At 37.9% G+C, this 288,358-nt stretch overlaps 1 protein-coding gene and 3 pseudogenes across 6 annotated transcripts; 1 reads left to right on the forward strand and 3 right to left on the reverse strand.

Moving 5' to 3' along the window:
• Nucleotides 1–19,729: 19,729 nt before the first annotated feature.
• LOC307068942 (ferritin light chain-like) lies at nt 19,730–20,254 on the forward strand (annotated as a pseudogene). The gene has a single exon. The product of its transcript is annotated as a ferritin light chain-like (transcript).
• A 60,257-nt stretch (nt 20,255–80,511) lies between these two features.
• Nucleotides 80,512–82,563, reverse strand: LOC307069723 (tropomyosin-2-like; annotated as a pseudogene). The gene is made up of 2 exons: nt 82,100–82,563; nt 80,512–80,905 (listed from the first exon to the last, which is right to left on the reverse strand). The product of its transcript is annotated as a tropomyosin-2-like (transcript).
• Nucleotides 81,002–81,955, reverse strand: LOC307068940 (regulator of microtubule dynamics protein 1-like; annotated as a pseudogene). The gene has a single exon. The product of its transcript is annotated as a regulator of microtubule dynamics protein 1-like (transcript).
• An 8,838-nt stretch (nt 82,564–91,401) lies between the features above and the next one.
• Nucleotides 91,402–238,563, reverse strand: ABCB7 (ATP binding cassette subfamily B member 7; the record flags this gene model as incomplete). Of its 3 annotated transcripts, XM_079727704.1 has the most annotated exons (16): nt 91,402–91,617; nt 98,538–98,645; nt 107,144–107,247; nt 109,966–110,137; nt 127,848–127,977; nt 128,136–128,299; nt 128,860–129,017; nt 129,930–130,104; nt 130,946–131,033; nt 131,126–131,214; nt 131,830–132,098; nt 132,977–133,109; nt 164,115–164,234; nt 173,210–173,296; nt 175,310–175,387; nt 238,396–238,563. In XM_079727704.1, the coding sequence occupies 16 exons, from the start codon at nt 238,561–238,563 to the stop codon at nt 91,402–91,404; spliced, it is 2,259 nt and encodes a 752-aa protein (XP_079583830.1). The 3 variants fall into 3 exon arrangements, with proteins under 3 accessions (XP_079583830.1, XP_079583831.1, XP_079583832.1); XM_079727705.1 differs by lacking the exon at nt 175,310–175,387; XM_079727706.1 differs by lacking the exon at nt 164,115–164,234.
• Nucleotides 238,564–288,358: the final 49,795 nt, after the last annotated feature.

Consider the following 288,358-nt stretch of genomic DNA (forward strand, 5'->3'; position numbering starts at 1 on the left):
TGGTCAACATGTCATGGCTAATGCTATCTGCAATTCCACATCACCAATGATATCGATGATAGAAATCTTGCCTCAGAATTGCAGGGAAAGAAACATGTTACTCCCTATTAAATGGGGCCTGCTAAGCCAATGCAGCAATAAGAACAGAAACATCTGTGCCATGGAGGCTGGAAATCTTGTCTCAACTTAGCTAGAGGTAACTGTTTGGTAGGGAATTTCCTGCTGTGTTAGAAAAGAGGACATTTATACCTATTTTCTAACAGGGAGAATGTAGAAATAATAGAAAAATGCATTAAATTAGAAAAAGGGTAAGGTAAATTAATAAAGATGGTAAAAAGACCCAGCCAGAAACAAAACTAATTTTCTATAAGACAGGAGAATCTGTTTTATTCTTTTCTCTTCCCCAGTATCCCAGTGCTTAGCACATAGTAGATGCTCAATGAATGTTTGCTGAATTGAATTAGAAATGATCATTAATAGATCCATCCAGATTTAGAATTCCATTAGCCCTCATACTCTGCCATACCCCAAACTGCTAAGAAAGGAAGCAAAGAGACAGGCAAGAAACATTTATTCATGGATAGGAATACCACATATTCCTACCGTCACAACTGCATGGCACAGATGTGACATATATTCATGTTTGCAGAGGTTAAGGAGCTTTGCCTTTAATATATGATGTTAGATCTCCAGGATGGCTAATACTGCAAAAGGCCCATGAGTCCCAAGGGTCATCCTTATGAAGATATATGGACACCACCTCCCTCTCTGGCTCCATCACTGTACTTAAAAATCAGTGCTAACATGAGTTTCCTATTTTTGTCAAGGCCACTGGCTAAGAGGAATATATAGAGATAGAGCGAGAGATGAAGAAGAGAGAGAGATGGGGGCAGGTGAGCATGAGTGAGCTTTTATGTAATGTATTTTATATATTAATAATGAACCTGTGGAGGGTGAGTGCTGAACAGACATTTTTAAGAATCTGAAAGTTGACAAGTCAAGGATTTGGAGAAACTAGACTTGATTTGTTTTTGGTGAGAATAGTAATGTCAAAATGAATGTAAGTGACTCTTTTTCATAATAAAAAATGCCTGTGAAGGCTACTCAGAAAAATGCTTATAACAGTAGCTGTGAACCACAAGTATACTAATAACAGCCTTTTTTGAAAGAGTCATTTTCATGTCTTCCATTTCAAGTTACCTTGACCATGACAGCCATGCAACAGGAATTATTGTAACAACTGGGCAAAGGCTAGTGCAGAGGTTTTTCACTCACAATGCATGGTTGGACTTTCTGAAAGTGTATGAAAGTGTCATATATTTAAATGACGTTTCTGAAGAGGAAATCCTTGGCATTCATCATATTTTCAAAGGGGTTCATGCCAAAAAAAAAAAAAAGGTTAGGAACCACCGAGCTAGACAGTGATGGCCTACTTTTTCTACTCCCCTACTCAGTAAAGCTCTTCTTCAGAATGTGTTCCAGTTATTTAGTAACTAAAGAGACAGCAGGTCTCTGTTCAAGCAAGTTGCTGAGACCTGGTCTCTGGGTTAATAAATCACATGGATGCCTGGAATGACATGGCAAATATTGGAAAGGAAGACAGGAAGAATTTATTAGCACCACAAAATTTTACTGCAATAGGCAGGAAAGAAAAGATCACTATTGACATTTTGACTCAAACAAAATCCACATGTGGATTTCACTTTTGGGGTCATCCCCCTGTCACCCCACCAGGTTCTGGACAATCTCCCAAACACTAGATATCAGCTGATAGACATGTGTTCAGGAAATGTGGACTCACTTTAACACTGGCCTAAGTAAAGCTCAGTTATGAAGAGGAAGCTTGAAAACATTTGTAAAAGCAACTCTAAATGGCTTCACATTTTCTTCTTGTCTACATTATTTCTTTTTCCATAGCAGGCCAGATTTGGCCTGTGGGCCATAGTTCCTTTTGACTCTAACCCTAGATCAATGAAAGCCAATCACAGACACTTAAGACTGGAAGGCAGTTTAAAAAGTCATGTTGTCCATTCCACAAAAGGCAAATGGAAATATACATAATACAGTAAGTCCCATACATACAAACGAGTTCCATTCCGAGAGCACGTTCGTAAGTCCAATATGTTCATAAGTCCAACAAAGTTAGCCTAGGTACACAATTGGCTATATAGTACTGTACTGTAACAGGTTTATAATACTTTTCACACAAATAATACATTAAAAAAACAAAAAAATAAAGAAAACATTTTTAATCTTAGAGTACAGTACCTTGCAAAGTACAGTAGTCCAGTACAACAGCTGGCATACAGGGGCTGGCACGGAGTGAACAGGCAAGAAGAGTTATGACTGGAGGAGGGAGAGGAGGTGGGAGATGGTAGAGCTGAAGGATCGTCAGCAATAGCAGATGGAGGGCAAGCTGCAATTTCACTCAGGCCTGACGTTGATGGCACAGGTTCTGGTTCCTTGTTGGATTCAATTCTATCTACCCTCTTGAAAAAACGATCCAGTGATGTCTGGGTAGTAGCTCTTCTTTTCTCGTCGTAGATGACACGGTAGCAATGGATTGCATTCTGAACGGCTGCTGCAACCTTCGTGTACCATTCTACATTCGGGTCTTGTGCCTCAAAGCTAACAGTGCCTCCTCAAATAAAGAAAATCCCCTTGCCATTTCCTGCTTCGTGAATCTCTTCGGTTCTTCAGTTACTTCTTCCTTTTGTCTCTCTACTCTCTCAATTATTTTCACTTTTGTTTCCATCGTTATCGCCTGCCACTTCTTAGCAGTACCAGCTACATCACCGCTGCTTTTACGCTTGCTTCTGGACATCCTGGGCTTGAAATAAAGATACTGTACTACTGTACTCTATACAGTACTGTACAGTAAAGTACACAAAAGCACAACCACTTGTAGAGGATGCATGCACGTGACAATGTACACCAGACACGTAAACTAACTTACGTGATTGGACATGCGAACGCACGTTCACATCTTTGAAATTTCGCAACTTGAAGTTTCGTATGTAGGGGACTTACTGTATATGTAATATAAATATGTATATTAAAATTTTATTTGTATATTTGACAAGACCACATGCAAACTATTCTGGACAGAGATTTACCTGTGTACTTCTCAAAACGTGTTCTAAAAAGAAACTAACACAACGTTGTAAATCAACTATACTCCAATAAAAAAAATTTAAGAAAGGAAGAATTCAGGGAATTCCCTGGAAGTCCAGTGGTTAGGACTCTATGCTTCTGCTGTAGGGGGCCTGGGTTCGATCCCTAGTCGGGGAACTAGGATGCTGCATGCCGCGTGGAATGGCAAATAAATAAATAAATAAATAAAAATAAAAAGAGAAGAATTCACACCTCAATTGGTACCACCCTCTTTTGTCTTAGAACTACTATGTTCAGGATGATCTTTCTAAACCTAAATGCCTCCTGATATGCTTTAAGCTTATAACCTATTACCAGTCTTTCATGAAAGTAAGATCAGCCACTCTCCAGCATGCAGACAACACCTCTGTGTGTGTGTGTGTGTGTGTGTGTATGCACAAATGCATTTTGGAGGCATGTCTTTAGGCCCAATAATCCAATTCCATCAAGCCCAAAGCCTGAATCATTTCTGGGATTCTACCTCCAGAAAGACTTCTTAGCTAGGAAAAAGATAGACTGAGCTGATTAGGGACTATGACATCTTCAAAGCTCATGCAAGTTTTACATATATAACCATCTCCCCAAATCAAGAAGTACAGTTTGATTTAAAGGTGACATAGTTAGGGTGACCATAGAATTTTTTTTGTCCAAAATGGGACAGTTGAGAGTGAAATAAGTATGCTGGGACAACAGGTATAAACCACAACATATGGCCATCCTACTTACTAGGATGCTTTAACTTAGAGGAAATGCTTTAACTTCCCCTAAACAAAATGAATCTCTATGCCTGTTGTCAATGGAAGATAGCTTGGCACTACTCTAGTAGTCAGGCCCACAGTATAATCTTGGTTTCTAACCTTTAAACCTCCTCAGGTTAAACATTAGGAGCAACTTCTTGCTTAGGCTAGTTGTGTAATACTTAAAATGGGCTACTGAGGGAGAGAGGAATAACTTTTAAATGGGACTTTGGGGTGTTTGAGAAAATAGTAGATAATTGCTTATATCAAAATCATCTTACTGAAGATGGAGAAGATGACGTATTGAAGTTCCTTTTAGAAAAATTAATATTATGTGCATAGTAGTTGGTCCTGAAGACATCAGTCCTTTTTCCACCAGAGAACAAGAGGGGGAGAGACATCAAGCCATAGTGCTTATCTACATAAAATGAGACCAAAAGGAACACATTCCCTAGCAAAGGGTTTGGAGAAAAAGAAAGTATTCACTAGAACTGGACTTAGGAGCACAGAAACTGCAATCAGTGATTCTTTGGATAGGCTAGTCCGTCTCCTAAGCAAATACTTCTGTGAGATTGGGATCTCCACCGTTGATTGTGTCAGAAAGCCATGAGCATATGTGTTTAAAATCCAGCCCTTATCACTTTTCTCATCTCTCTTTCCCCACCTCCTAAACACAGGCAACACCACCACATCTTTAGCTCTCTCTGCTCACTGGGTAGTTTACAGGTAATCAGACAATTGTGGAAAAAAAGGAAAAGGGAAGAGAGACAGATTGGGTAAAACAGAGAGAAAGCGGCAGTGTTCTGCACTTGTTTGACTTTGGCAACAGGGTGTAATAGGTTTGCTTGTGTGTGTGTGTGCGTGTTTTAAAATGCATTGATGCATCGAATATTTATTCACTGAACAGGTTGATTTATTTAACAGACTTGACATATGTCAAATTCTACCATGTGCTTACATAATTGTTACCCATTTATCAGAGCTTTTATTTAGCCAAATATTTGTTTTAAAAGCATTTTCCTTTAAATGGCTTTCTCTAGCTCACTGCACAATCAATCCGTGGTTCATTTTAATTATGTTATGTTACGTTACATTGTGTTGTGTTAACAACAGCTATTTGGTGGAGGTCTCTGAAATCTAATCTTCCCAGGGCCATTTCATCTCCACCCAAAATCTATTTTTTTTTTACCCAAAACCTGTTTCTTTTTTCCCTCATAATAAATTTTTGGTTAAAATCACATCATAGGGAACATTTTAAAAATATGTACGATGTCCTTTCATGTTATGCTATCTTACACTGTTGACTCCCCCCCCCAAAAAAAAAGCAGTTTCTCAACATACTGTTAAAATCACAGATCTGAATATTGTTAACCTAAAAAACTGGCTATAAGGACAAAAGGATATGTTTTTTTTTTGTATGTGAGTGTGTGTCTGTGGGGTGTGGAAGGGCAGTTGGGACAGCTAGGGGAGAGCTAGGTGGATAATTAGAATAAGAGAAAGTAAACAGAATCAAATTTCAAGACAAATTTTGTTGAATCACTCCACTCCATCTGAACACATGTGCACAAAGAATTATATTTTTTCAACTCAAATGCATGCAATTTATCTAGGTTCTGTGGGAGGTAAAATATTGGAAGGTATTTCCAAGAAACAAAAATGTCTAATTACTAGCTGCCATGCCTAGTTTGAGTTCCTCTATTGTAAATATGCCATTTGCAAAAGCAAGAGGTTTGTTTTGACCTCCCAGGTCAGAGAGTATGGGGACTAGTATAGATGAGGTGTGGGAAAGAGGAAGGGAAATCCCACCATCACACAAGTGAATCTTTGACCTAGTAAGTGACTACGTTTTTGTTGTTACTGTTGGGTAAAATGTCCAAGTCTTCCAGAAATTAGACACTGTAATAAAAATGTACCAGCCCAAATTTAAATTGCTCACTAGACAGATGGTTAATTATATTCACAGCCACATATTTCACTGGGATAGAGTTTCAGACACTCAGCCAGTTTTATTTGATTAGCCGGTTTCCCAGTTAATATGTAAAATGACAGTTACTTAGGCCTTTTTTGTTCCCTTCTAAAAATATGTTTTAAATAAGTGTAAATTCTCCTCAGCCATGAGAACGTCATGGCTGTAAATAAAACGTTTGGTCATGTTACCCTATGTGTAAAAGATGTAAGGGAGATTCATTCCCCAAAACCCAAATGATCTCTATAGTTCACAGAAAACCATGGAGCACCTTTTCTCACCAAGCAAAATATCTCAGCAACTATCAGCACACCCTGCTCCTCCACCAAAAACAACCGAGGAGATATTCAAATCCCAGGTTAAAGTGCTTTAGATGCTTTTTAAAAACAGCCCTGGAAGCCCTACACACAAATCATGTCTTTTCAGATAACAGTGTAGAAAATGGAATGTTAGGAAAAGGCCACAGAGCTAAGTATATTGTTGTGCACAGAATTCAACAATATGCTGGGAGCCAAAACCCAGAAGCAAAATATGAAACCCACTTATTCCAAAATGCAGAAGCTCAAAGAAAATCAAATGTGCTGGTGTCTTAATGGGTATGCCAATTTTTTTTTTTAACTTCTAAAAAAGACAGAAAACCTTGGGCGGGTTATTCGGTCCCTCACGGATCAGACAGACAGAAGCAGTCATGCTGAAACCACTGGATTCCTCAGCAGAACGGCGCCAACTCAGCGGCGCGTTTTCCACACTTTCCCGGAGCCTGGCCCCGCTCTCCAAGCGGGCTCGCGGCCTCCCCGCCCCACCGGGTGTGCGAGAGCGGAGCGGACGTGTGCTGCGGGGCGCGGCAGAGCGAAGCGCCAGAAGCCACGCAGGAAAGCGTCGATTCGACTGCCACCGAGAGCGGGAAGGGGCCGCGGGCCAATTACGCAAAGGTGACAAGCCGGGTGAGGCTCGGTAGGCCCCCAACTTAGACCCGCCCGCGGCCTTGGTCGGGTGGAGCGTGCTCAGGGGCGCTCTGTGGTCGCCAGGGCAGCCCAGCGCGCACAGGAGCCGCCGGCGACCGCGCTTCGCACCTTTGCCGCTTTGGCCCTGACGCCCCGGTCGCCGCCGCCGCCGCGTGCGTTTGCCCGCTCCCGCCGGAGCGTGCAGTGTTAGTGCCCGTTCCCCAGACGGGATCTCCCGAAAGCCGGCCCGAAGGGAAGCGGCACTCAGCTGGCCCCAGCCGCCCGGCTCTGAGCCCGGCGGCTCCGGCCCGCTCGTTTCCCCTCCCCCCACACACACACACACGCCGGCGCAAGCACAGAGGCCTTTCCTAGATTGCAGTGCCTGTCAGGGCTAGCCGGGATCTCTCGCCCTTGCGGCCTCACTCCCTCGTATACAGACACACGCACGCCATTCTCCCACAGACGTCCTCCCTTCTGTTTTCCCTTCCTCTTCTCACTCGGCTTCCCCCAATCCGTTCCACCCCCTGCCGCCGCCACCCTGCACCAACCGGGAAGCCGGCGAGAAGGCCAGGGGGCTGGATGGCAGCGCTCATACTCACCTCCCGGGCCGACTCCCGAGGTGCACGTCGCCGGCGGGCTCAGGCAGCGGGCGCTGGGGCTAGAGCAGCCGCAGTCAAGGCTGGGCTGCCGCCGTCGCCGCAGCTGCTCGAGCTGCCCCCGCCGCCGCTGCTGCTACTGCTGCCGCCGCCGCCGCCGCCTCTGCCTCAGCTCCATGCGCCGGGCCCGCCAGGTGGACGCGACTGTCTCCCTCAGGCGCCGCCGCTGCGGCGGTGCTAGATGGCTTCAGAGCTATCAGGTTCTGGCCCTGAAACTCAGCGCCTCAGCGGCCGCCGGCTGCTCCTGGAGTCGGCTCTTAGCGTGCACCTCCGCTTGCTCAGGCCGGAGCTATCTCACCAGCCGGCTGCGCGCGCGGCGCTGGAGCCCTGCTCAGTGCGGTCGCTGTGGCCGTCCGCGGGAAGGAGAGAGAAGGAGGGCGGCTGCTACTGTCGCTATCGCTGTTAAAGCTATTGCTAAATGTTGCTACTGCTGCTACTGCTACTGCTGTGGCGGTGGCTGCTGCTGCTGCTGCTGCTGCTGCTGCTGATGCTGATGCTACTGGTTTTCCTTCCCGGGTTCTCCCCCTGCCTCTTGCCCACTCCTCCTCCCCCCCCCGGCCTTTCTCCACCTCCTCCTCCTCCCCCTTCTCCTCCCGCGCCGCTTTTCTCAGAGCCTCTGCGGGCGCTGCCTGGTCTCCTCTTCTCCCCGATCTGCCTCTGCCCATTCAGAAAGGTGCCCAGAGTGGGACTGCCTCGGCTGCCACCATCGCTATTGCCCCTGCCATTGTTTCCTCCAACAGGGCTGTTCTTGCTGGACGCGATCCCCCCTCTACCTCCCTTCCCCACCACAGCCCTCTTTTTTCCTCCCGCGCTCTCTTTACCCTCTCTACGGTCCCTTCCCATGTGCCCCCTCCCACTTTGTCCGTCTGTCCCTCCCTCCCCTCAGGCACCCGGGAGCGCGCACTGCGCGGCCACCTGTCATAAAGGGCGCGCACCCCCTTCCCCACCCCCACCCCCACCCCCCACCCCGCATTCTTGCAGCCAGCCCAGTCCACCACGCCAGTGACGCGTTCTACCCCCAGCAGACACGCAGCTGGACATCACTCTCCCACGCCTTTTAGGGTAGTTATGTGTACCGAGAGGGCGCTCTGAAGTTTGGGGAAGAATATTGCAATGGCTTCTTCCACCAAGTGTCTAACCATTCAACCTCTACCTACCCTTAACTTCAGAGTCTAGGCCCCAAGTAGGGTGGGTTGTGTTGGAAGGGTTGGATGAAGGGACATTCCCCAGAGTACTGGAGAAGGGTGAGGGGTTTTTTTGGAATAAAGAAGGAGAGAAGAAGGAAAGGAGAATGTGCCTGGAAGGATATGGGATGTGCCTGACTGCTGTCATAGAGCAATCCCTTAGGTGGTCATTTTCCTTCAGAATTCCTGGGAACCCAACAGGAAACAGCAAGAGATTTGAGAGCAACTTAGAAGGGACCATTCAGCACTCCTGGAGATCTGGGTGTAATGTTGGGGCCTAATCCCCTGAGTCACCAACACTAGGAGCCAGGGCAAAAGATGGAAAGGCTAGTGCTAGAACAGAAGGGGTGAAACTAAGCTACTTTGTGTGCACTTGTTCCAGCAAGCCATTACCACAGCACAGCATCTCCAGTCTGGCAGGGCCCAATTTCAAATTTATCTGCTGCCACAGCTGCAGCCTCATTTTGCTGCCAAAGCTCAGGCTTTGTGACCTGTTATGTGCAACTCTCACAGTCACCCTAAACAGAACCTCTATGGCCTGTCACACAACCCTTCCCCAGGAATAGCACAGGTTGGGAGGGGTCTGTTTCCCTTTCCCTGGCAAAGTATGAAATATCATACTTCTAAATGTCTCATTGCCAACAAGGTCTGGGTTGCCTTTTCACGTTTGAGACACTCTCCTTGGGTCTTTCATCACTGAGCAGTAAACGGGGCCCTTTTACAATTCCTCATCTCCATGCCTTGCGTTTTGCCATTCCACCTGCTTGGAACACTCTTGTCCTTTCTCCTTCTCATTTTTTTTACATCTTTATTGGAGTATACTTGCTTTACAATGGTGTGTTAGTTTCTGTTTATAAAAAAGTGAATAAGTTATACATATACATATATCCCCATATCTCCTCCCTCTTGTGTCCCCCTCCCACCCTCCCTATCCCACCCCTCTAGGTGGTCACAAAGCACCGAGCTGCTCTCCCTGTGCTATGTGGCTGCTACCCACTAGCTATCCATTTTACATTTGCTAGTGTATATAAGTCCATGCCAGTCTTTCACTTGGTCCCAGCTTACCCTTCCCCCTCTCCAGGTCCTCAAGTCCATTCTCTAGTAGGTCTGCGTCTTTATTCCTGTCCTGCCCCCAGGCTCTTCAAAACCTTTTTTTTTTTTTTAGATTCGATATGTATGTGTTAGCATACGGTATTTGTTTTTCTCTTTCTGACTTACTTTACTCTGTATGACAGACTCTAGGTCCATCCACCTCACTACAAATAACTCAATTTTGTTTCTTTTTATGGCTGAGTAATATTCCATTGTATATATGTGCCACATCTTCTTTATCCATTCATCTCTCGATAGACAGTTAGGTTGCTTCCATGTCCTGGCTATTGTAAATAGAGCTGCAATGAGCATTGTGGTACATGTCTCTTTTTGAATTATAGTTTTCTCAGGGTATATGCCCAGTAGTGGGATTTCTGGGTCATATGGTAGTCCTATTTTTAGTGTTTTGAAGAACCCCCATACTGTTCTCCATAGTGACTGTATCAATTTACATTCTCACCAACAGTGCCAGAGGGTTCCCTTTTCTCCACACCCTCTCCAGCATTTATTGCTTGTAGATATTTTGATGATGGACATTCTGACTGGTGTGAGGTGATACCTCATTGTAGTTTTGATTTGCATTTCTCTAATGATTAATGATGTTGAGCATTCTTTCATGTGTTTGATGGCAATCTGTATATCTTCTTTGGAGAAATATCTATTTAGGTCTTCTGCCCATTTTGGGATTGGGTTGTTTGTTTTTTTGATATTGAGCTGCATGAGCTGCTTGTAAATTTTGGAGATTAATTCTTTGTCAGTTGCTTCATTTGCAAATATTTTCTCCTATTCTGAGGGTTGTCTTTTTGTCCTGTTTATGGTTTCCTTTGCTGTGCAAAAGCTTTTAATTTTAATTAGGTCCCATTTGTATATTTTTGTTTTTATTTCCATTTCTCTAGGAGGTGGGTCAAAAAGGATCTTGGTGTGATATATGTCATAAGGTGTTCTGTGTATGTTTTCCTCTAAGAGTTTTATAGTGTCTGGCCTTACATTTAGGTCTTTAATCCATTTTGAGTTTATTTTTGTGTATGGTGTTAGGGAGTGTTCTAATCTCATACTTTTACATGTACTTGTCCAGTTTTCCCAGCACCACTTATTGAAGAGGCTGTCTTTTCTCCATTGTGTATTCTTGCCTCCTTTATCAAAAATAAGGTGACCATGTGTGCATGGCTTTATCTCTGGAGTTTCTATCCTGTTCCACTGATTTATAGTTCCATTTTTGTGCCAGTACCATACTGTCTTGATTACTGTAGCTTTGTAGTATAGTCTGAAGACCAGAAGCCTGATTCCTCCAGGTCCATTTTTCTTCCTCAAGATTGCTTTAGCTATTCAGGATCTTTTGTGTTTCCATACAAATTGTGAATTTTTTTGTTCTAGTTCTGTGAAAAATGCCATTGGGAGTTTGATAGGGATTACATTGAACCTGTAGATTGCTTTGGGTAGTAGAGTCATTTTCACAATGTTGATTCTTCCAGTCCAAGAACATGGTATATCTGTCCATCTGTTTGTATCATCTTTAATTTCTTTCATCAGTGTCTTATAGTTTTCTGCATATAGGTCTTTTGTCTCCTTAGGTAGGTTTATTCCTAGATATTTTATTTTTTTTTGTTGCAATGGTAAATGGAAGTGTTTTCATAATTTCTCTTTCAGATTTTTCATCATTGGTGTATAGGAATGCAAGAGATTTCTGTGCATTAATTTTGTATCCTGCTACTTTACCAGATTCATTGATTAGCTCTAGTATTTTTCTGGTAGTGTATTTAGGATTCTCTGTATATAATATTATGTCATCTGCAAACAGTGACAGCTTTACTTCCTCTTTTCCGATTTGGATTCCTTTTATTTCTTTTTCTTTTCTGATTGCTGTGGCTAAAACTTCCAAAACTATGTTGAATAATAGTGGTGAGAGTGGGCAACCTTGTCTTGTTCCTGATCTTAGTGGAAATGGTTTCAGTTTTTCACCAATGAGAATGATGTTGGCTGTGGGTTTGTCATATATGGCCTCTATTATGTTGATGTAAGTTCCTGCTATGCCTAATTTCTGGAGGGTTTTTATCGTAAATGCGTGTTGAATTTTGTCAAAAGCTTTTTCTGCATCTATTGAGATAATCATATGGTTTTTATTCTTCAATTTGTTAATATGGTGTAATACATTGATTGATTTGCATATATTGAAGAATCCTTGCATTCCTGGGATAAACCCCAGTTGATCATGGTGTATGACCCTTTTAATGTATTGTTGGATTCTGTTTGCTAGTATTCTGTTGAGGATTTTTGCATCTATGTTCATCAGAGTTATTGGCTTGTAGTTTCCTTTTTTTGTGATATCTTTGGTTTTCGTATCAGGGTGATGGTGGCCTCATGGAATGAGTTTGGAAGCGTTCCTCCCTCTGCTATATTTTGGAAGAGTTTGAGAAGGATAGGTGTTAGCTCTTTTCTAAATATTTGATAGAATTCGCCTGTGAAGCGATCTGGTCCTGGGCTTTTGTTTGTTGGAAGATTTTTAATCACAGCCTCAAATTCAGTGCTTGTGATTGGTCTGTTTATATTTTCTATTTCTTCCTGGTTCAGTCTCGGAGGTTGTGCTTTTCTAAGAATTTGTTCATTTCTTTCAGATTGTCCATTTTATTGGCATATAGTTGCTTGTAGTAATCTCTCATGATCCTTTGTATTTCTGCAGTGTCAGTTGTTACTTCTCGTCTTTCATTTCTTATTTTATTAATTTGAGTCTTCTCCCTTATTTTTCTTGATGAGTCTGGCTAATGGTTTATCAATTTTATCTTCTAAAAGGCCCAGCTTTTAGTTTTATTGATCTTTGGTACTGTTTCCATCATTTCTTTTTTCGTTTATTTCTGATCTGATCTTTATGATTTCTTTCCTTCTGCTAACTTTGGGGTTTTCTTGTTCTTCTTTCTCTAATTGCTTTAGGAGTAAGGTTAGGTTGTTTATTTGAGACTTTTCTTGTTTCTTAAGGCAGAATTTTATTGCTATAAGTGTCCCTCTTAGAACTGCTTTTGCTGCATCCCATAGATTTTGGGTCATCATGTTTTTACTGTCATTTGTTTCTAGGTATTTTTAATTTTCTCTTTGTTTTCTTCAGTGATCTCTTGGTTGTTAAGCAGTGTATTGTTTAGCCTGCATATGTTTGTATTTCTCCTTCTCATTTATATCTGTGAAACTCATTTATAAATAATAGCTCATCTTCAGGTAATTGGTATGTTTTGCATCCCTACTATGTGCCAGATACTATGCTAAGCACTTTACATGAATTATTTTATTTAAGCCTCACAACAAACACAATTTTATTATTCCTGTTTTACAGGTGAGAAAAATGAGCCACAAACAAGTTAGCTATACATATCTTGAGAATAAAAGCAATATCTTCTTTATCTTGCATGTGTCAGGCCCTGTGCAAATACATTTGCATCTTTCAGTCACTGGGATAAATGTGAAGAAAAATAAGGGTAACTGCTGAACCCCTCCCAAATTCATATATTGAAGCCCTAACCACCCAATATCTCAAAATGTGTTTGGGTCTTTAACGAGGTGACTAAGTTAAAATGAGGTGGCTATGGTGAGCTGAAATCCAAATGAGTGGTGCCCTTATAAAGGGAGTAAATTTTGACACACAAAGAGACACTAGGGGCACATGAGTACAGAGAAGAGAACATGTGAGGACACAGCAAGAAGGCATCCATCTGCAAGACAAAGAGAGAAGTCTCAGGAAAAACCAAATGTGCCAACACCTTGATCTTGGACTTCTAGCCTCCATAGAACTGTGAGAAATATTTTGAAGCCACTCAGTCTGTGGTATTTTGTTATGACAGAACTAGGAGACTAATACAATAGGAAACTATGAGGTGTCTTAGTAAAAGGGTGGTAGAAAGGACTTATTACAGGATTTGAGCTTTGGTTAGGTAATTTGGGGGAGAGTCTAAGAAAGTAGGAGTTCATTCTATATTGAATGCTATCAGAAAGGAAGGGCAATTCTATGACTGAGCACCTTAATAAATCCTATCTATAAGGTAGGAAGACTAAAGTGAGAATTAAGCTTTTTTGGGTGGCACAGTGACCTTGTTTTTGTCTGTGCTTAGACTAAATTATGAAGCAGCTTTGCTTTGTCTCACTTTATGATGTTTTCAGAGTAACATTGTCTGCTGTGGGTATTTTGTGAGATTGTTTATGTCCAGCAGGAGAACAACAAGTTTATGTCCTACCTGTGAGTGCCAGGCCAGCTTTCAGATGTAAGGGGCTGCTTTTTTTTTTCCTTTCTCGTATGTGACTACTTAATGCCATTCATTAGTTGTAACTAACTTGGCTTTAGGCAAGTTACTTTACTTCTCTGTGCCTCAGTTGCCTCACCTATACTTGAGGGAAATGGAATTAACCATAGGGTAGTTGTGGGAACTAAATGGAGGAATATACATAAAGTCCTTAGAACAGGGCTTGGCACATAGGTGGCATTCATTGAATATGAGCTATTATCCATTTCTCTCTTCTCAAGCAGACCATTTAGCATGAAGTTATAGTTATGTATTGATATATTCTCTCTTACTAGACTACAAGCTCCCTGAGGGCAGGAATAATGTCTATTGCCATAGTAATAATAAATAACTTTTATTGAGTGCTTTCAATGGGCCAGGCACTATTGTTAGTTGTAGTTACTCCAAGAAAACTTCTGATGCTCCTTTCCTACCTGTAGGCTAGCCTGAGTGTCCTCCTCTATGCTCCCACAACACCCATGTTTACCTTAATTACTGTACTCAGCATATGATACTGATGCTGTCTTCTTATGTGTCTTCTTCCCTTTCTAGACTGTTCACCTATAAAGGGGAGAGCAGGTACTTTTAAACTTTACAAATAAAAATTGTATATATTTAGGTGGACAATGTGATATTTTGATATATGTATACATTTTGAAATGATTACTACAATCAAGATAATTAGGGGCTTCCCTGGTGGCGCAGTGGTTGAGAGTCCGCCTGCCGATGCAGGGGAGGCGGGTTCGTGCCCCGGTCTGGGAGGATCCCACGTGCCGCGGAGCGGCTGGGCCCGTGGGCCATGGCCGCTGGGTCTGTGCGTCCGGAGCCTGTGCTCCGCAACGGGAGAGGCCACAACAGTGAGAGGCCCACATACCACAAAAAAAAAAAAAAAAAAAAAAGATAATTAACACATCCATCACCTCACATAGTTATGATTTTATTTTCTTTTTGGTGTGGTGAGAACACTTAAAAATCACTTGGCAAAGTTCAACTATAAAATACAGTATTATTAACTATAGTTACCATGCTGTACCTTAGATTTTAAGGACTTACTTATCCTGTATAACTGAATCTATATACCCTTTGACTAATAGCTCCCCATTTCCCCCACACCCAGCCCCTACCAAACACCACTCTATTCCATTTTTTAGTTCAACTTTTTTAGATTCCACATGTAAGTGAGATCATGCAGTATTTGTCTTTCAGTTTCTGGCTAATTTCACTTAGGATAATGTCCTCCAGGTTTATCCATGTTGTCACAAGTGGCAGGATTTCCTTCTTTTGTAAGGTTGAATAATAGTCCATCGTGAATGTGTAGGTGTGAGTGTGTGAGTGTGTGTGTGTGTAATATTTTCTTTATCCAATCATCCATCGACAGACATTTAGGTTGTTTCCGTATCTTGGCTGTTGTTAATAATGCTGAAATGAACATGGATATCTTCAATATACTGATTTCACTTGAAAGCAGGTACTTATAACTTTGTTGCCCATGTCTGAGCACAGGGCCTAGCACAACAGAGGCAGTGAATATAAGGCATTGATCACATTTCCACTACATTCTTTGCCTTGTCTGAAGTGGAACTCAGGTCAAGGCAGCTGTCTTAGCTGCCTTGTCTTAGCTCACATTGCCCCTTTCCCTGGGGATTTATCGACTAAAAATGTAACAAAGGATCTCTTACATAGTGTTCTCCCTACAAGGTAGATCTAGAGGAGAGAGTCACCATAAGACTTCAATACAAGAAGGTGCCATTTGGGAACAACTGGCCCCTGCTATTTAGCAGTCAAATGTAACATGTCCATTGGGGCAAAGTGGAATAATAAAGGAGTATGAGACTAGGACCCAGAATCTTCGGTTTTGACTTTAATTTTGCTGTTGACAAACTGTGTGATGTTCAACAAAGCACTGAACCTCTCTGACTTTCAGTTTCTCTATGGCAGAAATGGAGAGCATAATCTCTTTATTCACTGGCTAATAGAGCTTGATAGCAAGATTAAAAAGAGTTTACTGGAGTTTCCTTTTGGGGAAAATATTTAACTCCTCCATTAGTTCCATGTTGCATGCCTGGATGATTCTTAGCCTCTGGAACTGGTGTTCCAAAATGGTCACAGCCTTTCAGATGCCAAGCAAGTGCCATGGGTATTGTTATCTTTTAGCCTGCCATACTCCCTAACAGTCCCACAATTCAGCCTGTTTCCAGTGAAGGGAACTATGGTGTCTGGAAATTTGGGGGACATAAGAGGTGCTTCTGTCCTGGAGTTGGACCCAGAAAGTTTCTCTCCATTATGCTGAGGACAGACATAGGATGTTTTTCAGCTCAAATTTGTTTTCTACCTTAGCCCACAGGGATAAAATAAGGTGAATGACAGAATAACATTATCGCAGTATCACATGCATATACAAGGGAGGAAACTACCATATTATTTTTCATATAATGTACCACCATTGTGCCCAGAGACTATATAACCATCATAATAATGGCCTCTGGCTGGGACTTTATGGCACCTTTCCCTTGCGAATTCCAAAGAATGGGCCAAAGGAACTCGGGGGGGCCAGATTTGAGAGGGCAGTGAATTGAAACCAGCATTAGCTGTTCCTCGTGTTTGAGGGGCAGTACCCAGAACACTGAGGGCTCCCATTAAATATTTGAGGGGCAGCACTCAGCACATTGAGGGCTCCCATTAAATATAATGGAACTGACAAATTGCCTCAGTACTTCCCTCCTTTGTCGTAAATAGCATTACAAAACTATAGCTCTCTCCCTCCTGACAATAGACAGACATGTCACTTTTTTTCTTTCAGCAGCCCTAGAAGGAGCAAGGGGATATTCATTTATGAGTTATTCAGTTAGTGTTTTGTTGGGACCCTGTATTAGGTCTCAGGAGGAGAAAACAGAGACAACTAAAGACATAGTCTTTACCTCAAAGAAGCCTAAAGTCTATTAGCCTAGGGATGGAAACACAGGAGAGCAGTACTCTCAGGCAGTGCAGAATGAGGGCTGAGTGAGAGGTGAGAATAAGTCAGGGCCTTTTTGGTCAGGAGGCCAAAGGAGTTTGGGGTTCCCCAGGGCATGTGCCAGGTAGAGGTGGCCCTGGGGGAGAAGTAGGACTTGCTAGGCAGTGAGAAGAGCATGAGCTTAGGAAGTGCTGAAGAGGAATGGTGAGCGATGTATTTGGGAATCAGTGACATGAACATCATGGCTGGAGCCAGGGCTTGCTCCAAGGAGGAAGCCAAATTTGGATGGGTTGAATGGGGCCATACTGGGAAAGCTTTGGAACTCTAGGACATTTTACCCTTGAATTCTCACTCTCTACTTTATAAACGTGGAAAAGAAAGGTCGTGGTCACATATTAGGTAGCTAGATGAGGCACTGAACCTTAGTGTTTAGATGATAGCAATGATGAACATTTGTGATTTATGATGGATGTTCACATACATCATGTCATTTGTTCATGACAATCTATTAAAAAACAATGCCCCACTGTGGACATTCCCTTCCTTGAAGCCTTAAAACAAATAAACAAACCAAACCCTTTGCTTGAGTTCATTGTTCTTTGAAGGTAGAGCTGAGTTGTAACATCTGGGCCCACAAATCAAAGCCAAATGAGTGAAGTGCTGGTTCCAATTAAGCGTGTCTGGGGTGTCCTGCCCCCATTTTCTCAGCATGCTCAGATGCCTTGGCTGCTGTGTTCAAAGCCAGCCTAGGCAAGGACAGCTTCTCCCACTGAGCACTTTCTCAGGATGAGCCTTTGAAACATGCTGGGACAGGCTGCATGACTCAAAGTTAGGGAACTGAGGTCTGGAGAAAACCATTTTCATCTTCAGTTGCCAAGGGCCATTGAAGAAGCCCCAGATGAAGGCACAGGCCAAATGTTTGTGGCCTAGCAGCACTGAGGAGGGCCTAAACAAGGTGTTAGTAGGGGTGTTGGTGGGTGGTGAGTGTGTCCAGACTTAGAGCAGGACCATGGACAGAGATCAGCAGGCATCTTTAACCAGATCCCACAGTGAAATGCAGCTCTCCATCATGCGGCTCTGCATTCTGTGTTCTGCGGATAACGTATGGAACGTGTGATGTGGGTTTTGAGCTTCCTTGTGTTGGGCACCATCTGACTACCCTGCACAGTGTGATCTCCCTCTCAGGCATGGACTCACAGGCCTTATTTAGTGTGGGAGGTATTAGTAGTGCCAAATGTACACTGTTGGAAACTGCAATGTAGTCTTGTGGTTTGAACAGTAGCCTTAGAGTAAAGAGACCCAGTCAGACTGAGCTCAACTAGCCTTAGAAACATCTGGTTCAAGGCTTCTTGGACATGGTTCCCTCTTCTCCTTTAAGGAAAGGACCTTAAAGGATTCCTCTTAATATAAGATCCAGTACCCCAGAGTGTAACTCATTCCCTGACTGCCACCAACCCAGGCAGAGGAAAGCAAGCTGAGCTGTGTTGTAGTAGAAAAGCACTGGACTTGAATCAAATGACCTCGGGTTCTGCCCCTTACTAGTGTAATCCTAGATGGTTTACAGAGTCTTCTCAAAGCCACAATCTCTTCATTTGTAAAAAGGGGCTAACAATTATAATCTCTACCTCACAGAGAGAAGTTCATGAGTTAAGGTGTATGAAAACACCTGGCAAAAGGCTTGGCATATACAAGCATAAAATAAATATGTCTGCTTGTGCATGTATTCCAGAAGTTCCTGAAAGCTCCCTTTCTGCAGGAAAGCTTTCCTAAGTCATTAATGAAGGCATGAGTTTCCTTCTATCCACACTAGTAGTTCCTGTTGTATCTTCCTTTTACTCTGTTCATTAACTATTGCTCCTACTGCTGATGTTGATAATGGTGGTGATGATGGTGATGGTGATAGTGTAATGTGGTGAATAATGACTGTCTCAGATCATGGAACAAATAATACAGGTAAAAGGAGAGTGAGAAAAGATGACTATAGGAAGGAAACAGAAGCTCTGGTTGAGTTTGAGGCCTGGCCTTCCCTGAACTAACCTCTCCAGCTCCATCCACATAGGCAATCATGTCAAATCCCCAAGGACATTTCACTGGGGATTACGCAGCAAAATATGTGGTCCTAATTAGATCCTGCCCAGAATGGAGGATGTGTTTCAAAAGAGCAAGTGCAGAACAAGGCAAGAAAAGATATGTTCCCATCCATGTAACACAAATGCTCCTTAAGCACCCTCTTTGGCTACATACAAACCAATCCATTGGCATCTAGGAAATGTGGAGTCAACACACACACACAGAGCAGTCAACGAGTGCCCTCAGCTTTGTTAAATAACAGGGTATTCTCTCTCATTACTTCAAACCTTCAGAATCTTCAATGGCTTCCTAAAGTCTGAATAACAAAATGTCAAAATCCCTAGGCTAATAATCATGAAATAGTTCCAGTATCTTTCCAGCTCTACATAGCTGGCACTCCAACCACAGGACATTCTCCGTTTAATATGTCCATGTCTTTCCTTATGCTGTTCCCTCAGCTTGGAATTCCCTTTGTGCTCTTCTGCATATCAAAATTCTTCTCTTCGTCAGTGCGCTCGGTGGTCCCCCGGATCTGTCTCTTGCTTCAACAGTGTTTGGACAGAACAGACCCAGGGATGCCCTTTGCTTCAGCCTCTGACCACCCTCCAACCCTTTTTCCAGTCGCAACCTTCGGAGCCAGCCATTCAGCTATCCTTGGTCACCGGGACCAGCCAACACCATTTTTTTGAGCTTAACTCCTTATTACCGATCAACCATGAGCTCCCAGATTCATCAGAATTATTCCACCGAGGTGTAGGCCACCTACAACCACCTGGTCAACATGTGTCTGCGGGCCTCCTACACCTACCTCTCTCTGGGCTTCTATTTCAACCGCGATGATGTGGCTCTGGAGGGCGTGAGCCACTTTTTCTGCGAATTGGCCAAAGAGAAGTGTGAGGGCGCCGAGCGTCTCTTCAAAAGGCAAAACCAGCACAGCAGCCGTGCCCTCTTCCAGAATGTGCAGAAGCCATCTCAGGATGAGTGGGGTAAAACCCAGGATGCTATGGAAGCCGCCATTAACATGAAGAACCTGAACCAGGCCCTTTTGGATCTGCATGCCCTGGGTTCTGCCCGTGCAAACCCCCATTTCTGCAACTTCCTGGAGAGCCACGTCCTAGATGAGGAGGTGAAACTCATCAAGAAGATGGGTGACCACCTGACCAACCTCTGCAGGCTGGCTGGTCCCCAGGTTGGGCTGGGCGAGTATCTCTTTGAAAGGCTCACCGTCAAGTACGACTAGGAGCCTCCAGAGCCCAGTGGCCTTTGAGGAGCCCCTTTGGTGTCAGGGCTTCTGCCTGAAGCCCGTCTCTGCAGCCACGAGGCAGTTTTTAACCACCCTGGAGCCCTCTCCCAAGCCTTGGACCAAATGGAAACAATAAAGCTTTTTGCAGCAGCTAAAGAAAAAAAAAATCCTTCTCTTCCTTTAAGGTCCTCGAAGTGTCATGTCCTTTCTAATGCCTTTCTTTAATCCCCCTGTATTACTTTTCTAGAACTCCTGCAACACTTTACCACAAACTTGGTGGTTTAATAGAAACTCATTATTTCACAGTGGAGGCCAGAAATCCAAAATCAAGGTGTCGGCAGGGCCATGCTCCCTCCAAAGCTCTAGGGGGGGAATCTTCCCTTGCTTCTTCCAATTTCTGGTGCTCCTGGTGTTCCTTCACTTGTGACAGCATAACAACAATCTCTGCCTCCATCTTCATATGACCTTCTTGCCTGTATCTCTGTATTGCTCATCTTCTTATATGGACACCTGTCACTGGATTTAGGTCCTATCCGGTCAATCCAGGATGGTCCCATCTTGAGATATGTCACTTAATTAAATCTACAAACACCCTTTATCCACATAAACATAAACATAAATTCACATCCGCAGGTATCAGGGGGTTAGGACTTGGGTATATCATTTTTGTGGGGGGTCACCATTCAACCCATTACATGCTCTACGACCAAATTAATATCCCCTTCTTTTGACTTTACACAGCATATTCTCCCATCTATATTAGAGGTTTATGAATACAGTTCTGTCTCTATTACCAGAGGGAAAATTCTTGAATGCCAGGGACTATGTCTTATTCATCTTTGTGTAATTCATTACTTATCCCAGTGACTGATATATAGTAGGTATTCAGTTGGTTATTGTTGACATTTTAAAATGGTTGATTTACTTTCTACTTCTGGCATAGAGGGAAGCAGCTGTGGAAGGCAGGCTTGGGGCAACAACGTGCTACCTAACTATCAGAGTTATGATTTAGAATAAGTGCCTGCCTCTGGGAAAGTATTTGCTCCCCTTTCACCAGGAGGCAGTTGTTACTCCTTGTAGTATTATAATCCAAACAGCAAGGATTTCTTGAGAATTACCAATTCAAGCTATACTTTCTCCCTTAGCATTTCTTTTGGCATTTACTGATTTATTCAAGTATCTATCTATCTACCTATCTATCTATCATTCATTCATTCAGTTAACTGACCCCGTATGTGCCAGATGTTAGGCTAGGCCTGGTATGGAGATACATAAACCCACAAGATATAGATATTGCCCTTTATGAGCTTTGCGTCTATCCAGAAAGGAAACATATACATATGACATTTATGGGGTCAGATATAACCATCTGCAGGTAGGTGTGACTAAAAGACTACTGCCAAAGATAAGTTAAAGAGTCCATTACCTCAGTAGAACTTAGAAGCATGGACTCATCGAAGAAATCCTACCATTTTTTCCAGAAACATTCATTCTCTTTGGGCTTCCCGTGAAACAATATTAATTACCCAGGGCACATATATCCTGCCCATTTCATGGATCAGAATAAAACATGCCTAATTAGCAAATTCTATCTAACTACCAACCCTTTAAAGAACAAGAGTAACCCAACTCTATTCTACAACAAATCCCAGGAGGTTAAGGCAGACCACCAGGAAGTTTGTTTGCCTGGTGTCTCCTGGACACACACCACCACCCCCACCCTGGGAGACACTGTGACTAGGACTCTGGAACTTACAATCCTGGGTCCCAGATGCTGCAATTAAGGTGCTTGAATAAAGCAGTAGAGTTAAAGGCTGCCTGAAACTCCTAGAATGAAGTAGCAGAGAGTGGAGTAAGGAGGGGAAAGTGGAAGGATATATATTCCCCTTTGGGGCCCAGGGGCAAAGAGCTAAGAAGGTAAGAATAAGATGGAGTTTGGGTACAGGGAAATAGTACTGCTCACATATTCCCCCACATAAACTAATAAAAAGTAGCCATGGGGGGCTGAGGGGATGGAGTGGGGAGTCCCAGCAACAAACTAACTGGAGGAGGGCTTGGAGTCAGGTGGCTGAACACTGTGATTGAAAACTAAACTCTTTTTTTTTTAACATCTTTATTGGAGTATAGTTGCTTTACAATGGTGGGTTAGTTTCTACTGTATAACAAAGTGAATCAGCTATACATATACATATATCCCCATATCTCCTCCCTCTTGCGTCTCCCTCCCACCCATCCTCCCTATCCCACCCCTCTAGGTGGTCACAAAGCACCGAACTGATCTCCCTGTGCTATGCAGCTGCTTCCCACTAGCTATCTATTTTACATTTGGTAGTGGATATGTGTCAATGCCACTCTCTCACTTCATCTCAGCTTACCCTTCCCCCTCCCCGTGTCCTCAAGTCCATTCTCTACATCTGCATCTTTATTCTTATCCTGACCCTAGGTTCATCAGAACCATTTTTTTAACATCTTTATTGGAGTATAATTACTTTTCAATATTGTGTTAGTTTCTGCTGTATAACAAAGTGAATCAGCTATACGTATACATATATCCCCATATCTCCTCCCTCTTGCATCTCCCTCCCACCCTCCTTATCCCATTGCAGCACTATTTACAATAGCCAGGACATGGGACCAACCTAAGTGTCCATTGACAGATGAATGAATAAAGAAGATGTGGCACATATATACAATGGAATATTACTCAGCCATAAAAAGAAACAAAATTATTTGTAGTGAGGTGGATAGACCTAGAGTCTGTCATACAGAGTGAAGTAAGTCAGAAAGAGAAAACTAAACTCTTGAGCTTTCCTGTGGTGCTGCAGTTTTGGCCCATGAGATTTATAATAATACCAATGCACACTTGTATGGTGCTTTACAATTTATAAATTTATTTCACATCTACTATCACATAGCCTTTAAAGGTTGAAAAGAATGGCTAAATTCACACCTCCTCATGCTGCCAGAATTCCATATGAACCATTTCATTTGCTTCTCATACAATCTTAGTGGAGAAAATGACCATTAGCATTATGCTTACCATTTAACAGAAGAGGAACCAAGCCAAGAGGGGCAAGTGACTTGGCCCAGTCACATAGTTGGTAAGTGATGCAGTTGAACATTTACCAGAAATACTGAACTACTTGCTATTCCCAGAAGCTGTGTGTTCTTTCATGCCTCTATGTCTTTGCAAGAGTACTTTGTTCTGCCTGGTACGGCCTTCCCTCCTTCTTTGGTGATCTGCTGCTCACCTGTCAAGGCCAAGTTGAATGCCACCTCCTTACCAAAGGCCTCCCTGACTCTTCGTACCTTCCCTAAAAGAATGAGTGGCTATCTCCTTTGAGCTCTTACAGTACCTAATATAGTATAAATCTCTATTAAAGTACTTATCTTGGTGTATTACAAATATTTGGGCATGTGTCCACTCTCACACTGAACTGAGAATTCCTATCTCCTTGAAGGCAGGAACCTTAGTTCCTTCTCTTTGTCTCTCCATTCTTCACACAGTGCTAGGCATTTACATTTGAAGAATAAAATGTCTAAATAAGTGAATGAGCTGAAGATTTTATGTATACTTTTATACCAGCCATGGCCCCACAGGTGAGTGTTCCTAATGGATATCTCCAAAGAAGTTGGTTCCCTCTTGAGCCTAGCTCAGTCAGTCAACATGTTTATCAAAAACCGGATGAGGTTGGGCTAATCGCCAGGCTCCTCATTTAATATGAGGTCACCCTGACCGGGACCACTGTCTCTACAAGAGGTTCAGTTCCAGGATTGGTGCGACCCTGAAGATAACCCGTCCCACAGAAGATGCCCTCATGTCTCCCTGCCTGAACTTAGGTGGCCATAGAGAGGGAGAGGAGGTTAGAATGGAAACAGGAAGAGAAAAAAGGACAGTAGGGAAGGAAGGAGAAGGAAGACAAGGAGGGAAAGATGCTGGAGAGGAGAGAAAACTAGGAGGGAGAGGGATACCAGAAATAAGCAGATGTGCCAACTTAAATCAGATGGTGGATGTTGTAGGCATTAGCTAATTGGTACCATCCTCATGTAAAATAATATCAATTGAGTTCTAGTCATGCACTCTGACTTTAACAATGAACACCTGTGCCCTTTACACTTTGCAAGGATAGTAGCAAGGTACAGTTGACATAGGCTCTGGTGTGAAGCAGATATGTATTCAAACCCTGAACTGTGTGACTTTGGGCAAAGAATAACTCTCTGAGGCTCATTTTCCTCATCTTTCAGATAAGGATAATATCTACCTTGTAGGGTTATCTACCTTAGGAAGATTAGTGGGACTATACAAAAAATGCTTGGTAAATAGACAGTCAGCAAATGACAGCTACTATTATTATGTGCTTTCAGGAAGCTGCATAGTGAAAAAACGCAGACTTTGGAGACAGACCAAGGTTTGAATCTTATTTCTGCCATTTACTAGCTAGATTTCATCTCCTCCTTCTGAGAAATTAACTCCGTCACCCTTTGAATTGCTACCTAGGCAGTGTAGTATAAGAGGTAGGAGCATGGTCTCTGGAGTTTTAATCCTGGTTTATTGTGTGACCTTGAGTAAATTACCTAACAATTCAGAGCCCTAGTTTCCCCATTTGTAAAGTGGGAGGAATAATAATAGTATCAATTTCCTAGGGTTGTTGTGAGGATTAAATGAGTTAATTTATGTCAAATGCTTAAAATTGTTTCTGATAGATACTAAAATCTCAAAAAAGTACCTATTGTTATCCTAAAATACTTTCCACACTCACCTGTTATCCTAAAATACTTTCCACACTCACCATCTCATTTATTTCTCACAATATCCTGTGAAAGGTGTATTCCATTCTCATTTTACAGGTAAGGAAACTGAGGCTTAGGCTTGTTCAGACTCATATAGGTAGTAAATGACAAAGCCCAGACTAAAAGGTGTTTTCTCAGAAGCTTTAATGTCTCCCTCTTCTCCTCCACTTTAAACCCTAATACCTACACTATTTCTCAGTGCTTTTCTTTGAATGCCATGCAGTGTGTCAGGTGTGCCAGGAATTCATTCTGGAAATGCGATATAGACTCATTCTCTACAGACATGCTGATGGGCTTTGACTCGACTACTTGTTAGAGAAGACATGACTTCTGAACATTCAGCTACATATCACCTACTATGAAAGCTAGATCCACCGCTTCCCTGCTTTGCAGAAGTCATTGAATATTGCCTTCCCCTGGAAATCAGAATTCTCTTCCTTTGCACATTTGGTCATCCTGCCAACATGCTTTCACTTTTGTCTGACCTAATCAGCTAGAATTTAAAGCTCTAAAATATTAATTTCCACAAACACGCTTGTAACCCAGCAAAGTTGGTTAAAAACACATTTCTGTAAAGAAAATTCTAATTCTCTCTTGACTTCCATTATAAAGTTGAAGGCGTGTTCCCATGGAAACGGTCCCCACAAAACACTGAATCAAAGCTTTTGGTGAAGAAGGGTCAACTATGCTGTGTTGGCAAGGACTGGGCAAGACTGGGCAGTGTGTGAAATGATGTACATGAAAACAAAGTGCTATATAAATAGAAGATAGTACTAGTAGTGAGAGCAGTACAAGCATCCACTCTTGGCCTCACAGCCATTCTTACCTACTTTCAGCTTCTGGAAAGTAGTAGGGGCATCCCTACCTTAGATCTTTGCAAGCTGCACTCTACCCCCCTTCCCAATACCTATCATGAGCACTCCCTATCATGCTTTGGTGTTTTCTGAACTCCATAGCACTTACCATCTAACATATCAATTGTTTTACATTTTTATGTGGTTTATTTTTGGCCCCTCTCTCTTTAGAATGTAAGCATCATAACATGGATTTTCTTTGTTTTTTCACTATTGTATCCTAGCACCTGAAACATCTTGCCTGATACATGGTAGGTGTTCAATAACTATTTTGTGTGCGTGATGTGTGCCACCCGGTTCCTAACAGGCCGAGGACTGGTCCATGGCCTGGGGGTTGGAGACCCCTGCTATATCCTATACTTATTTATTTTTTATTGACATATAGTTGATTTACAATGTTGTGTTAGTTTCTGCTGTACAAAAAAGTGATTCAGTTATACATATGTATACATTCTGTTTTATATTATCTTCCATTATGGTGTATCACATAATATTGAATATAGTTCCCTGTACTATAAAGTAGGACCTTGTTGTTTGTCCACTCTCTATATAATAGTTTGCATCTTCTAACCCCAAACTCCCAATCTATCCCTCTCCCACCCCCTCCCCCTTGGCAACCACAAGTCTGTTCTCTATGTCTGTGAGTCTGCGATAACTATTTGTTGAACAAAGGAAGGGATGAATGAATGAACGAATGATGACTATTGCTCCCTCTGTCTGAAAATCTCATCTCTCTGCCTCAATCCCCTTCACCTGATTAACTCTTCCACAGTCTCTAGAATGCAGCAGAAGTATCACATCCTCAAGAAAGATTTCCTGCTGCCTTAATGTTGGTTGGATCCTCCTATCAAATCTTGTTACCACAGCTTATACTTTTCCTATAGAGCACAATTGCAATTAAATAACAAATTATATAATATCTTATTTGTTTTCTGTCCCCCTCAAGACAGAAGCTCCATGAGGGCAAGTATTGTACTGTGTTCACCTCTGTATCCTCAGTGTCTAGAATAGGGCCTGACACATAAGAGGTGCTTAGTAAATAAGGTATGAATGATTGAATGAAAATTGTGTCAGTTATGGGATAGAGCAGGGGGTCTCAGCTTAAGCACATACTGTTTAGCATAGGATTCAGACATGTCTAGAGGAGTGGTGGGGTAGTCTCTTTAGTGATCTATTTAGATGAGGGATTGAGACTTCTGGGAAAGAATTCATCCTATGGAAAAAAAGAATGGAGGCTGACAGGGTTGGATGGATAGCATGAGAAAGAAAGGTAAAAACTGAATAGAGCACCAGTTGCAGTGTCTACCACTTAGTTTGTTCTTTGGCCCAGGTCTTGGGACACTCCAGCCTGAGTTTTAAAAAGTGTGTGACAGGAGGAAGAACAGTGACAGCTCTTTTGCCAAAAATAGGGCAGATTTAAAAAACACGAGGCAGCCCTGCTTTGGGAGCTTTCTTATTAAATGAAGCTTAAAAATGGAGGCATATCCTGGCTAAAAGAAGACCCATGTCACAGAAAATAAGGTCCTTAACATCAGCTCCCAGTGGTAGCACCATCTTTGGCAGACATTGACAGTGGTGGCAGTGATGGCAGCAGTGGCTGCAGAAGCTCTGGAATACAAGAGACCTGCAGTTAAGTGCCACAGGGAAGAAGAAAATGGTGGAAGACAAGTTTCAGCTGAGAGGACTGTGATTGTGAGCACATTTCCTGGCAACACTTAAACATAATTAGGTTACAATATTCTAACCCCTGTCCAGTAATTTACTTTGTAGAATTTATTTTGCCAGCTCTGGGATATTCTCTCTCCTTTGGTAATCAGCAGGGACCACCTAGGCTCAGCTGCCCCAGTCATGTCAGCAATTTTCAGCAACATTCACATCTCTCTCTCCCCATGCTTTCAACTTATGTTTTTTTTATTAAAAATAACAGGTTTATTGAGATATAATTCACATACCAAACAATTCACCATTTTAAAGTGTACAATTCAGTGGTTTTAGTATATTCATAGAGTTGTACAATTAGTTTTAGAACACGATTGTTTCCCCCAAAAGAAACAAGAAATTCTGTACCCATTAGCAGTAATTTTCCATTTCCCCCAATCTCCCCCTGAGCCTAGGCAATCACTCATCTATTTTCTGTCTCTATAGATTTACCTATTCTGTAGGGACCTATAGAGCAATTTGGGGAGTATTGCCATCTTAGCAATATTAAATTTCTCAGTCCATGAACACGGGATGTCTTTTCAATTATGTATGTTTAATTTATTAAAACAATATTTTGTAGTTTTAGAATAGAAGTTTCGTACTTTTCTGTTAAGTTTATTCCTAAGTATTTTATTATTTTTGATGCTTTTATAAATGGAATTGTTTTCCTAATTTCATTTATGGATTATTCATTGCTACTGTATGGAAATACTAATGATTTCTGTGCATTGATTCTATATCCCAGTGGTCCCCAACCTTTTTGGCACCAGGGACCAGTTTCGTGGAAGACAATTTTTCCACAGATGGGGGTGGGGGAAGGGGATGATTCAGGTGATAATGCAAGTGATGGGGAGTGATGGGGAGTGGCAGATGAAGCTTCATTTGCTCACCCACTGCTCACCTCCTGCTGTGCCACCCTGTTCCTAACAGGCCGAGGACTGGTCCATGGCCTGGGGGTTGGAGACCCCTGCTATATCCTATAACTTTGCTTAATTTATTAGCTCTAATAGTTCTTTGTGGACTTTTGAAGTTTTCTGAGGTATAAGATCATGTCACTTATGAATAAGAATAGTGTTACTTCTTCTTTTGCAATTTGGATGATTTTTATTTCTTTTTCTTGTCTAATTGCTCTGGCTAGAACTTCCATTACAATATTGAATAAAAGTGGTGAGAGGGGGCAACCTTTTCTTGTTCCTGATCTTAGGGGAAAAGCTTTCAGTCTTTCACCATTGAGTATGATGTTACCTGTGGGTTATTCATATATGGCTTTTATCATGTTGAAGAAGTTCCCTCCTATTTTTAGTTTATTGAGGTTTTCTTTAATGAAAGGATATTAGATTTTGTCAAATGCTTTTTCTGCATCTAATGAGATGAAATTAAAAAATGCAAGAAAAGAAAAAAGAAATATGAGATAATAAACATTATTTTTTTTAAAAAAGAAAGGAAAAGAATAGACACTACCTGGTATAAGAGAAAGCACAACAACCTAAGTCCCTGTTTCAGAAGGCACATTCTTTTTTTTTTTTTTTTTTTGTGGTATGCGGGCCTCTCACTGTTGTGGCCTCTCCCGTTGCGGAGCACAGGCTCCGGATGCGCAGGCTCAGCAGCCATGGCTCACGGGCCCAGCCGCTCCGCGGCATATGGGATCCTCCCAGACCGGGGCACGAACCCGTATCCCCTGCATCGGCAGGCGGACTCTCAACCACTGCGCCACCAGGGAGGCCCAGAAGGCACATTCTTAAAGGACTTTGGTTTGAGGGCTTCCATTACTCACACAGAAAGAAAAAATAAAGTACACATGTGAGGAAAAATATAATCAGTGTGGTAAAAATTAACTGCCTTAATGACCTTTGTGTTTTAGCCATTGTAAGCAGAACTCTGTTCTCCCAAACTGGAGGCAAAATCTATATGACACAAACATTTCTAAGTCCAAACCAACAGCCCACTTCCTGTGGTAAAATTGTAAAGCAATAGCTGATGAAGCTGAAGTCTCTCTCTGTGAGAATTTTATCTTGGCATGACTTTACGTTAGAAGAACAATCGTCCCTTCTTTTCAAAGCTTACCCACTTTCTCCCTAAATCTCAGTTAAACTTAAGAGAACAGGGAGATGACTTCAAAGTTTGAGGGAATCCCAGAAAAGCCTCTACATATTTCTTACTAGGCCCTGAGCATTTGGAGGGCTGGGCTTACATCTTACTCATCCTGTTATCCCCAGCATCTAGCTCAGGGACTGACCTGGAAAGTAGGCACTTAACCAATAGGCACTGGGAAACCAATGTATTTGTATTCTGAGACTCATGTGGAATAGAAATTATATTTTCTAATTACATAGAGTAAAACATTTTAGAAAAGTTTTCTCAGCTGATCAATAGGTCTCAAAAGTTTACAAATACCTTCATACTAGAGCATGTGGCTCTGTCTCTCTCTGAGAGAATTTTCAATAGTTGGTCCTGGCCAGAACTGAAAGACAGAATCTGACACAAATGTCTAGCAAGCATCCTGTGATAACACTATCTGGGATATATTTCTGAACTACATAAATATGCCAACATGCCCTCTCTACCTAGCTATCTTACAAGTACTTCAAAATGAACTTATTACCTTCCCTACTATTCCACCCTGTCCCCTAGAAATCTCAGAGTCATCCTTGTCTTCCTCTTCTCCCTCATCCAAATCTATTCTACCTCAGAAATCTCTGTTGAATATGCCCCCCGTCCTTTTGCTCCTACTGCCACTGCTCTAGGTCAACCCTTCATTCTGAGCTATTATAGAAACCTCATCAGTTTTGCTACTTTGCTCTTTTTGACCTTACTTAATTTTCCATATCACAACTGGCATGATCTTTTTAAAAAATATAAAACTAATCCTATCATTCCCTTGTTTAAAAACCATTAATGGCATTGCAATCCTGACAGGAAAAGCATCCTTACATCTTTAGCATACAAGGCTTTTCACAACCTATATCTTATCTATCCTTTCAGCCTCATCTCCTACTACTTAATTCCCACATGTGTACCCTCCAGTCATACCAACCTTCTTAAAATTTTCCTAACATGTCATGCTTATTCATATCCCATGCTTTTGCACATCTTATTCCATCTCCTTCCCATACTCTCTGCAGGGTGAACTCCTAGTTATCTATCAGTCCAATTCACAAGTCAGTCCTTTTGTGAAGACTTCCCTGACTTCCCAAGGCAGAGGTAGCTAGTTTGTTCTCTATGTTGTGTACAATCCTCTGTTATAAGCACATTGCATTATAATTGCTTTTTTGTGTGTGTGTGTGTGGTATGCGGGCCTCTCACTGTTGTGGGCTCTCCCATTGTGGAGCACAGTCTCCGGACGCACAGGCTCAGCGGCCATGGCTCACAGGCCTAGCCACTCCGCGGCATGTGGGATCTTCCCAGACCGGGGCACGAACCCGTGTCCCCTGCATCGGCAGGCAGACTCTCAATCACTGCGCCATTGCTTTTCTAACATCTCTGACTCCCCCACTAAATTCAGTGGTAGGAACTGGGTCTAGGTTGGAATCAAGTTTACATCCCCAGCCTCTAGCACAGCACTTGGTACAAAGCAGGCACTCAGAAAATATTTGTCAACGATCAATCCTTCAACAATATAGTCTTATTATTGAGACTTTCAGCAAAGTTACACTGGCAAATGGATAGAAACCTTATAAATACCTGGATTCAGATGGTCACAGTGATAGATCTAGGTTTTTAATACCAGAAAGCTTATTATACAGATAAAAAGGGATTATTTTCTCCCATTAGACAAATTCATTTTTATGAAGAATTTTGAAAAATATTTTAAAAGAATACTATTTCATGTGTACAAAAAAATAGAATGGTTGAAGATGAAAACTGCGTTCTTTACACAAAATACTTTCAGTGTTTTGGATGGAAAAGGCCTTGATTTTTGTTTAAAATTATGGTTAATTACATGCACAAACGCAAATCACTAAGTAAACAAATTGAGAGTTTATATTCACGCCTTGTTAAAATAATTATATGTGTTTTAGCAAAGGAAAAAAACCAAAATAAGTTGGTTGTTGTTGTTAAAATAAAACACCTTAATTCTCTTTTTTAATACAGCCTGGCAAAAAATAACTCACCAATATTCGTGATTAACCTGTTGAATAGTAAATGACTTGTCTCCTAGTGACCTCACAAGTATCTACTTCAATTAGCCTTCTCAAATAAAAAAATTCATTATTTAGTTTCCTTATGTAGATGCGAAATCAATCTGAAAAGAGTAAAAAAAAATGAGTCATTGCTTTAAAGTGTATTACTGTGTACCTTTTAAAGTGAAGCCTACATCTACTGCTGAGTTGAAGAACCTGCATTAAGGCTATAGCAAACAACAAGAAAGCACTTTTCCAAGAAAAATGTCAGGGATGTTGTAGTTAATAATCTGATTCATGAGTCAGACAGAGGGTTGGTTTGAGTGACCTCTAATTTCCTTTCCAAAGCCAGTATTTTATGGTTCTATGAAATCAAGTCTTCCTAACCTGTGATTTAAATATATTTACTTTAAATAAAATCTGCCTTACTACAAAGCACATTTGTTAATCAAATCACATTTTCAATGTCTTTCATTACAAAACCAGAGATGGGCTTCTATAATAGGAAAAATTGGGACCAAATGATAATTTTAAAAGCACACACTCAAGAATGCAAGAAGTCTTTTAAAATGACAGTTAAGTGGGGGGGGGAAGGTCATTTTCTGATAAAGTGTTAGTAACAATTCTGAGTACAAATCAAAAAGTATAAATAGTGCTTTACATTAGAAAAATGAACATAAGATCAGAAACTAGCTACCTCTAGTAAATATCCTTTTAAAATAACAAACTACTGGTCTATTTTTATTTAATTAATATTTTGATCTGCTTATAATTTAAAGTTACAATCTTTTTTGATACAATCAGGATACATTTAACTTTAAAGATCATTGTTTATCTCATTATTTCTTTTAGGGTCAATTTTCCCACATGATGGTTTTCCTCCAGATGTAGAAAACCTAGAGCAAGGCTTTGAGAGGAATATAACATAGTCAAGATCACTGGCTCTAGTATCAGTCTTGGGGATTCAGATCCCTTGTGATCTTAGGTTATCTAACTTAAACTAACTGAAGTGAAGTTTCACCAGATAAAAAATGGGTTGTAATAAGTACTAGGTGAGATAACTTTCTTCCAAAAATAACTGATCAATAATGGTTGTTATTATTAGGGCACAGCCCGCAAATGATCATTGGCATCTAGAGCTGCTAGAGCTGCCCCACTATGTAGGGCTTTCTTAATTAAAAACATCTTCATTGTTTTGTTTTATTTTTTGCCATTCCATAAAACTTCGTTTTATTGTTCTTACATAAAGAGAGAAACAAAAAGGGCAGGAACTTTTAAAGATCACAAATGTGAGCCAGTGAGGGTGGCTAGAGATTTTAGCTCTTCACATTGATTAACAAACTTAATTTCACTTAATGATTTCTCACTATGGGAGGGAACAAGATAGCCTTTCATTCCACTTCACAAAATAGGAAACAGGATGAGAATCATTGGCTTAAGTTGTAGCCAATAAAAGAGCTCATAGATTCGCTGAACAAGTAGTTATTATCTAGTGTCTCCAATGTGCAAAGTTCAAGGCAAATTCCTACTATAGGGGACGCAGATGAGGAAGATGCCCTCTTTGCTCTTGAGGAGCTTACAGTTCACTGGGTACAGTAAAAAAACATAACTGTTTTAACTTGAATTATAGTTGATTTACAATGTTGTGTTAAATTCTCCTGTACAGCAAAGTGACTCAGTTATATATATATATATATATATATATATATATATATATATATATATATATATATATATATACACACACACATATATAAGAATATATATGTGTATATATAATATATATATATATATTCCTTTTAATATTCTTTTCCATTATGGTTTATCCCAGGATGTTGAATATAGTTCCTGTGCTATACAGTAGGACCTTGTTGTCCATCCATACTATATGTAATAGTTTGCATCTACTAACTCCAAACTCCCAATCCATCCCTGCCCCCAAACACCTTGGCAACCACAAGTCTGCTCTCTATGTCTGTGAGTCTGTTTCTGCTGCATAGATAGGTTCCTTTGTGTCATATTTTAGATTCCACATATAAGTGATATCATATGCTCTTGTTTTTCTTTTTCTGACTTACTTCACTTAATATGATAATCTCTGGTTGCATCCATGTTGCTGCAAATGACATTATATGGTTCTTTCTTATGGCTCAGTAGTATTCCATTGTTTATATATGTACAACATGTTCTTTTTTTTTACATCTTTATTAGAGTATAATGGCTTTACAATGGTGTGTTAGTTTCTGCTTTAAAACAAAGTGAATCAGTTATACATATACATATGTTCCCATATATCTTCCCTCTTGTGTCTCCCTCCCTCCCACCCTCCCTATCCCACCCCTCTAGGTGGTCACAAAGCACTGAGCTGATCTCCCTGTGCTATGTGGCTGCTTCCCACTAGCTATCTATTTTACACTTGGTAGTGTATATATGTCCATGCCTCTCTCTCGCTTTGTCACAGCTTACACTTCCCCCTCCCAATATCCTCAAGTCCATCCTCTAGTAGGTCGCTGTCTTTATTCCTGTCTTACCCCTTGATTTTTCATGATATTTTTTTTCTTAAATTCCATATATATGTGTTAGCATATGGTATTTGTCTTTCTCTTTCTGACTTACTTCACCCTGTATGACAGACTCTAGGTCCGTTCACCTCATTACAAATAGCTCAATTTCATTTCTTTTTAAGGCTAAGTAATATTCCATTGTGTATATGTGCCACATCTGTATCCATTTATCCGATGATGGACACTTAGCTTGTTTCCATCTCTGGGCTATTGTGAATAGAGCTGCAATGAACATTTTGGTACATGACTCTTTTTGAATTATGGTTTTCTCAGGGTATATGCCCAGTAGTGGGATTGCTGGGTCATATGGTAGCTCAATTTGCAGTATTTTAAGGAACCTCCATACTGTTCTCCATAGTGGCTGGACCAATTCACATTCCCACCAGCAGTGCAAGAGTGTTCCCTTTTCTCCACACCCTCTCCAGCATTTACTGTTTCTATATTTTTTGATGATGGCCAGTCTGACTGGTGTGAGATGATATCTCATTGTAGTTTTGATTTGCATTTCTCTAATGATTAATGATGTTGAGCACTTTCATGTGTTGGTTGGCAGTCTGTATATCTTCTGTGCAGAAATTTCTATTTAGGTCTTCTGCCCATTTGAGGATTGGGTTGTTTGTTTTTTTGTTATTGAGCTGCATGAGCTACTTTTAAATTTTGGAGATTAATCCTTTGTCAGTTCCTTCATTTGCAAATATTTTCTCCTATTCTGAGGGTTGTGTTTTGGTTTTGTTTATGGTTTCCTTTGCTGTGCAAAAGCTTTGAAGTTTCATTAGGTCCCATTTGTTTATTTTTGTTTTTATTTCCATTTCTGTAGGAGGTGGGTCAAAAAAGATCTTGCTGTGATTTCTGTCATAGAGTGTTCTGCCTATGATTTCCCCTAAGAATTTGATAGTTTCTGGCCTTATATTTAGGTCTTTAATCCATTTTGAGCTTATTTTTGTGTATGGTGTTAGGGAGCGATCTAATCTCATACTTTTACATGTACTTGTCCAGTTTTCCCAGCACCACTTATTGAAGAGGCTGTCCTTTCTCCACTGTACATTCCTGCCTCCTTTATCAAAGATAAGGTGACCATATGTGCGTGAGTTTATCTCTGCACTTTCTACTCTGATCCACTTATCTATTGTTCTGTTTTTGTGTCAGTACCATACTGTCTTGATTACTGTAGCTTTGTAGTATAGTCTGAAGTCAGGGAGCCTGATTGTTCCAACTCCGTTTTTCGTTCTCAAGATTGCTTTGGCTATTCAGGGTCTTTTGTGTTTCCCTTCAAATTGTGAAATTTTTTGTTCTAGTTCTGTGAAAAATGCCAGTGGTAGTTTGGTAGGGATTGCATTAAATCTGTAGATTGCTTTGGGTAGTAGAGACATTTTCACAATGTTGATTCTTCCAATCCAAGAATATGGTATATAACTCCATCTATTTGTATCATCTTTAATTTCTTTCATCAGTGTCTTATAATTTTCTGCATACAGTTCTTTTGTCCCCTTAGGTAGGTTTATTCCTAGATATTTTATTCTTTTTGTTGCAATGGTAAATGGGAGTGTTTTCTTGATTTCACTTTCAGATTTTTCATCATTAGTGTATAGGAATGCCAGAGATTTCTGTGCATTAATTTTGTATCCTGCTACTTTACCAGATTCATTGCCTAGCTCTAGAAGTTTTCTGGTAGCATCTTTAGGATTCTGTATGTATAGTATCATGTCGTCTGCAAACACTGACAGCTTTACTTCTTCTTTTCCAATTTGGATTCCTTTTATTTTCTTTTCTTCTCTGATTGCTGTGGCTAAAACTTCCAAATCTATGTTAAATAAGAGTGGTGAAAGTGGCCAACCTTTTCTTCTTCCTGATCTTAGTGGAAATGCTTTCAGTTTTTCACCATTGAGTACGATGTTGGCTGTGGGTTTGTCATATATGGCCTTCATTATGTTGAGGAAAGTTCCCTCTATGCCTACTTTCTGCAGGGTTTTTATCATAAATGGGTGTTGAATTTTCTCAAAAGCTTTGTCTGCATCTATTTACATGATCATATTGTTTTTCTCCTTCAATTTGTTAATATGATGTATCACGTTGATTGATTTGTGTATATTGAAGAATCCTTGCATTCCTGAAATAAATCTCACTTGATCATGTGTATGACCCTTTTAATATGCTGTTGGATTCTGTTTGCCAGTATTTTGTTGAGGATTTTTGCATCTATGTTCATCAGTGATATTGGCCTGTAGTTTTCTATCTTTGTGACATCCTTGTCTGGTTTTGGTATCAGGGTAATGGTGGGTTCGTAGAATGAGTTTGGGAGTGTCCTTCCCTCTGCTATATTTTGGAAGAGTTTGAGAAGGATAGGTGTTAGCTCCTCCCTAAATGTTTGATAGAATTCGCCTGTGAAGCCCTCTGGTCCTGGGCTTTTGTTTGTTGGAAGATTTTTTATCACAGTTTCAATTTCAGTGCTTTTGATTTCTCTGTTCATATATTCTATTTCTTCCTATTCAGTCTTGGCAAGTTGTGCATTTCTAAGAATTTGTCCATTTCTTCCAGGTTGTCCATTTTATTGGCATATAGTTGCTTGTAGTAATCTCTCATGATCTTTTGTATTTCTGCAGTGTCAGTTGTTACTTTTCCTTTTTCATTTCTAATTCTATTGATTTGAGTCTTCTCCCTTTTTTCTTGATGAGTCTGGCTAATGGTTTATCAATTTTGTTTATCTTCTCAAAGAACCAGCTTTCAGTTTTATATATATTTGCTATCGTTTCCTTCATTTCTTTTTCATCTCTTTCTGACCTGATTTTTATGATTTCTTTCCTTCAGCTAATTTTTTGGATTTTTGTCCTTCTTTCTCTAATTGATTTTGGTGCAAGGTTAGGTTGTTTATTCAAGATGTTTCCTGTTTCTTAAGGTAGGATTGTACTGTTATAAACTTCCCTCTTAGAACTGCTTTTCTGCATCCCATAGGTTTTGGGTCGTGGTGTCTCCATTGTCACTTGTTTCTAGGTATTTTTTAATTTCCTCTTTGATTTCTTCAGTGATCCCTTCGTTATTAAGTAGTGTATTGTTTAGCCTCCATGTGTTTGCATTTTTTACAGATCTTTTCCTGTAATTGATATCTAGTCTCACAGTGTTGTGGTCGGAAAAGATACTTGATACAATTTCAATTTTCTTAGATTTACCAAGGCCTGATTTGTGACCCAAGATATGATCTATCCTGGAGAATGTTCCATGAGCACTTGAGAAAAATGTGTATTCTGTTGTTTTTGCATGGAATGTCCTATAAATATCAATTAAGTCCATTGTGTTTAATGTATCATTTAAAGCTTGTGTTTCCTTATTTATTTTCATTTTGGATGATCTGTTCATTGGTGAAAGTGGGGTGTTAAAGTCCCCTAGTATGAATGTGTTACTGTCGATTTCCCCTTTTATGGCTGTTAGTATTTGCCTTATGTATTGATGTTCTCCTATGTTGGGTGCATAAATATTTACAATTGTTATATCTTCTTCTTGGATCGATCCCTTGATCATTATGTAGTGTCCTTCTTTGTCTCTTCTAATAGTCTTTATTTTAAAGTCTATTTTGTCTGATATAAGAATTGCTACTCCAGCTTTCTTTTGGTTTCCATTTGCATGGAATATCTTTTTCCATCCCCTTACTTTCAGTCTGTATGTGTCTCTAGGTCTGAAGTGGGTCTCTTGTAGACAGCATATATATGGTCTTATTTTTGTATCCATTCAGCCAATCTGTGTCTTTTGGTGGGAGCATTTAGTCCATTTACATTTAAGGTAATTATTGATATGTATGTTCCCTTTCCCATTTTTTAAATTGTTTTTGTTTCTTATTGTAGGTCTTTTCCGTCTCTTGTGTTTCCTGCCTATAGAAGTTCCTTTAGCATTTGTTGCATAGCTGGTTTGGTGGTGCTGAACTCTCTCAGCTTTTGCTTGTCTGTGAGGGTTTTAATTTCTCCATCAAATCTGAAAGAGATCCTTGCTGGGTAGAGTAATCTTGGTTGTGGGTTCTTCTCCTTCATCACTTCAAATATGTCCTGCCAGTCCCTTCTGGCTTTCAGAGTTTCTGCTGAAGGATCAGCTGTTAACCTTACGGGGATTCCCTTGTGTGTTATTTGTTGTTTTTCCTTTGCTGCTTTTAATATATTTTCTTTGTATTTAATTTTTGACAGTTTGATTAATATGTGTCTTGGCATATTTCTCCTTGGATTTATTCTGTATGGGACTCTTTGTGCCTCCTGGATTTGATTAACTATTTCCTTTCCCATATTAGGGAAGTTTTCAACTATAATCTCTTCAAATATTTTCTCAGTCCCTTTCTTTTTCTCTTCTTCTTCTGGAACCCCTATAATTCGAATGTTGGTGTGTTTAATGTTGTCCCAGAGGTCTCTGAGACTGTCCCCAGTTCTTTTCATTTTTTTTCTTTATTCTGCCCTGCAGTAGTTATTTCCACTATTTTATCTTCCCCGTCACATATCCTTTCTTCTGCCTTAGTTATTCTGCTATTGATCCCACCTAGAGTATTTTTAATTTCATTTATTGTGTTGTTCATCATTGTTTGTTTCCTCTTTTGTTCCTCTAGGTCCTTGTTAAATGTTTCTTGCATTTTGTCTATTGTATTTCCAAGATTTTGGATCATCTTTACTATCATTATTCTGATTTCTTTTTCAGGTAGACTGCCTGTTTCCTCTTCATTTGTTAGGTCTGGTGGGTTTGTATCTTGCTCCCTCACCTGCTGTGTGTTTTTCTGTCTTCTCATTTTGCTTATCTTACTGTGTCTGAGGTCTCCTTTTTGCAGGCTGCAGGTTCGTAGTTCCCATTGTTTTTGGTGTCTGTCCCCAGTGGCTGGCTAAAGTTGGTTCAGTGGGTTGTGTAGGCTTCCTGGTGTAGGGCACTAGTGCCTGTGTTTTGGTGGATGAGGCTGGATCCTGTCTTTCTGGTGGGCAGGTCCACGTCTGGTGGTGTGTTTTGGGGTGTCTGTGGACTTATTATGATTTTAGGCAGCCTCTCTGCCAATGGGTGGGGTTGTGTTCCTGTCTTGCTACTTGTTTGGCATAGGGTGTCCAGCACTGTAGCTTGCTGTTCATTGAGTGGAGCTGGTTGTTGGTTTTGAGATGGAGATCTCTGGGAGATTTTCGCCATTTGATATTACGTGGAGCTGGGAGGTCTCTTGTGGACCAGTGTCCTGAAGTTGGCTCTCCCACCTCAGAGGCACAGCACTGACTCCTGGTTGGAGCACCAAGGTCATCTCATCCACACGGCTCTGAATAAAAGGGAGAAAAAGTAGAAAGAAGGAAAGAAAGAAAGAAAGAAAGGAAAGAAAGGAGGAGAGAGGAACAAGGAAGGAGGGAAAGAATGAAAGAAAGAAAGAAAGGAAGGAAGGAAGAAAGAAAGAAAGAAGATAACAAAATAAAGTAAAGTAAGATAAAATAAAGTAAGGTTATTAAAATAAAAAATAATTATTAAGAAAAAAATATTTTAAAGAAAACAAAAACAAACAAAAAAACAAAAACAGACGGATAGAGCCCTAGGACAAGTGGTGGAAGCAAAGCAATACAGACAAAATATCACACAGAATCATACACATACACACTCTCAAAAAGAGGAAAAGGGGAAAAAATAATAAATCTTGTTCTCAAAGTCCACCTCCTCAATTTGGGATGATTCGTTGTCTATTTATGTATTCCACAGATGCAGGGTACATCAAGTTGATTGTGGAGCTTTAATCCACTGCTTCTGAGACTGCTGGGAGAGATTTCCTTTTCTCTTCTTTATTCTCACAGCTCCCGGGGCTCAGCTTTGGATTTGGCCCCGCCTCTGTGTGTAGGTCGCCAGAGGGCGTCTGTTCTTCTCTCAGACAGGACGGGTTTAAAGGAGCAGCTGCTTCGGGGACTCTGGCTCACTCAGGCCGGGGGAAGGGAGGGGTACGGAGTGCGGGGTGAGCCTGCGGCAGCAGAGGCCGATGTGACGTTGCACCAGCTGGAGGCGCTCCGTGTGTTCTCCTAGGGAAGTTGTCCCTGGATCCCAGGACCCTGGCAGTGGCAGGCTGCACAGGCTCCCCGGAAGGGGGGTGTGGATAGTGACCTGTGCTCGCACACAGGCTTCTTGGTGGCAGCAGCAGCCTTAGCGTCTCATGCCCGTCTCTGGAGTCCGCGCTTTTAGCTGCAGCTCACGCCCATCTCTGGAGCTCCTTTAAGCAGCGCTGTTAATCCCCTCTCCTCTCCTCGCGTGCACCAGGAAACAAAGAGGGAAGAAGAAGTCTCTTGCCTCTTCGGCATGTCCAGACTTTTCCCCGGACTCCCGCCCGGCTAGCTGTGGTGCACTAACCCCTTCAGGCTGTATTCAGGCCGCCAGCCCCAGTCCTCTCCCTGCGCTGCAACCGAAGCCCGAGCCTCAGCTCCCAGCCCCGCCCTCCCCGGCGGGTGAGCAGACAATCCTCTCGGGCTGGTGAGTGCCTGAGGGCATCGATCCTCTGTGCGGGAATCTCTCTCCACTTTGCCCTCTGCACCCCTGTTGCTGTGCTCTCCTCCGTGGCTCCGAAGCTTCCCCCCTCCACCACCCACAGTCTCCGCCCACGAGGGGGCTTCCTAGTGTGTGGAAACCTTTCCTCCTTCACGGCTCCCTCCCACTGGTGCAGGTCCTGTCCCTATCCTTTTGTCTCTGTTTATTCTTTTTTCTTTTACCCTACCCAGGTACGTGGGGGAGTTTCTTGCCTTTTGGGAGGTCTGAGGTCTTCTGCCAGCATTCAGTAGGTGTTCTGTAGGAGTTTTTCCACCTGTAGATGTATTTCTGGTGTATCTGTGCGGAGGAACGTGATCTCCGCCTCTTACTCTTCTGCCATCTTCCCTCAATCCTCTGTTACTGGGCTGTTGTTATATTTGAGGGAGGCATTCAAAGGTCTATGAGTGACCATATATCTCTGATAGAATACAGTGAAACTGTCTTTTCAGAAAGAAATTCGGGAAGAGTTTTTGATCTGGAAGTCCCACAGCTAGGAATCTATTCTGCTAGTGTTGGAGAGCCTCCTGCAGAGGCGGGGGGTTGCTGTGGCTCACCATGTGGACAGGAACACTGGCAGCAGAAGTTCTGGGAAGTACTCCTTGGAGTGAGCCCTCCCAGAGTCTGTCATTAGCCCCACCAAAGAGCCCAGGTAGGCTCTGTACTATATGTTCTTTATCCATTCATCTAACGGTGGACATTTAGGTTTCCATGTCTTGGCTACTGTGAATAGTACTGCTATGAACATAGGGGTGTATGTATCTTTTGAATTATAGGTTTGTTCAGGTATATGCCCAGGAGTGGGATTGCTGGATCATATAGTAATTCTATTTTTACTTTTCTGAGGAACCTCCATATTGTTCTCCATAGTGGCTGCACCAACTTAATGCCCACCAACAGTGTAGGAGGGTTCCCTTTTCTCCACACCTTCTCCAGAATTGATTATTTGTAGACTTTTTAATGATGGCCATTCTGACTGGTGTGAGGTGATAACTCATTGTACTTTTGATTTACATTTCTCTAATAATTAGTGATGTTGAACATCTTTCATGTGCCTATTGGCCATCTGTATGTCTTCTTTGTAAAAATGTTTATTTAGGTCTTCTGCCCATTTTTCGTTTAGTTTTTTTTTTCATTGTTGAGTCGTATGAGCTGTTTGTATATTTTGGAAATTAAGCCCTTTTTGGTCACATTATTTGCAAATATTTTTTCCCGTTCCATAGGTTGCCCTTTCATTATGTTTATGGTTTCCTTTGCTTTGCAAAAGCTTGTAAGTTTGATTAGGCCCCATTTGTTTAGTTTTGTTTTTATTTCTATTCCCTTGGGAGACTGACCTAAGAAAACATTGGTACGATTTATATCAGAGAATGTTTTGCTATGTTCTCTTCTAGCAGTTTTATGGTGACTTGTCTTATATTTAAGTCTTTAAGCCATTTTGAGTTTATTTTTGTGCATCGTTTGAGGGTGTGTTCTAACTTCATTGATTTACATGTAACTGTCCAACTTTCCCAGCATCACTTGCTGAAGAGACTTTTTCCCATTTTATATTCTTGCTTCCTTTGTCGAAGATTAATTGACCGTAGGTGCATGGGTTTATTTCTGGGCTCTCTATTCTGTTCCATTGATCCGTATGTCTGTTTTGTGCCAATACCACACTGTTTTGAGTACTGTAACTTTGTAGTATTGTCTGAAGTCTGGGAGGGTTATGCCTCCTGCTTTGTTTTTTGCCCCCTCAGGATTGCTGTTGCAATTTTCAGTCTTTTATAGTTCCATATGAATTTTAGGATTATTTTTTCTAGTTCTCTGAAAACTGTTATGGGTAATTTGATAGGGATCAATTTAAATCTGTATATTGCTTTGGGTAATATGGCCATTTTAATAATATTAATTCTTCCAATCCAAGAGCATGGAATATCTTTCTATTTCTTTGAATCATCTTTAATTTCCTTTATTAATGTTTTATAGTTCTCAGCATATAAGTCTTTCACCTCCTTGGTCAGGTTTATTCCTAACTATTTTAGGTATTGGTGCAATTTTAAAAGGTATTGCTTTTTTTACATTCCCTTTCTGATATTTCATTATTAGTGTAAAGAAATGCAACTGATTTCTGTATGTTAATCTTGTATTCTGCTACCTTGCTGAATTCATTTATCAGTTCTAATAGTTTTTGTGTGGAATCCTTAGGGTTTTCTATATATAGTATCATGTCATATACATATAATGACAATTTTACCTGTTCCCTTCCAATTTGTATACATTTTATTTCTTTTTCCTGACTGATTGCTGTGGCTAGGACTTCCAAGACTAAGTTGAAGAGAAATGGTGAGAATGGGCATCCTTGTCTTGTTCCAGATTTTAGTGGGAAGTCTTTCAGCTTTTCACCATTGAGTATTATTTTGGCTGTGGGTTTGTCATAAATAGCTTTTATTATGTTGAGATATGTTCCCTTTATACCCACTTTAGTAAGAGTTTTTATCATGAATGGTGTTGAATTTTGTCAAATGCTTTTTCTGCATCTATTGAGATAATCATGTGGTTTTTGTGTTTTCTTTTGTTGATGTGGTGTATCACATTGATTGATTTGTGTATGTTGAACCATCCTTGTGAACTTGGGATGAATCCCACTTGATCATGGAGTATGATCTTTTTTATGTGTTGTTTGATTTGGTTTGCTAATATTTTGTTGAGAATTTTTGCATCTATATTCATCAAAGATATTGGCCTGTAATTAGAAAACATAATTTTAAAGCAAGGACCAATGTGCTGAGTGCAAATAGATTAGCACAAAGTGTGGTCAATTTCTACTACTCCTTGAAACATTATCTCTTGACATAGCAGTATTTTTTTAACATCTTTATTGCAGTATAACTGCTTTACAATGGTGTGTTTGTTAGTTTCTGCTTTATAACAAAGTGAATCAGTTATACATATACATATATCCCCATAACTCTTCCCTCTTGCATCTCCCTCCCTCCCACCCTCCCTATCCCACCCCTCTAGGTGGTCACAAAGCACCGAGCTGATCTCCCTGTGCTATGTGGCTGCTTCCCACTAGGTATCTATTTTACATTTGGTAGTGTATATATGTCCATGCCACTCTCTCACTTTGTCCCATCTTACCCTTCCCCCTCCCCGTATCCTCAAGTCTATTCACTAGTAGGTCTGCGTCTTTATTCCTGTCTTGTCCTTAGGTTCTTCATGACCATTTTGTTGTTGTTTTTTAGATTCCATGTATATATGTTAGCATATGGTATTTGTTTTTCTCTTTCTGACTTACTTCACTCTGTATGACAGACTCTAGGTCCATCCACCTCACTACAAATAACTCAATTTCATTTCTCTTTATGGGTGAGAAATATTCCATTGTATATATGTGCCACATCTTCTTTATCCACTCATCTGTTGCTGGACACTTAGGTTGCTTCCATGTCCTGGCTATTGTAAATAGAGCTGCAATGAACATTGTGGTCCATGACTCTTTTTTTTTTTTTTTTTTTTTTAGTTTCTGCTTTATAACAAAGTGAATCAGTTATACATATACATCTGTTCCCATATCCCTTCCCTCTTGTGTCTCCCTCCCTCCCACTCTCCCTATCCCACCCCTCTAAGTGGTCACATCTCCGGGCTATTGTAAATAGAGCTGCAATGAACATTTTGGTACATGACTCTTTTTGAATTATGGTTTTCTCAGGGTATATGCCCAGTAGTGGGATTGCTGGGTCATATGGTAGTTCTATTTTTTAGTTTTTTAAGGAACCTCCATACTGTTCTCCATAGCAGTATTCTTTATTCATTTAAAACATTAATCCATGTTTCTTAACCGAAGATCCAGAATCTGCTTCCATCTACTTGTTCTCAACAAAAACAGAGCTTAGTTCCAACTTCAGTTTTCCAAGCAAGTGGGGAAGGGGAGAAAGTTCTCACATAATCAGGAGATCTCACTTTTTTGTAATGGTTCCAACTGCTTTGTCACAAAGTTATGGTGTTAATACTGTTATTGGTATTTCTACAGAGAGCCAAATGGGGTGCCATTTCTCTGGTAGGCTCAGTCAGCCTCTTTGAATTAAATTGAGCAAGTTAACAGGTTTCTAGATCTCTCACTGATGTAGCAGACGTGGTGATCTGTGGTGGTAACAATATTAGAAACCTGGATTTGAGTACTGGTTCTACCACTAACCAGCTGTATGACTTGGAAGAGTCATTTCCCTCTCTGTGCCTTAATTTCCTCATCTGTAAAAATGATAGTAATAATAATCTCACAGAGTTGGTGTGAGGCTGAAATGAGAAAGTGCTTCATAATCCACACAATTGTGTGCATGTGGGTTGGGGAGTCATTTTGTTTTTGAGGGCAAGCTGGTCTTCTCCAGCCCAGAGCATCTAACAATTATTGGGACTGCTCATCCAAACTGATTTTTTTTTATCACAGTTGGGTGTGATTATCCTAAAGAAACCTTGCAGGTTCTCAGTTAAACACTTGCAGTTTACTCATCTGGATGAAATATTTTAGGGCCTGGTGATCACTTTTTCTAATCTTTCTCTTTATAAAAAGCCAAAATTCCCACCATCTCAGAAGTGTGGCTTTTGGATAGCATAGTACAAGAGGGAGCAAGAAGATGAAGATCATAAGTAGTGTTGAAGATGTGAAGGGGCTTTAGAAATTAAATAGTCCAACTTCCTCATTTTACAGTTGAGGAAACAGAGCCTGATGGTGGAACTGTTACATGATAATAATAATAACTAGCATTTACAGACTGCTTACTATGTTCCAGGCACTGTCCTAAGTGCTTTACATGCATTATCTCACTTAATCTTTACAATAATCCTCTGAAGTAGGAATTGTTATTATACCCATTTTACAGATGGGGAAATTGAAGCACAAAGAGGTTAATATGCCCAAGATCACCTGATTAGAAAATAACAGAACCCCAATAATGCAAGAAATCTTTGGCATATTTTTCCTTCAAAAAACCATACTACCTACTGAAAACAATATAAACTTTTAAATATGGCATTCAAGACCTTCTATGATTTGGCTGCAGCCTATCTATCCAGCCTTGTTTCCTATGATTCATCTTCATGTATCTTGCACTCCTGCAAACAGTTTGCTGAATATGTCACATGCTTTCCTAACTTGTTGCTATGGCTGTTAACTTCTATTCCCTCCTTTGGCATCTCTACACGTCTAAATGTTACCCATCCTTCAATACCCCATTCAAATGTCATTCAGGTCACTTAGAAATGACCTCAGCCTCCTCTATGCTTCTGAAGCTCTTCACACTGGCCTTCTGCCTAGGAAGGGCTTGTATTCTGGTTTAACCAGGGAGAAGGGATGACAAGAGAACCTCTACTTTTTTTCAGTTTCCTAGGGTCCTGTCTGCCTTTCAAGCTTGTCATAAGGATGTAATGAAGCAATGGATATGAATGGGGCTTTTGAACCATTAAGTACCGTAAAGGTTATAATTGTAATTTGGATATCCATTTATTGTCCAGGTTTGGGAAAGCAGAGCCCTTCTAGTGTGTACCTGTTTTTAGGAGGGCAAATTTTCATTCCTGATCCATATTAAAGAAAATTGAAAATGTCAAAATTGAATAAGCAGAAGGACAAGGAATAGAAAGTAACATGGACAAATAAAAATATTGACTTTTATTAGGTGATGAGAATGTGGACAATTGTGGTCTCAGATTTCTGTTGCTATACAATAGAAGAACATAAAAATGAGAAAAGTAAAGATAGTTGCTTGGAATTAATTGTGTATGTTCATAGCTTTTGTTTGACTTGCAAAATCTGTATTCATTTAAAAGCCCTAAGAGAGGGAGAGGGCTTATGCTATTTGCTGATAGAGTGATGGGGCCACAGTGCAATAAAATAAAGCGTGGCTACAGACCAAGGTTTTATTTATGTCTATGTGTGCACGTATAAAACCCACCTCTATGTTAAAGGATGACACTCAAAAGCCTTCAGAGAGACAGTGACATCTGCTATGGGGGAGTCACACTTCGACAACTTGATTGACCATTTTTGGCACATGCTGGTCTAAATTGGATTGTCTATTGGCTAACAATCTTTTTTGAATTAGGTCCAACTCTCAGCAGGCACACATTTCCATCTGGTTAAGTTTAGAACTCAAGCTGTTTTTTTTTTTTTTTAAACTACCTTAAACCAATACTAGCCTAGGCAAAGGGTTCTTATATATTATATCACCGTTGTCTTCCTTTAAACTGCATTTTCTTTTCCCTTTGCTTTAAACCAGGGGTGCATGGCATAGTTTGGGGGGCTCTTCAAGCCTGGGTTTTAAAGAAGAGAAAGTATATATTTTTTAAGGACACAAAGGGAGACAGGGAGGAAGAAAATATAGACGTCTGCAAAAACTGGTGTGCTTGGATGGTAAAACAGGAAGCTAACGTGTCAGGTGCCTGCATTCTCTCAGTGGAGGGAGGTAGCCCTAATGAACAGCTGCTTAGTGCATACAAAGTCCTCTGCTACTTGGTTCTCTCAATGATTCTATGCCAAACACTAGCTTTTGAGATAGTGCATCATATTATCAAGTCACATAGAGATACAAGAGAGATGACAATAAGCAAAGCCATGTGGTGTATAACATGTACCAGCAGGACAGTAAGTCAGAGGCCTGAGGGCTTTGCTTGCAATCAGCTCGGTAACGGTGTTGTTGGCCTTTGCTTAACACACTCTGCTCCTCACTTCTGGGTATTAATTCCCATAGGAGAGTTGGCTGGTTTAGGGATGGAAGGTGAAGAGAGAGTTAGAGGATTGAAAGACATGGTTAGTATTTCTTTAGAATGTGTTCGCAGCCCTGATATTGACAGAGCAGCCTGAGGCAGAGCCTCTTATGTCCAGGTGCTTTGTGATTCTGTCACAGGGCTGGGGTTAATGGGTGTCTCATGGTTGTTACAACTTTGTAAAAACACTGTTCACTTGTTTCACTGTCTGGATCAGGCTAGCAATTTCAGGAAGCAGTTTCTGGCTGGTGCCAGAAATCTAAGGGTGTTTCTTTTTTTCAATTAATCATTTTAAATTTTGAAATAAGTTGACTCATAAGAAATTGCAAAAACAGTAGAGAGTTCCCTTGTACTCTTCACCCAGCTTTCCCCAGTGATAACATCTTATATAACCATAGTACATTATCAAAACCAGGAAAACTGACATTGGCACAATACTATAAATTACATACATACCTTATTCAGATTTCATCAAGTTTACACGCATTCATTTCTTTGGGTATTTTTAAATGAAATCTTATCACATGTAAACTACCATTACCATCAGGATACAAAACTGTTCCGTCACCAGAAAAAAGTTCCCTTGTGTTACCCTTTTATAGTCAGTCACAGCAGGAGTGTTCAGTTTTAACTAAATTTTAACCTCTCTGAAGCAGCCTCTGTCAGGAAATACTCTCCTGAAACCACTCTTCCAGATCAAACTGCCATGCCTGGCCTCCAGAGGAGCACTATTTTCTCATTAAATCTCTGACACAAGTGTGAACAATTTCCTCCTTGCTTGGCTTCTCTTAGCACAGCTGTAAAAGGCTGAAATTTTTAAAAGACAAAAAAAAATGAAGAACACAAGGAAAATAAAGAAGTACAAGACACACACAAACACACACAAAATCAAGCTTCAAAAAAACTTGTTTCTAATTCCATACTAGTTAACTTGCTTACAAGGCTCTTAAGCCATATCCCATGCTTTATTCTGTCTCCTTAGCTACTTGTACTTCAGCCCCTAGGCAGTGGCTACTACAACTTCCCAGATACCTTGACTGTTTACTCACTCTCCAAATCTCCATATGGCAGGAGTCAATGTATTTCCTGTTACTTATTCCTTATTTTCCTTTCTTCCACCAAGTACCCATATCCCTAAGCCTTTATCACCATCCACTCATAGTTTCCCATCTAACATTTTATCCACAACTGATTGGTCACTAATACAACTAATATTCTCATCCTTCAAGTGAGACCCTGAAACAGTAATATACAAGCATACCTCATGTTATTGCACTTTGCTTTACTGCTTAGCAGATATTGCGTTTTTTTTCAAATTGAAGGTTTTGCTAACCCTGCATTGTCAGACGATGGTTAGCATTCTTTTAGCAATTAAGTATTTTTTAAAATTAAGGTAAATACATTGTTTTTTAGACATAATGCTTTGCACGCTTAATAGGCTACAGTATAGTGTAAACATAACTTTTATATGCCCTGGGAAACAAAAAGATTCGTGTGACTCGCTTTATCGTGATAATCACTTTGCTATGGTCTGGAATGGAACCTACAATATCTCCGAGGTATGCTTGTAGTAGTAGCATAAAGCCTTAAGATCTCTTGCTACAGAATCCCAGAAAGTAACCATAGCATCACTCAGAGTTATAGAGTATGTTCTCACACATTTGTCTCTAAGAGGGTGTTCCCTATAAACCTGAACTCATCAGGGAAAAGGGCTATATAAGTTTTCTATGGCTGTGTAACAAATTACCACAAACTTAGCTGCTTAAAAAAATTCATTTGTTACCTCACAGTTCTATAGAAGTCCACACATGGTGTAGCAGTGTTCTCTGCTCAGAGTCTCACAAGGCTGAAATTATTCTCTTGGCTGGAGACTAGCAAAGAATTTGCTTCTGAGCTCATTCAGGTTGTTGGAGAATTAATTTCCTTGAAGCTGCAGGACAGAAGTCCCTATTTCCCTGCTAGCTGTTGACTGGGGAATGCTCTTAGCTACTAGAAGGTGCCCCTCTCCATTGGCAGTTCACAACATGGATGTTTGCTTTATTCCAGACCAGCTGGAGTTCACTCTCTGACTTCTTCCTTAGAGAAAACTCTCTACTTTTAAAAGTGCTCATGTGATTAGGACAGGTCCACTACATAATCTCCCTATTTAAGATCAAGTGTCCCATAGGACATACATAACCTAATCATAGGCAAAAAAATGCATCATTTTCACAGTCCTGGGGATTGTGCAGGACATGCACACCAGGGAGAGGGAAATCTTGAGGGATGTTTTATAATCCCACCTACAACAGGACACACTGCTTTTTCTTTTTAATTTCCCTTGAATGGCTAATTCTCCATCCAGAATGAAGGCTAAATGATGTATAGCATAACTTCTCAATTGACATGCCATGAACAGGTAATATGTAAAACCAAATATTGATTCCTTCAGTCTTTGGGAAGATGAGTCTGAACCTGAGGTGAATGAGCCCCTAAGCCTAGTGGACTCAAGCTATGAGCTGCCTTGGTCACATATCTCAGGAAGCCGTGCAAATATTAGAATTTTTCTATGTGTGCTTAACATGAAAGAGGTCAGAAACAACTGCAGTGCTTTTGGAAGATCTAAACAAGCTATTCAGACCAATATGAAATGTGCTAAGAACTTAGATCTGACAGCTCTCTATTCTAGACAAGGACACTGATACTTAGCAGCGACTTGAATGTGCAAGGTGCTATTTAGAATACAGACATGCTACCCAAGATTTGTGTGTTATGAACATTAAAATTAAACTGAATTTTTCCCTTTATATGATTAAAATGGAAAATGTATAAAGCAATAATTATAAATCTATGTTAATGGGCACACACAATGCATAAAAACGTAATTTGTGACAATAACAACATAAATGGGGAGGGAAGAAGCTGTACAGGAGGAGAATTTTGTATAGGACTGAAGCAAAGTTGCTATTAATTAAAACTAGATTGCTATAAATTTAAGATATAAATTGTAATCTTCAGGGTAATAATTAAGAAAATAACTTTAAAAATACATAAAAGGAAAAGAGAAGGGAATCTAAACGTCACAATACAAAAATCAATTAAATACAAAAGAAGACAATGTTGAAACTGAGGAATAATAGAAGGCGTAAGACACAGAAAACAAAGAGCAAAATGGTTGAAGTAAGTCCTTCCTTTTCAGTAGCTACTTTCAATGTAAATAAATTAAACTGTGCAGTTAAAAGGAAGAAACCTGTGCCAACTAACTATATGCTACCTACAAGAAACTCACTTAAATCCAAAGACACAAATAGGTTGAAAGTGAAAAATGGAAAAAGATATCTTATGTAAACAGTAACCAAAAAAGGGTTGGGGTGGCCATACCAATGTCAGAAAAAATAGACTTTAAATGAAATATTGCTGTAAGAGACAAGGAAGGACATTATATGTTGATGAAAGGATAAGTCAATAAAGAAGGTACAGCAATTATGAACATACATGTATCTAACAAGAAAGACCTCAAATATATGAAGCAAAAATTGACAAAATTGAAGGGAGAAATAGACATTTATACAATAGTATTTGAAGACTTCAATAATCTACTTTCAATAATGAATAGAACAACTAGAACAACAATATAATAAGTAAATAGAGGACTTAAGCAACACTATAAACCAACTAGACCTAACAGACACAGAAACATACAGAATATTCCATGCAACAGCAGAATACACATTATTCTCAAGTGCATATGAAGATTCCCCTGGATAAACCAGACTTACAAAATAAGTCTGAATAAATTTCAAAAGACTGAAATCATACAAAGTATGTGCTCCAACAACAATGGAATTAAACTAGAAATCAATAACAGAAATAAAACTGGAAAATTCACAGATATGTGGATATTAAACAACACATTCTTAGTTAATGGGTTAAAGAGTAAATAACAAGGGAAACTGGAAAATATATTTCAATGAATGAAAACAAAAACACATAAAGAGTATTATATCGTTTGCAATCTGTAAGAAAAAAAAGAAAACAAAAGCAAAACATAGCCAAACTTATAGGATGCTGAAAAAGCAGTGCTCAGAGGGAAATCTATTGCTGCAAATCCCTACTTTAAAAAAGAAGATCCTAGGGAGTACTGGTGGCCTAGTCGCTGGAATTCTGGGCTTTCACTGCCGAGAGCCAGGGTTGAATCTCTGGTCAGGGAACTGAGATCGCGCAAGCTGCGAGGCACAACCAAAACAAAACAAAACAGCCCATGTATTAAAAAAAAAAAAGAGAGAGAAGATCCCAAAGTAATAAGTTAAATTTACACCTTAAAGAACTAGAAAAAGAAGAGGAAATTAAACCCAAAGCTAGCAAAAGGAAGGCAATAATAATGATTAGAGATAAATGAAACAGAGAATAGAAAAACAATAGAGAAAATAAAAAAAAACCCCCAAAATTGGTCATTTAAAAAAGATCCAAAATACTGACAAAACTTTAGATAGACTAAGGTAAGAAAGAGAGAAGACTCAAATTACTATAATCAGGAATGAAAGAAGAACATTGCTGTCTAACTTACTGAAATTAACAGAAAAGATTATGAGAATACTATGCATAATTGTATGACAACAAATTACAATAACCTAGATGAAATGGACAGATTCCTAGTAATACATGAACTAGACCAAAATAGACTCAAGAAGAAATAGAATATCAGAACAGACTTATATACAAGTGAACAGACTGGATTGATAATCAAAAATTTCCTAACAAAGGAAAACCCAGGGAGAGATAGTTTCACTGGTGAATTCTACCAAACATTTAAAGAAGGATTAACATCACGTATTCTCAATCTCTTCCAAAAAATAGAACAGGACAGAATACTTCCTAACTCATTCTATGAGGCCAGAATTACTCTGGTACCAAAGCCAGATAAAGACACCACAAGAAGAGAAAACTATGTGCACCAATTCCCTTGTGAATGCAAAAATCCCCAACAGAATACTGAAAACTGAATCCAGCAGCATATTCAGAGGGTTATATATCAACTGTACACATAAAACTCATATAATGTTATAAACCAATGTTACCTCAACAAAAAAATCTAAAATAAATAAAAGTAAAACGTTTTAACTTCCAAGAAAAAAAAAAAGATCAAGTAGGATTTATCCCAGGAAATCTTCAGAGAAATAGCAGTCATAACAGCCAAAAACCTGCAAATAATCAAAATATTTTATCAACTTGTACATGGATGAAGAAAATATGGGTATACCCATATAATAGAATACTATTCAGTAATATAAAGGAGCAAACAACTGGTACATACTAGCCCAGATATGACCTTCAAAAACATTACACTAAGTGTAAGAATCCACAAGCTGAATGATACTATCTATATTAGATGCAAAGTATTGTGCTGGGTGGTGCTGTGGAGCAATCGTAAATGAGGAAATTTCAAAAGAAGCTTACAGTAAAGAAGGACACAAATACTTATGTCCACAAGTCCAAAGTGTGAAGGAAGTATGGAATCAGGAAAGATTAATTTCAATTATGGATAGAAGTGTAAGTTTTTTGAAGGATGCATAATTTTAGCTGGGCCTTCTTTGAGGAATGAATAAACCTTTGAGAGGCAAGTTACAAGAGTACTTAGTGAAGAAGTAATAAACAAGGGTCAAAAGGTAAAAGTAAAACATGTGGAGGGTCTTGAATGCCAGTCTGAGGAATTAGGATTTTATTAAGAAGTGAGCCCAAGTATAGACATGTGTTTTAGAAAGATAATTCTGATAGCTTGGGGATGGGAAGGAATGAACTGGAGGGGAGATGAAAGTAGAGGTACAGACCACTTAGGGTGCTACAACCTCCATTTGAAAGTAAGAAATGGGTTGGATCTTTGAGGTAATAAGCCTAATCTAGGGAAGTGCAATGAGAACAAAGAAAGAAAAACTGGAGCTACTCTAGGAGCAAATTCTGTTGTTTGAATAAATAAGCAATGATAAATCAATGTTATTTGGCAAAATACTGTTTTTTGAGGGATTCTGAAGACATCACTAGGAGACTAGGATGCGGTGTCTGACTTTAGACAAAATAAAGAATAAAGGAAGAAGTTGCTTTGTGAATCATTCATGCATCTGATATGAAACGTTGCTTGGGGAGTTCCGGATATGTTCCAAGCAGGTCTTCGGGCAATCGATGGAGGAACAGTAGATGCTAGAGCTTAAAATAACTCAAGCTTCACACTAGTGTAAGTTAGGCATTTCTTAGGTTTCCCTTGAACTTTTTTTTTTTTTTGCGGTACGTGGGCCTCTCACTGTTGTGGCCTCTCCCGTTGCGGAGCACAGGCTCCGGACGGGCAGGCTCAGCAGCCATGGCTCACAGGCCGAGCCGCTCCGCGGCATGTGGGATCTTCCCAGACCGGGGCACGAACCCGTATCCCCTGCATCGGCAGGCGGACTCTCAACCACTGTGCCACCAGGGAAGCCCCTCCCTTGAACTTTTTATCTTTCATTTGCACAGAGACTTTTTCCTAAAAGTCTAAATATAATTTTAGAATAATTTCTTAGTTAAATTTTTGATAATAAAGGTCTGATGACCTCTTAACTTCACACAGTAATGGGGAGAATTGGCTGGAAAGAATTAAAGGAGTGGAAAAATAATTCAGGGCATTAATTTGTTCAGTGGAGGTAAGGAGGTCACTTAAAAGGCACTTAACAAGAATTAAAAGGTGAGAAGCTCTATAACCAGTTAAACAGAATCTATTACGTTTAACACACACTTACTGAGCAATAAGCAAGGGCCTTACTAGACGCTGTGGGAGTTACAAAGGTAGACAAAATGGTCTCTGCTCTCCAGGAGGTACAGCCTAGTGTGGCATAGATAAGAAAAAAAATCACAGTGTGCACATGCCTGAGTAACTAACTGGAAGGGTGGCTAGTGCTTAGTAGAGGTGAGAAAAAAAACAGATTTGTTTTTATATTGGCCCACCTGATTTTTTTTTTGTCAGGGTCCATGGCTTGTAACATGCCTTAAACATTACACTTTAACAGCTCTCAAAATATGTGGAGTGGAAATGGGCATTTTGGATTGGAAAATAAAAGACAACTTTATTCTTAAGTCTAGCTGTGGCATTCAACTTTTTATATTGAGGAGTTCCATGTGTTTTCACATACATTCTCACTCTCCTATACCATTCCTGTGAGGTACAGGGAGACAGACATTATCCAGAGTATGCAGTGGAGTCATCTCTCCAAGATTCTTCAACAATAAATAGCAGAGCAAGGACTGGAATGTAGGTTTCCTAATTCTCACTCTAATCTCCCCTCATTTAAACTCCACTCCTTCCCAAGATGATACTTTAAAAAATAGTGAAGTAAAATCCTCTCCATTAGGTACTGTCAACTATAATTTGTTTATGACATTTTCGGTCATTCTAAATCTTAGGCCCTGGAAATATTTTAAAGACATTTCACTGGAATTTATTGGAGATGTATTCTTAAATCTAGGCAGACTTGGCAGGATCTGTAGACTGAATTCCTAATAAATCCCACCATTAACAGGGACTTTTAAAACTCTGAGATGCGTGATATTCCCTGCGAATTCACCAAAAGGCAGAGCAAAAACTGAGCTTAGCAGCTACTTTCCCTTAAAAACTGGAGCCTATTTTGATATGGGGAATTACCACTACCCAGATGCCTTTTTAAGTCATGTTCCTATAAGATTAGTCAGTCGAACGACACATTGAGCTCCTATTATGTGCTAGGCATGACATAAATTAGAATTTCACCTTCTTGTAATAGCTGAGCCAGGATGCCTGAAAGCAAAGAGAAATTGGAAACCTAGATCTGGATTACCAAACATTCCTTCTTTCTTTAGGTTGTAAGTTCTTGAATGTGGTGTGTGGATGGTTACAATTTGTGTTTGTGTTTGCATGTATACATAAATGTATACACACGCTATACATGTATATGTATATACACAAATACATACATATATATATATATATATAGGTACATACATAAGTATACTTGAAATGCTATTTCTGATGAAAAGGGATCTGTAATGCAGGTGGGAATAAAACTGAACTCAACAATGTTAGCTCTACTTGAAAATCTATAGTTCCAAGTAAGAAAGGCCAATAAGGTTTTGAAGAGGATAAAGTACAAATTCTCCTTTTCTTAAAAGTCGTGGGGGTTATACTCCATATCTTGATTGAGATAAAAGACTAGGAAGAGTTTTTTTTTAACATCTTTATTGGAGTATAATTGCTTTACAATGGTGTGTTAGTTTCTGCTTTATAACAAAGTGAATCAGCTATACATATACATATGTCCCCATATCTCCTCCCTCTTGTGTCTCCTTCCCACCCTCCCTATCCCACCCCTCTAGGCAGACACAAAGCAGCAAGCTGATCTCCCCATGCTATGCAGCTGCTTCCCACTAGCTATCTATTGTACATTTGGTAGTGTATATATGTCAATACTACCCTCTCACTTTGTCACAGCTTACCCTTCCCCCTCCCCGTGTCCTGAAGTCCATTCTCTATGTCTGTGTCTTTATCCTTGTCCTGTCCCTAGGTTCATCAGAACTTTTTTTTTTTTTAGATTCCATATATATGTGTTAGCATATGGTAATTGTTTTTCTCTTTCTGACTTACTTCACTCTGTATGACAGACTCTAGGTCCATCCACCTCACTACAGATAACTCAATTTCGTTGCTTTTTATGCCTGACTAGTAATCCATTGTATTTATGTGCCAGGACGAGTCATAAATTGCCAAAAAGATCTTTACTGTGAATAATCTAAGTCTTTCCTTCTTTAACAGAAACACATTTGCTCTTGTTTTGCAAAATAATATGAGAAGCCCATGCAAAAGTAAGAAAAGACAGGACTCATAATGAGGAGTCCTAGCCTCTACAAGCTCTGTCATTCATTCATTTATTCACTCATTTAGATATGCATACAGCAAATACCTATTGAGTGTCTACATTGTGCTAGTTATTGGGGATACAATGGTGAACAATACTGTGTGACTTGAGGTAAATCACATCTCTTCTTGGGCCTGAATTTTTCCATCTATAAAAATGAAAGTCTGGGACTTGATCTTTAAAAACACTTTTTTTTTTTTTTTTTTTTTTGCAGTACACGGGCCTCTCACTGTTGTGGCCTCTCCCGTTGTGGAGCACAGGCTCCGGACGCGCAGGTTCAGCGGTCATGGCTCACGGGCCCAGCCGCTCCACGGCATGTGGGATCTTCCCAGACTGGGGCACGAACCCGCGCCCCCTGCATCGGCAGGCTGACTCTCAACCACTGTACCACCAGGGAAGCCCAAAACACTTTTAATCTTGAAGAAAAGAGATAATGAGTGTGAAAATGCTTTGCTAATGGCAAAACACTGTAAAAAAATGTTAAGAGTATATGCTTTGTCCAAAGATAGCACATACCACAATTTGTTTTTTTCCCACACTTATTTTCAAGGGTTAACTTACTTAATTTGCATGGAATTCATATAGCTCACTCCAAGTCACAGTTGAGACCATGACTCCCTCTCTGTCTAGAAACCAATTTCCTTATTTGACAAGAGGCCACATCTCTCTTTTTTTAAAAAATTTTATTTTATCTTTGGCCGTGTCGGGTCTTAGTTGTGGGATCTTCGTTGCAGCATGCAGGATCTTTCATTGCGGCGCATAGGCTCTTTGTTGTGGCACGTGGGCTTCTCTCTAGTTGTGGCGTGTGGGATCCAGAGTGCAGGGCTCTGTAGTTGCAGAACATGGGCTCCAGAGCACGTGGGCTCTGTAGTTGAGGCTCACGGGCTCAGTAGTTGTGGCCCATGGGCTTAGTTGTCTCGCAGCATGTGGGATCTTAGTTCCCCGATCAGGGATTGAACCCGCGTCCCCTACATTGGAAGGCGGATTCTTAACCACTGGACCACCAGGGAGGTCCCAAGAGGCCACATTTCTAATAATGCTTGGAGCTTCAAGTCATGAATCCAAATCTTATATGTAGACTACTTCTCAAATGCTTTGGTCTCAGTACTGCTTTAGAACTCTTAAAAAGTATTGAGGACCCCAAATAGCTTTTGTCCATATGGGCTATATCTATCAATATTTACTGCATTGGAAATTAAATCTGATAAAACATGTAATATATCTGTTTATTATTTTAAAATTATAAACCTATTATATGACAGAAATAATATAACATTTTAGTGAATAATATATTTTACAACAAATTAGTGAGAAAGGTGGCACTGTTTTACAGTTTTGCAAATTTCTTTAATGTCTGGCTTAACAGAAGATAACTGTATTCTCATATCTGCTCTGTATTCAATCCACTGTGATATGTTGTTTTAAAGAAAATTCGGCCTTACTCAGATATATAGTTGGAAAGCGGGGAGTATTTTAACAGCTTTTTCAGATAACTGTGGATATTATTTTTTGATTCTACAACAAAACTTGACAAGTGGTGGTCTTAAAGTTGGCACAGTGTAGAATCTGAAACCATATCGAATTCTTTAGACTCAGTTACACTGATATCCATTGGTCTATCTTGCCCTTTGAATGTATCTTTTACCTATGCATGATTTTGTAACATCACTCATATGGAAAATACCAGTGCACTGAATTATGCAGGTATTCCAAATGTTGATGCATTCCATTCAAAAACATCCAGAATATCACATATGTTAATATCACCACATATCTCTTCAGAAAAGTCACTAAGTATTGGGAAGCTGTCAGGCTTACAGTGGTGGATACAAGTTTTTTAAATTCTAATTTTTCACTATAAACTCAAATTTTATCATTGGTAATAAATATGGTTCATTTCTTTCCTTGCTCACTTCATTAATTTTTGAGAAAACATCTGTCAAATATTCAAATCTGAAGAGCCATAGTTCTATCAGTCCCTCTTTAAAGTGAAAGTGGTGTTCCATGAAAAAAAGTAGCTAATTCGGCTCTCAACTCAAAAAAATGTACAAGTGCTTTTCTTTGAGACAACCGTCATGCTTCAATATACAGTGAAAGTGCTTTGTGTATACTTTCCATTTCATCCTATAGAATAGTTTTAAAAATTGTGCTCAAGGGTCGAGTTAATAAACTAACTTTTATGACTTTATTAAGGATATTCTTAAATGAAACTAGCACATTTATTTAAGTACATGATGGTGAAGAATACAGTGACTAGATATAGTTTGGTGCCACTGTCTTGATTCATGCTAAGGGACTGGCGGTTTTACCCACTCATGCTGTTGCACCATCAGTGCAAATGTCAACATGGTTGTTTCAGGATAAACCATGAGATTCAAAAAAGTTATTCAGCACTTTGCATATTATCAATACTTGTATGTGGCTCCATGCATTCTCATCAATTTCAGCCGCATTTAGATTCAGCCATTTGTAAGGCAAAAGTGTAGTTCTGAGGATGAAATAATAAGTCACTCTTCATATTTGCAGCTAAATATTTAATTAGATGAGTTACTGTATCATTATAAAGTGTCTGTACCACTATTTCTTCTACTGACTTTTCATTTGGTAGGCATTCATTAAGCAATGTCAACTGTACAAGGCTTAGTCTCTTAGTTACTGTGTGTGCTTTTCTAGCCAATTTATGATAATTTACCCATAAGTTGCTTTGGTGGCTTTATTTTGTTTTAAAGCTGTAACAAACAATTTTTGGATTTAAAGAGCTTATCCATCTATGTTTAAAATACTGAATTCTGTTTTCCATAATTAGTGAGTAATTGAACTCAAAATGTTGTTGCAATTTAACTGGTACCATAATACTACCTGAAAATGTTCTGTCACAGGAGACACAATAGGGTAAATTACTAACATCTATAAAGCCAAGAGAAATAGTTTTCATCATATTTAATTTACAGTTTTGCCTAGTTTCTTTGGAGTATATTCTTCCCTTCCTTGAGTCAAAAAATTCTGTTAACTCTATTGTGATGTCAGCTTCAAGCTAAAAATGATTTTCAGCATCTCTAGAGATGGTTGGAGCAGTTATGTGTTGAGAAAGTGATTTTCCTAGTCTTCCTTTTATAAGCCAATGATCTAACTCTAAGAATAAGAAAAATATAAATATGACTTTATAGTAGTATATATATTATTAAATTGTATAATAAGGTTTAGGTAAAATGTAAAAATTTAGAAGTTTTTGAAAATTAAAAAAAGTTTAACTACAAAACAAGAAAAATAAAGTGTACTTACTTCTTGTGTTTCCACATAGGCATTAGGGAAATTCTAGAATTTTAAAATCACTATTTGGTGGATAATAAGGAGATTACAGAGATTACTGAAGGTATAGCCATAGATAGCCAGTAAGAAAACAGTATAAGTATTGAGAACAAACTGAGTTATTTGTATGTAAGTGAACATAGCCATGTTTGTACCCTAAAACTACTACCTTAGAAAATTCTAGAAAACACAAGAACATACACATTAACTGTCAGAACAACGATGTCATTGTATATCATGTAGCCTCTGGAAAACACTATACTTACAAGAGAATGAAAATGACAAAGGCAAATAATGAGACTCTGAACAATCTTAGGAACCCCCAGACCACATTCTGAGGACCTCTGATCTAGATTTTCCACTTCCCAATATGACATGGAGCCACTCAATTAATCAATTTCTACATGTTTTTTTACTGGCAAGACAAAGGAAAATTAGACTGGGCGACCTTCTGAAATTGCTTACAATTCTCAGATAGGAAGATGAATGATTAACAGAATTATTATTCTTCCTCCCCAGGTTTACACTTATTTCCCATTAGATCATGCTTATGATTCACTTGAAACTTGGTGATATGACTTCCCCAGTTAAAAGTAAAGTATTCAGAACAGAGCAGTCAGAGAAAAGCTAGCCTGTACATCTTCTCCCCAAGCAACAGAGTTTCCAATCCTTCCCTCCTTTTCCCCTGACAAATCAGTTTCTGGAACAGGAAAATAATTACAGAAAAATGTCCTTAAGTGTCATGAACAATTAAAATTTCTACTACTGCCCCTTGGTAATCACAAATAAAATAACTATAGAAGTTACACAAAGAAAAAGAGAAAAGAATCAAAACCTATCAATACAAAAACAACAACAACAAAACCAACAAAACCCAAAGGAAGGCAGCAAAGAGAAAAAGAGGGATAAAAGACCTACATGAAAAACAGAAAATTTTAAACAAAATGACAATAGTAAATCCTTTCTTATCAATAATGACTTTAAATGTAAATTGACTAAAATCCCCAATAAAAAGATACAAAGTGGCTGAATGGATAGAAAATCAAGATCCCACTGTATGTTATCTACAAGGAACTCACTTTAGATTTAAGAACACACATAGGCTGAAAGTAAAGAGAAGGAAAACAATATTCTTAGCAAATGGTAACCAAAAAAGAGCAGGAGCATCTATAATTGCATCAAAGTAGATTTTAAGTCAAAAACTGTCTCTAGAAACAAGGATCAATACATAATGATAAAAGGGTCAATTCAAAAGGAAAAAATACAAATGTATATATATATGCACCCAACATCAGAGCACCTAAGTATATAAGGCAAACATTGACAGACCTGAAAGGAGAAATTGACAGCAATGCAATTATAATTGGAGATTTCAATAACCCACTTTCAATAATGAATAAAATACCCAGACAGAAAATAAATAGTTGACCTAAACAACACTAGAGACCACATGGACCTAACAGACATATACAGAACTTTCCACCCAACAGCAGAAGGATACACATTCTTTTCAAGTGCACATGGAACATCTCCAGGATAGATCACATGTTATGTCACAAAACACGTCTTAATAAATTTAAGAATATTGTAGTCATACCTAGTATCTTTTCCAACCACAATGGAATGAAGCTAGAAATTAATAACAGCAAGAAATGGAAAAATTCATGAATATTTGGAAGCTAAATAACATACTCTTGAACAACCACTGGGTCAAGTAGGAAATAAAAGGTTAAAAAAGATCTTGAGACAAACAAAAATGAAAATACAGCATACCAAAATGTATGGGATGCAGCAAAAGCAGTACAAAGAGGGAACTTTGTGGTGATAAATGCCTATATTAAAAAGAAGAAAGATATCAAATAAGCAACCTAACTTTACACCTCAAGGAACCAGAAAAAGCAGAAACAAATCAAAGTTGAGATGGAAGGAAATAAAGATCAGGGCAGAATAAGTCAAATAGAGAATGGAAAACAATAGAAAAAAAATCAATAAGTTGAGTTGATTTTTTTAAAGATTTATTTATTTTATTTATTATTTTTGGCTGCATTGGGTCTTAGTTGTGGCATGCAGGGTCTTCATTGAGGCATGTGAGATCTTTTTGTCATGGCTCACAGGCTCTTTATTGTAGTGCGCAGTCTTCTCTCTAGTTGTGGTGTGCGGGTTTTCTCTTCCCTAGTTGTGGCACGCAGGCTTCAGAGCACATGGGCTCTGTAGTTTGTGGCATGCAGGCTCTGTAGTTGAGGCACACGAGCTCAGTAGTTGTGGCACGTGGGCTTAGTTGCCCCTCAGCACGTGGCATCTGAGTTCCCTGACCAGGGATCGAACCCACATCCCCTGCATTGTAAGGCAGATTCTTTACCACTGGACCACCAGGAAAGTCCCAAGAGCTGATTTTTTTGAAAGAATAAACAAAATCAACAAACCCTTAGCTAGACTAAGAAAAAACAGAGAAGGCTCAAATAAACAAAATCAGACATCAAAGAGATGAAAGAGGAGGCATTACCATAGATATCTCAGGAATAAAAAGGATCATAAGGTACTATTATGAACAACAAATTGGATAACCTAGAAGAAATGGACAAACTTCTAGAAATATACAAATTACCAAGACTGAATCAAGAAGAAATAGAAAGCATAAACTGAGCAATAATAAATAAGGCGACTGAAGCAGTAATCAAAAACCTCTGAACAAAGAGAAGTCCAGGACCAGAAGGCTTCACAGCTGAATTCTAACAAACATTCAGAGAAGAATTAATACCAATTCTTCTTAAACTATTCCAAAAAATAGTAAAGGGAATACTTCCAAACTCATTATATGGGGCCAGCATCACCCTGGTACCAAAGCCAGAAAAAGACACCATGAGAAAACTACAAGCCAATATTTCTGATGAACATAGATGCAAAATTCTCAATAAAATACCAATAAACTAAATTCAACAATGCACCAAAAAGATTGTACATCATGGGGACTTCCCTCATGGTCCAGTGGCTAAGATTCGTGCTCCCAATGCAGAGGGCCCAGGTTCGATCCCTGGTCAACTAAGAACTGGCTCAGCCAATACATACATACATACATACATACATACATACATACATACATAAATATTTTTTAAGAAAAAGATTATACATCATGACCAAGTGGGATTTAACCCTGAGATGTAAGGTTAGTTTAACATATGCAAATCAATCGATGTGATACACCACATTAACAGAATCAAAGCTAAAAGCTACATGATCATCTCAATAGATACAGGAAAAGCATTTGACAAAGTTCAACATTCATTCATGATAAAAGCTCACAACAAAATATTTACGGAAGTAACTAACCTCAATACAATAAAGGCCATTTATGAAAATCCCACAGCTAAGATCATAATCAATGGGGAAAAACAGAAAGCGAAGATGCCCACTCTCTCCATTTCTATTCCACATATTACTGGAAGTACTAGCAAGAGCAAGCAGACAAGAAAAAGAAATAAAAGGCATCAAAATTGGAAAAGAAGAAGGAAAATTACCTGTTTGAAGATGACATAATCCTATATGTAGAAAAACCCTAAAGACTCCATTAAAGACTCTTAAAACTAAGAAACCAATTCAGTAAAATTGCAGGATTCAAAGTCAACATATAAAAATCAGTTGGGTTTCTTCACCCCAACAGTGATCTTTCTGAAAAGGAAATGAAGAAAATCCCATCTACAATAACATCAAAAAGAATAAAATACTTATGAATAAATTTAACCAAGGAGATGAAAGATCTGTACACTGGAAACCAAAACACTTGTGACAAAACTGAAGAAGGCACAAATAAATGTAAAGGTATCCCGTTTTCAGGCACTGGAAGAATTAATATTGTTAAAATGTCCACACCACCCAAAGAAATCTACAGATTCAATGTAATCCCTAACAATATTCTAATAGCATTTTTCACAGAAATAGAACAATCCTAAAATTTGTATGGGTCCACAGAAGACCTCAAATAGCCAAAGCAATTGAGAAAGAAGAATAAAGCTGGAAGCTTTTCCTGATTTCAAATTATATTACAAATCTATAATAATCAAAATAGTATGTTACTGGCATAGAAACAGACACATAGACCAGTGGAACAGAATAGAGAGCCCAGAAATAAACACAAGCATATATGATCAACTAATTTTCAACAAGGATGCTAAGAGTACACCATGGTGGGGGGGGAAACAGTCCCCTTAATAAATGGTGCTGGGAAAACTGGATAGCCACATGCAAAAGAATGAAATTGAACCCATATCTTACACTATACACAATAATAAATCCAAAATGGATTAAATACTTAAATGTAAGACCTGAAATCATAAAACTCTTAAAAGATAACATAAGGAAAAATCTCTTTCACATTGGTTTGGCAATCATTTTTTGGATGTGACACCAAAAGCTGAGGCAACAAAAGCAAAAATAAGCAAGTGGGGTTACATCAAACTAATAAGCTTCTGCACAGCAAAGGAAACAATCAACAAAATGAAAAAGCAACCTACAGATTGGGAGAAAGTGTTTGCAAGCCCATATATTTGATAAGAGGTTCATATCTAAAATACACAAGGAACTCATATAACTCAATAGTTAAAACACACATACACACACAAAACAAACAAACCCAAAGAACCTGATTTTAAAAAGGGAAAAGGACCTAAAAAGTCACCTTTCCAAAGACATACAAATGGCCAACAGGTATATGAAAAGGTGCTCAACATCACTAATGATCAGGAAAATGTGAATCAAAACCACAATGAGATATCACCTCATATTTTTTAAGATGGCTATTATGAAAAAGACAAATGATAATAATTGTTATAGAGGATGTGGAGAAAAGAGAACCCTTGTACACTGTTGGTGGGAATGTAAATTGGTGCAGACACTATGGAAAAGTGTGGAGGTTCCTCATAAAATCAAAAATAGAACTACCATAGGATCCAGCAATTTCTCTTCTGAACATACATCCAAAGGAAATGAAATCAGTACCTCAAAGAGATATCTGTACTCCTGGTGTTCACTGTAGCATTATTCCTAATAGCCAAGTTATGGAAACGTAAGTGTATGTCAATTGATGAATGGATAAAGAAATTGTGAAATATATATATATATATGTGTGTGTGTGTGTGTGTGTGTGTGTGTGTATACACACACACACAAACACAGAGTATTATGCAGTCTTAAAGAAAAAGATCCTGCCATTTGCAACAAGATGGATAGATCTGGAAGACATTATAAGTGAAATAAGCCAAACACAGAAAGAAAAATACTGTATGGTCTCACTTATATGTAGAACGTAAAAAAGTCAAATTCATAAAAGAAGAAAGTAGAACAGTAGTTACCAGGGGTGGGGAGGTAGGGGAAATGTGTAGATGTTGGTTACAGGGTACAAAGTTGCAGTTATGTAGGATAAATATACTGTAGATATCTAATTACAGGATGATGACTATAGTTAATAGTACCATATTGTATACTGGAAATTTGCCTTGGGAGTAGATTTCAGGTGCTCTCACCACACATACACACACAAAACTGACTATGTGAGGAGATGGATATGTTAATTAGCTTGACTATAGTCATCGTTTCACGATGTATATATATATCAAAACCACATGTTGTACACCTTAAATGCATAACATTTTTATTAACATCATTATAAAATTTTCTATTACTAATAGCACTGCATTATAACTAACAAAGACAATATCTAGTGTGTAAACACTAGCAAAAGCAGTCTTTCTTTAAAGTCAAAGAACATTTCTTCTGGCAGGAAGAAAAAAGAAAACCTGAAGTTCAAGCATTCCTACACACAGACACTCATATAAGTGAGTTAGCAGGATGTCTTTTGTTACAAACTCGTTTTTTGTGCCATTTATAAAAAATGAACAAAGTTCTTTCTGATGAATGATAGTATACTTCTAATATCCTAAGGAGAGGTTTGCCTTCAGAAGAAGCAATGATATGTCCTCTCCCAGGAATGAATCTTCCTCCACTCAAAAACAACAACAACAACAACAAAACGTATTTGTTAAGCTTTAATGGACTTTATCATATATTTTCAAAATTAAATTTTTAATATTGAAAGTAAATTCAAGAAGTCAACTCATAAAATTCTCTGCTGTAGAGTTAAATTTCCTAAAGTACTTAATTAGATAAGACAGATGTCAGTCCAATTCTTTAAAATCTCTAGGGACAGAGATTCTACTACCTCCTTCAAAACATCATTCTAGAGTTTAATCTTATTACTAGTTTATATGAGTGAAAAGTCCCATTACATACAAAAAATAACAAAGTCTCAAAGTGTGATTAATTGAATGACACTGTTGCAAGAAACTGTAATTTTGAGTACTGATTTTATTTCCTGCTCTTTTCTTACTTTTAATGGAACTCATCCTTATGCTTTCACATTTACCATTCACTGATATTTGGACACAATCACACTGCCACACGTTGACCTTTATGAGTCTGGTTCCTTTTCTTTGAATAAGGAAGTATATGGTCAGTAAGGTTTTTCTTTTTTTCTTTTCTTTCCTTTTTTTTTTACAAGTACATTACTGCTTTATGGATAAGCATTATTGTCACTTCCTTTGATTAATAGGTCTTACTATACTTTGTTGATATATTGGGATCTGCATTGCTCTTCTTCAGGTTTCTTGTGTTAGTCTAATGGCTTTTCTCTCTTTTTTTTAATTGGGGTATAGTTGTTTTACAATGTTGTGTTATTTTCTACTGTACAGTGACATGGAGTTCCCTGTGGTATACAGCAGGTTCTTATTAGTAATCTATTTTATATATATTAGTGTATATATGTCAATCCCAATCTCCCAATTCATCCCACCCACCCTTTCCCCACTTTGTGTCCATACATTTGTTCTCTACATCTGTGTCTCTATTTCTGCCTTGCAAACCAGTTCATCTGTACCATTTTTCTAGATTCCACAAATATGTGTTAATATATGATATTTGTTTTTCTCTTTCTGACTTACTTCACTCTGTATGGTCCAGGTCCATCCACGTCTCTACAAATGACCCAATTTTGTTCCTTCTTATGGCTGAGTAATATTCCATTGTATATATGTACCACATCTTCTCTATCCATTCGTCTGTTGATGGACATTTAGGTTGCTTCTATCTAGTGGCTTTTTATTTGTTTGTTTGTTTTTTTTTTTTTTTGGCTGCATTGGGTCTTCATTGCTGTATGCGGGCTTTCTCTGGTTGTGGCAAGTGGGGGCTACTCTTCATTGCAGTGTGTGGGCTTCTCATTGTGGTGACTTTTCTTGTTGCAGAGCACAGGCTCTACGTGCACAAGCTTCAGTAGTTGTGGTGCATGGGCTCACTAGTTGTGGCTCGTGTGCTCTAGAGTGCAGGCTCAGTATTTGTGGTGCACGGGCTTAGTTGCTCCATGGCATGTGGGATCTTCCTGGACCAGGGATTGAACCCATGTCCCCTACACTGGCAGGCAGATTCTTAACAATTGTGCCACCAGGGAAGTCCCTAATGTCTTTTAAATAGAAATAAGTTAATTGTTTCTAATCAGTGGTGAGCTGTGCATCCAGTTTTTCCAAAGGATAAAATTCTCTTGAAAGTAAATACATTGCTGCCAATCTACAAGTAAGGCATAGATAGAAAGGAAAAGAATGAGAATGTAATCTTTGAGGATCTATTCCATATCAGTTTTTGTACTTCAGGATGTAATTTGTGTAGTGTTCAAAAATATTTATTGAATGAAATAATTGATTATATATGTATATCAGTTATCCCTGACTCAGGAAGTTAATGAAAGCAAATATAGTGTACTTTTCTATTAAATTTTTTCATAATTTAATTTTGCTTCTTTAGCTCCTGATTAGCAAACGACTGCTCAGAAGTGTCACCCTGACTCTTAGAAACAAAACCCATGGGCTTGGTTAGCAAACCCATATTCAAACCTGAACATAGAAGTGGCCAATTAGTATTAATTAGGCTAATTGACAAATATAAATCTTATTATAAATTTCGAATCTTCCACAAATATGTAGTATGATGAATCCTTGTAATTCTTAGATTTAACTAAGAGTAAATCTTAGATTTAACCTAACATCTGGAAAGCCTGGGTATTTGTTTTGTTTTGTTTTTAGCTTTACTGTCTTAGGACAGCAAAACTGTATAGACTAGTGACTGGATTAAAGAATTAAATGTAATAAAACACAAGACATTAAATTGCCCATTTTAATTGATGGTCTCTTATTGTAGTCATTATGCACCCTAATTAGCTTTGTAGTATGATGCTCTCTGAATGGACTGAAAATAGAATCCCCCAGTGGTTTCTGCTCATACCTTGACCCCATCTTTGGAAATTATCACCCATTAGGCCTAGGTTCTTCAACCTTTATACAGGATTGAAGGAGTAGAGAACCACTCCTGACTCCAACATAACTGAAGATCCATTGGTTAGCTGAGATGTGGAGCAGACCCTAGCTCTGCTTGTCAGTTGGCTGACACTAGGCTTTTTGCTCAATGACTTGAGACCTCCAATTCATCATAGTTCTGGACCCTTGACATTCAAAACCAAGGTGTTATCAGGGTCAATGTCCTTCCAAAACCTTCTTGCCTCTTCCAGTTTCTGGTAGGCCCAGGCATTCCTTGGCCTGAGGATGCCATCAACCCAATCTTTGACTCTGTCATCACATGGCTGTGCTCTCCTTGTGTCTGTCCTTGAATTTTCACATTTTTCTGCCATGGTATTTATTCAGTGAGTGATATTACTATGAAATCTTTCACACGAACCCTATTTACCAGGGCCTGAAAACTTTTTATTGTTAACCAGGAAGAGTTCATTGAAATTCTCTACCATACTTGTGTTAGAGCTGGTCGTGTTAATCATCCATCTTAGAACATTAACTATAATTTCAAATATTAAATTAGAATGGCTACACAATTGGATGCAGACACCACACAAACAAGCTGTATTGAGCTAGAGTTTAAATGATACATTAATAGATTTCACGTGATCTTAAAATATGAAGAGGAGTGTTAATACCTCTGAGACCTTACAGAGGGCACAACCATTTGAAATTACTATGAAGGCTTCACTTGATTATATTACTCTTCATTTTTCCTTTTTCCTAAACACAGATAGAAATGGCAGGACCTCAGGAAAAGCAAAATCCTGAACTGAAATATTATTTTTGAAAAGGACACTCAGCAACAAGTCTAGAAAGCTGTTTTTTCTTCTTTGTTCTATTTTGTGTGCTCTGCTTAAGAAAGCCTTAACACCAGAGTTTTAATCAGGAGGGGAAGTCAGCTGGGAGAACAACTGGCTTAACCAAGGGTTCACTTAATTAATTCCTAATTATTCCATAGCTGAAAATTTGATTCTCAGATTATCAACACCTAAACTTTCCTCTTTATTTGTATTTTAGAACTTTGGTCGTCTTGCCATTCCCCCATTATGAGTGGGCTAAAGTGAGATAAAAGTAAGGGTAAGTAACCGCTTTTCATATGTTAATGAATCTGGTTGGGGGATAGGAAATTGAAATGGGACTTAACAATTTTTTATGAATTTCATGTATTTCTGAGAATTCCTGACCACCATGAAGTTAGCTAATAGTTCATTGTTTTAGTGCCAGTTATTTATTGTGGTATAAATGAGTGATAGGTGTTGCATTAAAAGAAAAATAAGCAGAAGGAGGGAACATGAATGGCCAGAAAACCTACAAACTAAATTAAGGGAGCCAAACATGGGAAAAATCAGAAACTTTCAGGACTGTGAAGTATTTAGATACTCCCTTTACAGGAAGTTTGCTGAATCCTGGACTAAACCATCTGAGATTTCTTCCAATTCTGATAATCTATACAACTATGAAATTATTAAGTTAATAATGAAATTATTAACTTACAATTGCATCCTATTTATAAACTTGCAGTATCTAATTTATGCAGTGGCTTTTCTTTATAGACAACCTGGCATCTAATATTACTAGTGGAAGAAGGGTTTGTTCTTCATGTTTCATGACTACAGTTAAAGGCATCATCTATAGAGGTTTTTTGTTGTTGTTCTTTCTTTTTATATCATCATCAAAAATGTTTCAAGTGAGGTGAATGAACCTTTGGAAATAGCAGTTGAAGACTCCTATAATTGAAACCAGAAGAAAAACTGTTTGAGGATACCGATTTCTTACTTCAATGGCATCATTTGGAATACAGAAGTAAAATACTAGCAACAACATACTACAGTGTCAGCATATGTACAAAACACATCTTGTATCATGAATCACAAAATACAGGCTATAGTCAATACACTTATCCTGTATCCATTAGCAGTAACTTCCCATCCCCCCACAACACACTCCTATCTCTAGGCAACTACTAATCTACCTTCTATCTCTATAGATTTGCATGTTCTAGAATGGAAGCATCCATATGTAACATGGATTTTTTCTTTTTTCTTTTTTATTGTCAAATATTCCATGGATATGGAATAGAAAAGATTTTATTTACCATTCATCAGTTCATGTACATTTGAGGTGTTTACATTTTTTGGTTATTAGGAGTGACATTACTATGAATGCTCATGTATGAGTTTTTGTGTGGACATATGTTTTCAATTCTCGGGCATTATATCTAGGAGTGGAACTTCTGGGTCATATAGTATCTCTATGTTTAAGTTTTTGAGGAACTGCCAGACTGTTTTCCATAGTAGCTGCACCATTTTACATTCCTACCAGCAATGTATGAGGGTTCCAACTTCTCCACATCCTTGCCAACATTATTATTTTCTGTCTTTTTGATTATAGTCAGTGTGAAGTTGTATCTCTGTGGTTTTGATATGAATTTCCCTAATGGCTACCTTTTCATGTGCTTATTGGACATTTGTATATTTTCTTTGGAAAATTTCTATTCAGATCTTCAGCCCATTTTTTAATTGGGTTATTAGATTTTTTAATTATCGAGTTGTAATTATATTTATATATTCTTTCTATATTCTGGATATAGTCTCTTATCAGATATATGATTTGTAAATAGTTCGTCTCATTCTAAGTGTCTTTTATCTTTCTTGATGGCATCATTTGAAGCACAAAAGTTGTTGCACTGTTGATTTGATGATGTTCAATTTATTTTCTCTTATGCTGCTTGTGCTGTTGATGTCTCATCTAAGAAACCATTGCCTAACCAAAGGTCATGAAGATTTACTATGTTTTCTTCTAAGAGTTTTATAGTTTTAGCTCTTACATTTAGGTTTATGATCTACTTTGACTTAATTTTTATATATGGTGTAAAGGAGTTTACCTTCATTGTTCTGCATGTGGATATCCAGTTGTCAAAACACCATTTGTTGAAGAGAATGTTCATTCCCCATTGAATCATCTTGGCACCCTTTGTCAGAAATCAGTTGGCCATAAATGTAATGGTTTATTTCTGGACTCTCAATTTCTACTCCACTGATTTATATTTCTATCCTTATATCAGTACTGTACACATCTTGATTACTGTAGCTTTGGGGTAAGTTTTACAGTTTGGAAGTTGAGAGTCCTCCAACTTTGTTTTTATTGCCTATTTGCCCTGGCTAGAACCTCCAGTACAATAACGAATAGAAGTGGTAAGACCAAACATTCTTGTCTCATTCCTGATGTTAGGAGGACAGCATTCAGTCTTTCACTATTAAGTATGATGTTAACTGTGAGTTCTTCATAGATGGCCTTTATCAGTTTGGGGGAGTTTCCTTGTATGCCTAGTTTATTAAACATTTTTATCATGAAAGGGTGTTGGATTTTGTCAAATGCTTTTTCTACATCTAATGAAATGATCATATGGGTTTTGTCCTTTATTCTATTACAATAGTGTATTACATTGATTTTTGGATGTTTTATTAATCTTGTATTCCTGGGATAACTCCCACTTGGCTATGCTCTACAATCCTTTTAAAAAGTTGCTGGATTGTTTACTAGTATTTTGTTGAAGACTTCTGTTATCTATACACATAAGGGATATTGTTCTGTGGTTTTCACGTGATGTCTTTTATTTTGGTATCATGATGTTACAGGTCTCACAGAATGACTTTGGAAGAATTCCCTCCTCTTCTTTTTTTTTTTTTTTTTGGAAGAGTTTGTGAGGTATTGGTATTAATCCTTCTTTAAATCTCCGGTAGAATTCAGTGATGAAGCAATCTAGGCCTGGGTTTTTCTTTTTGGGTAGTTTTGGATTAGTAATTTAATTTCTTTACTCCTTATAGACCTATTCGGCTTGGCTATTTCTTCTTAAGTCAGTTTTGGTAGGTTGTATCATTCTAAGAACTTGCCCATTTCCTCTAAGTTATCTGCTTTGTTGGCACACAATTGTTCATAGTCTTTTACAGTCTTTTTTATTTCTGTAAGATCAGTAGTGGTATTCTCTTTCATTCTTTTACTAATTTGAGTCTTCACTATTTTGTTACTGGTGAGGCTAGTTAATAGCTAAAAATGTTGATCTTTCCAAAGAACCAACTTGTGATTTTGTTAATTTTCCCTATTAACTTTATATTCTCTATTTCACTAATTTATGTCCTAATCTTTGTTATTTCTTTTCTTCTGCCTGCTTTGGGTTCAGTTTGGTCTTCTTTTTCTAGATTAGGGCAGAAGTTTAGGTTATGGTTTTGAGATGTTCCTTCTTTTTAAATATAGATATTTACAGCTATAAACTGCTCTCCAATGACAATTTTACCTTCATCCCATATGTTTTTGTTGTGTTTTCATTTTCATTCATCTCAAAGTATTTTCTAATTTCCCTTGTAATATTTGACCCATATTTAAAGTGTCTAATTTCCTTCTGAAGTCCCTAAGTTTTTCTCCTTTATTACTGATTTCTAATACATTGTGGTCAGAGAACATTCTTTGTATGATTTCAATCCTTTTAAACTTATTGAAGCTTGTTTTATGGCCCAGCATATGGTCTATGAAGAATGTTCCATGCACACTTGAGCAAATTGTGTATTTCCGTTCTATTCCCTTGTTGATCTTCTGCCTAATTGTTCTATCCATTGTTAAGTGGGGCCTTGAAATCTCACACTATCATTGTTGAATTGTCTATTTATCCCTTTAATTCTGTCAAGTTTTTGTTTCATCTATTTTGATAGGTTCTTAGGTGCATATATATATATAATATATTTATAATATATATATATATATATATATATATATATATATATATATATATATATATATATATATATATATATATATATATATTTGCTGTATGTGGGCCTCTCACTGTTGTGGCCTCTCCCGTTGCAGGGCACAGGCTCTGGACGCACAGGCTCAGCAGCCATGGCTCACAGGCCCAGCTGCTCCGCGGCATGTGGGATCTTCCCGGACCAGGGCACGAACCCGTGTCCCCCGTATCGACAGGCGGACTCTCAACCACTGCGCCACCAGGGAAGCCCTGCATATATGTTTTAAATTGTTATATCTTCCTGACAGATTGAATCTTTAATCATTGTGAAATGTCCCTTTTTTTCTTTAGTAACATTTATTTGTTTTAAGGTGAATTTCATCTGATATTAGTATAGTTACTCCAACAATTTTATGGTTGGTGCTTTCATGGTATATACATATATTTTCTCTCCTTTTACTTTCAACTTATTTGTATCTTTGACTATGGAGTGCTTTTCCCATAGACAGCATATCTGTTGAATCAAGTTGGATCTTGATTTTTTAAATCCAATCTGCAATCTCTGCCTTTTGATTTAATTAATTCATATTTAATGTTGTTATTGATATGGCTGGGTATATGTCTTCCATTTTAAATTTCTTCTATATGCCTCATGTCTTTTTTTCTGTTCCTCAATTATCTTCTTTTGTATTAAGTGGATATGTTTCAGTGTAATATTTTGATCCCTTTAATATTTTAAGTGTATTTTTAAGAGTTATTTTCCTGGTGGTAGTTCTAGGGCTTACAATATACATTCTAACTTACCAGAATTTACTTCATTTACACTGATTAATTCCAGTTAAATATAGAAATTTCACTCCTATATAGCTCCTTTCCATACCAACCTTTTTGTACTATTATTATTATATATATTGCATCTATATATGTTACAAACTAAATATATAGCTATAATTATTACTTTATATGATCTTATATCTTTTAAGACAGCTAAGAGGAGTGCAGATATATATTCAGTTTGTCATATTGACCATATTATATATCATTTCTAGCTCTCTTCATTTGTTCTTGTAGATTCTAGGTATCATCTGCTATCATTTCCTTACTCCAAGACAGCTTTGTTTCCACCCCCAACAGAAGAATGATACACATATTATTTCATGTGGTTGTTTTCTAAGTCAAAAGAAGTTTTTAAGTCTCTTAAGAAAGGAAAAACATGCAACTATACTATCTTTTGTAAGTACCTATATGAGTGCCTTTATTGGTGCTCTTTGTTTTTTCATGTGGATTTGAATTACTGCCTGGTGTCACTTGCTTTTTGCCTGAATACTTCCCTTTATGTTTCTTGTAATATAGGTCTACTAGCAATGGACTTTCTTTTTATTTATCTGGTAACATCTTTATTCCACATTTATTTTTGAATGATAGTTTTGAATATAATATTCTTGGTTGATAGTTTTTTACTTTCAGCAATTTGAACATGTCATCCTTCTGTCTTCTGGCTTTCACTGTTTCTAATGAAACTTAACCTGTTAATCATGTTGGAGTTTCCTCGTATGTGATGTCATTTCTCTTACTGCTTTCATGAGTTTTCTCATTTTTATCTTTCAACATTTGACTATCGTGTGTCTGAGTGTGGGATCTCTGCATTCATCCTACTTGGTGTTTGTTGGGCTTCTTTGATGTGTAGATTAATGTATTTCATCAAATTTAGGCATTTCCATCCATCTCTTTAATATTGCTTTTCTGCTCCTTTCCTCTCCTCTGGTACTCCCATTATGCATATTCCCATTGGTATGCTTAATGGTGTTCCACATTTCTCTGAAGTTATTTTTCTTCATTACTTTTTCTCTTTGGTCTTCAGATTGCATAATCTCTATTGATTTATCTTCAAGTTCACTGATTCTTCAGGCAGCTCAACTATACTATTGAGCTCCTCTAGTAAATTTCTCATTTCATTTATTGTATTTCTCAACTTCAGAATTTCCATTTGTTTTTTTATTTTTTAAATTCTATTTCTTTATTGACAAATCTTTGTCTGCTACATCCATCATCTGGGCCCTTTCTAAGGCAATGTTTATTGCCTGCTCCCCCCAACCCCCGTGCATCTGGGTAACTTTGTTTCTTTGCATGTTTTATAAATGTTATAAACTGGACATTTTATGTAGTATCTTATATCATCTCTGGATAATGATCTTCTTCCTCTGGGGGATTCTTACTTGCTTGGTTATTTCCCCTGCAGTACGCAGTCTGATATCACCTTTCTCTATCTTTTAGTTTAGCTACCTAAGGGTTGCCCCTGGCTTGGCATAAAGCAATTACTGGTCAGTAAGATTTTTACCCTTTACCATCGGATATGTGTGTGCTTGGAGGATGCTATCATAGTTCAGAAAGTTTACTTTTGACCCATGTTCAGCCAGGGACTAGTAGCTTGGAGGTACCTTCTCTGTTCTGAGAGGGCACAGCCTTTGACATACAGTCTTCCAGATTGCCAGGAATGAATGTGATTTTATTTTAAAGCCTGTGCTCCTAGGGTCAGAGCAACTTTTTGTTCAGTCAGTATTTGGTCAAGTTCCTTGTGCCAATCAAGCTTTTGCCATGTGTTGATGGTTCTGCATGTATTGGGAAATGCTTTTAAGTCTGTCCCACGTTCTTCTCTGATTGTCCTGAGTGGGTGCAGCCCAGCACATGCACAGTCTTCTCAATCCCGAGTTGACTGTACTCGCAGGAGGACTCCTCTGGGCTCCCTCCGGTTTCTATTAAACTTCTGGCTCCTCTGCTGCTTTGCTTGCACCACTCCTCCTAATTGCTCTCCACCAAGATCTCCATTGTTTTTAACAATGCCCTTAGGGATGGAGTTCTCCATGCTCTGTTTCAATGAAGTCAGTGTTCTGAGGCAGACCTGTGGAACTCTTTTGTCCTCATTGAGTGTCCTTCCCTTTGGAAAAAAACTCTGCATCACTGAACCAGAGCTACGGGCAGGGGCCCCAGAGTGAAACCGACATGCTGAGTGGGCACCAGGGCATGGTAGCAGTCCCTGGTACTCTCGGTTTTTCTCTGAGTGAAACCTCTAACCTTTGAGTTAGCTGAGGTGGAAAAAATCAGGGCCCCAGTATACTCAGCTTGTGCATGGAGTAGTGCTTCCACCCTAAGAGTGGGGGCTGGCTGGTGGAAGGGATCTCCAGTACTCTTGGTTGTGCCTACTTGGAATGGTTTTTACAACACAGTGATGGGGAGATGGTAAATGTAGGCAGCTACTTTGCCAGGGTGAAACTGTAGCCCCAGAGGAGTTGGGGAGAGAGGGAGCCCTACCTTTCCCTAACATCTTCACCACACCTGAAGAGAATAGAGCACTAAGGGTAGAGCTTCTGTAACAAAGACCTGGTGAGGTAGAGAGTATGCGGGTAATTCCTCAAATGCCACAGACTCCTGCTGTCTTGAGACTTAAGTCTCTCAAATGAATGTTTCTCCATTTGCTTTATGCCACTTGGATAATTTCTAGATACTTGAAATGATTTTTTTAAAAAAATAATTTTTACCAGTTAAGTTTTTGTTTTGTTAGAGAGGGTCTACTGAACCCCTTACTCTACCATTCTGGATGTCTCACCCGTCTCTCTCTCTATATATATATTTAACATCTTTATTGGAATATAATTGCTTTATAATGGTGTGTTAGCTTCTGATGTATAACAAAGTGAATCAGCTATACATACATGTATATCCCCATATCTCCTTACTCTTGCATCTCCCTCCTACCCTCCCTATCCCACCCCTCTAGGTGGTCACAAAGCACTGAGCTGATCTCCGTGCTATGCAGCTGCTTCCCACTAGCTATCTATTTTACATTTGGTAGTGTAAGTCCATTCCACCCTCTCACTTTGTCCCAGCTTGCCCTTCCCCCTCCCTGTGTCCTCAAGTCCATTCTCTACATCCACGTCCTGCCCCTAGGTTCTTCACAACCATTTTTTCTTTAAGATTCCTTATATATGTGTTAGCATATGGTATTTGTTTTTCTCTGACTACTTCACTCTGTGTGACACTCTAGGTCCATCCACCTCACTACAAATAACTCAATTTCATTTCCCTTTATGGCTGAGTAATATTCCATTGTGTGTATGTGCCACACCTTCTTTATCCATTCATCTGTCGATGGACACTTACGTTGCTTCCATGTCCTGGCTATTGTAAATAGAGCTGCAATGAACATTGTGGTACATGACTCTTTTTGAATTGTGGTTTTCTCCAGGTATATGCCCAGTAGTGGGATTGCTGGGTCATATGGTAGTTCTATTTTCAGTTTTTTAAGGAACCTCCATACTGTTCTCCATAGTGGATGTATCAGTTTACATTCCCACCAAGAGTGCAAGAGGGTTCCTTTTTTCTCCACACCCTCTCCAGAATTTATTGTTTGTAGATTTTTTTGATGTGTCAATATATTTTTGAACATAACTTCTGAGTGGAAATGTCATTCAGCAAAAAGAGAAATGGATTGGGTGTCAGGACCCAAAATTTTCATCCCAACTTGGCTAACAGTAAGCTCAGTGACTTCTCCTGAAGTACAGTTTCCTCATTTGTAGAATTGAGGAAATTGTATTAGAGGACCTCTACATTCCTTCCAACTCTAAAATCCAATGACTTTATGAAACAGAAATGGAACAGGAAGTCACAGGTGAAAAATATTCTACTGTAGCTGTGAGAACAGGAAGTATGTAAACAATCCACTGCCTTTTTTTAACCAAAAATGTTCCAACCTATTTCTAATTAGAGCATGTACTTCATTTCCAACTCTACCTAGCTAATCAAGATACTAGTTTAATGTGTGGTTTGCAGTCAAGACATTTTTCCACCCCAAAGGTTTCCTTCCTAATCATCAGAACTGAGAAACTGGGGGCAACAAAACGTTGCCTTTCACTGATTGGTCATTAAAAGTATGACATCTTAATGCTAAGTGAAAGCACTACAATTTGCTACCATTTTACCCATATTATGAGCACTGCAAACAATTACTTCCTCTCTGAGACAATTTCAAGCTTTCACCTTTTGCATAAGGCTGTAAGGCCATACTCCCAGAGTGTCTATCGAATTATCTGTACTTATTTGGAGTGTGTGAATGGCAAAATACTAATTCTCCCTATGCATTGCAGAAGAGTTGCTTCAATGGGACACCCATTTCTAGTCACAAAGACATATTGTTTATTTAGTACTGATTATCTGCACAGATTGTTATAACAATAAATCTGGTAAAGAACCTCCCTCACAGAGTCATTTTGTCTTAACTAATCAGTTTTAACCAGCTTATTTGACTTCATATTATCATTTACTATACAGTTTACATTCAAAATCTATATACTCAATGCAGGGAGAGAAGGGGCCTCTCTATAATTTAAGAAAGCTGCCATTGCAAACATATTTAAATGCTTTCAACTACTAATCCACAACAGAATATCCTATGATAAACCTACAAGGTAAGAGGATTATGAATATACATTGGTAAAAGTTGCTACTCCCTGAGACATCCAGCAATAAGGAAGGATAGGAGCAAGATGGCAGTGTGCACAAAGTGATCCAGAAATAAGGAAACATATAATCTTTAAATATCTTGCCTTTAAAAGCAAAACATATTTTTAAACTGGCCATCTTCACAAACTGAGCTTTGTCAGCGTCTAAGGGAAAAGGCAAAATATTTAACTAAAGGTATAGAAAAGGTGCAAATCCTTGCACAGGAGAAGTAAATGTGTATTTTGAGTTTATCCAAATGTTAAGGCCTCTTTCTGATTCTCACAAGTGACCCTCAGACTTGAGCTATTCAAAAATTTCCAAATGAGCCCATCTGCTCACCAAGATATTTCTATGTTAAAAACCTGCAGGAAGGCATGTGGCCCAGTTTTCACGATCCCAAATTACCTTGGTTTCAGTTTAATTTTTGTAAACTGGGATTCCCTTAGGAAGAAAGTAAAATTTTCAATCTTAAAAATAAAGGGATATTAAGAAACAAAACCCTATCCCTTGCGCCATTTTCAGAGCCCATATTCCAAAATTGTAGCTTATCTATCCCAAGACATTAAGAAAACATTGTTGCAACACTGATTTAGAAATTTGTACTTTTGTGTATGTAATACTGTAATGTAAAATTAGTACATTATAATAAATGTCCCTTTTCTTGGCATTTCCTCTGAATGAATCATTTTAGGAAGCTTTTGTCTATTATGTCACTGTATAGAACCACCTTTCTAAGATGGAGTTAAGAGAAAAAATATTTGACTTAGTTGTGGCCCCTACAATAACTGAGTTTTTCAGGTAATTTTTTATTAGCTGAAAATACTGGTTAATGACTACAATGACCCAGTGGTCTAGAGACCACCAGAGACCACCGCCAATCATATGAAAACAGCTTCAAATTTCTTAGTGGGGAAATTTCCCCACCCTAAAAACATTCCTATCTATTTTTTTTAGTTTATGTAAAAATTTATTTGACCAAAATGTAGAAAAGTGATACTATTACATATGACACTGTTGCAAGAATCTAAATGAAAAGTGTGGGTTTCATTCAATTGCACAATTTGCTAGTGTATTTCCTGGGTAGTGTGATGCTTAATAAATAGGAGTGAGGGGCAGAGGATTTGGATAAACTAGAAGCAGGGTAATTTTTAGTCAGAATTGTAAACTTGAGTTGACTCCCACACTGCTAGGGAATGTGGAATATTCCAGCTCTGAGATGTTAACTGAGAGAGCAGAAAGCTAACAAAGCCAAACTGTGCAGCCCTGTCTACAAAATACTCCATATCCAGTTTAATCAGGAGTTTCCTGGTCTTTTATTAACTTGGTCCTGAAGAAGGAATTAAAATTCCAGATAAGTAAATCTCCAATTTGCCAGTCCCTGGAGTATAGAGGAGAAGAAGTTAGGCCAATTACTTTTTCATCCTTACTTTGCTGTCAGAGAGGGCTATTTTGTCCAATATTTGTTTATGGGAAGTCTTACTCAACTATTGATGGCTAGCAGTCTTTTTGGTATAGCTTCTCTGAATAGGACTGAATTCTACAACATTCATTCCTGCTGAGTGGATGGCCTCATATCAGAGCAGATAAGCATGGGTCATTATTGGAATAAGACATCAGCTACTCAGAGAACAACTTTAGAGTGAAAGAAGCATAGAGAAGAGCATATCAAGGATCTATCTAGAAAACATTTGGGTAATTATTATGACTCTTTTCCAAGCATTCCCATGCTGGCTGCTCAGAGGATGTTTGTTCTGCATGGTGGAGTGTGGAAAAGAGCCAGGATGATTAGGTTAACTTCTGTGTGGTTTATGACTTCCCATAGTAACCCCACCCCCACTCCCCTTTTTTGCTCTGGATGGAAAATCCCCACCCATTTTAATGTGATGGTCCCTGGCCTCCTATAGTGTGACCAACGGTGGATATTCTACAACCTTTTAAACTGACCCATGACTAGACATCGGAATCTGTGTTTTAAAACTGTGGGGTTGTCTATTCTCCCAGGAACCAAATGCCCTCAGTCTTGAGAGTATGCTCAATATGAAATACCCTGCCTACCTCAGGAATAAATGAAATTTAAGGATAAAAACAGAGCTGAAAAACCTGATGTTATTTGAAAAAAGGAAGGAATAGATTTAACTGGTGCTCAAAGCTTCTCTGATACAAAATATTTGGTCATGTATTCATAATTTGCTTGACATTTCCTGCAAAGCAAAGAGACAATAACAAAGGAAACTTCTTACAAGAGAAGCGAAAGACACGGAACTCTGGAGTTTTTGTTGGAACAAAACTCTTCTGTTTTGGTTCTATACAGTTTAGTTCGTTTAGTGTCTGATCCAGTGTCTGATGTAAGTCCACGTTCTCTTCTTTGGCCTGGGCAAGTTTTTCTTCTAGCTCATCAATTTTTCCAGTTTTGCAACTGTTCTCTCTGCAAATTCGGCACGGGTCTCAGCCTCTTTCAGTTTGTCAGATAGAAGTTTAATTTCTTCTTCATGTTCATCCTCCCTTTCAGATGCATCCTCTGGCAACTTCAAGTTGTTAGTGACATTGAGTTCTTCTTCCAGGTCACCACATTTTATTTTATTTATTTTAATGGTTAATGTATTTATTATCTTTATAATTTGATGAAAAGGCACTGCTTCTTAGATATTTCATTGAAAAATTCTCAGTTCTTGTCACTGAAACGTGTAAGCAACTGAGCAGCTTCTGTCTGTATCTGTTTATCCTCCTCTGCATGCACTGGATAGTCCTTGGCTTTTGTTAGCCAGAAAGCAGCAAGCTTTTTGTAGTGTAGTTTCAAATATGTCTTTCCTAGAAGAAGCAAGTTTTTGCTGTAGAAGTTTGGATCCACTTGCTCTGCCCTGTGAAAGTAGCCTAATGCCTCCTCATAGATGGAACTAGGAGGAGTTGCAAACAGCATTTTAGCAATTCTTCTTTGATACCAAGGCATTTCAGCAAATGTGTAACACCAAATACCCATAAGGTGAATTGAGGTAGCATCTTTAGGGTTGAGTTCAACTGCTTTCTCAAAATGCTCCTTGATCATGTAGGCATTTGCAATTTTAGCCTTGATTCCTTCATAATCTCCAACATCACTAATACAGATTGCATACCACTTATGAGCTGCAAAACTTGATTCATTTTTTTCTAGTGCCCTTTTTGCATACTCTAGGGCTTCATACACCAAAATCTTTTTCTCCTCTTCTGAGGTTCCACTGAGTTGAGCTATAACACATGATGCCCATGCCAAACACCACAGTAACTCTGCATCTTCACTTTCCTTGTACTGGGATAGCAACTGGTAAAGTTTTTCTGTTTCTCCACTTTCATATAGATAGTCTGCTTGTTCAAGGATTTCTTCAACTCTGAAGACTCTGGCTGTGGCATGAACCACAGCAGCCTGGGAAATGACTTGATAAGTTTCAAAACCCAAATAAGACAAGGCAGAGAATAAAAGACTTCTTTTGAAAGCTCCTGGGTTTTCCATCACCTCAGTGCCATGGAGTCACCAAAGAATGAACTGCTCGCAGCTGCCAGCAGCACCCATCAGGAGCCAAGGTCCTGGGGCAGTGATACGTCCCAAAGGAAGGGAGTGCCAGAGTCGCAAGGCTAGTGCCATGATCTGCAGCTCGCAGGCCTGACCCCTCACCCCTTTGGCTGCTAAGAAGCGGGGCAGAGTGAAAGGCACCCCAGTCTTTCCACAGAGAGCAGTGTCTGCCGGCTTCCGGCCCTGCTCCTCTTCTTCCCCACAGCTTCAGGTCACCACATTTTAGTTCAGATGGCTTGGCATGCTCCTCCACCCTCTCCAGCTCACCCTCCAGGATGACCAACTTACGAGCTACCTCCTTGTATTTGTGGTCAGCTTACTCAGCAATGTCCTTGGTTTCTTTGAGCTGAATCTACTGAATCTCCATCTTCTCCTCATCTTCGTTGCCCAGTTTTCTATCACCTTCATTCCTCTTTTGCTCTCATTTGCACCCTTTTCTGCCTCCTCCAGCTTGCACAGGGCTGTGGCCAGTCATTCCTGAGCTCTGTCCAACTCCCCCTCAATGAGCTGGATGTGTCAACTGAGAGCTGCCACATCACCTTCAGCTTTCTCTCACCACTCACGCTCGCCATCCAGCTCCCACACTGTAGGCCATGTGCACGGTCCTCTGCCTCGTCCGCCTGCTGCTGCAGGGCCTGGTTCTAGCGTTTCACTGCCTCCAGGGAGTTGAGGCCAGCCATGGCGTGGAGGTGCATGCAGCAGGTGGTGGGCAGTGGGCAGTGGTGGGCGTTTGTCTTGGCTCCAGCGAGAGCTGCAGCAGCTGCACCCCAGCCCCCAACCCTTTGCCTACACCAGGTCCTATCCTTTGACTATATGTTTCCCATATCACAAAATCACTTACTTTGAATACCACTATTCACATTCAAAATGAATATTACTAATGATTACTTCAATCTTACCTGTTTGATTATGCAACTAAGCTAAATATTTTCCATCAACAACATTGGAAATGTATAGAAGGAATTAACAGAAGCAAAATTTCTATCTAACCACATTTCTAGTAATGCAGCTGGGTTATTCAAAGGACTTGTTGTTGTTGTTGTTCCTCAGAAAAGCAATCACGTCTATGGCTTCAGAGTAAGAAATGTCCCAAACCCCCCATTTTGCAGCTGATTACGCATCTCAGTGTTAACTCCAACTCCAAAAGCAAGATCCTGCACCACTTACTGTACTTTCAAAGACTAACCATAAAATACTGGCTTCAAGCTACTTATCAAATCACCTTTATATAACAAAACTGCAGACCCAATCAGTTTAGATATCTACCTACTAATGACAATACAAATCAGAAAAAAAATTAATCTCACCCATACCAAATTATGACTTAAAAGACAATAAAACCATAGACAAATAAATACTTTAAGACCTTTTCTGAGAAATAAAGCCTCATTATAGAGTTATGTGGCTGTTCATGACACACAAGTTTTTCAAGCTGAATGATTACTACAAAACAAATTAAAGCAAATTCCAGTTGGAAAGGGAGAGGAGCTTTCTAAGTGAATATATACCAACATTTTATTAATTATTTCTTGATTATCTTGTTTGGTCTCCTCCTTGTTATTTCAAGCTTAAAGGAACTCATTAAACTACTGAAAAAGGAAGGGAAGACTTGGTAATAAAGTAACTCTGAAGTGTCAACACAGATTAGAGTCCTGATCATGTAAATATATGTGAAATCCTCTCCTATTTGCCTAAAGGTCATTAATTTTTAAGTAGATGTTGCTTTATACACATGTATACACATGCAGGCGTGCACACATCCCATTTGGTTGTTTCTTTGTATAACTTCAGATAGCAAAAGCAGTGCATTTAAGATGGAAATAGAAAAGGCAATTAACTTCCTAAGCTTTTTAGATCACTCCCAGTATGGTAACTCTCAAATTACATCAGGGTTTATGAGTCTTTAAAAAGAAATGTATAAATTTTGGTCCAAAACAAAAGCAACACCTCATTTGGTGGAAAAATAAAATTTCCACCGCTAGATGACAGTTACAATGCTGGTTAATGATGAAGAACATTCTACATACCAACATGAGAGTCAAGGTTTTTCCTCTTAAAGGTATATAGGGGCATATAATTTTTAAAATGTAAGTATAGTTAACTATCATTGAAGTATTTCAATGGGGGAAGGGGAGGAGAAACAATGAACCTACACTCTCTTATTTTCTTAAAAATTTTTAAGAAACAGACACTTTCCATCTAAATTGTCAGCATAAAGGAGGTTTGAAAAACTACAAAAAATTTGGAAACAAATCTGATTCATCTGGTTATGGATAGCAAATGGCTATCAGGCCTCAAAAATGGAAATGGGGTATAGTCAAATAGTAACAAAAATTATGCTTTGACCACAACGAAGGCAGTAACAAGAAAATAATTTGGGGATAAATATAAATATCACATTAAATAGATTGTGAAAGATGTAAAACTCAATTCCCTTTCCAAAAAAATCTTATCTAAAAGAAGGATTATAGAAAATGGGAATGTATGATTATTTTTGTTTTTTATTAGTTTCTGCTTTATAACAAAGTGAATCACTCATACATATACATATTTCCACTTCCCTTCCCTCTTGCCTCTCCCTCCCTCCCACCCTCCCCATCCCACCCCTCCAGGTGGTCACAAAGCACTGAGCTGATCTCCCTGTGCTATGCGGCTGCTTCCCACGATCTATCTACCTTAAGTTTGGTACTGTATATATGTCCAGGCCTCTGTTTCACTTTGTCACAGCTTACCCTTCCCCCTACCAATATCCTCAAGTCCATTCTCAAGTAGATATGTGTCTTTATTCCTGTTTTACCCCTGGGTTCTTCATGATATTTTTTTCTTAAATTCCATATATACGTGTTAGTGTACGGTATTTGTCTTTCTCTTTCTGACTTACTTCACTCTGTATGACAGACTCTAGGTCTATCCACCTCATTACAAATAGCTCAGTTTCGTTCCTTTTTATGGCTGAGTAATATTCCATTGTATATATGTGCCACATCTTCTTTATCCATTCATCCGATGATGGACACTTAGGTTGTTTCCATCTCAGGGCTATTGTGAATAGGGCTGCAAAGAACATCTTGGTACATGTCTCTTTTTGAATTATGGTTTTCTCAGGGTATATGGCTAGTAGTGGGATTGCTGGGTCATATGGTAGTTCTATTTGTAGTTTTCTACGGAAACTCCATACTGTTCTCCATAGTGGCTGTACCAATTCACATTCCCACCAGCAGTGCAAGAGTGTTCCCTTTTCTCCACACCCTCTCCAGCATTTATTGTTTCTAGATTTCTTGATGATGGCCATTCTGACTGTTGTGAGATATCTCATTGTAGTTTTGATTTGCATTTCTCTAATGATTAATGATGTTGAGCATTCTTTCACATGTTTGTTGGCAGTCTGTATATCTTCTTTGGAGAAATGCCTATTTAAGTCTTCGGCCCATTTTAGGATTGGGTTGTTTGTTTTTTTGCTATTGAGCTGCATGAGCTGCTTATAAATTTTGGAGATTAATCCTTTGTCAGTTGCTTCATTTGTAAATATTTTCTCCCATTCTGAGGGTTGTCTTTTGGTCTTGTTTATGGTTTCCTTTGCTGTGCAAAAGCTTTGAAGTTTCATTAGGTCCCATTTGTTTATCTTTGTTTTTATTTCCATTTCTCTAGGAGGTGGGTCCAAAAGGATCTTGCTGTGATTTATGTCATAGAGTGTTCTACCTATGTTTTCCTCTAAGAGTTTGATGGTGTCTGGCCTTACATTTAGGTCTTTAATCCATTTTGAGCTTATTTTTGTGTATGGTGTTAGGGAATGATCTAATCTCATACTTTTACATGTCCCTGTCCAGTTTTCCCAGCACCACTTACTGAAGAGGCTGTCCTTTCTCCACTGTACATTCCTGCCTCCTTTATCAAAGATGAGGTGACCATATGTGCGTGGGTTTATCTCTGGGCTTTCTATCCTGTTCCACTGATCATTCTGTTTTTGTGCCAGTACCACACTGTCTTGATTACTGTAGCTTTGTAGTATAGTCTGAAGTCAGGGAGCCTGATTCCTCCAGCTCCATTTTTCGTTCTCAAGATTGCTTTGGCTATTCAGGGTCTTTTGTTTTTCCAAACAAATTTTGAAATTTTTTATTGTAGTTCTGTGAAAAACGCCAGTGGTAGTTTGATAGGGATTGCATTGAATCTGTAGATTGCTTTGGGTAGTAGAGACATTTTCACAATATTGATTCTTCCAATCCAGGAGCATGGTATATCTCTCCATCTATTTGTATCATCTTTAATTTCCTTCATCAGTGTCTTATAATTTTCTGCATACAGGTCTTTTGTCTCCTTAGGTAGGTTTATTCCTAGATATTTTATTCTTTTTGTTGCAATGGTAAATGGGAGGGTTTTCTTGATTTCACTTTCAGATTTTTCATCATTAGTGTACAGGAATGCCAGAGATTTCTGTGCATTAGTTTTGTATCCTGCTACTTTAGCAAATTCATTGATTAGCTCTAGTAGTTTTCTGGTAGCATCTTTAGGATTCTCTATGTATAGTATCATGTCATCTGCAAACAGTGACAGCTTTACTTCTTCTTTTCCGATTTGGATTCCTTTTATTTCTTTTTCTTCTCTGATTGCTGTGGCTAAAACTTCCAAAACTAGGTTGAATAAGAGTGGTGAGAGTGGGCAGCCTTGTCTTGTTCTTGATCTTAGTGGAAATGGTTTCAGTTTTTCACCATTGAGGACGATGTTGCCTGTGGGTTTGTCATATATGGCCTTCATTATGTTGAGGAAAGTTCCCTCTGTGCCTACTTTCTGCAGGGTTTTTATCATAAATGGGTGTTGAATTTTGTCGAAAGCTTTCTCTGCATCTATTGAGATGATCATATGGTTTTTCTTCAATTTGGTAATATCGTGTATCACATTGATTGACTTGCGTACATTGAAGAATCCTTGCATTCCTGGAATAAACCCCACTTGATCATGGTGTATGATCCTTTTAGTGTGCTGTTGGATTCTGTTTGCTAGTATTTTGTTGAGGATTTTTGCATCTATGTTCATCAGTGATATTGGCTGTACTTTTCTTTCTTTGTGACATCCTTGTCTGGTTTTGGTATCAGGGTGATGGTGGCCTCATAGAATGAGTTTGGGAGTGCTCCTCCCTCTGCTATATTTTGGAAGAGTTTGAGAAGGATAGGTGTTAGCTCTTCTCTAAATGTCTGATAGAATTTGCCTGTGAAGCCATCTGGTCCTGGACTTTTGTTGGAAGATTTTTAATCACAGTTTCAGTTTCAGTGCTTGTGATTGGTCTATTCATATTTTCTATTTCTTTCTGATTCAGTCTTGGCAGGTTGTGCATTTCTAAGAATTTGTCCATTTCTTCCAGGTTGTCCATTTTATTGGCATAGAGTTTCTTGTAGTAATCTCTCATGATCTTTTGTATTTCTGCAGTGTCAGTTGTTACTTCTCCTTTTTCATTTCTAATTGAGTCTTCTCCCTTTTTTTCTTGATGAGTCTGGCTAATGGTGTATTAATATTGTTTATCTTCTCAAAGAACCAGCTTTTAGTTTTATTGATCTTTGCTATCGTTTCCTTCATTTCTTTTTCATTTATTTCTGATCTGATCTTTATGATTTCCTTACTTCTGCTAACTTCAGGGTGTTTTTGTTCTTCTTTCTCTAATTGCTTTAGGTTCAGGGTAAGGTTGTTTACTCGAGATGTTTCCTGTTTCTTTAGGCAGGATTTTATTGCTATAAACTTCCCCCTTAGAACTGCTTTTGCTGCATCCCATAGGTTTTGGGTCATCATGTCTCCATTGTCATTTGTTTCTAGGTATTTTTTTTATTTCCTCTTTGATTTCTTCAGTGATCACTTCGTTATTGGGTAGTGTATTGTTTAGCCTCCATGTGTTTGTATTTTTTACAGATCTTCTCCTGTAATTGATGTCTAATCTCATAGCATTGTGGTCGGAAAAGATACTTGATACAATTTCAATTTTCTTAAATTTACCAAGGCCTGATTTGTGACCCAAGATGTGATCTATCCTGGAGAATGTTCCATGAGCACTTGAGAAAAATGTGTATTCTGTTGTTTTTGGATGGAATGTCCTATAAATATCAATTAAGTCCATCTTGTTTAATGTATCATTTAAAGCTTGTGTTTCCTTATTTATTTTCATTTTGGATGATCTGTCCATTGGTGAAAGTGGGGTGTTAAAGACCCCTACTATGAGTGTGTTACTGTCGATTTTCCCTTTTATGGCTGTTAGTATTTGCCTTATGTATTTAAGTGCTCCTATGTTGGGTGCATATTTACAATTGCTATATCTTCTTCCTGGATCGATCACTTTATCATTATGTAGTGTCCTTCTTTGTCTCTTCTAATAGTCTTTATTTTAAAGTCTATTTTGTCTGATATAAGAATTGCTACTCCAGCTTTCTTTTGATTTCCATTTGCATGGAATATCTATTTCCATCCTCTTACTTCAAATCTGTATGTGTCTCTAGGTCTGAAGTTGTTCTCTTGTAGACAGCATATATATGGGTGTTGCTTTTGTATCCATTCAGCCAATCTGTGTCTTTTGGTGGGAGCATTTAGTCCATTTACATTTAAGATAATTATTGATATGTATGTTCCTATTCCCATTTCCTTGTTTTGGGTTCCTTATTGTAGGTCTTTTCCTTCTGATGTGTTTCTTGCCTAGAGAAGTTCCTTTAGCATTTGTTGTAAAGTTGGTTTGGTGGTGCTGAACTCTCTCAGCTTTTGCTTGTCTGTAAAGGTTTTAATTTCTCCATCAAATCTGAATGAGATACTTGCTGTGTAGAGTAATCTTGGTTGCACATTTTTCTCCTTCATCACTTTAACTATGTCCTGCCACTCCCTTCTGGCTTGGAGTTTCTGCTGAGAGATCAGCTGTTAACCTGATGGGGATTCCCTTGTGTGTTGTTGTTTTTCCCTTGCTGCTTTTAATATGATTTGTGTTTAATTTTTGACAGTTTAATATGTGTCTTGGTGTATTTCTCCTTGGATTTATTCTGTATGGGACTCTCTGTGCCTCCTGGACTTGATTAACTCTTTCCTTTCCTATATTAGGGAAGTTTTCAACTATAATCTCTTCAAATATTTTCTCAGTCCCTTTCTCTCTTCTTCTTCTGGAACCCCTATAATTCGAATGTTGGTGCATTTAATGTTGTCCCAGAGGTCTCTGAGACTGTCCTCTCTTCTTTTCATTCTTTTTTCTTTATTTTGCTCTGCAGCAGTTATTTCCACTATTTTATCTTCCACCTCACTTATCCGTTCTTCTGCCTCAGTTATTCTATTGATCCCATCTAGATTGTTTTTAATTTCATTTATTGTGTTTTTAATCGATGCTTGATTCATCTTTAGTTCTTCTAGGTCCTTGTTAACTGTTTCTTGCATTTTGTCTATTCTATTTCCAAGATTTTGGATCTTGGAAATAGAATCTTCGATCATCTTTACTATCATTATTCTGAATTCTTTTTCAGGTAGACTGCCTATTACCTCTTCATTTGTTAGGTCTGGTAGGTTATCTTGCTCCTTCACCTACTGTGTGTTTTTCTGTCTTCTCATTTTGCTTATCTTACTGTGTTTGGGGTCTCCTTTTTGCAGGCTGCAGATTCGTAGTTCCCGTTGTTTTTGGTGTCTGTCCCCAGTGGCTAAGGTTGTTTCAGTAGGTTGTGTAGGCTTCCTGGTCGGGGGGACTGGTGCCTGTGTTCTGGTGGTTGAGGCTCGATCTTTTATTTCTGGTGGACAGGTCCACGTCTGGTGGTGTGTTTTGGGGTGCCTGTGGCCTTATTACGTTTTTAGGCAGCCTCTCTGTTAATGGGTGGGGTTGTGTTCCTTTCTTGCTAGTTGCTTGGCATAGGGTGACCAGCACTGTAGCTTGCTGGTCGTTGACTGAAGCTGGGTGCTGGTGTTGAGATGGAGATCTCTGGGAGATTTTCGCTGCTTGATATTATGTGGAGCTGGTAGGTCTCTTGTGGACCCGTGTTCTGAAGTTGGCTCTCCCACTTCAGAGGCATAGCACTGACTCCTGGCTGCAGCACCAAGAGCCTTTCATCTACCCGGCTCATAATAAAAGGGAGAAAATGTAGAAAGAAAGAATTAGTAGAAGAAAGAAAGAGAGAGAGAAAGTAAGGAAGAAGGAAAGAAAGGAAGGAAGGAAGAAAGAAAGAAAGGAGGGAGGGAGCGAGGGAGGAAGGACGGAACGAAAGAAAGAAAGGCTAACAGGAGGGAGGGAGGGAGGAAGGAAAGAAGGAAAGAAAGAAAGAAAGGGGCGGAGGGAGGGAGGAAGGGAAGGTAGGAAAAAAAGAGAGAAGATAAAGTAAAATAGAATAAAGTATAAAATATAGTAGTGTTATTAAAAATAAAAAAGTAATTATTGAAAAAAAAACAGATGGATAGAACCCTGGGACCTATGGTGGAAGCAAAGCTATACAGAGAAAATCTCACACAGAAGCATATCCATACACATTCACAAAAAGAGAACAGGGAGAAAAAAATCGAAAATCTTTCTCTCAAAGTCCACCTATTTAATTTGGGATAATTCATTGTAAAAAGAGGAAAAGGGGAAAAAATCTTAAATCTTGTCCTCAAAGTCCACCTCCTCAATTTGGGATGATTCGCTGTCCATTCATGCACTCCACAGATGCAGCGCACATCAAGTGGACCGTGAAGCTTTAATCCGCTGCCTCCGAGGCTGCAGAGAGAGATCTCCCTGTCTCTTCTCTGCTCTCAACAGCTCCCGGGTCTCAGCCTTGGACCTGGCCCCGCCTTTGCGTGTAGGCCGCCGGAGGGTGACTGTTTTTCGCTCAGACAGGACGGGTTTAAAGGAGCCGCTGATTCGGGGGCTCTGGCTCACTCAGGCCGAGGGGAGGGAGGGGCACGCAGTGCGGGGCGGGCCTGCGGTGGCAGAGGCCGGTGTGACGTTGCACCATCTCGAGGCGCTCTGTGCGCTTTCCCGGGGAAGCCGTCCCTGGTTCCCGGGACCCTGGCAGTGGCGGGCTGCACAGGCTCCCCGGAAGGGGGGGTAGCCAGTGACCTGTGCTCGCACACAGGCCTTGTGGCGGCGGCAGCAGCAGCCCCAGTGTCCCACGCCCGTCTCCGGGGTCCGCGCCTTTAGCCGCGGCTCGCGCCCATCTCTGCAGCTTCTTTAATCAGCGCTCTTAATGCCCTCCCCTCGCGCACCAGCTAACAAAAGGGAAGAAAAAGTCTCTTGCCTCTTCGGCAGCTCCAGACTTTTTCCCCGGACTCCCTCCGGGCTAGCCATGGTGCACTAACCCCTTCAGGCTCTCTTCCTGCAGCCAGCCCCAGTCCTCTCTGTGCGTTCCTACTAGAACCCGATACCCGAGCCCTGATTTTTTTTTAATAAAACAATTCTGCTTTAGTGCAAATGTGTAGTCAAGGAAAAAAAGAAAGAAAGGAAGAAGGGAGGAAGGAAGAGGAGAGAAAGGAAGGAAGGAAGGAAGGGAGGGAGGGAGAAAAAAGAAAAGAGAAGAAAAGAGAAGAAAGAAAAGGTTTCATGTGACTTAGCAGGAACAGTTTCCACAGCCTTTCACACTGTTGACAATTTCTTCTTGTAGTTTCCTCCTTTCCTCCTCTTTGGACACATTTTCTTTCTTTGCATCCCATTTGGGGTTATCATGGTTCTGCACATGGCTGCTCTGTGTATGCCACATTTCTGAATAGATACTGCCAGGGTTAGCAAGCAAACCATGGTGGGTACCACGTTCAGCTACCTTACCCTAATAAGCAAAAACAAGAGAAACGTAGAGAAAGTCATATAAGTAGCATAACAATTGAAAATACATAATACTTTCTAAGCAAGAATTTTGAAAGATTTGCATTCATTAAAATACCTTTCCCAATTCTTCATTACAGTACAAATGGGAAAAACTGGGGTAGAAATGCCTTATTTACTGTTGAGTTATCAGTCCAGTGAGCAAACCAAAAGCTATGAAATTCCATATACCATATACCATTTCACTTAAAGGAAATAAAATTTGAATGTTTCATTTTTCATTTTGAAGAGCAGAAAAGGAAGGTGAAGATTTTCTAAAGGTGGTATTTTCTGTAATCAGTAAATCAAATTTAAATCAAATTTACATCAAAAGCACTGTTATTTATAGAGATTTAAAGGATTTTAAATAAATATCCCAAAATCCTATGTGTACTTTGAAATAAAAAATATTTCCCCATGAAAAGTTTATTTCTTCCAGTAACTATTTTTCTTAACACTGGCTATTAACCTTAAGATTGCATAGAATTGGTATTGATTCCTAACTCTTATCTAAAATTAATCTGTCTCTGGAGAGCTACTGCTAAACATGTTGGGAGACAAAAGTAATTTTGTCACTTTTACTGGTACTCCTGGTGAGAGGACGTTTACAAGTATACCCTTAAGCAAAATAACTGAAATTTGTGTGTGCCCACTTCTGAGTGGTTAAATTTAAGGCTTCTCCTTGATTGCTGGCTGGACAGTCTAGGAACTATTTCACTCAGCTATTTGAACTCTGGATCCTGAATGCAGTCCTCAACTTTGGTATCTGTGGACCACTTCACTAGCACAGAAGTCCCCATGGTTATGTATTTTATATTTTTTTACCACTGTAAAAAAAAACAAAATAAAAATCTCACTGCACAGACATAAAAAACACTTTTATGGTTACCAAAGGGGATAGGGAGGAGGGAAGAACAAATTAGGAGTATGGGATTAACAGATACAAACTACTATATATAAAATAGATAAACAAAAAGGATTTACTGTATAGCACAGGGAACTGTATTCAATCTTCTGTAATAACCTATAATGGAATATAATCTAAAAAAAAAACTGAGTCACTGACACAATATTGTACATTAACTACACTTCAATTAAAGAAATCCTCAATGAAAACTGCATCAAAAAGTATTAGAAAAAATGGAATTATTTTTGCAGAAAACCAATGAAATAAATCACAAAAAATTATCCTGCTTTAAAAATGTATATTATATTTTAAATTATTTTTGTTTGTATTAAAGTATAAATGTACACACCTTAAAAAGTCAACTAATAATTGCAAAGTTTATAACAGAAAGTACAGTCTTTTGTCTCCTCCTCCTCCACCCTTGAATATCTCCTTATCTCCAAATCTGTAGCTATTTCTTCTGGCATTTACACACACATATACATATTAATGAGATTCAGCACTTTTAACTATTCCACATTCCCAATGCCTCACTCTTCACTCTCCTAATAACATTGGTTATATCATAAATGTTATTTAAGTTAATACACAATGTGTACTTTATTATGACTATGTAAGTATTATCTGTTGAGCCAAGTGAAGTACTAGGATTTTATATTTTCTCATAAATTTTTATTCTTCCTGGACATAGTAACTGCCTTGTTTTTTCATTTGCTTAGTTTTCTATGTCACTATTGGTAATTCTCTCTAAACTTTAAGTCTGTCTGAACAGTATTTTTCTCATAATCAACTATATTAGGTAATCTATTATTCAGTCCCCACCCTGCCCGGAGATATTTCTCTCACAGCTTTTAAGTTCTTTTCCTTATGCTCAATTCTGAAATTTTATGATAATTTGACTTTTATTTTTCTTTCCTCCATTTATTGTGGTGGGTTCTTGGTAGGCCCTTTCAATCTGGAAACTCATGCTCTGAAGTTCTGGACATTTTTGGGGTATTATTCTTTAGTTATTTCCTTCCCTTTTTCCTATCCCCTCTTTCTAGAACAAGCATTAGTCAAATGTTGGACCTCTCAGACTAATTCTCTTGTTTTCTTATCTTTCCTCTATTTTCTCTTTTTTTGCTCTACTCTTTAGAGATTTTCTTGACTTTATTTCAGCAATGACTATTTTCATTTTCAAAATCTCTCGTTCTCTAGCTGTTCATTTATTTATTTACTATCCCCATTTTAAATTTGAAATGTTGCAAGAATGGTAAAAATGAATGCCTATATATGCTTCTCCTAGGTTAGCAACTGTTCATTTTTCCACATTTGCTTTCTCTCACTTCATCCTGTCTCTAAATTTACACTACTTTTTGCCAAATCATTTAAGAATGAGTTGTGGACATCATTACATTTCTCCCCTAAATATTTCATTAGCATGTATCTCCTGAAAACAAGGACATTCTCCTATGTGACTAGAATACAACAATATCACACCCAAGAAATTTATCTTATAGCTCATATTTAGATTTTACCAATTATCCCAATAATATCCTTTATATATATTTTTTCCATCCAGGATCCAATCAGGATCAACACATTAAATTTATAAGTTTCCTACTCTGTGTGAATGTGACAATGACATTTCTAAAATGTCCAGGCTTGTTTTTTTTTTTTTTTTGTTTGGTGGTATGCAGGCCTCTCACTGTTGTGGCCTCTCCCGTTGTGGAGCACAGGCTCCAGATGCTTAGGCTCAGCAGCCATGGCTCACGGGCCTAGCCGCTCCGCGGCATGTGGGATCTTCCCGGACCAGGGCACAAACCCGTGTCCCCTGCATCGGCAGGCAGACTCTCAACCACTGTGCCACCAGGGAAGCCCCAGGTTTGTTTTTTAAAGAATGCCCTTCACGTTGTATTTGTCTAGTTGTTCCTGATTCTTAGATCCAGGCTAAACATTTTTGTTGCAATACAATATAGGTGATATGTCCTCCGTGTATCATATTAGGAGGTACATGATGTCATTTTGCTCCACAGTTAATGATTTCAGTTTGATCACTGGTTAAGGTAGTGTCTACCAGATTTCTCTATTTTAAAGGCACTTTTTCTCTTTGTAATCAATAATTAATCTATGGGTTATGCTTTCAAACTCTGTGAATATTCGATTCCCCAATAGTTTTTCACCATATGGTTTTAGCAAACAATGATGATCCTTATGTGAATCATTTATTACAATGGTGGTTGCAAAATATGATTCTGTAAACTTATCATTCCTTGTATGTGTTAGCATTTTTTTCTCAGCGTTATAATTAACATACAACATTACATTAGTTTCAGGTGTACAACAGTGATTCAGTATTTTTATACATTATGAAATGATTACCTCAGTTAAGTCCAGTTACCATCTGTCACCATACAAAGTTATGAAAATATTATTCACTATATTCCCTATGTGTACATTACATCCTCATGACTTAGTTTATACTTCTTAGTACCCTTTACCTATTTCATCCGTCCCCCCTGCCAACTACCAGTATGTTCTCTGTATTTATGAGTCTGTTTCTGGTTTGTTTGTTCATTTGCTCTGCTTTGTAGATTTCACATATAAGTAAAATCATACGGTATTTGTTTTTCTCTGACTTATTTCACTTAACATAATACCCTCCAGGTCCATTAACATTGCTGTAAATGGCAAGATTTCATTTTTAAAAAAGAGCTTTCTCTAAGTACAATTATGGAATTATAGATTAGTTTTTTATTCAATGTGTTGTGATTCATTAGTATCATTTTTTTTTTGACATTCAAATCATCCCACACTTGGCCAGTGGGAACCCATTCAAAATGGTTCTGGTGTCCTTGTGATATGCCTTCATTAATTTCCCTGCTCCAAATAAATATGGAATCAGTCATTTCTCCAAGGAGTCTTGGTTCCTTTTAGTGAAACAGTATTTAGTGTCCAAGATCTACATGCTAGTTACACTCATTACTACTGGAATTTCATTGTTTCTAGGGCTTTTCACTGAACAAAGTTAGGAATATTTTTTTTTCATCATGAACTGATATTGACAATTCTGTTCCAATATAACATCACAAGGCTCCTCTTCTTTTCCCATTCCATATCTGTATCTTTCTTCTCCCAAGTAAGACCTCTATTTCTCAACATCAGTATATTTACTCACATGCTCAGTCTTACAGTATACACAAAATAGTTTCAAAACAGCTACTCTCATGCTACTAACAAAAACAAACTTACTAAGTTCAAGTCTGAGTTATTTTTATCCTTATAATATATTCCACTAAGGCTAAAAAATCAGAGTAATGTGTTCAAAAGTTATTTGGGTTAATTCTGCATGCTATTTTTCTTCTACATAGTTATGTTATTAATTCGTTATATACCTAGTTTTACTTCTTTCTGTTTGTATTCAATTCCTGCTTCTGCCCCATCCTTGTTGATTTTTAAATATATAAAAACATTAGCATGGTTCAAAAGTAAAAATAATATAAAAAAGTATAATCAGCAAAGTCTTACTCCCTCCCCTTTGTCTTCTACCCCTTTTTGTCTCCATCCTGCAGGTAAACAATGTCTCTAGTTTCTAGTTTATCCTCCCAGGGTTTCTTTTTGCAGAAACAAGTAAATATACGTATGTTTCCCCCACATCCTCCTTGCAAAAGGTAGCATACTATATACTCTTTTGCAGCTTTCTGTCGCTTAACACTGTATCCTGGAACTCATGCAATATTAAGTCTTCTTTATTTTTTTTCTTAACAGCATTTGCCCTTATTTTATTTATTTTTATTTATTTGTTTTTGCGGTACGCGGGCCTCTCACTGTTGTGGCCTCTCCCATTGCGGAGCACAGGCTCCGGACGCGCAGGCTCAGTGGCCATGGCTCATGGGCCCAGCCACTCCGCAGCACGTGGGATCCTCCCGGACCGGGGCACGAACCCGTGTCCCCTGCATCGGCAGGCGGACTCACAACCACTGCGCCACCAGGGAGGCCCCCCTTATTTTAAAATGCTATATTTTCCATGACCTCTGATGATATTAATTATATTTTTAAGTTTTCTTATGCTCTCTGCATTGTCTACATTTTCTACTGAATTTTTTTCTGCTTGCTTTGGAGGCCTTCCTTTATTATCCACTGACACTTAAAAATACACTATTAAAAAAAGCTGACTGGAAGCTCTATGTGCATGGGAGTGGGCTTCTCAGCTGTTGGGTTTCATTGTAGGATGATCACATGGGTATCTGGTCATTTTGTGGGGGTCCCCAAATATGAACATGTTTTTTTATGGGGTTACTTTTGTTTCTCTAGAGAAGAATCCTCTAATTATCTGCTGGTGAGGGAAGGAGTGGTGACAGTAGAAATAAATAATTGGTTGGCAAGGTTCTTGGAGCCAGTGGCACAGGAGGGTCTGTGGTCTTATTCTTCAGTATGTTTTGATTTCCAGTTCATCTCGCCCATCTCTGTTAATGTGCTTGGTAATTTTCTTGTGTCCAGAGCCTCTCTGACTCAATTTCCTGACAAGTAAACCCCCAGTCTCTTGCCAAGGCTGGGAACAGGTAATCACCAGGCTGCAAGAGGGTGAGGAAGGGCCTTGGGAACTATGTTATGAAGACTTAATATTAATACTACCAGAGACTGTTGATGGAACACATGAGGTCACATTAGTTTCACTAGAAAATGAAAATCTCTGATCTTCATAATCAAGCAATTATAGAACCATCAAATTCAACATAAAGAGATTTTAGATACAAATGGTATGATCAATAGTTAGTTCCAATTATAATCCAAACCCCAAGTGGCAATGTTATGATATAACTGTATAGATACTGTGAACCTCCTGGCATGAGGTAGGTAAGCACATGCTTGTTAAAGTACTTTTAACATTTTATATTTACAAGAAAAGGCTCTATGTACATGACTGCATACAATTGGAAAGTTTAGTAAAAAGCACAAAAGAGCAGATTTTATTTCAGATACCTGAACATCAATGAGATAATAAAGTATATTTACAAAACTTCCCATTTAAGACACTCTGGAACAAGCATACCGAAGAAAATCAGTTTACATTTTAGTCAATGTTAGCATTTTTGAACAAATGAACAAAAAGGCCTAGGGTAGCAAGTGCACAGGTAACACATAAAAGAAATAATATATATATCACAGAACTGAATATCACATAAGAAATTTTAGTGGCATGAAAAATTATCTCTCAGTATAGACAGTACAAGAGAATGCTTCTTCTCTCTTAACTCCCAGTACTCAGGCTTTCAAAATGATAAAAAATTGAAGGCTTATGTATTAGAAGGGAGAAATAAGCATAGAAAACACTGTTAGAAATAATCAAGTACAAAGGGGGGTGGGAGTAAGATATCCCTACAGAGAGGAGAAAAGAAAAACTATTACAATTTTCAAATCTACCAATCGCAATAGTGGCACTCTGATTTGTTCAGAACATTTAGACAGTATACTCTTATAGTAATTCCCTCAGAGAAATAAAGCAGCCTGTCCTTTTTCTTACTTTCCTCATGAGGAAAAAGATAAAATAAAAATGGCCATGCATGAAAATGACTTTATTTTACGGTAATTTTCTTTTAGACATCAAGGGTATGTGCAGGTATTAGAAAAATGAAAATATAAAATACAGTGAAGACAATGAGCAAAGATTCTGTACAGAGCAAAAATGAATAAAGAAAAATTATTTTAAATACATACCCTTTAAAACTGCTTCTACCATATTAGGATTTAATGCTTTTCTCATCTAACTTTGCTTTTAAAACTTTAATAGAGTGAGTTAATACAGTTTATTCATTTTTGGAAGTGGCATGCATTATTTCCTATCAAAAGGAGGTAAAAATGGAATCCTATCAGGATTCAATCTTACTCAAATAACACAAAATTCTATAACTTTCTTTAGAAATAATATTTAAGTTGCTTGCGTTTGTAACAATTTCTAATGTTCTTCAAACACTAAACATTAAAGTTCAAACTCTTACCTGGTCCAAGACAATGATCTCATCTGCATCAACAACTGTTGACAATCTGTGTGCAATGAAAATAGAAGTTCTGTGTTTGACTGCATCCCTCATGGCACCAAGAATAGTCTGCAAGTTTGACAACAAGAACATTAGGAGGGGAAAAAAAGATCTATCTATTAGGTAAATGTATAGTAAAATACTCATGTATTTCTGAAAAGAATATATAAAATGCTAGTTAATTTGGTATTATATAAACTTTATACCACTATCAAATATTTTACCTAAACTAATAATTACTAAGAAGAGAATAAAATCAAAGAGGGAAGGTGAATATGACCATATTATTATGAAAAAAATTAGCTTTAAGATAGGCAATATTTCTTTAAATTATAAAGTTTGGGAGAAGGCAGATATTCTCTATACATAAAAACAAACAATAACAATGATGAATCCACTGATATCAGGAGCATAGCCAGATATGTTTATCTGGACAATGAGAGCAAAAACAAAATGAGGAGGGACTCAAGTGATAGGATGTGGAGAAGTACAAAAAAAATCAAGATAGGAAACTCAAAGGGTACAGGAGCACTTGCTTTTCCTCAGTTCAAACAAAGAGGATGGAAAGGGTGACAAGGACAACGATGCATGTTTAACTTGAGAAAACTTCTTTTTCAAAAGCAGTCTGACTTCTTAAGGCATTCTGGAAAATACATTTTTGTTTACTGCCTGTAAAATGTAAGGCAACTGTATATATATTTACCTATACTTGGAAACCTGGGTCTAAGTACAGCTAGCTAGATGGAAATAGCAGTGTGGGGGATGGGGATATTCCCAATGGCTTTCTACAGGTATCTCTAGTCACTGTATTTATTAAAGAAATAAAATTATCATGACTAGATGGCTACCCAGGAAAAGAAGACCTTATATTTTACTATGGCAGACTTAAAATCAAGCACAGGGTCAATTCTAAGAAAAATTGTGATGTCTGGGGAGGACTCCTCTTTCCTACCCTCCAGAACTTAAACACTCACATCCTACTGATGCTCTGGACCTTTTTAAAAGGTTGATTAAAATTTACCAAATCTTCCGGTAACTCATTCCCTCGAGGGGGAGTGTTCTCTGCTAGCAATTAATGGGTTATGCTCGGTGAGCTAATAAAGATACGTGACTCAAATAATGACTGTTGTTAGGACTCTGAAATTGTGATAAATGTGGATGACACATTTTTAGGTACAAAGTTCTTGTAAGCAGATTCCTACTATGCATATGAATGGAGTCTGGTGCAGCTTAAGGTTCCCTTTAAATATATCAATAACAAATCCTCAGATTAGCTCATGATGGTAGAGTAGAAGGATGTGAGCTCACCCCTTCTTATGTAAACATCAAAATCACAATCAACGGGTAAACAACCATTGACAAAAAAAAACACTGAAACCTACCAAAAAAGATACCCTACATCCAAAGGCAAAGAAGAAATAACAACAAGACAGTAGGAGGGGCACAATCACAATAAAATCAAATTCCATACCCGCCGGGTGCTTGACCCACAAGCTGGAAAACAGTTACACCACAGAAGTTCTCCTACAGGAGTGAAAGTCCTGAGCCCCCCGTCAGGCTTCCCAACCTGGAGGTCCAGCAACAGGAGGAGGAGCCCCAGAGAATCTGGCTTTGAAGGCCAGTAGGGTTTGATCACAGGAATTCCACAGGGCTGGGAAAAGCAGAAACTCCACTCTTGGAGGGCTGACACAAGATCGCGTGTGCACCAGAACCCAGGGGAAAAAAGCAGTGACCTCATAAGAGATGGGGCCCAAACTACGTGTTAGTAATGGAGGGTCTCCTGCAGAGGTGTGGGGTGGCAGTGGCTCACTGTGGGGATAAGGACACTGGCAGCAGCAGATCTGTTGAGTACTCATTGGTGTGAGCCCTCCCTGAGGCTGCCATTAGCCCCACCCTACAGCCTGTAGGCACTAGTGCTGGAACACCTCAGGCCATGCAACCAACAGGGTGGGAACACAGCTCCACCCATTAGCAGAGAAGCTGCTAAAAATCTTCCTGAGCACAGCCCTGCCTACCAGAGAGACAAGACCCAGCTCCACCCAGTAGGCAGGGACCAGCCCCTCCCATCAGGAAGCATGCACAAGCCCCTTAGACAGCCTCATCCACTAGAGGGCAGACAGCAGAAGCAAGAAGTACAATCCAGCAGCCTACGTAATGGAAACTGCAATCACAGAAAATTAGACAAAATGAGATGGCAGAGGAATATGTCCCAGACGAAGGAAAAAGATAAAACCCCAGAAGAACAACTAAATGAAGTGGAGAAAGGCAATCTACTGGAAAAAGAATTCAGAATAATGATAGTGAAGATGATTCAAGACCTTGGAACAAGAATGGAGGCAAGGATTGAGAAGATGCAAGAAATGTATAACAAAGACCTAGAAGAATTAAAGAACAAACAAACAGAGATGAACAATACAATAACTGAAAATGAAAAATCCACTAGAAGGAATCAATAGCATAATAACTGAGGCAGAAGAATGGATAACTGACCTGGAAGACAGAATGCTGGAAATCACTGCCATGAAAAAGAATAAAGAAAAAAGAATGAAAAGAAATGAAGACAGTCTTAGAGACCTCTGGGACAACATTAAAAGCACCAACATTCATATTATAGGGGTCCCAGAAGGAGAAGAGAGAAAGGACCTGAGAAAGTATTTGAAGGGATAATAGCTGAAAACTTCCCTAACATGGGAAAGGAAACAGTCACTCAAACCCAGGAAGTGCAGAGACCCCCAGGTAGGATAAACCCAAGGAGGAACACACCAAGACAAAATAGTACTCAACTTGACAAAATTTAAGATAAAGAAAAAATATTAAAGCAACAAGGGGAAAGCAACAAAAACATACACAGGAACTCCCATATCCCATAAGGTGATCAGCTGATTTCTCAACAGAAACTCTGTAGGCCAGAAGGGAGTTGTACAATATATTTAAAGCAATGAAAGGGAAAAATCTACAAACAAGAATACTCTACCCAGCAAGGCTCACATTCAGATTTGACGGAGAATATAAAGCTTTACAGACAAGTAAAGGCTAAAGAATTCAGCACCACCAGACCAGACTTACAACAAATGCTAAAGATTCTTCTCTAAGTGGAAAAGAAAAGGCCACAACTAGAAACAGGAAAATTATGAATGGAAAAGCTCACCGGTAAAGGCAAACATACAGTAAAGGAAGGAAGTCATCTGTACATAAATATGATATCAAAATCAGCAATTAGTGAGGAGAGAACAAATGCAGGGTATTGAAAATGAATTTGAAATTAAAAGACCAGCAACTTAAAACAACCTTGCTCATATACAGACTACCATAGCAAAACCTAATGGTAACCGCAAACCACAAATCTACAATAGATACACACACAAAAAAGAAAAAGGAATCCAAATACAACACTAAAGTTAGTCATCAATTAACAAGAGAACAAAAGAGGAAGGGAAGAAAAAAGACCTAAAGAAACAAATCCGAAACAATTAACAAAAAGGTAATAAGAACATACATATCAATAATTACCTTAAATGTAAATGGATTAAGTGCTCCAACCAAAAGACAGACTGGCTGAATGGATACAAAAACAAGACCCCTATATATGCTGTCTATAAGAGACCCACTTCAGATCTAGGGACACATACAGACTGAAAATGAGGGGATGGAAAAAGGTATTCCATACAAATGGAAAACAAAAGAAAGCTGTAGTAGCAATACTCATATCAGACAAAGTAGACTTTAAAATGAAGACTGTTACAAGAGACAGGGAAGGACACTACATAATGATCAAGGGATTAATCCAAGAAGAAGATATAATAATTGTACATATATATGCACCCAACATAGGAGCACCTCAATATATAAGGCAAATACTAACAGCCGTGAAGGGAGAAATCAATAGTAACACAATAATGGGAGACTTTAACACACCATTTTCGTCAGTGGACAGATCATCCAGACAGAAAATCAACAGGGAGACACAGGCCTTAAATGACACATTAGACCAGATGGACTTAATTGATACTTATAGAGACTTCCATCCAAAAGCAGCAGAATACACGTTTTTCTCATGTGCACATGGAACATTTTCCAGGATTGATCACATGCTGGGCCACAAAGTGAGCCTCAGTAAATTTAAGAAAACTGAAATCATATCAAGCATCTTTTCTGACTACACACTATGAGATTAGAAATCAACTACAAGAAAAAAAGTAAAAAATACAAACATGTGGAGGCTAAACAATATGCTACTAAACAACCAATGGATCACTGAAGAAATGAAAAGAGGAAATCAAAAAATACCTAGAAACAAATGAAAACAAAAGCCCAAAGATCCCAAACCTATGGGACACAGTAAAAGCAGTTCGAAGAAGTAAGTTTATAACAATAAAATCTTCCCTCAGGAAACAAGAAAAATCACAAATAAACAACCTAAATGTACACCTAAAGCAACCAGAGAAAAGAGAACAAACAAAACCCAAAGTTAGCAAAAGAAAGAAATCATAAAGAGCAAAAATAAATGAAATAGAAATGAAGGAAACAACAGAAAAGATCAATGACACTAAAAGCTGGTTCTTTGAAAAGCTAAACAAAATTGACAAACCTTTAGCCAGACTAATCATGAAAAAATGGGAGAGGGCTGAAATCAATAAAATTAGAAATGAAAAAGGAGAAGTTACAATGGACACCATAGAAATCCAAAGGACCATAAGAGACTACTACAATCAACTGTATGCCAATAAAATGTACAACTTGGAAGAAATGGACAATTCTTAGAAAGGTACAATCTCCCAAATCTGAACAAGGAAGAAACAGAAACTATAAACAGACCAATCACCAGTACTGAAATTGAAAAATGTGATTAAAAAACTCCCAACAAACAGAAGTCCAGGACCTGATGTCTTCATAGGCAAATGCTATCAAACATTTAGAAAAGAGTTAACAACAATTCTTCTGAAACTATTCCAAAAAACAGCAGAGGAAGGAACACTCCCAAATGCATTCTATGAGGCCACCGTCACCGTTATACAAAAACCAGACAGACATACCACGAAAAAAGAAAATTACAGGCCAATATCACTAATGAACAGAGACACAAAAATCCTCAACAAAATACTATCAAACCGAATCCAACAATACATTAAAAGTATCATACACCATGATCAAGTGGGATTTATCCCAGGGATGCAAGGATTTTTCAATATCTGTAAATCAATCAGTGTGATACATCACATCAACAAATTGAAGAATAAAAACCAAATGATCATCTCAATAGATGCAGAGAAAGTTTTTGACAAAACTTAACACCCATTTATGGTAAAAATGCTCCAGAATGTGGGCACAGAGGGAACCTACCTCAACATAATAAAGGCCATATATGACAAAACTACAGCTAACATCATACTCAATGGCGAAAAGCTGAAAGCATTTCCTTTAAGATCTGGAACAAGATAAGGATGTCCACTCTCGCCACTTTTATTCAACATAGTTTCGGAAGTCCTAGCCACAGCAATCAGAGAAGAAAAAGAAATAAAAGGAATCCAAATTGGAAAAGAAGAAGTAAAACTGTCACTGTTTGCAGATGACATGATACTATACAGAGAAAATCCTAAAGATGCTACCAGAAAACTGCTAGAGCTCATCAATGAATTTGGTAAAGTTGCAGGATACAAAATTAATACACAGAAATCTGTTGCATTTCTATACACCAACAATGAAAGATCAGAAAGAGAAATTAAAGAAACAATCCCATTTACCATCACATCAACAAGAATAAAATACCTAGGGATATACCTACCTAAGGAGTCAAAAGACCTGTACTCTGAAAACTATAAGATGCTAGTGAAAGAAATCAAAGATGACACAGATGGAAAGATCTACCATGTTGGGACTTCTCTGGTGGTCCAGTGGGTAACACTCCATGCTCCCAATGCAGGGGGCCTAGGCTCGATCCGTGGTCGGGAACTAGATTCTGCATGCCATAACTAAGTGTCTGCATGCCGCACCTAAGAAGTCTGCATGCCACAACTAAAGATCCCACATGCTGTAACGAAGGTCCCACTTGCTGCAACTAAGTCCTGGTGCAGCCTAAATAAATAAATAAATATTTTCAAAAAAGATCTACTATGTTCTTGAATTGGAAGAATCAATATTGTCAAAATGACTATACTACACAAGGTAATCTACAGCTTTGATGCAATGCCTATCTAATTATCAATGGCATTTTCACAGAACTAGAACCAAAAAACCTTAAAATTTGTACAGTGCCACAAAAGACCCTAAATAGCTGCAGCAAACTTAAGAAAGAAAAATGGAGCTGGAGGAATCAAGGCTCCCTGACTTCAGACTATACTACAAAGCTACACTCATCAAAACAGTATGGTACTGGCACAAAAACAGAAATATAGATCAAAAGGATAGAAAGCCCAGATATAAACCCATGCACCTATGGTCAATAATCTACCACAAAGGAGGCAAGACTATAAAATGGTGGAAAGATAGTCTCTTCAATAAATGGTGCTAGGAAAACTGGACAGCTACATGTAAAAAAAATGAAATTAGAACATTCTTTAATACCATGCACAAAAATAAATTCAAAATGGATTAAAGACCTAAATGTACGAACGGATACTATAAAACTCTTAGAGGAAAACATAGGCAGAACACCCTTTGACATAAATCACAGTAATATCTTTTTCAATCTGTCTCACAGGGTAATGGAAATAAAAACAAAAATAAACAAGTGGGACCTAATAAAACTCAAAAGCTTTTGCACAGCAAAGGAAACCATAAACAAACTGAAAAGACAACCCACAGACTGAGAGAAAATATTTGCAAACAAGGTATTAGTCTCCAAAATTTACAAACAGCTCATGCAGTTCAATATTGAAAAAACAAACAACCTAATCAAAAAATGGACAGAGGACCTAAAGACACATTTCTCCAAAGACATACAGATGGCCAGGAGGCCCATGAAAAGATGCTCAACATCACTAATTATTAGAGAAGTGCAAATCAAAACTATAATGAGATATCACCTCATACCAGTCAGAATGGCCATCATCAAAAAATCTTCAAACAATAAATGCTAGATAGGGTGTGGAGAAAAGGGAACCCTCTTACACTGTTGGTGGGAATGTAAAATAGTATGGCCACTATGGAGAACAGTATGGAGGTTCCTTAAAAAACTAAAAATAGAGCTACCCTATGATTCAGCAATCTCACTCTTGGGCATATATCTGGAAAAAAACATTTTGAAAGGATACATGCACCCCACTGTTCACTGCTGCACTGTTTAGAATAGCCAAGACATGAAAGCAACCTAAGTGTCCATCAACAGATGAATGGATAAAGAAGATGTGGTATATATATCCAATGCAATATTACTCAGCCATTAAAAAGACTGAAATAATGCCATTTGCAACAGCATGGATGGACCTGGAGATTATACTTCATACTAAGTGAAGTTAAGTCAGACAGAAAAAGACAAATATCATATGATATTGCTTATATGTGGAATATGAAAAAAAAACGATACAAATGAACTTATTTACAAGACAGAAATAGACTCACAGACTTAGAGAATGAACTTATGGTTATCATGGGGGCAGGGTGGGGGGAGGGACAGATTGGGAGTTTGGGATTGACATGTACACAGTGCTATATTTAAAATAAAATGCCTTTTCATGAAAAATAAATAAAATAAAAATTTTCTAAATAAATATAACAAATCTTCATGCTAAACAACTGACTTAGAAATTAAGCTGTTTTAAACATATGGCAGATCAAGTAATGTGCCCTGAAACTTAACTCCATATGCAAATATGTCATATATGCTCTAAAGCTGAAATTAGGTCTATCCTTCAACAACAGGGTTTTACTATATATTCAAGTAAAACGTAGGTGAATGGAGGCAACTGACAAATTACATCAGCCTATCTTCAGTTTTAGATTAAGGGGATTCATTCATGAAATTATGATTGCTGTTAAGACTTTGGTATTTAATACAAAGATGTTATGATGTTTAATGTAGTTGCTGGGTGGTACCATGACGTCAGTGTCACAACATCTTGGTGCTTCACAATACTTGTTATGAAATGAATATAAACTGATACCAGAACCGCAGGCTGTGTGTGCCTAATTTGCATCTTAGTGAGTTGCTCCATGATAAGTGAAAGGCTTTCTGGTCTGTACCGTGTCACAATCATTTCTAAGACCTATTTTAATTAATGTTAAGTGGCAAAAATCAGAAAGACTAAAACCTTCCTTTGTCAGCAGGTTAGTTGATTCCCACAGCTTTGCAAGATGAAAAGGTAATACAACAAGAGCATAACGTGTCACACACAGTTTCAAAAAGAGATATATTTGCAAATGGACTTAACAGTGTGATAATATAATGCAACCTGGCATTCTTACTATCAACACTTCCTACATTGGGAAAAAGGGCTAGGTATTTGGCTCTACAGAACCTTCTATTGAAGCTCATTCAAAATATGAAAGAATGTAGCTATTTTACTGAAACTTCCAAGGAAAAAAGTTAAGCAATTTGAATTAAAGAGTTTTATGTTTTCACCATCATTTACCTCTTCAGTAATTGAATCTAATGATGAAGTAGCTTCATCATAGAGAATGACTGGGGGGTCCTTCAAAATGGCTCTTGCAATTGCTACTCTTTGCTTTTCTCCTCCTAGTAAAGAAAATTTTTAGTTTAAGAGAGCATAACATACATATTTTATATTTCTAGTATTTCCATTAATTACAACCACCAAATAATACCTTCAACATTTATCTTTACTGATTACTGATCATTTTACTCATCTATAAGAGTTTATGTTCATATATAATATTCTTTGGCAAACTATATTCCCTGGAACATAAATGTGACTCTGAATTCTGACTTTATGGCAGGCGAAAAGAACAAGGAGGGGAGGTGACAACTTTGATTCCAGAATTACCTCCCTCACCAGAAATATGCTCATGACATGTTATTTTATATGTATTTTATATTACTTCCCAATGAACAGCAACCTCAGATAGAAAAATTTCAATATTAGAGAATCAACAAAGCCAAAACCAAATTCAATATCTGAAGCCTGAAAACTTGAAGACATGAAACTATGAATAACTAAATTTATTTCTTAACATAAAAAAGTACCATTCAGCCAGTATTCTTAAAGACTTTTTTTTTTTTGACAGAAAGCTATTATTTTCACAGCACTCTTCAAAGTTAAGGCTACAAACTAGGACCTCTTATTTCACCTTAGTTATTTGTTATAGGACTCTAGCATAGCAGAATTTTAAAACAGAAAGGAAACAGAAGCCCAGAAAGGTTAAGTAATTTGCTCAAGGTCACAGGCAAGTTCTAGCAAAATCTGCTAGAACAGACTAATTACCCTCGACTAATTCCCAGTCCAATGCTCTTCCTTTCACAATGTACAAACCCATAATTATTCTTAAATTTATTCTAGAGAAAAGAAAGCAATCTTTCTTTCTCCACTGGGACTCCTGCAGGTCTAAGGCCATCAATCTTACATAAAACTATGGTTGGAAGTACAAAAGATGGTGCTTTGCTGAATATGTCCCTTTTGGCTTCTTTTCTTGTTCATTATCCATTAATTTATCAATGTCTGAAAAAACTTGTACTTTTTAGCATCAGTAACCTCTTCAGAAAACAAGCTCTACCTGTTGATTATCTGGTTCACAAGTATTAGTTCACTTTTATCTGTTCTTCAATTATTATCTTCAACCTGTAAGAGGGGCTCCTTATGTCTAATATTAGTGAATACGCTTATATTCATACTATCCACACTCTTCCTCATTTTGTAAGTTCAAAATTCTCCTGTCAAGACAGGCAGTATGCCAGAACAATCTGCTTACCCACCTAGCAACTCAGCAGCAGAAAGCTCCTAAAAGAACTAGATACTCAGAGGAAGAACTAGTTTTCACATGTTTCCCAAATTTCAAGTGGAAACCAACCCAGTTTCAATTCTATTCAATAGAATTTGGAAAAGAAACATTTGTTTGTTCTCTACTGAAATTATTTGCATAGGTGCTAAATAATATATTGCTCATTTTGAGAGGCCTGGTTTTAAGGCAATGGGTATTAGGTAAGCATAAAATTTTGTTAAACATTCCTACCCCCAGAGGCATGCAGAGAGGAACAAAATGATTGAAAAATGGGATGCAGCATAGCTAACTGAAGCAAAGTCATGTCTGAGACAGCTAGTCTGTATTACGTGACAAATTGGGTATCTCTAGAATTAGCCCAATGGATAAATAATCTGGGGTGTGGGCTAGTTAATTGGAAAGTCCTATGAAGAGCAATGGTAAAGTATAAAGGTGGACTGGAATGAAGCAGGCATCTTATACTATCAGGTAATGACTAAATAGCTACTACAAGCCACCTAAACTTGAAAATAATCTTTGCTTCGTATTTTCTAAACCTAGATCAAAACTTTCTAATAGACTGCAAATTCCTTGAGAGTACGTCCCTTGATGCTTCATCTTTTTAACTCTCAAATCACTTAGCACAGCTGCTTGCACATAGCATGTACCTAATCAATGTTGTGAATAACTGAAGCCAGCTTACAATGAAGAGGAACAGGGATTCATTAAAATTCATGTGGAGTATTCTTCATTCTCTTTTCCCTTACCCTCATCCCTAATCTATACATTTTCTCCCCAAACTAAACTAGAATGAAGAGTAAATGTACAGGATGCAGTATGTTTATATGAGTTATATTAATACTTTCAGGCATTAGATATCATTATACTTTTAGAATTCAAATAATTTAGGGCAAAGAAACATTTTTATGGATCCTCAAAAAAAATTCAGTCATTTTAGGATGATCCACTATTAAACACAGTAATCATCTCATAATTAAACACTTAAGTTAAAATGTGCAAGCCCTAAAATTTACTTAGCCACTGAACCAACAAAGACATGAAAATGAAGTTGGCTGTAAGGAAGTATAAGGAGGTCTAAAGTATTGAAAATATCCCATAATGATCTAGGAAACTATGAGGAGGTACACTATTTACTATCAAATTTCTTGTCCCTACTCTTACTTATTTCCCATGTGAATAATGACCTTGGCTTTCCTTTAATATTAAGATTATGGATAATAAGTTAACACTGATCTCAACATGTATCAGTAACTTACTATTAGGCACTTACAGTGTTTGCAGCTGCAAGTGAAAAAAAGAGACTTGCATGATTTGAGAACAGTTACTTCTAGCAAGTTGAATTGTTTAAAGTGACAGGCAGGAAACGGGAATTTGTCAAAAGAGACTGGATGAGCACTATGTTTGTACTCTGTCATTACATTTTCTAATAAATGGCCCTGACAAATTAAAGTGTGAAGGGAGTATATAAGTGGGGGCCAGGTCTAAAATCTTTGATTACCTGAAAGCTTGAGTCCTCGTTCCCCTACTTGGGTGTCATATCCATGTGGCATTCGAAGAATTGCATCATGGAGTCCAGCTAATTTTGCCACTGCATATACTTCCTCTGGTGAAGCATTGATGTTTCCATATAAGAGGTTGTAGTAAATGGTATTATGGAAGAGGACAGCATCCTGGAGCAAATTTATATATACACACATAGACATACATGTTCATATTTAACAATTCAAAGAATAGTAAAGACATAAAGGCATAAAACGTAAAACATTATAACTCCTTTTATCACCCCCTCATGCCTGTTCCATTTCCTTTCCCAGAGCTAATCACCATGAACAATTATAATCCTAGACTTCTTCTGATGCATTTATGTGCCTAAACAAACACTTTTTTTTCCAACAGAAGTGGGGCCATACTATATTTATTCATTTGTAAGTTGCTTTTTTCACTTAACACAACCTGGAGATTGTTCATGTCAGTAACAGAAACCTACCTCATTCTTTTCAACAGTTGTGTGATACTAAGAATATATCATATTTATCTTATCCATTCCTCTACTGATGGATATTAATTAAAACTTTTGCTACTATAAACAGTGTTGAAATAAAATATCATTGTATATATGACTTATGTACACCCATGCATTTCTGTAAGAAAGATTCCCAGAAGCACACTGATGAGTTAAAAGGTAAGCATATGTTTATCCTTTGATAGAAATTGCCCAACTATTTTCCAAAAACGCTCCAACAGCATATACACCAACTAACAGTGTACCAGGGTGCCAGGTCTCCATATCCTCAACAACGCTGGGTATTAATAAGTTTTAGTTGTTGCTACTTTTAAGGGTAAAATGTGCTTTTTGTTTAAATTAGTATTTCCCTAATTACTAATGAAGCCGAATGTTTTTATATGTTTCTCAGAAGCTTTTAAATTGGACTTAAAAAACAGAAAACAAAGAATTGATGCGCTATAGATTTTTGAGAAAGTTCACTGCAAGCATTCATTTGATATTTCAACTTATTCTGACATGGCACACTAAAGCTAAATTACTTAAAATGAGCATCCACCTCCCACTTTCCTTTCAGTATCCAACAGATGGAAGGTAACAGTAAGATGAAATAAAATGATTCCATTCATTAACATTAACCAGTACCCTCAATTAATTAAGATCTTCTTTAACATCACAATCAGCCCTAGAGTTACAGATATTATTTCAAATCACTTTAATAATTTTTATACCTATTACTAATATAAAATTTTCTTGTATTAAGATGGTAGTTAAAAGTAATGAGTTTAAAGTTCTACTTAAACTTTAAGAAGAACTTCAGAAAATACTTATTTTAAAATATTTTACATTTAGAAAAGAAGTTAACAAACAAATGCTAACTGGAAATGTTGAAAATACAAAATATGGGGCATTGAGAAGACAGCAGAGGAGTAAGATGTGGAGATCACCTTCGCCCCACAAATACATCAAAAATACATCTACATGTAGAACAACTCCTACACAACACGTACTGAACACAGGCAAAAGATCTCAGACTTCCCCGAAGGCAAGAAACTCCCCACATACCTGGGTAGGGAAAAAGAAAAAACAGAGACAAGAGAATAGGGACGGGACCTGCACCTCTGGGAGGGAAAGGTGAAGGAGGAAATGTTTCCACACACTAGGAAACCCCTTCACTGGCAGAGATGGGGGGTGGGAGGGGGAGGGAAGCTTCGGAGCCACAGAGGAGAGCACATCAACTGGGATGCAGAGGGCAAAGCGGAGAGATTCCGGCACAGAGGATCAGTGCCAACCAGCACTCACCAGCCTGAGAGGCTTGTCTGCTCACCCACCGGAGTGGTGGGGGCTGGGAGCTGAGGCTCAGGCTTCGGAGGTCAGATCCCAGGGACGTGACTGGGGTTGGCTGTGTGAACACAGCCTGAAGGGGGATAGTGCGCCATAGCTAGCCAGGAGGGAGTCTGGGAAAAAGTCTGGAACTGCCTAAGAGGCAAGAGACCATTGTTTCAGGGTGCGTGAGGAGAGGGGATTCAGAGCACCGTCTAAACAAGCTCCAGAGACGGGCACGAGCCGTGGCTATCAGCACGGACCCCAGAGATGGGCATGAGATGCTAACGTTGCTGCTGCAGCCACTGAGAAGCCAGTGTGCAAGCACAGGTCACTATCCACACTTCCCAGGAGCCCGTGCAGCCCACCACTGCCAGGGTCCCGAGATCCAGGGACAACTTACCCAGGAGAACACACGGCACGCCTCAGGCTGTTGCAACGACACGCTGGCCTCTGCCACTGCAGGCTCACCACGCATTGCATACCCCTCCCTCGCCCCAGCCTGAGTGATCCAGAACCCCCTATCATGCTACTACTTTAACCCTGTCCTGTCTGGGTGGGGAACAGGTGCCCTCAGGAGACCGACACGCAGAGGAAGGGCCAAATCCAAAGCTGAGTGCCAGGAGCTGTGCGAACAAAGAAGAGACAGGGAAATTTCTACCAGCAGCCTCAGAAGTAGCAGATTAAATCTCCACAATCAACTTGATGTACGCTGCATCTGTGGAATACCTAAATAAACAACGAATCATCCCAAAACTGAGGCGGTGGAATTTGAGAGCAATTGTAGACTGGGGTTTGCTTTCTGCATCTAATTTGTATCTGGTTTTATCTTTATCTTAGTTTAGTTTTTAGAGCTTACTATTATTTGTAGAGTTGTTTATTGATTTGGTTGCTGTCTTCCTTTTTAAAATATATATATATATATATATATATATATATATATATATATATATTTCCTTTTTCTCTTTTTATGGCTCTGTATGTGTATGCTTCTTTGTGTGATTTGGTCTGGACAGCTTGGCTTTTACAATTTGTTCTAGGGTTCTGCCTGTCCGTTTTTTTTTGTTTTGTTTTTACTATAGTTTTTAGCACTTGTTATCATTGGTGGACTTGTTTTTGGGTTTGGTTGCTCTCTTGTTTCTTTCTTTTTCTTTTTATTACTTTTTTATTTCTTTATATTTAATACTTTATAAATTTTTTTATTTTAATAAGTTTATTTTATTTTATCTTTGTTTCTTTTTTTCCCCTCCCTTTTCTTCTGAGCTGTTTGGCTGACAGGGTCTTCGTGCTCCAGCTGGGTGTCAGGCCTGACCCTCTGAGGTGGGAGAGCCAAGTTCAAGACATTTGTCCACCAGTGACCTCACAGCTCCACGTACTATCAAACCGCAAAAGCTCTCCCAGAGATCTCCATCTCAACTCTAAGACTCAGCTCCATTCAAAGACCAGCAAGCTACAGTGCTGGACACCCTAGGCCAATCAACTAGCAAGACAGGAACACAACCCCATCCATTAGCACAGAGGCTGCCTAAAATCAAAATAAGTTCAAAGACCCCCAAAACACACCACTGGATGCGGTCCTTCCCACTAGAAAGATCCAGCATCATCCAACAGAACACAGGCAACAGTCCCTTCAACCAGGAAGCCTACACAACTCACTGAACCAACCAATGGGGGCAGACAACAAAAACAACGGGAACTGCAAACATGCAGCCTTCAAAAAGGAGACCCCAAACACAGTAAGTTAAGGAAATGAGAAGACAGAGAAGAACACAGCAGATGAAGGAGCAAGGTAAAAACCCAAGAGGCCAAAGAAATGAATAGGAAATAGGCACTCTATCTGAAAAAGAATTCAGAGTAATGATGGTAAAGATAATCAAAAAACTTCGAAATAGAATGGAGAAAATACAAGAAACATTTAACAAGTACCTAGAAGAACTAAAGAGCAAACAACAATGATGAACATCACAATAAATGAAATAAAAAATTCTCTAGAAGGAATCAATAGCAGAATAACTGAGGTAGAAGAACAGATAAGTGACCTGGAAGATAAAACAGTGGAAATAACTGCTGCAGAGCAGAATAAAGAAAAAAGAATGAGAAGAATTAAGGACAGTCTCAGAGACCTCTGGGACAACACTGAATGCACGAACATTCAAATTATAGGGATCCCAGAAGAAGAAGAGAAAAAAATAGGGACAGAAAATATTTGAAGAGATTACAGTTGAAAACTTCTGAAATATGGGAAAGGAAGTAGTCAATCAAGTCCACGAATTGCACAGAGTCCCACACAGCATAAATCCAAGGAGAAACACTCCAAGACACATATTAATCACACTATCAAAAATTAAATACAAAGAAAAACTATTAAAAGCAACAAGGGAAAAGCAACAAATAACATACAAGGGAACACCCATAAGGTTAATAGCTGATCTTTCAGCAGAAACTCTGCAAGTCAGAAAGGAGTGGCGGGACACATTTAAAGTCATGAAAGGGAAAAACCTACAACCAAGATTACTCTACCCAGCAAGGATCTCATTCAGATTCAAAGGAGAAATTAAAACATTCACAGAAGCAAAAGCTAAGAAAACGCAGAACCACCAAACCAGCTTTACAACAAATGCTAAAGGAACTTCTCCAGGCAGGAAACACAAGAGAAGAAAAAGACCTACAAAAACAAACCTGAAACAATTAAGTAAATGGTAATAGGAACATATATATCGATAACTACCTTAAATGTAAATGGTTAGATGCACCAACCAAAAGACACAGACTGACTAAATGGATACAAAAACAAGACCAGTATATATGCTGTCTACAAAGGACCCACTTCAGACATATAGACACATAGACTGAAAGTGAGGGGATGGAAAAAGATATTCCACATAAATGGAAATCAAAAGAAAGCTGGAGTAGCAACTGTCATATCAGACAAAATGGATTTTATCTTTAAATTTTTAAAAAATATCTTTATTGGAGTATAATTGCTTTACAATGGTGTTAGTTTCTTCTTTATAATGAAGTAAACCAGCTATACATATATATATATATATATATATATCCCCATATCTCTTCCCTCGTGCATCTCCCTCCCTCCCACCCTCCCTATCCCACCGCTCTAGGTGGTCACAGAGCACCAAGCCCATCTCCCTGTGCTGTGTGGCTGCTTCCCACTACCTATTAATTTTACATATGGTAGTGTATATATATCCATGTCACTCTCTCACTTTCTCCCAGCTTAGCCTTCCCCCTCCCCGTGTCCTCAAGTCCATTCTCTAGTACGTCTGCGTATTTATTCCCATCCTGTCCCTAGGTTCTTCACACCCATTTTTTCTTTTTTAGATTCCATATGTGTGTTAGCATACGTTATTTGTTTTTCTCTTTCTGATTTACTGCACTCGGTATCGCAGACTCTAGGTCCATCCACCTCACTACAAATAACTCAATTTCATTTCTTTTCATGGCTGAGTAATATGCCATTGTATATATGTGCCACATCTTCTTTATTAATTCATCTGTCAATGGACACTTGGGTTGCTTCCAGGTCCTGCATATTGTAAATAGAGGAGCAATAAACATTGTGGTACATGACTCTTTTGGAATTATGGTTTTCTCAGGGTATATGCCCAGCAATGGGATTGCTGTGTCGTATGGTAGTTCTATTTTTAGTTTTTTAATGAAACTCCATAGTGTTCTCCATACTGGCTGCATCAATCTACATTCCCACCAACACTGCAAGAGGGTTGCCTTTTCCCCACATCCTCTCCAGCATTTATTGTTTGTAGATTTTTTCATGATGGCCATTCTGACTGGTGTGAGGTGATACCTCATTGTAGTTTTCATTTACATTTCTCTAATGATTAGTGATGTTGAGCATCATTTCATGTATTTGTTGGCAATCTGTGTATCTTCTTTGGTGAAATGTCTATTTAGGTCTTCTGCCCATTTTTGGATTGGGTTGTTTGTGTTTTTGATATTGAGCTGCATGAGCTACTTGTAAATTTTGGAGATTAATCCTTTGTCAGTTGCTTCATGTGCAAATATTTTCTCCCATTCTGAGGGTTGTCTTTTGGTCTTGTTTATGGTTTCCTTTGCTGTGTAAAAGCTTTGAAGTTTCAGTAGGTCCCATTTGTTTATTTTTTGTTTTTATGTCCATTTCTCTAGGAGGTGGGTGAAAAAGCATCTTGCTGTGATTTATGTCATAGAGTGTTTTGCCTACATTTTCCTCTAAGAGTTCTATAGTGTCTGGCCTTACATTTAGGCCTTTAATCCATTTTGAGTTTATTTTTGTGTACAGTGTTAGGGAGTGTTCTAATTTCATTTTTTACATGTAGCTCTCCAGTTTTCCCAGCACAACTTACTGAAGAGGCTGTCTTTTCTCCACTGTATATTCTTGCCTCCTTTATCAAAGATAAGGTGACCATATGTGCATGGGTTTATCTCTGGGCTATCCTGTTCCATTGATCAATATTTCTGTTTCTGTGCGAGTACCATACTGTCTTGATTACTGTAGCTTTGTAGTTTAGTCTGAAATCTGGGAGTCTGATTGCTCCAGCTCTGTTGTTCTTTTGCAAGATTGCTTTGGCTATTTGGGGTCTTTTGTGTTTCCACAGAAATTGTGAAATTTTTTGTCCTAGTTCTGTGAAAAACGCCAGTGGCAGTTTGATAGGGATTGCATTCAAATATGTAGATTGCTTTGGGTAGTACGGTCATATTCACAATGCTGATTCTTCCAATCCAGGAACATGGTATATCTCTCCATCTGTTTGTATCATCTTTAATTTCTTTCATCAGTGTCTTATAATTTTCTGCATACAGGTCTTTTGTCTCATTACGTAGGTTTATTCCTAGGTATTTTATTCTTTTTGTTGCAATGATAAATGGCAGTGCTTCCTTAATTTTTATTTCAGATTTTCCATCATTAGTGTATAGGAATGCATTAATTTTGTATCCTGCTACTTTACCAAACTCATTGATTAGCTCCAGTAGTTTTCTGGTAGTACCTTTAGGCTTCTCTATATATGGTATCATGTCATCTGCCAGGAGTGACAGCTTTACTTCTTTTCCAATTTGGATTCCTTTTATTTCCTTTTCTTCTCTGATTTCTATGGCTAAAACTTCAAAAACAATGTTCAGTAATAGTCGTGAGGTCGGGAAACCTTGTCTTGTTCCTGATCTTAGTGGAAATGGTTTCACTTTTTCACCATTGTGGACGATGTTGGCTGTGGGTTTGTCATATATGGCCTTTATTAGGTTGAAAGCAGTTTCCCCTATGCCTACTTTCTGGAGGGTTTTTATCATAGATGGGTGCTAAATTTTGTCAAAAGCTTTTTCTGCATCTATTGACATGATTATATGGTTTTTATTCTTCAACTTATTAATATGTATCACATTGATTTGCATATATTGAAGAATCCTTGCATTCCTGGGATATATCCCACTTGATTATGGTGTATGATCCTTTTAATGTGCTGTTCGATTCTGTTTCCTAGTATTTTGCTGAGGATTTTTGCATCTATGTTCATCAGTGATATTGGCCTATAGTTTTCTTTCTTTGTGACATTTTTGTCTGGTTTTGCTATCAGGGTGATGGTGGCCTCATAGAACAAGTTTTGGAGTGTTCCACCCTCTGCTATATTTTGGAACAGTTAGAGAGGGATAGTTGTTAGCTCTTCTCTAAATGTTTGATAGAATTCGCCTGTGAAGCCATCCGGTCCTGGACTTTTGTTTGTTGGAAGATTTTAAATCACAGTTTCAATTTCAGTGCTTGTGATTGGTCTGTGTATATTTTGTATTCCCTCCTGATTCAGTATCGGAAGTTGTGCGTTTCTAAGAATTTGTCAATTTCTTCCAGGTTGTCCATTTTATTAGCATATAGTTGCTTGCAGTAATTTCTCATGATCCTTTGTGTTTCTGCAGTGTCAGTGGTTACTTCCCGTTTTTCATTTCTAATTCTATTGAGTATTCCCTTTTTCTTGATAAGTCTGGTTAATGGTTTATCAATTTGTTTAGCTTTGGAAAGAACCAGCTTTCAGTTTTATTGATCTTTGATACCGTTCTCTTTATTCCTTTTTCTTTATTTCTGAACTGATCTTTATGATTTCCTTCCTTCTGCAAACTTTGGGGTTATTTTGTGTTTCTTTCTGTAATTGCTTTAGGTGTAAGGTTAGGTTGTTTATTTGACATGTTTCTTTTTCTTAAGGTAGGATTGCATTACTATAAACTTCTCTCTTAGAAGTGCTTTTGCTGTATCCCACAGGTTTTGGGTCACTGTGTTTTCACTGTCATTTGATTCTAGGTATTTTTTGATTTCCTCTTTGATTTCTTCAGTGATCTCTTGGTTATTAAGTGGTGTGTTGCTTAGCCTCCATGTGCTTGTATGTTTTACAGATTTTTTCCTGTAATTGATATCTAGTCTCATAGAATTGTGGTTGGAAAAGACACTTGATACGATTTCAAATATCTGAAATTTACCAAGGCTGGATTTCTCACCCAATATATGATCTATCCTGGAGAATGTTCCATGAGCACTTGAGAAGAAAGTGTATTGTGTTGTTTTTGGATGGAATGTCCTATAAATATCAATTAAGTCCATCTTGTTTAATGTGTCATTTAAAGCTTGTGTTTCCTTATATATTTTCATTTTGGATGATCTCTCCCTTGGTGATACTGGGGTGTTAAAGTCCCCTACTATGTGTGTGTTACTATTGATTTCCCCTTTTATGGCTGTTAGCATTTGCCTTATGTATTGGGGCTCCTATGTTGGGTGCATAAATATTTAAAATTGTTATATCTTCTTCTTGGATTGATCCGTTGATCATTATGTAGGGTCCTTTTTGGCTCTTGTAATAATCTTTATCTGAAAGCCTCTTGTCTGATGTGAGAATTGCTACTCCAGCTTTCTTTTGATTTCCATTTGCATGGAATATCATTTTCCATGTCCTCACTTTCAGTCTGTTAGGTGTCCCTGTGTCTGAAGTGGGCCTTTTGTAGACAGCATATGTACGGGTCCTGTTTTTGTATCCATTCAGCCAGTCTATGTGTTTTGGTTGGAGCATTTAATCAATTTACATTTAAGGTAATTATCAATATGCATGTTCCTATTACCATTTTCTTAACTGTTTTAGGTTATTGTAGATCTTTTCCTTCTCTTGTGTTTCCTGCCTAGAGAAGTTCCTTTAGCATTTGCTGTAAAGCTGGTTTGGTGGTGGTGAATTCTCTTAGCTTTTGCTTGCTTGTAAAGGTTTTAATTTCTCCGTCAAATCTGAATGAGATGCTTCCTGGTTAGAGTAATCTTGGGTGTAGGTTTTGCCCTTTCATCACTTTAAATATGTCCCGCCACTCCCTTCTGACTTGCAGACTTTTTGCTGAAATATCAGCTGTTAACCTTATAGAGATTCCCTTGTATGTTATATATTGCTTTTCTCTTGCTGCTTTTAATATTTTTTCTTTGTGTTTAATCTTTGATAGTTTGATTAATATGTGTCTTGGTGTTTCTCCTTGGATTTATCCTGTATGGGAGTCTCTGTGCTTCCTGGACTTAATTAACTACTTCCTTTCCCATATTAGGGTAGCTTTCAACTACAATCACTTCAAATATTTTCTCACTCCCTTTCTTTTCCTCTTCTTCTTCTAGGACCCCTATAATTTGAATGTTGGTGCATTTAATGTTGTCCAAAACATCTCTGAGACTGTCCTCAATTCTTTTCACTCTTTATCTTTATTCTCCTCTGTGGTCATTAGTTCATTTTATCTTCCAGGTCACTTATCTGTTCTTCTGCCTCAGTTATCCTGCTATTGATTCCTTCTAGAAAATTTTTTATTTTATTTATTGTGTTGTTCATCATTTTGTTTGCTCTTTAGTTCTTCTAGGTCTTTGTTAAACGTTCTGGTATTTTCTCCATTCTATTTCCAAGGTTTTGGATCTTTACTATCATTACTCTGAATTCTTTTTCAGGTAGACTGCCTATTTCCTCTTCATTTGTTAGGTCTGTTAGGTTTTTACCTCGCTCCTTCATCTGCTGTGCATTTGTTTGTCTTCTCATTTTGCTTAAACTTGCTGTATTTGGGGTCTCCTTTTACAGGCTACAGGTCTGTAGTGCATGTTGTTTTTGGTATCAGCCCCTAGTGGCTAAGGTTGGTATAGTGGGTTGTGTAGACTTCCTGGTGGAGGGGACTAGTGCCTGTGTTCTGGTGGATGAGGCTGGATCTTGTCTTTCTGGTGGGGAGGTCTGCGTCTGGTGGTGTGTTTTGGGGTGTCTGTGACCTTATTATGATTTTAGGCAGCACCTCTGTTAATGGGTGGGCTTGTGTTCCTGTCTTGCTAGTTGTTTGGCCTAGTGTATCCAGCATGTAGCTTGCTGGTCATTGAGTGGAGCTGGGTCCTGGCGTTGAGATGGAGATCTCTGGGAGAGCTTTCGTTGTTTGATATTATGTGGAGCTGGGAGGTCTCTGGTGGACCAATGTCCTGAACTCAGCTCTCCCACATCAGAGGCACAGGCCTGACAGCTGGCTGGAGCAACAACATCCTGTCATCCACAAGGCTCAGAATAAAAGGGAGAAGAAATGAAAGAAAGAAAAAAAAGAAATAAAATAATTAAAATAAAAAATAACTATTAAAAATAAAAAAAATTACGGGCCTTCCTGGTGGCACAGTGGTTGAGAGTCTGCCTGCCGATGCAGGGGACATGGGTTCGTGCCCCGGTCCAGGAAGATCCCACATACCGCGAAGCGGTTAGGCCCGTGAGCCATGGCCGCTGAGCCTGTGCATTTGGAGCCTGTGCTCCACAACGGAGAAGCCAGAACAGTGAAAGGCCTGCGTACCACAAAAAAAAAAAAATAAAAATTAAAAAATTGAAAAGTAATTAAAAAAGGAAACAAAGAAATGCACAGGATAGCAACGAAAACAAAAAACAAATCCACTAATAATAAGAAAAAATTAAAAACTATACTTTAAAAAAATGAAAATGGGCAGACAAAATGCTAGGACAAATGGTAAAAGCAAAGTTATACAGACAAAATTACACAGAGAAGCATACACATACACACTCACAAAAAGCGAAAAAGGAAAATAAAATATGTATCATTGCTCCCAACGTCCACAACCACAATTTGGAATGATTTGTTGCCTATTCAGGTATTCGACAGATGCAGGGTACATCAAGTTGATTGTGGAGAGTTAATCCATTGCTCCAGAGGCTGCTGGGAGAAATTTCCCTTTCTCTTCTTTGTTTGCACAGCTACTGGGGTTCAGCTTTGGATTTGCCCCTGCCTTTACGTGTAGGTCGCCTGAGGGCGTCTGTTCTTCGCTCAGACAGGACGGGATCAAAGTAGCAGCTGTTTATGGGGCTCTGGCTCACTCAGGCTAGCGGGAGAGAGCGGTACCGAAGGCAGGGCGAGCCTGCGGTGGCAGAGGCCAGCATGACGTCGCAACAGGCTGAGGCATGTCGTGTGGTCTCCCAGGGAAGTTGTCCCTGGATAACAGGACCCTGGCAGTGGTGGGCTGCACAGGCTCCCGGGAAGGGAGGTGTGGATAGTGACCTGTGCATGCACACAGGCTACTTGGTGACTGTAGCAGCAGGCTTAGCATCCCATGCTCGTCTCTGGCGTACATGCTGAAAGCCGCAGCTCATGCCCATCTCTGAGGCTCATTTAGGCAGTGCTCTTAATCCCTTCTCCTCACACACCGCAAAACAAAGAGGCAAGAAAAAGTGTGTTGCCTCTTCAGCAGTTCCGGACTATTGCCCGACTCCCTCCAAGCTAGGTGTGGCGAACTACACTCCTTCAGACTGTGTTCACGCAGCCAAGCCCTGTCCTCTCCCTGAGATCTGACCTCCGAAGCCCAAGCCTCAGATCCCAGCCCCCACCAGCCCCAGTGGGTGAGCAGACAAACCTCTCAGGCTGGTGAGTGCTGGTCAGCACTGAGCCTCTGTGCGGGAATCTCTCTGCTTTACCCTCTGCACCCCTGTTGCTGTGCTCTCCTCCGTGGCTCCTAAGCTTCCCCCGGGCCTACCCCCATTTCCGCCAGTGAAGGGGCTTTCTACTGTGTGGAAACTTTTCCTCCTTCACAACTCTCTCGCACTGGTGCAGATCCCATCCCTATTCTTTTGTCTCTGTTGTTTCTTTTGCCTTTTGCCCTACCCAGGTGCTTGGGGGAGTTTCTTACCTTTTGGGAGGTGTGAGGTCTTCTGACACTGTTCAGTAGGTGTTCTGTAGTACTTGTTCCACATGTAGATGTATTTCTGATGTACCTGTGGGGAGCAAGGTGATCTCCACATCTTACTCTTCCACCATCCTGAAGGACTTCTCAAAACAGACTTTAAAATAAAGACTATTAGGAGAGACAAAGAAGGACACTACAAAATGATCAAGGGATCAATCCAAGAAGACGATATAAGAATTTTAAATATCTATGCACCCAACATAGGAGCACCTCAATACATAAGGCAAATGCTAGCAGCCATAAAAGGGGAAATCAGTAGTAACACAATAATAGTAGTGGACTCCAACACCACACTTCCACTAGTGGACAGATCAACCAAAATGAAAATAAATAAAGAAACACAAGTTTAAATGATACATTAAACAAATGGACTTAATTGATAATTACAGGATATTCCATTCAAGAACAACAGAATACACTTTCTTCTCAAGTGCTCATGGAAATTCTCCAGAATAGATCATATCTTGGGTCACAAATCAAGCCTTGGTAAATGAAAGACAACTGAAAAGGTATCAAGTATCTTTTCCGACCATAACACTATGGAACTAGATATCAATTACAGGAAAAATACGTAAAAAGTACAAACACATGGAGCCTAAACAATACACTACTAAATAACCAAGAGATCACTGAAGAAGTCAAACAGGAATTCAAAAGATACCTAGAAACAAATGGCAATGAAAACATTACGACCCAAAACCTATGGGATGCAGCAAAAGCAGTTCTAAGACGGACGTTTATAGCAACACAATTCTACCTCAAGAAACAAGAAACATCTCAAATAAACAACCTAACCTTGCACCTAAAGCAATCAGACAAAGAAGAATAAAAACCCCTCCAAGTTAGCAGAAGGAAAGAAATCATAAAGATCAGATCAGAAATAAATGAAAAAGAAATGAAGGAAACTATAGCAAAGATCAATAAAACTAAAAGCTGGTTCTTTCAGAAGATAAACAAAATTGATAAACCATTAGCCAGACTCATGAAGAAAAAAAAGGGAGAAGACTCAAATCAATAGAATTAGAAACGAAAAAGGAGAAGTAACCACTGACACTGCAGAAACACAAAGGATCATGAGAGACAAATACAAGCAACTATATGCCAATAAAATGGACAACCTGGAAGAAATGGACAAATTCCTAGAAAAGCACAACCTTCCGATACTGAACCAGGAAGGAATAGAAAATATACACAGACAGATCACAAGCACTGAAGTTGAAACTGTGATTAAAAATCTTCTAACAAACAAAAGCCCAGGAACAGATGGCTTCACAGGTGAATTCTACCAAACATTTAGAGAAAAGCTAACACCTATCCTTCTCAGAGTCTTCCAAAATACAGCAGAGGGAGGAACACTCACAAACTCATTCTACGAGGCCACCATCACCTTGATACCAAAACCAGACAAGGACGTGACAAAGAAAGAAAACTACAGGCCAATATCACTGATGAACATAGATGCAAAAATCCTCAACTGAATACTAGCAAACAGAATCCAAGAGCACACTGAAAGGATCATACACCATGATCAAGTGGGATTTATCTCAGGAATGCAAGAATTCTTCAATATACGCAAATCAATCAAAGTGATATACCATACTAACAAGCCGAAGGGGAAAAACCAAATGATCATCTCAATAGATGCAGAAAAAGCTTTCGACAAAATTCAGTACCCATTTATGATAAAAATCCTCCAGAAAGCAGGCAGAGAAGGAATGTACCTAAACATAAGAAAGGCTATATATGACAAACCCACAGATAACATAGTTCGTAATGGTGAAAAATGGAAACCATTTCCACTAAGATAAGGAACAAGACAAGGTTCCTCATTCTCACCACTATTATTCAACATATGTTTGGAAGTTTTAGGCACAGCAATAAGACAAGAAATAGAAATAAAAGCAATTCAAATTGGAAAAGAAGTAAAACTGTCAGTACTTGCAGATGGTATGATACCATACGGAGAGAATCCTAAAGATGCTAGCAGAAAACTACTAGAGCTAATCAACGAACTTGGTAAAGTAGCAGGATACAAAATTAATGCACAGAAATCTCTTGTATTCCTATACACTAATGATGAAAAATCTGAAAGAAAAATTAAGGAAGCACTCCCATTTACCATTGCAATAAAAAGAATAAAATTCCTAGGAATAAACCTACTTAATGAGACAAAAGACCTGTATGCAGAAAACTGTAAGACACTGATGAAAGAAGTTAATGGTGATACAAACAGATGGAGAGATATACCATGCTCTTGGATTGGAAGAATCACTATTGTGAAAATGACTATACTACCAAAAGCAATCTACAGATTCAATGCAATCTGTATCAAACTACCCATGGCATTTTTCACAGAACTAGATCAAAAATTTTCACAATTTGCATGGAAACACAAAAGACCCCAAATAGCCCAAGCAATCTTGAGAAAGAAAAACGGAGGTGGAGGGATCAGGCTCCCTGACTTCAGACTATACTACAAAGCTACAATAATCAAGACAGAATGGTACTGGCACAAAAACAGAAATATAGATCAATGGAACAGGATAGAAAGCCCAGAGAGAAACCCCCACACATATGGTCACCTTATCTTTGATACAGGAGGCAAGACTATACAATGTAGAAAAGACAGCCTTGTCAATAAGTGGAGCTATGAAAAGTGGACAGCTACATGGAAAAGAATGAAATTAGAACACTCCCTAACACCATACACAAAAATAAACTCAAAATGGATAAAGACCTAAATGTAAGACCACATACTATAAAACTCTTAGAGGAAAACATAGGCAGAACACTCTTGACATAAATCACAGCATGACCCTTTTTGACCCCCCTCCTAGAGAAAGGGAATTAAAAACAAAAATAAACAAATGGGACCTAATGAAACTTAAAAGCTTTTGCACAGTAAAGGAAACCATAAACAAGATGAAAAGAAAACCCTCCGGATGGGAGAAATATTAGCAAATGTATCAAGGGACAAAGGACTAATCTCCAGAATATACAACCTGCTCATGCACGTCAATATCAAAAAAATAATAATAAAATAAACAACCCAACCGAAAAATGGGCAGAATACCTAAATAGACATTTCTCCAAAGAAGATATACAGATTGCTAACAAACACATGAAAGGATGCTCAACATCACTAATCAATAGAGAAACGCAAATCAAAACTACAATGAGGTATCACCTCACACCAGTCAGAATGGCCATCATCAAAAATCTAGAAACAATTAATGCTGGAGAGGGTGTGGAGAAAAGGGAACCCTTCTGCACTGTTGGTGGGAATGTCAATTGATACAGCCACTATGGAAAACAGTATGGAGGCTCCTTAAGAAACTAAAAATAGAACTACCATACGACCCAGCAATCCCCCTACTGGGCATATACCCTGAGAAAACCATACTTCAAAAAGAGTCATGGAACACAATATTCATTGCCGTTCTATTTACAATAGCCAGGAGATGGAAGCAACCTAAGTGTCCATCGACAGATGCATGGTAAAGAAAATGTGGCACATATATACAATGGAATATTACTCAGCCATAAAAGGAAACGAAATTGAGTTATTTGTAGTGAGGTGAATGGACCTAGAGTGTGTCATACAGAGTGAAGTATGTCAGAAAGAGAAAAACAAATACCGTATGCTAACACATATATATGGAATCTAAAAGAAAAAAAAGGTTGTGAAGAACCTAGGTGCAGGACAGGAATAAAGACGCAGACATTGAGAATGGAGTTGAGGACCCAGGGAGGGGGAAGGGTAAGCTGGGACGAAGTGAGATAGTGGCATGGACATATATACACTACCAAAACGTAAAACAGATAGCTAGTGGGAAGCAGCCACATAGCACAGGGAGATATGCTCGGTGGTTTGTGTCCACCTAGAGTGGTGGGATAGGGAGGGTAGGAGAGAGACACAAGAGGAACGAAATATGGTGATATATGTATATGTGTAGCTGATTCACTTTTGATACAGCAGAAACTAACACACCATTGTAAAGCAATTATACTCCAATTAAGATATTTAAAAAAAGGGAAATAGAAATATAAGGTAAAACAAAAAGTAAGTAAATAATCCATAATCCCACCATCCAGCAATAACTACTATTAACATGTTGCTGTATTTTCTGCAATATTTTTTCTGTTACAATATATTCATTTAATATTATAATATTGAGATATTACATTTTGTTTGGAACTTCTTTTTCAACAACCTTTGTATCTGAGCATTTATCTATGACACTCAATACTCGTTACAAACATGATATTTAAAAATGACTGACATTTGATTCTATGATGATAATTTAACCATCTACTTAATACTGGACTTTATAGTGTTTCCAACTTCTGCTGGTATAAATAACACTATAATGAACCGTTTAGCGTTGAAAAATCTGTTCACTTCCCTGTTTATTTCCTTACTAAAACTTCCTAGGGGCACAATTACTGTAATATAGGGTATAAATATTTTTCAGACTCTTGCTACATACTGCCAATTTGTTCATCAGGAAAGTTGTATGCTTCCTGCAGCAAAACAGACTAGCCATTTCGCACAGCCTTGCCCAAACTAAATACTATGCATTTTAAAATTTTCAGCAGTTTAATAGGTGATAAATGGTATCCCATTGTTGATTTAATTACTAAGACTTCTAATGAGGATGAGTATCTTTTCTTTCATTTATTGACCATGTATATTTTTCCTTAGTGAATAAAACATTTTATTTTTCAAAACGATGAGGGTAATTATTATACAGCCCAACAGAATGGATGAGGACACTGAGCCCTAAGCAGGCACAGCCCAGGATTCAGTTCACTTGATATATGGTTTAGGTCAGTGTTTTTCAACATATAGTCTATGAATCACCTAAATCACCTAGGAGGCATATTAAAAAATGCAGGTTTCTGGGGCCCCCACTGCCCTCCTAAACCAGAACCAAGGTGTGTGAAAGAGAGTTGGAATTTCGATAATCTCCCTAAGTGACTCATGAACACTAAATTTGGGATTCTCAGTGAAAGAGAGGACAGGGCAGAGTGGCATGTGTTAGATCACTTGATGACCTTTTACAAACTACATGAAAGGAACTGTCTGATCCTTTTCTTATAGTTCTCCCAGGGACTTGGTTCTTATTCTAGGTGGCAACTAATTCCCAGGTCTCTCTATTGGCTTTCAGTATAAGAAAAACTCACATCCTGTAAGGCTACCTCCTTCTTATCTTCTCACATCTTACTCTGAACTTACGTTTCCCCCTAAAGTCACTCAGCAAATACTTGTTAAATGCTCACTATGGGTCGGGCACTGTGCTTGGTACTGTGGGAACAAGGCATACCAACTTGAAGTTGGCAGCCAGACTGCTTTGTAATTTTTATAAATTTACTCTGCCAAAAACTGCTCAAAATTAAAATAATAGTTTTCATTTACTGAACAATTATGTGATGGACATTGTACTTGGTACTTTACACATATTATCTCTACTCCATAATAATTCTGTCCTATAAGAAAATGGCATCCTTATTTTACAGATGAGGAAACTGAGGCCCAAGGCCATACAACGTATATGGGTTAGAGCTGGGCTTAGAATCCTGTTCTATTTGACTCCAGTCTGGGCTCTTTCATCTATATTATGCTATCTTCCTAAGGCTTAAAAAAATCTTCCCATCATGAAGATTTTTGAATTCATGTTTTTTTGTCTTTTTGGTAACAGAATATGGCCTGTAGGGTCTAACACTTCCAACTTAATTAGCATATACTGACTCTTTGGATTCAAATGATTCTAGTAAAAGATCCACCAGCCCAATATATCTTCCCCCAAATAAGTTTTTTTCTTTTTTTAAATACCTGAGGTACCACTCCCACTGCCCTCCGAAGGCTTTCCAGGCTCACATCTTGTATATTTTGACCAGCAAGGTAAATGTTACCCTTTTGAGGCTCATAGAAGCGAAACAACAGCCTCACTATTGTGCTTTTCCTGAAATAGGAGACAATGAAAGGTTATGTAGCTCCAACTGGCATTAGGGAACCCCTATTTTAAACCACAGTCATCATTTTATTATGACACATAAAAAATATTACAATGGGAGTCAGCAATCAACAATGCAGAATTTTATAAAGAACTAAATTACCCACCCTGACCCACTACCTCCTACAATGGCCACTTTCTTTCCTGCAGGAACTTCAAAAGATATTCCACTAAGGACTTTCTGCCCTTCAATGTATTCAAAATGCACATTATCAAAGGCCACCGTAGCTGTCTGTGGTGTGATCTGAAGGGGAGATGCCATCACTTTGTCCTAGCAGGGAAGAGAAAAGAAAAGCCACTTTACACACCTCCTAGAGTACAGCTATGCAATTTTCTAATTCACAGAGAGAAAAAGGAAAATAAAGGGAAAGGAGGAGGTTTATAAGTGGAGTTAGACCACTTCTAAGCATGCTTTTAAAAATGTTTTTTCACTCCTCACTGTTAAGGGTAAAAATACTGAATGCTTTGATTTCTGATCAATTTGTTTTGGGGGTAAAGAGGGATGGTGGGCAGGGGAGAAAGGAGGTTGAGAATATGAGGAGAGGCAATCACATTTTATATCATTATTAGCAAAAGTAAATCAGGTACAAGTACAAATATTGAAGTTAACAAAATTTAGCTTCTAGGTATAATATTCTTTGCTAATACTGTAAGGTTTCCAAACACAGAAGTAAAAGCTGTAACAGCCTTTTAATACACATGATAGTCCCAATTCCTGCAAAAGAGAAATTAGTTTGCTAATATGGTAATGTAAAAATATTCCCCCGGAATAATACCATTAATGAGATGATGCTTATATGCTTTTAAAAAGGTACTAAATAGAGTACTTACTTTAATTCGGGTGTCTACCTTGAGTAGAGTAAACAAGGTGTTCATATCTATAAGTGCTTGTCTAGTTTCTCTGTATACAGTTCCCAGAAAGTTAAGGGGCAATGAAAGCTGAAAAAGCAGTCCATTCACCATTACTAAATCTCCAACAGTAAGGGTACCTTAATATGCAGTTGGTAGAAAAAAAAAATTTTAGATGTCATGAACTTTCCAGTTTAAGACAGAGAAGTTTACAGTTTACTACTGTGGAATACAGTTCAAAATGTACATAATCAGCAACTCTTAGACCTACTCAAATTCCAAAGCATTTTAATCCACGATTTAGGAAAATAGGGAACTAGATATATGCTAACTGGAATGGCAAAAGCCCACCCATACACTACACATAATATATAAGAAAAAGAGAATGGTTTAAGTGAGGAAAGAAATGGAAGGCTGAAAATCTCTCCTTTCATCCTAAGAAAGTTCCTTGTAATGTAAAATAGAAGTTTTTTCAAGTATAAATTAAAAAATTGGAGCAAATGGATATCATGATTGGGAATGATAAACCATGTATTAAGGTCTCAGTGAATGAATGAATCCTATCTAAGCAAGCAGGTTTCAGAAAAGAGGCACAGATATTATTTACTTTTGAAATGTTTTGCAATGAACAACTAATAGAAAAATTAAAAGGTTACTAGTAATTTTTATATATGACTGCTTGCATTTTAGTCCTTTGGACTAAATATTAAATTAATTACATTTCTTTCCAGGTCTACAAGAGAAATTAGAAATATCAAATGCTAAAAAGAAAGTTACTCCAAAAAGAATCAGGTTGTAGCCCCACAAACAGTAATCCCAATCAATGAGAGAACCAGTGCTAAACTTGTAGTGTTAAACAAAGGGAAGTAAAAAAAAACATCATCATGTAATCAAGAAAACATATTCTGATACAAAAACGAAAGTACTCCAAGGATGTTATAGCACCTTATTGAACATGCTTTATAATTAAGACTAATATACACATTTCTTTCATTAATCTTTATAAAGGTTAAGTAAAACATTGACTAACGTGAAAACCACATATCCATTACCTGCCACAATTCCCTGACTGGCGAGCACCATTATGGCTGTTAAACCAACACTGAAAATAGCACTTTGACCAAAGTTCAGCATAGCCAGAGTAGAGGTACTTTTCAATGAAGCAGTCTCATATGTCTTCAAAAATCCATCATATCTTTGTGCTTCATAATTTTCATTATTAAAATACTACAAAATACATAAAAATAGTAACTACATACAACTATAATTGGAATTTAATCTCTTAAGTGATTAGTATCCTTTTCATGGATACAATTTTGTACTGCATACATCATTTTAAAAACTGACTTTCCATATATTGGACTATGGTACTCCTGCAGTTTTCCACAATGGACAGTATTTGAAAAGTCCATAAAATTCATCCCCCAAACATTTACTGAATGCCTAGTTAATTTAAACCCAGATCTAAAAAAGCTGTCAATGGTACTTCCTTCACAAAGCTTTGCCTTGATCCTCTGAGACTCTGAATTGACAATTCTCATTGCCCCCACAACATTACGCCTTTCTCATGTAGCCACTTGCATACTTTACTTTAACTCTCCGAGTGCTTAGAAAATTCTGGGAAGGCAAGGATCAAACAGTAATCATTGTTTTTACCACCCTCCCCCATTACAGGACTTAGCATAGTGCTTTGCACACAAGAGGCATTCAGTAATATTTGTTAAATGGAAAAATGAACAGATAAATGGAAGAATTAGTGAAAAGCACTCTGCTAGGCACTATGAGGGATAGTCAAGAACTTAGTGTACATTCGGAATCAAGATACTAACCATACTGTCACTACTTATAAATTAATTCAGAAGGTAAAATTCTGATGGTGCCACACAAAAAATGAGGTAGAAAGGGCAATTTCTAAACAAAAGAAAAACAATAAAGTACTATTATTTCATCATACCTAGAGATCCTATACTAATCTGCAGCTCTAACTTACAGCACCTATTCAATTAAATGGCAGAACAAACCTTAGTGTGGTGTGAAAGGAAGAGGAAGGTAAAATTAAACATATTACCTTCACAGTTTCATAATTCAGCAGCGAGTCTATGGCAGCGTTACCTGCATCATTATCTGCTTTGTTCATCTCTATTCTAAATCTAGTTCTGTAAGACAAAGATTTGCATAGGCATGGAATGTTTGCTACAGAAGCATAACTAATTTCTGAAACTTGACTGACTTCTGGGGAATACCTTACCTCCACCGTGTGACAGCAACTGTGAATGCTGTGTATGCACCAAGTGTCCCAAGGGTCACCAGTGCAAACTGGGCACCACATCTATAATACTGGAGAAGGCAAAAGAAGAAATGAGAAACAGTCATTGCTCTTGCCAAATAGTTTATAATATACATTAGCAAATCTCAAAGATTTTAATTAAAAAATATGTTGGTATAAAGTTGTATATATGAAAAACTGAGTGAGAAAACAAATACCTTAGAAAATCAACTTTAAGTTATATGCATACTTTTAATTATAAAATATGAAATTGCCTAAAATGCTACAAATGGTGAACAGAAAGAAACCTAGATAATCTGAGCATATCAGTCCAAAGTCATATACCATAATGTCTGTTAACAAAAAAACTGCAACCACTAGCTAAATGACTGACCTATGTGTAGAACTGAACAGCTCTTTACAATAACATGATAAAGACTTCGGACACAGTCCCTTGAAGCTTGTGGCAAAATAATTAAACAAACTGTATAACCCTTCTGGCACCATGGGATTTTGCTTTCAAATCATAAGCATGCAATAGTACAAAAGCTTCAAGTACTAAATAGCTACTAACAAGAATGTAAGATAAAAGCTTGTCATGAAAAATGTTTTACTTACCAAAACACCACTGACAAGGGTCACTTGAATGTAAGATAAAAGCTTGTCATGAAAAATGTTTTACTTACCAAAACACCACTGACAAGGGTCACCTCAAACATGATGGGAAGAAGATTAAATACTAAAGCACTCAGGACAAAACTGATACCCCTTGTCCCTCTGTCAATAGCCTTTGATAAAGCTCCTGTCTGTCTGTTCAGGTGGAAAGCGAGATCCAGGTTGTGAAGATGGAGAAAGACATTTTTGGCTATTCTTCGGATTGAATTTTGGGCTACCTTGCCAAATACTGCATTTCGAACTTCATTAAAAAAGGCAGCTCCGGCTCTTGATACACCATCTAGCAATACAATCAAGAAAAAGTGGGGTGTAAAAACATTAGAATCGTTGGAGTATAAAAACGTCAAGGGCTCAGAAAATGTTTGTACAATGAATGAATATATCACAGAATACTTTCACTAAAAGAAACCTAGAAAATACCTAGCCTACTGAGTATCAATCTTTCCACCACCATGAAAACCTTTCACTGTTATTTTCCCCCATAAGATTCCAAATGTTGAAAGATTTTTCCAAGTAAATACTTTTACTAAACAGCAGCCCATAAGGCCTTATTGTGGATAAATGTACAGTATCTGTTGAGGTTTTGTGATCTAATTCAATTCCCCCAAATAACAATGATAAAATTGAGATCCTGAAAAATCCAAGTGCTTTGACTAAGCATGCCCCAACTCAGGTCTGAGTTTCAAAAAGTATCCTTTCTACTGCATGGGGACACAAAGCATCATATTCTATTCTTTACAAATTGTAGATTTGTGTCATGGTTATTGAATATAATTTAATGACACATTAATACAGGTATATCATTATGTAGCCATTTCCTATTCAATGGCTAACAACAACAGCAAGAAAATAACTAGTCTTACTAAAAAAAATCTTATAAGGAGCCTAACTATTAGAAGTGGTTATTATGAATTTAATGTCTTACTTCATGTTATTGTTTTCTAGAACTTAGAAAATGAGACTTTTATAACAGAATTTTTGGAAAGTATATCATACAAAGAATTTTTTAAAAACCACACATCAAAAAAAAAATCTCACATAAAACAAACATCCAAAATGCTAAGTTGTGTTTGTGGTGAAAAGGTCATATGCTCAAATATGATGAAACCCTCTTGGAGAAAGTCAACACCTGTAGACAGATTAAAGAACCAAACATACAGCCAATGAGAACTGCCGTTGCCATGGTTGCAACTGTATTTGGTGCATCACTCAGGTTCAGCATGTTTCCCGACATCTGGTTGAGGCTGTCTACAGCATATTTAAACATGAAGGGAACCACGATATTCATAGCCTAAAAACATAAAAGCAGCAATTATCAATCATATGCAAATTATGTATTTATAAAAGTACAAATATTTACCTTAAATTAGTATTTATGGGAATGTTTGGATATTAACCATTTACTAGTATTGGAATGATCTTCCCAGTTTATAAAGATAAAATCTTTGGCAGTGGGAGAGCAGTCATTTCAGGATTCCTACCTCACACTGACTGCCATGTTAATATTCATTTATAAGCTATGTGCATTAGTCAAATGCTCCTGCCTCCATGAAATCACCCTGATCATCCACTCAAAAATGCTTTCTCCATTACCTAAAATCCTACAGAGCTAATAACACAGCAAACTGCCTTATACTGTAGTTCTTTGTGTATGTAAGTAGAATGCTTTGTATACAGCAGGTATTCAATAAATATATGTAAAATTATTTATTCACCAAAATAATAGTAAAACTGAAATTATACAGCAAAAAAGGATCTCAAAAGCAGATACATTACAAGTATCTGTAGCTGATTCACCATTCAGGGGGAAAAAAACCCAACACTGATAGATCTATTTGCCCCAGAAAAAAATCCCTTTGCTCCAACACCGTATAAAAGAAAACACAGGAGGTTGAGGAAGATGGCTGAAGAGTAAGACGTGGAGATCACCTTCCTCCACACAGATACATCAGAAATACATCTACACGTGGAAAAACTCCTACAGAACACCCACTGAATGCTGGCAGAATACCTCAGACCTCCCAAAAGGCAAGAAACTCCCCACGTACCTGGGTAGGGCAAAAGAAAAAGCAGAGACAAAAAACAGGCATGGGACCTGCACCAGTAAGAGGGAGCTGAGAAGGAGGAAAGGTTTCCACACACTAGGAAGTCCCTTCACTGGTGGAAACTGCGGGTGGCGGAGGGGGGATGCTTCAGAGCCGCAGAGGAGAGCGCAGCAACAGGAGTGCAGAGGGCAAAGCGGAGAGATTCCCGCAGAGAGGATAGGTGCCCACCAGCACTCACCAGCCCAAGAGGCTTGTCTGCTCACCCACTGGGGAGGGCGGGGGCTGGGAGCTGAGGCTCAGGCTTCAGTTGGGTCTCAGGGAGAGGACTGGGGTTGGCGGCGTGAACACAGCCTGAACGGGTTAGTGCACCACGGCTAGCCGGGAGGGAGTCCGGAAAAAAGTCTGGACCTGCCAAAGAGGCAAGAGACTTTTTCTTCCCTCTTTGTTTCCTGGTGCGAGAGGTGAAGGGATTACGAGCACTGCTTAAAGGAGCTCCAGAGACAGGCGCAAGCCACGGCTATCAGCACGGACCCCAGAGAAGGGCATGAGACGCTAAGGCTGCTGCTGCCGCCAATAAGAAGCCTGTCTGCGAGCACAGGTAACTATCCACACCTCCCCCTCCTGGGAGGCTGTGCAGTCTGCCACTGCCAGGGTCCCGTGATCCAGGGACAACTTCCCGGGGAGAACGCACGGCGCACCTCAGGCTGCTGCAACATCATGATGGCCTCTGCTGCCGCAGGCTCGCCCCGCATCCGTACCCCTCCCTCCCCCCGGCCTGAGTGAGCCAAAGCCCACGAATCGGCTGTTCCTTTAACCCTGGCTGTTCCTTTAACCCCGTCCTGTCTGAGCAAAGAACAGATGCCCTCAGGCAACCTACTCGCAGAAGTGGGGCCAAATTCAAAGCTGAACCCCGGGAACTGTGCAAACAAAGAAGAGAAAGGGAAATCCCTCCGAGCAGCCTCAGGAGCAGGGGATTAAACCTCCACAATCAACTTGATGTACCCGGCATCTGTGGAATACCTGAATAGACAACGAATCATCCCAAAATGAGGAGGTGGACTTTGGGAGCAAGATAGATTATTTTTTCCCCTTTTCCTCTTTTTGGGAGTGTGTATGTGTATGCTTCTGTGTGAGATTTTGCCTGTATAGCTTTGCTTTCACCATTTGTCCTAGGATTTCTCCGTCCGTTTTGTTTTTTACTTAAAAAATATTTTTCCTAATAACTATTTTTTATTTTAATTATTTTCTTTTATCTTACTTTAGCTTATTTTATCATCTTTCTTTCTTTTTTTTCTCCCTTTTATTCTGAGCCATCTGGATGAAAGGCTCTTGGTGCTTCAGCCAGGAGTCAGTGCTGTGCCTCTGAGGTGGGAGAGCCAACTTCAGGACACTGGTCCACAAGAGACTTCCCAGCTCCACGTAATATCAAATGGCAAAAATCTCCCAGAGATCTCCATCTCAACACCAAGACGCAGCTTCACTCAACAACCAAGAAGCTACAGTGCTGGAAACCATATGCCAAACAAGTAGCAAGACAGGAACACAACCCCACCCATTAGCAGAAAGGCTGCCTAACATCATAATAAGGCCACAGACACCGCAAAACACACCACCAGACATGGACCTCCCCACCAGAAAGACAAGATCCAGCCTCATCCACCAGAACACAGGCACTAGTCCCCTCCACCACGTAGACTACACAACCAACTGAACCAACATTAGCCACTGGGGACAGACACCAAAAACAACAGAAACTATGAACCTGCAGCCTTCAAAAAGGAGACCCCAAACACAGTAAGATAAGCAAAATGAGAAGACAGAAAAACACACAGCAGATGAAGGAGCAAGATAAAAACCCACCATATCTAACAAATGAAGAGGAAATAGGCAGTCTACCTGAAAAAGATTTCAGAATAATGATAGTAAAGAGGATCCAAAATCTTGGAAATAGAATAAAGAAAATGCAAGAAACATTTCACAAGGACCTAGAAGAACTAAAGAGGAAACAAATAACTATGAACAACACAATAAATGAAATTAAAAATACTCTAGAAGGGATCAATAGCAGAATAACTGAGGCAGAAGAACGGATAAGTGACCTGGAAGATAAAATAGTGGAAATAAGTACTGCAGAGCAGAATAAAGAAAAAACAATGAAAAGAACTGAGGACGGTCTCAGAAACCTCTGGGACAACATTAAATGCACCAACATTCAAATGAGAGGGGTCCCAGCAGAAGAAGAGAAAAAGAAAGGGACTGAGAAAATATTTGAGGAGATTATAGTTGAAAACTTCCCTATATGGGAAAGGAAATAGCTAATCAAGTGCAGGAAGCACAGAGAGTCCCATACAGCATAAATCCAAGGAGAAACACGCCAAGACACATATTAATCAAACTATCAAAAATTAAATACAAAGAAAACATATTAAAAGCAGCAAGGGAAAAACAACAAATAACACAGAAGGGAATCCCCATAAGGTTAAGAGCTGATCTTTCAGCAGAAACTCTGCAAGCCAGAAGGGACTGGCAGGACATATTTAAACTGATGAAGGAGAAAAATCAACAACTAAGAGTACTCTACCCAGCAAGGGTCTCATTCAGATGTGATGGAGAAATTAAAACCTTTACAACAAGCAAAAGCTGAGAGAGTTCAGCACCACCAAACCAGCTTTACAACAAATGCTAAAGGAACTTCTCTAGGCAAGAAACACAAGAGAAGGAAAAGACCTACAATAACAAACCCAAAACAATTAAGAAAATGGAAATAGGAACATACATACTGATAATTATCTTAAATGTAAATGGATTAAATGCTCCCACCAAAAGACACAGACTGGCTGAATGGATACAAAAACAAGACCCATATATATGCTGTCTACAAGAAACCCACTTCAGACCTAGGGACACATACAGACTGAAAGTGAGGGAATGGAAAAAGATATACCATGCAAAAGGAAATCAAAAGAAAGATGGAGTGGCAATTCTCATATCAGACAAAATAGACTTTAAAATAAAGACTATTAGAAGAGACAAAGAAGGACACTACATAATGATAAAGGGATCGATCCAAGAAGAAGATATAACAATTGTAAATATTTATGCACCCAACATAGGAGAACCTCAATACATAAGGCAAATACTAACAGCAATAAAAGGGGAAATCGACAGTAACACATTCATAGTAGGGGACTTTAACACCCCACTTTCACCAATGGACAGATCATCCAAAATGAAAATAAATAAGGAAACACAAGCTTTAAATCATACATTAAACAATATGGACGTAATTGATATTTACAGGACATTCCATTCAAAAACAACAGAATACACATTTTCCTCAAGTGCTCATGGAACATTCTCCAGGATAGATCATATCTTGGGCCATAAATCAAGCCTTGGTCAATTTAAGAAAACTGATATCGTATCAAGTATCTTTTCCGACCACAATGCTATAAGACTAGATATCAATTACAGGAAAAGATCTGTAAAAAAGGCAAACACATGGAGGCAAAACAATACACTACTAAATAACCAAGTGATCACTGAAAAAATCAAAATGGAAATCAAAAAATACCTAGAAACAAATGACAATGGAGACAAGATGACCCAAAATCTATGAGATGCAGCAAAAGCAGTTCTAAGAGGGAAGTTTATAGCAATACAATCCCACCTTAAGAAACAGGAAAATCTCAAATAAATAACCTAACTGTGCACCCAAAGCAATTAGAGAAAGAAGAACAAAAAAGCCCCAAAGTTAGCAGAAGGAACGAAATAATAAAGATCAGATCAGAAATAAATGAAAAAGAAATGAAGGAAATGATAGCAAAGATCAATAAAACTAAAAGCTGGTTCTTTGAAAATATAAGCAAAATTGATAAACCATTAGCCAGACTCATGAAGAAATAAAGGGAGAAGACTCAAATCAGTAGAATTAAAAATGAAAATGGAGAAGTAACAACCGACACTGCAGAAATACAAAGGATCATGAGAGATTACTACAAGCAACTCTATGCCAATGAAATGGACAACCTGGAAGAAATGGACAAATTCTTAGAAATGCACAACCTAGCGAGACTGAACCAGGAAGAAATAGAAAATATGAACAGACCAATCACAAGCACTGAAATTGAAACTGTGATTAAAAATCTCCAGCAAACAAATGCCCAGGACTAGATGGCTTCACAGGCGAATTCTATCAAACATTTAGAGAAGAGCTAACACCTATCCTTCTCAAACTCTTCCAAAATATAGCAGAGGGAAGAAACTCCGAAACTCATTCTACGAGGTCACCATCACCCTGATACCAAAACAAGACAAAGATGTCACAAAGAAAGAAAACTGCAGGCCAATATCACTGATGAACATAGATGCAAAAATCCTCAAGAAGATACTACCAAACAGAATCCAACAGCACATTAAAAGGATCATACACCACGATCAGGTGGGGTTTATTCCAGGAATGCAAGGATTCTTCAATATACGCAAATCAGTCAACGTGATACACCATATTAACAAATTGAAGGAGAAAATTCATATGATCATCTCAATAAGATGCAGAGAAAGCTTTTGACAAAATTCAACACCCATTTAAGATAAAAACCCTGAAGAAAGTAGGCATAGAGGGAACTTTCCCCAACATTAATAAAGGCCATATATGACAAACCCACAGCCAACATCATCCTCAATGGTGAAAAATGGAAACCATTTCCACTAAGATCAGGAACAAGACAAGGTTGCCCACTCTCACCACTCTTATTCAACATAGTTTTGGAAGTTTTAGCCACAGCAATCAGAGAAGAATCAGAAATAAAAGGAATCCAAATCGGAAAAGAAGAAGTAAAGCTGTCATTGTTTGCAGATGATATGATACTCTACATAGAGAATCCTAAAGATGCTACCAGAAAGCTACTAGAGCTAATCAACGAATTTGGTAAAGTAGCAGGGTACAAAATTAATGCACAGAAGTCTCTGGCATTCCTATACACTAATGATGAAAAATCTGACAGTGAAATTAAGAAAACATTCCCATTGCAACAAAAAGAATAAAATATCTAGGAATAAACCTACCTAAGGAGACAAAAGACCTGTATGCAGAAAATTATAAGACACTGATAAAAGAAATTAAAGATGATACAAATAGATGAAGAGATATACCAAATTCTTGGATTGGAAGAATCAGCATTGTGAAAATGTCTCTACTACCCAAAGCAATCTACAGATTCAATGCAATCCCTATCAAACTACCACTGGCATTTTTCACAGAACTAGAACAAAGAATTTCACAATTTGAATGGAAACACAAAAGACCCTGAATAGCCAAAGCAATCTTGAGAACGAAAAATGGAACTGTAGGAATCAGGCTCCCTGACTTCAGACTATACTACAAAGCTACAGTAATCAAGACAGTATGGTACTGGCACAAAAACAGAAATATAGATCAATGGAACAGGATAGAAAGCCCAGAGATAAACCCACACACATATGGTCACCTTATCTTTGATAAAGGAGGCAAGAATATACAGTGGAGAAAAGACAGCCTCTTCAATAAGTGGTGCTGGGAAAGCTGGACAGTATAAAATTAGAACATTCCCTAACATCATACACAAAAATAAACTCAAAATGGATTAAAGACCTAAATGTAAGGCCAGGCACTATCAAACTCTGAGAGGAAAACACAGGCAGAACACTCTATGACATAAATCACAGCAAGATCCTTTTTGACCCACCTGCTAGAGAAATGGAAATAAAAACAAAAATAAACAAATGTGACCTAATGAAACTTATAAGCATTTGCACAGCAAAGGAAACCATAAACAAGACCAAAAGACAACCCTCAGAATGGGAGAAAATAGTTGCAAATGAAACAAGTGACAAAGGATTAAACTCCAAAATTTACAAGCAGCTCATGCAGCTCAATAACAAGAAAACAAACAACCCAATCTAAAAATGGGCAGAAGACCTAAATAGAGATTTCTCCAAAGAAGATATACAGATTGCCAACAAACACATGAAAGAATGCTCAACATCATTAATCATTAGAGAAATGCAAATCAAAACTACAGTGAGATATCATCTCACTCCGGTCAGAATGGCCACCATCAAAATATCTTTAAACAATAAATGCTGGAGAGGGTGTGGAGAAAAGGGAACACTCTTGCACTGTTGGTGGGAATGTAAATTGATACAGCCATGATGGAGAACAGTACGGAGGTTCCTTAAAAAACCTAAAAATAGAACTACCATACGACCCAGCACTCCCACTACTGGGCATATACCCTGAGAAAACCATAATTCAAAAAGAGTCATGTACCAAAATATTCATTGCAGCTCTATTTACAATAGCCAGGACATGGAAGCAACGTAAGTGTCCATCATTGGATGACGGATAAAGAAGATGTGGCACATATATACAATGGAATATTACTCAGCCATAAAAAGAAACGAAATTGAGATATTTGTGTTGAGGTGGATGGACCTAGAGTCTGTCATACAGAGTGAAGTAAGTCAGAAAGAGAAAAACAAATACCATATGCTAACACATATATATGGAATCTAAGGAAAAAAAGTCATGAAGAACCTAGGGGTAAGATAGGAATAAAGACACCGACCTACTAGAGAATGGACTTGCGGATATGGGGAGGGGGAAGTGTAAGCTGTGACAACGTGAGAGAGTGGCATGGATATATATACACTACCAAACGTAAAATATATAGCTAGTGGGAAGCAGCCGCATAGCACAGGGAGATCAGGTCCGTGGTTTGTGACCACCTAGAGGGGTGGGATAGGGTGGGTGGGAGGGAGGGAGATGCCAGAGGGAAGAGATATGAGAATATATGTATAACTGATTCACTTTGTTAGAAAGCAAAAACTAATACATCATTGTAAAGCAATTATACTCCAATAAAGATATTAAGGAAAAAAAAAACCAATGAATACCAAACTAAGCTTTCAAAAACCAACATATTTCTGCATGAGAATACACCAAAATTAATTAATTAATTAATTAATTAATAAAGAAATACATAAAGGGTATAATGCTTTCATATATTCAAGACAAGTTAGTCAATCACTCACATTTCACATTTTCTACGTTATGCTATTACAAACACCAACCATCATTTAGGAATAGGAAGTTGCGAAGACTGGCAAAGCTTTCTTTGAAGAAATTAAATTCATATACATTAAGAACATGTGAAAACAATTCTATAAGTCTTCACAAAAATACTGAAATCCCAGCTTTTGTTAATGTTCCATTATTATATCATTCACCTTTATTAAACAGAAATAATTTATCATCAACAAGCTTAAGTTTAGCTACAACTGACAGGAGCTATGTAAACCTTACCAATCAAGATTTCAAAGTAAGGTATACAAGTGTCTTAGCAACCAAGCAGGTACTCTAATATTCAATATCATTAAAATAGACAGCAAATGTTGGAATACTTTTAAAATGTAACACTATGGAAAAAATTGCTTAAAACTTTAAGATTTATACGTTCCCAAATATAATCTAATAGAATAGCAGGTTTCAAGTAGTATAAATTTCTCAATTTTGATTCCCATATAATCATATATCCTCAGGCTTCCGTTTCTACTTGAAATGGTGTCCCTACCAATTTACCCCTCCACTTCTCTGTTCTTCAAAACCCACTTTGAATTTCATTCCCATCATGATGCCTTCTCTAAAATCTGCAGCGCTTTTGGCACTTTCCATTTTCCAACTCCTTGTTTTTATAGTTTAAACCTCAGTATTTATAATTTTTATTATATATTTATCATTCACTGTCTTCAGGTGCATGTGTATGGATAACTCAGTAGAAACCTTTTGCAGCAAAGAAACATTTTGTGAACAGCTGTATGAGTCAGATATGGTGCTAGGTACCTTTCACAAAGGTAAGAGCTGAACGAAATAAGTCTATGAAATGGGTATTATCCCTGTAATTGAGAAAACTCAGGTTCTGTGAGGTTTAGTGACTTGTTCAGTAAGCAGCAGAGCTAGGATTAAAATCCAGGTCTGTCCTGAAATTCAGAATTTTTTCCTGTATACCATAGCCATATCAGCAGCTTAATAAGGTAGGGACAACATTATTTTATTACTTTTGCAGCCTAAAATGGATACTCTCAAATGCAATGCTTAAACCAGTTACAGTTGAAAAGTATGGCATAAGTAATCTAAATAAATTTGAAGAGATTCCAGGTTTTCCATATAAGGCCAAATCCCCTCACTTGCATTCCAATACTTTCTTGAGTGGGAGAAAAAGTGATAGTTATAGCTAGTATGCAATTCTCACAATACACAGCCCATTATATCTTTGCCACAGAGTGAGTCTGACTGAAACTCATGTATCACCAGGAAAACTGTGCAATTTTATTTTTTTTGAAAATGTGTTTGCATTTGGTCAAATTTGGGAGCATCCTTATAAGTATGTAAAGAATGTGAATGTCATCTGCCTGTGTTTTCACTAGCAGGAAAAGGGCAGTTAGCATAGCGCTAAGAACACAGCACTACCTGTAATGATAATTGTTGATTACTGTCAGTTTTCCCATAGAAGTAATTTTTTAAAGAAAAGGAAAAACACCAAAGAAATGGATATGTAGATGTTTTTATTAGTATATACATGTGGGTTCCATTGATGCTGTGATATTTTGGGGATGGGGGGGTGGCAAATATTGGTTTTCCCTAATATTCTGCTTTCAGCAGAATTAGACTTAAATCACCTCAGACAACTGTGAATTTTTAAAAACTTTTTATTTTGAAATAATTATAAGCTGACAGGAAGTTGCAGAAGTAGTACAGAGACTCATAACTCTTCACCCAGCATCTCCTAATGATGACATCTTATATAGCTATAGTTCCATATCAAAAACAAAAATATACATTGGCACATTACTGTCAACTAGGCTACAGAACTCATTCAGTTTTCATCATTTTTAAATGTGTATTAGTGTGTGTGTGTGGTTTTATGTGTCATCTCTGTGGTTCCATGCAATTTTATCCCATGTTCAGATCCATGTAACCATCACCACAATCAAGATACAGAACTATCCCTTCACCACAAAAGCACTTCCTTGTGCTACCTCTTTATATTCCTTCATCAAGGATGATGCATATATAAATAGCTCATCTCTCTTTATTGCTGAGTAGTATTCCATAGATGTAACAGAATTTATTCAAGCACTCATCCCTGAAGGATGTTTTGGTTGCTTCTAGTTTGGGGCTATTATAAATGAAGACTTTATGAACATTTTCATACAGGTGGTCATAAGTTTTCATTTCTCTGGGATAAATGCCCAAGAGTGTAATTGCTAAGTCATATGGTAAGTCTACACTGAACTTTTTAATAAACTGCTATACTCTTTCAGAGTGGCCGTACCACTTTATAGTCCCACTAGTAAAGTATGAGTGATCCAGTTCCTCTGCATCCTCACCAACATTTGGTATCATCACTATTTTTAAAAATTTTGAAACTATTTTAATAGGTGTATAATGATATTTCATTGTGGTTTTAATTTGTGTTCCCATAACAGCAATGATGTTGAACATCTTTTCATGTGCTTATTTGCCATCCATATATCCTCTCTGATGAAATATCTGTTTGTGATTTTTGTACATTTTACATTTGGATTGGTTTTTTGCTGTTGAGTTTTAGGAATTCTTTATAGATATTCTAGATATAGGCCTTTGTTGGTTATATGATCTGCAAATATTTTCTCCTAGTCCATCACTTGTCTTTCATCTTCTGAGGTGCCTGAACTCCTTCCCCACCTAGCAGTTGTAAGGAGTCCCTTTCCCCAGGAATAAATGGAGGCCAAGGTAAGAACCTGGACTTTCACCTGCACTTGCAGTAATGAGGCATCCCCACTGAAGCAGTGCCACAAGAGGCCTGCTAAACAGAAGATTTAAGTAAGATCCAGAGTCTCATAACATAATACCCCAAATGTCCAGGTTTCAATCAAAAATCACTCATCATCCCAAGAATGACTAAGATATCAACTTGAATAAGAAAATACAATAAATAGACACAAATGTTAGAACTATCTGACAAGAATTTCAGAGTAGCTATCATAAAAGTGCTTCAAGGAGCATTTATGAACATGCTTAAATCAACAAAAATAGAATGTCTCAGCAAATAAAGAGAGGACATAAAAGAAGAAACAAATGAAAAATCTGAAACTGAAAAATATAGCTGAAGTTAAAAAAAACTTGAGTGAATGGGATCCATGGCAGAATGGGGAGGACAAAGGAAAGAATCAGTAAACTTGAAGACAGAACAATAGAAAGTACTCAATATGGACGAGAGAGAAAACAGACTTAAAAAAAAAAAACAGTAAACAAGACTCAGGAACCTATGGGACCATAACAAAAGATCCAATATTCCTCTTCAGAGTGCCAGAAGAATAGAAGTGTGAAACTGGAAAAAGTATTCAAAGAAATTAAAAAATCCTCTATTTTGGTAAAGACAAACCCAAGAATTCAAGAAGCTGAGCAACCCCAAATAGGGATAAAGTCAAAGAAATCCACACCAAGACACATCATGATTAAATTTCTGACAGCTAAAGACAAGGAAAAAAATCTTAAAAGAGCTAGATACAACTAATACATTAAGTATAAGGGAAAAACAATTTGAAGACAGTATATTTCCAGGGAAGCTAGCAGGAAGTGGCACAACATTTTTCAAGTGGTAAAAGAAAAGAACTGTTAACCTAGAATCCTATAACCAGCAAAATTAGCCTTCAGAAATGAAAGGAGTATCGAGACATTCTCAGATTAAAGAAAACTAATAAGAATTAATCACCAGCAGACCTGCTCTAAAAGAACTGCTAAAGGAAATTCTTCATACACTTGGGAAATAGAAGCAGAATGAATCCTGGAATATTAGCAATGAAGGAAAAGCAACAGAAATGGTAAATATCTATGCAAATATAGTAGCATATTCTTCTCTTAAGTTCTTTAAAATATGTTTGATGGTTAAAAGCAAAATTTAAAACACTGACTGATGGGGTTTTCAATGTATGTAGATGTAATATGTAAGATGACTTGTAAACATAAAGAGGGAAGGTAAAAGGACTTAGAGGGCAGGAAGGTTTTTACATTCTACTTGAAGTGATAAAGTATTGATTCTAAGTAGACTGTGAAAAGTTAAGTATGAATATTGTAATTCCTAGAGCAACTACTAAAAAATTATACAAAGAGATTGACCGAAAGGCATGATAAATTAAAATGGGATAGTAAAACCTGTTCAAATAATGCAAAAGATAGCAGGAAAAGTGAAACAATGCAACAAAATAAAGAGGCAACTAGCAGATAATAAAATGCTATACCAAACTCCAAATATATCAATAATTATTAATACAATTATCAATATATTATAATGAGCAATACAAATGAACAATTATTAATGTATCAATATACAAGCAATGAACAACTGGAAACCAAAAATTAAAAAAAATTTACAACACCCCTCCCCACAAAAATAAATCCTTAAGTTAAATCTAACCCAGGGTTTCTCAACCTTCAGCACTACTGACATTTTGGTTTAGATAATTCTTTCTTATGGGAGGGGCTATTCTGTGTACTTTAGGATGTTTAGTAGTGTCCCTAACCTCTACCGACCACAAGCTAGTAGCACTCCCCATCCCCACACAATTGTGACCAATAAAAATGTCTCTAGCTACTGCCAAATGTCCCCTTAAGGGCAAAATCACCCCTGATTGGGAACCACTGATCTAATCAAAGATGTACAGTGTCTGAATGCTGAAAGCTACAAATGCATATGAAATAAATCATAGAAGATCTAAATAAATGGAGAGATATACTGTGTTCATCAACTACAAGAATCAACATAATAGGGACACCAATTCTCCCCAAACTGGTCTAGAGATTTAATAAAAATCCATTTAAATATCCCATCTGGCTTCTTTGTAGCTACAGACAAGATTATTCTAAAACTCTATGGAAAAGCAAAGAAACTAGAATAGCCAAACAATTTTGGAAAAAGAAATTGGAAGAATCATACTACCTGTCTTTAAGACTTACCATAAAGCTACAATAATGAAGACAGTGTGGTGGTGATGAATGGAGAGACACATAGATCAATGAAACACAGCAGAGTCCAGAAAAGGATGACATTCCACTATCTATCTATCTGAGAATCATGGCTCCCTAAACATCTCCATGTACTAATATCCGGAACCTGTGAAGATGATACCTTACATGGCAAAATGGACTTTGAAGATGTGATTAAACTGAAGAATGTGAGCTGGGGAGAGTATCCTGGATTATCTGGGTGGGCTGAATATAATCAAGAGTCCTTATAAGAGGGAAGTAGGAGAGTCAAAGTAAAGAAAAAAGATATGACTACAGAAGCCAAAAGTCAAAATCAAGAAGATTGAAGATGCTGCCGGCTTTAAGATGGAGGAAGGGGCCTTGAGCCAAAAATGCAGGTGACATCTAGAAAAAGCTGGAAAAGGCAAGGAAATTGATCCTCTCCCAAGAGCCTCTGGAGGCAGCACAGTCCTGCTAAATGCCTTTATTTTGATCCAGTGAAACCTAATTTTGGACGTCTAACCTTCAGAAATATAAGATAATAAATTTGTGTTGTCTAAGCTATTAAATTTATAAGTTGTTACAGCAGCAATAGGAAACAAAGAAAATTCAATGAGGAGAGGAGAGCCTTCATGCAGGAACAACTGGACAAAACAATGAACCTTCATTTAAACTGGATACAAGAATTAATGCAAAATGGAGCATGGATCTAAATGTAAAAGGTAAAAAAATAACTTTTAGAAGAAAACATAGGAGAAAATCTTGATGACCTTGAGTTAGGCAAACAGTTCTTAGACATAATAAAGCATAATCCATAAAGAAAAAAAATGATGAACTGAAACATATCAAAATTTAAAACTTTTATTCTATATAAGACACTATTAAGGGAATTAAAAACAAGCTACAAGAACTTCCCTGGTGGTCCAGTGGTTAAGAATCCGCTTTCCAATTTTGGGGAAGCGGGTTCAATCCCTGGTCAGGGAACTAATATCCCACATGTCACAGAGCAACTAAGCCCACACGCCAAAACTACTGAGCCTGCATGCCACAAACTACAGAGCCCACGTGTTCAGGAGCCCGTGTGCCACAACTAGAAAGAAGCCCACGTGCTGCAACGAAGAGCCTGCGTGCTGCAACTAAGACCTGACACAACGCCCCCACCCCCCCAAAAAATATTAGAGAAAGAGAAACAAGCTACAGACTGGGAGAAAATATTTGCAAATTATATATCTGAGAAAGGTCTCATACAGAACATATAAATAACTCACTAAACTCAACAGTAGAAACAACAGCCCAAATAAAAAATGGACAAAACACTTGAACAGAAACTTTACCAAAGTGGATGGATGGATGGCACCAAAGCACATGCAAAGTATATTAAAACCACAAGATACCACTATATGCCTGATGATACCAAGTATAGTAAGAGAAATGAAGCAACTGAAACTCTCATATATTGGTGGTGGCAGACAAAAACAGCCACTTTGGAAAATAATTTGGCAGTTTCTTATAGAGTTAAAAATACACTTACCGTGACCCAGCAATTCCACTCCTAGGTATTTATCCTAGAGAAATGAAAACTCAGATTCACACAAAAACCTGTACTCGTGTGTTTATAGCAACTCTAGTTATAACTGCCAAAGGGTGGAAAGAAACCACATGTCCATAAGTGGGTAAATGGATAAACAAACTCTAGTACATCCATACTATGGAATACTGCTCATTAATAAAAAAGAATAACTGATAGAGTCAATGACTTGGATGAATGACAAAGGCATTATGTTGAATTAGAGAAGCCAGCTCAAAAGTTTATATATTATATGACTCCATTTATATGGTATTCTCAAAATGACAAAGCTATAGTGATAGAGGACAAATGAATGATACCTAGCAGTTAGGGGCCTGGAGAGGGTATATCTACAAATGGGTTACACAAAGGAGATTTCTGGGGCAATAGCACTTTTCTGTGTCATCCTGACTGTGACAGTAATTTTATAAATATACACATGTGTTAAAAATTATAGAACTGTATATCAAAAAAGTACATTTTATTGCATGTATATTAAAAATAAAGCCAGTATCACAGGTCACATCCCATCTACCTCCCCTAGAGGCTGGAAATGTCTAAAAATAAAGCTAGATGATAGTGTATTTCAATAAAAAGTGACTCAATATGAAGTTTCATACCCCCTTTCCTTTCTAAATTGAGAAACTGGTTATTTTTACTAGATTATAACCATGTGACAAATGGTATGTTTCATCTATAACTGCATTGTACCCATTAATTTAAGTACAAAAGAAATAAAGGGACTTATTCTCACAAAACCTTTTTCTTTCACAGATGAAAAAGTTTAAATCACATATATAAATAATCTGCTAAACTCTTTAATTTTCACAGAAACTGGTATACCATTAGGGAACTGAATTCATTTAATTTTAACATGCAAATGTACAATTTGGGACACTGATTGAAGAACAGAGTCAAGGAAAAAGTAAAATCACCATAAAGAACAGTCAAAAGTATGTTGTATCTATATGATGCCAAAACATGGTCAGTTTGCTGAGGGTCTCAAATTCCGGATTTTAAAATGACTTTTCCCTTCCTGGTCATAAAAGTATTGTCTATCTCACCTGAAGAACACAATTCTTTCAGAACTTTTAATATCTAAATTTCTCAATAATTTATCTCTTTTACAGCAGCCTCTGATAATTAAGGGCTCTGTAACTAGTGCTGCTCAGAAGGGTCCAATATATGTGAAGAGGTAAAAGGGAATTTTGTTTCTTTGTTTAATTACCTCTCTGGTCCCTAAAAGATCAGAAGGAGAGAAAGAAAGAACAAGAGCACTAAAGGGAGATCTGATTAGCAAGGCAAAACAAGGAGAATAGAAAACTGGATAAAGTACTTATACAATTGGTAAAAACAGAGATAGAGGGAACATTTCCTAACTCATTCTAAGAGCCCAGCATTACCTTAGTACCAAAACCAGACAAAGACACCACAAGAAAGGAAAATTATAGACCACTATCTCTCATGAACATAGACCAAAAATTCTCACCAAAATATTAGCAAATCAAATCCAATAATGTATAAAAATAATTATATAATATGACCAAGTGGGATTTATTCCAGGTATGCATGGCTGGTCCAACATTGAAAAACCAATTAATGTAATTGATCACATCAACAGGCTAAAGAAAAAATAGGATATTTTATCAATAGATGCAAAAAAAGCACTTGAAAAATCCAACTTCTATTCATGATAAAAGAAACTCTAAGCAAAGTAGGAATAGAGGGGAACTCCCTCAACTTGATTAAAACATCTACAAGAAAACCTATAGCTAACAACATACTTAATGATGAGAAAGTAGATGCTTTTACCCCTAAGACTGGGAACAAGGCAAGGACGTCCTGTCTTACTGCTCCTGTTCAACATGGTACTGGAAGTCCTTAGCTAATACAATAAGACAGGAAAAGGAAATAAAAGGTATACATGTTGGGAAGGAAGAAATAAAACCATCTTTGCAGATGATATGATTATCCATGTAGAAAATCCAAAAGAATCAATAATAAAAAACCTCCTGAAACTAATAAGCAACTCTAGCAAGGTTGCATGTTACATGGTTGCAAGGTACATAGCTAATATACAGAAGTCAATCACTTTCCTATGTACCTCCAATGAACAATATGCAATTTGAAATTAAACATATAACACCATTGAAATTAGTACCAAAAAATTATGTATACATCTAACAAAACATGTACAAGATCTACATGAGGAAAACTATAAAACTTTGATAGATAAAAGAAATCTAAGAACTAAATGAACAGAGAGATAGCCCATGTTCATGGATAGGATGACTCAATATTGTCAAGATGTCAAACTTGATCTATATATTCAATTCAGTCCCAATCAAAATCCTAGCTAGTAATTTGGTAGATAGGGGCAAAGTGATTCTAAATTTTATATAGAAAAACAAAAGATCCAGAATATCCAACACAATATTGAAGACAAAAACAATGTTGACGGGCTGATACTATTTGACATCAAGACTTATCATAAAGTTACAGTAATCAAAACACTGTGGTATTGGGAAAAGAATGGACAAATAGATCCATGGAATAGAACAGAGTCCAGAAATAGACAAATACATACAAATATAGTTAACTGATCTTTGACAATGGAGCAAAGGCAGCCCAGTGGGGAAAGGGTAGTCTTTTCAAAAAATGGTGCTGAAATAACTGAATGTGAGAGGGAGAGGAGAGGAGAGGAGAAGAGAGGAGAGGGAGAGGAGAGGAGAGGAGAGGAGAGAAGAGGAGAGGAGGGGAGGGAGGGAGGAAGGGAAGAAAAGAAAAAAGAAAAGAAAAGAAAAGAAGAAAGAATCTAGACAGTGACCTTACTTACACCTGCAAAAATTAACTCCAAATTGATTACAGACCTAAATGTAAAGCAAAAAACTATAAAACTTCTAGAAGATAACATAAAGGAAAATCTAGGTGACCACTGGTTTACCAATGACATGAGATAACAACATTAAAGGCACAATCCATGAACACTGATAAGTTGGACTTCATTAAAATTTATAACTTCTGTTCTGTGAAAGACACTGTAAAGAGAAGGAAAATACAAGCCACAGATCGAGTAAAAATATCTGTAAAACATCTATCTGATAAAGAACTGGTATTCAAAATATGCAGAGATGGGCTTCCCTGGTGGCGCAGTGGTTGAGAGTCCGCCTGCTGATGCAGGGGATACGGGTTCGTGCCCCGGTCTGGGAAGATCCCACATGCCGCGGAGCGGCTGGGCCCGTGAGCCATGGCCGCTGAGCCTGCGCGTCCGGAGCCTGTGCTCTGCAACGGGAGTGGCCACAACAGTGAGAGGCCCGCGTACCGCAAAAAAAAAAAAAAAAAAAAAAAAAATATGCAGAGAACTCTTAAAATTCAACAATAAGAAAATGAACGCAAATAAAAAATCGGCAAAAGACCTGACAGACATTTCACCAAGATGGATATACAGATGCCAATAAGCATATGAAAAGATGCTCCATACCATGTGTCACTAGGCAATTTCAAATCACAACAAAAATGAGATACCATTATGCACCTATTAAAATGGTTGACAAGGATAGGGAAGAACAGAAACTTCGTTGCTAGTGGGAATGCAGAATGGTACAGCCAGTTTGGAAGACAGTATGGCAGTTTCTCACAAAATTAAACATAGTCTTACTACATAATCTAGCAATTGCAATCCTTGGTAATTACCCAAATGAACTGAAAACTTATGTCACACAAAATCCTGTACACAAATGTTTATTGCAGCTTTATTTATAATTGCCAAAATTTAGAAGCAACCAAGATATCTTTCAAAGAGAGAGTGGATAAACACACTATGGTACCTCCATACAGTGAAATATTTTTCAGCAATAAAAAGAAATGAACTATCAAATAAAAAGAAAGACACAAATGACCCAGAAATGCATATTCCTAAGTGAAAGAAACCAGTCTGAAAGGGCTACGTACTATATGATTCCAACTTTCTGGAGAAAGTAAAACTACAGAGACAGCAAAATGATCAGTGGTTATCAGGGATTCAGGAGGATGGAGAGAGAGATGAATAGGTGGAATGCCTCGGATTTTCAGGGCAGTAAAACTATTCTGTATGATACTTTAGTGGTGGTATCTCACATTATGCATTTTCCCCAAACCATGTAACTACAACACAAAGAATGGAATCCTAATGTACACTATGAACTTAGTTAATAAGAATAATGTATTTTTTTATACTTGGTTCATCAATTGTAACAAATGTACTACACTAATGCAAGATGTCAGTAATAGAAGAAGTTTAGTGGGGGGGCTTTGGGAGCAGGGATATATAGGAACTCTCTGTACTTACAGCTCAATTTTTCTGAAAATTCTAAAAATTCTCTAAAATATAAAGTCTTTTAATTAAAGAAATACTCCAGGGTATAAATCACACTTATCAACTTAAATAAAGGCTTCAGGTAGCATTGTTAGCATTGTTTTACTTTTAAAAATGTTTTCCAGAAAATTTTGAAGTATCAAAGTTAAGCAAAAAGTGCATTAATCTTTTGAAGAGAGTAGTTACTGAAAAACTCTAGCTCCTCCATGAAGCCTTCCCTAAATGCCTAATTCTTGGAACACCCCTATAGCTTCATTTGTGACTCCCTTTGGGTGTTTATGTTATATATAGATATATTTTATCATTATTTGTATGTTCTTCTCCTTCAGGACACAGCAACTCCAGGAGGGCAAGGCCCACATTTTATTCATTTTTGTATTCCCAGCTGCCTAAGCACAGTACCTTATACCTAACAGTCAGTCAACAAATGTTTGTTTAGTACATATTACTATGGTCTGAATGTTTGTTTCCCCCTACCAAATTCATATGTTGAATTCTAACCCCCAGGATGATGGTATTTGGAGGCAGGGCCTTTAGGAGGTGAGTAGGTCATGAGGGCAGAACCCTCATGAATGAGATTAGTGCCCTTATAAGAGTGCCCAGAGACCCTTCTTGCCCTTTACATCATGTGAGGTTACAAAAAATGACAGTGATCTATGAACCACCCAGCTTATGGCATTTTGTTATAGCAGCCCAGATGGACTGACACATATATTATCCATTACTTTATATAATATATGCATTCTTGAAGAAATGAGGTATTGATAATATTTTTATAAATCACACTCTCCCCTGAAATTATTTTATAATTTTAAAGTAGCTTATTTTCATTTCTAACAGATTAGTGAGACTATCTTTTTGCACTTGATATTTAATTTTCTGTGCCCCCAATTTCTCTGTCAACTAAGTGGTTTCCAAGACGGTAGTGGTTAGAGAATATGAGTAAACTTTTTTACAATATTAAAACATTTATTTTATAAAATCAGATGATTTCAGTAAATGTGTTTTATATTTTCCTTAAATCCTTATATTACATATTAAGTGTAATATACTAATAGAAAGACTGAAATTTTTTAAATCCTTAGAAGAGATTAATGATGATGTGATACTCCTATGATGTATGTGGATGATGAGAAAAGGTACTGCATAAAATCTGTAGGGATTTAAGGAATGAAGGCAAAGAGTATTCTATCTCTATTTCTGTGTCTCTTGTGGCAATAGAACCACTAAACTGTACCTCATACAGAACTCTACAGTACTAAAAGAGAATTGCTGTAACTTGGATAAAAGAAATACCAATCCATCCTCTTGGCCTCCTCTGGGCTGCAAGACATCTCTATATAATACAGTTAATCTTAAAAATCTTTGTTAGAGGCAATGACAGCATTAAGAATCTCAGAATCAAAAGAGCATTAAAAAGCAAATAAGCAAGCAGATGGTATGCTGTGGTCCCGTATGTTAACCATGAAATCCTCCCTTTTCCTTCTACTTACTAAACATTTCTCTCTTTCTGTCTTCCTTATCCTTCATGGATGCCTTAGGCCTTGTTATGAAACCACCACACACTGCTAAGATGGCTGGGTGGCATTCAATTAGAGCAGAAAAGGTTCCTGAACCCTGCCCTAAAGTTCCAAGAAGTATGTGGAGGAGATAGGGAAGATCTGAGTATAAAGGGGCATAGATTGGATCAAAGTGCTTATATGCCAAAGCATGTAATCAGGTTGAGGAAAAAAATAGGAAGCCAAGGAATGAAAGGGCTAACAATGCATCTAATGCACACTAATGATAAATCACACCTGCAGTACTACTCAAGAATAAATAAGGGACTCACACTTCACGATGGCTAAGGAGTAAGACGTGATCACCTTCCTCCCAACAGATACATCAAAAATACATCTGCATGTGGAACAACTCCTACAAAACACCTACTGAACACTGGCAGAAAACCTCAAACTTCCCAAAAGGCAAGAAACTCCCCCAGGTACCTGGGTAGGGCAAAAGAAAAGAGAAAAAAGAGACAAAAGAATAGGGACAGGACCTGCACATCTGGCAGGGAGCTATGAAGGAGGAAAGGATTCCACACACTAGGAAGCCCCTTCACTAGCAGAGACGGGGGTGGCGGGGTGGAAGCTTTGGAGCCACGAAGGAGAACGCAGCAACAGGGGTGCAGGGGGCAAAGCAGAGATTCCCGCACAGAGGATGGGTGCCGACCAGCACTCACCAGCCTGAGAGGCCTGTCTGCTCACCTGCCGGGGCGGGCAGGGGCTGGGAGCTAAAGCTTCAGCGTTCAAGGTCAGATCCCAGGGAGAGGACTGGGGTTGGCTGCGTGAACACAGCCTGAAGGGGGGTAGTATGCCACAGCTAGCCAGTAGGGAGTCAGAGAAAAAGCCTGGACCTGCCTAAGAGGCAAGAGACAATTGTTTCAGGGTGCGTGAGGAGGGAGGATTCAGAGCAACGCCTAAACGAGCTCCAGAGATGGGTGCGAGCCGTGATACCAGTGCGGACACCAGAGACGGGCATGAAACGCTAAGGCTGCTGCTGCAGCCACCAAGGAGCCTGTGGGCAAGAACAGGTCACTATCCACACCTCCCCTCCTGGGAGCCTGTGCAGCCCACCACTGCCAGGGTCCCGTGATCCAGGGACAACTTCTCCAGGAGAACACACGGTGCACCTCAGGCTGTTGCAACATCATGCCGGCCTCTGCTGCCGCAGACTCACCCCGCATTGCATACCCCTCCCTCCCCCCACCATGAGTGAGCCACAGCCCCCAAATATGCTGCTACTTTAACCCCGTCCTGTCTGGGCAGGGAACAGATGCCCTCAGGTGACCTACATGCAGAGGTGGGGCCAATTCCAAAGCAGAGCCCCAGGAGCTGTGCTAACAAAGAAGAGAAATGGAAATTTCTCCGAGTAGCCTCAGAAGCAGCAGATTAAATCTCCACAATCAACTTGATGTACCCTGCATCTGTGGAACACCTGAATAGACAACAAATAATCCCAAAATTGAGGCGGTGGACTTTGGGAGCAACTGTAGACTTGGAGTTTGTTTTCTGCATCTGTTTAATGTTTTATGCTTATTTTAGTTTAGAGCTTATTATTATTGATAGATTTGTTTATTGATTTGGTTGCTCTCTTCCCTTTTTTGTTTAACGTATATATGTATTTTTCCTTTTTCTCTTTTTGTGAGTGTGTATGTGTATGCTTCTTTATGTGATATTGTCTGAATAGCTTTGCTTTTACAATTTGTCCTAGGGTTCTGTCTGTCCATTTTTTTTTCTATAGTTTTTAGCACTTGTTATCATTGGTGGATTTGTTTTTTGGTTTGGATGCTCTCTTCTTTCTTTCTGTTTTTTAAGCACTTTTTTATTTTTAATAATTTTTTAAAATTTTAATAACTTTATTGTTTCCCTCCTTCCTTCTTCCCTCACTCCCTGCCTGCCTCCCTCCCTTCCTTCCTTCTCCCTTTTCTTCTCAGCCGTGTGGCTGACAGGGTCTTGGTGCTCCAGCCAGGTGTCAGGCCTGACCCTCTGAGGTGGAAGAGCGGAGTTCAGGACACTGGTCCATGAGAGACTTCCCAGCCGCACAAAATATCAAATGGCGAAAGATCTCCCAGAGATCTCCATCTCAATGCTAAGACCCAGCTCCACTCAAAGACCAGCAAGGACCAGTGCTGGACACACTATGCCAAACAACTAGCAAGACAGGAACACAAACCCACCCATCAGGAGAGAGGCTGCATGAAATCATAGTAAGTTCACAGACACCCCAAACCACACCACAAGATGCGGTCCTGCCCACCAGGAAGACAATATCCAGTTGCATCCACCAGAACACAGGCACCAGTCCCCTCCAGCAGGAAGCCTACACAAGCCACTGAACCAACCTTATCCACTGGGGGCAGACACCAAAAACAACGTGACCTACAAATCTACAGCCTGCGAAAAAGAGACCCCAAACACAGTAAGTTAAACAAAATGAGAAGACAAACAAGCATACAGCAGATGAAGGAGCAAGGTAAAAACCCACCAGAGCAATCAAATGAAGAGGAAATAGGCAGTCTACCTGAAAAAGATTTCAGAGCAATGATAGTAAAGATGATCCAAAATCCTAGAAATACAATGGAGAAAATACAAGAAACGTTTAACAAGGACCTAGAAGAACTAAAGAGCAAACAAGCAATGATGAACATCACAATAAATGAAATAAAAAATTCTCTAGAAGGAATCAATAGCAGAAGAACTGCGGCAGAAGAACAGATAAGTGACCTGGAAGATAAAATGGTGGAAATAACTACTGAAGAGCATGATAAAGACAAAAGAATGAAAAGAATTGAAGACACTCTCAGAGACCTCTGGAACAAGATCAAAAGCATCAACATTCGAACTACAGGGGTACCAGAAGAAAAAGAGAAAAAAAAGGGACTGAGAAAATATTTGAAGAGATTATAGTTGAAAACATCCCTAATATGGGAAAGGAAATAGTCAATGAAGTCCAGGAAGTACAGAGAGTCTCATACAGGAAAAAAATCAAGGAGAAACATGCTAAGACACATATAGTAATCCAACAATCAAAAATTAAATACAAGGAAAAAATATTAAAAGCACCAAGGGAAAAGCAACAAACACAAGGCAACCCCCAATAAAGTTAACAGCTGATCTTTCAGCAGAAACTCTGCAAGCCAGAAGGGACTGGCAGGACACATTTTAAGTGATGAAAGGGGAAAAACCTACAACCAAGATTACTCTACCCAGCAAGAATCTCATTCAGATTCGACGGAGAAATTAAAACCTTTACAGACAAGCAAAAGCTAAGAGAATTCAGCACCACCAAACCAGCTTTACAACAAATGCTAAGAGAACTTCTCTAGGCAGGAAACACAAGAGAAGGAAAAGGCCTACAATAACAAACTCAAAACAATTAAGAAAATGGTAATAGAAACATACATATTGATAACTATCTTAGATGTAAATGGGTTAAATGCTCCAACCAAAAGATACAGACTGGTTCAATGGATATAAAAACAATCCCTGTATATATGCTGTGTACAAGAGACCCACTTCAGACCTAGGGACACATACAGACTGAAAGTTAGGGGATGGAAAAAGATATTCCATGCAAATGGAAATCAAAAGAAAGCTGGAGTAGCAATTCTCATATCAGACAATATAGGACTGTAAAATAAAGATTATTACAAGAGACAAAGAAGGACACTATATAATGATCAAGGGATCGAGCCAGGAAGAAGATATAACAATTGTAAATGTCTATGCACCCAACACAGGAGCACCTCAATACATAAGGCAAATGCTAACAGCCATAAAAGGGGAAATCGACAGTAACACAATCATAGTAGGGGACTTTAACACCCCACTTTCACCAATGGACAGATCATCCAAAAGGAAAATCAGTAAGGAAACACAAGCTTTAAATGATACATTAAATAAGATGGACTTAACATATTTACAGGACATTCCATCCAAAAAGAGTGGAATACACTTTCTTCTTAAGTGCTCATGGAACATCGTCCAGGATAGATCATACCTTGGGTCACAAATCAAGCCTTGGTAAATTTAATAAAATTGAAATCGTATTGAGCATCTTTTCGACCACAACAACATGGAACTAGATATCAATTAAAGGAAAAAGTCTGTAAAAAATACAAACACATGGAGGCAAAACAATACACAACTAAATAACCAAGAGATCAGTGAAGAAATCAAACATGAAATCAGAAAATACCTAGAAACAAATGACAATGGAGACACGATGACCCAAAATCTATGAGATGCAGCAAAAGCAGTTCTAAGAGGGAAGTTTATAGCAATACAATCCTACCTTAAGAAACAGGAAACATCTCAAATAAATAACCTAACTTTACACCTAAAGCAATTAGAGAAAGAAGAATTAAAAAACCCCAAAGTCAGCAGAAAGAAAGAAATCATAAAGAACAGAACAGAAATAAATGAAAAAGAAATGAAGGAAATGATAGCAAAGATCAATAAAACTAAAAGCTGGTTCTTTGAGAAGATAAGCAAAATTGATAAACCATTAGCCAGACTCATGAAGAAATAAAGGGAGAAGACTCAAACCAGTAGAATTAAAAATGAAAATGGAGAAGTAACAACTGACACTGCAGAAATACAAAGGATCATGAGAGATTACTACAAGCAACTCTACACCAATAAAATGGACAACCTGGAAGAAATGGACAAATTCTTAGAAAAGCACAACCTTCCGAGACTGAAACAGGAAGAAACAGAAAATATGAACAGACCAATCACAAGCACTGAAATTGAAACTGTGATTTAAAATCTTCCAACAAACAAAAGCCCATGACCAGATGGCTTCACAGGCGAATTCTATCAAACATTTAGAGAAGAGCTAACACATATCCTTCTCAAACTCTTCCAAAATATAGCAGAGGGAGGAACACTCCCAAACTCATTCTATGAGGCCACCATCACCCTGATACCAAAGCCAACAAAGATGTCACAAGAAAATGAAAACTACAGGTCAATATCACTGACGAACATAGATGCAAAAATCCTCAACAAAATACTAGGAAACAGAATCCAACAGCACATTAAAAGGATCATACACAATGATCAAGTGGGGTTGATCCCAGGAATGCAAGGATTTTTCAATATACGCAAATTAGGCAAAGTGATAAACCATATTGACAAACTGAAGGATAAAATTCATATGATCATCTCAACGGATGCAGAAAAAGCTTTTGATAAAATTCAACACCTATTTATGACAAAAACACGCCAGAAAGTAGGCATAGAGGGAACTTATCTCTACATAATAAGGGCCACATATGACAAACCCACAGCTAGCATTGTTCTCAATTGTGAAAAAGTGAAACCATTTCCACTAAGATCAGGAACGAGACAAAGTTGCCCACTCTCACCACTATTATTCAACATAGTTTTGGAAGCCTTAGCCACAGCAATCAGAGAAGAAAAAGAAATAAAAGGAATCCAAATCGGAAAAGAAGAAGTAAAACTGTCACTGTTTGTAGATGACATGAAACTGTACGTAGAGAATCCTAAAGATGCTACCAGAAAACTACTAGAGCTAATCAATGAATTTGGTAAAGTAGCAAGATACAAAGTTAATGCACAGAAATCTCTTGTATTCCTATACACTAATGATGAAAAATCTGAAAGAGAAATTAAGGAAACACTCCTATTTACCACTGCAACAAAAAGAATAAAATACCTAGGAATAAACCTACCCAAGGAGACAAAAGACCTGTATGCAGAAAACTATAAGACACTGAGAAGATGATACAAATAGATGGAGAGATATACCATGTTCTTGGATTGGAAGAAGCAACACTGTGGAAATGAATATACTACCCAAAGCAATCTACAGATACAACGCAATCCCTATCGAACTACCAATGGCAGTTTTTACAGACCTAGAACAAAAAATTTCACAATTTGCACAGAAACACAAAATACCCTGAATAGCCAAAGCAATCTTGAGAAAGATAAATGGAGCTGGAGGAATCAGGCTCCCTGTCTTCAGACTATACTATAAAGCTACCGTAATCAAGGGAGTATGGTACTGGAACAAAAACAGAAATATAGATCAATGGAACAGGATAGAAAGGCCAGAGATAAACCCATGCACATATGGTCCCCTTATCTTTGAGAAAGGAGGCAGGAATATACAATGGAGAAAAGACAGCCTCTTCGATAAGTGGTGCTGGGAAAACTGCACAGCTACATGTAAAGACATGAAATTAGAACACTCCCTAACACCATACACAAAAATAAACTCAAAATGGATTAAAGACCTAAATGTAAGGCCAGACACTATCAAACTCTTAGAGGAAAACACAGGCAGAACACTATGACATAAATCACAGCAAGATCCTTTTCGACCCACCTCCTAGAGAAAGGGAAATAAAACCAAAAATAAACCTAATGAAATCTAAAAGCTTTTGCACAGCAATGGAAACCATAAGCAAAGGAAAAGAGAACCCTCTGAAAGGCAGAAAACATTTGCAAACAAAGTAACTGACAGAGGATTAATCTCCAAAATATAGAAGCAGCTCATTCAGCTCAATATCAAAAAAACAAACAATCCAAACCAAAAATGGGCAGAAGACCTAAATTGACATTTCTCCAAAGAAGGTATACAGATTGCCAACAAACACATGAAAGGATGCTCAACATCGTTAATTATTAGAGAAATGCAAATCAAAACTACAATGAGGTATCACCGCACACCAGTCAGAACGGCCATCATCAAAAAATCTACAAACAATTAATGCTGGAGAGTGTGTGGAGAAAAGGGAACCCTCTTGCACTGTTGGTGGGAATGTCAATTGATACAGCCACTATGGAGAACAGTATGGAGGTTCCTTAAGAAAGTAAAAATAGAACTAGCATACGATACGACCCAGAAATCCCACTACTGGGCATATACCCTGAGAAAACCATAATTGAAAAAGAGTCCTGCACCACAATGTTCACTGCACCTCTATTTACAATAGCCAGGACATGGAACCAACCTAAGTGTCCATCAACAGATGAATGGATAAAGAAGAAGTGGCACATATATACAATGGAATATTACTCAGCCATAAAAAGAAATGAAATTGAGTTATTTGTAGTGAGGTGGATGGACCTAGAGACTGTCATACAGAGTGAAGTAAGTCAGAAAGAGAAAAACAAATACCGTATGCTAACACATATATATGGAATCTAAAAAAAAAAAAGGTTGTGAAGAACCTAGGGGCAGGACAGGAATAAAGACGCAGACGTAGAGAATGGACTTGAGGACATGGGGAGGGGGAAGGGTAAGCTGGGTAGAAGTGAGACAGTGGCATGGACATATATACACTACCAAATGTAAAACAACTAGTTAGCAGGAAGCAGCCGCATAGCACAGAGAGATCAGCTAGGTGCTTTGTATCCATCTAGAGGGCTGGGATAGGGAGGGTGGGAGGGAGACACAAGAGGGAGGGGATATGGGCATACATGTATACATATAGCTGATGCACTTTGTTATACAGCGGTAACTAACATAACACTGTAAATCAATTATACTCCAATAAAGGTGTTAAATAAATAAATAAATAATGACTCGGTTTTAAAGATTTGGGAGAGTGATTATTTTTAAACTGAGGACAGTATAGAAGCTGAACAAATGGTGTTAGGAATGGTTAAATGCTACTACTATGCTCTACATTCCTAAAGTTGCTCTATGGTGTAGTTCCTACCTAGTGAAAGAAAACTTTTAATATATATGCTCCGAAAGTACCAGCACGCATCATAACACCTGGCAATTTCCTCCTTTTCCTGATCCAAAAGAAATCAAACATACATTTGGAAAACTTATTTCTCTATATTAATTTCTGTTTACTTGTAATCAGTTTATATGAGATTAGTACAGCACTTTACATTCTATGGGTGCTCAGCATTTGTTGACAGGAGAATCAAATATTAGCCTTCTGAAAATATTTCAGTCCTTATGGATGTTAACTTGGCCTGCATTTTATACCTGATATCGACCTGTCACCAAGCAACAAAAATTTACATTTTGAAGGATTGAAATTCACTCTAAAAACAAAGTCTAAAACAAATGTCAGTACTTAGGACTCCTCCCTTTGACTAGCTTGGTCATCTTCTAATCTGCTATCTTCAATTCAAAAGAAAGTCCAGAAAACTATCTGCCTTTAACTTGTCAGCAAGGTACTTACAATCACATGAAGGAATAAAGGGCAATTTGCTAATTCTGCCTTGAACAGGAGCTCAGAAAAATCTTTATCCTTCAGTAATTTGTAGGTAAAAGACAATTCAGCAACCAATACTGTTCTAAAAATGAATATGAGTTAAAAATTTTCAACATTAGCTAACAAAATTAGATTTGTAATACAGTTCTCTCTTTTCGGCTTGACAAAGAGAATAAAGTATGGATTCTTGGTTTGTTGCTCAGAATCATCATTTAAATTCTCTCCCATGGAAGTTCACTGGGAGAGTACTCACCAGAGCCCATAGATGAGAAAGGAGACAAGAAAATAGATGGAGTCTGACTGAATTATTTTGGTTTTACTCTCTAATCATGCCTTCCCTTTTCCCACTATTATTTACTTCCCTACAGGAACACATTTATCACAAGTGACGTCTGCAGTTGTCGTCTATTTCTGTTCTTTTCTTTGATGAACTCACTAATTTGCATTGTTTCAACTATCACCTCAATATCTCTAGCCCTGGGCTCCTTCCTGAGCTTGTCTTGCATTTTGTATTATGAGCCACTTGATGTTCCACTGGCACCTCAAACTTAACATGCCCAAAACCAAAATTTTCATCTTCCCAAACAAGACTTCCTGACTTACTACCTACTTCTGTTAAAGGCATTATCATTCTCTCATCCTTGGCATCATCTTTGAATCCTATTCTTTTTTTTACTTTTAATATCTCATCCATTGTTAAGTCTTGTTGATTCTACCTCCCTTAATTCACAATATCCCTGGCATCTCTTCTCTCCATATTACCATCTCTATCATCTGCTCCAGTACAAACTACTATTACTTCTCATCTACATTAGCCTCCTAACTGGTTGGTAAGTGTTTGCTGAATGAATGCATGAAATGAAAATGAATGAATGGTATCCCTACTTTAGGTCTCTCAGCACCCTAATTCATCTTATACAACAGTCAAATTAATTCCCTAAAGTACAGCTCTAACGTTATTACTCTTCTACTCAAAATAGAGGTTCCTACTTCCAACATGATTAAATAAATTTTACAGTTTTACAGTTAAGGTATTTCACAGTAGGAATTCTATTTACCTTTCCAAGATTACTTCTAATTCCTCTGAAACATTATCTCCTCATTAGAGCAAAACTGGACTACTCACTTCTCCACTCACACTATATGATCTCTCTCATCTTGTCCATGTTATTCCTATACGTGTAACAATCCTACTCATCAATCCAGGCCTATCTCAGACATCACCTCCTCTGTGAAACCTTTCCTGACTCCCCATATTGGTGGTTCTTTCCTTTGAAGCCCTCCAATACTTGAATGGTACTTCTTTTCAATCATTTATGACCTATGTTGTATTATGACAATAAGTAAAACTTGTCTTATCGTTATAATTTGAGAAAAAAAATGTGCTTTATTCATATTTGAATACCCTGCAGGGCCAAGAACCATACTTGTATGACAAGTTCTCAGTAAATATTTTTAGGATAGGGTAAAGAATGAGTAAATAAAAGGGAACACACAGGAGACAGAGAAGAAATAAGTGATAAGACCTGGGTTCTAAAACAATGTATTTACCCTTATACATAGAATGATAACCAAATTATAGCCAAATCTCATTTATACTTTTGAGCAGACATTTTTTTTACTATATTTCTGATGGAAATCCAAATCTATTTTTATTTTAACACGTATATAGTGTTTTACTATGTGCCAGGTACTGTTCTAAGTCTTTTATATGTTAATTTATTTAATCCTTATGACAACCCTATTTTACCTTATTTTACAAATTGGGAAACCAAGGAACGGAGAGTAAGCAATTTACCCAAGGTTACAAGGTTAGTAAGAGGCAGAGCCCAGGAAGGCTGACTTGAGACTATAATATGTACTATGACTGTATATTGTACCTAAAGATAATAGAATTCACTGACTTTAAAATCTGAATAAATTGAAAGGAGTTCTTCTTGAAAGCCCAGAGTCATTATCATAACTTTGCCTTATTAAAATGCGTTACAGTATAGTGATGAACTGAGGAGGCTGCTAAGATGTAGAGGGTCCCTATACTGAATGTACCAAAATGCCCAGCTTTTTGGCTTTTGTTTTTTTTTAAGTTTTCCTGTTTTATTTTTCCCTTCATGTCACACTGCTGTTTACCACTTATGATTATTAATGTACCTAAAATGTCTTCATCCTCTTTTCAATTTACTAGGAACTGAAAACTAAGCTTACCAGAAATATGTATTAAATAAAAGCCAACAGGACTCTGAGGAGCTTCTTTTACAAATTCCTTATGCTTTGTTACAACCCAAGATCCTGTATCTTACACTGGTTTCAGGAAGAATTCCATTAGGTTGAGGCTGTTATAAGTCTGATACATAGATAAATCAGGCATTATCATATAATTTCTGGTGACTGCATAGGAGAGTTACATAAACGAGGGCCCTAAATGTTGACAATACTCCCCAAAGTGACTTATATCAGCCTAAGTTTCTTTACCAGAAAATGTCATAGTATTTCCTAGTTATAGCAACAAACAATACATAATTTCTCTTATTCTTACCTTTGCTCCACCCAAAAATCCCAAGGAAATGGCAACCCTAGCTCGTAGATCTGGCCTGTCTCTGGGCCACACATAAGAGAGCATTGCTTTTATGATTTTCTGAGTATCAACATCTTTTAACTGTTGAAAGAGAGAACAAAAGCAGTGAGTAACATGTCATTTCAAAAATAAATATAGTTCAATAGTGTAGAATTATGTAAATATTTGAGGAAAATACGAAAACATTACAAACATAACTTTTATTCTGAATCTAAGGTCAATATCTTTTAAACTCAAACTATTTCAATAGTTTTTAAAAGCTACTTATTTCTCTAAATTTCTTACTTTCAGCTATAGTCATCCTCATATTGTCAAAAAGTTACCCATACATTTATTTGAAGTAATCTATACATTTATTTCTTATCTATTAAGCTATCAAAATATTACATAAAATTTAAGAAACATTTCCATATTTCCATCTTTGTGGTCAAAATCTTTACATACGTTTGGCCTCTATCAGTATGGTTATGTAAGATATTTTGGAACCCTACGTCCAACCTCATGACAGAGCACAGTTACAATACAGTGTTTAGGAAAGTATGAGTCTTGGCATTGACTATGTAGAACAGAAGCTGGGTTATCAAAAATTTCAACAAAAACATAACTTTCCAGTCATACTTAATCTGACTTAAATTAAATCTACATTTTTCTTTTTCCCAAGTTCCTGAGGCAACATTCCCATTAAATCTTTCTGTTTTAGTTTCAGCTTTTAGAAACAGAATATTAAGAATGAAACCTACACTTTCCAAAGCCAAAATAAGAATATATACACACATTCCCAAACTACTATATTATTTTAGTTGGTGAAATAATCCCCATTTTAAAAATTGAAGTATCTGGGCTTCCCTGGTGGTGCAGTGGTTGAGAGTCCGCCTGCCAATGCAGGAGACACGGGTTCGAGCCCTGGTCCGGGAAGATCCAAGATGCCACAGAGCAACTAAGCCTGTGTGCCACAACTACTGAGCCTTCACTCTAGAGCCCGCAAGCCACAACTGCTGAAGCCACGTGCCTAGAGTCCATGCTCCGCAACAAGAGAAGCCACAGCAATAAGCCCACGCATCACAACGAAGAGTAGCCTCCGCTCACTGCAACTAGAGAAAAGCCCGCGTGCAGCAACGAAGACCCAGTGCGGCCAAAAATAAATTAAATAAATAAATAAATGTATTTTTAAAATTGAAGTATCTAATCAATTTCTGTAAAAGGTATTAAAAAATAAGAAGAAAGTTAATGCTCATTGTTGGTGAAGGTATATGGAAATAGGTACTCTAATACACTGCTAATGGGAGAGTGCACTGAAATAATCCTTCTGGAAAGGAATTTGATATCTGCCATAAGCTTTTAAAATAATTCTGCCCTTTGTGCTGAGAATTCCACTTCTGGGAACTTAATGCTTTAAATAAATATATGAATATTCTCCAAGTTGAATCAATTTTACTTCCTAAAAATCTCCTGAATTTGTCTACCTCTTTCTGTTTCCACCACAAACGTAATCCAAGCTATCATATGTGGTTTCTCACATAAACCACTGCAACAATCTCCTAACTGATCTCCTTGCATCTGCTCTGCTCCTGGTCCAATTAGTTCAGCCTGCAATCAGATATTACTCAGTTTAAAATCCTTCAATGTATATAATATGCATAAAATAGATAATAAGAACCTGTTGTATAAAAAAATAAATAAAATTCAAAAAAAGTAAAAATAAAAATAAAGCATTGCTAATATATATATATATATATATATATATATATATATATATATATATATATATATATATATATACATGGCCCTGAATATAAAAAGATACTCAACTTTACTCATAAAAATAAAAAATGCAAATTAAAACGACTCTGATATATTTTTTATCCAATCAGATTAGCAAAGATAATGCTTTGTTATGGTGAAATTGTTAAGAGATGGGCACTCCCAAATATTTGTTTTTATATTCAAAGATCATCTCTGGAAAGATACCAAAGAAACTGGTAATAATGTTTGCCTCTGGGAAGGGGAACAGGGTAGGGGGAAGATTTTTTTTTAAATTCTGTATCCTTTTGTTCCTTTTGAATTTTGAACCATGTGAGTGTGTTACCTTTTAAAAAAATTAATACAATTTTAATTAATAAAAATATAAATTGAAGTAAACAAACAAACAAACAGAAAAACCCTTCAATGGCATCCTATCACTCTTAGGATAAAGATCAAAGTCCATAGCATGGCTTATGAGGCTCTGCTTGCCCTGGCCCCTAGCTTCCTCTCTAGTCATGTCTTACACTACTGCTTTCAGTGTTCATGCCACACTACCTTTCTTTCAGCTCCTCAAATAGACTATAATCCCTCCTGCCACAAGGCCTTTGCACAATACCTTTCACTTTGTCTGGAATAATCTCTCTCTCTGAAACACCAACCTGCCCTCAACTTCTTCCAATTAGTTAACTGCCAGCTCAAGCAGTACTTCCTCAATGAGGTCTTCCCTAAACCCAGTCAGGATCCTTGGCTATATTCTACCACAGAACAGTATTCCTTTTCTTTCAGAGAATCCATTTCAGTTATAAACTACATATTCAACAATGTGATTATCTGATTAACAACTGCTCTCCTGCTAGAATTTAAGTTCCACATGAGTAGTAACTTTGTGTTTTGTGCTCACTGTTGTAACCCAATACCAAACACAATGGCTGACACACAGTAAAGGTACTCAACGAATAACGAATATTTATTGAATAAAGGGATGAAAAATTTAGCCATAAGGATGTTTATTCCCATGCTGCTTTAATAGGGGAAAAATTGGGTTTAGGCTAAATGATCAACAGTGGAGAATCATGTAAACAAGTTACAGTGAATGCATACAGCAAAATATAGCCATTCAGAACTATATGCAGTGACACAGAAACATGTTAAGTGAAAAAAGCAGAGTACAAAACATTTTTTGTAGAAAAAAATGTTATGTGTGTATGAGTTTACACATGCATACAAATGGATCTGGAAAGCAATACCCCCAAAGTGTTAACATCAGTAGCTGTGAATAGATGGAATCATTGATGATTTTTTATATTCTTTTTGCTTTCTTGTTTTCTGTAGTTCACATATAATAAGAAGAAAATTTAATTTATTTTGGGGGGAAAAGTTAGACAATTTCAAGTAGATTTGCACAGCAAAGAATGGGGGGAAACTGTCAACATATAAGTAACCCAGGACAACACATTATATTATACAGGGTAGCTTTTATATTATAGTTATTCCATCCAAGGCTCAGCAAACTATTTTCTAGTCTCTTTTATTCAGTTTATTAAGTAAACAGTAACAGAAATAAAACTGTTCATATTGTACTGAAAACAGGACTACCTTCTTGAGCTGCTTTAAATACACTGGATTGCAAAAACATGAAATGCTGAAAGTATAGCTCTTAATGCTTTATTTTATACACACATACACTCACACATATGAGCTCTCTTAACTGGTAGGGTATCTTTAAAAAGGGAATAAAGCTGTAATTTTAAAATTCACTTTTCCAATTGAACTAATACTAAACAAATATAATTTGATATGTTATAACACAAACTGCGATATTTCAACTACTTCCCCACTTCACAAGTTTCGTCTGTCTTATTTTTCTTGATGGAATAATAGCAAAAAGGCCCTGTTTCCACATATCTTTAGAAACACTCTCTCTTGTCAAAAACCTTCTACAACACACCCCAAAATTTCTTCAATAAGGACACAGAGAAGTTATGGCTAAGAGCAAGAAAATTATTCTAGTTGGCTTACTAGTGCATAAAATGTCACCACCTCATTTAACAAAATGGGTTCTAAAGTTGTGTAATCATGCATTATGAGTCCATTAGGCTGTAAAGTACATGTCTTTCAGTTATAGTTTAGATAAACTACAAAGTTTGAAAAACAACGTCTTTTTTAAAGAGCAGGCCAAATCAAGAGGCATTTCAGAGGCTGAGGCACATTTTTAAAGTATTTTAAACCAACTTATTCCTGCTGCACAAGAGTAAAGTAAAATTGAAGGCCTCAATACAGATCCTCAAAGATAATATACCCCCTTTCAAAATCACCACAGTTAATTCATACTGGACACCCAATGGTAATCCTGAAAGACAAAAGACTTATCTAAAGCTGAAAAGAGACCAGTCGCAGCTTGAGACTGAATCAGATATCATCTTCACATCAACTCATCTTTCCATTTCAGGCTAAGCAATACAAATAGCATATACACCATTTTAAGATCACATTCTTAAAGAAAAGGTGAGAAATGTAGGAAATGATCAAGGAGGATGACAAGAAGTTGAATTATTTGAAAACACACTATGTAAGGAGTAATTATATTATAGTATAGGGGGGAAAAACCCAATGATTTAAGAAAAGAAAGTCCTTTCTCAAGGGTCAAAATTCCTGAAGTAATCAACAGTTGATATCATAGTAGTTTTTCTTTAAGCCTTGCTTACACATAAACAGAAAATATGAAATTTTATGAAATTCTTTAACTTTTATAATTTTCACAGTACATAGAATTTAGAAGTTGTTTTAAAAACATAACTGTGATTACTACATCATGATAACAAAAGTTCTCTAAAATGAACACTATAGAAATATTAAAAAGCCTGTAAAAGTAGGAGTCAATCTACTTTCCTCCTCCGCTATCATATACAATGTGGCCTTCTTGCTGTAGCTAGATAGCCTCAAGTTCAAACCATGAAACTGATATTTTAAGCCCCATTACACTGTAAAACTACTACTACGTTAGTATGAGGAATAAAAGTTTTTAGAAAGGTCTCAACTATATACTGGAATTAGCTAGCCATAATAAAGGAAAGCAATTAGATTCAGAATAAAAACACAAGAGTAACAAAAGAAGGAATTCAAATTGGCTCACTAAGATCTCTGAATGATAACAAAATTGTACTGAATTTTTTTTCCCCTAGAAATGAGTTTGGAAGAAAAGGTTTGGAGACATCAGAGAGCTGTCATAGAAGAGATGAAAGTAAGTGAAAACAAGCTGGACAAAAAGAAAACAGCAGGTACCAGAGAAGAAACTTGATTGATACTAGAAACAATGCCCAATAAATATTTATTCAATTAATGAATTAACTATTCTTAAACACATGAGGACAAGTTCCAGGAGGAACACCTAAATGCTTGATTTATTAAGTCATCACAACTTTACACGGATTTTTAAATATTTATTTATTTGGTATTAATATATAGCTTAATAAGCTTTATGAGGCTGGGCAGGTAAGAAAAAATAATGAAAGGAATATCTACTTGTACACAGGGAACTGAAACAGCACAGTAGGCCTAAAACAAACACGAAAGTAACACTGGAAGTACCTGACCCAATAGTGTATAACTGGAAAGCCACAAACTGTACTGCTTATATGCAGCACTGCTCAATTCAACAGCATGACCTGAGGGAAAGATGCAGTTGCTCATAGTCATAAGTACTCTAAGTGAATACCTATAGCTAATAACCATGTGGACAGGGCACAAAAAGGACAAGTAAAAAATTAAAACATACCTGGAGCAGCTCACCTGGTAGAATTCTCAGATATTAAAGATAACTGTATATTGATAAACTGAATACATTTTGCTTCTCAAGTCAGTGATTTCATATTTCTCACCAGAAAAGGCTGTTTAGCACTGGCTATTTAGCACTAAAGCAAGAACAATTTTTTCTACCAAAAATCCACTCATTTCAAGGGAGTGGAGCCCACTGGGCTTCGATAGGAAAATAAAAGTGTAAGAAAAAAAAAAGATTTTTGATAAAGGTAGCAGAATCACCTTTTCTTGCAAGGTGAATTTATACAAGAATTCTGGTTTTAGAGACATTCTAAATTTCACTAGCAAGAAATGTTCTAACTCACAGAATCAAGGGATTGGTTTAGAAGGAAACTACTTGGGGGCAAAACTTATGGAGATGAAGAAAAAAAATATACCAAAAAATTTTGGATGCTATTTGTTTTGTATAAATGTGGGCTATAGGCTGAATGTTTTCTCTCTAAAGAACTAATTTAGCAGAGACTTTGGAAATGCCCACAATTTCAAGGATACGCAAACCATCCAAAGAACTGTCTCTTCAATCCAAGCTAAAGATAACTAACTGCAATTAAAGGAATAATTTTAACCACTACTTCAATACTGTTAGGGATAACAGTGGCTTGATAAAAGCTAGGTCAAAAGATAAGAAATTTGAGTAGATATCTAATGGAAAAATCTAGAAAGTAAGTGAAAAACTTTTCCCACATTATTGGGGATATAAGCATAATGAGTTTATGGGTGGGAAAGGAAAGATATATTAATTGTCAGGAAAAGCTTTGCAATTATTGTTGCTTTTTCTATACCTCGAAGTTTGTTTTCTAAGCTCTGTTGGTCTGAAACTGCAATGAAAAGCTTATCTGGCAGTGAAAAGGCCCTAGGAAAAAATGGCTTATTCTATATATGAGATGGATTTGAACCCAACAGTCAATTTAATAATTTATAATTAAAAAAACTACCAAGTTGACTGATATTCACATTGGCCACTCAGTGAATTCTCTATCTCAAAGGGAAGTCAATTTGAGAAATCAAATAAAGATCATAAGGCTGCTTGATGATGGATGTAATCAGAGCTGAAAAATGGCCTCTCCATGTCATACAGGTATTCTTGTCCACTGGTCTGTGTGTCCACTCATTTTAACAAGCCTGGAGGCTTATTATTCCATTTTCTCTCCAATCCTCCATTTTTTAATACTCTAAGTTGCTGTCTCACTTCTTTGATTATATCAATATTTATATCAAAGCCTCTGATTGCTCTAGTAAATGCTAATCTCTCTTTCAATACTACTAGCTTCTGGCAATATCTAATCAATGAGGATATGTTTCTAACATTAAAAAAAGAGTATGTCAAGCAAAGTCTAGGAAGCAGTCCTTATATTAAGCTCTGCATTATTCGTGTTTTTATTATGAGCACAGGATTATCTAAATTTACTAACAGATACTTCTCCCAAGGAGGCACGTAATAAAGTTTAAATGCAGGAGCAAAGTTCCAAAATCCTTTAAAAATCTGAAGATTCTGTTATAAAACAAGTAAGGCTTTATTTTAATTCATCTATTTTAACAACAGGGGCTTCCAAATATTGAAACTGCCACTCTTTTTCCACAACCCCTTTACTATAGCCACACTGGATAAACAAATGATTTAAATACCTTCTGAGTAGCATTATTAATGCTTAAGAACATACAAGTAGAAATGCATAGAAAGTAAAGTGGTAAAAGTTTCAGTTGGTTATAAGGTAAAATCTATAACTTGTCTGAGTGATAAAATTTCTACATGGTAGTTTAGATATTCTGTCATCTAAACTGTTAAGTTTCTGAACAGCAGGGACTGTGTCTTGCTCATTACTGTATCTCCAGTTACTTAACATAGAGTTATGCACAACGCAGGTATTCAATAATACATACTTTTAAAATGAATGGACAAGAGCAGAGTATAGGACTTAACAATCTCACATTACAGTAATAGCAGCTAATATTTACTGCTTACTGTGTGACAGGCACTATTCAAGAGCTTTGCATGGTGTGAAGAGTTAACTCATTCAAATCCCCTTTGCTATGATTATCAGCCCCATTTTAAAGATGAAGAAACTGATACATACAGAGATTAAGTATCTTGCTCATGGTCATTCCAGTAGGAAATGATGGAGCCAAGAGTCAAATCTAGACAGTCTGGCTCCAGAGCTCAGGCTTTTAACTTCAACTCCATATTGCCTCTTTTCTGGTGTAGCCTTCATGCTCTATTATTCTATGATTCTTTTTAGCTAATGAGGCTAAAGTAACACAAAGATGGCAGGGAACAAACGATAAAGAAGAGATCAAATATAAAGATTTACAATGATTTTTGCTTTGTTTTTATTTTACTGGAGAATAAAGAATCTAACTTGAAGTTTATATTGCTTGAGTCTAAGACTGCTTTTCCTGTATTAGTCAACATATTTTTGGTCTGTTTAGAGCATTACTTACAAACTATCCTTAAGAGGCCTTCGTGACAATCCTGAAAGCTGACAAATATCATGCTAACGATATGATATCATGCCATATTCATATATCCATAATATATGGATAAACAAATTTCAGTATTTGTATTAATTTTTTAAAATTCTATTTTATAATACTTTGTTGTTTCTAAAGACAACCAGGACAAATGTTAATATGTAAAAATGGGATAGAAACATGAATGTGATGTGTTTTGAGTTCTGTGAAAGAAGCTACATGGGGGATTAAAGAAACAGGGAGAAAAGCCCTGGAAAGGTTTTCTTACCAATCACCTCACACCAATAAAATAAAATTTATTTATCTCTCTACAATTTAGAGAGCACTTTTACATAAAATTTGTTCACTTGCCAATAAACCTGAAAATATCATTTCTACTTAGAGATACCATGCATATACTGGTTGGGTGAAGTTAGAGGAAGAAAATAAAGGCAAGCTTAGAGAAAGAGGGCCAGATGGAGAATTGTATAACAGTATTCCAATGACAGTTTCACTCACTTAGAAAAAGTGTAGTGCAATTAAATCTTTTGATTTCAGTGGCCCTACTGTTTAGCTTGTCTGTATAATGATAATCATAAAGAATATGGATAATTAAATAAATGGATTAGGTAAATGGAGGATTTACCATGAAGCTAGGGGACATTCTAGAATCTCTTTAAACCAAGAGTATAGAAGGGAAAACATTAACCTTAACACACATACACATTACTTGTAAGAGCTAAATGTAATTTATCTATATATAATGCTAGATTATATAACAAATAACCGCAACCAATGCTATTTAAAATAAAGAACTAAAATATTTAGGTTGGTAACTAACTTTTCTTCTTTTTTAGTCAATCACAATATTTTTTGTCTTAAGCTTGAGAAAATCTCATCTATATAACCATTGTCAATTCATATGGTTTTATATTAGAAAACCTGCAGTTACATGAGTCAATCAAAATATTCTGTAATATAACAATCTTTAATTTATCTATCTTCCAATCAGCTATAAGAATTTCCAGGTACTTGTTATTGTCTCTTACCCCTTCTTTCGGGTCTGTGTGGAGTCCTCCTCCTGCATGACCATGCCAACATGTCCTCTTTTCTATCAGTGGCCATACCTGAAGAACCTAGTTGAAGATGATACCAAGCCATCCATTAGCTATTAAAGAATTTCAGATCTTTAAAAATCTGATCTAATGAATGTCCCCCCCAATAAATTCAGAGGCATACCTTTGAGCCTAGCATAGCTAAGTAAAACACCTTCATAATAAACTTACAGATACATTTATACAAAGAATATTGAGATATAACAAATTACTCATACAGAAGTTACTTTCTCTAAATAGTTTTTGAAATTAATGTTTAAAAGATTTAACTTGTAATATACTTCTATTTGACTTATACCAGCTTTCTTACCGTCATTTGCTACTAAGGTACTGTGTAGGCCGTAACTCTAACATTGGCAAGTATATAATACAGTTAATTAATTCTATCCCACTTGTTTTCCATGTGTATAACATTTTTGCTTTACAATTTAATATAGTTCTTACATAACTGATTCTTTTTCTTATTATTCTGGCTTACAAATATATATATTTAGAAACAAAGTACAATTTACTTCTTCACAGTCTATCTTATGCTAGAGTAATCTGCATACATGTTTTGTCTTTACTACTATATGGTAAATTCTTAAGATTAGGGACAGTCTCTTTTATCCTTGTATCTCCCATGGCCCATACCACAGTGTCTTGTACATGGGCTTGTTGAATTAGCTTATAAAACAAAGCTATCTATAAATTTTCCAACTAGTCTTGAAAATATGCAAATATCTTGCCTATTATAATTTTTTAAAAGGCCCTAGATTACGGCTCAGGTTAGAAAAATATAAAAAGTAAATCATTTGAGAAAATATAATAGTTGAAAAGATAGTAAAGATTAGGCTTAAAATTTAGGCTTGCTAATTTTAAAGTGTTTCCTCAAAAATTACTTAACTACATGGATATAATAATGCTTCTTCAGTAGTCATAATAATCAATAATTAATGAACAAGGGCATAGTTTTTTACAAACACAAACGTGTATCAATACTGAATCCTAAGAGTTATCAGCTCTGGACCAAGCTATGAAAATGGAATTACAGAAAGCAAAAGTGCCTTCTTGTTCTCACCAGTTGAGACCCAAAAAAGTAATTGCCATAAATGGGTTACTGATTTTTGGATCAACAATCTTAAAGCATGTTGAAAGGGAAAACATCAAAAGGTAATATTTAGTGTGACAATGTCACTTTGTGACATTTTTTTCCCTCTAAAAGACTGAGCAATGTTACATCAAGGGGTCTAGTAAATAACACACAAGATAATGAGGTCTTCAACACAGCAAAAGATTAAAATACAAATATACAGTGGTGTTATAAACAATGAGAAGATGGAGCACCTTAACTTAAAACTTTAATTAAATAATGGAAAGTCTAATTCATTTCTACAGCTTCTGCATAAATTAGAACAATGCTTTGTACCTTAATGGCAAATAACTGTTAATCAAAAAGAAAAAATAAAGGAAGTACTCAGGACTTAGACTGTCTTCTAATTTTCTAGTCTTTCTATCTTGGAGATTTATTTGTCTCATTTTAAAGCACTGAGAATTTTTAAAGGCGTCTTTCACTTACATTAGCAATGAAAAATAACCCTCATCAACATGTAAACTCACATGACTTTACCCCACAGGCTCTAATAAGCTTACGGTCCCTTGATATTCTGATATTTGAACATCTTCTAAGGTAAAGAAACTTTAATCACTTGAAAAATGTACAGCATTCCATATATCACATACAAATTACCAGGATAAATTTAAGCGTCAACAAGCTGCCATTACATTTATAAAAGCTTTCTAAAAACATTACTCTAGTTGGCATTGATCTCAAGAGATTCAGACAGATTTCTTCAGGAGTAGAAAAATATCAAGATTTCTTTCTCCATTTCCAGTAGCAAAAACATATCTTCTTATTCATCTTGCCAGTACTTAGAAAAAAAATAAAAAGGGAAATTATTTGGAAAATATAAAATATGTAGTATAAATTGGAAAATGCTCTAAGGGCTTACACCTTTTTCCTAGCTATATGTAGAAGTGTCTGCTTCATCTTACCCTTGTAGCGTCTAATAACTGTCTTGAATTGCCTTTTCCTAGCCTCTGCCATGTGGTTTGTCTTAATGACTCTGAGACCTGCAGAAGAGAAAAAAAAATGAGGGAAGAAGTTTCAGAGTGGACAGTTAATGTTCATAGATTTCTTTTATTGTCCATAAACATACATAAAAGTAAAACCATAGCCAATATTAGAAAGATGGTTATGTTTCTAATACATACCTGAAAAGGTAAAAAATAAAATGTGTGGTCCAGATATAAAGTAAATTATATTACCCATTAAAAGTGTCAAATTGTACTTTCTTTTTGCCCTCTTTCTCTATAGGTTTCTCTTTGTTTCTGAAAGCCTCCGATGAAGTCTTTAACCCCATTTCTTTCTTAAATGGCTTTATGCTCTTTTCAAACACTCTTCTCTTTACTGTATTTTATTATGTTCTACCTTGTGTGTGCTCCCTCTTTAGTCTTAATGTGAATGCTAAATTTAGGCACTGGTCACAAGATCACTTTCTCCAAGGTTTGTAACCAGGTGATGGATTCTTGGGCCAATTTTTTGTCTTGATAATATTCCAGAAGTAGAGTTGAAAGAAAGCAGAATAAAAAATAGACATCTGTAGAATGGACACACATCCTTCTAAAATGCACCATCAATTTAGTGAAGAAAAATTTGCTTCTTAGGTCAAGAATCTCTCAAAAGGCAGGTAGTACTTAGGTTTTCCCTAAGCTATACATGAGTTGTACAAATGGATTAATGTCATTATATAAAAGTCAATGTTGTATACTGCAAAAGAGCAAAAATTAAATCAACCAAAAAACAACCTCCATACACACAAAAAAGCTAACCAAATTACTGAGAAAATTAACTCAGTTGCTTTCTAGAATGTAATGAATGGTAGTGGTTTCTGTTTACGTATACTTGTAAATACATAAGGCATTCCCTCAATTATAAAAATTTCAAAAATACTAATAGCTATTTGCACACTGTCTTGCCAAACCCAAGCTCCTACAACATGCCATGTACCCTCAAACCTCTATAAGCCTTCTACTGTCAATGATACCTTTCTGGTGCTTAACTCAATTGTTTTCCTCACTGCCTTTCACCCTACTCAGACCTCATACAAACTTTACTCCCTCATTTTCCTATTTTTCATAAGCCCCCAGTTCAAGTAACTATATTTCAAGCAAGATCTCGCATATGTCTGCACATGCATATGCAATTTAATCTTCTTTGCCTTTCAAAATTTACCCAGTTATCTCACAATGACTATCCACCTGGCTTTATTCTCTCTCGAAACGTTGCCTATATATGGCCAATAGGTAAAAGATAAATGTTGGTGACACACTTAAATTAACAGCATAAACATACTTTCTAAAATGATATTGGTCAAAATAAAGATAATTTATCAAAAAATCTAAGCACTTGAAAGTACTCATAAAACCCCTTCAAAATTTCTAGCTATCTCTTTATCCTTCTCTAATCAAACCATGTTTCCATTATGCATCAGGATTCAAGATAAATAATTTTTAAATGTTCACACTCAAACAGAACTTCTATTACTAAGATAGCATGGTAAAATTATGAACTATATCAGGCATATAAAAAGTTCAGAAAACAATATAATGAACACAGTATGTATTCACTACCCCACCTAAGAAATAACAGATAAAAAGAAAGCCCCTGACATGCTCCTCTACAATGCAATCTCCTTCCTGTTCCCCAGAGAAAATCAGCATTGATTATTTAAAACATCTTTCATTGCAAAAGCAAAAACAAAAACAACAGTCACATAATGTGTTAACTCCTTTTGAGGGCTAGTCCCACCACTAATTAAAATATTGTTTCTATGGAGAAAAATGTTCTGACTTCTAAACAACAGACTTACAAACACTTCTGAAACACAATATATTTGTAAGTTAGGGATTAACTCTACTTTTAAAACTCTAAAGGAAGGGGTTTATAGCAAAAACAACAACAACAACAACAAACTTAAATGGAAGAGGGCAACAAGGGAAAACAAGATGATTAATTCTTTGAAACTTGACTTTAAAATTAGAGGGTTGGCCTAGATGCTCTCTAAGGTCCCTTTCAACTCTAAAATTCTGTGATTTTTTTTTTTTTTTTCGTTTCATGAATGTCTTTTTTTTTTTTTATTAGTTTCTGCTTTATAACAAAGTGAATCAGTCATACATATACATCTGTTCCCACATCCCCTCCCTCATGCATCTCCCTCCCTCCCACCCTCCCCATCCCACCCCTCCAGGCGGTCACAAAGCACCGAGCTGATCTCCCTGTGCTCTGCGGCTGCTTCCCACTATCTATCTACCTTACGTTTGGTAGTGTATATATGTCCATGCCTCTCTTTCCCTTTGTCACAGCTTACCCTTCCCCTTCCCCATATCCTCAAGTCCATTCTCAAGTAGGTCTGTGTCTTTATTCCCATTTTACCCCTAGGTTCTTCATGACATTTTTTTTTTTTAAATTCCATGTATATGTGTTAGCATACGGTATTTGTCTTTCTCTTTCTGACTTACTTCACTCTGTATGACAGACTCTAGGTCTATCCACCTCATTACAAATAGCTCAGTTTCGTTCCTTTTTATGGCTGAGTAATATTCCATTGTATATATGTGCCACATCTTCTTTATCCATTCATCCGATGATGGACACTTAGGTTGTTTCCAGCTCCGGGCTATTGTGAATAGAGCTGCAATGAACATTTTGGTACATGTCTCTTTTTGAATTATGGTTTTCTCAGGGTATATGCCTAGTAGTGGGATTGCTGGGTCATATGGTAGTTCTATTTGTAGTTTTTTAAGGAACCTCCATACTGTTCTCCATAGTGGCTGTACCAATTCACATTCCCACCAGCAGTGCAAGAGTGTTCCCTTTTCTCCACACCCTCTCCAGCATTTATTGTTTCTAGATTTCTTGATGATGGCCATTCTGACTGGTGTGAGATGATATCTCATTGTAGTTTTGATTTGCATTTCTCTAATGATTAATGATGTTGAGCATTCTTTCATGTGTTTGTTGGCAGTCTGTATATCTTCTTTGGAGAAATGCCTATTTAAGTCTTCTGCCCATTTTTGGATTGGGTTGTTTGTTTTTTTGCTATTGAGCTGCATGAGCTGTTTATAAATTTTGGAGATTAATCCTTTGTCAGTTGCTTCATTTGCAAATACTTTCTCCCATTCTGAGGGTTGTCTTTTGGTCTTGTTTATGGTTTCCTTTGCTGTGCAAAAGCTTTGAAGTTTCATTAGGTCCCATTTGTTTATCTTTGTTTTTATTTCCATTTCTCTAGGAGGTGGGTCCAAAAGGATCTTGCTGTGATTTATGTCATAGAGTGTTCTACTTATGTTTTCCTCTAAGAGTTTGATGGTGTCTGGCCTTACATTTAGGTCTTTAATCCATTTTGAGCTTATTTTTGTGTATGGTGTTAGGGAATGATCTAATCTCATACTTTTACATGTCCGTGTCCAGTTTTCCCAGCACCACTTATTGAAGAGGCTGTCCTTTCTCCACTGTACATTCCTGCCTCCTTTATCAAAGATAAGTTGGCCATATGTGCGTGGGTTTATCTCTGGGCTTTCTATCCTGATCCACTGATCTATCTTTCTGTTTTTATGCCAGTACCACACTGTCTTAATTACTGTAGCTTTGTAGTATAGTCTGAAGTCAGGGAGCCTGATTCCTCCAGCTCCGTTTTTCGTTCTCAAGATTGCTTTGGCTATTCGGGGTCTTTTGTTTTTCCAAACAAATTTTGAAATTTTTTGTTCTACTTCTGTGAAAAATGCCAGTGGTAGTTTGATAGGGATTGCATTGAATCTGTAGATTGCTTTGGGTAGTAGAGTCATTTTCACAATATTGATTCTTCCAATCCAGGAGCATGGTATATCTCTCCATCTATTTATATCATCTTTAATTTCTTTCATCAGTGTCTTATAATTTTCTGCATACAGGTCTTTTGTCTCCTTAGGTAGGTTTATTCCTAGATATTTTATTCTTTTTGTTGCAATGGTAAATGGGAGTGTTTTCTTGATTTCATTTTCAGATTTTTCATCATTAGTGTACAGGAATGCCAGAGATTTCTGTGCATTAATTTTGTATCCTGCTACTTTACCAAATTCATTGATTAGCTCTAGTAGTTTTTCGGTAGCATCTTTAGGATTCTCTATGTATAGTATCATGTCATCTGCAAACAGTGACAGCTTTACTTCTTCTTTTCCAATTTGGATTCCTTTTATTTCCTTTTCTTCTCTGATTGCTGTGGCTAAAACTTCCAAAACTATGTTGAATAAGAGTGGTGAGAGTGGGCAGCCTTGTCTTGTTCCTGATCTTAGTGGAAATGGTTTCAGTTTTTCACCATTGAGGACAATGTTGGCTGTGGGTTTGTCATATATGGCCTTTATTATGTTGAGGAAAGTTCCCTCTATGCCTACTTTCTGCAGGGTTTTTATCATAAATGGGTGTTGAATTTTGTCGAAAGCTTTCTCTGCATCTATTGAGATGATCATATGGTTTTTCTCCTTCAACTTGTTAATATGGTGTATCACATTGATTGATTTGCGTATATTGAAGAATCCTTGCATTCCTGGAATAAACCCCACTTGATCATGGTGTATGATCCTTTTAATGTGCTGTTGGATTCTGTTTGCTAGTATTTTGTTGAGGATTTTTGCATCTATGTTCATCAGTGATATTGGCCTGTAGTTTTCTTTCTTTGTGACATCCTTGCCTGGTTTTGGTATCAAGGTGATGGTGGCCTCGTAGAATGAGTTTGGGAGTGTTCCTTCCTCTGATATTGTTTGGAAGAGTTTGAGAAGGATGGGTGTTAGCTCTTCTCTAAATGTTTGATAGAATTCGCCTGTGAAGCCATCTGGTCCTGGGCTTTTGTTTGATGAAAGATTTTTAATCACAGTTTCAATTTCAGTGCTTGTGATTGGTCTATTCATATTTTCTATTTCTTCCTGAGTCAGTCTTGGTAGGTTGTGCATTTCTAAGAATTTGTCCATTTCTTCCAGGTTGTCCATTTTATTGGCATAGAGTTGCTTATAGTAATCTCTCATGATCTTTTGTATTTCTGCAGTGTCAGTTGTTACTTCTCCTTTTTCATTTCTAATTCTACTGATTTGAGTCTTCTCCCTTCTTTTCTTGATGAGTCTGGCTAATGGTTTGTCAATTTTGTTTATCTTCTCAAAGAACCAGCTTTTAGTTTGGTTGATCTTTGCTATCGTTTCCTTCATTTCTTTTTCATTTATTTCTGATCTGATCTTTATGATTTCTTTCCTTCTGCTAACTTTGGGGTTTTTTTGTTCTTCTTTCTCTAATTGCTTTAGGTGCAGGGTCAGGTTGTTTACTCGAAATGTTTCCTGTTTCTTAAGGTGGGATTGTATTGCTATAAACTTCCCCCTTAGAACTGCTTTTGCTGCGTCCCATAGGTTTTGGGTCGTCGTGTCTCCATTGTCATTTGTTTCTAAGTATTTCTTAATTTCCTCTTTGATTTCTTCAGTGATCACTTCATTATTGAGCAGTGTATTGTTTAGCCTCCATGTGTTTGTATTTTTTACAGATCTTTTCCTGTAATTGATGTCTAGTCTCATAGCATTGTGGTCGGAAAAGATACTTGATACAATTTCAATTTTCTTAAATTTACCAAGGCTTGATTTGTGACCCAAGATATGATCTATCCTGGAGAATGTTCCATGAGCACTTGAGAAAAATGTGTATTCTGTTGTTTTTGGGTGGAATGTCCTATAAATATCAATTAAGTCCATCTTGTTTAATGTATCATTTAAAGCTTGTGCTTCCTTATTTATTTTCATTTTGGATGATCTGTCCATTGGTGAAAGTGGGGTGTTAAAGTCCCCTACTATGATTGTGTTACTGTCGATTTCCCCTTTTATGGCTGTTAGTATTTGCCTTATGTATTGAGGTGCTCCTATGTTGGGTGCATAAATATTTACAATTGTTATATCTTCTTCTTGGATCGATCCCTTTATCGTTATGTAGTGTCCTTCTTTGTCTCTTCTAATAGTCTTTATTTTAAAGTCTATTTTGTCTGATATAAGAATTGCTACTCCAGCTTTCTTTTGATTTCCATTTTCATGGAATATCTTTTTCCATCCCCTTACTTTCAATCTGTATGTGTCTCTAGGTCTGAAGTGGGTCTCTTGTAGACAGCATATATATGGGTCTTGTTTTTGTATCCATTCAGCCACTCTGTGTCTTTTGGTGGGAGCATTTAGTCCATTTACATTTAAGGTAATTATTGATATGTATGTTCCTATTCCCATTTCCTTAATGGCTTTGGGTTCGTTATTGTAGGTATAGTCCTTCTGTTGTGTTTCTTGCCTAGAGAAGTTCCTTTAGCATTTGTTGTAAAGCTGGTTTGGTGGTGCTGAACTCTCTCAGCTTTTGCTTGTCTTTAAAGGTTTTAATTTCTCCATCAAATCTGAATGAGATCCTTGCTGGGTAGAGTAATCTTGGTTGCAGGTTTCTCTCCTTCATCACTTTAATTATGTCCTGCCACTCCCTTCTGGCTTGTAGAGTTTCTGCTGAGAGATCAGCTGTTAACCTGATGGGGATTCCCTTGTGTGTTATTTGTTGTTTTTCCCTTGCTGCTTTTAATATGATTTCTTTGTGTTTAATTTTTGACAGTTTGATTAATATGTGTCTTGGCGTATTTCTTCTTGGATTTATTCTGTATGGGACTCTCTGTGCCTCCTGGACTTGATTAACTATTTCCTTTCCCATATTAGGGAAGTTTTCAACTATAATCTCTTCAAATATTTTCTCAGTCCCTTTCTTTTTCTCTTCTTCTTCTGGAACCCCTATAATTCGAATGTTGGTGCGTTTAATGTTGTCCCAGAGGTCTCTGAGACTGTCCTCTGTTCTTTTCATTCTTTTTTCTTTATTTTTCTCTGCATCAGTTATTTCCACTATTTTATCTTCCACTTCACTTATCCGTTCTTCTGCCTCAGTTATTCTGCTATTGATCCCATCTAGAGTATTTTTCATTTCATTTATTGTGTTTTTAATCGATGCTTGATTCATCTTTAGTTCTTCTAGGTCCTTGTTAACTGTTTCTTGCATATTGTCTATTCTATTTCCAAGATTTTGGATCTGGGAAATAGAATCTTGGATCAGCTTTACTATCATTATTCTGAATTCTTTTTCAGGTAGACTGCCTATTACCTCTTCATTTGTTAGGTCTGGTAGGTTTTTATCTTGCTCCTTCACCTGCTGTGTGTTTTTCTGCTTTCTCATTTTGCTTATGTTACTGTGTTTGGGGTCTCCTTTTTGCAGGCTGCAGATTCGTAGTTCCCGTTGTTTTTGGTGTCTGTCCCCCGTGGCTAAGGTTGTTTCAGTAGGTTGTGTAGGCTTCCTGGTGGGGGGGACTAATGCCTGTGTTCTGGTGGTTGAAGCTCGATCTTGTCTTTCTGGTGGACAGGTCCACGTCTGGTGGTGTGTTTTGGGGTGCCTGTGGCCTTATTATGTTTTTAGGTATCCTCTCTGCTAATGGGTGGGGTTGTGTTCCTGCCTTGCTAGTTGCTTGGCATAGGGTGACCAGCACTGTAGCTTGCTGGTCGTTGACTGAAGCTGGGTGCTGGTGTTGAGATGGAGATTCCTGGGAGATTTTCGCTGCTTGATATTATGTGGAGCTGGGAGGTCTCTTGTGGACCCGTGTCCTGAAGTTGGCTCTCCCACTTCAGAGGCACAGCACTAACTCCTGGCTGCAGCACCAAGAGCCTTTCATCCACCCGGCTCAGAATAACAGTGAGAAAAAGTAGAAAGAAATAATTAGTAGAAGAAAGAAAGAGAGATTGAAAGAAAGGAAGAAGGGAAGTAAGGAAGGAAGAAAGAAAGAAAGGAGGGAGGGAGGAAGGATGGAAAGAAAGGAAAGAAAGGAGGGAGGGAGGGAGGAATGAAAGCAAAAGGAAGAGTGAATGGAAGAAGAGAGGGAGGGAGGGAGGAAGGAAAGAAAGAAAGAAAGACAGGAGGGAGGGAGGGAGGGAGGAAGGAAAGAAAAAGAAAGTGGAAAGAAGAAGGGTGGGAGGGAGGGAGGGATGGAGGAAAGAAAAAGAAAGAAGGAAAGGAGGAGCGGAGGGAGGGAGGGAGGAAGGGAAGGGAGGAAAAAAAGAAAGAGCAGGTAAAGTAAAATAGAATAAAGTATGAAATATAGTAGCGTTATTAAAATTAAAAAGTAATTATTGAAAAAAAACACGGACCGAAAGAACCCTGGGACATATGGTGGAAGCAAAGCTATACAGAGAGAATCTTACACAGAAGATTACACATACACATTCACAAAAAGAGAGCAGGGGGAAAAATCAAAAATCTTGCTCTCCAAGTCCACCTCCTCGATTTGGGATAATTCGTTGTAAAAAGAGGAAAAGGGCGAAAAGTCTGAAATCTTGCTAAGTCCACCTCCTTAATTTGAGATAATTCCTTGTAAAAAGAGGGAAAAAAAGGGGGGGAAAGTCTTAAATCTTGTCCTCAAGGTCCACTTCCTCAATTTGGGATGATTCGCTGTCCATTCATGCACTCCACAGACGCAGGGCACATCAAATGGACCGTGGAGCTTTAATCCGCTGCCTCGGAGGCTGCACAGACAGATTTCCCTGTCTCTGCTCTCACAGCTCCCGGGTCTCAGCCTTGGACCTGGCCCCGCCTCTGCGCGTAGGTCGCCGGAGGGCGTCCGTTCTTCGCTCAGACAGGACGGGTTTAAAGGAGCCGCTGATTCGGGGGCTCTGGCTCACTCAGGCAGAGGGGAGGGAGGGGAATGCCCTCTCCTCGCGCACCAGGCAACAAAAGGGAAAAAAGTCTCTTGCCTCTCCGGTAGCTCCAGACCCTTTCCCCGGACTCCCTCCGGGCTAGCACTAACCCCTTCAGGGTCTCTTCCTGCCGCCAGCCCCAGACCTCTCCCTGCGCTCCGACTGAAAGCCGATACCCGAGCCTCAGCTCCCAGCCCCGCCCGCTCTGGCGGCCGAGCAGACAAGTCTCTCGGGCTGGTGTGTGCCTGAGGGCACCGATCCTCTGTGCCAAAATCTCTCTGCTTTGCCCTCCACACCCTTGTTGCTGTGCTCTCCTCCGGTACTCCGAAGCTTTCCCCCTCCGCCACCTGCAGTCTCCGCCCTCGAAGGGGCTTGTAGTGTGTAGAAACCTTCCCTCCTTCACGGCTCCCTCCCACTGGTGCAGGTCCCGTCCATATCCTATTGTCTCTGTTTATTCTTTTTTTCTTTTGACCTACCCAGGTATGTGGGGAGTTTCTTGCCTTTTGGGGGGTCTGAGGTCTTCTGTCAGCGTTCAGTAGGTGTTCTGTTGGAGTTGTTCCACGTGTAGATGAATTTCTGATGTATCTGTGGGGAGGAAGGTGATCTCCGTGTCTTACTCTTCCGCCATCTTCCTCCGGCTCCCAAAAATTCTGTGATTTTTATGGAATAAAATGAAAATGCTGCAGTTATTAATTGGATTTTAAAAATCTTAACTGAGAAGCTTGTGTTTATTTCTTCAATAAATCTAGCCTCTGAATTTATTTATAACATCATCCTTCCAAAGACACACACAGAAATAAAACATATATTACTGAAAATAACAGACATGACTACTGTTCAGATACCATACAAATGCAGTATTCTGAAAATGACAATCTGCCAGTCCATTTGAAGAGGCATGTAAGTTAAAACACTGGAGAGTCATGTTTATTTTACCTAAAAAAAGAAGAAATTCTGGAAGAACCTAAAAGTCATCTGTGGCATCCAAGCATAATAATGTATGCTCTTATCTAGAACAGAACTACCTGTCCACTAATTAATAAAAATATTAATCCTCGACAGACAATTGCATAGGCACAATATCTTGCTCTGTGTAAACATTAAATTACTATTTACAAAAATTTTATCAGCACTAAAACCATCAAACTAGCAGACAGAACTACCTCCACGTAAATGAGACTAAGATTCAAGCATCGGAGACTAATAAAATCAAAACCTATTCCATTACAATTGCATTTTTCCTTTAAGGTAAAAATTCAATTTTACTAAAAATAATCCTACTAAATAACTCTTTAGTGATTACTAAATATGATTGCATCCTTTTTTAGAACAGTTAGCTTTCATAATACAAGTTATGTTCAGTGTTTATGACACTTGAAGAATTACCTAATAATAAACAGAGATTAAAGAGCAATTTATAAATTGTCAACCCATCAGAGATTTTGCAGTCAATTATATATTCTGCATTCCTGAGGCTTTGGAAACAGAACTAAGTTTACAATTATCCATCCATGATGCATGTAATGCTTAACAGTATCAAACAAGTCATGCATGAATATTGTTATCATCTGATCATTATAAACCTAAAACATTTAAAATTAAGCTCTTGATACATTTTTATTATATATATATATATATATATATATATATATATATATATATTTATTATTTTTTTTTTTTGCGGTACGCGGGCCTCTCACTGTTGTGGCCTCTCCCGTTGCGGAGCACAGGCTCCGGACGCGCAGGCTCAGCGGCCATGGCTCACAGACCTAGCCGCTCCGCAGCATGTGGGATCCTCCCAGACCGGGGCACGAACCCGCGACCCCTGCATCGGCAGGCGGACTCTCAACCACTGCGCCACCAGGGAAGTCCCCTCTTGATACATTTTTAAAGAGAAACTTATAATTTAAAATTACATTTAACTTACTTTAAAAGTTTAAAAGTCTGAAATAAATGTTATTTAAACTTGGTTTTCTTCCCAACTTCTTAGAAACTAGCTGTGGGGGGGAGGGGTATGGAGAAAAGGAGAGGAAGTAAGGGGTGAGGTGGGTGGGGGACCTGAGGGGTAAGAGGGGGAGAGGGAGAGGAGAGAAAACGTTAGACTGACTTCTTAGGTTTTGAAATTATACTTCTCAACTGTAAGTTGAAGGATAAAAGGATTTCTTTAATTGTGTTAGATATTCAATAAATGTGTGTTGAATGAATGAATAAATGAATAAATAGCTTAAGGATGTTGGGCAGCTCGCATCACCTAAGTATTCATTCATTAAACTACAAAACCATCAGGTTGAACTACATTGCTACAAAATTTGATGCCTCCAGAACAGGGATTGGCAATTTTTTTTCTCTAAAGGGCCAGAAAGCAAATAATTTAGAGTTTGCAGGCATATAATCTGTGTCACAACTACTCAACTCTGTCACTGTGGCACAAAAACAGCCACAGCTGTTTTTGTGCCACACGAATGAGTGTGGCTGTGCTCAAATAGAACTTTATTTACAGGGCTTCCCTGGTGGCGCAGTGGTTGAGAGTCTGCCTGCTGATGCAGGGGACACGGGTTCGTGCCCCAGCCCGAGAAGATCCCACATGCCACGGAGCGGCTAGGCCCATGAGCCATCGCCGCTGAGCCTGCGCGTCCGGAGCCTGTGCTCCGTAACGGGAGAGGCCACAACAGTGAGAGGCCCGTGTACCACAAAACAAACAAACAAACAAAAAAAACCCTTTATTTACAGACACTAAAATTTGAATTTCATACTGTCATCTGTCACAAAAAAAAATTCTTCTTTTGATTGTTTTCCCAACCATTAACAAATGTAAAAAAATTCTTAGCACAGAGGCCTTGCAAACATAGGTGGCATACTGAATTTGGCTCAATGGCCACAGACTGCTGATTCCTGCTCTAGATGATTTCTAAAATTCCCTACAGCCACCTCCTGCTCTGGATGATTTCTAAAATCCCTGCAGCCTCTAAGGATTCAGAGAACGCCACAGCAAAACAAAACACCTCCACAAAAAAATCACCACCATCACCATCACAGAAAATCAACTCATGAACAAAAATTATCCACAGAATTCCCCCCCTCCTCAACCAGTTTTCCTTTAATCTACCAAATTTTTACATCTCTGAGGGCATAACACCAGCAGCAAGGCCTATTTAGCAGTTTGTGCAAAAACTCTTCATAATTTTTATGTTTGTTTAGGCAATTTCTGTGAAGAAAGTTTAGACCTTGTTCCCCATTCATATAAGAAACTCATTTATCATCACATTTTTGTCATCATGAAACCTGTGCTCTGCTTCATATGTTTCATCTAAGTGGTGTGAAATTCCATGCTGTTTGATAATAAAGTAACAAAGAATTACAAGGCATTTGCCAAATTCAGGGCAATAAAAACTAATGACAATGTTAAAAAGTATTAAAAAAGAAAGGAGGTGGATGGACCTAGAGTTTGTCATACAGAGTGAAGTAAGTCAGAAAGAAAGACAAATACCGTATGCTAACACATATATATGGAATTTAAGAAAAAAACATGTCATGAAGAACCTAGGGGTGGGATGAGAATAAAGACACAGACCTACTGGAGAGTGGACTTGGAGATATGGGGAGGGGGAGGGAGAGGCTGTGACAGAGTGAGAGTGGCATGGACATATATACACTACCAAATGTAAAACAGACAGCTAGTGGGAAGCAGCCGCATAGCACAGGGAGATCAGCTCGGTGCTTTGTGACCACTTATTTTTCTGATTTTTTTTAACAACTTTATTGGAGTATAATTGCTTCACAATGGTGTATTAGTTTCTGCTTTATAACAAAGTGAATCAGTTATACATATGCATCTGTTCCCATATCCCTTCCCTCTTGCGTCTCCCTCCCTCCCACCCTCCCTATCCCACCCCTCCAGGCAGTCACAAAGCACCGATCTGATCTCCCTGTGCTAGGCTGCTTCCCACTAGCTATCTACCTTACGTTTGGTAGTGTATATATGTCCATGCCTCTCTCTCGCTTTGTCACAGCTTACCCTTCCCCCTCCCCATATCCTCAAGTCCATTCTCTAGTAGGTCTGTGTCTTTATTCCTGTCTTACCCCTAGGTTCTTCATGACATTTTTTTTCTTAAATTCCATATATATATGTTAGCATACGGTATTTGTCTTTCTCTTTCTGACTTACTTCACTCTGTATGACAGTCTCTAGGTCTATCCACCTCATTACAAATATCTCAATTTTGTTTATTTTTATGGCTGAGTAATATTCCATTGTATATATGTGCCACAAACCCTCAGAATGGGAGAAAATATTTGCAAATGAAGCAACTGACAAAGGATTAATCTCCAAAATTTATAAGCAGCTCATGCAGCTCAATAGCAAAAAAACAAACAACCCAATCCAAAAATGGGCAGAAGACCTAAACAGACATTTCTCCAAAGAAGATATACAGACTGCCAACAAACACATGAAAGAATGCTCAACATCATTAATCATGAGAGAAATGCAAATCAAAACTACAATGAGATATCATCTCACACCAGTCAGAATGGCCACCATCAAAAAGTCTAGAAACAATAAATGCTGGAGAGGGTGTGGAGAAAAGGGAACACTCTTGCACTGCTGGTGGGAATGTGAATTGGTACAGCCACTATGGAGAACAGTATGGAGGTTCCTTAAAAACCTACAAATAGAACTACCTTATGACCCAGCAATCCCACTACTGGGCATATACCCTGAGAAAACCATAATTCAAAAAGAGTCATGTACCAAAATGTTCATTGTAGCTCTATTTACAATAGCCCGGAGATGTGACCACTTAGAGGGGTGGGATAGGGAGGGTGGGAGGGACGGAGATGCAAGAGGGAAGACATATGGGAACGTATGTATAATTGATTCACTTTGTTATAAAGCGGAAACTAACACACCATTGTAAAGCAATTATACTCCAATAAAAATGTAAAAAAAAAAACAAAAGAAAGAAAAACAACAACAAAAACCTTCAGAGGGCTTCCCTGGTGGCGCAGTGGTTGAGAGTCCACCTGCCGATGCAGGGGACACAGGTTCATGCCCCGGTCTGGGAAGATCCCACATGCCGTGGAGCAGCTGGGCCCATGAGCCATGGCCACTGAGCCTGCGCGTCCAGAGCCTGTGCTCTGCAACGGGAGAGGCCACAACTGTGAGAGGCCCGCGTACAGCAAAAAAAAAAAAAAAAAAAAAAAAAAAATCTTTCAGAACCATTTCATTTTAAATCATGATATTGGGGGAAAACGCATAAAGAGAACCTTATCACACTAAGAGTAATTCACCAAGGGCATATTTTAGACACATTTAATAGTGAATTATTTCACTGGGCTCGTTTATTAGAACTTTACGAAATTGGTATGAATCTCTCAGTGCTTCTAAGATTCCTAGCCCTATTGTGTTTGTGCACAGAATGGAGACATTACCATACATTTCACACTGCAGCTGGAATGCTGAGATAATGTGAAAGAAGTTGAGAAAGTGGAATTGGACCTATTTTTTTTTTTGCTACTTTACAGTTTCAACTTTCAGTCTTTATGTTTACTAATATGGACGTAGAAGAAAACTCTCAAGCACATTTCCTAACTTTAAGTTCCATAGCTGGACCATTTGAATCAGTAGCAGACCTGCCACTTTGTTTAGTTATACTTTTCTGTAAATGCTCTCATTTATGTTTGTTGCCTTTTACAGATGTATCAGATTGCCACTGATGACCAAATTACCTGGAAAATTACCCTAAACTCGTACAAGATAGGATTTTCATTTACTTGGGTCATTCTGCAAGGCTCACCTATGCAGGTCATATTCAAAATACTTTAGCTTTCTTTATATGCACTCCAACAAAATCTAGTAACAGGCAGTCCTTTGGTAGGAAATATGTGACATAATATTTGCTTATTAACACAGGTACATACTGAAAGTACTAATATAAACATAAACTCAACTCCAGGGCTTACAAATGATACCTAATGAGTTCCTGCTGAGCACTAGATGGAAAAGGTATTTTGAAGAAGGTATTTGGTTTTGTGCATTTTAAATTCCTTTTGGCTTATCCATAGTCTCTTTCTAGCATGCTATAAGTTAATTTCTGCTCCAGAGGTAGGTAAACACGCACATTTCAGGCTGATAGCAATGTGCCACTCCCCTCAACATGGGTAACTCCTCTTTATCTCTTTGCTACCCCCTTTTGCTCTCTTCTTATGTGTTCGTAGATTTCTCTTTCTCTTCTGCCTTTTTTTTGTTAGTTTAGTACTGCTAATGGCACTCAAACCTGAGAAGGCTGCTAACCTCTACTCCATTATCTCCTCATGGTCTTATTGAACAGAGACAAGATATAGAACACAAATGTGTATTTCTGGTAACACAATTATTGTCCAAAACAATTGACTTAATTTCTCAAATGAAAACAAAAGGAAACTTTTCAAAAGATATTGCGCCCCTTCAAAAATATATACACAAAAATGTCTTAATTTTGCTGCCTCTCATTTATCTATTTGAGCCCTGAAAACCTGTCAAAGGTTTTTTTCTAAAAATATCCACTCTTCTTTTCAATTGCACTTTGAAAATTCATAAGGTGACCATAATTCATACAATGACTAGAACAGTTGTTTTCAAATAATCCTGGGAAGAAACTTGACAGCTCTCTTAGAAGTATTTTATGAGCAGTATATTTTTTCTAAATGCCTTCAAGAGAAGCACCTAGAGCCTTAAAGTCACGCTAAGAATGTTTCAAGAGTAAACAAACCTTGCTCTAAATTGCCATATCAACCTTCTCAAATTGGACACACTGTTGAAATATAAAAAGGTTTTTAACTTACATAGTGCACACAACAAAAAAATTAAATAAGTGTTCCTCACGTTTTAGGAGTTTATAGTCTAAAGCTAACAGATGCAGGCATAAATATCACAGCAAGGCAAATGCAAAGGTAAGATATATCTTGACGGCCTTCCTACCATCATCCACCCAAAAATACCATTCAATTTTAGTTCATCTCTGGAGATGCTTAGCCCAGAACAGAATAGCAGATTCACTGAAGGCCAGGGTAGTTTAGTATCAATATTTTATCCACTTTTCATATTTTAATTTGGATCTTAGTTTGCTAAGGTATTTTTGCATTATGATGCAACATGGATTAGAAGCAGCTATACTATAATCATTTTTAGTAGGAACCACAGCAGTTACCGTTCACTAAGCAATCATTATTTGGCTGGCCTTCTGCCCAACACAACATTATCTTATTTCATTCTCACTACAATCCTACAATGTATCTACTATTATTATTATTCCCATTTTACAAACTAGATACTGAGGCTCAGAGAGGCTGCCTTGCTCAAGTTCATACAGCTAGTAAATGGTGGAATGGAGATGGACATTTCTAACATTAGCAATACTAACAATACAAACAATGTCACTGGACCTAGTGATTTTACTCTTCCTGATTGATAACCTTGAAATGCCTAGGTTAATTTTTTCGGTTATTAACAAGGAAGACGTGGTGTTGTTTGTTTGTTTGTTTGTTTTTGGTAAAAGTATCAACGCAATTGTGATGTTAAATACAAACAGTGACATCACCAAAAGCAGCAGAGTATGAAACTCCAAAAAAGTGTACCTCCACTAAAACAATTATTAAGCTGTAAAAAACTGACAAAAACAATTTTTAGAACTCTGGAATCTAATAAAAAAACATATAAAAACCAGGGAGTACATAAAGAGGAAAGAAATTGCTAAATTTCAGCAGAGAGCATTACGACATTTGTGCATACTCACCTCTCATATCCCATTCCCCAGATCAGAGGTAGCTATGGGGATAGATGGTATCTCTCATTCCTGGTATGGCTGGCTGCTACCAGAGGGGGAAATGTAAGCCTTGTTCTCAAAGAATTGTGATTGTGTCTTCTGACTCATCTGGCAGCTTCCTGAACACCTGGTTCAGGGGCTTACCTCGTTTTGCAACGTTCAGAACTCTCTTCAGGATGGAGCTGTGTTCGGTGTTGTTTGTTGGAAGTATATAAACTACATAAAGTATATAAAGTACATACACTACCTGCACATGCCTGGAGCAACAGCTAATGGGGCAAGCAGGAGACAGAATAAAAGTCTAACAGTATGGAGGTTCATTAAAAAACTAAAACTAGAACTACCATATGACCCAGCAATCCCACTACTGGGCATATATCCTGAGAAAACCATAATTCAAAAAGAGTCATGTACCACAATGCTCATTGCAGTACTATTTATAATAGCCAGGATATGGAAGCAACCTAAGTGTCCATCGACAGATGAATGGATAAAGAAGATGTGGCACATATATACAATGGAATATTACTCAGCCATAAGAAGACATGAAACTGAGTTATCTGCAGTGAGGTGGATGGACCTAGAGACTGTCATACAGAGTGAAACAAGTCAGAAAGAGAAAAACAAATACTGTATGCTAACACACATATATGGAATCTAAACAACAAAAAAAAAAGGTTCTGAAGAACCTAGGGGCAGGACAGGAATAAAGACCCAGATGTAGAGAATGGACTTGAGGACATGGGGAGGGAGAAGGGCAAGCTGGGACAAAGTGAGACAGTGGCATGGACATATATACACTACCAAATGTAAAACACACAGCTAGTGGGAAACAGCCGTGTGGCACAGGGAGATCTGATCAGTGCTTTGTGTCCACCTAGAGGGGTGGGATAGGGAGGGTGGGAGGGAGATGCAAGAGGGAGGAGAAATGGGGTTAAATGTATATGTATAGCTGATTTACTTTGTTATACAGCAGAAACTAACACACCACTGTAAAGCAATTATACTCCTATAAAGATGTTAAAAAAAAAGAATAAAAGTCTAGGAAGGAAGAGTCTGGGGCAGGAGGTACATCCTAGAATAAGGATTTTTAAAAGAGTAGCAATATTATATTTTTAATGTAACAAAAGATAAATAAACATAAAAGTATATTAACATCTATTTAATATGATGCTAAGAAAAAATAAAATGTTGAGAAAAAAATATTTTAAAAAATAAGGTTAAGTACACCAAGATTAAAGATGAAAGATCTCATATTACAAGAGTACACAGAGTGCCAAAAGGAAAAATAAAAAACTACCATCTCGTCATATTCACTATCAAACTTAGGAATATCAAACTAAAAGAACATATTCTAAACGAATCCAAAAAAACCCAAATAACATAAAGCAAAACGAATCAGGGAGAAGCTTCAAGTTGGCGGAAGAGTAAGATGCAGAGATCACCTTCCTCCCCACAAATACATCAGTAGTACATCTACCTGTGGAACAACTCCTACAGAGCACCTACTGAATGCTGGCAGAAGACCTCTGACCTCCCAAACGGCAAGAAACTCCCCACGTACCTGGGTAGGGCAAAAGAAAAAAGAAAACACAGAGACAAAAAGATAGGGACGGGACCTGCACCAGTGGGAGGGAGCTGTGAAGGAGGAAAGGTTTCCACACACTAGGAAGCCCCTTCGTGGGCGGAGACTGCGGGTGGTGGAGGGGGGAAGCTTTGGAGCCACGGAGGAGAGTGCAGCAACAGGGGTGCGGAGGGCAAAGCAAAGAGATTCCCGCAGAGGATCAGTGCCGACCAGCGCTCACCAGCCCGAGAGGCTTGTCTGCTCACCCACCGGGGCAGTGGGGGCTGGGAGCTGAGGCTCGGGCTTCAGTCAGATCGCAGGGAGAGGACTGGAATTGGCTGTGTGAACACAGCCTGAAGGGGGCTAGTGTGCCACGGCTAGCCAGGAGGGAGTCAGGGAAAAAATCTGGAGCTGCCTAAGAGACAAGAGACTGTTTCTTGCCTCTTTGTTTCCTGGTGCGCGAGAAGAGGGGATTAAGAGCACTGCTTAAAGGAGCTCCAGAGACAGGTGAGAGCCGTGGCTATCAGAGCAGACCCCAGAGACAGGCATGAGACGCTAAGGCTGCTGCTGCAGCAACCGACAAGCCTGTGTGCAAGCACAGGTCACTATCAACACCTCACCTCCCGGGAGCCTGTGCAGCCCACCACTGCCAGGGTCCTGGGATCCAGGGACAACTTCCCGGGGAGAATGCACGGCGCGCCTCAGGCTGGTGCAACGTCCCGCCCCGCATCCGTACCCCTCCCTACCCCCGGCCTGAGTGAGCCAGAGCCCCCGAATCAGCTGCTCCTTTAACCCCGTCCTGTTTGAGGGAAGAACAGATGCCCTCAGGCGACCTACACACAGAGGCCGGTCGAAATCCAAAGCTGAACGCGGGAGCTGTGTGAACATACAAGACAAAGGGAAATCTCTCCCAGCAGCATCAGAAGCAGCGGATTAAATCTCCACAATCAACTTGATGTACCCTGCATCTGTTGAATACTGGAATAGACAACAATTCATCCCAAATTAAGGAGGTGGACTTTGGAAGCAACGATATATATATTTTTTCCCTTTTTCTCTTTTTGTGAGTGTGTATGTGTATGCTTCTGTGTGTGATTTTGTCTGCACAGCTTTGCTTTTACCATTTGTCCTAGGGTTCTGTCTGTCCCTTTTTTTTTTACCTAAAAATTTTTTTTTGTAATAGTTATTTTTTATTTTAATAACTTTATTTTACTTTATTTTATTTTATTTCATTTTATTCTTTCTTTTTTTTCTTCCCTTTTATTCTGTGCCATGTGCAGCACAGGTTCTTGGCGCTCCAGCCAGGCGTCAGGATTGTGCCTCTGAGGCGGGAGAGCCAAGATCAGGACACTGGTCCACAAGAGACCACCCACCTCCATGTAATATCAAACGGCAAAAATCTCCCAAAGATCTCCATCTCAATGCCAAAACCCAGCTCCACTCAACGACCAGCAAGCTACAGTGCTGGACACCCTATGCCAAACAACTAGCACGACAGGAACACAACCCCATACATTACACAGAGGCTGCCTGAAATCATAATAAGGCCACAGACACCCCAAAACACACCACCAGACGTGGACCTGCCAACCAGAAAGACAAGATCCAGCCTCATCCACCAAAACACAGGCACTAGTACCCTCCACCAGGAAGCCTACACAACCCACTGAAACAGCCTTAGCTACTGGGGACAGACACCAAAAACGGGAACTACGAAACTGCAGCCTGCGAAAAGGAGACCCCAAACACAGTAAGTAAAGCACAATGGGAAGACAAAAAAACACACAGCAGATGAAGGAGAAAGGCAAAAACCCACCACACCTAACAAATGAAGAGGAAATAGGCAGGCTACCTGAAAAACAATTCAGAATAATGAGAGTAAAGGTAATACAAAATCTTGGAAAGAGAATGGAGAAAATACAAGAAACGTTTAACAAGGACCTAGAAGAACTTAAGAGCAAACAAACAATGATGAACAAACAACACAATAAGTGAAATTAAAAATTCTCTACAAGGAATTAATAGCAGAATAACTGAGGCAGAAGAACGGATAAGTGACCTGGAAGAAAAACTAGTGGAAATAACTACTGCAGAGCAAAATAAAGAAAAAAGAATGAAAAGAATTTAGGACAGTCTCAGAGACCTCTGAGACAACATTAAATGCACCAACATTCCAATTATAGGAGTCCTAGAAGAAGAAGAGGAAAAGAAAGGGACTGAGAAAATATTTGAAGAGATTATAGTTGAAACTTCCGTAATATGGGAAAAGAAATCGTTAATCAAATCCCGGAAGCACAGAGAGTCAAATACCGGATAAATCCAAGGAGAAACATGCCAAGACACATATTAATCAAATTATCAAAAATTAAATACAAAGAACAAACATTAAAAGCAGCAAGGGAAAAAAAAAAAAACAAATAACACACAAGGGAATCCCCATAAGGTTAACAGCTGATCTTTCAGCAGAAACTCTGCAAGCCAGAAGGGAGTGGCAGGACATATTTAAAGTGATGATGGAGAAAAATCTACAACCAAGATGACTCTACCCAGCAAGGATCTCATTAAGATTTCATGGAGAAATTAAAACCTTAGAGACAAGCAAAAGCTAAGAGAATTCAGCACCACCAAACCAGCTTTACAGCAAATGCTAAAGGAACTTCCCCTAAGCAGGAAGCACAAGAGAAGGAAAAGACCTACAATAACAAACCTGAAAAAATTAAGGAAATGGTAATAGGAACATACATAGCAATAATTACCTTAAATGTAAATGGATTAAATGCTCCAACCAAAACACAGACTGCCTGAATGGATATAAAAACAAGACCTGTATATATGCTGTCTACAAGAGACTCACTTCAGACCTAGGGACACATACAGACTGAAAGTGAGGGGATGAAAAAAGATACCCCATGCAAATGGAAATCAAAAGAAAGCTGAAGTAGCAATTCTCATATCAGACAAAATAGATTTTAAAACAAAGACTATTACAACAGACAAAGAATGACACTACATAATGATCAAGGGTTCAACCCAAGAAGAAGATATAACAATTGTAAATACTTATGCACCCAACATAGGAGCACCTCAATACATAAGGCAAACACTAACAGCCATAAAAGGGGAAATCTACAGTAACACAATCATAGTAGGGGACTTTAACACCCCACTTTCACCAATGGACAGATCATCCAAAATGAAAATCAATAAGGAAACACAAGCTTTAAATGACACATTAAACAAAATGGATTTAATTGATATTTATAGGACATTCCATCCAAAAACAACAGAAAACAATTTCTTCTCAAGTGTTCACGGAAGATTCTACAGTATAGCTCATATCTTGGGTCACAAATCAAGCCTTGGTAAATTTAAGAAAATTGATATCATATCAAGTATCTTTTCTGACCACAGTGCTATAAGACTAGATATCAATTACAGGAAAAGATCTGTAAAAAATGCAAACACATGGAGGCAAAACAATACACTACTTAATAACCAAGTGAACACTGAAAAAATCAAAGTGGAAATCAAAAAATACCTAGAAACAAATGACAATGGAGACACGATGACCCAAAATCTATGAGATGCCTGCCAATGCAGGGGACACGGGCTTGTGCCCCGGTCCGGGAGTATCCCACATGCGGCGGAGTGGCTGGGCCCATGAGCCATGGCCGCTAAGCCTGTGCGTCCAGAGCCTATGCTCCGTGGCAGGAGAGGCCACAGCAGTGAGAGGCCCTCGTCCCTCAAAAAAAAAAAAAAAAAAAAAAAAAAAGAAAAAGAAAAAGAAAAAAGAAGACACTGATGAAAGAAATTAAAGATGATACAAACAGATGGGGAGATATACCATACCATGTTCTTGGACTGGAAGAATCAACACTGTGAAAATGACTCTACTACCCAAAGCAATCTACAGATTCAGTGCAATCCCTAACAAACTGCCACTGTCATTTTTCACAGAACTAGAACAAAAAATTTCACAATTTGTATGGAAACACAAAAGACCCCGAATAGCCAAAGCAATCTTGAGAAAGAAAAACGAAGGTGGAGGAATCAGGTTCTGTGACTTCAGACTACACTACAAAGCTACAGTAATCAAGACAGTATGGTACTGGCACAGAGAAAGAACTACAGATCAATGGAACAGGATAGAAAGGCCAGAGATAAACCCACACACATATGGTCAGCTTACCTTTGACAAAGGAGACAAGAATATACAGTGGAAAAAAGACAGCCTGTTCAATAAGTGGTGCTGTGAAAACTGGACAGCTACATGTAAAAGAATGAAATTAGAACACTCCCTAACACCATACAGAAAAATATACTCAAAATGGATTAAAGACCTAAATGTAAGGCCAGACACCATCAAACTCTTAGAGGAAAAGATAGGCAGAACACTATATGATGTAAATCACAAGATGCTTTTTGACCCACCTCCTACAGAAATGGAAACAAAAGTAAACAAATGGGACCTAATGAAACTTAAAAGCTTTTGCACAGCAAAGGAAACCATACACAAGACAAAAAGACAACCCTCAGAATGGGAGAAAATATTTGCAAGTGAAGCAACTGACAAAGGATTAATCTCCAAAATTTACAAGCAGCTCATGCAGCTCAATGTCAAAAAACCAAACAACCCAATCCAAAAATGGGCAGAAGACCTAAATAGACATTTCTCCAAAGAAAATACACAGATTGCCAACAGACACATGAAAGAATGCTCAACATCATTAATTATTAGAGAAATTCAAATCAAAACTACAATGAGATATCATCTCACACCAGTCAGAATGGCTTTCATCACAAAATATAAATGCTGGAGAGGGTGTGAAGAAAAGGGAACCCTCCTGCACTGTTGGTGGGAATGTAAATTGATACAGCTGCTATGAAGAACAGTATGGACGTTCCTTAAAAAACTAAAAACAGAACTACCATACCACCCAGCAATTCCACTACTGGGCATATAGCCTGAGAAAATCATAATTCAAAAAGTGTCATGTACCAAAATGTTCAGTGCAGCACTATTTACCATAGCCAGGACATGGAAGCAACCTAAATGTCCATCGACAGATGAATGGATAAAGAAGATGTGGCACATATATACAATGGAATATTACTCAGCCATAGAAAGGAACGAAACTGAGTTCTTTGTAGTGAGGTGGATGGACCTAGAGACTGTCCTATAGAGTGAAGTAAGTCAGAAAGAGAAAAACAAATACCATATGCTGACACATATATATGAAGTCTAAAACAAAAATGGTCATGAAGAACGTGTGGCAAGACGGGAATAAAGATGCAGACCTAGTAGAGAATGGACTTGAGGACACAGGGAGGGGTAAGGGTAAGCTGGGGCAAAGTGATAGAGTGGCATGGACATATGTACACTACCAAACGTAAAATAGATAGCTAGTGGGAAGCAGCCGCACAGCACAGGCAGACTAGCTCGGTGCTTTGTGACCACCTAGAGTGGTGGGATAGGGAGGGTGGGAGGGAGGGAGATGCAAGAGGGAAGAGATATGGGGACACATGTATATGTATAACTGATTCACTTTGTTATAAAGCAGAAACTAACACACCATTGTAAAGCAATTATACTCCAATAAAGGTGTTTAAAAAAAACGAATAAAAAGGCATCAGAGTTTTCAACAGGTTAGACTGGGTGCAAAAAGACAATGGAGTAAGATTACAGAGCACTGAAGGAATAGAATGTTGAACCTAAAGTTTTATATACAACTAAATTGTCTTTCAAATATGATGGCATCATGGGCACAGATTCATATCGGTCTGTTCAGTTTGTAAGAATCGTCAAGCTGTATACTTATGAAATTTGCATTTTTCTGTACATATATTATACTTAAATAAAGAGTTAAAGAAGTCACAGGATGTCAGAAAAGGAAATCCCAGCACTCGTTCTCCCACAGAAAAACTAATTTAAACAACAATATATGGACCAAAACACGTTTATGAGTTTTCCACATTAGCATTAAGAAGTTGCAGTACCCCAGACAAGGACAAAGTAGAGAACAGCTGCAATGAAACAAGATGACCAAATTCACTTTATCCACATGAGCCCCTCCCCCAACCCAGCAGAGCTCAGTGTCAAGACAGATTACTCAGGCATGCAACTTCTCCCTCGGGGGAAAAGAGGGAGTGGAATATTAGTCCCACATCCCAGAATTACAGAGTGTGCCCAAGGTAATGGATTCTCTTGCAGCTTACTTGGAGTGCTGATGGACCAGAACAGTTTGGATGCCTGGGGGCAACTATGAACAAAGGAAAGTGGCTGGAATGTTACTACAGTTGGCATGGTTTGTGTGATTGGAAGGAGGCACACAACGTGAGGCTTCCCTCCTGACAGTGAAGGAGAGGAGTGGAAGGAACATGTGTTCAATATCCCAGCCGTTCAGAGTGCTGCCCAAGGGACTAGTTTCTGTCTTTCTTCACCTGAAGCTCTGACAGAACCAGCATAGTTTGGAAACCTGAGGACTGCTGAGAATAATGGTAAGTGGCAAGCAGCCTACTGTGGGTGGCACACTCAGCGTGATTACAAGGTGCACAACTCGAGGCTTCTACCTTTGAAGGGAGAGAAAGGAGTGGAGCATGCATCCAATATTCTGATCTTTCAGGGGGCTGTACAAGAGACTGGTTTCTGTCTTGCCTGACTCAGAGTGCTGATTAGACCTGGCATATTATAAATACCCGGGAGAGCTGAAAACAAAAAAACTAGCTTGATGATGTGCTACTGTTTCAGAGAACCAGCAATACAGCAGACAGACACCAGAGAAAGCAAGAGATTATGAGTTTCTGAAAAAAAGAAACCAACAAATCCCTCTAATTAGAAATCTACAAACACAAGTCCAGAGAAGATACATCCACAGGCCCCCAGAATTTTGAGCTGGGATGACTGATGAAGGTCTTTCCCTGTCAGAGCCAGTACATAAAGACTAGGATATATGACTGTCTCTTCAAATGTGCAGATATCAATGCAAAGCTAAAAGGAACATGAAAAGAGAATAATAAAGTCCAATCAAAGGGACAAAATAAAGCTCCAGAAACTGATACTAATGAAATGAATATTTTGAACAAAAAGTTCAAAATAACTGTCATAAAAATGCTCAATGAGGTTGGGAAAACTGTGCATGAATAAAATGAAAATATCGAGAGAAAATATGAAAAAGAAACAAATTCTGAAGATGAATAATACAAAAACTGAACTAAAAAAATTCAATGCCTGGGTTCAACAACAGATTTAATCATATAGAAGAAAGAATTAGCCAACATGAAGAAAGGTCATTTAAAATTACCCAGTCAGAGGAGTAAAAAGGAAAAAGAATGAAGAAAGCCTAAAGGACTTAAGTGATACCATAAAATGAATCACCCTTCATATTATGGGAGTCTCAGAACAAGAAGTGAGAGAGAAAGGTTCATAAAGTTTCCCTTCTCAGAACCAGAAGAGAGAGAGAGAAAGGTATTTAAAGATAATAGCTGAAAACTTCCCAAATCTGGAGAGGGAAATGGACAACCAGATTCAAGAAGCCTAAAAAGGACCAGAAAAGATGAATCCAAAGAAATCCACACCAAGACACATTCCAATCAAATTGTCAAAAGTCAAGGACAAGGAGGGAATCTTTTTTCAAAGGGAAAATTTTAAAAGCAGAAATATTAAAGTGACTCATCACATAAAAGGGATCCCCAACAAGACTAACAGTGGACTTCTCATCAGAAACTTCACAGATCAGAAGGGAGTGTAATGATATATTCAAACTGATGAAAGTAAAAAAAATGCCTACCACGAATATTACATCCAACAAAGATGTACTTCAAAAAATGAAAGAGAGATAAAGACTTTCAGATAAACAAAAGCTGAGGGAGTTTGTCAATGTTAGACCTGACTTACAAGGTATGATAAAGGGAGTCCTTCAAGTTGAAACAAAAGGATACTAAATAGCAATACAAAAGCATATGAGAGTATGAAGCTGGATGGTAAAGGTAAATATACAGACAAATAAAGAGTACCATAACAATATGGTACAAAGATCACTTTTTCTAGTACTTGAGTTAAAAAATAAAACCATAAACAATAACTATAACTAGAAATATTTAATAAACACTATAAAAGATGTGATTGTGATATCAATAATATAAGGTGTGTGGGGGAGAGTAAAACTAAAGTTTTTATAAGTGACCAAAGTGAAGTTGTTATTAGCATAAAATGTACTGTTATGTTTTATGAAAGCCCCTTGATAACCACAAAGAAAATGCCTATAAAAGATACACAAAAGAAAACGAAAAGAATCAAAGAATACCACTACAAAAAAATCCAACAACAACCAAACACAAAGGAAGCAAAAAAAGTGGGGCAAAAGAGCTATAAGACAGAACACAATTAGCAAAAATGGCAATAGCTAAATCCTTATCTATCAATAATTACTTTAAATTTTAATGGACACATTCTCCAACCAAAAGACAAAGAATAGCTAAATGGGTCAAAATACCAGTATCTAACTACATGCTGTCTTACAAGAAACTCACTTTAGACTTAAAGACACACATAGGCTAAAAGTGAAAAGGACAGAAAAATATATTCCATGAAAATGGTAACCATATCAGACCAAATAGACTTTAACTCAAAAACGAACGGTCACAAGAGACAAAATAGGACATAATATAATGATAAAAGTTTCAATTCACCAGGAAGATGTAACAGTTATAAATATATATGTACCCAACATCAGAGCACCTAATATATATAAAGCAACCTTTGACAGAAATGAAGGGAGAAATACATAGTAACACATTAATAACAGGAGACTTCAATACCCCACTTTCAATAATTGATAAAACATATATGCATTCAACGAAATGAGAGAACCTGAACAACACTACAGACCAAATGGACCTAACAGACCTAAGAGACAAATGAAAATGTTCCATGTAACAGCACCAGAATACACATTCTTCTCAACAGCACAAAGAACATTCTCCAAGATAAATCACCAATTAGGTCATCTGTTTTGTTAAAACAGATCTTAACAAATTTAAGAAGATTAAAATCATACAAAGTATCTTCTCTGACCTAAACAGACTGAAATTAGAAATTAATAGGAGAAGGAAAAAAATACAAATTGGAACCACAGTAAAATATCACTTAACACCTCTTAGGATGGCCATTATGAAAAAACCAACCAAACAAACAAAAAAACCAAGTGTTGGTGAAGATATGGAGGAACTGGAACCCTGTACACTGTTGGTAGGAATGTAAATTGGTGCAGCTGCTACAGAAAACTATATGAAGGTTCCTCAAAAAATTCAAAATAAAACTACCACATGATCCACCAATCCCAGATCTGAGTATTTATCCAAAAGAATTGAAATCAGGTACCTGAAGAAATATTTGCATGCCCATATTCACTGCAGCATTACTTGGGATAGCCAAAATTCAGGAAGCAACCTAATTGTTCATCAATGGATAACTAGATAAAGAAGGGATGATACATCCAAACAATGGAATATTTTTCACCCTTAAAAAAGCAATCTTGGAAATTCCCTGGCAGTCCAGTGGTTAGGACTCCATGCTTTCACTGCTGAGTGTCCAGGTTCAATCCTTGGTCGAGGAACTAAGATCCCACAAGCCACATAGCATGGCAAAAAAAGAAAAAAGAAATCTTGTCATATGTGGTGACATGGATAAACCTGGAAGATATCATGCTAAGTGAAATAAGCCAGTCACAGAAGGACTAACACTGCATAATGCCACTTATATGAGGTATCTAAACTAGTCAAACTCACAGAAGCAGAAAGTAAAGTGGTGGTTGCCATGGACAGGGAGAAGGAAGAAATGGAAAGCTGATAACATGCATAAAGTTTCAGTTATGCAAAATGAAAAAGTCTTGGAGATTTCTCATAAAACTTTGTGCTTAAAATTAACAGTATTGTACTGCACACTTAAAAATTTGTTAAGAGGGTGGATCTCAGGCTATGTGTTTTTACAACCACAATAGAGGAAAAAATAGTTTAAAAACATGATGGAGGAGATAACAGGGCAGTAGAAGCATAATATTTTCATCTTGAATTCTCACATTACAAACAGATAGGATAACTATACAAAACAAAGAACAGAACTTATGAACAAAATATACAACAAAACTAAGACATAAGAAGTCCCACTTGAACCTCATAATACAACCACAAGGAGATAAACCACCAACAGCAACATGATCTGCATGGTAACAGCAATTCTATGGTAATAAGCAGATACCATATGCAGACCTGAGAACAGGAGAATAAACACATAGTACTCACTGGAAAACACAGTGGTCAAATTAGGAACAGTAGGTGAAATTGGAAGGGCTTTTGTCAATTCCAATAGTGGATGAATGCAAGCAGTCTGGGATAATAAGTTCTAAAGGAGCTGGAGCAGTCTAATCCCATGAACTCTCAAAATTGACTAACAAAGGCTCCTTTTTAAGACACCATGAGGACAAACTGCTTTAAGTGTAATTAAAATTGGGCAGGACAAGGACAATAGAAAGAAAGAAAAAGAAGACCCAGACAAAAGTAAGGGTAGGGAAGGGAGACAGGATACCACAGAAAAAAAAGGTGAAAAAACACAAAATGGAGCTCTGTGTAGTTAGAAAACCTAGCTGAACCAAACTTCCTTCTAAAAGCTCAGGCAAAGTAACTTCACATAAAAACAAACAACAGAAAGCTATCAAGATCAAACCCCATACAAAATTAGCATAAAAAATACAAAAGAATGAGAATGACACAGCTATAGAAAAGGAAAGCACAACAGAAAAATATGCTTGTAAAACAGATCAAAACGAGAAATTATCTCAAAATATGCTAAAATTTTTAAGAAACAGACACAAAATATGAAAGAACATATATCAGAATTGAACAAACTCAGGAATAAGATGAGAATTTAATAAGAACTAAAGAATTAGAATTTTTTTAAATTTCAGAAATAAGGCCCAAATTAAAAGGAACACAAGAGCAAACACACAAGGACAAACAACAAATAATTTCTTAAGAAAAGCAGAAGGTGAAAAGGAAGAAAATATTAATAACCCAAAATAAATGAGACAAAAGGATTCAAGAAAAAGTGACACAACTGAATATAGGAAAAGAAGGTCCAGCATATGAATAACAGATGTCCCTGAAAAGAAAATTAAAACATATTTCTCGATTTCAAAATTTACTACAAAACTATAGTAATTAAGACAAGGTAAAAACAAATTAACAAAACTACAAAAAAAAAGACAAGGTGGTACTGGCATAGAGACAGAAATATAGTTCAACAGAACAGAACTGAAAGTCAGAAATAAACCAATAAATTTACTGTTGGTTTATTTTTGACAAGGGTGTCAAGAAAAACAAATGGGAGAAAAAATACTCTTCAACAAATGGTCTTGGAGCAACTGGATACCCACATGCAAAAGAATGAATTGGACCACTTCCTTAGCTGTACACAAATGACATACACACACACACACACACACACACACAAACCTCAAAATGGATTGATTACCAAATTATAAGAATATGAACTATAAAATTCTTAGAAAAAAACATATATAGGACAATTTTTAGTTTTTGCTTTTGTTGCCTATGCTTTTGGTGTCACATTCAAAAACTTTTTGTCAAGAGCAATGTCAACAAGCTTTTTCCTGTGTTCATCTAGGAATTTTATGATGTTATTTATTATGTTTAATCCATTTTGAGTTGAATATTGTGTATGGTGTAAGATAAGCGTCCTAAATTCATTCTTTTGCAAGTGAATATACAGTTTTCCCAACATCATTTACTAAAGACATCATCCTTTCCCCATTTTGTATTTCTGGTGCCTTTGTTGAACAGTAGTTGACCATACATGCCTGGGTTTATTTCTGGGCAAATCAAGCAACATAATACACATTAACTAGACAAGGGATAAAAATCATATGATCATCTCAATAGACACAGAAAAAGCATTTGACAAAATGCAACATGCATTTATGATAAAAATTCTCAACAGGGGCTTCCCTGGTGGCGCAGTGGTTGAGAGTCCACCTGCCGAGGCAGGGGACACGGGTTCATGCCCCGGTCTGGGAAGATCCCACATGCCGCGGAGCAGCTGGGCCCGTGAGCCGTGGCCGCTGAGCCTGCACGTCCGGAGCCTGTGCTCCGCGACGGGAGAGGCCACAACAGTGAGAGACCCGCGTACCGCAAAAAAAAAAAAAAAAAAAAAAATCTCAACACAGTAGGTATAGCAGAATATACCTCAACATAATAAAAGCCATCTATAACATACCCACAGCTAACATCATACTCAGTGGAGAAAAGCTGAAAGCTTTTTCTCTCAGATCAGAACAAGATAAGGATGCACACTATCATCACTTTTATTGAACACAGTATTGGAAGTCCTAGCTACAGCAATTAGGCAACAAAAAGGAAAAAAAGGATTCCAATTTGGAAAGGAAGAAGTAAAACTGCTACCATCTGCAGATGACAAGCCATTATATACAGTAAGTGCCCTACATATGAACCTTCAAGTTGCAAACTTTCAAAGATACTAACGTGTATCTGGTTCCAGCAAGGAAGCAGAACCCGTGCCATCAACGTCAGGTGTGAGTGAAATTGCAGCTTGCCCTCCGTCTCCTATTGCTGAGGATCCTTCAGCTCTACCATCTCCAACCTCCTCTCCCTCCTCCAGTCAGTAACTCTTCTTGCCTGTTCACTTGATGTCAGCCCTTGTATGCCAGCTGTTGTACTGTACTACTGTACTTTTCAAGGTATTGTACTGTAAGATTAAAAATGTTTTCTTTCTCTTTTGTGTTTGTTTGTTTTTTATGTATTATTTGTGTGAGAAGTATTATAAAGCCATTACAGTACAGTACTATATAGCCGATTGTGTTAGCTGGGTACCCAGGCTAACTTTGTTGGACTTACAAACAAATTGGACTTACAAACGCACTCTTGGAATGGAACTCGTTCATATGTAGGGGACTTACTGTATAGAAAACCCTAAAGACTCCTCCAAAAACCTGTTAGAATAAATGAGTTCAGTAAAGTTGCAGGATACAAAAATAATAGATAGAAATCAGTTGTGTTTCTATATACACTAATAATGAGTTATCAGAAAGAGAAAACAATCCCATTTACAACTGCATCAAAAAGAATAAAATACCTAGGAATAAATTTAACCAAGGAGGTGAAAGACTTGTACTCTGAAAACTATAAGACACTGATGAAACAAAACTGAAGAAGGAACAAATAAATGAAAAGATATATCATTCTCATGAATTGGAAAAATTAATATTGCTAAAATGTCCATATTACCAAAACTGATCTATAGATTCAATGCAATCCCTATTAAAATACCAATGGTATTTTTCACAGAACTAAAACAAATAATCCTAAAATCTGTAAGGAATGACAAAAGACCCAGAATAGCCAAAGCAATCTTGAGAAAGAAGAACAAACCTGAGGCATCATGCTCCCAGACTTGAAACTATACTATAAAGCCATAGTAATTAAAAGTGTACGGTACTGGCATAGGAACAGACACATAGATCATTGGAACAAAATAAAGAACCCAGAAACAAACCCATGCATATATGGCCAATTAATCTATGACAAAGGAGGAAAGAGCATATAATGGAGAAAAGACAGTCTCTCCAATAAAAAGTGTTGGGAAAACTGGACAGGTACATGCAAAAGAATGAAACTGGATCCCTTTTTTACAACGTCCAAAAAAATTGACTTGAAATGGATTAAAGACTTGAATGTAAGAACCGAAGCCATAAAACTCCTAGAAGAAAGCATAGGCAGTAAGCTCTCTGACATCAGTCTTAGCAATATTTTTTGGTCTTATCTCCTCAGGCAAAGGCAACAAAAGCAAAAATAAATAAATGGAACTACATCAAACTAAAGAGTTTTTGCACAGTGAAGGAAACCATAAAAAAAACGCAACCTACTGAATGGGAGAAGATATTTCCAAATCATTTATCTGATAAGGGGTTAATATCCAAAAAATTCATGAAAAACGTATACAACTTAATATCAAAAAAGCAAACAACTTAATTTATAAATCAGCAGAACACATGAATAGACATTTTTCCAAAGATATATACATGGCCAACAGGCACAAAAAGGATTCTTGACATCACTAATTATCAGGGAAATGCAAATCAAAACCACAATGAAATACTGTCTCATACCCGTCAGAATGGCTATTATCAAAAAGACAAAAAAATAACAAGTGTTGGCAAGGATGGGGAGAAAAGGGAACCCTCATGCAATATTGGTGGGAATGTAAATTGGTACAGCCACTATAGAAAACAGTATTGGGGTTCCTCAAAAAATTAAAAATAGAACTACCATATGATCCGGCAATTCCACTCCTGGGTATTTATCCAAAGAAAACACTACTTAGAAAAGATATACGTACCCCTATGTTAACTGCAGTATTATTTTCAATAGCCAAGATATGGAAACAACCTAAGTATCCATCAATAGAAGAACAAGTAAAGAAAATGTGTTTTATATCTATACACAACAGAATGTTATTCAGCCACAAAAGAAGAATGAAATCTTGCCACTTGTGACAACATGGATTGGACTTAGAATTATGCTAAGTGAAATAAGTTAGAGAAAGACAATTACCATATGATTTCACTTATATGTGAAATCTAAAAAACAAACAAGTGAATGAACAAAGTAAAAACATACTCATAGATTCATGAAAACAAACTGGTGTTTTCCAGGGGAAAGTGGGGTTGGGTGGTGGGCAAAATATTTGAACAGGATTATTAAGAGGTATAAACTTCCAGTTACAAAATAAATAAGTTACGGGGATGTAATACACAGCATAGGGAATACAGTCCATAATAGTGTAATAACTGTATGGTGAGAGATAACTAGATTTATCATGGTGACCATTTCAAAATGTATATAAATCAAATCACTATGATGTAGATCTGAAACTAATATAATATTGTATGCCAATTATACTTCAATTAAAAAAATATTTCAGCTGGTTTTCAATGTCCTGATGACAGAGAAGCCCAGGAAAAAAGAGAAAATGACAGCTTTATCTATCCCTGTGTTTTTCCTGATTTTCCTCTCTCAGGAGTCCTTACATCAGAATCCCTGAAAGAGGTGAGTAAGTGTTAAACACATAAGATGTAGTAAGACAAACATTATTCTAGAAATTAAGAGATTTTGGTTTTAAGTCTGATTCATTCATTATCTCTTTATGCTACCAGGCATATGATTCTTCAGTTTCTCATTTGTAAGATTCGCAAAATGGAGAAGATTACCCCTAAAGGCTATTTGAATGCTAACATCCAATGAATCTATGATTCATGTGTAATCACTTCATGTACTTAAAAAAGCAACTGCCTTTGCTGGCAATTAAAACATTAGCTAACAGCCATTTGAAATGTCATCCAAAAGTAAATAAAGTTTACTTAAATGAAATTTGGATAGAATACAATATCTGGCCTTCCCATATGACTATGAGTGAAATCTTTGATTCACAGAAATTTTATAAAGTGAAAAATCTCAAACAAAGTTCTTACACAATTTCAAACAGTAATAAATCAAAATCAAAAGTAAACTTATTAAAAGACAACTACATTACATAATTATACATGTTTTTAGACCACATAATGAAATTAAGTATATTAGTATGTTATATTATATGATAGTATGTGCTCTGAATACTCATTTAAAAACCACACCAGCTCTAAAAAAAAAAAATATCACTTGCTCTTCAGTTTCTCTATCATATGTGCCAACTTAAAATATTAAAGTATGAAAGTTAATATGAAGAGATTAATAAACACTGATATGGTGATTGCTCAGATACAGGTGCTCATTAACAGAATTAGTATCCTTATGAAAAAGACCCCAGAGGAATCCCTCAGCCTATCCACCATATAAGGATACAGTGAGAAAACAGCTGCCCATGAATCAGGAAGTGGGTCCTCAACAGACACTGCATTTCCTGGCACCTTGATCTTAGACTTCCCAGCCTTCAGAAGTGTGAAAAATAAATTTCTGTTGTTTATAAGCCACCAATCTATGGTATTTTATTGGAGCAGCCTGAACTTAGACAATCTCAAATAAACAACCTTACTTTTCACCTCAAGGGTAGACAAAGAACAAACTAAACCCAAAAATAGCAGAAGGAACGAAATAATAAAGACTAGAGCAGAAATAAATCAAATAGAGGATATAAAAACAATAGAGGGAATTCCCTGGCGGTCCAGTGGTTAGGACTTGGTGCTCTCACTACCAGGGACCCAGGTTCGATCCCTGGTTGGGGAACTAAAATACCACAAGCCACGCAGTGTGGCCAAATAAAAATAAAAACAATAGGAAAAAAATCAACAAACTGAGAAAATACTTGTAAATCATATGTCTGATAAGGATTAATATCCTGAATGAAGAACTCCTACAACTTAGCAACAACAACAACAAAACCAAACAACTCAATCAAAAACTAAGTAAAAGATTTCAACAGACATTTCTTCAAAGAAGATATATAATGGGCAATAAGCATATGAATAGATGCTCAACATCATGAAATATGAGAGGAATGTAAATGAAAATCAAAATGAGATACCACCTCACACCTCTTAGGGTGGCTATCATCAAAAAGCAAACAAAACAAACAAACAAAACAGAAAATAACCAGAGTTGGAAGGATAATGAGAGATTGGAATCCTTGTGCATTGTTGGTGAGAGTATCAAATGGTGCAGTCACTGTAGAAAATGCTATGGCAGTTCCTGAAAAAACTAAGAACAGGGTTACTATGTAATCCAGCTGTTCCACTTTTGGGTGTATAACTAAAACAATTCAAAGCAGGGACTCAGGCATCTGTACATCCATGTTTACAGCAGCATTATTCACAATAGCCAAATGGTGGAAGCAACCCGAGTGTCCACTAACAGATGAATGGATAAACAAAATGTAGTATATGCATAAAATTGAGTGTTATTCAGCCTTAAAAAGGAAGGAAATTCTGACACATGCTACAACATGGATAAATCATAAAGACATTATACTAAGTGAAAAATACCAGTCACAGGAAGACAATATAAATATTGTATGATTCTACTTATATGAGGTACCTAGAGTAGTCAAATTTAGAGACAGAAAGCACAGACACGTCATTTTATTGAGCTTCACAGAAGAGTTTTTGTTTTGTTTTGTTTTTTAACAAACTGAAGGTTTGTGGCAATCCTGCATTGAGCAACTCTATCAGCAACATTTTTTCCAACAGCATTTGCTCACTTCGTTTCTCTGTGTCACATTTTGGTAATTCTCACAATATTTCAAACTCTCCACCAGAAAAAAGATTATGACTCACTGAAGGCTCAGATGATGGTTAGGATTTTTGAGCAATAAAGTATTTTTTTAATTAACGCATATACGTTTTTTACACATAATGCTATTGCACACTTAACAGACTACTGTATAGTGTAAATATAACTTTTATATGCACTGAGAAGCCAAAAAATTCATGTGACTAGCTTTGTGATACTTGCTTTATTGTGGTGGTCTGGAACCAAACCTGCAATATCTTCAAGGTATGCCTGTACAATGGTAGTTGCCAGAGGTAGGAAAAGCGGGGGAATAGGGATATTTCCTATTCTACAAACTACAAACTAATAGGGAAATTAGTTTGTAGTTAGTGGGTACAGAGTATCAGTTGGGGAAGTTGAAAAAGTTCTGGAGATGGATGGTGGTAATCACTGCACGACAATGTGAATATACTTAATGCAACAGAACTGTACACTTCAATATGGTCACAGTGGTAAATTTTATGTTACATATGTTTAAGTACAATAAAAATAACCAAATTTAAAAAAACAGAATGTATAGGATGCAGTGAAAACAGCGCTCAGAAAGTTACAGCACTAAGTACCTACATTAAAAATGAACAAAGATCTCAAATAAATAACCTAACGTTACATCTTAAGTAACTATAAAAAGAAGAGTAAACTAAACCTAGAGATACCAGAAAGAAGGAAATAATAACAATTTGAGTGGAGATAAATGAAATAGAGAAGAAAAGAACAATAACGGCAATCAACAAAAGCAAAAGTTGGTTCTTTGAAAACACCAACAAAATTGACAAACTTTTAGTTAGAATGACAAAGAGAGACACAAATAACTAAAATCAGAAATGAAAGGAGAAACATTACTACAGGCCCTACAGAAATAACAAGGATAAACAATTGCATGGCAATACATTAGATGACCTAGATAATAAGGACAAATTCTTATTATAATAAAAATTACCAAACTTAAGTTATTTCAAGAAGACACAGAAAATCTGAACAGACCCACAACATATAAAGACATTGAATCAGCAATACAAAACTTCCCAACAAAGTCCTTGACCATATGGCTTCACTGGTGATTTCTATCAAGCATTTTGAAAAGAAATAACTTAAATCTTTCTCAAACTCTTCCCCAAAAATTGAAAGGGAAGGAACACTTCCTATCTCATTCTATAAGGCTAGCATTACTCAGATACCAAAGATAAAGACATTAGAAGAAAACTAAATACCAAAATCCCTTATGAACATAGATGTAAATACTCTTGACAAAATACTAGCAAACTGAATCAAGAAGTATGTTAAAAGGATTATATACCATGATCAGGTGGGATTTACCCCAGGAAAGGCACAGCGGTTCAACATAAGAAAATCAATTAATATAATACACAACAGTAATAGAATAAAGGGGAAAAAAACCCACTTGATCATCTCAATTGATACAGAAAAAGCACTTGACAAACCCAACACCTTTTTGTGATAAAAACCCTCAGAGAACTGGGAATAGAAGGAAACTTCTTCAACATGATAGACCACGTAAAAACCACAGCTAACATAATATTCAGTGGTGAAAAACTGAACGTGTTCCCCTTAAGACATGGACAACAGCTTTTAACTACTGCTACTCAATACTGTACTGGAAGTTCTAACCAGAGCAATTAGGAAAGAAAAAGAAGGTGGTTGGGGAGGAGGGAAGTTAGAGGACACATACTTACTGATTTCAATGTCACCTGCAAAGCTACAATAATTGAAAGTGCAGTACTGACATAAGGATAGACATAGAGACTAGTGGAATAGAATTCATAGTGCAGAAATAAACCCACACAGTGATGGCAACTGATTTTTTTTTTTTTTTTTTTTTTTTGCAGTACGCGGGGCCTCTCACTGTTGTGGCCTCTCCTGTTGCAGAGCATGGGCTCCGGACGCGCAGGCTCAGGGGCCATGACTCACGGGCCTAGCCACTCCACGGCATGTGGGATCTTCCCGGACCGGGGCACAAACCCATGTCCCCTGCATCGGCAGGCGGACTCTCAACCACTGCGCCACCAGGGAAGCCCAGCAACTGATTTTTGACAAGGGTGCCAAGTCCATTCCATGGGGGAAAAAAGTCTCTTCAACCAATGATACAGTAACAACTGGATATCCACATTCAAAAGAATGATCCTGGACCCCTACCTCAAATCATATATAAAAAGAAGAGCTAAAAGCATAAAACTCTTAGAAGAAAACATAGAGGGAAATCCTCATTACCTCAGATTTGGCAATAGATATACGAGTGGCCAACAAACACATGAAAAGTTTCTCAATCTCATTAGTCATTAAGGAAAAGCAAATAAAAACCACAATATGGTTCCACTTCACATTCACTTGGATGGCTATATCAAAAATGCCCCCCCTCAAAAAAAGACCAGAAAATAAGACACGTTAGAAGGGATATGAAGAAACTGGAAACTTCATACACTGCTCGTAGGAATACAAAACGCTGCTGTGGAAAACAGTCTTGCACATCCTAAAAAAGCTAAACACGGAATTACCATATGATCCTGTAATTCCACTCCTAGATATATAATCAAAAGAATTGAAAACAGGACCACCTCAATATATAGAGCAAATACTAACAGAACTAAAAGGAGAAATAAAACAATAGTTGGGGACTTTAATACCTACTCCTGATAACAGGTAGATCATCCAGACAGAGAATCAATAAGGAAATAGCAGATGTGAACAACACGATAGGCCCAATGGACCTAAAAGACATAAATAGAACACTCCATCTAACAGCAGCAGAATAGGCATTCTTCTCAAGTGCACAGAGAACATTTTCTAGGATAGATCATATGTTAGGCCACAAAATTAGTCTTAGCAGATTTAAGAAGACTGAAATCATACCAAGTATCTTCTCACACCACAATGGTATGAAACCAGAAATCAATAACAAGAGGACAACCGGAAAATTCACAAATACATGGAAATTAAACAAAATATTCCTGAACAACCAATGGATCAAAAGAAAAAAATTAAAAGGGAAATTTAAAAATACCTTGAGACAAAAGTGAAAACACAACATACTAGAACCTATGGGCTGCAGCAAAAGTAGTTCTAAGAACTTATGGGCTGCAGCAAAAGTAGTTCTAAGAGGGAAGTTTATAGTAATACACATTGAGGAAAAAGAAACACTTGAAATAAACAACCTGACTTTACACCTCAAGGAACTAAAAAAATAAAAACAAAGCCCAAAGTTAGCAGAAGGAAGGAAATAATACAGATTAGAGGAAAATTAGAGAGCAAGAGAACAGGAAAGATTAACAAAACCAAAAGTTGGTTCTTTAAAAAGACAAAACAAAAGTGACAAACCTTTAGCTAGACTAGCCAAGAAAAAGCGAGGCCCCAAATAAATAAAATCAGAAATGAAAGAAGAGACATTACAACTGATATCACAGAAATACAAAAGATCATAGGAGACTAACAAATTGGACAACCTAGAATAATGGATAAATTCCTAGAAACATAAGATCTACCAAGACTGATCAGGAAGAAACAAAAATTACAGTATGGTGACTATAGATAATAATACTGTATTTTACAGTATTAACTTGAAGAACAAGGGTTTGAATTGTTAGGGTACACTTATATGAGAATTTTTTTCAACAGTAAATACTACAGTACTACACAATCTTCAGTTGGTTGAATCCACAGATGCCAAACTGTGGATATGGAGGAACTGCCTATAGAGAAGGCCAACTATAAGTTATATGCAGATTTTGAACTGTGCAGAGAGTTGGCACCCCCAGCCCCCACATTGTTCAAGGGTCAAGTGTATATTTGAAGGTTGCTTAGAGAGTAATTTTGAAAGTTCTCATCACAAAAAAAAAACACTGTAACTATGTAAGGTGATGGATGTTAACTAATTGTGGTAATCATTTCACAATATACACATATATCAAATAATTATGTTATACACCTTAAATTAATACATAATATGTCAATCATATCTCAATAAAACTGGAAAAAAAGAAAAAAAATTGAAAACAGGTACTCAAACAAGTATATTACATGTACATGCTTGTTTCTAACAGCAAGATTCACAATAGCCAATACGTAGAAACAGCCCAAAGGCCTTCAACAGATGAATGGATTAAAAATTGTGGTATATACATGCATATACAAAGAAATAATATCCAACCATTAAAGGGATGAAGTACTGATACATTCTACAATGTAGATGAACCTCGGAAAGATTATGCTAAGTGAAAGAAGCCAGACACAAAAGGTCACGTGTTGTATGATCCCATTCATATGAAATATCTAGAACAGATAAATCCACAGAGACAGGATGCAAACTGATGGGGGCTGGGGGAAGGTAGGAATGGGGAGAAACTGCTTAACAGATAAGGAGTTTCACTTTGGAGCAATGGAAATGCTTTGGAATGATGGCTGCACTACATTGTGAATATATTAAATGCCACTGAATTGTTGACTTTAAAATTATTATTTTCATATTATACAAATTTCACCTAGTAATTTTTAATAAGTAATCTATTACAGAATTATATCAAGGGCATTTAATCAGAACAAATGAAAAGTTGGACGCACATTTCTGAAAATACAGCTTATCAAATAAAATAATAAGCAGAATTAAATGGCCTCGCTGGTCTTATGTGAAATTAGCATTCCTAGATGAAAGCTTATTAAATTTTCTTAGCAAAGCCAGTAAATACATTTATTTGTGGATACTGGCAATCCCCAGAACTTAGAACTGATTATGTTTTAAAAATGTACAGTCATCTAGCATCTAGATCTTCATGTCTACATACCATTTTCCAATAAAAGGCACAGGGTTCCTTGTAGAAAGGGATGATTTCAAGGCCAGGTCAGGGAAAATATAAGAGGAACCTGGAACACTGTGTGGTGCCAGAAAGAAAGGAAGTACTGAAAAAGGATGGGGGCATGTCCAAAGGACACAAGAGCCAATCTAAGGGAGCTTCCAGTGGCCCAGAGCTAGGACAACTAGAACAAGAAAATAAAAATTGAGAGTATTAGATGGTAGTCCATAGAATATAGTTTATTAACATCTATGAGTTCAGCCTGATATAAATAAATAAGTAAAAATATAAATGAGGGAGAAGGCAACAGCTCTTCTTTACAGAAGTCCCATTAACAAATGCAGAATGAAGGAAACAAAAAAATGTATTCAGGCAAACACCACAGTAATAACTGTTGTAGATATGCTAATATTAGCTGGTGAAAGTTTGAGGAGAAACATGACATTTGCATATTCTCAAAGAATCTCCCTCAAGGCGTTTTTTAATTACAAAGGAGAAAATAGTATTTTTCACTGGAGAAACCCAGTAGATACCACCATAACCATTCAATAGAGGTTAACACCACCAGTAATAAGACATATCAACATTATGTACCCCCTGATATGATGCACTGAAAAGGACACAGCTTAATGTTTTACTGCTTAAGACACTGTAATATGGCTTCTACCACCATATCACCACTCTGTTTTTTATCAGGAATACTAAATGAGCAACTAATTGCTAAATTCAATAACATCTTGCGTATTCATCTTACATACCCTCTCTGTCGCATAATACTATTAACCATTCCTTCCTTTCTAAAACCCTCTCCTCTCTTGGCTTCTAGGATATCTATCTATCCCTATTCCTTGAACCTCTCTGGCCACTGCATATTCTCCTTCTTGAACTATACTTCATTTAAATTTTGGCAGTCTCAGGAGTGTCTTCCTTAGCTCTCTATTTATTTCTCATTCTAAATAGTCTCCAGAAGGTATCCATGGCCACTATAAAAAAAATTACTTCCACGATGATTCTCAAACTTTACCTCAAGTCCAGATCTCTTTCTTGAGTACCTACCCCATACATACAACTTGTTCATTAGACATTTTCATCATGATGTCTCATAGATAGCTTAAACTCCACATATCCCAAGCTGAACTCACCATTTTCTCTAACTTCTCCAACTCCTCAAATTTGTTCCTCCCCATCTTAGTTAATAGCATCACTATCCACCCAGCTGCCTAAGCCAGACACCCAGGAACTACACACTTTATTTTTTCTTTACCCTCTATCAAACCACTCAGTAACTCCTATCAACTTTACCTCCTAAATATCTCTATAATCAGTGTCATAGCCTTAGTTGAGATTGTCATCCCTTCTTACCAATATTACCATTAAACTCTCTGATGTTCCATTCAAACCAAATGTCTCCCTACCTCCAATCTTGTCCACTTTCAATCCACCCTCCAAACTACAGCTTTTCCAAAGAACACATGTTATTTAATACCTTGTGCCCTAAAATGCCCTTTTCTCATTCATCCACCAGACCAGTATCTACCTACACATCCTTCAATATTCATCTATAAATTCTTTGTTTGGAAAGTTTTCCATGACCTCTCTAGACTGAGGGTGGTTCCCCTCAAAAACCCTGCACACATATCTACTAAAGCACTTACCACACCTTATTTTGAATAGTTGGTTACCTGTTTTCTCCTCTAAATCATGATTCCCTGGAGGGCAAAGGCTATGCCTTGTTCATGGTTGTAGCCCCAGTACCTAGTACAATGTCTGCCAAATGGCAGGTAACTGATAAATGTTTGTTAAAAGACTGGCTGAAGATGGTGGCATGTTCTTTTTGTAAATGTAAAGCTGTGACAGGCAGTGGTAAACTCTAGAAAGACAAGTATAGTATGATTTTGCTACTTTTGTATCTATGATAATATTCTAAGCTAGTAATATATAAAAATTCATTTAAAAGATAATTTTACAATAGGTTTCTTTAAATAGATTTCCTCTAGCTATTCATCAAAGCAATAGATTGTAGTTGCACAAAAGATCCTAAATAAGAACTAAAATTCATCAGAGTTGTGAAAAGTAGAGCTAGCAAGATGAAGGGGAAAGAGATGAGTGAAAGGACCTGGGGCGTAGTGTCAGTTCTGTCACTGATTTGCTAGGATGTAACTGGACAGCTTGAGAAGTATTCAAAACAGAAACAACGATAGTAGCCTAACCACATGAGCTCTATCGGCAAACCCCACAAAATCCATTACCAAAAATGGTGTTTTACTACAGAACCATACACCAAAATTGCAATGGCAAAAGTTTAAAGCACTTTACAATTCACAAACTGCTTTCATATCTGTCATTCTCTTGATCCTCCCCAGAATAGTGGAAGATAGGTCTTACTCAAATGTCCATTTTATAGCCTAAAAACACCGAGATTAAGATAAAGTAGCTAAAACAAAGTAATACTCTCCTGATTCAAAACCTTTCAAAATCTTTCCATGATATTAGACTGCTTGGTGACAAATCCTGACAACACTTCCTCATGACAGGAAGTGCAGGCCCTTATCACTTCTCTTCTATATTACTTCAGTATCCTCCTAACTGATGTCCCTATCTCCAATCCCTGCCTATTTCCAATCTATCCTTCAAGCTGCAGGCAGAATCATATTGCTAAAACAAATTTGATAATATTATCCCTACTTAAAAATTATATTCTAGGCCAGCCATGTCCAGTAGAACTTTCTGTGATTATGAAAATGTTTGTATCTGTGTGGTCAAATACAATAGCCACTTAGACACATGTGGCTATTGAGCACTTAAAATATGTCTAGTGTGACTAAGCTACTAAGTTTCAAATTTTATTTAATTTTAATTGAAATTTAAATAGCCACATGTGGCTAATGTCTACTGTATTTGAAAGTATAGCTCTAAGCAATAGGAAGCCTTTATTTATTTTTCTGATCCTGGTGAAAACCAATGAATAAATAAATAGGTTATACTTACTTATTAGACAAAAAGTTTTAGAGCATAACTGCTTTTTGTTCTTTTCTCCTTTTCAGTGTTTTCTAATCTTTCAGTAGCTGGTATGTACTGTTTTGGTAAATTTTTTGTAAATACAAGAACTTGATTTTGAAAAAAGAAACATGAGTATAGATCTTTATTAGGCAGCATCAAATATGCAGAATACCTATGTTACATAGAAACTGAAGAAACTACTGAAATAAAGAGGAAATACTGGGACTCAATCCTCAAAAATCCCCCAATTCCCCAGTAAAATGATAACCAAAACTGGCTAAACCTAAAAGCTGCAGAATACTTCCAGGAAAGCTTCTTAAACATGTTAAAGACTGTTTTACATTACAAAAAATAATCATTAAGTCATATGCAAGAATGCTAAAATGCATTACTAGTAGACAAAACAAACCAGAGTTCAATAAATGAACATATTAATACAACCTATTCAAAAAGATCAGACCACCAACTGAAAAGCTTAAATATGAAATTTTTTCATTATAAAAACAAGTATATCAAACAATGCCAAACTAGAATGACAAGTGAAAGTTCATTTTTACTGTCCTCTGGCCTCCCAACCCATCCCCTCTCCAGAGGCGTGTTTGCAGTATATGCTTCCAGTTTTCTATGTATTTACATACACACACACTGTCATGGACTGAATTGTGTCTCCTCCAAATTCATGTTGAAGTCCTAACCCCCCAGTGTCTCAAATGTGACTGTATATGGAGATAGGGCCTTTAAAGATGTTTATTAAGGTTAAGTGAGGTCATTAGGGTGGGACCTATCTAATATGACTGGTATACTTATAAGAAGAGATTAAGACACAAACTTGCACAGAGAAAAGACCTTGTGAGGACAGAGAAGACAGCCATCTGCAAGCCAAGGAGAGAGGTCTCAGAAGAAATCAACCCTGCCAACACCTTATCTCAGACTTCTAGCCTCCAGAACTGTAAGAAAATAAATTTCTGTTGTTTAAGCCACCCAGTCGATGGTACTTTGTTATGGCAACCCTAGCAAACTAATACACACACACACATACAAACAGCTGTTAAGTCATCATAGTTAAGAATGGTTGAAGAAAGAGTTCACACTTGGCAAATACTCACACACTTAAAAATATGAATATATTACAATGACAAGTCAATACAAGTTACTCAAGATCAGTAAAAAATAATCTGATAAGTAAACCAAAATAGAAGCCTCAACTTCTCTTTTCTAGTATGCTTTGAAAAGCATAAGTTAACAGTTTAAAAGCCTACTCTCCTAAAACATCAGTATCTGAGAAACTACACTCTTAGGATATAGTTTCTCCACTCTAACACCTCTTTCACCTCTGGATGTGGTAAAGAAAACTTAATCAGAGAACTAATAAATAAGCCAAAATACAGCCTGCAGTTAAAATTGCTACAAGGACTAAAATTTTATATATCTTATTCCTCAAAGAACTCCATCTTATAAGTCATATTTTAAGCAAAGGTTGCCTACTAATAAAGTAACTCAAAAATTTTAAAAGCATATATGCTTTGGTTATTGAGCAAAAACTGACATTCAGTGACACTACCCCACCATAGTACCACCTAGTGACAGAAATGCAATGCACAAACTTAAGAGGTTACCCTCAAGTTTAATAATTCCACAATCTGATTATGATTTTGCTGAAATATACACTTTATGTAGAAAGTGAGCCTTCTATTGCAAATGTATAGTACAAAAGCAAACATTATTTATTCTTATGTTAGACTTTGTTTTGATTTGATTATAGGGTTTAATCACTCATTTTATAAATATTTTCTGAGTGTCTGCTACATGTGAGATACCATGCCCAGCTATGCGGAAGATAAAAAAGATGACTGGAATGTATCTGCCTTTTAGGTGCATAAAATCTTACCTCCTCCACAAGACACATGATAACTGTACTTGTAGAAAAAGGTATTATAGGAATTCAGAGGAGGAAGAAATCAGTGTCTTATAAGCTTATAAGGAACAGTTCTGTGACATAAATTGGCCCTTGAGCTAAGATTTGAAAAACAGAAAGGAGTTAGAGAGAGGACATTCCAGACAGAGTGTATGGTATAAATGAAGAAACAAAAACAAAAAAGCACAATGTCCAAGGAACAGGGAGCAATCCAGGGTAGCTGAAGGGGCAGGGAATTTATAGAGAAATAGTTAATAATATGGCTAGCAAGCTAGTTAAGTGAAAATCCTTTAGGGCCTTGAACGGCAGGCTAAGGTGTAGAGACCACTGAAGTCCACAAGCAGGAAAGTCATACTTATCAGAGTTATGCTTTAGGAAGAATAATCTGGATGTTTTGTGTGGGATGGGTTGGAAGGGTGAATGCCTGAGGCAGTGAGAAAAGTCATGCGTAAAGTTACAAGGGCCTAAAACTAGGGCAGAAGTTGAGGGACTGAAAAGGACAGAATAGGCCATTGCTACTACAATGAAATGTTCACCTACCTCACAGGGCTACTGTAAAGATCAAACGACATAATAAAAGATCTGAAAAGTTTATTTACTCACTAGTGACAAACTTTACAAGAGTGTCAAGAGCACAAATGAGGACTTTAGGGAGAGAGATTTTAAAAACAGAAAGAAAAAAATCAAAACAACAAAAATGTCCTTTTGCAGGCAGCTAAATATATACCTATTAAAATTACTAAAATATTAAATAATTAAAAGACCTAATTTTGGTAAAGACTGAGTACTAAGTAAAAGAATGCTTATAAGTAAAAAGAAACAGGATTTAAAATTATCTCAGCAACGTAAAAATTATGTACATATAAGAACTGAAATTCAGGGGGAAAATGGAAAATTATTTAAGAGGTGAGATTGTGGGTATTTTTCTCATGTTTATTAGATGTGATTTTATACAATTAAAGAGAAATGTATAAATAAAATAAAAAAGGAAAACTATAAGAATCACATACAGAACAGGCAATTTCGCCTCTACTGTATATTTTACAACATGGAAAGTACACACTCCTTTGAAAAACCAACAACTTTAACATCACAACATTGAATATTGATGTATTACTGCATTTTGCATTTAATAAAAAGTTTGATATGAGCAAAACAGGTTTCTGTTCCATTTCGACCCCCACTGCCCAGTGACAAGGGCCCTTTACTCTGCCACTGGCTACTTAGAATCTACATTAGAAACCCACCAGCCTGCAATATTTATCGGGGATTCTCTGATACCCCTGATATTGCATGCAAAATGAAGCATATGTGTATGTGCATTTTTCTAGGGGGAAAGTTCATAGCTTTTATCAGATTCTCAAAGGGCCTATTGTTCTAAATGAAATGAAAGTTTAGAACCACTATTATGAACTTTTCTCCCCCTCCTATTAATCTCAATAACCAACTCAAATCAATATGTCAATGGTTTAGAGAATGTTATTTATTCAACCATTTCTGAATGAGGGGCCCTCTGAATTCCTCTTCTCAATCCCCAGTGCCACTTCTGCAAGTGGCAGAAGACCTTTAGACGTAAAAAGTTTCTAAGACCTTTTTATTTCCATTCCTTACCATTTATAGCCCATGTAAGCTTCATCTTTAATTTATAAAAAATTTTATAGTAATGCCACTACTCTCCACCACCTCCTTAGAATCTTTTCTACCTTCCTAGATGATTTTAGAACCTAGCTTACATTTCCTCCACTCTAATTCCATCTCCCCAACACTAGCAAATACTAAACTCACCATCAATCTCAGTTCTTCTACTCCTACACTAAGATCAATAAGTAGTATAAGAGACAACAATACAAATTTGCTCCATTAAAAATTCATGTGGGACTTCCCTGGTGGTCCAGTGGTTGAGACTCTGTGCTCCCAATGCAGGGGGCCCGGGTTCGATCCCTGGTCAGCGAACTGGATCCTGCATGCTGCAGCTAGGAGCCTGCATGCTACAACTAAAGATCCTGCATGCTGCAACTGAAGATCCCGCATGTCACAACTGGGACCTGGTGTAGCCAAATAAATAAATGTTTTTTAAAAAAATTCATGTGAACTGAAATGTATCCTATGTTGCTCCTGGCAAACCACTACCAGTAATAAACTAGGCTCTCAAACTAGAGGTATTGGGTTGGCCAAAAAGTTCGCTCAGCATTTTTGAAACATCTGGAAAATCCCAAACGAACTTTTTGGCCAACCCAATAGTATATATTCAAAGGGCTAGTCCCAACAGATCAAAGTCAGGAAACTACAGAAGTGGAAGAAACCTTAAAGATCAAGTAGCTGAATCTTATTTTACAGAAACTGAGGTCCAAAGGAACAAGTGATCTGTCCAAGATAATTAGAGTAGAAACAGAGCTCAAATGGTCAGGTGTCCTGGTCCAACGTTCATTCCACCGCGCCATGTTATGTCCTTTGTACACCAGTTGTTTATTCTCTTCAATATTTAGAAATCAAAATCCTTCAAATTGTCTGTATTTTCTCCAGTACCTCAAGACTCCTTAATATATGCAATATCATTCCTTCCTGGCTTGTTGAGAGAGAATGATACAAGGGACAGGAATTGAGCCTTAATGAAATCAAGGTCAACTGTACATCTGAGTACACTGTCACTCTCTTATATGAAGAACTGAATTGGTTTGGTATGTCTTATTCTTCTCAAAACCAAGCTGACTGCTTCCTAATAGCTTATATTCTTCTAATGATAGCAAATTATTGCCTAATGATTTGTTCTAGTGTCTTCTAACACAAAAGCCAAAACTAGAATCCAACTCTTCTGATTGTTGGTTTACCAATATTCTTTCTGCTAGATTATCCTCTTTAAAGTGAGCTGTGGGGACTTGCCTGGTGGTCCAGTGGATAAGACTCCACGCTCCCAATGAAGGGGGCCCGGGTTCGATCCCTGGTCGGGGAACTAGATCCCGTATGCATGCCACAACTAAAGAGTTCACATGCCGCAACTAAGAGTCCACATGCCACAATGAAGATCCTACACACTGCAACTAAGACCCAGCACAGCCTAAATAAATAAATAAATAAAATGTTTTAAAAAATAAAGTGAGTTGTGATCCTGAAGGATATAAATTTAAGTCAGTTCTATCTTTAAGAAGATATCTATTTAAGTTATGATTAATGGTTATTTATTCTGCCTCTTAGAACATCATTTATAAAGTTGTTTTGTTATCCCAATAAAAGGATTATTAATTTAAGGAATTTCTTCTAATATGCACATGAAATCCCTCTTCCTTCAACTGAAGTCTATATTTCTGTATTATAAACTAATATTCCAGGTACGTTCAGGTATCACTGAACTATTACAAGGACAGCTTTTAATTTTTTAAAAAATAATTATCCTTCAGATACTTTAAACATAACTGAATCACCTCTCACCCTCTTCAGTTCCATGAAAAATAATCCACTTGAAAACATCCTTAATTTTTTCCTGTTAAGTTGTTTTTCATTATCTTATTACATTTTGTGTCTCCTCAGTATTCACTGTAATTTCTTGACATGCATCTTATGTTATGAAACTTAAATCTTAAAACTTTAGGATCTCTAAAAAGCAGAGTAGGAGGATTATTTCCCTAGTGTTATTATATTCCCACTTCAGTTATTATGAAGGCCAGAAGTCTCTTAACTTTTATCTACTTTGTTAATTATCAGCAGCTAGTCACCAGTGGGAGGGTAGGAAGAGGGAACTTACACACTACTGGAAGAAATTAAAGTTCCCATCCTTTGTCCATGATGTCAGAGCCAACAAATGAAAACAAAACAGTACCTATCCAAAAGAACTACTAAATGGAACATACAAGGTAAGTACCTCACTGATAATATCTCCTACAAACCAAAGAGAAAGGACAGACTGCTTTGCTGCACGCAGTAAGCCAAAGAACATGAACCCGTCAAAAACAAATGAAAAGAGTTCCACTTCTAACATGACAACATAAGGAGCTCCTTACACTCACTCTCCAACAAAACTGGTGAAATTTATAAAGTATTACCATTTGAAGTCCCTAGAAATGGTCCTGGAGGCATATAGCAAATGAAATATCATTTACTCAAGAAAATCTATTAGAGCTCAGTAAGAATGGCAAGAGTCTGTGGTGTTTGAACCAGGACACACTCCCTGCCTCCCGACTCCCAGTTCAGCCATATGGAAACTCCACTTGAGATTGGTGCTCCCAATGCTCTCTCTGCCCCCTGAGCTCCCTCTGCTCTCAGTGCTCCCTCTGCCCCCTGAGCTCCTAGTCAAAAGACTATCTTCCTGGGAAAGGCAGGACATCAGCATTTCTCATCCTTCCCCTCAACAACCTGTTGCTGAAGCTAAGTTCTGGGCTAACATGGCCAAGAGGTAGGGTCTCCCTTCTTCCACACACCCCCACTAGAGGGACAGAGGCTCTACCTTGGGTGTGATGCCACTGAGAATAATGAAGCCCCAGTCACCCTGGCCCTGACTCATAAGAGGGTAGTTGCATACCAAGAGAGGAAAGGCAAAAAGACCTGAGGCTACTGCTCCTCAAACTCCATCTAGTGCTCAACTCCTAAAGTGGGGATATCACTCAGAGAGAAGCCACCATTGTCCCCTATGCCCAGCTCCAGAGCTGTGGCTGGGAGATTTTGCCTGGAGAGAGAAGGCCCTGAAGCAGATAGCTCCTAATCTCTTCCCAGAGGAAGTGACTTCATACAACTAGACGTGGATTAGTTCAAGCCCAAGGCTACTCTCAAATATAGTAGAGGTTGAGGTGAAAGGCAAGTAGGAGGAGACTAGTGGAATCACTGGACGTAGAGGCTGAACTGTATTTAAGCTGGTTTGCCCCAGAGAACCAGAAAATCAAGGAGGGAAATGTACAGGAGGAGACTGCCTAGGGTCAGAAAAAACCTCAAACACTGACCTCAACAACTTTCACTTCAAAGGAACCCCAATCTGATGGCTTTAGTCGGTGAAACAATTTCTGCCCCGGGGCACTGTTGGAAAAAACAGTGCTGATCTCCCAGCAACAATTGGAGCATAACTGGAAAAGAGACAGAGAGCGCCTCAGCAAAACCACTGCCCTCTCAGGGTGACTGTGGGCATATGCCAGGCTATGCTGGTAAGGCTATGTTGCTTAAGAGGCAACATCAGAGGCACTAACACTGTGAGGTGGGGAGCAAGGGGAGGGTGGAGAGAGACAGCACTAAAATCCAGCCAGTTCCTAAATAAACAAACAAACAAGTAAATAACACTAATGAGCCCTGGGAGGGAGGGTACCAGTACCTAGAGTTACTACTGGACTATCTGGACTATCTAAAATGTCCAGTTTCCAAAAAATTGCAAGACACACAAAGAAACATGAAACTACAACCTATACACTGAGGAAAAAAGCAGGCAAAAGAAACTGCCTACGGTTTTGACCAGATGTCAGACTGAAGAGAAAAAACCTTCAAAGTTGTCATTATAAATATGTTCAAGAACTAAAGGAAACCCTGTTAAAGAAATAAAAGATTGGTTCAAGATGGCAGAGAAGAAGGACGTGCTCTCACTCCCTCTTGCAAGAACACCAGAATCACAACTCACCGCTGAACAATCATCGACAGGAAGACACTGGAACTCGCCAAAAAATATACCCCACATCCAAAGACAAAGGAGAAGCCATAATGAGACAGTAGGAGGGGCACAATCACAATAAAATCAAATCCCATAACTGCTGGGTGGGTGACTCACAAACTGGAAAACATTATACTACAGAAGTCCCCACACTGGAGTGAAGATTCTGAGCCCCACGTGAGGCTTCCCAACCTGGGAGTCCAGCAATAGGAGGAGGAATTCCTAGAGAATAAGACTTTGAAGGCTAGCAGGATTTGATTGCAGGACTTTGACAGGACTGGGAGAAACAGACTCCACTCTTGGAGGGCACACACAAAGTAGTGTGTGCATTGGGACCCAGGGTAAGGAGTGGTGACCCCACAGGAGACTGAAGCAGACCGACTTGCTAGTGTTGGAGGGTCTCCTGCAGAGGCGGGGGGTGGCTGTGGCTCACTGTGAGGACAAGGACACTGGCAGCAGAAGTTCTGGGAAGTACTCCTTGGCGGGAGCCTTCCCAGAGTCCGCCATTGGCCCCACCAAAGAGCCCGGCAGGCTCCAGTGCTGGGTCGCCTCAGGCCAAACAACCAACAGGGAGGGAACCCAGCCACACCCATCAGCAGTCAAGCACACTAAAGTTTTACTGAGCTCTGCCCAACAGAGCAACAGCCAGCTCTACCCACAACCAGTCCCTTCCATCAGGAAACTTGCACAAGCCTCTTAGATAGTCTCATCCACCAGAGGGCAGACAGCAGGAGCAAAAAGAACTACAATCCTGCAGCCTGTGGGGGAAAAAAACACATTCACAGAAAGATAGACAAGATGAAAAGCCACATGGCTATGTACCAGATGAAGGAACAAGATAAAACCCCAGAAAAGCAACTAAATGAAGTGGAGATAGGCACACTTCCAGAAAAAGAATTCAGAATGATGATAGTGAGGATGATCCAGCACCTCGGAAAAAGAATGGAAGCAAAGATGGAGAAGATGCAAGAAATGTGTAACAAAGAACTAGAAGAATTAAAGAACAAACAAGCAGAGCTGTACAACACAATAACTGAAATGAAAAATGCACTAGAAGGAATCAACAGCAGAATAATTGAGGCAGAAGAACGGATAAGTGACCTGGAATACAGAATGGTGGAATTCACTGCTGCGGAACAGAATAAAGAAAAAAGAATGAAAAGAAATGACGACAGCCTAAGAGACCTCTGGGACAACATTAAATGCAACAACATTCGCATTATACAGGTCCCAGAAGGAGAAAAGAGAGAGAAAGGAACTGAGAAAATATTTGAAGAGATTATAGTCAAAAACTTCCCTAACATGGGAAAGGAACCAGACACCCAAGTCGAGGAAGTGCAGAGAGTCCCAACAGGATAAACCCAAAGAGAAACACACTGAGACATAGAGTAATTAATTGGCAAAAATTGAAGACAAAGAAAAATTATTAAAAGCAGCAAGGGAAAAATGACAAATAACGGACAAGGGAACTCCCATAAGGTTAACAGCTGATTTCTCAGCAGAAACAGAAGGGAGTGGCATGATATACTTAAAGTGATGAAAGGGAAGAAACTACAACCAAGATTACTCTACCAGGAAGGGATCTCATTCAGATTCCATGGAGAAATCAAAAGCTTTACAGACAAGCAAAAGCTAAGAGAATTCAGCACCACCAAACCAGCTCTACAACAAATGCTAAAGGAAACTTCTCTAAGTGGGAAACACAAGAGAAGAAAAGGACCTACAAAAACAAACCCAAAACAGTTAAGAAAATTGGAATAGGAACATACATATCAATAATTACCTTAAACGTGAATGGATTAAATGCTCCAACCAAAACACACAGGCTTGCTGAATGGATACAAAAACCAGACCCATATATATGCTGTCTACAACAGACACTTTTCAGACCTAGGGACACATACAGACTGAAAGTGAGGGGATGGAAAAAGATATTCCAGGAAAATGGAAATCAAAAGAAAGCTGGAGTAGCAATACTCATAACAGATAAAAGAAACTTTAAAATAAAAAATGTTACAAGAGACAAGGAAGGACACTACATAATGATCAAAGGATCAACCAAAGAAGAAGATATAACAATTATAAATATATATGCACCCAACATAGGAGCACCTCAATACATAAGGCAACTGCTAACAGCTATAAAAGAGGAAATTGACAGTAACACAATAATAGTGGGGGGCTTTAACACCTCACATACACCAATGGACAAATCATCCAAACAGAAAATTAATAAAGAAATACAAGCTTTAAATGACACAATAGACCAGACAAATTTAATTGATATTTATAGGACATTCCATCCAAAAACAGAAGACTACACTTTCTTTTCCAGTGTGCACGGAACATTCTCAAGGACAGATCACATCTTGGGTCAGCAATCAAGCCTCAGTAAATTTAAGAAAATTGAAATCACATCAAGCATGTTTTCTGACCACAACACTGGGAGATTAGAAATCAATTACAGAGGAAAAAAACGTAAAAAAAAAAACACAAACACATGGAGGCTAAACATTACTAAATAACCAAGAGATCACTGAAGAAATCAAAGAGGAAATCAAAGAACTACCTAGAGATAAATGATGATGAAAACAAGAGGATCCAAAACCTATCGGATGCAGCAAAACCAATTTTATCAGAGAAGTTTATAGCTATACAAGCCTACCTCAAGAAACAAGAAAAATCTCAAATAAACAATCTAAACTTACACCTAAAGGAACTAAAGAAAGAAGAACAAACAAAACCCAAAGTTAGCAGAAGGAAAGAAATCATAAAGATCAGAACAGAAATAAATGAAATAGAAACAAAGAAAACAATAGCAAAAATCAATAAAACTAAATGCTGGTTCTTTGAGAAGATAAACAAAATTGATAAACCATTAGCCAGACTCATCAAGAAAAAGAGGGAGAGGACTGAAATCAATAAAATTAGAAATGAAAAAGAAGAAGTTACAACAGACACCACAGACTTACAAAGCATCCTAAGAGACTACTACAAGCAACTCTATGCCAATAAAATGGACAACCTGGAAGAAATGGACAAATTCTTAGAAAGGTATAACCTTCCAGACTGAACCAGGAAGAAACAGAAAATATGAACAGACCAATCACAAGTAACGAAATTGAAACTGTTATTAAAAATCTTCCAACAAACAAAAGTCCATGACCAGATGGCTTCACAGGTGAATTCTATCAAACATTTAGAGAAGAGCTAACACCCACCCTTCTCAAACTCTTCCAAAAAATTGCAGAGGAAGGAACACTCCCAAACTCATTCTATGATGCCACCATCACCCTGATACCAAACCCAAAGATACCACAAAAAAATGAAAATTACAGACCAATATCACAGATGAATATAGATGCAAAAATCCTCAACAAAATAGTAGCAAACAGAATCCAATAACACATTAAAAGGATCATACACCATGACCAAGTGGGATTTATCCCAGGGACACAAGGATTCTTCAATATACGCAAATCAATCAATGTGATAAACCATATTAACAAATTGAAGAATAAAAATCATATGATCATCTCAACAGATGCAGAAAAAGCTTTTGACAAAATTCAACACTGATTTATGATAAAAACTCTTGAGAGAGTGGGCATAAAGGGAACCTACCTCAACATAATAAAGGCCATATATGACAAACCCACAGCAAACATCATTCTCAATGGTGAAAAACTGAAAGCATTTCCTCTAAGATCAGGAACAACACAAGGATGTCCACTCTCGCCACTATTATTCAACACAGTTTTGAAAGTCCTAGCCATGGCCATCAGAGAAAAAAAGGAAATAAAAGGAATACAAATTGGAAAACAAGAAGTAAAACTGTCACTGTCTGCAGATGACATGATACTATACATAGAGAATCCTAAAGATGCCACCAGAAAACTACTAGAGCTAATCAATGAATTTGGTAAAGTTGCAGGATACAAAATTAATGCAAAGAAATCTCTTGCATTCCTATACACTAATGATGGAAAATCTGAAAGAGAAATTAGGGAAACATTCCCATTTACCACTGCAACAAAAAGAATAAAGTACCTAGGGATAAACCTACCTAAGGAGACATAAGACCTGTATACAGAAAACTATAATAAGACACTGTTGAAAGAAATTAAAGATGATACCAACAGATGGAGAGATATACCATGTTCTTGGATTGGAAGAATCAATACTGTGAAAATGACTATAATTCCCAAAGCAATCTACAGATTCAATGCAACCCCTATCAAATTTCCAATGGCATTTTTACAGAACTAGAACAAAAAATCTTAAAATTTGTACGGAGACACTAAAGACCCCGAACAGCCAAAGAAGTCTTGAGGGAAAAAAACGGAGCTGGAGGAATCAGACTCCCTGATTTCAGACTACATTACAAAGCTACAGTAATCAAGACAATATGGTACTGGCACAAAAACAGAAACATAGATCAATGGAACACAATAGAAAGCCCAGAGATAAACCCACACACCTACGGCCAACTAATCTATGACAAAGGAAGCAAGGATATACAATGGAGAAAAGACAGTCTCTTCAATAAGTGGTGCTGGGAAAACGGGACAGCTACTTGTAAAGGAATGAAATTAGAACATTCCCTAACACCATACACAAAATAAACTCAAAATGGATTAGAGACCTAAATGTAAGACTGGACACTATAAAACTCTTAGAGGAAAACATAGGAAGAACACTCTTTGACATAAATCACAGCAAGATCTTTTTTGATCCACCTCCTGGAGTAATGGAAATAAAAACAAAAATAAACAAATGGGACCTAATGAAACTTAAAAGCTTTTGTAAAGCAAAGGAAACTACAAACAAGACGAAAAGACAACCCTCAGAATGGTAAAAAATATTTTCAAACAAATCAGTGGACAAAGGATTAATCTCCAAAATGTATAAACAGTTCATGCAGCTCAATATTAAAAAAACAAACAACCCAATCATTAAATGGGCAGAAGACCTAAATATACATTTCTCCAAAGAGAACATACAGATGGCCAAGAAGCACATAAAAAGCTGCTCAACATCACTAATTTTTAGAGAAATGCATATCTAAACTACAATGAGGTATCACCTCACACCAGTTAGAATGGACATCATCAGAAAATCTACAAACAACAAATGCTGGATAGGGTGTGGAGAAAAGGGAACCCTCTTGCACTGCTGGTGGGAATGTAAATTGATACAGCCACTATGATGAACAGTATGGAGGTTCCTTAAAAATCTAAAAATAGAATTACCATATGACCCAGCAATCCCACTACTGGGAATATACACTGAGAAAACCATAAGTCAAGAGGAGTCATGTACCACAGTGTTCATTGCAGCACTATTTACAATAGCCAGGCCATGGAAGCAACTTAAATGCCCATCGACAGACGAATGGTAAAGAAGATGTGGTACATATATACAATGGAATATTACTCAGCCATAAGAAGGAACGAAATTGGGTCATTTGTAGAGATATGGATGAATCTAGAGACTCTCATACAGAGTGAAGTAAGTCAGAAAAAGAAAAACAAATATCGCATATTAATGCATATATGTGGAACCTAGAAAAATGGTACAGATGAACCAGTCTGCAGGGCAGAAATTGAGACACAGATGTAGAGAACAAACATATGGACACCAAGGGGGGAAAGCAGCGGCGGGTGGGGGTGGTGGTGTGATGAACTGGGAAATTGGGATTGACATGTATACACTGATGTGTATAAAATGGATGACTAATAAGAACCTGCTGTATAAAAAAATAAAATTCAAAAATTCAACAAGGGCTTCCCTGGTGGCACAGTGGTTGAGAGTCCGCCTGCTGATGCAGGGGACAGGGGTTTGTGCCCCAGTCTGGTAAGATCCCACATGCCACGGAGTGGCTAGGCTCGTGAGCCATGGCCACTGAGCCTGCGCGTCCGGAGCCTGTGCTCCGCAACAGGAGAGGCCACAACAGTGAGAGGCCCACTTACCGCAAAAAAAAAAAAAAAAAAAAAAAAAAAAAAAAATTCAGCAAAAAAAAAAGAAATAAAGGAAGGTGTGATGACAATGTCACATCACAGGTATAGTATCAATAGGAATGTATTGATATGTATAGGAATTATAAAAAAAAGAACCAAATGGAAATCCTAGAGTTGAAAATTACAATAACTGAAATGAAAAATTAAGTACAGGTGCTCAACAGTAGATGTGAACTGACAGAACAAAGAATTAATGAACTCATAGATGAGCAATAGAGCGCTTCCCTGGTGGCGCAGTGGTTGAGAGTCCGCCTGCCAATGCAGGGGACACGGGTTCGTGCCCCAGTCCGGGAGGATCCCACATGCCATGGAGCAGCTGGGCCCGTGAGCCATGGCCGCTGAGCCTGCACGTCCGGAGCCTGTTCTCCGCAACGGTAGAGGCCACAACAGTGAGAGGCCCGCATACCAAAAAAAAAAAAAAAAAAAAAAAAGATGAGCAATAGAAATCATGCAATATGAAGAACAGAGATTTAAAAAGAGTGAAAAAAAATAAACAGATTCTCAGAGAAATGTAGGACATTATTAAGTGCATATATATATATATATATATATATATATATATATATGTATATGTATATGTATATATAATGACTGTACCAGAAAGAAAGGAGAGAGATAAAGGGGAAGAAAACCTGCTCAATGAAATAATGGCTGAAAGCCTCCAAAGCTTATTAAAAAGAAAAAACATTTACCCATCCAGGAAGCTCAACAAATTCCAAATAGGAAACATGCAAAGAGATCCACAGACACATTATAGTAAAAATACTGAAAGCCAAAAACAAGGGGAAAATCTTGAAACTAACAAGAGAAAAAAGACCCCTCACTAATAAGAGATCCCCAATAAAACTAACAGCTAATTCCTTAGCAGAAACTAGTACAGGTTGTAAGCCAGTAGGATACCATATTCAAAGGGCTCAAAGAAAAAACTGCCAAGGAAGAATCCTATATCCAGGAAAGCTGTTGTTCAAAAATAAAGGCAAAATAAAGACATTCCCAGACAAACAAAAATTGAGAGAATCTGTTACTAGCCAAACTACCTTACAAGAAATACTAATGTAAGTTCTTTAGCCTGAAAGCAAGTGACCTCAGACTGTAATTCAAATCCACACACACAAAAAAACAAGAGCAAAAGGTAATTGTGTTATTATAAAAGACTGTATAAATGCATACTTTTCTACTTTCTTCTTTGTACTAATTTCAAAAGCAATTGTATAGGGCTTCCCTGGTGGTGCAGTGGTTGAGAGTCCGCCTGCCGATGCAGGGGACAGGGGTTCATGCCCCGGTCCGGGAAAATCCCACATGCCACAGAGCGGCTAGGCCTGTAAGCTATGGCCGCTAAACCTGCGCGTCCGGAGCCTGTGCTCCGCAACAGGAGAGGCCACAACAGTGAGAGGCCTGCGTACCGCAAAAAAAAAAAAAAAAAAAGCAATTGTATAAAGTAATATTTATATAATGTATGATTAAGCCTATAACATATAGAGATGTAGTATACTTGCCAATAACAGCACAAAGGAGATGGATGGATGGGAGCACAGCTATATTGGGATAAGGAAATGACTCCAGATGGTAACTCAAACACAAGAGCACAAATGAAGAGAACCAGAAATGATAAATATGAAGGTTAATATAAAAAAGCCATAAATATTTACTTACCCTCCTTTCTTCTCTCAGCCTCTTTAAAAGTCATAAAATTATATAAAGTCATAATTATGACAATATATTGTTAGGATTTTAACATTTATAGATGTAATATCTATAAAAGTAAAACAACAATGCAGGGTAAGGAACTAGAACTATGCAAAAGTAATGTTTCTATATCTCACTAGAATTAAGTTATAAAATTCTTAGAAGAAAACATAAGGGTAAATCTTCATGACCTCAGATATGGCAATGGATTTTTAGCTATAACACCAAAAGTATGACCAACAAAAGAGAAAAAATAAATAAACTTGACTTCAACAAAATGAAAAATTTTTGTGCTTCAAAGGACACTATCAAGAAAGAAAAAGACAACCCACAAAATGGGAGAAAATATTTGCAAATCATATATATAAGGGACTTGAATCTAGAATAAAGACTCATATCTCAAAAATAAAAAGACCAATAATCTAATTAAAAATTGGGCAAAGGATCTGAACTGACATTTCTCCAAAGAATATATACAAATGGGCAATAAGCACATGGATAGATGCTCAACGTCTTTAGTCATCAAGGAAATACAAATCAAAACCACAAGGATACATGACTTCACACCCACCAAGATGGCTAGACTAAAAAAAGTCAGATAACAACAATTAGCTAGGATATGGAGAAACTGGAACCCTGTATACTTCTAATACTAATGTAAAATGTTGTAGTCACTTTGAAAACCAGTCTGGCAGTTCCTTAAAGAACTAAACAGAATTACCATATGACACAACAATTCTACTCTTAGGTATACACCCAAGGGAAATGAAAACTCATGTCCATATAAAACTTGTACATGAATGTTTATAGCAGCATTATTCATAATAGCCAAAATATGGAAACAACCTGAATGTCTATCAACTGATGAACACATAAAGATAATCTTTTACATCCATAACATCGAATATTATTCAGCCATAAAAAGGAATTAGGTATTTAATGCATGCCATAACATGCATGAACCTTGAAAACATAATGCTAAGTGAAAGAAGCCAGACTCAAGACCAAATATTATATGATTCCATTTATGTAAAATGTCCAGAATTTAAATATAAAAAATGAAGAAAATATATGACCAGTGTCAGGATCAAGAGTCAAGGACTTGTTAAACATAGATAAAAAAGGCACTATGGATTAAGTATATGATGCCTCAGTTTCTACCATATCAATATTAATGAAATAAATCCAAAATTCTATCATTCAAAATTCATAAGTCCTTTCAATATTAATTAGTATAGTAGAGAGGCAACTATATAATAATCATTACAATTTATGTCTTATCATATGAAATCTTCCCATTTTAAGAAAAAACTGTTTTAGGTGTTTCCCTCTATGAATAGTGGTCTAGTAATTATTAGATAAGTATCTTTAGAATTCAACAAACATTCACTGTATGATTAGGGTCTGTCACAGTCTTAATTACCCTTATATAAATATCTAACACACAGAAGGCAATAAACAAATGAATGGCCTTAATGGCTGTCATTTATCTATACTAGAACTTACTCTCCTCATCTGCAAAATTAGAAGGGCTGGATATGATCTTTAAAAAAAAAAAACTTTGTGGAGTACTTTATTTTTATTTATTTATTATTTATTTATTTTTTGGGGGGCTGCTTTGGACCTTTGTTGCTGCGCGTGGGCTTTCTCTAGTTGCGGCGAGTGGGGCCTACTCTTCGATGCAGTGCGCGAGCTTCTCACGGCGGTGGCTTCTCTTGCTGCAGAGCATGGGCTCTAGGCGGGCGGGCTTCAGTAGTTGTGGCTCACGGGCTCTAGAGTGCAGGCTCAGTAGTTGTGGCGCACAGGCTTAGTTGCTCCGTGTCATGTGGGGTCTTCCCGGACCAGGGATGGAATCCGTGTCCCTGGCATTGGCAGGTGGATTCTTAACCACTGTGCCACCAGGGAAGTCCCTGATCTTTTCTAAAGTAGTAGTGTTCAATAGAAATTTCTGCAATGATGGAAATGTTCCACACCTATATGGCTATCCAGCCCTTAAAATGTGACTAATGCAACTGAGGAATTAAATTTTTAATTTAATGTAAATTTAAACAGTCACAGGAAGCTAGTGACTACCACATTGCACAGCATAGCTCTAGGGCAAAATCCTGTGTGAAAAACACATTTCACAATGCATTCCAGTAACCGCATACACATGGTAATGTATATACATGTATTCGTAAAACAATACTTCCCTTAATACATATAAAGCATTGATATTTTCTTTCCTATTCTACTAAATTTCATCTAAAACAAAGTGCTGATCCAACCCACTAACGTGATTTCATAACACTGCACTAAGGTTCCTTTCAGCTCTAAAATATGCTATAAATACTAATGACTGTCCTGAAAGTATGCATTCATTATTTATTTTGTAATCTTAACCACAAGTAACTAATTAATCTGAAAATTTGCCTCAGGTTGTACCAGGTTCTACTTTAAAAGCCTTATAATCATTCCTTAATCTCCCTGTTAAATCAACATTTTTAAAAAAGAGGAAAGAGTTGCATGTCTTTAAGAAGTAGAAAACAAAGGTAACATCCTTTCCTTGTTTTTCATACTTCAGAAATGGTAACCAAAGAAATGGCAGGATATGTAGGAGAGAGTGAAGGAAATTGTGGAGATAGTGTTCATGTAAAGAGAGAAAGCTAACTTTTTATTGTCATCACCTCCACTGAATCTCCTAATGACGTCTCCTTCCCTCTCATTCTTCGAGCCTGAAAGTCCTACAAATTTTATCTTGTTTTAAATTAATTTTTACTGGAGTATAGTTGCTTTACAATGTTGTTTTAGTTTCTACTGTACAGCAAAGTGAATCAGCTATACATATACATACATCCCCTCTTTTTTGGATTTCCTTCAAATTTTATTTTAACTTCATCTGGCTTATTAGAGGACTACAGAATAAGACTGGCTCCCAAGAGATCACATGTTACAAATTTCAACTACAAAGTGCTTTTAAAAAACCTTAATAAAAGGATCTGGATTTGCTTCTCTACCCTAATCTGCCATCTCCTATCATGAAATCCTCACTAGTCTAAACTATAAGCAGTTCTACAAAAGTTTCATGCTCTCTCTTACCTGTGGGCCTTTGTACATCCTATTTCCTCTTTAGCTAACTTCTAATTTTTCAGGTCTTGGTTTACATATCAGTTACTCAAGTCAATTTTCTCCACCTCAAGATTAGTCTTGATGCCTCTCATGTATATTCTTCCAGTACTTTGTACCTCCCCCATCACTGCACTACTGTATTAATTGCCTGTTTATTTATCGATTTCCCCTACTAGATTTTAAACCCTTTAAGGACAGGGTGTATATTTTGTACTGTTCACTGATGTAAAGATGTTCAATAATTACGGAATGAACATATGGATATAATTCCTTCAGCATTCCACATGCCTAGTGTCATACTCCCTGCTTGGAATGTTCTCCCCAGTTCTATTGCCAGCATGAGATCCTCTCTATAATCTAGTTCTTAATTATCGCTATTTCCTCTGGATGCCTACAGCCCTTATTATTCATACTATTCATTTGATATTTAATCTATTACGCTGTTTTTTAGTTATTCTTGTAATGCATAGATCCAATCTCATTAACTAAATTGTCCAGCTTGAAGATATTACTGTGTTTCTCTTGGTACTGCATTACCTAGCATAGCACTATGTAGATAGCAGACATTAAACATTTGTTGACAAAAAATCAAAATTTGAGAGGTTGTTTCTCATATGAAGCTGACAACACTTTAGCGATACAGATGAACAAGGGGTGCCAATTAAGCTTTTTGTCAATTATAGGCAATAAAAAGATATACTTAAGTACGAATACAAATAACAATAAAACAGTATTCTTAAGTGAGAGATAATAATGAACACAAATACTAAGATGCACTGTAGCCAAAGCTACATTCATTAAAGACAAGTAGCCTTATGGCTTCCAAAGAGACCTGTGTACACAAAAGAACACTGTTTTTCAGATCAAGGGATAATCGTGTTTACATGTGAATTTAGGGCGGTCTGTTTTGGAGACATAGATAATTACGGTTTGGGCCTATCAAGGAGCGCTGTCAGCAAGGAAGCTAACTGGTGCTAACTCAATTTGCCGCTTGTTAACAGGCAGCTTGTTTCTTCCAATGCCCTCCAAGTTGCTAATTCCGACTGAGTAAAATCTTAACCATTGGCAAACTGGTCCCAAATGCCATTACTAACTTTGGAAAGTAGCCCAGTTCTCCTAGCATTTAGAAAAGTAAGCAGTATGGGAATGGTGTCTACCCTGCCTCCTAAACTAAGAGAAAAAAACTGTAAATCCTGCGAGAGTCACCAGCGCTCCAGGTGCCCTCTGCCCGGGACCTTCCGTCCCGTTCCCATTTACTGTACCTCAAAGATTTTCTTCACCCCTTCCTCAAATTCCCAACCCTAACTTCCTTCACTTACTGCTGCTCCAAGTTAGCCCTGACAACCTTTCTTCTATGTACTGGCTCTGACCTGAAGACACAAGGGCAACCTTTTCCCTATAGGTCCCCTTGTCCTTCACGCTACACTTCCAAGTGAACGGCATCTCACCTGGGAAATTCCAGCAGTTCCCGAGCCGCCGAGCTGACGTGACCTCCATTGCGGACCTGGGCCCCAAACAGAGACTAGGGGCCGTATCGGTATCACGGCGTGCCGACGCTTTTCGAAAGCAACCGCCGCAGCTGCCCAGCTCCAGGAAGGTATCGCGAGCAGCGCCATCTTGAGCGAGGAGAGAGGAACCGAGAGCAGAGGATTGTGGGACGCTGGCGGTCCGAACTCGCTACCTTAATCCTCCTCACCCCACCCTCCTCCCTGGAGGAGAGCGGAAATAGCTTCTCTCTGAAGATTCGGGCGCATTAGCGCGACCGCATTTTTTCTTCTAGGGCTGGTCTTTGAGTGTTTTTATTGTTTTGTTTTGTTTTTAACATCTTTATTGGAGTATAATTGCTTTACAATGGTGTGTTAGTTTCTGCTTTATAACAAAGTTAATTAGTTATACATGTACATATATCCCCATATCTCTTCCCTCTTGCGTCTCCCTCCCTCCCACCCTCCCTATCCCACCCTTCTAGGTGGTCACAAAGCACCGAGCTGATCTCCCTGTGCTATGCGGCTGCTTCCCACTAGCTATCTATTTACACAGCAGGGAATAACGGAGTAACATTGTCTTTCTCTCTTTTCCTAGATTTGTCAGGTAAAACACAGGATGCACAGTTAAATTTGAATTTCAGATAAACAATGAATCATTTCTTAGTATAATTATGTCCCAAATATTGCATTTGCTAAATCTGGCAACCCTATCTTGTCAATCATTTCACTCTTCTCCTGCCGCCTCCAACTCAGTGCCAAAATCCACTCTCTCCATTTTCCCTGTGAATATTATCACTCTCCTGTGTACTAACGCTTAGGGCAGATTAAACTACAGATATTGATTTCCCCAGGAAGAAGGCTTCATCTGTGAGATTCACTGCCTGTGAGAGTCACTTGCTGTGTTGTAAGTGCTTTCATTTGGCTGATTGTTCTTTTTTGCACAAACTTTGGAGCAGTTTTCCTTTGGTCTTTTGCTCTTGGAAGAGTTTTAAACACACACACACACCCCTTTACTCTGCTAATTTGCCTTTCTACCTCTTCCCTTTGGTTTCTGCAGCATCTAATTATTGCAAAACAGCTGGATTCGCTGAAGGACCGTAAAATGAAAATGTATGCAGAGAAGTCCATGTTTAAAGACAGGTTTATATTCTTTTGTCACCACTCTCATCCAACAAAATAATGTTGAAATATGTTTACAGTTATCTAGGAAACTACATTTCCAAGTGTAAATGTAACCTGAAGCCCTGGCGACAGTAATGCGTTTGCAATTTCTGTTCATTGCTGCGTTCTCAAACTTTCACACAAGACAGGGAAATAATTATTAACTCCTTATGTAGAGGCACCATGGACTAATGATAAGTCTGATGAAGACAAAGGATATGCATGGCCCATGCAGTTAGCTTTACTTTGTTTCAGGATTCATATTACACCCCAGGTTTCCAGGGTAAGAGGATGCTTGAAAGGAATTATTTACAGAAGAATAATGTTTCCAGTTGAAGGGAGTTCCATGTGAAGGAAATGGCATTTTTAACAGCAAGAAGTCGAAAGAAAATATTTCCAGGTTCGGGAGTCTAGGGAGTGTATGGCAGAGAAGAGATGAGCCTGGGTGAGCAGAGGCCTGATGGTGAAGGGGCTTGTATTTCATTTTAAGAAGTTAATGCTTGATTCTGTACCAAGTGAATAGTTTTAATCATGAAAGTAACATGATCAGATCTGTATGTTCATTAAACCACTCTGGCTTAAGTAGTAAGGTTGGACTGGAGGGAGTTCAGATTGGAGTCATGAATTTAATGCCATAGTCATAAAATAAAGGCCTGAACCTGGCAGTAGCAATGGCAGTAGATCAATTCCAGAGATATTATGGAGATAGAATTGACAGAACTTAGTGATTGATTGGATGTTTCTGGCTTATTATTGTCTAGTTGACAAATCAATAATGGTCTCTTTCATTAATGCCTACCTATATCATCATCAGTAAATATTTACTCAGCATCTATTCTGTATTATCACACTTTACACTAGAGAAACCCTAGACTCTACCAATGATTTCTATTAGGGCTGAGTATTGCCACTGAATCTTTCTACCCAGGTAAAGTATTGTCCACTAATGCTCTAATTTGTTTTTAATGTAGGAGCCTGGGAGTTCCCTGGCAGTCCAGTGGTTAGGGCTCCATGCTTCCACTTCAGGGGGCACGGGTTCAATCCCTGGTCGGGGAATTAAGATCCCAAATGCTGCACAGGGCAGACAAAATAATTTTTTTTAATGTAGGAACCTATACAATATATATTTTGTGAGAGACTATCAGATATAATGCGACAAAATAATATCTTAAATTTTTATACTTTCAGAAACACTCACACACATTATCTTGCTGGATCTTAATCACAGCGTTTTGGGTGTATTCCTTGTTCCTTATTTGGCTCATGTTCGAAGAGCCAAGGTCCATGTGGTGACAGAGTCAGAACTAGAACCATGGTATTCTGGCTGCTATTCCACTGTTCTTTACACTAAAGATGTTACCCGCACTCAGATACAAGATTTAATTGGAAGTCTCTACCGGCCATATAGAATTATAAGATTTTAAATCAGGCGAGCTCTCAGAATTCTGAAACATCTGACCCTACAGATGATTTCTCAGGAGTTTTGAGGAGTTTCATTAGAATCACCTACAGGCATTATTGGCATGGAACAACAGTTGTGACGTCTTGGACGGGAATCAAAGCATTTTTACCAAAGTAGTCTCATTGTAAGTCAACTCCTCTGATCAAGAAATGTGAATAACGTTGGAATAACAAAGTAGTTACTCTGTGATGAGCTAAAATGAGTCGAACACGAGCCAAATAAGCCAAAGAAAATTTCCAGTGCACCCAGAAATAGAACATGAAGCATAATGAGAGTTGTGTACTGGGGGAGAACTGAAGCAACAGGCCAAATTGGCCTGCAGCAACTTGACACATAAGTGTTGGAAATAAGTTAGAGAGACAGAGGAGCACACATAAAAGCCGCTATAAATAGCTGTTGCAGACACAGATCACATGACAACACTTTGTTTATGCAATAATTATATCTATACTTGCCCAAGGGTACTTACCTATTAAGCAGCAGAGCCATAACTCAAACTTAAGTCCTGACCCTAAAGTCTGTGCTGTCAACCTAAACTGTAATGCCTCCTCACGTACTTCTCAACAAGGCCCATAGAGTTTAAGGAGCATACCAAAGCTGTTTTCACTCCCTAATACTGTGGGCAATCCTGTGTGTTGTAAAGCAGCAACCAAACTTTTCTTGGCAATGAATGATCTTGTAGAAATTTTCCTTTGACTGTGGGACTCCATGCAGATGGCACAATAAGAATCATTCTCTTTTTTTTTTTTTTTTTTTTTTTTGCGGTACGCGGGCCTCTCACTGTTGTGGCCTCTTCCGCTGCGGAGCACAGGCTCCGGACGCGCAGGCCCAGCAGCCATGGCTCACGGGCCCAGCCGCTCCGCAGCATGTGGGATCCTCCCGGACCGGGGCACGAACCCGTGTCTCCTGCATCGGCAGGCGGACTCTCAACCACTGCGCCACCAGGGAAGCCCTCATTCTCTTTCTGAGAACTATGCATACCATTGCTCAGAAAGTAATCAAGTGGATCCCTTAGAAATGTTGCTAGATATACCATGATTTCAAGCTCCTTGAAAATCTAATTAGCTAGCTGTTTCATATCTCCATGGTTTTACTCTGATGTGAAGGAGCCAGTGAACTGTGAAAACATGTCTTCTTCTCTGTGTGCCATGTAGGTCCATGATGAAGCTGTATGCAGCATGATGTTTTTAATCTTTCAGAGCTCACTTCAGTTTTCACCTTAAACTGTCCCTTAAAAGAAGGTGGTGATTTCAACAAGATGATCCAAAGGCCAGCAGAGTGGAGTGAGAAAATGAGAATAGAAAGATCAGAGAGGGTTATCTGGGAAATTATTTCAATGAGGCAGGTTACAAAGGGGTTAATAGGCTTGAGTATGACATCAATCTTTAGGCTGAGCCTGATGAATATTCTTTTCAGACTACTGATGTAACATCTTTAAGATTCCTCTGGCTATAAAAACCCATGATTATGTGATTTCTTGCTAAGCAGAAAATCATTACTTTCCTTATTTTGAGTGAGGCTTTCTAGCAAAATTGGATTTTTAGAAAGATCTATTATTATCTAGGCAACTGCAATAATTATGACACAGTATTAATAATCATGGAGAAGGAAGGGAACACAGGTACATGGAGGCAGTACTGGATGGTATGATAAAAAAAGGGTCTATATGACATTGTATTCACTTCCTGTTGTTACATAAAAAATTAGCACACACTTGGCAGCTTAAAACAACATACATTTATTATTTCACAATTTCTGTGGGTCAGGAATATTGTTACAAATCAGCTGCATCTTCTGCTCAGAGCCTTACCAAGATAAAATCAAGGTGTCATTCAGGTCGGCAATCTCACCTGAGGTGTGGGATACCTCTTCCCTGCTCCCTGGTTGCTGGCAAAAATCACTTCCTTGCTGTTGTCGGACTGAATTCATTGTTTTCTTGCTGGATGTTGGCTGGGAACTGCTCTCAGCTTCTAGAAGCATCCTCAGTTTCTTTCCAGGTAAGCCCCTTGATAGGCAATGAACTTGGTTGCTTCTTCAGGGCCAGCAAGAGAATCTCTTTTGCTCATTTTTAATTGAGATAAAATTGGTGTATAACATTGTATTAGTTTTAGGTGTACAACAAAATGATCTTATATATATATATAGATATAGATATAGATATAGATATATAGATAGATAGATATAGAAAATGATTCCCACACTAAGTTTAGTTAGCATCCATCACCCCACATAGTTACTAATTCTTTTCTTGTGATGAGCACTTTTAAGATCTACTCTCTTTTCTCCACTGTATATTCTTGCCTCCTTTATCAAAGATAAGGTGACCATGTGTGCGTGGGTTTATCTCTGTGATTCCTATCCTGTTCCATTGATCTATATTTCTGTTTTGGTGCCAGTACCATACTGTCTTGATTGCTGTAGCTTTGTAGTATAGTCTGAAGTCAGGGAGCCTGATTCTTCCAGCTCGGTTTTTCTTTCTCAACATTGCTTTCGCTATTCGGGGTCTTTTGTGTTTCCATACAAATTGTGAGATTTTTGTTCTAGTTCTGTGAAACATGCCAGTGGTAGTTTGATAGGGATTACATTGAATCTGTAGATTGCTTTGGGTAGTAGAGTCATTTTCACAATGTTGATTCTTCCAATCCAAGACCATGGTATATCTCTCCATCTATTTGTATCATCTTTAATTTCTTTCATCAGTGTCTTATAATTTTCCTCATACAGGTCTTTTGTCTCCTTAGGTAGGTTTATTCCTAGATATTTTATTCCTTTTTTTTTTTGACGTTGGGGGTAGGAGTTTATTAATTAATTTATTTATCTTTGCTGTGCTGGGTCCTTGCCCCTGCATGAGGGCTATCTCTAGCTGTGGCAAGCGGGGGCCACTCTTCATCGCGGTGCGCGGGCCTCTCACCATCATGGCCCCTCCCGCTGCGGAGCACAGGCTCCAGACGCGCAGGCTCAGTAGTTGTGGCTCACGGGCCCAGCCGCTCCACGGCATGTGGGATCCTCCCAGACCAGGGCTCGAACCCGTGTCCCCTGCATCGGCAGGCAGACTCTCAACCACTGCGCCACCAGGGAAGCCCGATATTTTATTCTTTTTGTTGCAATGGTAAATGGGAGTGTTCTCTTAATTTCACTTTCAGATTTTTCATCATTAGTGTATAGGAATGCCAGAGATTTCTGTGCATTAATTTTGTATCCTGCTACTCTACCAAATTCATTGATTAGCTCTAGTAGTTTTCTGGTAGCATCTTTAGGATTCTCTATGTATAGTATCATGTCATCTGCAAACAGTGACAGCTTTACTTCTTCTTTTCTGATTTGGATTCCTTTTATTTCTTTTTCTTCTCTGATTGCTGTGACTAAAACTTCCAAAACTATGTTGAATAATACTGGTGAGAGTGGGCAACCTTGTCTTGTTCCTGATCTTGGTGGAAATGGTTTCAGTTTTTCACCTTTGAGGACGATGTTGGCTGTGGGTTTGTCATATATGGCCTTCATTATGTTGAGGAAAGTTCCCTCCATGCCTACTTTCTGCAGGGTTTTTATCATAAATGGGTGTTGAATTTTGTCCAAAGCTTTCTCTGCATCTATTGAGATGATCATATGGTTTTTCTCCTTCAATTTGTTAATATGGTGTATCACATTGATTGATTTTTGTATACTGAAGAATCCTTGCATTCCTGGAATAAACCCCACTTGATCATGGTGTATGATCCTTTTAATGTGCTGTTGGATTCTGTTTGCCAGTATTTTGTTGAGGATTTTTGCATCTATGTTTATCAGCGATTGCCAACAAACACATGAAAGAATGCTCAACATCATTAATCTTTAGAGAAATGCAAATCAAAACTACAATGAGATATCATCTCACACCAGTCAGAATGGCCATTATCAGAAAAACTACAAATAATAAATGCTGGAGTGGGTGTGGAGAAAAGGGAACCCTCTTGCACTGTTGGTGGGAATGTAAATTGATACAGCCACTATGGCAAACAGTATGAAGGTTCCTTTAAAACTAAAAATAGAACTACCATACGACCCAGCAATCCCACTACTGGGAATATACCCTGAGAAAACCATAATTCAAAAAGAGTCATGTATCACAATGTTCACTGCAGCTCTGTTTACAATAGTCAGGACATGGAAGCAACCTAAGTGTCCATCAACAGATGAATGGATACAGAAGATGTGGCACATATATACAATGGAATATTACTCAGCTATAAAAAATAAATGAAATTGAGTTATTTGTAGTGAGGTGGATGGATCTAGAGTCTGTCATACAGACTGAAGTAAGTCAGAAAGAGAAAAACAAATACCATATGCTAACACATATATATGGAATCTAAGAAAAAAAAATGGTCATGAAGAACCTAGGGGCAGGACGGGAATAAAGACACAGACCTACTAGAGAATGGACTTGAGGATATGGGGAGGGGGAAGGGTAAGCTCGGACAAAGCGAGACAGTGCCATGGACATATATAGACTACCAAATGTAAAATACATAGCTAGTGGGAAGTAGCCGCATAGCACAGGGAGATCAGCTCGGTGCTTTGTGACCACCTAGAGGGGTGGGATAGGGAGGGTGGGAGGGAGGGAGACACAAGAGGGAAGAGATATGGGGATATATGTACATTTATAACTAATTAACTTTGTTATAAAGCAGAAACTAACACACCATTGTAGAGCAATTATACTCCAGTAAGGATGTTTAAAAAAAAAAGATCTACTCTCTTAGTAACTTTCAAATAAATATCCAACACAGTATAGTTAACTATAGTCACCATGCTGTATATTACATCCCCAGGACTTATTTATCTTATAACTGGAAATTTGTACCATTTGACCACCATTTTACTTTGACTCTTTCTTCAGGAAAGGCCTGAATCCCCTTTTAAAGGGCTTGCCTGATTATGTGAGGCCCAGTCTGAATAATCTCCCTTTTGATTAACTTAAAGTCAAGTGATTAGGGACCTTAACTACATCTGCAAATTCCTTCACCTTTGCCATAAAATATAACCAAATCAAGAGAGTGATAGCCCATCATATTCACCAATTCTTCCCATACTCAATGGGAAGGTGTTATACAGGGCATGTACACTAGGGGGCAAGAATCTTAGGGGCCATCTTTAAACTTTGCCTATGATGAAAACTGAGGTTCAAGATCAAGTTGTAAATGAATACATATGTCCGCACAAAAACATATAGATGAATGTTCATAGCAACATTACTCATAATAGCCAAAAACTGAAAACAACTCAACTGCTCATCAACTAGTGACTGGATAAACAAAGTATGATATATCCACACAATGGAATATTATTTGACCATACAAAGGAATGAAGTATTGATATGTTACAACATGGACAGCCCTTGAAAACTTTATGCTAAGTGAAAAAATTCAAAACACCACATATTGTAAGGCTCTATTTATATGACATTCCCAGAATAAGGACATCTACAGAGACAGAATGTAGACTAGTGGCTGCCTAAAACTATGGGGTTTAGGGGTAAGTGCTGGAGTGGCTTCTAATGGGTATGGGTTTTTTTTTTCTGAGATGATAAAGTGTTCTAAAGTTGACTGTGGTGATGGTTGCATAACTCTATGAATAAACTAAAAGCTATTGAATTATATTCCTGATAAAGGTGAATTAGATGGTATATGAATTATATCTCAATAAAGCTGCTAATACAAGATCAAGTTGTATTACTTGATAACTTCTTTGAAATTCAGGAATTTAAACCCAGTTTTCTCATCCTTCAGTGGGTGTAACACTTATTTTACAAGGTTGCTGTGAGGATCAAATGATATAATTATGGGGAATTGTTTTGTAAATTGCAAAATGCTATACAATTTTTAAAAATCATTATTATGTAGTCTGTAACTCTGCAATCAAGGCAAATCAAGTTAATTCTTTTTTCAGTCTGTCTTCATAATAGCACTCAATATAATAATTCTTATAGCTGGGTCTCAATTCTATATTTCCAGAGCTAATCCTTCTTGCCCTCGTATGTACGTTTCCTTTTATTCTTAACAGTAATGGAGAACAGTTGCTCAATACTACCTTTCATCTACTTGAAGTCTTTTATTTAAAATTCCTCAATCTTCTCACCCATACCAGTAAGCTAATTCAGTTTCAAAGCTAAATAGGCACAATTTCTTTAACCCTTACTCATGAATCCTCACAAATTAAAATACCATTGCCCCTCTTCTGATCCTTTTATATGTAGGAGATAAATAAGGGCTGCAGTCTTAAAAGTAAGATCTGCCTTGAGGTCTATCTACAACAACTGATGTTTAAAGCAAAGGTCATGGAAAGGATAAGAGAACAGGGCCTGGAGGCAACATTTTCTTTGGTTGAAACTAAGATGAATCCAGAGATTACAATTCTCTGGTTTGAAGTAGCAGATGAAATCACAGAGGAAAAAGTTGACAGGCATGTCAATGACATGTTAAAATGCTTGCAATATAATGCTAAAGGGAAAGGCTAAATTTAAAAAAAATAGTAGATGTAGTATATTCATGTAGAGAAAATTTGAAAAGTGGAAACAGCTGGTTGGTCAATTTTTTGATTAGTCAAATTTTTTTAAGTTCTCTAATATTGTTTTCTGTTTTAAAAATAATAAATATAATGTAAAATAAGGAAGTATTCTCATATCATGGAGAGTTCCTGAAATATAAGTCATTCTATAGTGTGATTCTGGAGACATTATTAGTAAGATCAAAGTGAAAAATTATCAACTGAGCCCATAACCAATAAAAGACATGTTAAATTTAGCATTTAAACAGGATACAAAGCACACTGTAAAGTCATCTAAACTTCAACTGCATTCACAGTGGACACGAGGCATACTCATAAAAATGGTGCAGGGAGGGCAAGCATAATGAGATTTTCTTAGACATTTTGAAAGATCGTATCAAAAGAGAACTTTCAAATCATTATCCTAATGTCTCATCACTTGTGACACCAAATACAAGGTTTAAGAAACTATCATAAATCATTACAGAGAACTTACCAAGTCTTAACTTATCTGAGGAATCTGAATTTTTGCCTTGTCCATGATTATTTAAAAATAATAATATTAGTATCTTCTGCTACCATAACAAAAATTAAACAACTAATATATCTATGATTATTTAAAAATAATAAAATTCTGAGCTTCTGCTGCTACAATTAAAAATAAAAAATACTAAATGGACATATTTACAGAATATGTCCACCTGAGTTTATTTTACCTCACAACAACTAAGAAGAATTTGAGCTCATAGATGAGCTGACTTGCCCAAACACAGCTGCTGGAGAATTTGCACCCAAGTGCTCTAATTTACAAATCTATTTTGAGGTAAATTGTGAGTCAAATTCAGGAAATTCATTAAGGAAATAATAGTAAAGGTCAATGAAGCCAAAGGGAACTGGGAAGAGGAATCAGACTTTCAGCAGTTTGTGGAATTGAAACTAAGGTACTGAATGCATTTCACTAGTCCCTTAGGTCATTTGTAGTCTGGTACATTAATTATACCCAGTAGATTCATTGTTGCTTTCCATAAGAACTAATACCAGTAATTTTTATGCCTATTAATATGCATGGCCACTCTAGATAATTAAGTATATATTAATGAGAAGTTTTAAGATAACATGATGTCCTATTTAGAGGCTGGGGAAGTTTTAATAAGAGAAAAAACTATCCCCCATTCCCCAATTCCCAACCTTACTCATCTCAGTGTAGTAAATCATGAAATTATGCCAGTTCTTCCTGCATGATGCCTCTAATTTCGGGTTAGGGTAATATCAGTGGTTTTGAAACTGAGCAGGACTCTGCAGGGCATTCCCAGGGACAGAGCCTGCTCCCAACACCAGCCCCCACCCTGTGTCCCCTGCCTCTTGTTTGTAGAAAAGCTTTAGCCTCCTAGGCTTTCCTCAAGTTCAAAGGAGCAAATTTAATCAGAGAAGTAAGAAAATGCAGAAACAAAGGAGAAGAGTCAAGCAAGACAAAATAATAATAGTTTAGCCATAAAACACAGTCAAGGACCTTTAGTTCCTCATCAAGGGCTGTAGATAATATCCTGAACCATAATCTTGAATTGTTTTGCAGATACTAAAACCCCCACCAGGTAGAAGAAGTTAACTGCTTGCTGACCACAAGTACATAGACCTCAGACTGGATAGAACTGGAAGGTTGATGTTGTTAACTCCCAAAACACCACCCTGTTACCTCACCACCAAACAATCAGAAGGATGTACATGAGCTGATCATGCACCCCATAACCCTCTCCCTCACACTGCCTTTAAAAACCCTTCCCTGAAATCCACTGGAGAGTTTGGGTCTTCTGAGCATGAGCTGCCCATTTTCCTTGCTTGGCCCAACATTGGGCACCTTGCAATAAATGCTGTACTTTCCTTCACCACAGCCTGGTGTTAGTACATTGGCTTTGCTGATGTCTGATAAGCAAATCCAAGTTTGGTTCAGAAACAGTTTCTTAGGCTCAAAAATTCCTTCCATGATTACTTCCCTCCATTTAATGGTTCCTGTGCATTACTGATGGATTAATCTTACTTTTTAAACCTGATTTTCCTGATCAGTATCTCACAGTATTGCTCACTACTAAATTCAAATTATTCAAAATGACACTCATACTATTTCTTTAACTGGCCCTACCTTAATCTTATTTCTGTTTCCCTACTCCCCTTCCAAGGTCTCAGTTCCAATCAGTTGAGCTTTCAACACAGATTCCATTTGCTATAATGACTTAGAAAGAAAAAAATTGTTCTAATTATCAATACTTCCATTGTCAAGTATATATCATGTAATGTTTCTGAGCAATACATAGAGAAGCAGATTCAACTGGCTAAGAAATGAAAGATAGCTCTTCCTTTTTCAAATTCTAAGTCAATGCTGTCAGTTGACAAATTCTAAGTCAATACACAGTCAAATCTTGTGCATGTGAAGCCATCAAAAAATGTAGTGATTTATAGAAGCAGATTCTAAGAAGCCTGCATATTTAAAGGGGAAAACTAAAGTTTTAAAGTTGTTTCCTTCCCTCTTACACTGTTGGTAGGAATGTAAATTGGTACAACCACTATGCAGAATACTATGGAGGTTCCTTAAAAACCTAAAAAATAGAACTGCCATATGATCCAGCAATCCCACTCCAGGCATATATCTGGAGAAAATCATAATGTGAAAAGATACATGTACCCCAGCGTTCATTGCAGCACTATTTACAATAGCCAAGACATGGAAGCAACCTAAATGTCCATTGACAGAGGAAAGGATAAAGAAGATATGGTTCATATGTACAATGGAATATTACTCAAACATAAAAATCAATGAAATAATGCCATTTGCAGCAACATGGATGGACTCATGTCAAGGAGAAATTTTTCCTATGATTTCTTCTAGGAGTTTCATAGCTTCAGGTTTTGGGTCCTCGGTTCTGTTCCATTGGTCTATATGTCTAGATTTTGTGCCATTACCATACTGTTTTATTTACTATAGCTTCATAGGATAGCCTGAAATCAGAAGTGTGATGCCTCCTGCTTTGGTCTTCTTTCTCAGCATTTCTTTGACTACCTGGGGTTCTTTGTGGTTCCATATAAATTCTCAGAAAGTTTTTCTATTTCTGTAAAAAATGCCACTGGACACTTGATAGGGATTGCATTGAATCTACAGATGGCTTCTGGTAGTGTTGACATTTTAACAATATTAATTCTTCTAATCCTTGAACTTGGTATACTTTTCCATTTATTTACATCTTCTTGGATTTCTTTCATTAATATCTTGTAGTTTTGAGAGTAGACATCTTTCACCTCTTTGGTTAAATTTATTCCTAAGTATTTTATTGTTTTTCATGCTATTGTAAATTGAATCTCTTTCATTTCTTTTTCAGAAAATTCATTGTTAGTGTATAGAAACACTAATGATTTTTTTTCTTTATTAGTCTGTAATTTTCTTTTTTTGTAGTATCTTTGTCTGGTTTTGGTATCAGGGTGATGCTGTCCTCATAGAATGAGTTTGGGAATGTTCCTTCCTCTGCAATTTTTGGAAGAGTTTGAGAATGATGGGTGTTAGCTCTTCTCTAAATGTTTGATAGAATTCACCTGTGAAGCCATCTGGTCATGGACTTTTGTTTGTTGGATGATTTTTAATCACAGTTTCAATTTCAGTGCTTGTGATTGGTCTGTTCATGTCTTCTATTTCTTCCTGGTTCAGTCTTGGAAGGTTATACCTTTCTAAGAATTTGTCCAATTTTTCCAGGTTGTCCATTTTATTGGCAGAGTGTTGCTTGTAGTAGTCTCTTAGGGTGCTTTGTATTTCTGTGGTGTCTGTTGTAACTTCTCCTTTTTCATTTCCAATTTTATTGATTTCAGTCCTCTCCCTCTTTTTCTTGATGAGTCTGGCCAATGGTTTACCAATTTTGTTTATCTTCTCAAAGAACCAGTATTTAGTTTTATTGATCTTTGCTATTGTTTTCTTTGTGTCTATTTCATTTATTTCTGCTCTGATCTTTATGATTACTTTCCTTCTGCTAACTTTGGGTTTTGTTTGTTCTTCTTTCTCCAGTTCCTTTAGGTGTAAGGTTAGATGGTTTGTTTGAGATTTTTCTTGTTTCTTGAGGTAGGCTTGTATTGCTATAAACTTCCCTCTTAGAACTGCTTTTGCTGCATCCCATAGGTTTTGGATTGTTGTGTTTTCTTTGCCATTTGTCTCTAGATATTTTTTGATTTCCTCTTTGATTTCTTCAGTGATCTCTTGGCTATTTAGTAAGGTATTGTTTAGCCTACATGTGTTTGTGATTTTACGTTTTTTCCCTGTAATTGATTTCTAATCTCATGGCATTGTGGTTGGGAAAGATGCTTGATATGTTTTCAATTTTCTTAAATTTACTGAGGTTTGATTTGTGACTCAAGCTGTGATCTATCCTGGAGAATGTTCCATGCACACTTGAGAAGAAAGTGTAATCTGCTGTTTTTGGATGGAATTTTCTACAAATATCAATTAAATCTATCTGGTCTATTGTGTCATTTAAAGCTTGTGTTTCCTTATTAATTTTCTGTTTGGATAATCTGTCCATTGGTGTAAGTGAGGTGTTAAAGTACCCCACTAATACTGTGTTACTGTTGACTTCCTCTTTTATAGCTGTTAGCAGTTGCCTTATGTATTGAGGTGCTCCTATGTTGGTGCATATATGTTTATAATTGTTATATCTTCTTCTTGGATTGATCCCTTGATCGTTATGTAGTATCCTTCCTTGTCTCTTGTAACATTCTTTATTTTAAAGTCAATTTTATCTGATATGAGTATAGCTACTCCAGCTTTCTTTTGATTTCCATTTTCCTGGAATATCTTTTTCCATCCCCTCACTTTTAGTCTGTATGTGTCCCTATGTCTGAAGTGTGTCTGTTGTAGACAGCATATATATGGGTCTTGTTTTTGTATCCATTCAGCAAGCCTGTGTGTTTTGGTTGGAGCATTTAATCCATTCACGTTTAAGCTAATTATTGATATTTATGTTCCTTTTCCCATTATCTTCATTGTTTTGGGTTTGTTTTGTAGGTCCTTTTCTTCTCTTGTGTTTCCCACTTAGAGAAGTTCCTTTAGCATTTGTTGTAGAGCTGGTTTGGTGGTGCTGAATTGTTTTATCTTTTGCTTGTCTGTAAATCTTTTGATTTCTCCATCGAATCTAAATGAAATCCTTGCTGGGTAGAGTAATCTTCATTGTAGGTTCTTCCCTTTCGTCACTTTAAATATGTCATGCCACTCCCTTCTGGCTTGTAGAGTTTCTGCTGAGAAATCAGCTGTTAACCTTATGGGAGTTCCCTTGTATGTTGTTTGTCATTTTTCCCTTGTTGCTTTCAATAATTTTACTTTGTCTTTAATTTTTGCCAATTGATTACTATGTGTCTCAGCATGTTTCTCCTTGGGTTTATGCTGCATGGGACTGTCTGCATTTCCTGGACTTGGGTGGCTATTTCCTTTCCCATGTTAGGGAAGTTTTCGACTATAATCTCTTCACATATTTTCTCGGGTCCTTTCTCTCTCTCTTCTCCTTCTGGGACGCCTCTGATGAGAATGTTGTTGCGTTTAATGTTGCCCCAGACGTTTCTTAGGTTGTCTTCCTTTCTTTTCATTTGTTTTTCTTTATTCTGTTCTGCAGCAGTGAATTCTGCTATTCTGTCTTCCAGGTCACTTATCCTTTCTTCTGCCTCAGTTATTCTGCTACTGATTCCTTCTGGTTTATTTTTCATTTTAGTTATTGTATTGTTCATCTCTGTTTGTTTGTTCTTTAATTCTTCTAGGTCTTTCTTAATCACTTTTTGCATCTTCTCGATCTTTGTCTTCATTCTTTTTCTGAGGTCCTGCATCATCTTCACTATCATTATTCTGAATTTTTTTCTGGAAGGGTGCCTGTCTCCACTTCATGTAGTTTTTTTCTGGGGTTTTATGTTGTTCCTTCATCTGGTACATAGCCCTCTACATTTTCATCTTGTCTATCTTTCTCTGAATGTCATTGTTGTTCCACAGGCTGCAGGATTGTTGTTCTTCTTGCTTCTGCTCAACACTGATGATTTTTGTATGATAGTTTTGTATCCTGTAACTTTATTGAATTTGTTGATTAGTTCTTACAGTTTTTTTGTTGAGTCTTTAGGATTTTCTACATATAAAATCATATCATCTGCAAATAGAAACAATTTTTCTTCTTCCTTTCCAATTCTTATGCCTTTTATTTCTTTTTCTTGTCTGATTGCTCTAGCTAGGACTTCCAGTGTTATGTTGAATAGGAGTGGTGAGAGTACGCATCCTTGAATTGTTCCTGATCTTAGCAGGAAAGCATTCAACCTTTTGCCTTTGAGTATGATGTTAGCTGTGGGCTTGTCATATATGGCCTTTATTATGTTGTGATCCGTTCCTTTTATGAGTAATTTGTTAAGTGTTTTTATCATGAACAGATGTTAATTTTGTCACATAGTTTTGCTGAACCTATTGAGGGGATCATATGATTCTTTACTTTCATTTTATTAATGTGATATATCACATTGATTGATTTGTGTATGTTGAACCATCCTGCATCTTTGCATCCTTGCATCCGAGAGATAAATCCCAGTTGATAATAATGAATGATCCTTTTAATGTGCTGCTGAATTTTGTTGAGAACTTTTTCATCTATATTCATCAGGGATATTGGTCTGTAGTTTTCTTTTCTAGTAGTGTCCTTCTCTGGCTTTGGGATCAGGATAATGCTGGCCTTGTAAAGTGAGTTCTGGATTGTTCCTTCCTCTTTGATTTTTCTGCAATAGTTTGAGAAGTATTGGTATTAATTGTTTAAATATTTGGTAAAGTTCACCAGTGAAGCCATCTGGTCATGGGCTTTACTTCATTGAGAGAGTTTTGATTACTGATTCTATCTCCTTACTAGTAATTAGTCTATTCTGACTTTCTATTTCTTCCTTTTTCAGTCTTGGTAGATTGTATGTTGTAAAGAATTTTTCCATTTCTTCTAAATTGTACAGTTTGTTGGCATATAATTGTTCATAGTAGCCTTTTATGAGCCCTTGGATTTCTGTGGTATCAGTTCTAATGTCTTCTTTTTCATTTATAATTTCGTTCATTTGGGTCCTTTCTCTTTTTTCCTTAGTTAGTATAGCTAAGGGTTGGTAAATTTTGTTCATCTTTTCAAAGAAAAGACTCTTAGTTTAAGTTAAGCTTTTCTACTGTTTTTCTGTTCTCTATTTCATTATTTCTGCTCCCTTCTTTATTATTTCCTTCCTTTTCCTAACTTTGGGCTCCATTTGTTCTTCTTTTTCTAATTCCTTAAGGCATAGAGTTAGGTTGTTTATTTGGGGAGATTATGATATATATTTTTAATATTTTAAAATTTTTTATTTATTTATTTTTGGCTGTGTTGAGTCTTCGTTGCTGTGTGCAGGCTTTTTCTAGTTGCAGTGAGCGGGGACTACTCTTCATTGTGGTGCACAGGCTTCTCATTGTGGTGGCTTCTCTTGTTGTGGAGCATGGGCTCTAGGCACATGGGCTTCAGTAGTTGTGGCACTTGGCCTCAGTAGTTGTGGCTCGTGGGCTCCAGAGCACAGGCTCAGTAGTTGTGTCACACAGGCTTTGTTGCTCCACGGATGTGGGATCTTCCCGGACCAGGACTCGAACCCGTGTCTCTTGCATTGGCAGGAGGATTCTTAACCACTGCGCCAACATGGAAGCCCTATTTTGGGAGATTTTTATATCCTGATGTTTGTATTCCTTAAGGCCATTCAAATTCCTCTGCTCAGATTCTCTACTCACCAAATAGCCTTCTTTCCAGTCCTATTTTTTTCTTTTTTTATGAAAAATAATAATTTAAATAAAAATGTACAAAAGGTAAATGACTAGTTCTGTGAATTCTTTTAAAGGTGAATACCTTTAAAAGTGGAAGTAGCTACCACTCAGGTGAAGAAATAGAACATTGCCAAATTCCTAGAAGCCCCCAATCACAAACCTTCCCTTCCCCTCAAAAGAAAACTAATAAATCCTTACTTTGGTTAGTTTTACCTTGTTTTCAATTTTATTTAATGGAATCACATAGTGATTTTCTTCAATTGGTATTTTTACTCAACATTTTGTTTGCAAGATACATTTATGTTGCATGTAGCTGTATAATTTATTTTTATTAGTGCATAGTATTCCATTCTATGAATATGCCACAATGTGTTCATCTACTCTCTTGTTGGTGGGTATTTGGATTGTTTCCAGTTTGGGGTCATTATGAGTAATGCTGCTATAAACATTCTTATGTATGTCCTTTGGTGTATATTTGCTTGTATTTCTGCTGTGAATATACTGAGAAGCAGAATTGTTGAGTCATGTATCTTCACTAATACTTAATATTGTACCTCTTTTTCATTTTAGACATTCTGTTGATGTGTAGTGATATCATTATAAATTTGATTTATATTTTCTTTATGTAATTTTCATTTTCCCTATGACAATGAAGTTGAATGTTTTTTTCATTTTTATCAGCAATTGGGATGCCTTCCTTTGTGAAATGTTTGTTCAAGACCCCTGCTCATTTTAATGTATTTTTTATTTGTAAGCATGTTTAGGTATTCTGCTATAAGTTCTTTATTGGTTACATGTTTTACAAAAACTTCTCCCACACTGAATCTCCTAAAATTATATGAAGAGCTTCTGGCATTCAAATTTATAATTGCTCTTTAATAGATTCATGGCCTGGACCATATATGTCTCTCTATTTCACCTATCATAGGGGTTCAAGTAATATTTTAGTTAAATAGTTTAAAAATATGGTGAATTGACTTCTGCATAGTTTTTAAATGCTATGCTCAACTTTGCATATACATTCAATATTATAATTTCAAAGATAGTTTTCATATATTACTATGCAACAGATTGTTTCCACTAAAATTGAAAGAGGAATTGTCTAAGTCTTCAGGTGCACAATGGCTCTGGGTCTGTAAAGATTAGGTCCTTAACTGAAAGGACAAGAAGAAACAATACATAAACCACAGCTGAAATAAAATGTCATTTCCATCAAGAACTACATAAGTCTAACAAATTAATAAAGGGCTAATGTTGATATTAACTATGATATTAAAACGATAGATGTTCTAAGGTGATCAACCTCCTGGTGTGAACAAACTAACAGTTGCCTAGGTTGTGGGACTTTCAATACTAAAGCCAGGCCAGCCCTGGGCAAAGTGGGATAGTTAGTCACTGTAGTTTAGCCTTAAAATCATTTTGCCCAGAATGAGGTTCTTATCCTTTTTTTTCTCTTTTGTACTCATGATGTGCTATAATTAAAATTAATATGACTTTTTAAAACTTTGTCTTTCAACTCCCTTCTCTATATTTCACACATTTTCTCCCTACGTCCTTCTGTTTACTAATACAGCAACAAAGTTAGCCTTGTTATTCTTTATTTTTTCCCCTTGACCTTCCATACCAGACTCTTTTTTTGTGTGTGTGACCTTGATACCCAGCAATTATGCAATACACTCCTCTTGGAGGTTGGCTGACAGTGTCACATAGTGGTTTTCTAAACATCTGATATTATGAGACAGCATAAAGCTCCAACAGGAAAAGAACAGGGAAATCTAAATACTCATTTTTTTCCTTAATGCACATTATGTGTTCTTTAATTCACTCAACATTTCTATAACAAAGCACGGTGGCATTATAAAAGCATTGTAATAGGTGAAAAGTTAAATGCCACAAAAATGGGCCTTTGTCCTTTAATTGAAGGAGCTCATAATCTAGCAAAGGACATTGAAGTGTAAACAAGTAACAAATGCAAAGTAGAATTACCAAATAGAAGCACGAGGAAAATTATGTTGGTGTAAAAGGGAAAAAATAATTTTGACTGAGAAGGGGCATGGACCAGAGAAAATGTCTCACAATAAAAAGCATTTGAACTGAGTTTTGAAGGATAGAATTTCAGGAGAAGCAAAGGTGGAGTGGAGAGTATTTCGGGTTAATGAACCAACAGAGGTGAGAGTATACACTATGTATTACAATATAGTCAGAGGAATGTAGTAGCAGATGAAGTTATAGAAGTAGGACAGGTAAGATTATAGAGGTCTAGCAACAATATTAATAAAAGCTAACATTTACTGAGCTCTTATGTTATACTAAGCATATAGTATGATTTCATCAGCCATCACATTAACTCTAATGGGATAGGTACTAACTCGTAGTCCCATTTCATTCGTGAGGAAATTTAAGTTCAGAGACATTAAGTAAACATCTTCAGGTTTAACAACAAGGAAATGGTCCACAAAGATTCAAAACCAAATCTACTTTATTCACAGGCCTGTGCTCTTAACCACTAGGCTCTGCAACTTAAAGATTTTGGAATTTATTTTGTGAGCAGTTGGAGGCCATTTGAGGAGGGGACTAAATATAATTCAACTTGTGTTAGGAAGCAAACTGGCAACAGTGAGAAGGATGGATTGGAAGGGAGAGAGACTAGACAAGGAAACAAGTTAGTAGGCTATGGCAATAGTTTAGTTGAAAGATGATGAGAGACTGTAATAGGTAGTGGTAGAGGAAGTGAGAAGGGACAGATTTAATATTGTGTAAGTAGATTGGACAGCCTTGGTGACTGCTCAGAGAGGAACTGTTAAAAAAGCAAGAGGATTTCTAATCATGATGATTGGGAAGATGATGGTCCATTTAAACAAGAGAGGGAACACAGAGTTATAGGTCTTGGGGTGCATTATGAAGAGTGGGATTGAAGAAGGTAATGAGTGCGGTCTAGGACATGTTGAATTTGAGGTCTTAGAAGAGACTACAGATAGAAATTGTCATCTGAAGTAAAGTGACTATTTCAAAGCTCTTTAATCATAAACAATTGAGACTGAAAAGTTTCAATCATAACCTTTTCCATTTAAGTCAGGGTAACAACTCATTCATTTTACTTGGCATTTTAAATCATGAAGAGCTACTATGTCATAACTGCCACTATATAAAGGGCCCAACATTCATTAGTTGCAAGTTGTGTCCAAGCGGTTGAATTCAGTGTTACATAATCTACAGTAAAATTCTTAGTGCCTGTTACAGCCCCTCAAATGTTGGTGATGGTATTGATAATGTCGAGTTTGGATTTTAATATTTCCATGGCTTCTTTAAAAGCTTTTCTTCTTAAAATATTTGGTAATTATGAAAGCAAAGTATCACTTGAGAAACATTGCCCCACAATCCTTACTACAATGCCTTGTCTAGGAAACCTATACATAGCTATTGAAGATGTCTGATTTTATTCAATACAACATAAAGGCAGACCACCTAAATCAAATAACATACAACAAATTTGAGAAAATGAAGTGACCATTACTGAGATAAGACATGACAGGTGAATTAAGTCTGTGGAGAATTCTAATGATCAAGAAAGAAATGATACAAACAGCTCATACAGCTCAATAGCAAAAAAACAAACAACCCAATAAAAAAATGGGCAGAAGATCTAAATAGACATTTATCCAAAAAAAAAGACATACAACTGGCCAAGAGGCACATGAAAAGATGTTCAACATCACTAATTATTAGAGAAATGCAAATCAAAACTACAGTAAGGTATCACCTCACACTGGTTGGAATGACCATCATCAAAAAACCTACAAATATGGACTTCCCTGGTGGCACAGTGGTAAAGAATCCGCCTGCCAATGCAGGGGACACGGGTTTGAGCCCTGGTCTGGGAAGATCCCGTATGACACAAAACAACTAAGCCCATGTGCCACAACTAATGAGCCTGTGTCCTAGAGCCTGCGTACCACAACTACTGAGCCTGCGCACCTAGAGCCCATGCTCTGCAACAAGGACAAGCCACTGCAATGAGAAGCTCATGCACTGCAACAAAGAGTAGCCCCCACTCACCACAACTAGAGAAAGCCCACACGTAGCAACGAAGACCCAACACAGCCAAAAATAAATAAATAAATAAATTTATTTTAAAAAATCTACAAACAGTAAGTGCTTGAGAGGGTGTGGAGAAAAGGGAACCCTCTTGCACTGTTGGTGGGAATGTATATTGATACAGCCAATATGGGGAACAGTATGGAGGTTCCTTAAAAAACTAAAAATAGAACTACCATATGACCTAGCAATCCCACTACTGGGCATATACTCTGAGAAAACCATAATTCAAAAAGGGTCATGTACCACAATGTTAATTGCAGCACTATTTACAATAGACAGGACATGGAAGCAACCTAAGTGTCCATCGAGAGATGAATGGATAAAGAAGATGTGGTACATATATACAATGGAATATTACTCAGCCATAAAAAGGAATGAAATTGGGTCATTTGTAGAGACATGTATGGGCCTAGAGACTGCCATACAGAGTGAAGTAAGTCAGAAAGAGAAAAAAAATATGGTATATTAATGTATATATGTGGAATCTGAAAAAAATTGGTATAGATGATCTCATTTACAAAGCAGAAATAGAGACACAGATGTAGAGAACAAACGTATGGATACCAAGGGGGAAGGGGGGATGGGAGGAATTGGAAGATTGGAGTTGATGTATATACACCATTGATACTATGCATAAAATAGATAAGTAATTAGAACCTACTGTATAGCACAGGGAACTCTACTCAGTGCTCTGTGGTGACCAAAATGAGAAGGAAATCCAAAAAGTAGGGGATATATGTATACAAATAGCTGATTAACTTTGTTGTACAGTGTAAACTAACACAATGTTGTAAAGCAACTATACTCCAAAAAAAAAAAAAAGATGTGGGACATATATGCAATGGAATATTACTGGGCCATAAAAAAGAACAAAATAAGGCCATTTTCAGGAATATGAATGGACCTAGAGATTGTCATGCTGAGTGAAGTACGTCAGACAAAGACAAATATCACATGATAATGCTTATATGTAGAATCTTTAAAAAATGGTACAAATGCACCTATTTACAAAACAGAAATAGAGACACAGATGTAGAAAACAAATTTATGGTTACCAAGGGGGAAGGGGGGCAGGGGTAAATTGGGAGATTGGGATTGACATATACGCACTACTATATATTATTTTATATATAAATAAAATACTCTATTCAATACTCTGTAATGGCCTATAGGGGAATAGAATATAAAAAAAGTGTGGATATATGTATATGTATAACTGACTCACTTTGCTGTACAGCAGAAACTAACACAACATTGTAAATCAACTATACTCCAATAAAAAATAATTTAAAAAGAAAGAAATGAAATAATGTAGACATGATATAGTAAAACAGATTTTCTAAGTAAACTAATAATGAGTCTTTACACACCACAAATTAATCATCATACTAGGCAAGAAATCTGAGTTTCACACATACTAGGTTTTTCTTTTCTTATAGCAGTTTATTCTTATTGAGATCTACTTCACATAAGACACAATTCATCATTTTAAAGGATACACTTCAGTGGTTTTTAGTATATTCACTGTAACCATCATGTCTAATTCCAGAACTTTTCCATCCCTCCATTCAAAGAAACCCCATACCTATTAGCAGTTAGTCCAAGCACCCTCCCTCTCCCCATCTTCTAGCAACCACTAGTCTACTTTCTCTCTCTGTGGACTTGCCTGAACTAGACATTTCATATGAATGGAATCATACAATATTTAGCCTTATGTGTCTGGCTTATTTCCATTAGCATAATGTTTTCAAGGTCCATACATGTTGCAACATGTACTTAATTCCACTTTATTGCTGAAAGATATTCCATTGTTTAGATACCACATTTTCTGTATACCTTCATCAGCTGATAGACATTTGGGTTGTTTTCACTTTTTGGATATTATGAATAATGGTGATATAAAATTTCTGTATGGGTATTTGTATGGCCATATATTTTCATTTATCTTGGATTTATACCAAGGAGTGGAATTGCTGGATAATATGGTAATTCAGTGGTTAACTTTTTTCCTTTTCACATTTATTTATTTATTTATTTTTATTTTATTTAAAATTTATTTTATTTTTATAAAATTTTAAAGGTTACTTTCCATTTACAGTTCTTACAAAATATTGGCCAAATTCCCCATGTTGTACAATATATCCTTGAGACTATCTTACACCCAACAGTTTGCATCTCTCAATCCAGCACCCCTATATTGTCCCTCCCCACTCCCCACTGGTAACACTAGTTCATTTTCTATATCTGTGAGTCTGCTTCTTTTGTTACATTCACTAGTTTGTTGTATTTTTTAGATTCCACCTATAAGCGACTTTATACAGTATTTACCTTTCTCTGTCTGACTTGTTTCACTTAGTATAACACTCTCCAATCCATACACGTTGCTGCAAATGGCATTATTTCATTCCTTTTTATGGCTGAATAATATTCCATTGTATATATGTACTTCTTTATCCATTCATCTGGAGATGGACATTTAGGTTGTCTCCATGTTTTGGCTATTGTAAAAAGTGCTATGAACATTGGGAAACACATAACTTTTTTTTTTTTTTTGCAGTACGCGGGCCTCTCACTGCTGTGGCCTCTCCTGTTGTGGAGCACAGGCTCTGGACGCGCAGGCCCAGTGGCCATGGCTCACGGGCCCAGCCGCTCCGTGGCATGTGGGATCCTCCCGGACCAGGGCATGAACCCGTGTCCCCTGCATCGGCAGACGGACTCCCAACCACTGTGCCACCAGGGAAGCCCTCACATATCTTTTTAAAGTACAGTTCTCTCTTGATATATACCCAGGACTGGGACTGCTGGATCATATGGTAGTACTATTTTTAGCTTTTAAAGAACATCCATACTGTTCTCCATAGTGGCTGTATCAATTTACATTCCCACCAACAGTGCAAGAGGGTTCCCTTTTTCCACACCCTCTCCAGCATTTATTGTTTATAGATTTTTTGATGATGACCATTATGACTACTATGAAATAATACCTCACTGTGGTTTTGGTTTGCATTTCTCTAATGATTAGTGTTGCTGAGTATCCTTTCATGTGTTTGTTGGTAATCTGTATGTCTTCTTTGGGGAAATGTCTGTTTAGGTCTTCAACCCACTTTTGGATTGGGATCTTTGTTTAATTGATATTAAGCTGCATGAGCTGCTTGTATATTTTGGAGATTAATGGTTTGTCAGTTCCTTTGTGTGCAAATATTTTCTCCCATTCTAAGGGTTGTCTTTTCACCTTGTTTATGGTTTCCTTTGCTGTGCAAAGGCTTTTAAGTTTCATTAGGGCCCATTTGTTTATTTTTTATTTCATTTCCATTACTCTAGGAGGTGGGTCAAAAAGGATCTTGCTGTGATTTATGTCACAGACTGTTCTGCCTATGTTTTCCTCTAAGAGTTTTATAGTGTCTGGCCTTACATTTAGGTCTTTAATCCATTTTGAGTTTATTTTTGTGTATGGTGTTAGGAAGTGTTCTCATTTCATTCTTTTACATGTAGCTGTCCAATTTTCACAGCTCCACTTATTGAAGAGGCTATCTTTTTTCCATTTTATATTCTTGCCTCCTTTGTTGTAGATTAATTGACTGTAAGTGCATGGATTTATCTCTGGGCTTCCTATCCTGTACCAGTTAGCTATCTTTCTGTTTTTGTGCCAGTACCATACTGTCTTGATTACTATAGCTTTGTAGTATAGTCTGAAGTCAGGGAGCCTGATTCCTCCAGCTCCATTTTTCTTTCTCAAGATTGCTTTGGCTATTCGGGGTCTTTTGTGTTTCCATGCAAATTGTAAAAATTTTTGTTCTAGTTCTGTGAAAAATGCCATTGGTAATTTGAAAGGAATTGCATTGAATCTGTAGAATGTTTTGGGTAGTATAGACATTTTCCCAATATTGACTCTTCTGATCCAAGAACATAGTAATTTTTTCCATTTGTTTGTATCATCTTTGATTTCTTTCATCAGCATCTTATAGTTTTCTGAGTACAGGGCTTTAGCCTCCTTAGGTAGGTTTATTCCTAGGTATTTTATTCTTTTTGTTGCAATGGTAAATGGGATTGTTTCCTTAATTTCTTTTTCTGATCTTTCACTGTTAGTGTATAGGAGTGCTAGAGACTTCTGTGCATTAATTTTGTATCCTGCTCCTTTACCAAATTCACTGATTACTCTAGTAGTTTTCTGGTAGCATCTTTAGGCTTCTCTATGTATAGTATCATGTCATCTGCAAACAGTAACAGTCTTACTTCTTCTTTTCCAATTTGTGTTCCTTTTATTTCTTTTCTTATCTGATTGCCGTGGCTAGGACTTCCAGAACTATGTTAAATGATAGTGCCAAGAGTGGACATCCTTGTCTTGTTCCTAATCTTAAAGGAAATGCTTTCAGTTTTTCACCATTGAGAATGATGTTTGCTGTGGGTGTGTCATATATGCTCTTTATTATATCGAGGTATGCTGCCTGTATGCCCACATTCTGGAGAGTTTTTATCATAAATCGTTGTTGAGTTTGTCAAAAGCTTTTTCTGCATCTATTGAGATGATCATATGGTTTTTATTCTTCAGTTTTTTAATATGGTGTATCACATTAATTGATTTGCACTTATTGAAGAACCGTGCATCCCTGGGATGAATCCCACTTGATCATGGTGTAAAATCCTTTTAATATGTTGTTGTATTCTGTTGGCTAGTATTTTGTTGAGGATTTTTGCATATATTTATCAGTGATATTGGTCTGTAATTTTCTTTTCTTGTAGTATCTTTGTCTGGTTTGGTATCAGGGTGATGGTTGCCTTGTAGGATGAGTTTGGGGGTGTTCCTTCCTCTGCAAGTTTCTGGAAGATTTTGGGAAGCATGGGTGTTAGCTCTTCTCTAAATGTTTGATAGAATTCTCCTGTGAAGCCATCTGATCCTGGACTTTTGTTTGCTGGAAGATTTTAAATCACAGTTTCAATTTCAGTGCTTGTGATTGGTCTGTTCATGTTTTCTAATTCTTCCTGGTTCCGTTTTGGAAGGTTGTACTTTTCTAAGAATTTGTCCATTTCTTCAAGGTTGTCCATTTTATTGGCATATAGTTGCTTGTAGTAGTCTCTCATGATCCTTTGTATTTCTGCAGTGTCATTTGCTACTTCTCCTTTTTCATTTCTAATTCTCTTGATTTGAGTCTTCTCCCTTTTTTTCTTGATGAGTCTGGCTAATGGTTTATCAATTTTGTTTATCTTCTCAAAGAACCAGCGTTTAGTTTGATTGATCTGTGCCATTGTTTCCTTCATTTCTTTTTCATTTATTTCTGATCTGATCTTTATGATTTCTTTCCTTCTGCTAACTTTAGGTGGTTTTTTTGGTTGTTGCTCTTCTTTCTCTAGTTGCTTTAGGTGTAAGATCAGGTTGTTTATTTGAGACTTTTCTTGTTTCTTGAGGTAGGATTGTATTGCTATAAAGTTCCCTCTTAGAACTGCTTTTGCTGTATCCCATAGGTTTTGGGTCATGTTTTCATTGTCATTTCTTTCTAGGTATTTTTTGATTTCCTCTTTAATTTCTTCAGTGATTTCTTAGTTGTTTAGTAGCATATTGTTTAGCCTCCATGTATCTCCATTTTTTACAGTTTTTTTTCCCTGTAACTTATATATAGTCTCATAGCATTGTGGTTGGAAATGATTCTTGATATGATTTCAATTTTCTTAAATTTACCAAGGCTTGATTTGTGACCCAAGATGTGATCTATCCTGGAGAATGTTCCATGTGCACTTGAGAAGAAACTGTATTCTGTTGTTTTGGGATGGAATGTCCTATAAATATTAATTTAGGTCATCTGTTCTAAAGTGTCATTTAAAGCTTGTGTTTCCTTACTTATCTTCTGTTTGGATGATCTGTCCATTGGTGTAAGTGGGGTGTTGAAGTCACCTACTATTGTTGTGTTACTATTGATTTTCCTTTTTATGGCTCTTATCATTTGCTTTATGTATTGAGGTGCTCCTATTCTGGGTGCATAGATTGTTATATCTTCTTCTTGGATTGATCCTTTGAGCATTATGTAGTGTCCTTCCTTGTCTCTTGTAATAGTCTTAATTTAAAGTCTATTTTGTCTATATGAATATTGCTACTCCGGCTTTCTTTTGATTTCCATTTGCCTGGAATATCTTTTTCCATCCCCTCACTTTCAGTCTGTGTGGGCCCCTAGGTCTGAAGTGGGTCTCTTGTAGACAGCATGTATACAGGTCTTGTTTTTTTTTTTTTTTGAGGTACATGGGCCTCTCACCGTTGTGACCTCTGCTGTTGTGGAGCACAGGCTCTGGACGTGCAGGCTCAGTGGCCATGGCTCACGGGCCTAGCTGCTCCACGGCATGTGGGGTCTTCCCAGACCAGGGCACGAACCTGTGACCCCTGCATCGGCAGGCGGACTCTCAACCACTGCGCCACTAGGGAAGCCCAGGTCTTATTTTTTTATCCATTCATTCGTCTGTGTCTTTTGGTTGGAGCATTTAATCCATTTACATTTAAGGTAATTATTGATATGTATGTTTCTATTAAACTTTTCTTAATTGTTTTGGGTTTGTTTTTGTAAGCCTTTTCCTTCCCTTGTTTTTCCCGGCTAGAGAAGTTCCTTTAGCATTTGTTGTAAAGCTGGTTTGGTGGTGCTGAATTCTCTTAGCTTTTGCTTGTCTGTAAATGTTTTAATTTCTCCATCAAATCTGAATGAGATTCTTGATGGGTAATCTTCGTTGTAGGTTTTTCCCTTTCATCACTTTAAATATATCTGGCCACTCCCTTCTGGCCTGTAGAGTTTCTGCTGAAAAGTCAGCTGTTAACCTTATGGGGATTCCCTTATATGTTATTTGTTGCTTTTCTCTTGCTCCTTTTAATATTTTTTCTTTGTGTTTAGTTTTTGTTAGTTTGATTAATATGTGTCTTGGAGTGTTTCTCCTTGGGTTTATCCTGTATGGGACTCTCTGTGCTTCCTGGACTTGGTTGACTGTTTCCTTTCCCATGTTGGGGAAGTTTTCTATTATAATCTCTTCAAATATTTTCTCAGACTCTTTCTTTTCATATTTTTCTTCTGGGATGCCTATATTTCCAATGTTGGTGCACTTAATGTCGCAGAGGTCTCTGAGACTGTCCTCCATTCTTTTCATTCTCTTTTTTTTTATTCTGCTCTATGGCAGTTATTTCTAACATTCTAACAGCTCACTTATCCATTATTCTGCCTCAGTTATTCTGTTATTGATTCCTTCTAGAGTATTTTTTATTTCAGCTATAGTGTTGTTCATTACTGTTTCTTTGCTCTTTTGTTCTTCTAGGTCCATGTTAAACATTTCTTGTCTTTTCTCTATGTTATTTCCAAGATTTTGGATCATTTTTACTATGATTTCTCTGAATTCTTTTTCAGGTAGTTTGCCTATTTCCTCTTTATATATTTGGTCTTGTGGGGTTTTATCTTGCTCCTTTGCCTGTAAGATATTTCTCTGTCTTCTCATTTTGTCCAATTTACAGTATTTGAAGTATCCTTTCCTTAGGCTGCAGGGTCATAGTGTCTTGTTTCTGTTCTCTGCTCCCAGTGGTGGTTTTGGTCCAGTGTCTTGTGTAGGCTTCCTGATGGGAGGGACTGGTGCCTGAGTTCTGGTGGATGGAGCTGAGTCTTTTCCTTCTGATGAGCAGGGCCATGTCAGATGGTGTGTTTTGGGGTGTCTGTGAGGTTAGTATGACTTTAGGTAGTCTGTGGGCTGATGGGTGGCTTTGTGTTCCTGTCTTGTTTGTTGTTTGGTGTGAGGCGTCCAGCACTGAGAGCTGTTGGCAGTTGGGTGGAGCTGGGTCTTGGATTCAGATGGAGGCCTTCGTGTGAGCTCTCGGTGATTAATCTTCCCTGGTGTTGGGAATTCTCTAGTGGTCCAGCATCCTGGGCTCTGTGCTCCCACCCCAGAGCCTCAGGCCTGACTTCTGGTTGAGGGACCAAGACCCCACATGTCGCTTGTCCCAGCAATACAGGGGATTTAAAACAAACAAAGAAAAAAAAGACTAACAAAACCCAAGACAAATGGTAAAAAGTAAAATCAAACAAACAGAAACAGAAACAAGGAAATATGCACATACACAAAAGAAACAAACAGAAGCAAATAAATCAAAAAGCAAGAGAACAACCAGACACACAAAAGAACCCCAGAACGAAATTAAACAATGAACAAAAAAGCCGGCAAAAACCCAAAACCAAAAAACAAAACCAAAGCAGAGTGCCAACTGAAGAATGAAGCACGGAAAGAAAGGAAACCAAAAATAAATAAATAAATAAATAAGAGGGGAAAGAAGACAGAGCAACAAAAAAAGCAATGAAGAAACAGAAATGTGTTAAAAAATAGAAAATATTTTAAAGGAGAACGGGGAAAAAAAGACAAAACCCAACAAAAACAGAAACAAAGAAACACACACACACAGACACACACACACACACATAAAAGAAACAAAAACTGAGCCAAATAAAACAAAAAGGAAGAAAACAACCAGACAATAGAACTCAAAAATGAAATCAAACAATTAGCATTAAAACTAACAAAAACACATAACCTAAAAACACAACCAAAGGAGTGTGCCAACTGAAGAATAAAGAATAAAGAACACTCATTGTCTACTCAGATATTCCATAGATGCAGGGTCTACCTAGCTGATCGCAGGGATTTAATCTGTAGCTTGTATAGCTGATGGAAAGATTTTCGATCTTCTTCCTTAGTCACCTTAGTCACTTCGTCCCTGGGGTTCAGCGTTGGTTTTATCCCCACCTGTGCATGTGATCCACCCCCAGGAATCTCGTCCTGAGGCTCCTTTTTTATTGCCCTGCAGCCGGCATGCAAGAGCCAGCCCTGAGGGGGCTTCTTTTATTGTTGTCAGCCGGCGCCGGCACGTGGGGAGACAGAGGTTACAATAGCAGCTCTTCCCCCTGCGTGTTACCTAGCAATAGTGCCCTGCTTCAATGGCAGTCCAGTCTTCCTCCATAGGTATTCTCTGCTGGAGATTCCTCCCTTTCATCCCCTCAGTCCGTCTCCCCACAGCCAACAGCAGTTCTTACTCTGAGCCTGTTTTCCAATCCCCACGCACCATCTCCCAGCCCCCTTGAACACACATCCCAGTCTAGGGCATGTACAGCTGTGGTATGGACCATCTGTGTATTTCTTTGTCCCATCTGCCACAGATTTGCCACTTCACACTCTTCCAACGGCCTCAAATGCTTCCCTTCTGTCCCAATCGATTTCCCCGTTGGAGAGAGAGTTTCCCTGTCGGAGAGGGGGTTCCCTGGAATTCAGGAATCATTCCTCTACTTCAGCTCCCCCACTCCAGGGTGAAGGTCCTGTCCCGCTTTCTCTCCTCCTCCTTCTCTCTTCTTTTTTTTACATCCTACCCAGTTATGCAGGGATCTTTATAGTCCTTTCCAGTGTCCAAGGCCTTCTGCTAGTTTTCAGCCAGTGTTCTGTGAGAATTGTTGCATTTATAGATGTATTCCTGATGCATCCATGGAGAGAGATGAACTTCATGTCCACCTACTCCTCCGCCATCTTGAATCTCCAGCCCCATTTGTTTATTTTTGCTTTTTTTCCTTTACTTTAGGAGATGGATACAAAAATATATTGCTTTGATTTATGTCAAAGAGTGTCCTGCCTATGTTTTCCTCTAGGAGTTTTATAGTATCCAGTCTTATGTTTAGGTCTTTAATTCATTTTGAGTTTATTTTTGTATACTGTATTAGAGAATTTCTAATTTCATTCTTTCAAATGTAGCTCTCCAGTTTCCCCAGTACCACTTATTGAAGAGACTGTCTTTTCTCCATTGTATATTCTTGCCTCCTTTGTCATAGACTAATTGACTGTAAGTGCGTGGGTTTATTTCTGGGCTTTCTATCCTGTTCCATTGGTCTGTATTTCTATTTTTGTGCCAGTACCATACTGTTTTGATTACTGTAGCTTTGTAGTATAGTCTGAAGTCAGGGAGCATGATTCCTCCAACTCTGTTCTTCTTAAGATTGTTTTGGCTATTTGGGGTCTTTTGCGTTTCCATACAAATTTTAAAATTATTTGTTCTAGTCCTGTGAGAATATGGATAACGTTTTGAGACAGTGTTTTCCCCAGTGGCTGAACAACTTTATATTCTCATCCATAATGGAGGAGGGTCCCAATTTCTCCACATCCTAAACAATATATGTTATTGTCTATTATTTTTCTTTATAGCCATCCTAGTGTGTGTGGATTAACATCTCATTGTGGTTTTGATTTGCATTTTCCTCATACTAACGTTGAGCATCTATTCATGTGCTTAATTGTCCATTTGTATGTCTTCTTTGAAGAAACATTTGTTGAAATTCTTTGGCCATTTTTATTGGTTGTTTGTCTTTTTGTTGTTGAGTTGTAGTTCTTTTTATATTCTGTATAGTAGACCCTTCTCAAATATATGATTTGCAAAGATTTTTATTCCATTCTGTGTGCTGTCTTTTCACATGCATTATAGTGTCATTTAAAGCACAAAACTTTTTAATTTTGATAAAGTTCAATTCATCTATTTTTTTTCTTTGATTGCTTGTGCTCCATGGGCTCCCAGACAATGGCCTAGAGGAGCTGGAGTTAGTTCATGGTGCATTTCAGGGTCCACAGCTGGGACCAAGGACTGTATGGCTATTATCTGACATATGGGTGGGCAATATTCCTCCTGGACCCTTAGGCACCAGGTGCCGGATCCCACAGCTCCCACAAAGGTACTTTTGTCCATAGATGGATGCCAAATTGCTGTTGCTGAGGGAGATATACAAGTGAAGGACATTTTTTTCCTTGCAGTTTTATTGAGATATAAGTGACATAAAGCACTGTATAAAGTGTACAGCATAATGATTTGACTTATATATATCAAGAAATTATTATCACAATAACTTTAGTAAATATCCATCATCTTATATAGATGCAAAGTTAAAGAAATTTAAAATTTTTTCCTTATGATGAGTACTCAGGATTTACTTTCTTAACAGCTTTCATATATAACACACAGCAGTATTAATTGTATTTATCATGTTGTATATGACATCTGTAGTACTTATTTATCTTATAACTGGAAGTTTGTACCTTTTGACTGCCAATCCCCCCTCCCTCCACCCCTCTCCTTTGGTAACCACAAAGCTGATCTCTTTTTCTATGAGTTAGTTTGTTTTTGAAGTACAATTGACCTACAACACTATGTTAGTTCCTGTTACACAACATAGTGATTTGGCATCTCTATACATTTCAAAATGATCACCACGATAATTCTAGTTATGTCACCATACAAAGATATTACATAGTTTTTGACTATTTTCCCCAGACTGTGCATTTCATACCAATGACATTTATTTTGAAACTGAAAGTTTGTACCTCTTAATTCCCTTCACGTATTTCTGTCTTCCTTCACTCCCTTAGCCACAGGCAATCACCAGTCTATTTTCTGTATCTATAACTGTTTCTGTCTTGTTATGTTTGTTCACTTTTTTGTTTTTTAGATCCACATCTAAGTGAAATCATACAGCATTTCTCTTTCTGTGTCTGACTTATTTCACTTAGCATAATACCCTCTAGGTCCATCCATGTTGTCACAAATGGGAAGATTTCATTCTTTTTTTATGGCTGAATAACATTCTGTGTGTGTGTGTGTACATACATTTTCTTTATCCATTCATCTATTGATGGGCACTTAGGTTACTTCCATATCTTGGCTATTGTAAATAATGCTGCAATAAACATAGGGATGCATATGTATGTTCTAATTAGTGTTTTCATTTTCTTTGGATAAATACCCAGGAGTGGAAGTGCTGGGTCATATGACAGTTCTATTTTTAATTTTTTGAAGAATTCCCATAATGTTTTCCATAGCTGGTGCACCAGTTTACCTTCCCACCAATAGTGCATGAGGTTTCCCTTTTTCCATATCCTTGCCAACACCTGTTATTTGTTGCCTTTTTGGTAATAGCAAATCTGACAGGTGTGAGGTGATATCTCATTGTGGTTTTGATTTGCATTTCCCTGATGATTACTGATGTTGAGCATCTTTTATGTGCCTGTTGGTCATCTTTATGTCTTCTTGAGAAAAATGCCTATTCAGGTCCTCTGCCCATTTTTAAATCAGGTTATTTGTTTTTTGATGTTGAGTTGTTTGTATGTTTTGGATATGAACCTATTACTGGATATACCATTTTTAAGTTCAACAACTCTTCTTAGATCCATGAGAGAAGTGAGGTCAGAGGACATACTACAGACTCCAAAATTGGAGAGACTAACAGATAAATACAGCAAATCACAACTTACCAGAGCAAAACCGCGTGGGCAGAAATCTCTGTGAGAATCTGTGCCAGAGTAGGGAAAATTGAACTTAACTTGAAGAATTGCTGGAGGAATGGTGTGGCAAGTTTGAGAGATAAAAACTCCAGGGGGACTCAGTCACTGGGGGTCCTTCACATATCTGTCAGTTTTACTTCCTGGAATTCTATTAGGTTCTCATAGTGAATATAGGAAAAAATCCCTTTTTGCTTCCAGCAGGGGAAGAGGAAAAGGAAACATTTTGAAATGTGCAAGAGCATTCTGTTCTTCTTAACAAGGTCTGTACTGTTTAACGAGATCCCAACCTGTTGGGATTTATCAGAGCCTAACTGATCTAGATGAAGGGAAGTAACCCAAACGTTTCCACTTGGGGCAAGGGAAATACACAATTCCAGCCCACTGTAGACGTACTGTCCCACCTAAAGGAGGGGTACAAGAAGCAAGTGTGAAGTAAACAGTCTAGAGGCACAGGCTCACTAAAAGACTGACACTTAATTATAGGACTATAGAATGCTTCCCCCACCCTCACATATCACTACCATGTTATTAAAGGTCTATTTACAGCAGTTCTTTTTATTCAATATGTCATGTCCAGCTATTAAAAAATATTACCAGGCATTCTAAAAGGTAAAAATACAGTCTGAAGAGAAAAACCAAGCATCTGAACCAGATTCAGATATGGCAGGGATGGTGGAATTATCAGACTGGGAACTTAAAAGAACTATGATTAATATGTTAAGGGCTCTAATGGACAAAGGAGACAGCATGCAAGAACAGATGGGCAATGTAAACAGAGAGATGGACATTCTAATAAAGAACAGAAAAGAAATCCTATAGGTCAAAACACCATAACAGGAATGAATGCCTTTAATTGACTCAGTAGTAGACTGGACATGGCTGGGGAAAGAATCTCTAAGGTTGAGGATATCTCAATATAAACCTCCAAAATTGAAAGGCAAACAGAAAAAATGGCTGAAAAAAAAACCCAGAATAGAATATCCAAGAAATGTGGGACAACTACAAAAGATTATACACATGCATAACGGGAATACCAGAATGAGAAGAAAAAGAGAGGAACAGAATAATATTCCAAACAATAATGAGGGGGATTAACATCAGCAAGATGACAGAGTAGGAGCTACCAGCCTTTGTCCCCCTCCAAAAACAAAGACAGCTATCCATGAACAAAAATAGTTTTGAGAAGGCTCAAGAATCCAATTTAAAAACCTACAGCAAGAATAGTGATGTCACCAAGATGACAGAGTAGGAGACTCCAGCCTCTGTTCCTCCACAAAGATCAATAATTAGACAGCATTTGGTAAAGCCACTATGGAAAACAGAATGGAGCTTCCTCCAAAAATAACAGTACAGCTGCCATATGATTGAGCAATCCTACTTCTGGGTATGTATCTGAAGGAGATGAAGTTGCTATCTCAGAGAGGTATCTGAACTCCCATGTTCATTGTAGCATTATTCAAAATAGCCAAGGCATGGAAACAACCTAAGTCTCTGTCAATGGATGGATGAATCGATAAAGAAAATGTGGTATGTATATACTATGGAATATTATTCAGCCTTAAAAAAGAAAAAAATCCTGTCATTTGCAACAACATGGATGGACCTTGAGTGCATAATATTAACTGAAATAAGTCAGACAGAGAAAGACAAATACTGTATGATCTCACTTATACATGGAATCTAAAAACATCAAACTCATGGAAACAGAGAGTAGAATGGTGGTTGCCAGGGTCTGAGGGGTGGGAAAAATAGGTAGATATTGTTAAAAGTGTACAAACCTTCAATTATAAGATGAGTAAGTTCCAAGGATCCAGTGTACAACTTGGTGAGTATAGTTAAAAATGCTGTATTGTACACTTGTAAGTTGCTATGAGAATAGAGCTTTAATGTTCTCACTATAACAACAACAACAACATGGTAATTATGTGAGGTGAAGGATGCGTTAACTAAACTTATTGTGGTAAATGTATATCTTTGCAATATATACATGTATCATATCACACTGCACAGCTTAAACTAACACAATGTCACATGTCAATTAATATCTCAATAAGGCTATGGAAAAAAAGAGCCTACAACAACACAGTGGAATAACAGAATAACTGCATGGAAAAGATTGTTGGGGAGATCAGCTTAGCTGAAATGTCTGAAGAGGGTTAGGAACACAGAAAAAAGGCTTTGGCTATCAGTATCAGTCATACAGCATGTGCCAGTGTGGTCCCCAGTGGCCTGCTCTGCAGAAGACCCTGGCAACCTTTGTCACTAAGGGGCTCAACAGTCCCATGACAGCCAGGGGTAGCCTGTGGCTTTCACAGTAGAGGACCCCATATTGTGTGTCAGTGCAGACCCCAGCAGCTGGCTCCATGGAGGACACCAGCAGCTTTTGCCACTGAGGTAAAAGCTCAACCAGTGATGCCATGGACCCCCTGGAGAGGAAGACACTGCTACTTTCCCCTGAGAAAGAGTTGTCACACTATCCCGGCACCAGGGTTGCCAGCCCCACCCAACCCCATGTACAACCTGGACCCCAGAGCCAAGGATTCTCCATGTGTGACCATGCACCAGACAGCAGCCTCACTGCTGTTCTGCATGGGTCTGTGTCTCAGGCACCAGAGCCACCCTCTCAGAAGAGACATAACAACTGTTACTACAGATTACAAAGGATCATAAGAAACCACTATCAACAATTGGACACCAACAAATTGGAAAATCTAGAAGGAATGGATAAATTCCTGTAAACCCACTCTACAAAGACTGAATAATGAAGAAATAGAGAATCTGAACAGAATGATTACTAGGATGAGATTAAGTCAGTAATCAAAAGCCTTCTAACAACAAAAAGTCAAGGGCCAGATGGCTCCACTGCTGAATATTACCAAACATTTAAAGAAGGATCCATGACAGTCCTTCTCAAACTCTTCCATAAAACTGAACAGGAGGAAACACTTCCAAACACATTTTATGAGGCCAACATTACTCTGAAAGCAAAGCCAAGAAAGGACACCATAAGAATAAAATAATTACAGGGCAATATCTCTGATGAACATGGATGCAAAAGATCAAGAGTACCTAAGACACTTTTCAAGAACAAGGTGGAGAGTCTTTCTTTACCAGATATTAAGAATTATAAAGCTATACTAATCCATATGCTGTAGTATTGGCCCAGGATAGGCATAAACTTACCCATGGAAAAAAATAGTGGGTCAATAAACAGACCTATACACATATGAAAACTTAATTTATGATAGAACTGCCATTGTAGTTCAGTGAAAGATAGACTTTTCAATATATAAGTCTGGGATAACTGGTTATCCAGATGGAATAACATGAAATTAGACCACCGGCCTCATACCACAAACCAAAATTAAATTTAAATGATTTAGAAACCTACTAGGGAAAGGCAGAATTATAAATGTTTTAAAATATTATATAGGAGCAAATTTTTGTGACCTTGTGGTAGAAAAGGATCCATCAAACAAATATCAAAAGTATAAGACATAATTGAAAAGAATGAAAAAATGTGGTAACATCAAAATGAAGATGTGATCTTCATTTAAAAGGGGAAAAAACATAATGAGAAAAAAAAGCAGAAGCCATGAACTGTGGAAACATATATGCAACACATATAACTGACAAGGAAGGTGTCCAAAATAAAGGAACTTTAAAAACTCAATGAGAGAAATTGGTTTAAAAAAACTGAATAGTCTCTTACAGTACATGAAATAAGAATTACTAACAAGCATATGAAAAGATGCTCAACCTCATTAATAATCACAGAAATTCAAGTTAAAATACAATAGGATACCATGTTACAGTTGCTAGATTGGCAAAGAGGAAATCTTATATCAAGTGTTGGGAATAAAGATGTATACTAACAGGAACACTTTTACACTGTTGAAGGGGGTGTACATTGGCACAGTCATTTCAGAAAACAACTGGGCATTACCCAATACAGTTGAAAATGTACAAACACTATGACCTAGCAATTTTATCTTTTGGTAAAATTCTACAGGAATGTTTTCAACTCATGGATCACAAACCACTAGTGACTCACAAAATTAATTTTATGGGTCACAAGCAGCATTTAAAAATGAATGTGGAGAGGAGCTTCAAGATGGCGGAAGAGTAAGATGTGGAGAACAACTTCCTCCCCACAGATACACCAGAAATTCATCTACACGTGGAACAACTCCTACAGAACACCTACTGAACGCTGGCAGAAGACCTCAGACCCCCCAAAAGGCAAGAAACTCCCCACGTACATGGGTAGGGTAAAAGAAAAAAGAATAAACAGAGACAAAAGGATAGGGACAGGACCTGCACCAGCGGGAGGGAGCCATGAAGGAGGAAAGGTTTCCACACACTAGGAAGCCCCCTCATGGGCAGAGACTGCAGGTGGTGGAGGGGGGAAGCTTCGGAACCACGGAGGAGAGCACAGCAACAGGGGTGCGGAGGGCAAAGTGGAGAGACTCCTGCACAGAGGATCTGTGCCAACAAGCACTCACCAGCCCAAGAGGTTTGTCTGCTCACCCGCTCGGGTGAGTGGGGGCTGGGAGCTGTGGCTCGGGCTTCGGAGCTTAGATCTCAGGGAGAGGACGGGGGTTGGCTGTGTGAACACAGCCTGAAGGAGCTAGTGTGCTACAGCTAGCCAGGAGGGAGTATGGGAAAAAGTCTGGACCTGTCAAAGACGCAAGAGACTTTTTCTTGCCTTTTTGTTTCCTGGGGCACGAGGAGAGGGGATCTAGAGCGCTGTTTAAAGGAGCTCCAGAGATGTGCGTGAGCCGCGGCTATCAGTGCAGACCCCACAGACGGTCATGGGATGCTAAGGCTGCTGCTGCAGCCACCAAGGAGCCAGTGTGAAAGCACAGGTCACTATCCACACCTCCCCTTCCTTCTGGGAGCCTGTGCAGCCTGCCACTGCCAGGGTCCCGTAATCCAGGGACAACTTCCCTGGGAGAACACATGGTGCGCCTCAGGCTATTGCAACGTCATGCTGGTGTCTGCCACTGCAGGCTTGCCCCGCATCCGTACCCCTCCCTCCCGCCCAGCCTGAGTGAGCCAGAGCCCCCGAATCAGCTGCTCCTTTAACCCTGTCCTGTCTGAGTGAAGAACAGACGCCCTCAGGAGACCTACACGCAGAGGCGGGTCCAAATCCAAAGGTGAAACCCGGGAGCTGTGCGAACAAAGAAGAGAAAGGGAAATTTCTCCCAGCAGCCGCAGGAGCAGAGGATTAAAACTCCAAAATCAACTTGATGTACCCTGCACCTGTGGAATACCTGAATAGACAATGAATCATCCCAAATTGAGGATGTGGACTTTGGGAGCAAAGATATACATATATTTTTTTCCCCTATTTCTCTTTTAGTGAGTGTGTATGTGTAGGCTTCTGTGTGTGATTGGTCTTTAGCTTTACTTTACCATTTGTCCTAGGGTTCTGTCTGTAAGTTTATTTTTGGTTGCTTGTTATTTTATAAATTTTTTTCTTAATAATTATTTTTTATTTTAAAAACGTTATTTCATTTTGACTGTATTTTATTTTATCTTCTTGCTTTCTTTCTCTCTATTTTTTCTCGTTTTTATTCTGAGCTCTGTGAATGAAAGGCGCTTGGTGCTCCATCCAGGTGTCACGGATGTGCCTCTGAGGTGGGATAGCCAAGTTCAGGACACTGGTCCACAAGAGACCGTCCAGCTCCACATAATAGCAAATGGCGAAAATCTCCCAGAGATCTCCATCTCAATGCCAAGACCCAGCTTCACTAAACAACCAGCAAGCTACAGTGCTGGACATCCTATGACAAACAACTAGCAAGACAGGAACACAACCCCATCCATTAGCAGAGAGGCTGCCTAAAATCATAATAAGGGCACAGACACACCAAAACACACCACCTGACGTGGACCTACCCACCAGAAAGTCAAGATCCAGCCTCATCGACCAGAACACAGGAACTAGTCCCCTCCACCAGGAAGCCTACACAACCTACTGAACCAACCTTAGCAACTGGGGACAGACACCAAAAACAACGGGAACAACGAATCTGCAGCCTGCAAAAAGGAGACCCCAAACACAGTAAGTTAAGCAAAATGAGAAGACAGAAAAACACATGGCAGATGAAGGAGCAAGGCAAAAACCCACCACACCTAAGAAATGAAGAAGAAATAGGCAGTCTACCTGAAAAAGAATTCAGAATAATGATAGTAAAGATGATCCAAAATCTTGGAAATAGAATAAACAAAATGCAAGAAACATTTAACAAGGACCTAGAAGAACTAAAGAGGAAACAAATAACTATGAACAACACAATAAATGAAATTAAAAATTCTCTAGAACGGATCAATAGCAGAATAACTGAGGTAGAAGAACGGATAAGTGACCTGGAAGATAAAATAGTGGAAATAACTACTGCAGAGCAGAATAAAGAAAAAAGAATGAAAAGAATTGAGGACAGTCTCAGAGACCTCTGGGACAACATTAAATGCACCAACATTCAAATTACAGGGGTCCCAGCAGAAGAAGAGAAAAAGAAAGGGACTGAGAAAATATTTGAAGAGATTATAGTTGAAACTTCCCTAATATGGGAAAAGAAATCGTTAATCAAGTCCACAAAGGACAGAGAGTCGCATACAGGATAAATCCAAGGAGAAACACGCCAAGACACATATTAATCAAACTATCATAAATTAAATACAAAGAACAAATATTAACAGCAGCAAGGGAAAAACAACAAATAACACAGAAGGGAATCCCCATAAGGTTAACAGCTGATCTTACAGCAGAAACTCTGCAAGCCACAAGGGAGTGGCAGGACATATTTAAAGTGATGAAGGAGAAAAAACTACAACCAAGATTACTCTACCCAGCAAGGATCACATTCAGATTTGACGGAGAAGTTAGAACACTTACAGGCAAGCAAAAGCTAAGAGAATTCAGCACCACCAAGCCAGCTTTACAAGAAATGCTAAAGGAACTTCTCTAGGCAGGAAACACAAGACAAGGAAAAGACCTACAATAACAAACGCGAAATAATTAAGAAAATGGTAATAGGAAAATACATAGTGATAATTACCTTAAATGTAAATGCATTAAATGTTCCAACCAAAAGACATACACTGGCTGAATGGATACAGAAACAAGACCTGTGTATATGCTGTCTAGAAGAGACCCATTTCAGACCTAGTGACACATACAGACTGAAAGGGAAGGGATGGAATAAGATATTCAATGCAAATGAAAATCAAAAGAAAGCTGGAGTAGCAATTCTCATATCAGACAAAATAGACTTAAAATAAAGACTATTACAAGAGACAAAGTACACTACATAATGATCAAGGGATCAATCCAAGAAGATATAACAATTGTAAATATTTATGCACCCAACATAGGAGCACCTCAATACATAAGGCGAATACTAACAGCCATAAAAGGGGAAATCGACAGTAACACAATCATAATAGGGGACTTTAACACCCCACTTTAACCAATGGGCAGATCATCCAAAATGAAAATCAATAAGGAAACATAAGCTTTAAATGATACATTAAACAAGATGGACTTAATTGATATTTATAGGAAATTCCATTCAAAAACAATAGAATACACTTTCTTCTCAAGTGCTCATGGAACATTCTCCAGGATAGATCATATCTTGGGTCACAAATCAAGGCTTGGTATATTTAAGAAAATTGAAATCGTAGCAAGTATCTTTTCCAACCACAATGCTATGAGACTAGATATCAATAACAGGAAAAAATCTTTAAAAAAGACAAACACATGGAGGCTAAATAATACATTACTTAATAACCAACAGATCACTGAAGAAATCAAAGGGGAAATCAAAAACTACCAAGAAACAAATGACAATGAAAACATGATGACCCAAAACCTTTGGGATGCAGAAAAAGTAGTTCTAAGAGGGAAGATTATAGCAATACAATCCTACATTAAGAAACAAGAAACATCTCAAATAAACAACCTAACTTTACACCTAAAGCAATTAGAGAAAGAGGAACAAAAATACCCCAAAGTTAGCAGAAGGAAAGAAATCATAAAGATCAGATAAGAGATAAATGAAAAAGAAATAAAGGAAACAATAGCAAAGATCAATAAAAGTAAAAGCTAGTTCTTTGAGAAGATACACAAAATTGATAAACCATTAAGCAGGCTCATCAAGAAAAAAAGGCAGAAGACTCAAATCAATAGAATTAGAAATGAAAAAGAAGAAGTAACAACTAACACTGCAGAAATACAAAGGATCATGAGAGATTACTACAACCAACTCTATGCCAATAAAATGGACAACCTGGAAGAAAAGGAGAAATTCTTAGAAATGCATAACCTTCTGAGACTGAACCAGGAAGAAATAGAAAATATGAACAGTCCAATCACCAGCACTGAAATTGAAACTGTGATTAAAAATCTTCCAACAAACAAAAGCACAGGACCAGATGGCTTCACAGGCCAATTCTATCAAATATTTAGAGAAGAACTAACACCTATCCTTCTCAAACTCTTCCAAAATATAGCCGAGTGAGGAACACTCCCAAACACATTCTACAGGGTCACCATCACCCTGATACCAAAAGCACACAAAGATGTCATGCAGAAAGAATAGTACAGGCCAATATAGCTGATGAACATAGATGCAACAAACCTCAACAAAACACTCGCAAAGAGAATCCAACATCACATTAAAAGGATCATACACCATGATCAAGTGGGGTTTATCCCAGGAATGCAAGGGTTCTTCAATATACGCATATCAAAAAATGTGATACACCATATTAACAAATTGAAGAATAAAAACCAGATGATCATCTCAGTAGATGCAGAAAAAGCTTTCAACAAAATTCAACACTCATTTATGAAATAAAACCCTGCAGAAAGTAGGCATAGAGGGAACTTACATCAACATAATAAAGGCCATATATGACAAACCGACAGCCAACATTGTCCTCAATGGTGAAAGCCGGAAAACATTTCCACTAAGATCAGGAACAAGACAAGGTTGCCCACTCTCACCACTATTGTTCAACATAGTTTTGGATGTTTTAGCCACGGCAGAGAAGAAAAAGAAATAAAAGGAATCCAAATCAGAAAAGAAGAAGTAAAGCTGTCACTGTTTGCAGATGACATGATACTATACATAGAGAATCCTAAAGATGCTACCAGAAAACTCCTAGAGCTAATCAATGAATTTGGCAAAGTAGCGGGATACAAAATTATTGCACAGAAATATCTAGCATTCTTATATAGTAATGATGAAAAATCTGAAAGTGAAATTAAGGGAACACTCCCATTTACATTGCAACACAAAGAATAAAATATCTAGGAATAAACCTACCAAAGGAGACAAAAGACCTGTATGCAGAAAATTATAAGACACTGATGAAAGAAATTAAAGATGATACAAATAGATTGAGAGATATACCATGTTCTTGGATTTGAAGAATCAACATTGTGAAAATGTCTCTACTACTCAAAGCAATCTACAGATTGAATGCAATCCCTATCAAACTACCACTGGCATTTTTCACAGAACTAGAACAAAATATTTCACAATTTGTATGGAAACACAAAAGACCCCGAATAGTCAAAGCAATCTTGAGAAAGAAAAATGGAGCTGGTGGAATCAGGCTCCCTGACTTCAGACTATACTACAAAGCTACAGTAATCAAGACAGTATGGTCCTGGCAAAAAATCAGAAATATTGATCAATGGAAAATGATAGAAACCCTAGAGATACACCCACACACATATGTTCACCTTATCATTGATAAAGGAGGCAAGAATATACTGTGGAGAAAAGACAGTCTCTTCAATAAGTGGTGCTGGGAAAACTGGACAGGTACATGTAAAAGTATGAGATTAGAACAGTCCCTAACACCATACACAAAAATAAACTCAAAATGGATTTAAGCGCTAAATGTAAGGCCAGACACTATCAAACTGTTAGAGGAAATCATAGGCAGAACACTCTATGACATAAGTCACAGCAAGATTCTTTTTGACCCACCTCCTTGAGAAATGGATATAAAAACAAAAATAAACAAATGGGACCTAATGAAACTTCAAAGCTTTGGCACAGCAAAGGAAACCATAAACAAGACGAAAAGACAACCCTCAGAATGGGAGAAAATATTTGCAAATGTGGCAACTGACAAAGGATTAATCTCCAAAATTTACAAGCAGCTCATGCAGCTCAATATCAAGAAAACAAACAACCCAATCCAAAAATGGGCAGAAGACCTCAATAGACATTTCTCCAAAGAAGATATAACATTGCCAAAAACACAAGAAAGGATGCTCAAGATCATTAATCATTAGAGAAATGCAAATCAAAACTACAATGAGATATCATCTCACAGTGGTCAGAATGGCCATTACCAAAAAATCTAGAAACAATAAATGCTGGAGAGGGTGTGGAGAAAAGGGAACCCCCTTGCACTGTTGGTGGGAATGTAAATTGATACAGCCACTATGATGAACAGTATGGAGGTTCCTTAAAAATCTAAAAATAGAATTACCATATGACCCAGCAATCCCACTATTGGGCATATTCCCTGAGAAAACCATAATTCAAAAAGAGTCATGTACCAAAATGTTCATTGCAGCTCAATTTACAATAGCCAGGACATGGAAGCAACCTAAGTGTCCATCAACAGATAAATGGATAAAGAAGATGTGGCATATGTATACAATGGACTATTACTTAGCCATAAAAAGAAACGAAATTGAGTTATTTGTAGTGAGGACCTAGAATCTGTCATACAGAGTGAAATAAGTCAGAAAGAGAAAAACAAGTACCGTATGCTAACACATATATAGGGAATCTAAGAAAAAAAAGAATAAGGTCATTAAGAACCTAGGGGCAAGAGAGGAATAAAGACAGACCTACTAGAGAATGGACTTGAGTATATGCAGAGGGGGAAGGGTAAGCTGGGACAAAGTGAGAGAGTGGCATGGACATACATACAATACCACACATAAAATAGTGGGAAGCAGCCACATAGCACAGGGAGATCAGCTCGGTGCTTTGAGACCACCTAGAGGGGTGTGATAGGGAGTGTGGGAGGGAGGGAGATGCAAGAGGGAAGAGATATTGGAACATATGTATATGTATAACTGATTCACTTTGTTATAAAGCAGAAACTAACACACCAATGGAAAGCAGTTATACTCCAATAAAGATGTTAAAAAATGAATGTGAGTAGTATAGAAAAAAGAATGCATTATAGGTAGAAACTATTAGTATGGTTTAGTGAAACTTTTGATTCAGTTATGTAATGTGTGTGTGTGTGTGTTTGTGTTTTCATGTTGTTTTCTTTCCTGTTGGATATACCTGGGCTGAATCATGACTAATTCAAAACTGAGAGTTTTGCATGGTGTGTATCAATGTACTGACTGAATAGAGCAGGTCACTTCCTACTGCGGAACATGGTACCAAGTGGCCCTTCCCACCTTGAGAAAGATAAAGAAATACAGTAGCCAAGAAAAGAAGTCAGGGTCTTCTTTTAGTTTTCTTTTTGTGTGTGTGTGGTACGGGGGCCTCTCACCTTTGTGGCCTCTCCCGTTGCGGAGCACAGGCTCCGGATGCGCAGGCTCAGGGGCCATGGCTCACGGGCCTAGTTGCTCTGTGGCATGTGGGATCTTCCTGGACCGGGGCACCAACCCGTGTCCCCTGCATCGGCAGGCGGACTCTCAACCACTGCACCACCAGGGAAGCCCCAGTGTCTTCTTTTAAATGGGGACCTATTGACCTGGAAAGCCACTATATCAAAACTGAAATAAAACGTGAACTGAATCTTTATTTATTTATTTTATAAATTTAATTAATTAATTAATTTATTTTTTTGGCTAATTTGGGTATTCTTTGCTGCGCATGGGCTTTCTCTGTGGCACGCAGGGGCTACTCTTCGTTGCAGTGCATGGGCTTCTCATTGTGGTGGCTTCTCTTGTTGTGGAGCATGGGCTCTAGGCACACAGGGTTCAGTAGTTGTGGCATGTGGGCTCAGTACTTGTGGCTTATGGGCTCTAGAGAGCAGGCTCATTAGTTTTGGTGCACGGGCTTAGTTGCTCTGTGGCATGTGGGATCTTCCCAGACCAGGGCTCGAACTTGTGTCCCCTGCATTGGCAGGTAGATTCTTAACCACTGCACCATCAGTGAACCCCCTGCACTGGATCTTTAAAAAATAAGGAAGAAAAATCAACTGAAGCAGTTCCTGAAAGGATTAAATCCCCAAATGGCCAGAATGGATTGACCCCCAACTCAGGGAATGAAGAGAATGCAAACTATGATAAAGCAGGACCAAACCTCCAGACACAGATGTATGAGGTTTCCAGATGCAAAAGGTTGCCCGGGCGACAGGCTCCAACAACTGCCCATCCAGTAGTCCAAGCTCAGCCAACAGGACTCAGGGAGGGAGAGGGCCCGTGGTCCATGGTGCTGAACCACAAGCCCTCTCCAGGGCCCAGGCATTTGTCTTAACCTGGAGATACAGGACTGGTCTCCCTCCTTCCACCGCCAAGAGAGGAAAGAGGTGAAGGGAGATAAGGGAGGAAGAAGAGCTGGGGAGACAAACAGAGACTGTAGGAGGGGTGGTGAGGGAGTAGGGAGGCATGTTTTGATACCATTTACAAAGAATGGATAAATCAAGAGAGACTTTCACCTCTTGGGAAGTCCACTGCTGGGCATAGATCCATTAGGAAACTCAGCCCCAGCACCTCTCAGCAATCACAGGCTGCCTTGTGAACTTCCCAAGCATCTTTCTCACAGATGGGTGTCTCCTGGGCTAGGTTGTCAACCAATTTTATGGCAACTCCAGACATGGCGGGTGGGCCAGCCATCTCTGGGATGTTTGCTGGAACCCTGGGCTTAAGAGGTGGAGGAGGCTGGTGTAGAGGATTTCCAAAAAACAGAGTAGACAGTAACTGGAGACCCCAGAGGTTTTGGAGATTCCTGGGAATGAGCTTAGAGTTTGCAAGGGAAAAAAGAGACAAAGCAACCCTATACTTGGTTACTTAGCATCCAGTGCGTCTGTCCAGAGTCCCTGGATTGGGGGTGGGTGTGGGGGTGGGTGGGGTCTCTTCTCCAGAGAAGGGCTTTCAGCAAGACCCTCCCTTCCTGCATTTGGACCTAGAAAGATCACCTGGTTAGTTAGTACTGTGGGGGAGGGTGGGTAGAAAGAGGAGGTGAGAAGAAACTAAAAGGACCCCTCATTCATCATTTGTCCTGAAGCCAATTTGGAATGCTTCTTTCATGCCAGTAGCTCAGGTCATGTTTAGAAAAGGACTTTGGAGAAAAAGACTCTCAGGGTGTGTCTGATGTTTGAGAGGGAAAGGCACTGCCATTTGGGCTGTAGTTTTTCAAACCCTTGATGCCAAGGGACAAAGTTCACCCTACAGAAATCAGAGCTCGAATGAAAAGGAACCAGAAAAATGTACACAAGTGTGACAATTAGAATTTTTAAAAAGCTTGGGGTAGGGATAAGATAACCTAAGATGATTGGATACATCGGATACTTGGGCACGTGCATGTGTGTGTGTGTGTGTGTGTGTGTGTGTGTGTTTGTACTTGGTTAAAATGTAAAATGTATTTCCTGTTGTGGGTTGCAGTCTATATTAGTTTTCTATTGCTATCTAAAAAGTACCACAAACTTAGTGGCTTAAAACAAAACACACATTTATTTTATAGTATCTGTGGATCAGAAGTCCAGGTACAGCTCAGTTAGGTCCTATTCTTAGGGTCTCAAAAGGCTGCACTCAAAAGCCCTAGCATTGTCTAGGGCTGCAGTTTCATCTGAGGCTGAACTGGGGTAGGATCCATTCTCAAGTTCACTCAGGTTGTTGTCAGAATTACTTTCTTACAGCTGAAGGACTGATGGCTTCTGTTTCTTGTTAACTGTAGTCCAGAGCTCACACTTACTCCATAAAGGCCATCCTCAGTTCCTTGCTGTGTGGGAGTCACCAACATGGCCACTTGCTTCCTCAAAGCAGTAGAGACTCCAGCAAGATAAGTGCTACAATTTTACATAGGTAATGACATTCATCCCATGACTTTTGCTGTACTCTATTGATTAAAATCAAATCACAGATCCTGTCCACACTCAAGTGAAGGGGACTACACAAACGTCTGAAAATCAACAGGTGGAGACCATGGGTGGGTTATCCTAGAGTTTGTCCACCACATAGTCAGAAAAGTTTGAAACGATTCCCCAGAGAAACTCTTGGACATATGTACTAAGAGAAATGGAACATCACTATTTGTAAAAGCTAAAATTTCTTAAAAACTCAACTGTTCACTGAAGGACTGAATATAAAAATGTAGTCATAGATTGGAATATTTTTCAGCAGTGAAAATAAATGAACTACAGTTACAAGAAACAATACACATAAATCTTAGGGGCATGATATTGAGCAAGAAAAGCAGCTCTCCCAAAATATCTACACAATGATTCCATTTATATAAAGTTTGTAAACATGCGAAAACAATGTATGCTTTAAATATACTATATATGTGGGGAAAAACATAAAAGAAAGCAAGGAAATGATAAGCACAAAATTCAGGCTATTGGTTACCTCTGAGGAGGGAAGAAGGGAATGAAATCTGTCAGAGACTCCTGAGTTTTAAAGTGGGTAGAGAAAATGAGGGTATTTGAGGAGTATGTGATTCTTTCTTTCTTACATATATTTTATTTTAAAACCCCTTATGTAACTATTCAATATTTAATGAAAACAATTTTTAAAACCCAAGTTCCAATTTGTTAACACAGCTGACAATTTTTCTCGTAAATTTTCTTTTTTGCTTTGAAGGTAAGAGGATTACAATTTTTCACAGAATGTTTTTTATTATTTCTTTTTGTGCATTTTCTACAACTCCATCTAAGAAAGGCCAAAGAAAAATACCTTTTCATCACTATCTAAGGTTGACATTTAAGTATTTCAATCCTAGAATAAAGAGAAATAAAAACTGCATTTCTGGAGGATAAAGAAAATCTCTCCCATTCTTTTCTTAAATCTCTACATTCTCTGTATTTCCTGAGGTTACCAACGAGGCCCTTATTGAGCTGCTCATGTTTTAGACAGTTTTGCTAACAGATACATGAAATGGCTTAGCAGCATAAGTAGAATAATCATATCTGTAAAAATTCATCAGCTCTGTGCTATAGGAGATTTGTGCAATGACAGAGAAGTACTTGAAATATATGTGAATTGAAATCCAGAGATTTACATATAAAATAACAAGATCATGAAAATGCACCAATCTGGAAGGTTAACATTATGCTTTACAATGAAAGTAAAAGTATCATGAATATTATGTGTATTATCAGCTGGGTACTCAAAACTGTGGTCAATCAGAACATGAAAATGGAGAAAGCATTTTCCTGTTGAGTAGCTTGAAACTGATTTTTAATCATTTCATTCTATGCTTCAGATAATGAAATAATCTAATGAAATAATCCTGTTTATTAGTGTTAGCTATAGTATTATAAAAATATAGAATGGTCTTTGGAAAGAGAATTGAATCATGGAATCTTTTGTCGAATGAAAAAGCAAACAAATAACTTTGTCCAAAATCTATTTTTGCGATTCCAGTATACCGTCTGTGGAGGAAAGAGTTGACATAGCAGGCCTGAGACTGCTATCTTTAGAAAAGCCTAGTTGCAAGATTGGACCTTGGCTTGTGTCTGGGAACTTGGATCCAGGACCACTACTCCCTAACTGATAAGGGTGGCTTATTGTGCCTAAACTGTACAATGGGCTGAATCCTGCTTTCCTTCTGGAGGTGGGAAATCTTCGTACATGCTAGACAGTGGGTGACTACATGACCAGCCTCAATAGAAAACTGTAGAACTGAATCTTTAATGAGTTTCCATGGTAGATACCTCACATGTGTTGTCACATTCAATGCTAGGGGAATCAAGCACCTCCTGTGTGACTCCACTTAGACAGAACTCTTGGAAGTTTGTGCCTGGTTTCCTCTGGATTTTGCCCCATGCACTTTTCCCCTTTGCTGATTTTGTTTTTTATGATTTTGCTGTGATAAATCTCAGCCATGAATATGATTATATTTTGAGTCTTGAGTCCTTCTAGCTAATCACTTAAACCTGAGGGTGGTTTTCCATACCCCCTACCCATTATGCCATTTTTATATTCTGAAATCCTGGTATTTTTGTTAGCATGTTAAAAATATATGAGTTTTGAATCATTTACATATTGAGATGTATCCAGAGAGATAATTATATGCTATATTAATATTTTGAATCAAACAAAAGTGAAGTGAATTAGGAAGTGTTCAGCCATATTTCTCCCTTTTTAAAAGCTTTACAAAATATTTTGTTTTAAATTCCCATTTCCCTGGTTACTAAAGAGGCTGACAATCTTACGTTTATTAGCTATCTATATTTCCCCAGAGCTCAGAAATTGGGATGGTGGTGGTGAAAAGACTTACGTACATGAAAACAGGAGGAGGATGTGGTAAAGAGTTTAGGACAAAAAATAGATCAGAAAAGTTCCCAGGCTCAAATACCAAGCCTTACATTAAAGCCTAGTCACTACA

The sequence above is a fragment of the Hyperoodon ampullatus genome (genome assembly GCF_949752795.1).
Source record: "Hyperoodon ampullatus genome assembly, chromosome: X".
Classification (NCBI taxonomy): domain Eukaryota; kingdom Metazoa; phylum Chordata; class Mammalia; order Artiodactyla; family Ziphiidae; genus Hyperoodon; species Hyperoodon ampullatus.